Genomic DNA, 288358 nt, shown 5'->3' with positions numbered 1-288358 from the left:
GCTATAAAATGTTAGATATTGAGAACGGCCCATAAATGTAAATGTAATTTATTTAATTGTATTTATATGAAAGGTATAGTCATGACAATTAAAGTATAGACGTATTGCTTTTTGTGCAATATATACACGTTTGTAAACAGTAATTACGTCCAATTATGTTTTACTTAGCAAGAAAAAAAAGTTTAACATGACTTTAAAAACAGCAATTTATTTATTATTATGTTATTAAAGTACAGATACTGATATGTGATGTTGGCAAAACCATCGCCTGCCTGTGAGCTACCACATCATGTGGAAGACTGGGGTTCAATTCCCTGTCTGGGTGACTATACTGTGACACACCAATTAAGAGACCTTGGGCAAGACTCCTAACACTACACTGGCCCATTTCTGTAAGTCGTTTTGGACAAGAGAGTCAGTCCAATGCCATAGATTATAAATATAAAATGTAAATGTAAAACTAACCAGATCAAATTGATCAAAAAGACTTCGGTCTGGACGTTCAGGTGTGAAACTGCCCTAAAAGTGCAGAGGGTGAACATGTTAATGGATAACACACACTGGAAGTAAAATTACCTACTCTATAACTACCTCAATGTGGAATAGATAATGTAATGTAATGTAAAGAATCATAGTTGGATTAATTGCCAGTTTAACTACAATACAGTGGAATACAATAATTATTCTACAAATCTCAGCACAGACCTGCAGTCATGGGTCATCATGTGAATGGAGCATGTGGAAAAACTTATGTTATGTAAATACTGTGCCACAAGAAAGCCACATGACTGCAGCTATCATCTGTGTATCACTATCAGCCCATTTTACCCCAAACAGTGATTATTCCTACAGTAAACTCCAGCTTACCGCTCTCTCTGTACACAAGAGTTCACAGAGCTGCTCGGACCATGGCACTGATATTAAATTAGTCAGATTTATACGTTTGTATACAGTGAGCTATAAGCAACACAGCCTATATTCTATATAAACACGTCTATATTTCACCTGTGATGCTCTGTGCTGCATCACCATGACCTAAATTCCACAGCAGTATTAGCTAGGCCTCACCAAGCATTAGGCCTAGTTAGCATGTCAACTTAGCACAGCTAACACAGCACAGGGCTACCCAGTGGAGCACCGGGAGGCTTTATGGGTGGGTTTCTACTTTCCATATTAGCCTGGTGTCTGTATTTGGCCATTAAAGAAGAGAGGGAGAGAAAGAAATAGCAAAAGACGAGAGACCTAGAACAGTATGAGAGAAAGAGAGAGAAAAGGAGAGAAAAAAAAGACATAAAAGGAGTAGAGATGCACTAAATATTCCATAAATGTTCATCCAAAAATGGCAAAAAAGAAGCCATTTTAAGGTTCTACCAAATGAAAAATAAATAAAGTAAAATTGCAGTGTTTGCTAAAAAATCAGGATTTTTTAAGCTGCAGTGGCAGACCCACACTCCATAATGGCCTTACTGTGGCAAAGGCATGACTAAAAATGTATTTTAGAACTGAATTCACAATTAGAATAGCACTGCTGAGGTAAATGTTAAACAAATTCAATGATTAAGAGTATTTAAGTGGTAGTTGGGGGGAGAGACACATCTCTGAGAGAGTATGAGAGGAAAATTGGGTCAAAAAAGAGAGACTGACGAGAAAAGAAAAATAAAAAATGAAAAATGAAAAGAAAAAATAAAAAAACAGGTAGAAAGACTATAAAAGAAAGAGAACTAAAACAACAGAGAGACTGTAGGAGGAGAGACTGTGTGTGTGTGTGTGAGAGAGAGAGAGAGAGAGACTGTATATAAGAAAGACTGTGAGTGAGAGAGAGAGAGAGATAGAGAGAGAGAAAGAGAGAAAGAGACTGTAGGAGAGACTGTATATAAGAAAGACTGTAAGTGAGACAGAGAGAGTGAGAGAGAGAGAGAGGCTATAAGAGGGATAGACTAGAAGGAGAAATTGAAAGAGACAGACTGTAAAAGAGAGCGAGAGAGGGACCAAGAAAAAATAAAGTACACAGCAAAAAAGAGACAGAAAGAGAGAAACAGAGAGAGTGTAAGAGACTGACTATGTGAGTGAGTACCGGCTCAGTGACCACAGCCTGGCCGTAGAGACCGGCAGGTATAAACAGTCCTGGCTGCCCAGAGAGGAACGAGTGTGTGGTCACTGTGAGAGCGGTGAGGTCGAGACAGAACTGCACTTCCTCCTGCACTGTACAAAATATAACCTTATTAGAAATAATTTCACCCAAAAACTTAGAAATACCCACCCAAACCTAAAAACCCTGAGCGAATGTGAATTGGCAAAAATATTTCTTGGTGACGGAAAAATAGCACCTCTTGCGGCTAAATATGTGGCAACTTGTCACCGCCTGAAGGACAGTGAGTAACTACCCTAATAAACAACTGTTAATATTATTATACTTGATCATTATAATCACTATAATTTTTTTTTATTATTACTATTGTTATTATTATTGTTGTTTTTACTATTATCATCATTGTTATTATTATTATTATTGTGATTTTATTATTATTATTATTATTATTATTATTGTGATTTTTTTATTATTATTATTATTATTATTATTATTATTATTATTATTTCTTTAATTAATTGATGTTTATGTTTCATCGTTGTTTCACTATAGGTTCGGTTTTGATATTTGTGTGCTTTGGCAACATTGTTTTTTTTAAAACAGTCATGCTAATAAAGCCAATTTGAATTGAATTGAATTGAGTGAGAGAGAAAGAGTGTGAGAGAGAGAGAGAGAGAGAGAGAGAGAGAGAGAGAGAGAGAGAGAGAGAGAGAGAGAGAGACTTTTTCCTGCAGCTACAACCAGCTCAAAAATATAAAGGACCAAGGAAAAAAATAAGAAACAGCAAAAAAAATAGTGAGAGAGAGATGAACTGTAAGAGAAAGAGAGAGTGTAAGAGAGAGCGAGAGTCGGAGAATGACTGTAAGAGAGTGAGAGTGAGAGTGTAGCAGCAGCTGGTGTAAATAATGACGGCTGGCGCTGGACCTTCATACCTCCACCGAGCGGAAAATAAAAAGCCGGGAGAATTCGGCCGTCAGACTTTCCGACTGGATTTTACTGTAAAATCAATACAGCTCCCCTCAGCACTACAGCTCAGCTCGACTGCACACTCCACTGTACCATAACACTCAGTTTCAAACAGGTACAAACCTGTTTAGAGGTGCAGGGAATTCTCCAAACGTGCAGGGCATTGTGCCTCCGAGACCTGCAGTGAGAAACACAGCACTAGCTGCAGCCTGTGCGAGTGCCCTACGCAGCTGTGCACATTTACACTTATGCGTTGGTGTGTCTGCGACGCTCTGGATTTGAAACAGTAAAGGAGAAAGTATGAATTGGCATTTACAACAATGTTGGATACCAAAGCAACCACCCAGGACACGGTACACGGTAACCACCCAGCAACTCCAAAGAAATCAGGATTGCATAGAAATAGCAACCGAATGACAGTATATTTTGGCTCATGCCACAGTTTGTATTAGTTCAGATGGGGGAGAGGGTGGACCCCTGGCTATACATCATGGACCCCTGGGGGTCCCCGGAGACCACTCTGAGAAGCAGGTCCTTGTTTTATAAAACAGAGAGGAGGAGAAATGGCAATCACGTGAAGTGGCTTCAGTTTTCCCACCAAAACAAAGCTCCACTGTGCTGACGGGGTTAACGACGGCTCAGCCCTGAGCTGTTACACTTACACCCTTCCACCAAACCACAGCCTTCCACCCAACAGCCCTGCTCGCCCAATTAGAGAGACAAGGACACACACACACACACACACACACACACACACACACACACACGGTGGGAACTGGCCTAAGAAACAGCCGCAGTGACACATCAGCATGAATGGGACACCCCACACTGCCAGTCAGGGTCCAGAGGCACAAATTCTAACAGCATGAATTTCCTAAACCAATCTCAATCAGAACCCAGGGGTTGGTTTCCACAAAGGGTTTAAGCAAAGTCCTGGACTATACAGCACTGTAAATGAAAAATCTCCACTGAGAAAGTATATGATAGTGCATATGATGTTTTTTTCCCACTATAAGGCACACTTAAAATACTTAAATTTTTCCAGAAATCGACAGTCTACCTTATAATCCGGTGTAGGGGTGTGTCATACTGTTTCGAACACAATAATATCGCCAAGATTTTTGAATATCGAGAACAATATTATACCGTGAAATAATGTGCCATATCACCCACCCCGAATTATCAAATCAGGATACTACTTTTTTTTGCTGTTTTTAGCAAAAGAAAAATTCACACTGTTCTCATTTTTTCACATTATATATCTACTAGAGACATATCATATCTGTCCAGTATATATATGTTTTTACTTTAATCCTGGATATATGGACATACATGGAGTGCATTATTATTAGTATCATGACATTCTGGATCATTGATTTTTGTTACAAATCTGTAAAAACTCTTGTATTTTTTAATATCTCATTTAGAGGTGTGCCGTGCATATCATTTAAAATAATAAAACAAATTTTTCATTTTGTTGCAGTAGTGTATTATTAAAATCCTTTTTTTTTTAGTTCAGTGTTTTTTCATATCGCCAAGAGTATCGTTATCGCAAAAATACCATGAAATATCATAATATTATTTTAGGGCCATATCATCCACCCCTAATCCAGTGCTTCTTATGTATGAATTTTACCAGTCAGGATGTAAGGAGCAGTAAAGCCACTCCACTGAAGTACAGTGATATACAAGAGTTTCAGTGAGCAGTATTAGCATTAGCCGCTAACTGTAGCACTAGCTTTTTGGCCATTCAGAGGCGAGAATTATCGGATTGTTGTCTGCGTGTTGACCATGTTAAAACAAGCTATGTGGGACAAATTGCTGGCTGATGGTGTCCTGGCTTACCGGAACACTCAGGGTTCCATAGTGTAGCATGGCAATTACTAGCACTAAGCAGTGCTAACTGAGGCTAGCGCTGCGGCTAACCGAGGCTAGCGCTGCTGCTAAACGCATCTGTTGAAAATATTGGAAGTCTAAACTCACTGTAAATAAACACAAGAGCTTTACTCAACCAAATAAACAGTTTTCAAGAGGGAAATTTGTTAACAGAGCAGTGCAGTAGATGTTGCTAACTGACTGATGTGCCATAGAAGTATTCATATGTATATGTTACAAATACAGTTCTGTAAATTGAATAAGTGAATGTGTAAATACCCAATCATGGGTAAGTTTACTTGAATGTAAGTGAGGTTGGGGAAGTATTAGTGTAAATAAATAATTGGTTGAATAATGTCCATGTGGTGTGACTGAGTTAAACTCAGTCAGCAGCAGCATCCCGTCCCTGATGGGAGGAGTTAAAGAGTTAAAGAGTGATGGCTCTCGGAAAGAAGGATCTTCTGAGTCTGTCTGTTGTGCAGCTCTGTGACAGCAGTCTGCCACTGAACACACTATCCCCAGCTCTGAAAAACAGACTCTGGCTGCTGATGGAAAGCAGCATTATGAGATCTTAATGAGGGGACCTGTTAAGGACCTCAGTTCACTGGACTCCCAAACCAGCCTTAAGCCCGTGTTTGTTAGCAGCATTAGCCCAGCAGCATCTTCCTTACTGTAAAACTGAAGATGCACACATCAGATATCAAACAAACATGTATTTTATGATCAATTATGCTCATCTGACTGGTTCTCCTTCAAAGATAAGCAAAAACACTAACTGAGGAGGTACAAGAAATAAAACTAACAGTTTGGGTTTATATTTTAGATCGGTGGTAACCCACACAATCATCTAAAAAGCCTTTGCCGCACCCAAATATGACCCACGAGAGGTGTCCAGCCCTGCGCTGAAGAATGTGTATGCATTCCTCAAGAGAGATACACACACAGGGAGGGGGAGGTCTGAACACACTGCACTGCCTTCAAAGCGTGCCCTCAGAGTAAGTGTGCGGTTTCTATGTGTGTGTGTGTGTGTATATTTATGTGTGTGTTTATATATATGTGTGTGTGGGCCTGAGGCTGGGCTTTTTAAAAGCACAGAAAAGGGGAAGAAAAGAAAGAGGAGAAAAAAGGCCTGAGAGTTATCTATTTAAAAAGCTCCAGCTGGGAACGGAAGGAAACAGGCAGTTTATCCATGCTCTTTCACCAGTCACACACACACACACACACACACACACACACACACACACAGAGACAGAGACACAGAGAGACACAGAGAGACACAGAGAGACACAGAGAGACACAGAGAGACACAGAGAGACACACGTAATGTGTTCAATACAATACAAGCAAATTAACAATATGTATAGTATTTTATATACATATGTGATGATATTTCTTGTCAAGCTTAAACCTGTCTCGCAGGAAAAAAAAAACAGTTTAGTGTAGACTTTTTAAGAGGGATCGGGCAACACAGTAGTGGTAGCAGCGAGTGCGGTGGCTGAGCAGTGAGAGCAGCTCTCAGCAGAAGAGGAAAATTTAGGTATTTGTATAGAAGATGCTTCTGCTACTTTTAAGTTGTATGTCTGGCTGCATTTTGGCTCCAGTGGAAACAATAAACGGTAACAGAGTGACCAACAAGACACAAACCATATATAAATACTGTAAGTAAATCCTACACGTGACTGTTTCATAGGCAGCTGTACTAATCCCTTAGCTCTGTACTGTATTTAAGAAAAATGTTCTGTCTCTATTTGCACTTCAAGCATAGTCTTAATATGACTGGTTATGGTTATGCATAGTTAAATTTAGGAGAAAAAAAAACTCAAACCCTAGGCTTAATATAACTGGTTGTGGTTTGCACTTATTGTTTGCACTATATAAGACATAGTAAAGATTGATTTTAATTTTTTCTTCTTATCTCTATTTCTTATAAAAATCAGTGTGTGAGAGAAAACAGTCTGTTAAGTTTGCGTTTTAACAGACAAATTAAACTCTATTTTTCAAGCAATTTTTCATTTATTACCTTTTCTTAAAAATTTTATTTTTAAATCTCGTCTCGTCTCGTGAACCCAGTATCGTGTCTCATCTCGTCTCATGATATTAGTGTCTCGTCACACCCCTACCAGAATGAAGTTCTAATAGTACCCATATCCAGAATCATATCCAAACCTAGGCCTGGACAATAATTCGATATCGGTATTTATCGCGATAAGAAATGTTTCAATAACGGTGATATCAGTTTAGTGGTATATCGATATGTATTATTTACAGAATCAGGCGTTTTTTACTGGCGTCAGCTCGCCGCAGAGCTCAACACATTCAGCCCCCGTAGCTGGGCTACGTCAGTGCGTGATGACGTAACCACACAGGCACGTAGCCAAATAGGCTAGGCTAGGTTAAAATGGCTAGGCTCGGGTCCGCTTCGCTACGCAGCAAAAATGTTTCTCGCTGGAGCCAAACGGAGCCGGGACGAGCGGATCCAAGGCTAAGGTAGACTCGGTTCGGCCGGCCGCGGGTCCTCGAGGCCGGCCGCGGGTCCGCTCGCTCGGCCGTGGGTCCTTGAGGCCGGCCGCGGGTCCGCTCGCTCGGCCGCGGGTCCGCTCCCTTGCCGCTTTGCTGCAAATTGTGCCGGAGAGCGCAGCCGACCAGCAGCGGTAATGTTAATACATCTAATCTGTTCCACCACTTCAAGCAACTCCACTACATACAATATTTTTCTTATACTGACTGAAGCACTTTTACAGCTTATGTTGTAACTTGTAAGTTATTCATAGTTGATAAAGCCTGTAGGTTTGTTTATTTGACGGGAAAATCTTGTCGCTTTATTTATAAAGGCTTCTTGTATTCTATATCCTAGTTGAAACACGTTTGTTTTAATCTGTTAAATTTGTTCACAAAGAATAAGAAGCTCTGCCTCTGTTGTAATTTAAAGTTATTTTTATTGGTAATAGTTATATAGGCTTATGTTTGACAGGGATGTCATGTTATTATTTTGCTATATGCAAATAATATTGAGCATTGATTTATTTTGACTACTTTTATTTCTAAAGTATTAAAGTTTTTGTGAAAGGAGGTTTCAAAGGCTTAAATAAAATTTTCAGACAGTAGTAGGTACAGGTTTCGGATGGATGGATGGATGGATGTGCATATAATGAGGGTATCTGATGCCAGCTATACAAAAAGTGCAAATACACAGTTATATAATAATTTAAATTCGCAGTGCTGCAGGGATTGCAGGGCTTCTTAGCAGTTTTCTGAGGCCTTCAAAGTATTTATATCAATATCGAAATTATATCGTATCGACTGAAATTTAAGAAATATATCGTGATATAAATTTTGGCCATATCGTCCAGCACTATCCAAACCAAAATATCACAAGCATTGATTAGTTCAGGTACAGGTCTGACTCTATGGGAGTTATCTGTGCTATGATTTCAGTTATTGCACTCTTGGATGGGTGAATAATAAACAGATGGTATATCACTGGGGGAGGAGGGGGTAAGGTAGCCCACTGATATGATCTTTCAGAGAGATGAATCTAGGTCAGCTTTTATTTCATTTCAGCTGAACAATTTTTGAATCTATAGATATGTTTGCTTACACACATATACAATAGTAACACTATCATTTATGTGTATAATAAGCTTACATTTTAAAACTTGAAATTCTAACTTTTATTTAGCCCATATTTGGAACTCTAACCAGTTGTGCATATATTACCATTGATGTTCTAAATATTAATGATATTAGAATGTTATTCTGGACATTAATGCTTTTATTATTTCATTCTGAATATTAAAAACCATACGCAGGACTGTCCTGATGATTTTTTTGGCAATACACTGTCCCAGAAATTATTGCAAAAAACTATAGACAACATAGTTTGAGACCATTTAATGCCACTAATGTGATTATGGCATAATAAAGCATTTACACATTACTTCTGAAGCACAATAAACATTGAATTATCATAAAATATTATAAATGTTTAAATATCGTACTAATGTAAATCATAAAGCAGCAGCTTTTTCTTTTAAAGCTGATCTCCATAAGTTTTAGGATTTGGGGCCCTCTCTGGTGAGAATGGGTAATTGCACAGAGCATACAGAAGAATCATTTTAAACTGGGCGGGTGTGATGTGGTCTCCTTTCAGAGTAGATGAATCCGATTCCAGGTTATGTTCAGTCAGAGAGAGCGAGAGAGAGAGCGCTCAGTCAGAAACCTCACTCCTTCATTTCTTTGGTTTTACTATGAGTGAATGAGATACTGAGCTCTGAGTTTTCTCTTCTGAAGTCTCCATTGCTCCACCAGCCGCTCGCGTTCAGTAAAACTGAGCCGGATCCTCTTTTAGAGGCTGTATGTGTGACGTATGTACGTAAAGACACATGACGGGGCCAGAAAAACTCTCGCAAAAAGAGACCAGACACCCCAGTTTTTAGAATGAATATATTAGACTTAGCAGGGATGTTCGTTCCAGCACACTGGTACCATTAAACACAATATTTTGTTTCTTCTCCACTCAGAAATGCTTCTGCTTTCAGTTTAGAAACAAAATAATACGGACTGCAACTTTATATGGAAAGCATTAGTATTCCTGAGTGGGAGGAGGTCAAAATAATTGTAATTACGGTACTTGAAATCAGTGTGCTTCTGTGTTCTTAGATCATCATACTGGATATTAACATTATAGCATCTTTATTCTGGATTTTGATGTTATTACAGCTTATTTTGAATTATTAATGCTTTTACAACTTTATTCTGGCCATCAGAACATCAAGCACAGTTGTAAGCAATGGCTCTAAACAGGAGTGCAGTTCAGTCCTTCCCCAGCAAATCCCTACAGAGCAGCAGATCATCCCGCACATAAATTAGCTTCCCTCTTCCGGTACAAATCTCAGACCCCACCTCAGACACACCAGTCTTCTGTGTGGCATCCTCTCCCCTCCCCCCCAGAGGATCCATTTATCAGCTTCAGCAGAAGCTGAATCAATAACCTTCCTGACAGAGAGTGGAGAAGAGCTGAAGAGACACTTTCCAAAAATAACACTTTAAACGGAGTCGTGTGCGTTCACGTCTGAAGAGGAGCACCAACAGAGCTATCTAGTCTAATCTAATTTAATCCAATCCAACAAAAACACTATGTTCAAGAGAGCGCTAGTTCGAATCCCGGTCATGCAGCTTGCCACCAGCTCCCAGAACCCTGAAAGAGTACAATTGGCCTTGTTCTCTCTGGGTGGGTACAGTAGATGGCTCTCTTTCCTCTCATCACTCCTAGGGTGATGTCGACCAGAACAAGGCATCTGTGAGCTGAAGTATTGAAACAGAGTCGCCGCACTTTCCTCCGAGCACACTGTGATGCTACTCGGTAATGCTGCATCAGCAGCAGTTCTAAAGAGGCGGAGTCTGACTTCACATGTGTCAGAGATCGCATGAAATAGTGTTTTGGTATCACTAGTGATGGGGATTTACAGCTAAGTAGCAGCTGAATGTGTGGGAGAATTGGCCTAGCTAAATTGAGAGAAAAATGGGAGAAAATTAGAAACACTGAAAAGACACAAATCGAAACTATACGGTATACCATTATATTGTCCCACCCCTACTCAGTCACAATGTAGTCAGTTTTTTTTCCTTTGCAAGCATTTAGCCAAACAGCATGCATCTCTAGCTAAGAGTTATCAGAAAGAGAAAAAAACTAACAAAAAAAATCCTCTGTTCATACCACAATAAAAACCAGTATCAGAAGCTTAAAAAGAATCATCTAAACAAACCATTGGTAACAAGTCCTGCGGAGTGGTGAAGACACAACAGATAATTGCAGACAGAAAGATGTGTGGAGAGAAAAAAAACAAAAAAAAAAGAGTGCAGAAATTCATGAAAAGATCACTACTCCAGCTGTTAAATATGGGGGTGGATCCTGGCCCAGACCACCGCAGCAGTCTGGAGGCATAACTGGGCAGATTCAGAGGTGATAAGCACTTCCTCAGAAGAGCTGCGGCTCCTGCATTCGCTTGGATAATTCTAGCTGAGAGTTATTTCAGAGAGTGAGGTCAGCTGAGCACACAGTGACAACCCTCAGCTTTTGTAGGGAACTGGCACGAACGCTGGGGTTAGCTCATTAATTAACACCTGATTACAGTGCTACTCAACTGCACTCACGCTATTCCAGTCATCAAGTTGCAGTGACAGTGCAGTTATGTTTCCAAAAGTATCAGGAGGACAGCAGCCATTCTAATGAGTGAGCTCAGATGCTTTAAAGGAGAACTCTAGTGTAAAATAAGTATTTTTGGTGTAGTAAACCATGATAGAAAAGTACTTACCTTTGTTATATAGCACACCTCTGCTCTCCTACAGCATCCTGAGATACAGCACTCTGTACAACAGCCACATTGGGGCATATTTTGCCTCGATAAATCGCTTTTTACACTGTTATTCTGGGTCAAAGCATCTCCACGCCTCCTTGCTAAAATCCTGAGAGCCCAGACATTTAAAACAAAGCATTTATAACTTAAAGTGCACAAGAAGCTTATTAAAAACCCCTGTTTACATCCCATAACGCGAGCTTCAGCTCTTAGTGCCACCATCACTGTACTGATAATGACATATACATATACATATATACATAGACTCCAGGGGCAGTAGCCGCGACACCAGGAGGCAGGCTATGCAGAGTCTATGTATACATATCTATATTATTATCAGTACAGTGATGGCAGCTCCCGGAGCTGAAGCTAGCGTTTTAATGCTTGCTGAAGCTAGCATTAAGTTAGTAATGCCTTGATTTAAATGTCTCTTTGAAATCTACCAATGAGGTGTGGAGCTACTTTGAGGCTGGATAACGGTGTAAAAAGTGATTTATCATGGCAAAATTTGCCCTGATACGGCGTGCTGGGCAAAATGCACAAAATTACTGTATCTCAGGAAGCTGTAGGAGAGTAATGGTGGGCTATTTAACAAAGGTTAGTACTCTTTATTATGTTTACTCGACCAAAAGTCTATTTTACACCAAAGTTCTCCTTTATGGTGGCAGTCACAGGTGTTCTGCTACATGCACCTTCTATCTTATAACCTCCACAGAAATGCAATGACCAATGGAACATGGTTCTCCGGAACAGCCGCAAAAACATAAATCTCAGCAAATAATAAAGTTTAGTAAATTTGCCCCTTAAGAGTAAACAGCACCTCTGTAACCCCACTGAGGCTCTAATGAGGAGCAGTTCATAGATAATTAAAGCTGCTCAATTATCTTCCTTTGATGATCCAACCTTCTGCCTCAGGAGGAAATTCACAGACAAAGAAGAAGAGAAGAAAAGAGGTTCATAAAGACAAAACGAGAAACACTGGTTATATTTAAATGGCTTATTTAGGCTCAATTTCATCTGAATTTGTGCACATTTTAAAAAGCTTTTGGACACTGAACCGGAATTCTCCTTTAAAGTGGTTGTCACAGGTGTTCTGCTACATGCACCTTCTATCTTATAACCCCCACAGAAAAGCAATGACCAATGGCCGCATACAGCTGGAAAAACCACTGGAAGAGCACATTACACAGCCCAGTACAGTGAGTATCAGAACACTAACCAGATACCCCTCTTAGCCCATTAGTCAGCCCAGTACAGTGAGTATCAGAACACTAACCAGATAACCCTATTAGCCCATCAGTCGACCTAGTACAGTGAGCATCAGAACACTAACCAGATACCCCTCTTAGCCCATCAGTCAGCCTAGTACAGTGAGTATCAGAACACTAACCAGATACCCATCTTTTTTTATTTCTAATTCTTTTCCCATTTTCTCCCCAATTTACACAGCCAATTACCCATCCCACTCAGTAGGACTCCCCCTATCACTAGTGATGCCCCAATACCAGGAGGGTGAAGACTAACACATGCCTCCTTAGATACATGTAAAGCCATCCACTGAATCTTTTTGAACTGCTGCTGATGCAGCATTAACGAATAGCATCACAGTACGCTTGGAGGAAAGCGCAGCGACTCGGTTCTGATACATCAGCTCACAGACGCCTTGTACTGATCGACATCACTCTAGGAGTGATGATGGGAAAGAGTGATATTTACCCACCCAGAGAGAGCAAGGCCAATTGTGTCGTCTAAGGGCTCTGGTAGCCGATGGCAAGCTGCTGACCAGGATTCCACTCGAAGCCCCAGATACTAGGGGTGGGCGAAATGGCTCTAAAATAAAATCACGATATTTCAGGGTATTTTTGGGATAACGATATACTGGGCGATATAGGAAAACTAAAATAATTCATTCATTTCAGGAATATAGTATAATATTATACAGCATAATCATAACGTGGCAAAATAAATAATAGCACAAAATAATATAATGCAGCAAAAATATTGCAGAATATTTAGTGCATGCATATAAACTGCAAACTAAAACAATTATACAATAAATAAACTTAAAGCTTCACAGTAAATAATAGACTACCTTTAAGACAAAACAGCCCTATTATCACAATATGGATTTTTAATATCATGATATTTCTATGTTACGATATATTGTATACAATTTAATATTGCCCACCCCTACCAGATACCCCTTCTGAGAGCTCATCATTCAGCCCAGTACAGTAAGTATCAAAACACCAACCCAATATTCCTATAAATCAAGCAGCTTCAGTTAATACAGATAATAGTTTTACAGCATGGTAACATGTCCTATTCCAAAAAGTAAAGCACTGTTAATATTAAGAAACAAATATACAGCACATTGCATAAAGATGCATTATCAAGTTTGCCTGAAAAGGTTAACGTGGCATCAAAAACCACCCTCCATTACGATTCACAATCAGTACTATATGAAAAACAATAATCGGGTCACAAGTGTAGCATGCATCACCTAGTGCAAAATAGTGCAAACAGGCTTTAGGTGATAACACTTAACCATTAAACAGGTACACAGCAACCAGTCAGATTTCATGACCATAACAATCAATTAATCTATTAAATAAATCAATGAACATGTAGCAATGAAACACACCAAGTTTAAATTCCACAGAAAAATTATCACTAAAGAAGAAATTGATTATTTACAATTACTGAGGTTGTTTTCTAGCTAACGAACCAATCAGAGAACTAGTGTAGATGTTTGTCCTTAGTGTAGACCAATCTCATTAAACTGGAGCTGTGGATGCAGCTTCATGATTAGAGCTGAAGGTAAATCACAGCACACAGTGTTTGGTGTTTTGATTAGCTCAGCTGCTTAACCAATAAAAACAGCATCATTCACGTATGTAAAGTTTTCAGTTCAGCCTTTCCCAGCATTACATACTGCTCTAATCAGCATGTAAACATAATTAACTTTTAAAAACATCCCAACATAAAGAAACTGTTTATGTGAGGCCACAAAAAAGCAACAACCTCCTTGCATGTGCAGCAGTTTAGCCCCACCCACTCACACACATTTTAAAAAGAAGTTACAAGAAGTGTGTTAGATCAGACATTCAGCTTGTAATGCTTTCTGAAAACATAGCAGCCAATCAGGGCAAAGCTAATTGCATTTACACATACCAGCCCTAAAATATGGTCCCTTACGATCCCTGGAGATATCAGCCAACAGCATTCGCTGAGAGAGGCGATCCTGACCCCGCCCCCAAACTGTCAAATCCACCCCTTTCAAAACTTGAGCGCAAAAAACTGTAGCAGGTAATTAACACAGCACACGAAGAAAAAAAGCACCTAAGAGGAGAAAAATGAAGCTCAAGAGCAACATTTTCTTCAGCACGAACACGGTTCGCTTTTTTTTGCTTGCTAGTTTCACATTTGTTCTCACAAGAAGTTAATTTACACCTGCAAAATTTTAAAACACGCTGGTTAATTTTTTTCACCTGGTATTTTTGCGCCCTCGACTTTTGACATTGATGTGACGCCACACAATATTTCATGGCATTTTTGCAATAATGATACTGTTGGCAATGAGACAAAACACTGAATTTAAAAAAAAAATTAAAAGAATTAAACTGCAACAAAATGTGAGGTATAAAAAAATACAAGAATTTTATTAGATTTGTAACAGAAGTCAATAATCCAAAATGTCATGATACTAATAATAATGCACTCAAAATATCTCCATATACCCAGGATTAAAGTAAAATAAATAATACTGAACAGATATAATTTGTCTCTAGTAGATATATAATGAGAAATGAGAACAGTGTGAATTTTTCTTTTGCTAAAAACAGTAAAAAAAAGTAGTACCCTGATGTGATAATTAGGGGTGGGTGATATGGCACGATATTTCAGGGTATAATATTGTTCACAATATTCAGAAACGATCTACAAGGGATGATAAAAAGAGACTGATAATCGATAGTATAGAATATTGTATTGTACGATGTCCCATGATTTCCACCCATAATTGAAATGTTACTTGAATTAATGGATACATTACAACAATCAATCAAATCAGAAGGAGGTAAAAAAATTTGTGAAGTGTGATTAGAGCTTAACACTTAAACCCCTCTGCTGTACCTGAGCCGCCCCAAACACCAGACACTACATACTGCGCCTCAATCAGTATGGCCATCTGCTGAGTGGCAGAAAGAGTTACAGCCTCTTCCCTTTGATCCAGTGGCTTAAAGACAACCATACAGCTTACACCCCCCTGCCAGCCTAAACCTGACCAAGCTCCAGCAGCTCTCCTCTGACTATCCCCCTTTCACCCTGTTCTTCAATGGTCAGGACGCCACAGGACCACTACAGAGCAGCTAGTATTACGTATTATCTAAAAATGAACTTTAACCTGCCGTATGTCGGCTGTGTATCTGCCGATTTTGTCACAAAATGGCAATATATATATATTTTTTTCTGCTTGCCAAATGTTTGGTGCATCCCTAACATAACTCTGAGCTGACATATTTATTAGCTCAAAATATTTTTTCTCATTCGATAAACAGAAACACAAAGATTTGTAGACCAAATGTCCATGACTTTTCCAAAACTTTTGAGTATTTTTATTTTGCCAAAACTTATTCAGGCCTGGAAATTTATATTTTTAGATCAACTTTAGATCAAACTTTTCCAGTTTTTTATGACTGTATGAACCCTGTCTGTGTTTTAGAAAATTAGAATATTAGATAAGACAGATTGGTACTTTTGGCAGTGTAGGCAGTGTGCCAATTACTGCTGGAAAATAAAATCTGCATCTCCAGAAAACTGGACAAACACCAGCAGATGACATGTCTCTCCAAACCATCACTGATCATCAGTAAATTTTTCATTTCATTTGTAAATGAAGGGATCAGAATCTGGAGGAAGAGTGGAGAGACACACAGTCCAAACTGCTTGAGGTCTAGTGTGAAGTTTCCACCAATCAGTGATGGTTTGGAGAAACATGTCATCTGCTGGTGTTGATCCACTGTGTTTTATTATCAAGTCTAAAGTCAGTGCAGTTTTGTTTTCCCACAAAATCTTACAGCACTTCATGCTTCCCTCTGCTACTGACAACTTTTATAGAGATGCAGATTTCATTTTCCAGCAGGACTCGACACACTGCCCACACTGCCAAAAGTCCCAATTTGTCAATATTTTCTAAGACACTGACTTTTGACTTTTCATTAGCTAAATTACTGAAATAAAGTAACTTTTCAAAGACATTCTAATCGTTTGAGACGGACCTGTATGGTAAATGGTAAATTTACCGGATGGTAAATTTCCCCATTGTGGGATTAATAAAGGATTATCTTATCTCTTATCTTATCTTGTAGCTGTTGTGTTATATGTGGGCCCATGTGCCACAGGGCACTGGCTGTTCAAGTGTAAGTATGGGTGCAAGATAAATCATACTTATTTCATTACCGTGATGCAGCTTTTTCATGATATACACATATAGAAATAAGTGCAATAACATTGCATTACCAAGTTGCAGCAATAAGAGGTTTGACCTATGTGACCTAACCAGGCTGGAGGCAGAGCGAGGTAGAGGTCCACAGTGAATACATACACCAATCTATTTTTCTTTACCTGGGAAAGATTAAGTGCAGCCAAGTAAAGTGCTGAAAAACCTTCAAGAAGCTTATTTATTTAACTAATTTATTTAATTTAATTAATTTAGCGCATTTTTACAATTTACAGGGTTAACAGTTACATTGTGAACATAACTATAACAGAACTATTTTTTCAGATATATTGTGATATTAAGGAAACACTATGCTCACAGTTAGACTGTAAACATTTAAATAAACAAAATGATTACAGTTTACATTTAGGGTGTAAACCTTAAGTAAACATCTTTAACAAGCGTAAAGCAAACTCTGCATTTACAGTTAGGCTGAAACTCCAAAAGTGTACAAAATCCAGGCTTGAAGATGACCTTTTTAAACTAAACTATTCAACGTGCTTTTGAGCAAATTAACACAATAGTGTGTTATGCCTCTAAAGAATTTTATCCTCAAAAACACAGAAATCACAAAAACAGAAACTCAAGCCTCGGTTAGCAGCTCTTACCTGCGGGAGGGCGGAGTTTAGCTGTCTCTGGAGCGAGTCTCGCTCATGGCTGACCTCGTGCAGTTTGCCCTGCGTCAGCCCCAGGTTCTCCTGAGTTTCTCTTAAAGTGTCCAGCAGCCGGTCCCGCTCCTCCAGCATCGACACCATCAGAGACTCAAAGTGTCCTTCAGAGTCCGACTGCAGGGGTGATCCGGACCCCCGGCCGCCCCCGTTACTCCCCACCTCCGCCTCACTAATGGTGGGCATCACTTCACACATCATCTGGTAGACATGGAGAAAGTATAGAATTAGTGGAAAGTTCCTATTAAAGATCACACAATCAGTAAAAATTCATATTTCCACTTGTAACAACTCAATTCTTCAGGTTATTCACTCTTTAAATGTTTCTTAGGTTCTGTAAGAGAGCAAAACGGTCCTGTAAAAACACAACAACTCAAATAAACCAAAGGTATATTTGAATTTTTAAGTTCTTAAAGTGATAAAATTTGTACTTTACATTCTTTTATGTTCTTTATTATTACTACTATTCAAATGGCGATATGAAAAAACATTAAATAAAAAAAAATGACTGTAACAGAAGTCAATGATCCAGTCATGATACTAATAATGCAGTCCATTATCCAGGATTTAAGTGACGTAAATGAAACTGGACAGATAAAGCCTGTTTCTAGTAGATATTTAATGTAAAATAAAAACAGTGTAAATGTTCCTTTTGTTGAAAACAGCACAACACTCTACTCTTATGGACCATATGGCCCTAAAACTATATCACAATATTTTAGGGTATTTTTGCAAAAACAAAATTCAAAAATGTTGGCAACATTATTGCATACAATACAATCTGGCACAACCATACTTCAAAAATCATATTTGTCAATTAGATAGTTGCATATCATTGCTGTTCTTTAAAAAAAAAAAGTCCTTTAGAAGAGCGGTTCTTAGTTGGAGGCCCCCTTTGTGGATAGTAGGTTCCAGTGTGGCCCCCAAACCCCCACCATAGCTAAAGTAAAAAAAAAAAAAAAACAGCAAGCTTTGCAACATTTTTCTGTAACACTATTTAATAAGGATTTTTAAGATATGGTCAAGTTAATGATAGATGGACATAACAGAAAATCTCCAATTTTCCACAGCAAGCCATTGTGGTCCCCAGTTTGAGAACCGCTGCTTTAGAGAACCATAAACTAAAAGGTCCTTTAATTATCCTAAAAATCAACTGTGCACCTTATGTATGAATTTCACAAGTCAGGTGTTAAGAAGCAGTAAAGACACTCCACTGAAGTACAGTGTTATAAGTGAGAGTTTTTAGTGAAGTTTCTCCAGCACTAAGGCTGGAGCAGCATTAGCATTAGCCACTAACCGCAGTGCTAGCTCTTTCGCTGTTCAGAGGTGGGTATATCGGACTATAGCCTGCACGTTTACCATGTTAAAACAAGCTACATGGAGCGAAATGCTAGCTGATAGCGTCCTGGCTTACCAGAACACTCAAAACTCGTTTCTTTAGTGTAGCACTGTCAGGCGTCATTTACTAATCTGTGTAGATTAACATCCAGCACTCTTTAGACTTTAAAAGAAAATTATATTTTAAGAATAACAGTTTTGTTTGCTAAGGTGCCCCTCCCCCATCTTTATATTGCGTGAAATTTCATTTAGTTAAAGTTATTGAAGCTATGAGCTTTCCCAACATTTTGCCTACAGGCTGCGTTTGACAAGCAGTGTGAGCCTCAATGTAGCAATATGTCAGCCGGACCGTACAATGTGAGCATGTGAATCGCAGACATTGTTCGTACATGACAAATGATTCAAATGTGCTGTGTGATCTCTCCACAATGCACTCGATTAAAAATAAATAAATAAATAAAATAAATCTTACAGTGTCCGCCTGGTTTAAAAATGATGTTCTCATTGGTGAAAAATATATATATAAATAATGAACATGTTTGGTATTTAAAATCAGGGAAATCAGTAAACTGTGCTGAACTCCAGCCTCTGATGCCCACCCCTGTTCAGCGACATGGCTCACAGAACCCTCTGAAGCCCCGTTATTTGTAAGAGTGCAGAACCCGTTCTGCTGAGAGTGTAGTCATCAGTCAGCTGGCGTTTACGTAAGCTTTCCAACAAACAGAAAGGTCAACATTCTTTGCACTATGGATCTCAGCAGCATGTGACGTGGACAAGCAAATGACCCAACACCGGTGTTCCAAAGTACAGCAGCATTCCCGTGCTCTACCGCACGTTTTAGGAAAACTCACAGCTCAGAGACTGAAACCACCTCAGCAAGTCTGTTACAGATTACTTACAGTGCAGTGCCCAGACCAGGGAAACCTATCATTCCTCACCTGTACGTTTACACTATATTTCATATTACTATTACTATTTACAAAATGTGTATCACAAACATTTTAATAAACACACGAAATATTTTAAATTCCATTTAACTATATTAAATTTATGAAACTATAAATAATGTAAAAACTCATTTTTAACTACTGGACTACTGTTTTTTATAAAATATAAAGTGCACTATCAATGAACGTCTATTTTCTGGTCATTTTTCATACATAAGGTGCATTTTAAGTGACAGTAATAAAGAACATGGGTGTCACGCCATGTTTCCCTTCTAATAGGGAAGCTGGGGAAAGCGCCGAAGTAGATTAATCTGTAATTCTTGAAAAAAATAAATAAAAGTAAAACGAGCACTGGATGTTAATCTACACAGATTTCTCACCTCTGAACACCGAAAAAGTTAGCGCTGTGGTTAGGAGCTAATGCTAATACTGCTCCAGCCTTGGTGCTGGAGAAACTTCACTAAAACACTGTTATAACGCTGTACTTCAGCAGAGTGGCTTTACTGCTCCTTAAAACCTGACTGATAGAATTCATACATAAAGCGCACCAGATTATAAGGTGGACTGTCGATTTTTGGGAAAAGTAAAGGATTTTAAGTGCGTCTTATAGTCCAAAAAATGTGGTAATTATACATTTAATGAAACAGGCAGTTGGTCCGAGTCCTTCAATCACTGACTAGAGAGGAGTGTAACATTACTACATCACGATATGGCAAATATACAGTTTATAAATAAACTTAAATATACTTAAAATACAATACAATAAAAATAAAAGGAGGAATGCAGTTAGCCACATCTCTTGTACATATACTTTCATTACTTGTTAGCCACATTAGCTTCAGTGTAAAACTTTATATATAAAGCACTGAACTTGTCCTGGCCAATTGAGTGTATTTGAGTTAATTGTATAAATGAGATGTTTGACGGGTCTTCTTTCAAAGCTGCAGTGAGCTTCTGAAACGCTGCTCCCACTACAGTTTAAGATCATGTGAGGTGGATTTGTGCAGATTTGAAGGTGCGGGGAACCACTGAAACCAGCCAATTAGAGCATTCGCACTCTCAGCCTGGTGACAGAGATACACCATATATCAGCAGCCTTACACCAAAGCCACTTCCCTTCACAAACCACTGCATCCTGCATATTACAGCTCAACTGCTCTAGAGAGCGTGAATCCTCAGGCCATTCTTTATATTACTGAAAAACAGAGACAGTGCACAATTATTTGGAATAAAACTCATCACTGAACTGAAGGGTTCCTCAAGTGTTCTTCACAGTATTAACCCCATATAGACCAATGGAATGCATACATGACTCCAAGAGCCTGCATCTGTTTGAATGGGGAGAGACCAAAATACTGAAAAACGTGCCTGTCAATGTTTAAACCTTAACTCACACTATTAATTTAGAATCGTAACACGTTATTATTTTAACGCCACCAAGTTTGACCTCAACTTCCAGTGTAATCTGCCCCGCCTCCACCCAACGTGCAGAATTTTATTTCTGGAGCGATTCGCTTGTAATGAGAACGTGATCCGGTCTCGATCTGACCCAGCTATCAAAAATAATTATTTTTAATTAAGCTAAACTGCTGATAAGGAGCAGTTTAATCTGATATATTAGCCAGATAATATATTGCTATGAACAAACGCTGTTTCTGCTGCTCCATGCTGTTTACACACTAAGACCGCATTATGTGCAGCGTTCACTGCTCGCAGCCTCTACACTCCGTATAACACATCTGTGCTTCACATCCCATTAAAAACACTGTGTTTAAAATTTCCAGCTTTCTGTATTAAAGCAGCTTCACACTGCACAGATATACACGCTGGAACACAGAATCTCCCACCCCAGACAGCTCTGACCAATCAGAGGAGACAATGTGCTCCCGTGGTTTATTGGTGCACATTTTGGTGTGTTTAGGTTTACGCCTGTGTGAAACCAAACCAAACAAAAGGGAGAAAAAGCTCCAAGTAAACAAACTTATTAACTGATCCGGACCAAAGAAACTATAACACAACTACAAGTGTAAAAACGCTCTTTTATACTCAGCTAATTACGTCCTAATTTAGAAATCCTTACAACCCAGCTGAGATGTGTGCAATAAAATAAAAAAGGTTTTCTCTATCCATACAAGTATATACACTAGTATTTTAACTGACAACACTAATATAAATATAATTGCATTTAACATTTCTTACATTCCTTCTTTTATTTATGTTATTTAACAAGTGCGTTTAATTGCAGATAATCACAGAATATTGTTGTGTGTTTATATATTTTATATCTTACTTTTTTAATATGGATAGAATTCCACTTTAAAAATGGATTGAATGTGTGCAAAATGTGGCTTTACGACCAAATTCCTGACACACATTAACATGTGAGGCAAATTCCCGAATTCTCAGGAGAAAGATGCCGTTTACAGCCCCCTCCCCACCACCACCATCAAATCCTGCACATCTAACAGAGATACAGATTTAATGGCCTGCGGGGGGAAGGGGGAGAATTTAACCTCATTTTGCCTTGGCAAATGGACTGCGATGCTTCTGCGTACTCATAAGGAGGTCAAACGCAGAGAGCTTTACAATAGTGATGCGTGGGGGGTGGGGCTTTAATTTTAGCTCCAGTTCACGTGAGCCGGACTGACAGATGGTACCTGCGGGATACCTGGACGTCATGTGACTTCAGGGCATGAAAGCAGCCAATCGGCATAGTGCCACACTTACCTTTCTAGTACCTACTCCAGCCGGACTGATGCCCTCGAGGGGTAATGTGCATTATTTCTTTACAATGACATTAATAAAAACATTTAAATGCTAAAATATTCATTTGAGGTGGGGAAAAATGAAAACTATTATTAAATGCAAATTCTTCATAAACATTGTTAGTTAAAGTTAAAGCGGAATTCCACCTTTTTTGTTGTTTATAAACCATATTTAAACACTTAAAACAAAGAAAGAGTTCCAATTAAGAGTGAGTTTGGTGTAAAACACTTGTTTATAAGGGTGGTAAATGGAACACTACCTTTCAAAGGTTTAATGCTTCTAAAAGCTTATATGAATTATTCTATAAACACATGTCCTGATGCCTGATGCACTTTTGTTAGAGATTTAAGAAGAAGATTTTGGGTCTAAAGCATATCTCAAACGTCCTAAATCATTAAACTGATGGAGGGATACATGCACAGAGCTGTGCAGCAAAAAAAAAAACTAAATGTGTAAAATATTATTACTGATATAATGTATAATCAGTCCACATTAAGACAGGTCATTATAAATTCAGATTTGTTTATCTACCATTATTAACATTCCACACATATTTGGAAGACACCTGTAGGTAGGGGTGGGCAATTTGACACTGCATTACCTTATTATGAAGACAACACACTTTTCTAAGCATATTGAGGATGTAATCAGTGCTTAACATGGACCTTTCCCTACAAAAAATGTGATTAGACCTAAATTCTGAATTAATATCACTGTACTAAGTAAGTAACAGATTAGGCCTGTAAAAATAATTACATTATAAACTTCTTTCACAATAAATGGACAAAAGTCCCCACTACAATTTCTGTTTGTTTACATTTACTGTATCTGATGCCTGTCTGACTGATTAAATCTAATCTAATAACTTAGATCAGGAGATTTAAAGATAAATACATTATTAAAGCATAGAAGTGCTGAATCCAGGCTGTATTCACACAGCAAATCATGAAAATGCCTTCACATATACACAGCTCCTGAAAAAAAAGGATGATCACTTAAAAAGGATTAGGTTCCTTGATTTTAGCAAATTGAAGACATCTAAAATATAAATCAAGAGGAAAATGGATGATCACAAGCCATCAAACCAAGCTGAACTGCTTGAATTTTTGCACCAGGAGTAAAGGCATAAAGTTATCCAAAAGCAGTGTGTAAGACTGGTGGAGGAGAACATGCCAAGATGCATGAAAACTGTGATTTAAAAAACAGGGTTATTCCACCAACAACTGGTTTCTAAACTCTTAAAACTTTATGAATTTAAACTGCTTTTCTTTACATTATTTAGCCATTTCCCATTTTCTGCACATAAACGCTCTAAATGACAATAGTTTTATTTGGAATTTGGGATACATTATGTCTGTAGTTTATAGAATAAAACAACAAATGGTTATTTTTGTTTTAGTGTAGCCATAGCAACTGACACCTGGTTCTGTTCACCACCACAGTAAAGAAATGTTTGGCTTTCCTTTTCTTTAAGAATTAAACCCAATTTCGCAGGAACTTCACTCTGAATGTGCTCATCTCATATTTCGAAATGTACAGAGGATTTTGCACTACTGCAGTTAAAAACAGTGATAGCTAGTTACAGTTTGTTTACCTTTGCAGATCTGGTGTGGGTCTGTATCTGATGCCTGTCTGATTGATTAAATCCGATCTAATAACTTAGATCAGGAGCTTTTGAGGAGTTTTAATGATTAATAAATCATTAAAGCATTTAAGCACTGTATCCAGGCTGGATTCACACAGCAAATCCAGCAAAGTCAGTCAGTTTGTTGGGCAGCGGCAGCAGCAGCAATAGTTCCAGTGGTCTCAGTCAGTCTGAGGCATTTTTCTCTTCATTTACTTCCAGAGAAGGGCATCTGTGTGCCTAAAACTCGGGTATAAACACAGCAATGATACTATCTACAGTCTAAAATCATTTCCACGCGTTTTATCTTCATTTAAAGTGAATTAAACGGAATTAACTTAGTTTAGAACTGAGGTCAGATCCGAACACAAGGCTTAACAAGGCTGTGTAAAAGTGCTCCTACTCCACTTCTGGGCGTCCAAACTGGAGTTTAAGGCAGTAAAATCCATGGAAAACATGTAAAAAGCAGGTTTAAATCCTCCACTGGAGTTAGCTGGGTTAGTTGTTTAGCTGGTGCTGATCCGAGCCGCCATCCTCCTCCTCCTCCTCAGATTTCCAGGAGAATAGCAGAGCCGCAGCTGAAGGAGGGGGTCCGAAAAGCGTCAAAAAAACGCACAAAGACGCCGGTTACACACCCCAAACCTCACTTTCCCCCTCCGCCCGGGTCTCGCCCCGACTTCAGGCCGGTAAATCCCGCGAACGGAGCCGGAATCCCCGCTTTTTGTCGGCCTTTATAACTCGCCCCGCTCCCGCTGCTCCTCCAGTTTCCTGCTCTCCCGAAAAGTCCGTGCGTGATGACGCGGCGGCCGTGCGGAGCCGTGACGTCAGCGCGTCGGTTCTACGTGGCCTGCTGGGGAAAATGGCTTCCAGCAGGGCCCAAAACACAAACAGCTGACTGACAGCACAAGGCCTGTTTATCCCCAAATTACTAGTTCCAGTGTTTTAATATTAATATTTATTTTTTTAACCCCTTACTAAGTTCCTTCCCAAGCTCTTTATGAGGCTGAGCAGTGAAAGAACACTGAAACAGGATCAGGAAGCTTGTGAAAGTTTGGGCACCCCTGTTCTAATAGCAGTAAACACCAGTATCTGCACCTCAGTACTCAGTAGTGACCTTTAAATGATTGAAGAACAATAAGCAATCATTACCATCTCATTCATATGCCTTATTAAATCGTGGCCACAAATTAGGATCTCACTCCCACGCTTTAGTAAGTCATGACCACGCATTAGGATATAGTTCCCACGCTTTAGTAAGTCGTAGCCATGCATTAGTATCTCATTCCCACGAGATCCTTATGCCACACATTAGAATTCAGTAAAATCTTGTTTCCATGTCTTAATAAGTCATGATAACACATTAAGATATCTTTCCATGACTTTCCATAAATCAACGTTTTGTTCAAAGTAGCTCCATACTTCAATGGTAGAATTTCAAGGGCCCGGATATTTAAAACAAAGCAATAAGAACTTTGAAAATCCACAGGTAGTTTTTTAAAAACACTGTTTATACATACAGTAACTTCAGGTAGTTTTTTGGCACAAACACCTTAAAGGAGGTCACGATAATTTGACTGTTGATCACAAACAAATAAGTACTATAATTGAACAGATTAATTGAACACAAAATGAATTCTGTGTAAATGCATACAAATTTCATATATTTTAGCAACAGCTGGAAATCTAGCATTTCCACATAAAAGCAAAAATATATATTATTTTCAGTAACTAAGCAACTAATATTTTTCTTTACATCAAGGTGCCAAAGTCCAGCCCTAGGGCCAAATGTGGCCCATGGACAGAATTTAATCCGTCCAATATTTCCTTTCACCTGATAGTAGGGCTGGATAATATATGACAAAATATTTCTTAATTTCCATTGATGATTCAACATTAACTCAACATTATAGTTTTATGTATGGTTTATATTAAACTTAAATTACAGTAAATATGAATATCTTGTTTCTTATTATGAATTGTTTACAGCCTGTTTTGTGGGCAGTGTATAAAGAGACATTTAAATAATAATTACTAATATTAATAGTATTTTCTTTTTATCCTAAGAGTGTAGATTCAGAGCCCCAGCCATTTAAAACCTTCAAATGAAAGTTGCTTCAATGTCAGAATTTCAACATTAACTGATAATGCCTATGAAAAAATAATCAACCTTAAAAAAATAATCAACCTTAAAAAAATGTATTGCATCCAAAAAATATATATGTTTATTCATTGTTCTTAGCTTTCAGAGTAGCCTATACTGTATAAGTCTCTTTGTTATGCTATGTAACAGTGATTAAAGCTCTGTTGAAAATTTGTGGACAGTGTATATCATTAAACTGAATTAATTTGAATATTTATACATTCCTGCAACATATTTCTAACACAATGTTACATATTATGTAAAAGATGAGATTAGTATATTTAAATAGTATATTTTGGACAGTTTTCATCCACTGAAAAGCAAACATACAAACAAAGCACAATACATTTCCCTCAGCATCTGCTATGCAAACAGGGTAATTTAAATAATAGTTATTTATAATATTTTTATTTGTGGGAAGCAGTTTTGAAAAAAAAAAAACATTGTGAGTGTTGATTCAGAGCCCCAACCATTCAAAACCTTTAAATGAACGTTGATTTAATGTCAGAATTTTAACATTTACCAATAATGCCTATGAGAAAATGTTAAATAAAGGTTGTTTTTCCATAATCAACCTCAAAAAATGTAATGCTTTCAAAAAAATTACGATTATTCAGCTTAGCTTTCAGGGTACCCTATATAGTCCAAATCTCTTTGTTATTCTATGTATCGGTGATTAAAGCTCTGTTGAAAAATTTTGGACATTGTATATCATTAAACTGAATTATTATGAATATTTATGCATTCCTGCAACATATCTCTAACAGAATGTTACATATTAAGTGAACAACAAAATTATGGGAAAACACATAGTATAATTTGGACAGTTTCCATCCACTCCATCCATCCACAGTGTCTGGCTAAAAGCTGAATTATTTCATGGGTTGTTTTATTAGACAGTGCTTAAGGAAAAGAGAGTGATTGGGAACAGAATACCTATAGTGTAATCCTGGGCCTTCATGTAAACCAGTTGTGTTGTCATATTTACAGTGTAATTGCCAGTATCCGTTATCCTTTGCTTCCTGTTTGGTGTGAATAATTTATGCTGCAGGGACTCAGAGAAACTCCCCAGTCAATCAGCTGTGGTTTTGTTGCTCTAGATAGCCCACTCCTCATATCTCAGCGGCTGGTGAACATCATCAGCTGTGTAGTCTTACAAGCATTTATCACAGCTGCACTACTAACACTGTTTAACAGGGTATTAAACCTTTACCAGATCATTAGAACTCCTAGAATGCCTAGCCCTTTTATGTTATTACACTTGCTGGTATTAAATGTCTGAGGTTTAAATAATACAGGCTCCTCCAAAATCCTCTCTAGCCATGCTCTAATCATCTGCAGCAGATGTGGATCACATGATTCTAATTTTACACATATGAGAAAGTAATAAATTTGTGTTGTTCTAACTTTTTAACAGGATAATTGCATTTCTGTTAATTTCCTTTTACAAAAGCTGTTTAAAAGTAATATAGTTATATTACCTCCATCTTTTATTACTGTTCAAATGAAAAATAAATGTCCATATGCTTACATAATGTACGTTAAGGAAGACTTTTAGCGATTTCACTTTTTTCATTGTATGTCACTGTGAAGAATCTATCAGAACTTTACGGTATCTACCATGTTATTTTTATTAATTCATTCATTTATTCATCATCAAACCCACTTAATCCATTCTGGGTCGAAGAGAGTCAGAGTCAGTTCCAGAAGACATCCAGCAGACTCCGTCGCCAATCCATCACGCAGATGTTGTTTTTATTATTGTATAGAAGATAAATGAGGCTTTCGTTTTTGCTGGATGCACTATGTTTTTTTACAAGGTGAGCTAATTCAGAGCACAGTTTGGATCAGTACGAGCTTATTATGGTTAGAAATACACTAAAATGAACAAATTGGTCAGAAACTGAAACAAACAAAATAAAAAAATTGTCAACAAATTACTCACTATTGTATAAATTAAACAGCCTAAACGTATTTAAGGAAAAGAAGCAATTACAAAATTACAACAGGGCCAATTCAAACGGTGCATTCCTATACTCTCCTTTTCTGTGCGTACTTTCATAAACACTTTGGCTGGTGGCAGCTCTTTACTATTTTTACTGGATAAAACTACTTGAGCAGTGAGGAACAGAGCTTTTGGTGTGCGTGACATTTGACATTTGTGTATAAGAAGATTATTATCCATGCCAGGCAGCGCAAGAGTCCTCAGAGGTGAGAGTACCCTCGCTTCTAACTTATGTATAGATTTATTAGGTATTAAGCATTGTTACCTAATTGTAAAGGAAATAACGTGACAAGCTGAAACATCATGTTACAAACTTAACCAATTACACAAGTCCACCACATGGACGCATGGCTTTCATATCTGGAGCATACCGAACCCTCAGAGAAAGCACATTCGTGTGAAAACGCCTATAAAACATTAATTGAACACAATCCCAGCAAACATACAAACAAAGCACAATACATTTACCGATACCTCAGCATGTGCTATTCTACTCATACCTTTACCTTAGCATGCGCTATTCTAATCAGACATTTACCTCAGCACTGCTGTGCTAATCATGAATTTAACTCAGCAGTGCTATTCTAATCATACATTTACCTCAGCAGTGCTATTCCAATCATACATTTACCTCAGCAGTGCTACTACAGGCCTGTGATAATCATGAATTTACCTAAGCAGTGCTGTGCTAATCAAAAATTTACCTCAGTAGTGCCACTAAAGTCTTATAAGAAAAAATACACAAAGAGTAAAATTTACACAGAGAAAGGTATCCAGTCTTTTGGTAAACAAATGCTAAGGCTAAGCTGGCTCAGCTATCGTAACTATTCCTAACTCTGCAAAGCTTTTTTTTTTTGAGTAGTACAAAAATTGACATAAACCTGGAGTTTCTTGGCTATTTCTGACTTCCTGTATAAAATAAACAAATAATTTTGATGGCCAAATACTCAAAGCATCCCTAATTATTGTGTTTATGTCTGACTACCTTCACTAAATACAATTAATAAAATAATTTCAGTTGATCAAATACTCAAAGCATCCCTAATTATTGTGTTTATTTCATCAGAAAGAAGATAAAACAGGAGTGATTTGAGACTAGAATTTTGACACTGACTGAATAAACATTGTGAATGTTTTTCTGACCCTGTACCACAGAGTGTCCTCTCTGACGCCTGCCCTGTGACCCCTCACGCCCGCTCCTGTCTCCATGCTGGATAAACTGGGCCTCCTCTCACTTCCTCGCTGACTGACAGCTTGCAGGGAGGTCAGGAATGTTCTGGGGCTCAGACCCGTCGCTCTGACGAAACGCAAACAGTAAGACAGCTCAGCTTACAGTTACTGTGCTGAATAAGCTCTGGAATTCCCTAGTAGAAACCTGCTAACACACTAATGCTAAATATTCTGAGAATGCACTTATTTAAAGGGGCCTATATTAACTTATATTCCACTTATAACACTGGCGTAGGCACATTTGTGTGAGTGGATATTTCTGGACACCCCCCTCTTTCAAATCAGGCATTAAATTCTTCTGTCTTAATGAGAGAATGTCTGGAATCTGCAGAATTTGACTCAGCTCAGACTGATAAATTACTGTTACTGTGGGCCAATTCATTGCCTTTATACTTCTAAAGCTCTGAAAAAAAATAAAAGACCACTTGTGTTGTTGTTTTATTCTATAATCTACAGACAACATTTCTCCAAATTCCAAATAAAAATATTGTCATTTAGAGCATTTATTTGCAGAAAATGAGAAATGGCTTAAATAACAAAAAAGATGCAGAGCTTTTAGACCTCAAATAATGCAAAGAAAACAAGTTCATATTCATAAAGTTTTAAGAGTTCAGAAATCAATATTTGGTGGAATAACCCTGGTGTTCATGCATCTTGGCATGTTCTCCTCCACCAGTCTTACACACTGCTTTTGGATAACTTTTTGCCACTCCTGGTGCAAAAATTCAAGCAGTTCAGCTTTGTTTGGTGGCTTGTGATCATCCATCTTCCTCTTAATTATATTACAGAGGTTTTTAATTTGGTAAAATCAAAGAAACAAATTTTTTTTAGAGCTGTATATTAAACACACACAAATTATAAACTTAAAAAAAATCAATAGCTTGACAACTGAATAGGACTTTGTAATGTTTTTCACTACATACATTTTAAGATATTAATTTCCACCATAGACTTATAATGGGCTGTCTGTCGATCTACCTTCCTCCCCCTTAAGTAAGAATATGTCTGTCTGTTTAACTGTCAATTTATGTGTCTATAATTTTTCTAGCCACCTAGCGACACCTTAAAAACACCACATCCACACATCCATCCTTCTGTCAGTAAGACTGTCTGACTGACTATACAGGTGCATCTCAAAAATTTTGAATATCATTGAAAAGTTACTTTACTTCAGTAATTCAGTTCAAAATGTGAAACTCATATATATTAGTTTTTTTAAGCATTTATGTTTCATTGTTGGTGATTTTGGCTTACAGCCAATGAAAACCCAAAAAACTGTATCTTAGTAAATAAGAATATTATATAAGACCAAGTCCTGCTGGAAAACCCTCAGCAGAGGGAAGCATGAAGTGCTGTAAGATTTTGTGGGAAAACAAAACTGCACTGACTTTAGACTTGATAATAAAACACAGTGGATCAATACCAGCAGATGACATGTCTCTCCAAACCATCACTGATTGTAGAAACTTCACACTAGACCTCAAGCAGCTTGAACTGTGTGCCTCTCCACTCTTCCTCCAGACTCTGCTCCCTTGATTTACAAATAAAATGTAAAATCTACTGATGATCAGTGATGGTTTGGAGAGACATGTCATCTGCTGGTGTTGGTCCACTGTATTTTATTATTAAGTCCAAAGTCAGTGCAGCTGACTATATTATATCTATATAATATATGAGTTTCATATTTTGAACTGAGTTACTGAAATTAAGTAACTTTTCAATGATATTCTAATTATTTGAGATGCACTAGTACAATGTCTGTCTAATTTATATTACATGTCATTCTAAATATTTACTTTTCCTGTTTTTATTGCACTTGTATTTCCCAAATAATCACAATAAAATAGCTAATAAGACAACATTTGTACAAAACATACATAGCCACATTTATAATGCAAGCTGAATAAATGTATTGTGGTTTACAGGTGAAATGAACTCCAGCTTCTGAAATAAAAAAAGGCCTCTTCAGTACACTGTAGTTACCGTACATCAATCATCAAAATCATATGATTAAACAGTACCATCTACTGGACACACACATGTGTTGCAGGTATAGTGATAGCAGTTTTATTGCTAGTTAGTGTTAATAAGTGAGGCAAATGTTGTTATACAATGCAAGAAGTGAAAGAAGAAGATTAGTATACAATTTATAATACTGTTTATATATATTTTTTATATAAGGGGATTCATGCAGAGTGGAATATACAAAATACAGCTCTGGAAAAAAATAAGAGACCACTTCAGTTTCTGAATCAGTTTCTCTGATTTTGCTATTTATAGGTTATATATATTTGAGTAAAATGAACATTGTTGTTTTATTCTATAAACTACAGACAACATTTCTCCCCAATTTCAAATTAAAATATTGTCATTTAGAGCATGTTCATTTCACTCAAACATATAACTATAAATAGGAAAATCAGAGAAACTGATTCAGAAACTGAAGTGGTCTCTTAATTTTTCCATAGCTGTATATTCCTGTATTATGAAGTATTATAAAGTATTAATACAGTATTAATACTGTATTAACATGAGCCTCTTTTCTACTGCAGAACCGAATGGTTACTAAGGCCGTGCTGTTTCATAAAACCCAGTAAATATAGCAAACATAAATTTGACATTTGATAATAAGCTGATCAAGGCAACCAATAAAAAAAACACAATGCAGTTTTAGTAAGTTTACAACAAGAATCTAAGAATATAAACAGTCAAATATACTTCTTTACATATTATTGCACATATACATAATTTTATATTTGACCCACTTGTATGCCTCACTGTACTGGACGTAGATATTCCATGTAACAGTATATAAAAAGAAAGGTAAGTAAGTAAATAAGTAAATAAATAGATAAATGGCCATACAGGGTTAGCATGCCAGTGACTGGTCTCATCAACATACAGTTAGGTCCACTAATATTTGCACAGTGACACAATCTTCATTATTTGGGCTCTGCATGCCACCACACTGGATTTAAAATATTAAAATATAGATGTAATTGAACTGTAGACTTTCAGGTTTAATTTAAAGGGTTAAACACAAATATCCTTTAAAGTGCTTAGAAATTGCAATTATTATTCCACAAAACCTCCTCATTTCAAAAGTAATCAGACAAATTATCTCAAAAGATAAACCCATTAAAAACCCTTTAAAATCCAGTGTGGTGGCATGCAGTGTGCAAATCAGGAAAGATTTGGTCACTGTCCAAATATGTTTGAGCACTTTGTTACACTATATTGCCAAAACTATCCATACAGCTTTTTATGCTTATCTGAAGGCCACATGAAGTTTGCAGTTCTGTAGTGATGTAGTGATTCTGCAGAAAGCAGGTAACCTCTGTGCATCCGCTGACCCTGATCTGTTATTTTACTCTGACAGAGCACAGAGTTGCTGTCACTTCCACTGTGTTAGATTTTCACTGACAGGTGTGAAATATTTGGTAGTGAGGAAATTTCACAACTTTGCACAGTTGGAGTTCACTGAGGTCCTGAAAGCGAGCCCTTCTTTTACTAATGTTTGTAGAAGCAGTCTGCATGGCAAGGTTCTTGGTTTTATGCATATATGGACATAGAAATGATTGGAACTTGAGTTCAATGATTTGGATAAGTGAGGGAATACTTTTGGAAATATAGTGTAGCCACTACAGCTTTAGCAATACAGCAACCAGACTTATCTGACATCGCTAACACAGCATTAGCAATCCGGCTAACAGGCTTGTCCCACATGTCTAGCGAAGTGTTTGCATGGCTAGGGGCCTTGTGCAACATTACTACTGAAGTGTAATCCCTCAGCCTATAAGCCTTACCAATGAACAGTTCTATGGCCCCATGTATGGTTAGCTAACTGCGCTGAGACATCGGGCCCAGCTCAGTTATTAAACACACTTTGTGTATGCTTATGTATTTCCACTTGGTTCTCAAATATATAAATATACACTCCAAGCACGTGAAATACATGCATCCATTTACTGGAAGTCAGCTGAAAGAGTTTGGTGTCAGGAGTCATGTGCTTCTATAAGCATTACCCATCAACCCCCACCAGAGCCCCACCCACTAGATCAGTTGAAGAAACGACATTTTGCTCTGCTGGTTTTACCAGCAACATGCTTCATCTGAGGGAGGCATCTATACCTACTGTCTGTGCCAAGTCAGCAGATGAGGAAGATGTAAGTACTTACAAATAATAAGTTTGGAGCTTCTATTGCAGATGAGCATAAACTAGCTTGTTTGAGTTTTGGCCAATAAGTGTATTTGCATAAAAATGACAGAGCCTTTAAACGGCTCATTCTGGCAAGAATAGAACTGGTGAGATCTCTATCTTTACTGCAAAGAACTTCACAAACGTGTTTTCTATAGACCAGAGGTCGGGGATCCCTATCTCCTTATAAAGGCATTTTTTCCAGGCCATGTCCCAATTCACTAGCCGGGGCAGCGGTAGTGTATTGGACCGCGACCCTGACGGCACGGGTTAGATCCTGTGTGAGAAGCAGTGTGTTTATTTATTTATTTTTTGTTTCCTTTCTTCTTGGGTTTACCTGCTTTGAATTCAACTGTTCTGCAATTGGGTTCAACAACTCTCTGGGCTGGAGAGCTACTAGTCTGTAGCACTCCATTCCATTACACTTCATTTTCCAAAACAGAATATGTTTTCATTGTGGCTTGTCATATAATGGCTTGGAAAATATCTGGCCCGCGGCCAAACTTAATTGTCGACCCCTGGTATAGACCATAGACCTATTTTAACTTTTAACGTGTAAAAACAGGTATAATACATTGTCTTTAAGCAGAACTTTTATCATCTGTGCTTAGAAACATTCGGCTCTACAGTGGAAAAGTGGCTCAGGGTAATTCACAATATAGGTGACCAACATTTGCACAAGCTAAAGCTTCTTCTGGCCAAGATGAAGCTTTGCCCAGCTTACTGCTGCTGCATCCAAGAGACATAAGCCTATTTTAATGCAGTATATATTTTTTTAACACTTTGCTGGATCAGTTAATCACAAGTTCCTCGCCTGTGTGACTGCACTGGTGTCTCTGGAAACTGCTCTGCAGAGTAAAGCTCTTCCCACACTCTGAGCAGAAGTACGGTCTCTCTCCGGTGTGAACTCGCTCGTGCTTCCGGAGGGATCCTCGCTCTCTGAAGCTGCGTCCACAGACGGCGCAGTCGAACGGCTTCTCTCCGGTGTGGATGCGCTGGTGCACCTGGAAGGTAATCTGCTGGTTGAAGCTCATCCCGCAGATCCCACAGGAATAGGGTTTCTCTCCGGTGTGAATGCGCTCGTGTTTAATGAGGGTTGCTCGCTCTCTGAAGCTGCGTCTGCACACCGTGCAGTCGTACGGCTTCTCTCCGGTGTGGATACGCTGGTGCACCTTGAAGCTCCTGTGCTGGTTGAAGCTCCGGCCGCACTCCGAGCACTGGTACGGCCTCTCTCCCGTGTGAATGCGCTGGTGAGCTCGGAGATGACTCTGTGTGGTGAAGCCCTTCCCGCACTCTGAGCACAGGTACGGCCTCTCACCTGTATGTGAGCGCAGGTGTGTTTGTAGGTTGCTAAGCTGGCTGAAGCTCTTGCCGCACTCTGAGCAGGGGTAGGTTCTTCTGTTACCCGTAGTTTTAGCAGTTTGTTTTTGAGGAGTGCTGGAAGAGGTTTCCTGAGCACAGGAGCTTACGCTAAACTCCACCTCCTCTACTTTAAACTCGTCTTGTATCAGAACTGTGATGTATGCCCCATGTGGATCATGTCCTCCAGACATCTCTGTAGATGTTTCGAGCAGTGTAGGGGAAGGAGAAGACTCAGACCAGGAGGACATCGTTTTCTGGAGGAGAGAGAAATAAATTAAGGATGCTTAGATATAGCCATTGATTGCACTGATCATGCAAACAATGCAGAAAAATAATTAATTAAGATACCTTTTAAACATATTTCTTCTTCCAAAAGCAGTAAAACAGTAAGGCAAACTACGTAAAGTAAAGCTTAACTAAGTAAACAAAACTGAGATTCTTAAAAAAAAAAACCTTTTGAAGTCAAACAAGAGTTGGATGTTAAACTACTGAGATTTCTCTCCTAAAAACTGTTTATTTGGGTGAGTAAAAAGCGTTTCCATTTATTTACAGCAAGCTTAGATTTCCAGATTTCCACTAAGGCTGGGTGCAGCAGCATTAGCATTAGTGGCTAACTGCTACCGCTAGCGTATTTCAGGCCTGTTTTTATACGTACATACCCCTTACTCACTTCCTGGCCAAAAGAAACAAAAAAAAAAGTTGCCACCAAAAATGGTCTCACACTAATATTTGGTTGGACCGTCTTTAGTTTTGATTGCATAACGGATTCACTGTGGCATTGTTTCAATAAGCTTCTGCAATGTTACAAGATTTATTTCAATCCAGTGTTGCATTAATTTTTCTCCAAGATCTTGCAGCAGCATTGATGATGGTAGAGTCTGACCACTGCACAAAGCAGCTCTTCTCCATCCAGCACATCCCAAAGATTCTCAATGAGGTTAAGATCTGGACTCTGTGGTGAACTCTCTCAATCCATGTGTGAAAATGATGATCTCATGCTCCCTGAACCCTGAACTCTTTCACAATTCCAGCCCCATAAATCCTGACATTGTCATCTTGGAAAATGCTTGTGTCATCAGGGAAGAAAAAAATGCATTGATGGAATAACCTGCTCTATATTCAGTATATTCAGGTAGTCAGCTGACTTCATTCTTTCAGCACATACTGTTGCTGAACCTAAACCTGCAGACCAACTGCAGCATCAACCCCACATCATTTACTTACTTAAATCCAGGCGGCAACATTTTTTTTTTTGGTCAGGCAGTTTATATGAGGCCCTAGGTCAGTCAACTGTGGAACTTCAAAAGTGGCAATGGTCACTGGAAGAACTGCACATTTGCACTTTTAAGACACTTAAAGAAAATCATCTGATACCATGGCAGAAGAAAAGAATGTTGTGAAAGTCTAGAATTCAAAATAGTCCTAAATTAAACTAATTACATTAACTACACTTCATTTTTATATAATAACCTAATCTCAGGTACAACAAAACAGCAAAGTGACATTAAAGTGATCATTTACCTGAACATAAAAAGAGATCTGCACACAACAACGTGACAACACAGAGCTTTATACCTCACTGTATCTCGTATAAACACAGACAGGAGTATTTTATAAGAGTTTACAGGAGATATATGATCTAAAATCATGTTTAAAAACCTTAAACCCTCCGTATTAATAATCAGACTGAGCTCCAGCAGACAGAGCTAACATTAGCTGCTCAGCTAACGCTATGTTTCTGAGCTGGAGTTCAGTTTAAACAGTGAAAGTCTCTCATGTTTTAATCTGGACTAAATAAACCGGTTTAAACAGTGTAAACAGTGTAAAGAGGAGCTGGGAGAAACTCTACCTTCAGCAGCAGCTCCTGATCTTCTGATTCAGACTCCAGCAGCTCTGCTTTTGATCACAGCTGCACCTCCTGCTTCTGCTCCTCTCATTCTGGAGCTTCACCACACAAAATACAGATATACACACCCCAGCTGGACACCAGGGGTATTACAGCCCTTGTAATAAAGTACAATATGAGATTTTAGCACTAAGAGTCCTAATAAATCTGTGTATCATTTGTTCTTTTAATTTTCTTTTTCAAAAATTATATTTAAAATTTTTCTCCCCAATTTCCACAGCCAATAACCCAACCCAATCATGTAGACCAACACATGCCTCCTCCGGCTTCTTTTCGAACTGCTGCTGATGAATCATTCGCCAAGTAGCAACATAGCGCACTCGGAGGAAAGCGCAGTGACTCGGTTCTGATACATCAGCTCACAGACGCAGCCTTGTGCTGATCAGCATCACCCTAGGAGTGATGAGAGAAAAGAGTAACTTCTACCCACCCACAGAGAGCAAGACCAATTGTGCTCTCTCAGGGCTCCAGCAGCTGGTGGCAAGCTGCATGAACAGGATTCGACCCGGCGATCTCCTGATCATAGTGGCAGTGCTTTATCCTGCTGGATCACTCAGAGCCCCTTGTTCTTTTATTTTTTTTTATTTAGAATCTGTTTTTATATATATATATACAGTGAGTCCAAGAAGTATTTGATCCCTTGCTGATTTTCTTTGTTTGCCCACTAATAAAGACACTATCCTTCTGCACTTTTAATGGTAGATATATTCTAACATGGAGAGACAGAATATCAAGACAAAAATCCAGAATATAATTTTAAAGAATATATTTTAATTAATTTGTATTTCAATGAGGAAAATAAGTATTTGATCCCTCTTGCCAAACACACTCAATACTTAGTGGCAAAGCCTTTGTTTGCAAGCACAGCGGTGAGACGTTTGTTGTAGTTAACCACAAGTTTAGCACACACACCAGGGGGAGTTTTGGCCCACTCTTCTTTGCAGATCCTCTCTAAATCATGAAGGTTGGTGGGCTGTCGCTTGGCATCTCTGACCTTCAGCTCCCTCCATAGATTTTCGATCGGATTGAGGTCTGGCGACTGGCTGGGCCACTCCATGACCTTAATGTGATTTTTCTTGAGCCAATCCTTTGTTGCCTTTGCTGTATGTTTAGGGTCGTTATCATGTTGGAAGACCCAACCACGGCCCATTTTCAGATCCCTGGCAGAGGGGAGGAGGTTGTCCCTCAGGATTGTGCGGTACATGGCTCCATCCATCTTCCCAGTGATGCGGTGAAGTAGCCCTGTACCCTTGGCAGAGAAACACCCCTAAAACTTTATGCTTCCACCTCCATGCTTGACGGTGGGCACAGTGTTCTTGGGGTCATAGGCAGCATTTTTCTTCCTCCACACATGGCGGGTGGAGTTGAGGCCAAAAAGTTCAATTTTGGTCTCGTCTGACCACAAAACCTTCTCCCAATAACTTGGTTCATCTTTCAAATGATCATTGGCATACTTGAGGCGCGCCTCCACATGTGCTCTCTTCAGCAGGGGTACCTTTCGGGCACTGCAGGATGTGAATCCATTGTTGCGCAAAGTGTTGCCAATTGTTTCCTTGCAAACTGTGGTCCCAGCTGCCTTCAGGTCATTTGCTAACTCCTGCCGAGTGGTTGCAGGACGATTTCTGACCGTTCTCAGCATCATTGCCACCCCACGAGGCGAAATCTTCTTTGGAGCACCGGGCCGAGGTCTGTTGATTGTCATGTTATACTCTTTAAACTTTCTGATAATTGCACCAATAGTTGTTACTTTCACATCCAACACCTTACTAATCTTTTTGTAGCCCATTCCAGCTTTGTGAAGGTCAACAATTCTGACTCTGAGGTCCTGTGACAGCTCTTTGGTTTTACCCATGTTGGAGACTTGAAATCTGTGTGATCTGTCTGATTCTGTGGACAGGTGTTTTTCACACAAGTGATTAGTGAGAACAGGTGGCTTCAGGTCAGGTAAGTTGATTGGGAGTGTCTAACTGGTCTGTAAAAGCCAGAACTGCTAATGAATACTAAGGGATCAAATACTTATTTCACTCCATGAAATACAAATCAATTAATATATCTTCCTTAGATTTATTTTCTGGATTTTCTTTTTAATATTCTGTCTCTCCATGTAAGAATACATCTACCATTAAAAGTATAGAATGATCATGTCTTTATTAGTGGGCCAACGAAGAAATTCAGCAAGGGATCAAATACTTCTTGGACTCACTGTATATATATATATATATATATATATATATATATATATATATATATATATATATATATATATATATATATATATAAACTAAAAACGGCTTGTATTTTCTGTTTTTCATTTGATGATCCAACAAAAATGGCAAATAAAAAAAAGGACTAGAAGCAGTACTTATTTTAGATTTTTCACCAGCATTTCCCCTTAAATGCTTTCTGCAGTAACACACAGACAGTCATCCTTCATAAAAGTTTTATTTCCTTTATTCATGACTGGAATTGACGGTGTTTATGAAAATATGTCTGTCTACAGAGACACACTTCTGCACACTTTAACCACAGTTTATTTACTGAATTTTTTAAAAGTTTGTAATACATTAACAAAACAAAAATACAAAATGTTTAAATTGAAACATTATTCACCGGTTTGTGAAGCATAGCACTAAAAACTTCTGAAAAAAATTAAAAAGCCTGCCCAGCTCATTCAGGTCAAGGGTGCTTTTGTTCAAGTGTAATAGTTTAGCTGGTCGAACAGCTTGATCAATCTGAGCAGTTTTCAACCTCCTTGACCAGTAAAAGATCAGCTTAGGCCATCTGAAGCTGGTTTTGAGCTGGATTTTCAGCAGGACAATACTGGTTCCAATGGTGGGGGTACACTACAAGAGTTTTGCCCCGATTTTAACCCTGATTCTTAATGTGGCCAATTATGTGCTAGTTGGCTGTAGTTTGCAGATTTTTCTTGCTTCTTATTGGCTAATGGCTATTATTATTTCAGTTCTATCTTAAATGGTACTGTGGCCAAAATGTATCTGCTGCATCATTTAAGGTGGAATAAAAAATTTTATCAAACATGTCTGATACAGTATAACCCCAGGTCATGCTGCTTTGGCATCAGCAGCCAGAGTCCGAGAAAGTGATCCAACTAATTATTACGGTGTGTGATTATTTTTTTGGCCAGGCAGTGTATATAAATATATATGAATCTGATTTGCAAACATAAGGCCAAAATTCTTAACTCCACCTTTCAAACACGGCTCCATTCTCTATCCAATTGTCGATTGGTTGTAGTAAACAAATGGCCTCGAAAGCTGTGCACAGTCCAGCACAGTTGTGTGCAGATATTTCCAGTTACAGCTGAATTCACACTTTTAATCACAGAAAACGCTCTTAGTTACCTTTCAAACAGTCGTTTAAATGCCTGATTAAAGGGGCGATTACTGTTGTTTTGCTGTTTTCCTTGGTATGCATTTTTTGTCTTACATCACTACAGTATTCTTAGCATGATGGCTATGAGTGAGATATTATTACGCCGGCAATGGGCCCTGCTTTACATTACTTCCAACATGGTCCAACATCGCTACTGAGGCTTTGGCATGCCAGCCACCAGTTTCCTGGCATTAGCACAGCCCGGTGCTAGCTAATAGACAGATCCCTGAGTCTATAAGCCCTCCTACTAAACGGTTCTGTGGCCCCAGGTACCGTAAGCTAACCACGCTGTAAGTATTCTGTGCCAAACTAAAAACCATGTCCCTGTGGAAAAGCCACCGGATTGGTTATCCTCCATGTTCAAAACCATTCATTGTGGGTAATTCACAATACAGCTGACTGTATTTTACATTTTCCCAAGCTAAAGCTTTTTAAGATGTAGCTGAAGCTTCTCTACCCAGCCAGGTACTTCATCTGCACGACTGCAGCTGCATTACTCAACAGGTCTTAATTTTCTGGAAACTTCCCACACTCTGCTGGATCAGTTGTAGAGCTCCTCGCCTGTGTGACTGCGCTGGTGTCTCTGTAGGCTGCTCTGCAGAGTAAAGCTCCTTCCACAGTCTGCACAGCAGTACGGTTTATCGCCTGTGTGACTGTGCAGGTGCAGCTGGAGGTTACTGTGCTGTTTGAAGTTCTTCCCGCAGTAGGAGCAGTAGTACGGCTTCTCTCCAGTATGAACGCGTTGGTGTCTCTGGAGACTGCTCTGCAGGGAGAAGTTCTTCCCACACTCTGAGCAGAAGTACGGCCTCTCTCCGGTGTGAACTCGCTCGTGCTTCCGGAGCGTTCCTCGCTCTCTGAAGCTACGTCCGCAGACCTCACAGTCGAACGGCTTCTCTCCGGTGTGGATGCGCTGGTGCACCTGGAAGGTGCTCTGCTGGTTGAAGCTCATCCCGCAGACGGAGCAGATGTAGGGCTTCTCTCCAGTGTGAACACGCTCATGTTTAATGAGGGTTCCTCGCTCTCTAAAGCTGCGTCCGCACACCGTGCAGTCGTACGGCTTCTCTCCGGTGTGAATGCGCTGGTGCACCTTGAAGCTCCTGTGCTGGTTGAAGCTCCGGCCGCACTCCGAGCACTGGTACGGCTTCTCTCCGGTGTGAATGCGCTGGTGAGCTTGGAGGTGACTCTGTGTGGTGAAGCCCTTCCCGCACTCTGAGCACAGGTACGGCCTCTCTCCTGTGTGGATGCGCTGGTGCGTTTGGAGGTTGCTCAGTTGGGCAAAGTTTTTGCCGCACTCTGAGCAGTGGTAGGATCTCACCTTGCCTGTAATTTTCTCTGTTTGTTTTTGAGGAGAGCTGGAAGATGTTTCCTGGGCGCTTTCACTGAGCTCCACATCCTCTACTTTAATCTCATCTTGTATCAGAACCGTGATGAATTCCTCTTGTGGAACATCTCCAGACATCTCTTTGGACGTCTGGAGATGTGTAGGGGAAGGAGGGGAAGATTCAGAAGAGGAGGTCATTGTTTTCTGGAAGTGAGACAGAGGAAAAATTAATTCCTATAAATAAATATTGAGTGCACTGATTAAATTAATGTTACATTTAGGCCTGTCACAATAATTAGATTATCGATGTATCGTTCAATAAAATGCACATTACATCATTTTTATCATTTTAATAATCGTGATATTGACCATTGCACTTACAAAATGCTCTTACATATATTACATATGACTGTGGGGGAGGCCACCATGACCCGGTAGTGCAGAAGCACATAGAGACACAGACACAGGGAGTGAATGAACTCAAAACTTACTTTAATTAGAAAAAAATGCCCTCCATCCACACCCAAAACAAACTTAAAGAAACATATTAACATGCCAAGTGTGGCTCTAGTCTCTTAACTTTAGTGTCTCTTAGGTTTGTGTTGCCTCAGTTCTTTAAGGTTCTTTATGCCGGTCCAACGCAGGCCAGCTGGGACAGACCGGGGCTGCACGTCATGATGTGAGGCCCATGGTTCCCCGGCTCCACACTTCACACTTCATATGAGTATAACTTTCATTGATTCAAGCTAGGAACTTTTAGGGTTCCAAAATTAGGTGTGTGAAAGAAATGGAAATTTTCATGTCTTCAAAAGAGTGTAATTTCTTTGTTATTATATTATGTTATCATTATATGGTAGAGCATTGGTACAAAGAACTGAATTAAGAACTTCATTTTTTCCCTCTGCTGACAACTTTTATAGAGATGTGGATTTCATTTTCCAGCAGGACTTGGCACACTGCCCACACTGCCAAAAGTACCAATTGGTCTTACATACTATTCTATTTTTTTGAGACACTGAATTTTGGGTTTTCATTGTCTTTAAGCCATAATAATCATCAACAATAAAAGAAATAAACACTTAAAATAGATCTCTCTGTGTGTAATACATCTATATAATATAGTTTCACATTTGAACTATTTCATATAAAATTATATTATGAATTCTAACTAAAAGAGCTATTGTTAAATTTTTTCTCTGCTGGATTAGAGCTATAAATTATGATATTTGGAGATAAATCATGTTTATGAAGCTTAAATCTCTCTATAGGATCATATAGACCCAGCAGACAGAGCTAACATTAGCTTTAAACAAAGACAGGGGTATTTTATAAGAGTTTAGAGGAGATATATGGAGATAAATCATGTTTATAAAGATTAAATCTCTCTATAGAATCAGAGCTAACATTAGCTGCTCAGCTAACGCTCTGTTTCTGAGCTGTAGTTCAGTTTAAACAGTGAAATTGTCTCCATGTTTTAATCCGGACTGAATAAACCGGTTTAAACAGTGTGAACAGGGTAAACAGTGTAAAGAGGAGCTGGGAGAAACTCTACCTTCAGCAGCAGCTCCTGATCTTCTGATTCAGACACAGCTGCACCACAGAATCTCTGATACAGAGGAGAATTCACACTTGAGAAGCTGCACTGGGTTTATTCCACCACTAGATGGCGCTCACGAGGGAGTCCAAATTACTCACAATTAAGAGAGCACTTAAGTTTCTGACTCAGTTTCTTCAATTTTGCTATCTATAGGTTTATGTTTGAGTAAAATGGACATTGTTGTTTTATTCTATAAACTACAGACAACATTATTTCCAAATATAATTCCATATAAGTTGCAAATAAAAATATTGTCATTTAGAGCATTTATTTGCAGAAAATGTGAAATGGCTGAAATAACAAAAAAAACATCCAGAGCGTTCAGACCTCAAATAACGCATATAAAACAAGTTCATATTCATAACGTTTTCAGAGTTTAGAAATCAAAATTGGGTGGAATAGCCTTTCTAATCACAATTTCCATGCATCTTGGAATGTTCTCCTCCACCAGTCTTACACACTGCTTTTGGATAACTTTATGCCTTTATTCCTGGTGCAAAAATTCATGTGATTCATGTCATTAATGTGATCATCCATCTTACTCTTGATTATATTCCAGAGATTTTCAATTTGGTAAAATAAATTTAAAAATCATTTTAAGGGGTCTCTTATATATATTTTTCTTTGTTTGGCAAACTGACAATGATTCAATCTTCTAAAATGGCCATGTATTTAACCTGGATCTAACTGATTACTGTAATTACTGTCTGAAATAATATTATTTTTAATATTAGAGATATGAAATGGGTAATCTCCCTAAAAACTATCTCTGGCTGCTCCCACCCACCTCCTGTTTCTGCTCTTCACTGGAGCTGCTGCAGAACCACAGATACACACACAGCGCCCCCAGCTGGACTGTAAAGGAGTTACAGAGTAGCGTTTTACAAATAACCCTTATAATAATAATAATAGTATAATTACCATGTAAAGTCTGTTCTATAATAACTCTAAACTAGGGTTTACGATACGGCAGAAATCTATGCCATAATATAGTTCTGAATTTTAGTCGAAAACGTACAATATCGATATTAAAAACTGTATAAAAGCCACCACTCGTGGTATTACTAATGCATCTCAAAAAATTTGAATATCATTGAAAAGTTACTTCATTTCAGTAATTCAGTTCAAAATGTGAAACTATATTACATACATGTATTACACACAGAGTGAACTATTTTGTGTTTATTTATTTGATTGTTGATGATTATAGCTTACAGCCAATAAAAACCCAAAAATCTGTATCTCAAAAAAATTAAATATTTCAGATGTAATGAAAATGATCCAACCCCTACTGCAGCAAAGTGTTTAAGCCAGCTTAACAATTATTTTTATATTGTTCACAATCAGATCAAATAGGCTGTTATTTCTGCAAAAGGAGGATCCACTAAATATCGATGTAATTTTTTTCTGTTGGGGTGCTTAAATTTATGTACCTGCCTATTTTAGTTTAAATAATTATGGCAAACTTTCTGTAAATCCTATAAATATCACATATATCACTGTGTTCGTTTACTATATGATATATTGATATATAACTGAAATTGCTGATCGGAACAACCAATGATTTATAAAGGAAAATCATGAAAATTATCAGGGGTGCCCAAACTTTTTCATATCAGTGTACATGTTGAAATATTTAAATATTTTCAAAAATGCATCAAGGAAAACCTCTGCTTTTAAAATACTGTATATGCACACATGTGTATGGGAGCCCATCACACAATCTTTGTCTTAGAAGGGATCTGTTTAAACATCTGGTAAATTATCTGTATTAGGTGTGCTGGAAGCAGGGAAAACATCAAAAACATCAAAAGGTGCAGAAATGGAGTTATTTCAGTACCAGTGATGGAAACCACAACTCTAGAAGAGAATGTCTATGCTATATGAACCTCAACAATTCCCTCCTCAGTCTTAATGCACTTGTGCTTCTTCAGCGTATACGGGTGCCTGAAGTTGCGGCCGCAGTCTGCGCAGTAATACGGCTTCTCTCCGGTGTGGATGCGCTGGTGCAGCCGGAGATTACCCTGGTGTTTAAAACCCTTCCCACAGTACAGGCAGTCGTAGGGCTTCTCTCCGGTGTGGATGCGCTGGTGTCTCTGCAGGCTGCTCTGTAGAGTAAAGCTCTTCCCGCACGCCGAGCAGAGATACGATTTCTCTGCGCTGTGGCTGTGCAGGTGCAGCTGGAGGTTACTGTACTGTTTAAAGCCTTTCCCGCACTCCGAGCAGACGTACGGCTTCTCTCCGGTGTGGATGCGCTGGTGGACCTGGAGGTTACTCTGCTGGATGAAGCTCTTGCCGCACTCCGAGCACTGGTACGGCTTCTCTCCGGTGTGAATGCGCTGGTGAGCTCGGAGATGACTGTGTGTGGTGAAGCCCTTCCCACACTCTGAGCACAGGTACGGCCTCTCACCTGTGTGTGAGCGCAGGTGTGTTTGGAGGTTGCTCAGCTGGGTGAAGCTTTTGCCGCACTCTGAGCAGGGGTAGGATCTTCTGTTGCTTGTGGTTTTCAGGGTCTTTATGTGTAGAGAGCTGGAAGATGTTTCCTGAGCGCTGGAGCTTTCACTGAAATCCACATTCTCTACTTTAATCTCATCTTGTATCAGAACCGTGATGTACTTCTCTTCTGGAACATCTCCAGACATTTGTGTGGACATCTTAAGATGTGTAAGGGAAGGAGGAGAAGACTCATTGTTTTCTAGAAGAGAGACAGAAAAAATAAACAGTTAGGTGATGATATCTGCTTGAAATCATGTTTATGAAGCTTAAATTTCTCTATAGGATTATATAGATCCAGCAGACAGAGATAGTATCAGCTCTAAACAAAGACAGGGGTATTTTATAAGAGTTTAAAGGAGATATATGAAGATAAATCATGTTTATAAAGCTTAAATCCCTCTGTAGGATCATACAGATCCAGCAGACAGAGCTAAAATTAGCTCTGAACACAGGCAGGAGTATTTTATAAGAGTTTAAAGGAGATATATGGTCATAAATCATGTTTATGAAGCTTAAATCTCTCTGTACGGTCATATAAATACAGCAGACAGACCTAACATTAGCTCTAAACACAGACAGGAGTATTTTATAAGAGTTTAGAGGAGATATATGGAGATAAATCATGTTTATAAAGCTTAAATTTCTCTATAGGATCATATAGATGCAGCAGACATGGCTAACATTAGCTCTAAACACAGGCAGGAGTATTTTATAAGAGTTTAAAGGAGAAATATGGTGATGAATCATGCTTATAAACCTTAAATCTCTCTATAGGGTCATATATATATAGCAGACAGAGCTAACATTAGCTCTAAACACAGACAGGAGTATTTATAAGAGTTTAGAGGAGATACATGAAGATAAATCATGTTTATTAAGATTAAATCTATCTATAGGATCAGAGCTAACATTAGCTGCTCAGCTAACGCTCTGTTTCTGGGTGAAATTGTCTCCATGTTTTAATCCGGACTGAATAAACCGGTTTAAACAGTGTAAACAGTGTAAAGAGGAGCTGGGAGAAACTCTACCTTCAGCAGCAGCTCCTGATCTTCTGATTCAGACTCCAGCAGCTCTGCTTTTGATCACAGCTGCACCTCCTGCTTCTGCTCCTCTCATTCTGGAGCTTCACCACCTCAAACACACACACACAGCGCCCCTAGCGGATTTTATTATTCATACAGTACCAATTAAAAGTTTGGACATAACTCCTTATTCTACGGAGCCCGGGAGGGGCCGTGGATAAAAAAAACAATTAAATCGAGTGAACGATGTAGCAGTTCGTGCTCACGTTTTCTTTAATTCGAGTGAACGATTTGCAATTCGTGCTCACGATTTCTTTAATTGGTGCTCACGATTTCTGTAATTCGTGCGCACGATTTCTGTAATTCGAGTGAACGATTTCTGTAATTCCTGCTCACGTTTTTATGCAATAAGACAATAAGCTGGGAGGGAAAGGAGCATTTTCTCTCTTGATCTGTTACAGGGGTGCAGTGATGATAATCAGTTATCTACCTTTATAACCTGCTGATATTAATGCACTAGTGTTACAGTTAGATGTACAGTACAGTGAGCAGATTTTGCCTGGTGGTGGAATCTCTACAGCGCGTGGGGGAGAGCCGTCCGCGGCACGGGTTCCCTGGCCGCGAGCGCAGGTCTTCACGGAGCTTATTTACCAACAATATAGACAAATATAGTCAATTCCAGTCATGATTAAAGGAAACAAACATTACTAATGCATACGGAGCCCGGGAGGGGCCGTGGATAAAAAAATAATTAAATCGAGTGAACGATGTAGCAGTTCGTGCTCACGTTTTCTTTAATTCGAGTGAACGATTTGCAATTCGTGCTCACGATTTCTTTAATTCGTGCTCACGATTTCTGTAATTCGTGCGCACGATTTCTGTAATTCGAGTGAACGATTTCTGTAATTCGTGCTCACGTTTTTATGCGCAATAAGACAAGAAGCTCGGAGGGAAAGGAGCATTTTCTCTCTTGATCTGTTACAGGGGTGCAGTAATGATAATCAGTTATCTACCTTTATAACCTGCTGTTATTAATGCACTAGTGTTACAGTTAGATGTACAGTACAGTGAGCAGATTTTGCCTGGTGGTGGAATCTCTACAGCGCGTGGGGGAGAGCCGTCCGCGGCATCGGTTCCCCCGCCGCCAGACACCTGCCGCGCGCGCAGGTCTTCACGGAGCTTATTTACCAACAATGTAGACAAATACAGTCAATTCCAGTCATGATTAAAGGAAACGAACATTTTACTGATGCAGGACAACTGTGTGTTATTAAAACCAGATCAAAATAAAGTTAATGCAATGTGCAAATGTGTTTATTAATTTCTAAATAACATTCAGCCAGCCTCCAAGGAAATGCACACCTTCTTAAATCTGGTTACATCATTATTACTTTTATGATAGATTTAATCTATATTTTAATAATTTGTATAATAAATAAACACATAATTCAGAAAATATACATTTAAGAAGTTTATAATTATTATATTTTTTTATTTGAAGCTTGTGGCATGTTTCTGGGCAGGACACTGTGATTTGAGAATAAGCAGATATTCAGGACATTTCATCAGATATAGAAACTTAATTATTTTAGGAAACATATTGGAATAAATTATCAAATTGATCCAAATTATTATATGAAATGCCTATTTACTAAATATCTTAATACATTGTATTAATAGTATTTTAGACCAGCTATTTTGATTTTATATAGTCTTATATGAGCCATTCATAGACAACTGTCACACCTTGCATTAATTTTGTATTATCTTTATTAACTTTTACAGTGTACATTTGGACCTAAGTCTTATAGCTGTATATTTATAAAATTATACTTCTTTACGTTATACTATTGTTGAAAATAAGAAATTATAAACAGTTCCACATTGCATTATAACTTTGTTTTGATCTGGTTTTAATAACACACAGTTATCCTGCATTAGTAATGTTTGTTTCCTTTAATCATGACTGGAATTGACTATATTTGTCTATATTGTTGGTAAATAAGCTCCGTGAAGACCTGCGCGCGCGGCAGGTGTCTGGCGGCGGGGGAACCGATGCCGCGGACGGCTCTCCCCCACGCGCTGTAGAGATTCCACCACCAGGCAAAATCTGCTCACTGTACTGTACATCTAACTGTAACACTAGTGCATTAATAACAGCAGGTTATAAAGGTAGATAACTGATTATCATTACTGCACCCCTGTAACAGATCAAGAGAGAAAATGCTCCTTTCCCTCCGAGCTTCTTGTCTTATTGCGCATAAAAACGTGAGCACGAATTACAGAAATCGTTCACTCGAATTACAGAAATCGTGCGCACGAATTACAGAAATCGTGAGCACGAATTAAAGAAATCGTGAGCACGAATTGCAAATCGTTCACTCGAATTAAAGAAAACGTGAGCACGAACTGCTACATCGTTCACTCGATTTAATTGTTTTTTTTTATCCACGGCCCCTCCCGGGCTCCGTAGTGTAAAGTCGTGATAAGATGAAATTAAAGTCGCAATATTACGAGATTAAAGTTATAATATTACAAGAATAAAGTTGTGATAATACAAGGTTAAAATCACAATATTACAAGATCAAATTCGTAATATTAGGAGAATAAGGTTGAAATATTACGAGTTTAAAGTCATAATACTATAAGATTAAAGTTGTAATATTACAAAATGAAAGATGCAAAATTTAAAATTTTACATTTTACGACAGTAAAGTCATAATATTATGACTTTAATCTTGTAAAATTTAAATTTTTAATCTTGTAATATTACAACTTTAATCTTGTAATATTAACAAGATTAAGCAATATTACAAGATTGTAGTCGCAATATTACAAGATTAAAAGTTGTAATAATACAATAATAAAGTTGTAATATTCTAAGATTAAAGACACAATATTACAATATTAATGTTGCAATATTACAAGATAAAAGTGTTAATATTATGAGATTAAAGTCGCAATTTTAGGTGAATAAAGTTGTAAAATTACAAGATTAAAGTCTCAATATTACAAGATTTAAGTTGTAAAATCACAAGAATAAAGTCATGAATGGAGGTGGCCTATTTTATAAAAGTTTGTACCCGTTATCATGTTTTACTACAACCCAATTCCATTTTCATTCCAGATTTCTGTTAATTAAGCACCATTTCTGTTGAAGAGGGCAAACATAAAAGAGGATTCACTAATACACTGTATGAAGCTTCTCTGCTCTACAGGATATATCATCACTTTTTATCTATCTCCATTTCTTTAAGTTATATTATATGTTTTAATATGAGTGTACAGCATGTTTAACAGGCTAGTCTGTGATTTAGATTGATTCCTCTCTTCACAGCCTGGAGACTCTTTAATCTGTGTGAATCCTGTGGTTCTGGTGGGAGGGATAAGTCAGTAATGTTCATGCCTGATTGTTTAAAGAGTTAAATGAAAGACCTCACTGTCTGAAGATCACAGAGACAGAGATGTGCTTTCAGGAGTGGCTGACATGATTTACATCTTCTCCTGCCTCACCCACACTTATACAGTACTGTATAAGACAGGACAAGAACACATAGTGACCTTATAAACCGGTATATTCACTTTAACACGCTGCATGGAGAACAAGTTTCATCAGATAACACAGGCCAAAACCATTTACAAAAAACTGCCCAAATTAAAACAGATACTCCTGTAACCTCTTTAGAGCCCCCCTGCCTCCCGTTTTATACACCCTAGAGTGAGAACCACAGTAATAATCTATGGGCTCTATCTTATACCCTGTACAAGGCACTTTGCAATGCTCATTGCTATCTTTTACCCCATGCTGTTAAAAATCGACTTATTTTACAAACACACTGATGGGTTTGGTGGGCTGAAAACGAGGTGTGTTTAGGTACATTTCTGGCATATCGCTATCTTGGCAGCAGATAACTCAGGTGCACCACTGGCTGAATGAACCCTTACAACAGTCAACTTTAACATCAACAATAAACAAAATGCTACATGAAATAACATTGCTCTTCCCCCTTCACAGTGTGAACAAGCAGGTAATTTTCCTCTGCTGAGAAGCGCAGAAGTGCTACACCATTAAAATAGCAATCTGCCAAGGTCAGAGCGCATCTGGCTCTTAAAGGCAATGGCAAGGTGGCACGCTGATTGATTTATTTCACGTTATGCCCAAAACACACCCATAATTTATTAAGAAAATTAGTACATGTTTTTTTCATGTTTTGAGCTGCACAATGCATACTTTTCCTGTCGTTATGATAGCAAAGACACACTGACATGCCCTAAATCAAGCTGCATGGTGCACGGTTGATGGCTTGACTATCAATTGCTAAAATAAGGCCCTAGGAGATGTAATCAGTAGTGTACTGTGAGTAAAGTTGATGCTGGGATACATCTGAGATTAACTTATAGAAAGACGGGCTAAAAGAGAGAGAGAGAGAGAGAGAAAGAGAGAGAGAGAGAGAGGGAAATAGAGAGAGAGATGAAGGAGATTTGATGTATCAGAGATTAATGTGAAACAGAAGACGGAAACAATGGCGGTTTGTGCAGAGTGTAATAAAACCCGTTCCATCAGACTCCTGCTGAGTTTCACTACAGTCACTGTATTGTCTTATTCACTCTGATCCACAGATGACTCTCTAACATTCTCTCTTTCTCTCTCTCTGTTTCTCTCTCTCTCTACGTCTGAAATTCACATTTTTTCACAGTTTTTAACAGAAATGGCCTGAAGCCTCTGACATTATAGTATAGAGGAACAGCTCATACGGTCTCTATTATCATCATTAAAATAATCACCATCAGCATCACTGTTGTAATCATCCTCACCATCTTCAGTATGTCAGTTATTGCATCACTATTATCACTATTACATCATCATCATCATCATTACTATTATAATCATTATCACTTCCATTATCATTTATATAATTTTTTTCTATGAATGTATATATTTTTTTATTTTTATCCCAATTTAGCTAATGATGCCACCAGTACCAGTGATGCCACAACACCAGGAGGGTGAAGACTAGCACACACCTCCTCCGATACATGTAAAGTCAGACTCCGCCTCTTTTTAGACTGCTGCTGATGCAGCATTACCGAATAGCATCACAGCGCACTCGGAGGAAAGCGCAGCGACTCGGTTCTGATACATCAGCTCACAGACGAAGCCTTGCGCTGATCAACATCACCCTAGGAGTGATGAGGGGAAAGAGCGCCATCTTCTGTACCCACGAGAGAGAGTAAGGCCAATTGTGCTCTCTCAGGGCTCTGGCAGCTGATCTCCTGATGATAGTGGCAGTGCTTTAGACCTCTGGACACACCATTACAATCACCATTACATTTACCATCTCTATTATCAACAGCATAACTAATATCTTCACAATCATCCTCACCACTATTTACACTATTATTCTCAGCATCACTGTCACTGCTATTATAATCACCATTTCTATTATCAACTCCACAATCAATATCTACACTTTCATTATCACCATCACTATTACAATTTACATCATCGCCATTATCCTCAGCATCACTGTCCTGCCACCACTATAATCACATCATCACCATCATCACAACTCCTCCACATTACCAACATCTCCACTATAATAATCCCTATTAATTTAATCACCCTCACCATTGTCATCATCACTTACATCATCCCTATTCTTCTCACATCATTATCCACTTCATTATCAACATACAACATCCTGGGAGGGCGCTGAGTGGTCAAGCGGTCTAATGCGCTGCCGCTATGAGCGGGAAGTCGCAGGTTCGAATCCCGTTCATGTAAATCTGCCATCAGCTGCCGGCACTCAGAAGGAGCACAATTGGCCTGGCTCCCTCTGGTGGGTAGATGCCGCTCTCTTTCTATCACACTCAAATGTCGCGCCGGGCGGCGCGAGGCGTCTGTGAGCGGATGTATCGGAACCGAGTTGCTGCGCTTTCGTCCAAGCACGCTAGCACTCAGGCAATGATTCATCAGCAGCAGCTCAACCCCACCCCAGCCGGGAATCAAACTCAGGCCATCTTGCTACCCACTGCACCACCGTGCCACCCTTCTTATTAACATCCCTACTATAATTACCCTCCTATATTTTTCTCCACTAAAATTATTACCATCATCATCATAATCATCAACATCACCATCACCAATATTACATTTGTTGTACTTTGGAGCTGTGAGAGATGATCAGTTCTCCTCAGATTTACAATTTTAGACATTGGATTTGTTGGGCTTGATCTCTGGTTTTACTCCCGTTTTTAATTTAGATTAATATTAAATCCCTCGGGTCATCTCTCTTAATGTTGTCTATAATTTCTATTATTTGTAATTCATTAAAAATTATTCTGAAAAAATTACAGACTGTTAGATGTGTAGTCATACCACGTTTACGTTTATAAGTAGAAGATATATTTATATAATTACAGATTATGAGTGATTACCTGATTGTATATAATAAATACTGTAATTACACGTTAGTGTGAATGTAATGCCAGATGAATGTATTATAAATAAGACATCAGTAAATGTAGATGTTGGGTTAAAATGGGATTATTCTGTATGTGGATTATATGCTTATTCTAACACAGTCTGCAGTATTATTATCCTGAAGGCATCACACTCTGATTTATCTCTCAGTGACTGAGTCTGGTGGAACGGCTCAGTTCCTTATCACATACTGAATCAACCCAGCAGGCCCGGCACATTCATCTACATTCAGATCAGATTACCCAGATTTACTACAATAGAAAACATCTCAGTGCTGCCCAGAGGAGCTAAAACACAATAGCATGCAGCACCACTGCCTTAAGATACAGCGCAGCTTACAAAAACATCACAGTACTGCAGTGTTTACAGATTCCCAACCCCTCCATCAGCACACGCTTCTGAACACATCTGGAGGAAATATTACAACATTCTGGAATCTGCCCTCCAGATTAATTCAGTCATTTTACATCATTACATTTGGGTGGATCACTTCTAAAAGTCCAGCGGGTCCCTAAAAAAACAGCTGAAAGAAATCAGGCCCCTGTTTATATTTGTTTACCCATTTATAAAGAATTAATTCAATTATATATAGTGTTCCTTGACTTGTAAGAATAATAAAACTATTTTTTTAGTTCTACAGTAAATAGAAACATATACGTAAAAAGTTACAAAAGTGACAAAAAGGGAAAATGCAACTGAAAATGGGGTGTTTCTTACTTTAATTTGGCTTTTATTTGATTGTAAAAAGTGTCCCGTCTAACAGTAAACATTCCCACAACCTTGGCTTATGTTACCAAAAAGTTCTCCCACTGTAACCTTAATGGAACATTCTAGAAACAATACACAAACTTGGTTAATGTTCTCCCAACGTAATGAAAAAAAGATGTTTATGTTGTAACGTTCCAAAAATGTTGCACAACCTTGTTCAAAGTTGCCCCAATGTTACAAAATATCGTTCCCACAACAACTTTAATATAACGGACTAAAAATGTTACAGAACCCCGTTCAAAGTTCCTTCAATGTAAAGAAATATCCTTCCCACAATAACTTAAATTTACTGCTCTAAAAATTAACACAACCTCATTCAAAGTTCTTTCAATGTTTCCGTGAGAAAACATTTCCACATAACGTTAATGTAACCTTCTTAAAATGTTACACAACATGGTACAACTTTTTTTCCCATTGTTAGGTAAAAAAGTTTCCACAAAAACATGAATGTAACGTTTTAAAAGGCTGCACAATTTGTTCAAAGTTCCTTCAATGTTCCCAACAAAAAAAAACATTCCCAACAATAACTTTAATGTGCAGTACAATTTTTTGTATTTTATTATGTATGAGCAACAAAAATGTATATTTTGGTAGCAAATTTTACTGAAGTTCTAAGTTTTACTGCAGAAATATAGGTCACATTTAGTAAAAGTATAGTTTTATCATAAAAAGCACATTTTAAAAATTAATACTAAGTATATATTTATATTAAGAACCAGTACATCACCAGTACAAACATAGCACACCCAAATAAAGTGTTTTTTTTAATGATACATGAAATGCAGATTAAGTAAGTCAAAATTTAAACATATAAGGATAAAAAGTACACTATTATTATTAATATATTTACATACACGACTTTTTTTTTTTACAAGGAAACCAATGCCTTTAGAGATTTAGTTTTCCACCCGTATTCAGCCAAACCCCGCCTCCTGCGTTATGATTGGCTCCTAGTTTGGCTTGTCCTGCGTTGTGATTGGTTGATAATCGTCCTACCCTTTTTTGCAAGCCTGGAGGGGGTGCACTAGCTCTCTCCACAGCCCCAGTCAGGACTGTCCCAGCCTGAGAAGGGGTGGGGGGTATAAGGGGAGGGACTTCCTGCTCTCCTTCAGGTCCGCTGTTGGATGGCAGGCGCAACTGCAACTTAGGTGACACGTAAACTAAAAAAGTGCAGACGGTGTGAAGAGCTCGGGCCTGTGGCGCGTGAGAATGACTTTAGAGTTATTGGTTATAGATTATTTATTAGTTTAATGGGTGGAGAAGTTGCTGTGGGCCTGGGTTTATCTTTTTCTGGATCTGAATCTGGATTTTAGGGAAGTTCTGAGAGTTCTGGAAGTTCTTGGAGTTCTGGGAGTTCTGGACTGGGCTGGACTTGGCTGGAGTGGGCTGTGGGACCCCCAGGAATGACCCTCTCATGCAGGCTGAGGATGATCTCCAGCTCTTAGCTCCAGAAACTGGTGGTTTTATGAGTGCAGGGAGCTCCTCAGCTCTTTACAGAAGTCAGGAGGGGAAGTTGGGTGGAGGTTTCTACAGCAGGAGAAGCTGCAGCAGCAGGAGCCTGGGCCAGGCCACCACCATGGCTAACGGGGTTTGCTCCAGGAGGCAGAGGAAGATCCTGCAGACCCTCCTGGTGCTCACCCTGGTGTGTGGGGGGCTCTATGGGGCTATGGTGGCTTATGAGACCCACAGGCAGCTGAAGAGGACCGAGGCCATGTCCCTGAAGTACCAGCAGCACCAGGAGGCTCTCTCAGCTCAGCTGCAGGGTAAGAAAAGCTACACTGTGAACCCTGTATTGGTTTAACCATAAATAAATTAATCCTGTCTTATGTAACAATTGGATATTTCCAAAAATTACTTTGAGTTCAACTATTTTGAGTTAACCCATTCATACCTGACTTCTTAGTTCTACTAATATAAAACATATACGAATGCTGTATGTTTATATACAGCTCTGGAAAAAATCAGAGACCACTTAAAAAAGATGAGTTTCTTTTTTTTCGATTTTACCAAATTAAAAAACAACTCAGAAATAAAATCAAGAGGAAGATAGATGACCACAAGCCATCAAACCAAGCTGAACTGCTTGAATAAATTTTTGCTCTAGGAGTACAAGGCACAAAGTTACCCAAAAGCAGTGTGTAAGACTGGTGGATGAGAACATGCCAAGATGCATTAAAACTGTGATTAAAAACCAGGGTAGTTTTCTTTACAATATTTGAGGTCTGAAAACTCTAAATCTTTTTTGTTATTTCAGCCATTTCTCATTTTCTGCAAAATAAAATAAATAAAATAAAATAAACGCTCTAAATGACAATATTTTTATTTGGAATTTGGGAGAAATGTTGTCTGTAGTTTATAGAATAAAACAACAATGTTCATTTTACTTATTACATAAACATAAACCTATAAATAGCAATTTTTTTAGAGCTGTATTTATATCCACAAATTATTTTTAAGCAGTAAAAACCTTATAACATAACGGGAAAAGGTATTAACTCTGCCACCTTAGGTGGAATGCTATCATGCTTTACTTCAGTGTGGAGATTTTTAATTTTCCAATGCAGTGGATGTGGCTAATCTGCTGTTACTAATTGGCTAATAAATGTCTATTCTGGTGAATAATAGGTCTCAATCTGTGTGAAGTGAAAGAATACAAAAGAATTTAGTAGAATTTAGTACCAATTTAGTATATAGTTTTTGAGTTCAGGAAAATCTTTATTAAAATTATATATGTATACAGCTCTGAAAAAATAAGAGACCACTTAAAAATGATGAGATTATTTGATTCTACCAAATTGGAAACCTCTGGAATATAATCAAGAGGAAGACGAGTAAACACAAGCCATCAAACCAAACTAAACTGCTTGAATTTTTGCACCAGGAGTGTAAATCATAAAGTTATTCAAAAGCAGTGTGCAAGACTAGTGGAGGAGAACATGATGCCTGAAAACTGTAATTAAAAACCAGGGTTATTCCACCAAATATTGATTTCTGAACTCTTAAAACTTTATGAATATGAACTTGTTTTCTTTGCATTATTGGAGGTCTAAATTTGTTATTTCAGCCATTTCTAATTTTCTGCAAATAAATGCTCTAAATGACAATATTTTTATTTGGAATTTGGGAGAAATGTTGTCCGTAGTTTATAGAACAACAATGTTTATTTTACTGAAACATAAACCTATAAATAGCAAAATCAGAGAGACTGGTTCCTAATTTTTTCCTTTATCAACTTAAAATTTAGATTTTTTAAAAATAGAATTTAAAATAGGTAATCGGTTACAACAAAAGTTTTGAGTTTAATGATAGTTAGTATTACAGTGTATTTCCTTACTGCTCTACTGTGTTCATTACAGACCATAATAGACCATGCTGGAATGCTGGGAGCTTTGTTTTTTAACCCTGCTTCTACCCTACAGCTGGAGGCTTACTCTAAAAGAAGGTTGCTCTACAGGTTTACCTGCGTTCTGGTCAGTGTGAGGGAGGGAGCAGCATAGTTAGAATACTGAATTAATGCAGTTTTGAACCATGTGCTCATTTTTGTACCAGAACATGGATCTGATCAAACAAATAAATTTTATTGCTTTCTTGTATTTTTGTGCATTCATATACTCATAGTTCATAGTCATGTCATGTCATGTCATTTTTTATCTTGTAAGACAAGATAAAAAATGACATGACATGACATGACTATGAACTATGAGTATATGAATGCACAAAAATACAAGAAAGCAATAAAATAGACAATATTGCATTGTTTTAAAATCTTCTGCTGTTTGGGTGAGACTGCAGACAAGCCAATAATATTTAAAGGACCCAAATCATGGAAATATATTGTATATATTAAAATATTATTTACAATAATAGACCTATAACTTTAAATAAATATAACCTTATCCATTCTTCCACAGTTTAGAATGCAAGAAAACTATAAAAATGGCTATAAGTATTAAATAAAGCAGGGAAATTTGCAATATCACTTCAGTACAAACATGATACAAGGCAGTACAAAATCTAGTCAGTGTTTGTGTGAGACTCTAGACAAGCCCATATTAATTAAAGGACCCATGTCATGGAAAATAAGATGGCATGGAGAATGAGAGTTTGGTGTAGTGTACAAACAAGTAAATAAATACAAGACTTTTGCCTTAAATTTCTATGTCCTCTGTTGCTAAAATACATAATTATTTGTAAGTTGCTTTGCAGTGTAATGTAATGTTTTTAAAACTGTTAAACTTTCAACATGCAGGCAGCAAAAGCAGCCTGAATTCCATTCACTGTTTTTGTGATGACACAAAAAAACACAGTGTATTTTTAACATCCACAATTCTACAAGATTAAAGGAGAAGTTAGATAGTTGGTTCATTTCTATAAACATTACATCCAGTATGAAGTTCTAATATCCTGGTTTGGTGAATGGAAAAGAGAATTTAAGAAAACTATGAGCTGTAGCTGTATTGGAGACAGCAAAATTGTAATTGCAAACAGTAATTATTCACTTATAAAGAGATGAATGGAATTACACAATCGATCCACAGCCGGAAGAAAAGTTCCTCTCATCCCACAGACAAACCAAGAATCTGTCCAGAGTACAGAATCATTTATTCAGCACAAGTTAAAAAACTCCCTAAAACTTTGGAGACGAGGTGCAAAAAAAAAACGTCAAGAGCAGTAACTATAGCCCTTTTAAATATAGTGATATTGTAGCTTGAAGGATAATTTTGATTTGCACACTGAACTGAATAAACTTGTCAACTGGAGAAAAAAGGGAATTGTGGCTAATTTTAATAATAATAATAATAATAAGTCTTTAATGGCTTCAATTATAACATGTTGTAAATTGATATTAAACTTGTGTCTTACTCGTGCAGTAGAGCTTTTTAGAAATATCTCTCTTTAGGTTCATTATACTGTTTATGGAACTATTTAAAATATGTAGTCTTGTAAAGGAAGTTGTGTTAATGTTGTGGGCGTATCTCTTTTTAAGGTCTATAGTTTACATTCTTCAGCTGTTTTTTTTCTGATAATGAAATCTGATTTCTTCATTTTGTGGTAATTAATGCCTTAATTTAAAGCCTTAGTGTTGTATATTATATGTTAGGCACAGACCTATATAAAAATAATGATAATAATAATGAAATTACTGTTATATACAGAGAAATCGACAGAATATACATGTTTGGTCATACTGCCCAACACTAATCTGAAGGTTTTTAAGCATTAAACAGAGTTTATAAGGCACTGTGTATTGTGTAGTGTTGCTTTTCAGTTCAGCATGTGTGTATAAACACACTGCTGCATTTTTTGCTGTGCAGAAGCTTCCTGTCTCTGCAGTGTGTTAACTGATACGCAGACCTCATTATTATTCCTCAGGCACTGTGTCACACACACACACACACACACACACACACACACACACACACACCGCTGCCTCCTCATTCTTTAGATGTGTCTTACCTGAGCGTACGGGCTGGAGCTGCTGGGAAAGGGCACTGGACAGTCAGTCCTCTGTGGGAAGATCTATCAGAGGTATTAAGAGGGGGTTTGCCTCTTTTTACTGCAGTAAAGGTCTTTACTCTTCTGATAAGACTTTACACTTGATGGTGGATTTGATTGCATTCAGCCACGTGATAGCTAGAGCATCAGTGAGGGCAGGAACTGATGTTGGTAGATTAGTTCTTGCACATTAATGTTGGGGACCCTATATAAATAAAAAAATAATGCATCAAGAAGTTCATTGTTGGAATGGGACAAGGCCTTTTTTGTGTGAATGTAATGAGGACACTGTATATAAGTGATTGACCAAGGATTAGTTTGTTGGGGAAAACTGTTTGCTGCATCTAACCTGAATACAAGATGAGTTACAGTTGAGCATGGGAGCATACAATTTATTTGAATTAGTTCTCTGATTTTGCTATTTATAGGTTTATGTTTGAGTAAATTGAACATTGTTGTTTTATTCTATAAACTCCCAAATTCCAAATACAAATATTGTCATTTAGAGCATTTATTTGCAGAAAATGAGAAATGGCTGAAGTAACAAAAAAGTGCAGAGCTTTCAGACCTCAAATAATGCGAAGAAAACAAGTTCATATTCATATTTAGGTTTTAAGAGGTCAGAAATCAATATTTGGTGGAATAACCCTGCTTTTTAATCACAGTTTTCAAACATCTTGGCATCATGTTCTTCTCCACCAGTCTTACACACTGTTTTTGGATAACTTTATGCCTGCCCTCTTGGTGCAAAAATTCAAGCAGTTCAGTTTGGTTTGATGGCTTGTGATCATCCATCTTCCTCTTGATTATATTCCAGAGGTTTTCAATGAAGTAAAATCAAAGAAACTCATCATTTCTAAGTGGTGTCTTATTTTTTCTCAGAGCTGTATATAGTGCAGTGTGAGAAAGCACTTTTACACCCTCTTGTTGCAAGACCCACTGTCCAGTCAGATCACACATGTAATAATTCACATATCTTCCCGAGATATAACTTTATGCTAAATTTTGCAACAATCATTTATGCCCTGTGCTGCTGTAGGATAAGAACTGAGTAATAAGTGTGTTATTAATGTTTTGCATCGTTTCTGAACCTGTCTTTAATCTCCGCACTGATAATCTGTGGATCTTATCCTGTTGAAATGTGTGAAATGTGGCTTCAGGCTAATGGATTTAAATTAGAGAAGAATGCACGTCCTCAGCAGGTCACCTGACTCAGGGCACGTGTTGATGCTGGAATGTGTCCAGATTTCAGAGCCGTGCTGTTAGATATGCCCTTCATTGGGCATCATTTCATTTTAGTGATTAACTTGTTTGCTTTATTTCAGTTACACTGCTGAGAGCATTCAGCTAAATTCCTGCTTTATCAGAATGAGGATACACATCTGTTTAACCCTCCTGTTTTTCAAGGATTCAAGAAGATTTTATTGTCATTCGCATCACATGTGTACATGAGGTGGAACGAAATTGTGATCTCACGATCCAGTTTATACCCAAGAGCTGTTGTTAAAATAGATATATAGATAAAATAAGATAACAAAATGAAATAATACAATAAAAGAGAATATACAAAATAGATAAAGATAAATACCCCTTAAAAAATAAAAATAAATAAAGAGAGTATGTTCATTTGTCAGGAACAGCAATGGTGTTCCCAGGTCAGTTAGACCAGGTGCATGTATAATTATCCAAAAGATGCCTGAAACCCCCCAAAAATCCTAATAAACAGTGTGAATATTTCATTACTAACAATATTTAGTGCAATGGTGTTCCTTAACTCTAACAGGTAATGGTTCAGTTAGGCTAATTTACTCGTTTTACATAAAGAAAATACATGTTAAGGACATTTTTTTAACATTTCCCTACGTTATTACTTTTGAAAGACCAACATATAAAACACATTAGTTTTAGATAACATTAAAACATAACAAACATTGCAGTTTTGTTGTAGTTTTAGTTTTTGCAGGGGGTGTTCGCAAATATGTAAGATGAACTATTTTCACTAATTTCACTACTTAGTTAGATAGATTTAAGTGGTTGAATAATGTCCATGTGGTGTGACTGGATTAAACTCAGTCAGCAGCAGCATCCCGTCCCCGATGGGAGGAGTTAAAGAGTCTGATGGCTCTCGGAATGAAGGATCTTCTGAGTCTGTCTGTTGTGCAGCTCTGTGACAGCAGTCTGCCACTGAACACACTCCTCTGCTTCATGATGGTGGTGTGAAGTGGGGGACTATCATTGTTCATGATAGAAAGCAGTTTATCCAAAGTCCTTCTCTCATTAAGGCAAGCAGAAGAAGTTTCATACTGAAAAAATACTTTTATCGATTTTTCCTAGATCTTCAAACTTTAATACAGGTCAATTTGACCCCATAACATACCAGGAGCATTAACTTATCTATATGTTTTAATAATTAAATAAGGTGCATGCAGATTTAAAGGGCCCATATTCTAATATATATATTTTTAATTTATTCATTTCCACACAAGTGTAGTATTCATTTTTCTGGTGTTTTGTGCACAAAAACATGAGTCGGCCTTCAATTTCTCTTTCTTTAGAATATAAAAGTCTGTGTTTGTAACTGTATCTGTATTAAAACATATTTTTGTAGTGTTCTTACTATAGAATATCAGCTAATGCTACATTGACAGTATATTAGGGAGAATGGCGTCCTTATCATTCATATTACGGGCTGTAATAATGCTACTGCACTATGTAGCTTTGTTGGAGCTGATGCACACGATGTATAACCTGAGTCATATTACATTTATATATACAGCTCTGGAAAAAATAAGAGACCACTTAAACATTATAATTTTTTTTGGTTTTACCATATTGAAAATCTTTGGAATATATCCAAGAGGAAGATGGATGATCAAAAGCCATCAAACCAAACTGAACTGCTTGAATTTTTGCACCAGGAGTAAAGGCATAAAGTTATCCAAAAGCAGTGTGTAAGACTGGTGGAGGATAACATGCCAAGATGCATGAAAACTGTGATTAAAACCAGGGTTATTCCACCAAATATTGATTTCTGACCTCTTAAAACTTCATGAATATGAACTTGTTTTCTTTGCATTATTTGAGGTCTGAAAGCTCTGCAAATTCTTTTTGTAGTCTCAGCCATTTCTCATTTTCTGCAAAAAATATATTATTTGGAATTTGGGAGAAATAGTGCCAGTAGTTTATAGAATAAAGAACAGTGTTAATTGTACTCATAGATCTATAAACATATACCTATAAATAGCAAAATCAGAGAAACTGATTCAAAAACTGAAGTGGTCTCTTATTTTTTTCCAGAACTGTATATTCCTGTATTATATAGGGATTTGGTCACTTGTATTTAACTAATCAATTAGGTAATGTTACTGCATGGGTGATTATGTTTCAGCTGGCAACAAGTTATTTAACCCTAACTGATGCAGGGAGTAGCTTCTCATTTGTTAAATGCTAGTGCTAGTGATAGTGGGAGTTTTAATGAATGGGTTGAGTAATTGGGGAAAAAATGGGATTGAAAAAAATAACCCTTCTGAACTTTATTTATTAAGGACTAAACTAACTCAGTTAAACTGTTTCCTGTTCCAGCAGCAGTTGATCTGTACAGTGACACTTCTTCCTCCTCCATATCGACCCCTCTGCAGCAGGAAGTGTAGCACTCTGAATGTGTTAGTGACTGCAGATTGGTGATCAGCAGCTGTCCAGTGTTCACTCTGTGTTTAGGAGGCTCTGTGAACCACGCCCCTCCAGTAGTAAGGGAGCTTGTGCTAAAGAATGTGCTAAAGGGGGCGGAGGCTGCAGGACAACTTTAAGACAAGGCCTCAGTGTTTTTCCTGCTCTAACACACCTAATTCACCTTCCCCTTGGCCAATCACTGACCCCGCTTTATCAGATCAGAGTGATAGTAGCGAGAGATAAAGTCAGCAACATGCAAATAAAGCACTTAAGCAGTTATACTGTGTGTTATGAGCGTCCTGACCGATCACATATATGTTTATGTGGAGGTTTGGATAAGTGAAGCAAAGCTTTGAGTTTTATTTGAATTATTTAATTTATTAATTTATTGTCAAATCATGAGATACGTTTATCACATACTATGAATAAATACGGTATGACTACTGTACAACTAGCAGTAAAATAATTTATATAGTATAATATGTTAAATAAAGAATATTTAATCATTAAAATACTGTGGTAAAAAAAGAATAATATATAAGTAGGAAATGATCTGACACACCGTGGAATGTCATGTGATAGCACTTTCAGTGCAGGAAGCCCCATAAGCACACACTACAGGTGCAGTATGGCAGCATTCTTTTTATTTATCATGAAATATGCCAAAAATCATGGGCCAAAACAATACAAAGTCATTTCTAAAGCTTTGTCACTCCAGCAAACAACAGTGAGAGCTATCATTCACAAACAGAGAAAACATGGAACACTGGTGAACCTTCCCACCCAGCAGTGGCCGGCTGACCAAAATTACTCCAAAAGGGCATAAACAACTCATCCAGGAGGTCACAAAATAACCCAGAACAACATTTAAAGAACAACAGGTCTCCATGGGAGAGTTCCAAGGCAAAAAAACACTACATTCTGCATCTTACATTAAAAAAAAAAACATTTTGATGATCCCCATCCCCTTTGGATACATATTGCTTGGATTGATGTGACCAAAGTGGAACTTTTTGAAAGCTTTGTGTCCTGTTACATCTGGCGTAACATTTAAAAGGTGTTTTTTATATTTACTCAGGTTATTTTGTTTGATAATTGGAAAAATATCAGTATGACAAAAAAGCAAAAACAAAAGAAATCTGTAGGGGGGCAAATTCTTTTTCACACCACTGTATATGTAGGAATTGGATTGGCAGAATTAGAAGTAGAATTAGTCATGGAGCTGAGAGAAAGCTGTAAAGTTGAGACAGGTGTGAGGAAGAGCAGTAAAAAACACTAATGTTTGCACAAACCTGCTGCTGCTGTGAAGCTTGTATATATTACAGCAGGGGTGTCCAAACCTTTTTTGTTGGGGCCAGATGGAAAATATATTTGAAGTCACGGGCCACAGACTCTATAATAAAACAAATAATGAAATATACCACTTTAAATAATACATTTTCCTGATTACTTTCATTTACACACCATTTTACTTTATCTTTCTTTGACAGTGTTGTGTAAACTAAGATTTTTCAAATTGGTGTTTAATTTCATGTTGTCTCTTAATATTAAACTCCTTAATTACGGCAACTTTTTGGCCCGTTTTTCTGCGCTAGAAATGCGCACCCTCTCCACTTTTAGACTCTTTGGCCTGTTTTTCTGCGCTAAAACTGTGCACTCTCTCCGCTTTTAGACTCTTTCGTCCCGTTTTTCTGCACTAGAAATGCGCACTCCGGTTTATACTCTTTTGTCACGTTTTTCTGCTCTAGAAATGCGCACTCCGGTTTAGACTCTTTTGTCACGTTTTTCTGCACTAGAAATGCGCACTCTCTCCGCTTTTAGACTCTTTCGTCCCGTTTTTCTGCACTAGAAATGCGCACTCCGGTTTATACTCTTTTGTCACGTTTTTCTGCTCTAGAAATGCGCACTCCGGTTTAGACTCTTTTGTCACGTTTTTCTGCACTAGAAATGCGCACTCTCTCCGCTTTTAGATTCTTTGGCCCGTTTTTCTGCTCTAGAAATGCGCACTCCGGTTTAGACTCTTTTGTCACGTTTTTCTGCACTAGAAATGCGCACCCTCTCCGCTTTTAGACTCTTTTGTCCCATTTTTCTGCACTAGAAATGCGCACCCTCTCCGCTTTTAGACTCTTTTGTCCCGTTTTTCTGCGCTAGAAATGCGCACCCTCTCCGCTTTTAGACTCTTTTGTCCCGTTTTTCTGCGCTAGAAATGCGCACCCTCTCCGCTTTTAGACTCTTTTGTCCCATTTTTCTGCACTAGAAATGCGCACCCTCTCCGCTTTTAGACTCTTTTGTCCCATTTTTCTGCACTAGAAATGCGCACCCTCTCCGCTTTTAGACTCTTTCGTCCCGTTTTTCTGCGCTAGAAATGCTCACCCTCTCTGCTTTTAGACTCTTTTGTCCCATTTTTCTGCACTAGAAATGCGCACCCTCTCCGCTTTTAGACTCTTTGCCCCGTTTTTCTGCACTAGAAATGCGCACCCTCTCCGCTTTTAGACTCTTTGCCCCGTTTTTCTGCACTAGAAATGCGCACCCTCTCCGCTTTTAGACTCTTTCGTCCCATTTTTCTGCGCTAGAAATGCGCACCCTCTCCGCTTTTAGACTCTTTGGCCCGTTTCTGACACCTAGCGTTCAAACTTTGAATCTCACATTATAAAAACCTGCTTAACAGCGGGCCAACTTTCATTCTATTTCTAAAATACCTCGCGGGGCGCTCCAAAAAAGGAAACGAGCCGCAAATGGCCCGCCGGCCGTAGTTTGGACACCCCTGTATTACAGGATTAAGGTACACATCTGCAGCTCATTACACACTGTGATGGCACTGTGGGTGGCATGTTGGCTAGTTCATCTACCGGTGCTGGGGTCTTGGGTTCAAGTCGCTATCTGGGTGGAGTTTTTCCATGTTTCCATGTTTCTCGTGTCTATGTGGGTTTCCTCTGATTTGGATCAATCCCATAGTGCCCGATGCAGTTCTCCAGGTAGATGGTTATTTCCGGTTGAGAGTATGCTGTATACGCCATATAAGTGTAATATATTTTTCCTAAAAAACATACAGAACTTCTAAATACCAAAGTTAAAAAGAATCTGTATTTATATGTTTGTATTTCAGCAATTGGATTTGTATGAAAGGTGCTATACAAATAAGCTTGCCTTTCTTTGCCTTGCTGTAGTCTGTATAAAGTGTATTACAGCTTCTGGATTACAGGATCTGCACACTCGAACACCCTGGTTGCTCAATACACACATGTTCTCTTGTTCTCTTCTCAGTGCATGGGATACATTTTTGCAGAACACCACCAGGAACCTCTACACTACAGGGGTTGGACAAAAAAACTGAAACACTTGTCATTTTAGTGTTGGAGGTTTCATGGCTAAATTGGAGCAGCCTGGTGGCCAATCTTCATTAATTGCACATTACACCAGTAAGAGCAGAGTGTGAAGGTTCAATTAGCAGGGTAAGAGCACAGTTCTGCTCAAAATATTGCAATGCACACAACATTATGGGTGACATACCAGAGTCCAAAAGAGGACAAATTGTTGGTGCACGTCTTGCTGGAGCATCTGTGACCAAGACAGCAAGTCTTTGTGATGCATCAAGAGCCACGGTATCCAGGGTAATGTCAGCATACCATCAAGAAGAACCAGCCACATCCAACAGGATTAACTGTGGATGCTGTAAGAGGAAGCTGTCTGAAAGGAATGTTTGGGTGCTAACCCGGATTGTATAAAAAAAAACATAAAACCACGGCTGATCAAATCACGGTAGAATTCAATGTACACCTCAACTCTCCTGTTTCCACCAGAACTGTCCGTCACCACAATAAATTATTGTGGTCTAAAACCAGGTGTTTCAGTTTCATTGTCCAACCCCTGTACGTTACACACTACTTCTGTATGTGTAGCTTCATCAATTGGAACAGGAGTTCCTGGTAACCTTTATCCTTCTTTTAAATAACATTGCAATCCAACACTTTCTTCTGGGTACAACTATTTTTGCAGCCATTTTTTTGATGAACATGCAGCACTGGTTCCCTGCTGGCCAGTGTAATCTGTAGACGAGTCCTGGAGCTGTGATAGATTGTGTGTGATAGTGGCTCTGTGCTGTTTAGTGCTGCTGTTTGTTGTGCAATCTGAGGGCAAATCAGGGTGGTGGTTTATTTCTCTGAAGTTGTGATGAAGAGCTGATGATGTCTTTCCAACACTTCAAAAATTAGCTAATTAAGATGTGCAGACTATGTGTGTGTGTCTGTGTGTGTGTGTGTGTGTGTGTGTGTGTTTGTGTGTGTGTTTTCGATTAGCAGTTCATTTATTTAGCTCAGTTTACACAGGAAAAGTCAGTGCACATTTTGGTTGTGCCATTAGACCTTTATATATGGGGCCTGCACTGTTATTCTGGATATGGTAAATTTCCTTAAATCAGTTGAAGTAATTTGTTGCCTCAAACTCCGGTGTAAAATGTAATTTTGGTGTAGTAAAACATGATAGAGAACTAACCTTTGTTGAATAGCCCACCTCTGCTCTCCCGCAGCTTTCTGAGATCCAGTCATTTTTTTTACAGTTTCTCCAAACCTGCTTTAAATTGGATAATATGGGGCATATTCTTGCCCCTACAGATAAATTGCTTTTTACACTGCTATCCAGCCTCAAACACCTCATTGGAAGAATCTGGAGAGCCCCGACATTTAAAACGATAAATAACTTAAATAATAAATCTAAAGATTATGTTACGCTACAGCAATTTATTTGCAGGGGCAAATTATGCCCCATATCATCCATTCTAAAGCCTGTTTGAAGAAACTTAAAAAAAATTACTGGATCTCAGAAAGCTGCGGGAGAGTGGAGGTGGGCTATTCAACAAAGGATAGCACTCTTTATCATGTTTTACTACACCATGCACTTTTGGAGTTATTTCACTCCTGGGAAGGTTCACCAGTGTTCCATGTTTTCTCCAATAGTGAATAATAGCTCTCACTGCGGTTCTCTGGAGTCTCAAAGCTTTAGAAATGACTTTGTAACCTTTTCCAGACTGATAGATTAATGGCTGTTTTCTGAATCTGATCTGATCTGATTTTGAATTCCTTCAGATAAAATGGGCATTTGTTGGTTTTTGAGAACTTTTATCTGCTTCATGTTGTCGGACAGGTTCTATTTATGTGATTTCTTGATTCTACAGGTCTGGCAGTAATCAGGTCTGGTTGTGGTTAGTATAGTAGTGAAACTGAACTTAGCTTTCCAAAAAATGTGGTTAATCACAGTTAATTCATTTCTTCTCTTAATAAATGAAATCATCATCTGAAAACTGCTTTTTAAATTTATTCAGGTTATCTTTGTCTGATAGAAAAGTTTATGTAGGTATGATAAAAAAAAAAGCAAAAACAAAAGAAGGGGACAAAAACTTCTTCACGGCAATGTATATTGTTCAGCCTTATTTATTTCTTCAACAAACAGAATTAGCTAACTAATTGGCAAAAACTAAGCAGAAAATTAAAATAAATTGTATGAAATAGATATGAAGGAGCCACCAGTTTCCACAAATTTGATTGTTATTGTTTTCTTCTCTCTCTAGTTGTGTACGAGCATCGATCCAGGCTGGAGAAATCTCTGCAGAAGGAACGTCTGGAGCACAAGAAAGCCAAAGAAGGCAAGTATAATATTTTATAATATCTTACTACTATTCTTAAAGCTACATACAATAATTATACATACGATTAACAGACTGTTGTTCTGTGTCTGTTTCTTTGTATACTTTATTATTATCCTCCTTCTTTCACCCTGTGCTTCAATATTCAGAACCCCACAGAGAGAGAGACTACCACAGAGTAGCTATTATTATTATTTGGGTGGTGTCATTACTATTCTCAGCACTGCAGTCAGTGATTAGCACTGATTAGCATAGTTTTGGTGTATGAGGTTGTTTTGTGTATTGTGCTGATGGTACAGTCAGTGGATCAGATACAGCAGTGCTGCTGGAGTTTTTAAACACTGTGTTTAATCACCCATTGTCCTCCACTCTATTAGGTTGTTTTCAAACCAGCACTATTTGGTCCGGTTATAATGGTCTTTGGTTCTTTTGTTGTACCCTTAATGCAGTTTGATTGAGCAGGAGTGAAAACAGGAATCGCACTCGGGTGCAGATAAAAACAACCTGACCGAGACCAGCTCGTGGTGGTGATCTCGGTCTGGTCTCAAACGAACTCTGAAGCGGTTCCCTGGTGGTGAGAATGTGATCCAATTTTGATCCGACCCATCAGATATACTCCTTTTATTTGAGCTAAACTGCTAATAAGGCGCAGTTTAATCTAATATATTAGACAGATAACACGGTACCACTTTAAAATAAGACTACCTTTATAAAGGGTTTATAAATGGTTTACAATTTAAATTTATTAATGGTTACTAATTAGGTTGTAAATGCCTTAAAAATCATTAAAAATCAGTAATAATATATATGTAGAAAGGGCAAAAATATAGATGGCTGTGGGACACTATTTGGCAAACAACAGGTCATTGTTGCCCTTTCTACGTATGTGTTATAACTGATAATTAATGCTTTTTAAGGCATTTGCAACCTTATTAGTAACCATTAATAAACTAATTGTAAACCATTTATAAACCCTTTATAAAGGTAGTCTTATTTTAAAATGGTACCGATAACACTAATTACCACAGCTATGAACAAACGCTGTCTCTACCCCTGCTCCATGCTGTTTACACATGTGTTATGTGCTGCATTCACTGCTCACAGTCGCTCTACTCTGTTAACAACATGTACATCTGCACTTCACATCCTATTAAATACACTGTTTAAAAGCACAGCAGAGACTTTGTAGCATTCTGTGTTAAAGCAGCTTCACACTGCACAGATATACAGATATACACACTGAAACACAGAATCTTCTCACTATATTTACTTTCTTGCTCCCACGCCAGACAGCTCTGACCAATCAGAGGAGATGATGTGCTCGCATAGTTTATTGGTGCACAGTTTGGTGCATTTAGGTTTATGCCTGTGTGAAACCAAACCAAACAAAGGGAGAAAATGCTGTCAGTAAACTAATTTATTACCTCATCCAGAACATAGAAAACATACTACAGGAGTGAAAACGCCTCTAGACTCATACCTATAGCTGCTCCACTTTGTAGATAAGGTAAAGTCAGAGACATAAGCTTTGAATCTGTTGCTGCACAGTTTACAGTGTTCGTTATCCTCTAGTCCTTCATCAGTGATCACGAGATGTTGCACACAGGATGCTGTTGGCTGGATATTTCTTGTTGGAGGACTATTCTCAGTCCAGCAGTGACACTGATGTGTTTAGTACCTTTTCACAGTGGCCAAAAAATAAAATTTTCACCTATTTTGAGGGTCCTTCTGTTCCCTGGTGGATAATGGCTCATGTGAAAGTAGATACTTTGGCTCCAAAAATCTATCCATTTTTTTTACTATTTGGTAAATTAAATAACCTCTTATTGATGATGTATTTTGATCATTTTTTTAAATTGACTACTTATCTATAAGCAGGCTAAATTTTTTATTGAGCTACCTTTAATTATTTGAGTTTTATTAAAGATTAACCAAAAAGTGGCAAAAATGTCTCTAAGTGTCCCAAACTGTATCCAAATAGCACTAAAGTTTCCCAATGGCCAAAAACTTTTCCATATTGCAACAAACCTCTGTAAATGACGCAAAAGTAAAAAGAAAATAATAATAGAACATATTTTATATCTGTTTTGCTAGTATTGACCCACGCCCTTGATTGGGCAGAGAAGAAGAAAGAGGGGGAGCGAACTCAGAGTATTTGGGATGGAGTTCGGGGCAGCTTCGCTGTAAAGCGTGAAGCCGAAGCCCCCCCTCTCATGAAGAGAAACATGAGAAGAGAATAAAATTAAAGAAGGAGGAAGATGGGGAGGAGGTGGGTGCGAGGTTTGTTCAATGAGTAGGTAGAGAGGAAGTGACTGTTTAAATAGGGATGGAAGTGGGAGGAGTGAGGGCGTGGCTCACTCCCAAAACTTAGTTATGACACATAACTCCACTTATATATATATATGACACTAGTGCCTAGTGTCCCCCGTCATATCAGATCGATTTCACCACAAAAACAATATTTATTTGTTTACAATTATTCAAAATGTCTGCCGAGTCGATTTCCATTCCCCCGGTGGAATAGCCACTAAGGGGATTACAGAAAGGGGTTAAAAACTCCAGCAGCACTGCTGTATCTAATCCGCTTGTACAAGCACAAATAAAAGCTGCTCCTTGGTGTTTTTTTTTTATCCTTTTGGGTCCTGAGCATTAAAGAACAGGCTGAAAAGAGGATACTAATAAAGGATGCAGAGAAACAGTTTGAAGGTCTAGTAGAAACAGGATTAGCATGTGATTGACAGCTGCTGTGTGCTTATTCTGTACATAAATTGCCAAAATAAACATCAGGTGATAATTCCGTGTATGCCTGGGGTGATCCCGGATATTCCTGATGAGTTTTCTGATGTATTTGTGTGTGAAGTTGTTCTGTTCTGCTGTTTCAGATTACCTGGTCTATAAACTCGAGGCCCAGCAGTCCTTAAACAAGGAGAAGGTGAGGCTAGTAATGAGAGGAAGTGTGTGTGTGTGTGTTTTTTCTGCTGAAACCGCAGCAGCTGGGTTGTTGATGTGTGTGTACACAATGCATGGGCACGTGTGTGTGTGTGTGTGTGTTTATGTCTATATTGGCCTGAGGGCAGCACATCCGGTTCATTCAGCTGTGTGAAAAATAAATAGGACACTTAAAAACCTTTTTAAAAACATATTTAAATAAATGATCACAATAATTACATTATTACTTATCATACAAAACTTGGACATGACCTCATTATTGCCCATTTTTTGTTAACTCAGAAAGTAACAAGAATGATTCATTGTGTATGAATTTACAGTGGTTTTATTATAATGGTGTTTTATTTGTTTAAGATACCGGTATTTAAGCATTTCAACATTCCAGTTTTAATTTCTAAACATTTTTAATAATTTCGTGCTCTTTATAAGTGTATTTTAACTGCATTAATATCGATTATTATCGCCTTTGAATTATCATTATATCAGTGGCATAAATATCCTTAAAATTAAATAAACATAGTTTATTGCAATTATTAAAAATTATTGTTTTTACATCAATGCCATATTTTTCGCATTATAAGACACACCAGATTATAAGGCACACTATCAATAAATGTCTATTTTCATAAATAAGGCACACTATGCGACACTAGTAAGGAATGGAGGTGTCGCCTGTAAGTCACCTGTAAAGCTAATACAAAAAATATGTAAAGCTAAATATTTTCACAGACGTTCCCCTGAGAAAAGAATCCTGTCCAGTTTGGTCTTTAGGCAAACTTCAGAAGCGCCTCTCTTCTTCAGCTGAAGTATCTTCTATAGGTCTTCTGCTGTTACACTTTGGTTCTATCTCATCTCTTTCATGGTGGCTTTTTGAGTGATCTTAAGAGGACGCCTATTCCTGGGGCCATTAGCTACAGCTCTGATTTCCCTTCCTTTGTAGACAGTTATGGTTAGCAGGGCACAGTAAACACCCAGGCCTTTAGCAGTTTCTTCTATAGTAGTAGTCTATACTACATTTTCTGAGCTCTTCTGAGAGATGTGTGCATAAAAACATGTTTGGATACCTTATTTAACAACCTTCCTAGAGTAAAACAGGCTTTATTTACATGTATTTAAAGGACAAAGCACATGATCTCACCTTCTTAACTAAAACGCCCGTTAACAATTTGTTCTTGGGAAGGTAATAAACATGTAGTGTTAACATTTAACACTTTTCCAGATTTCCTTTTTAACTCACATTTGTGTTTGTTCAATTCCCTAAATTGTTACGCTAACACTGAAAGGAGTTAAAAATAAATTAGAAGAAGATTAGTCAATTAATATGACTATTTATTACTGAATTACTATTAAGGGGAGGTTAGCGGGTGTTTTTGATTCCTTGCTTACATCCTGTATTTTTTCCATTATATGGGAATTCTAATCCTGGATTGCCAGCACTTTGTCACACTTCATAGTACAGTAGAGGGTAACTTGCTCTTATAACCTACAACACATTCACTACCCTTGTAAAAGAAAAGTGTATTAAGCATATTTTTTAAAAGTATACTTAAATGAAAAAAGTATATACTTTTTAAAATTAAAATATGTACTTAAATACATACGAAATGTACTATTTTGGAACAATTTATGGCAACTTCATTATTTTTTTTAGTTGTAATTAAGCAATATTTAAATACAATGTGAAAGCAATAATTGTGTTTTTTTCATATAATTTCTGTTAAAAATGTTTAACTTTTTTTAAAGTGTTGATTTAACTCCAATCTGTGTAGAGCTACAGCATTTAAACCCTAGGAAATGGTTAAATCAACTCTGTGGGAGTTAATTCAACACTTGACTTTTTGCTGTGTGACTCCTGTTTGATCATCTACATTGAGAAAAGAGTTAAAACAGTAAATGTAAATTTTCCTGCAGATGTTGTGCTGCGTCTGTGAGTGTGTGTGATGTGAGGTATGCACACACACTCTCTCCTGCAGGCATGGGCATGTCTGTGTATTCAGCTTTATGGAGTTTCAGGGCCTGTGACTCTACATGGCCTGTGATTGGCTTTTATAAAGGAGCACAATGGTGTGTTTATCAGCTTGTTTTTGTTGATGTTTCTCCACAGCAAGATGCCAGCAGCAGGTTCGGCTCTCTGCATTCACAGCACCAGATGCTGAAGGTCAGTGTGGCACTTTTAAACCCTGTGTTTTTTATTCTTTCTGAGTACTTTTGGTTAAAAATGACTATAATTGCAGATTAAGGGTTGAGAACATGATGTGCCTGAAACTGAAATCTGTAGTGACCAGACAGGGTACATTCAATCTGAGCTAAATACCTGTAACAGGTGTAGCTGGAGTCCCAAAAACACATTTTTTTAAAAGCCATAAATGACTATAGTATTATATTTTAAATTTGGGATGCACTAGGCTGCTCCCTGTTTCAGCTGCATATACAGTATGCTCATTAAAAATGAATGTATTTTAGTACAATGTAAATATATTAAAGATAAAACTTAGTTGGACGTTTGTCTGGAGTTCTCTTGATGCTCTGCACAATTTGGCAATTTGTAGGTCCCTAGAAAGTCAAGGAGCCATGGTAAACGACTTCTATGAAAGTCAAGGGCCACATGTCAGAGGCCCTCGTTATCAAGGGCCATCTAATGGTATGTCCTGCTCTTCTCTAAGGCCCCCTGGTTGGGGCTCTCATAACCAGGGCCCTATAAAATATGCCCCCCTCTTTTCATAGGACCGCTAATAGCCAGAAGTCAAAGTCAGAGCAGTGCTGCAACGCCTTATCCATTTTCATAAAGAGCCCAAAAGCATGGCTAGGGCACCCACAAGGTTGGCTAGTGCCCCCAAAAGCATGGCTAGGGCCCCCAAGAGCCCCTATGGTCTAAGTCCTTAATAGTCAGAGGATTCTTAAAATGGAGGGCCCTCAGAAATACAAATATACTGTATCATAAATGTTGATAGGTATCGCAAAATGTTTTGGGCCAGGGCCCCCCCTGACCTCAAGGGCCCCTGGGCGCTGGCCCCACTGGCCCGGTCAGTAATCCACCAATGATACTAGGCTACATACGTTCGCTATGTTCTTGATGGAGTGTGTGGGGCGTGAGGTGTGCAGGTTTGATGGATAACAGTTTAAACCAATAGGGAGTCGGAATGGTATATGTTTATACTTCTCTACATCCAATCACAATCAGATTCACTTTATCTGGATGGAGAGATTTATCTGGATAGGGGGTTTATTGAACGATGAGAAGCCGGAATGAAAACGAGCTGAAATAAAATAGCAGTAATGAAGTTATTTTTAAATGTAAGGAGGAGAAAGTTCAGATAACTGTGTGAAAAATAATAATTACTGCAGTAAATTATAGATAACCAACATTTCAAAGTATTCATACCTTTATTTCTTTAGCAGCTCTGTTCATAAATGGGGTAAATGTTTGCTGTGTCTCTGCAGTCGCAACATGAGGATCTGAAGAAGCAGTTCTATGAGCTGCAGGAGCAGCACCAGGCTCAGGGTGATGACCACAGTAAGGTTGTGGACCAGCACCGCCAGAGATACGATCAGCTCCAGCAGGCCAAAGAGCACGAGATCTCCAAACTGAAAGGTGCAGCATTCATCTAATCCTGTTTACCTGAGTTTATTACTGTGCTGCCATCTAGTGGCTATGAACTGTTCTTGCCTGGCCACTTTATTGAAAACACCTACCAACCTTGTGCTTCCAGTCATTGGCCTAATTGTTTCTAATAAACTGGCCAGTGAGTTCATGCAGAAATGTCTCTCTGTCCTGTAGAAAGTGTTTATAATCTGCGGGAGGAGAACAGGCAGCTGAGGAAGGCCCATCAGGAGATTCATGTGCAGCTTCAGGATACACGGGTAAGGCCCAGAGGGATTGTGGGTAATGTAGTTTATCAGATTGGGTTTCAACAGAATGATTCACAATGATTCAATGGGTCCTATTATAGCGCAAGGCCCATCACAATGCTCATTGCTATCTTACACCCTTAACATCGTCAACAGTCTAATTTTATGGCTTGAGTTTAGGAATATATCTACACTGATGAGTGTGGTGGTCTGGAAGTGAGGTGTGTACAAGTAAATTTCTGGCGTGTGTCTTTGATGGTGGAAAACACAGGTGCGCCACTGACTGATTAAAACCCTGACATCAGTCAATCATCAGAGTCCATTCCTATAGGTGCTCCCAGTGCACGTATACCCCCTGCTCATTAAACAAAATCACACAAACCCAACTTTTGACTCAACAATAAACAGAATAAAGAATAAAATTATATTACTGTTCCATTAAATGAGCTGCTGGTGTATCTTCACAGTGTGAATGAGCAGGTCAGTATCCTCTGCTGAGAAACACAAAAGTGCTGCGCTGTTAAAATACGAACGTGCCAAAGTCAGAGCTCACCTGCCTCTTAAAGGGAATGATAACTGACACACTGATTGTTTTTCATTTCAAATTACACCAAAAACACACCCATGATTAATTAAGAGAATAAGTACATGCCTTTTGTGCGTTTAGAGCCACGCATGGTGTATTTTTTGTGCCCTCACAATACCAAAGACACACTGACGCCCTAAATCCAGCTGCATGACTGGATTGGAGTAAAATAGACAGATATATAATTGGAAAAAAAAGAATAAGAACCAAGTAATTTTTTTTGTATTTCCAGCCAATTTTGCAATTCCAGTCCCAAAGTTGTAACATTTAAATTAAATGTTTATCTTACATAATTGTTAAATTGCGCACGCCCGCAATGCAATGATAGTAATATATTGAAGAATGTCTTGTGAAGCCCTACGCCTTACCACACTTTAATTATTATCAAAGACCTTCATTAGGAACCTCTACAACTCTTTAAATGTTGAGATGTCTGGCATGTTACCTTATACTTTACTGTATGTTTAGATTAGTTTAATAAAAAACTAAAAAAGTCTAAATGTTTAACCTAGTCATTGTTCCACATTTCCTTCTGAGTATAACTATTTTTTTGCAGCTATTTTTTGTGTGTGTATATAACAGAACAATAAAATACTGCTTATAAATCTGATAAAAAAATCCTAAAAACATTTATACGTAGAGATTCATCCATAACTTTCTTTGGTTTTCATTGGTGTTGTTTTCTCTCATTTCTGTCATTTTAATGTTTCCATATGTATCTTTATTCATTTCACGCTGACATATCCTTGCTGATGAATCAAAACCTTGTATCTCCATCGTTTTTTAAATATATATACAGTTCTAAAATGATGTAATAAAACTAAAACTGTAATAAAAGTAAAAGTAATCACTAAAATATTCAAATAAATTAGAATTCCACTCATGTAAAGCTGCTGTTTTAGAGATACGAGGCTTTGTTTCATCAGTAACGATATTAAAACCATAATGTGCTGTTATGTAATGTTCAGAATGTGTGTGTGTGTGTGTGTGTGTGAGAGAGAGCTCTATGTGCTAACTGCACTTGAGATGAGGTGATGCTTTAATCAGAAGCTGCTAAATGTTGAGCTTTGCCTGTGATGACCCCCCCCCCCCCCCCCCCCGGCCCCCCTTTAGCTGCAGCACAAGGATTTAAAAGCAGCCCACGATCAGCTTGTGTTGACTCTGGAGGACCACAAGAGTGCGCTAGCAGCGGCCCAGGTCAGGGCGTGTGTGTGTGTGTGCATGCTGCTGTGCTCTGAGCTGTGACCGCTCTCCTGCACGTTATCTACTGATGCATGTACTGAACAATACACACCTACAGCTCTCATTCGTTCTGCTCTATCTATCTATCTATCTATCTATCTATCTATCTATCTATCTATCTATCTATCTATCTATCTATCTATCTATCCTCTCTGTCTTTCAGTCTTTCTCTTTTCTGTCTCTTTCTCTTTCTTTCTCTCTTTCTCTATTGATCTCTCTCTATTAATCTATTATTATATTCTCTCTGTCTCTCAGTCTGTTGTATTTCTTTCTCTTCTTTCTCTCTTTCTATCTCTCACTCCAGTTTTGTGCCCAGTTTAATGATTGTCAGGATAGTCAGGTTTTCTGATGGTCTGTAGTTCTTGTCGTGTGCATGTTCATGCATGATCCGTCTGTACAGAATGCTCTAATTCTTAAACAGCTTCCTCTTGACTATATTATATGTATCTGTCTGGTGTGATGCATGATGCTGTGGCTGACTCTTCCTCCTCTGGTCTGACGTGCTAATCTTGGTTTTCTTGGCTACTAACTTTCCATAAATGTCCGTCATTAATGTGATCATGTGTATCCATTGTCTAATCACCGCATCCCTTATTATTATGAGTAATTATTGTTTTTTTTTTATTAAAACATTATTTACAACTCAGTTTTACAGATTTGTGTTCATATATATTGTATTTGATGTCATTGATATGGATCTAAGTGTGTATTCTTCAACAGCACACAGTAATTTGCCCCTAATTCTCTAGGTGTGTGAAAGTATCAGAGTTTAAGGTGTAGCTGTGTGGGTTGTAGGTCCAGGTGGATGAGTATAAGCAGCTGAAGGAGACTCTGAAGGAGAAGCCCCCTGCAGCCGGTCTGCAGGTTCAACCAGCTCATATCAAACAGCCTGAGGAGCATCAGGACACGCAGTCACGGGTACCATCACTACACACCTAATACACCATCATATAACTTCATTTATTCCCCAGAAAGATGTTCACTATTTAGTGGTGAACTGACTGAGGGATATTCCTTTTGGATAGTTTTCATCTTTAGGTTTATCTTAACTGGTTAACTTAGATGCCCTGCTTTGTGGAATACATATCCCAGCATCCACTTTTAAAACCTTGCATCATCCAGAGAACACCATCAACATTCACTCAACATTCTTCAAAAAAAACAAGAAAAAAAAAACAACAAAACCCAAAAATCTTCAGCAAGCATCAACACATTTCAACACTCTCTAACTGAACATGAACAAAATCCATCTTTCCACAGCAAACGCACAATAAAATTTAACAATTTCCAGAAAACTATAAAAAAGAGCATTCTACAACCAACACCAGCAAACCCCAAATTTTTCAACAAACACAATCAAAATCTATAATTCAGCAATCGCTGAAAAACAAGCATTTCCCATCAAAACCCAATTATCCCATAGACTTTATTAATATGAAGACAGGACACTGACCGATGTGTGAATGGTGTTTCATGGTAATCATGGCATCTGTTCAAGGATTTTTTTTTTTCCAACAAAAAGAGCCAATCGGCTTGATGCTTATGGAGAGAGAGGAGGAGAGTCAGCATGCTGGTAGGGAAGCTCTTCTTTGCTGTGGAGATCTGTGCAAGCGCAGTAACCATAACAAGCCGAGTTTTCTATAAGGACTTTGCCTCTTTCCAGCAAACACTAACAAAATCAATATTGTTTAAACACCAGCAAACTGTAACGCCAGGTAGAGAGGAGTGACGCGAGCCGAGTTAAAAATACAAACAGGTTTATTAGCAGGAAGGCTAACAGATACTGCTAACAGAATAGCCAGGCAAACAATGATCTCACCGATAACAGAAGACGTAGTCAAAAATACAGTCCGAGTTCGAAACCGAGAAACAGTCCATCCATACATCAAATCCAGTAAGGGCAAAACAAAAGACATAAACCGATAATCCGAAAACAGGGTCGTAACGAGAAAGGCAAACACAGTACACAAAACGAAAGGTTGTTATTGACGTCATAATCAGGGGAATTCTGGGAAATGGAGTCTGGTAGTGTGGAAGGAGAACAAGGCTGCATGACACAAACAATAATACACCAAAAAAATCTGAATTCTCTAATATAAAGTTCAACATTCTCCAATAAATCCCTGCATATTCCACTAAAACCAACTCCAACAAATACCAAACATTTTCCAAACACAACCCTGTACCCTCCAACTTCAACAAATTCCAAACCTTTAAAAAACAATTCAGTACTCTCTAACAATCACCAAAAATTGAACAATTCTGCAACTTCCTTTTAAATTTTTTTTTAATAAATATGCTTTTTAGAGTAACTTAGTGTTGATTCGATTTCACCAGCAAACAATAATACACCAAAAAAAAATCAGAATTCTTCAATATACACCAATAACGTCCCACATTCTCCAATAAATCCCTGCATTCTCCACCTGAACCCTCCAGCAAACCCAATTGTCTTCAACAGAACCCATCATTATTCTACAATCATTCACCAGCAAACACCAACATTCTCCAACTCCAACAAGTACAAACCCTTTCCTACAAAATTCAGTACTCTCCAGCAGTCACCAAACACCATAAAACTAGACATTCTCCAACACCAGTAACCTTAGTATTCTCCAACAATCACAAAAAAAAACAGCAATCACCAACAAAACCTAAAACTTCCTAATGAACACAGAATTCTCCAAGACTATTCTCTTCCAACAAACCCAGCATCATCATCATACTCACCTGCAAAACCTGCAGAACTATCTTTAACAGACATCTAACCTGCTGACTCTTTTTTTCCCTCAGCTGGAGCATCAGGAGAACAGTCCAGTAAAGGCAGAACTTGATGCAGTACAGGAGGAGGAGGAGAGGAGGCGGGATCAGATAGATCAGGACCTTCACAAACCTGAAGAGCCTGAACACCAAGACCCTGAAGCAGAACAGAACCAGCCTGATGAGAACGCCATAGATCTGCAGCAGCATGCAGTACATCTGGTGAGATCACCAACCATTCTGTCACTGATATCATATTAACAACATATACTGATTGTACTATATGGGACTATACGACTGTAATATTTTGTTTGTCCGTTTGTCCACAGGTCCGTCCCACTCAGAAGTCTCTGTTGGAGCAGCAGCAGGAGCAGCAGCGTCTGGCTTTGCGGCTGGCCGGCGAGCGGCGGCAGCTCCACCAGCGGCAGGAGGAGCTCCAGCGGCAGCAGCTCCAGCAGCAGAGAGAGAGAGAGGAGAGGGTGAAGCAGGAGAAGGAGAGAGAGGAACGGCAGCACAGGGAGGCTGATCTCAGAGAACAGCGGCTACGGGAGGAACAGCTCAGGTTGATATGTGATGCTGAGCGTTTTATTTACATGAATTTATGAAAGTAAAATGTGAAATTGTACCTAAACCTGCTTTTTAGCGGTTAGCTCTTCCTGACGGCTCTCCCCCAAACTCCATGCCAGCCCTGTATGCAGCAGCGCTCTTATCTTATGAGGTTTGAAGTGTGAGCTGGACACTGCTGTTAAAAAAATGCTAACATTAGAAAAAAAACACAATATTGTTTTTTTTTTTTTTTCATTATAAATTATTCAGTCTCTTCACTTTTTCACCAAAATGATTATGTTTTTTGCTGTTCTACTGTGTTATCTACTGGGCAATAAAAAGTAGTGCAGAACTACCACTTGGTTCAAATCAGAAATGAGGATTAAGTGGGATAAAGTGATTATTTCCTAAATAAGTTTTTAGAGCAACTTAGTGTTGATTATCAATATTAGAAGGGCTGCATACAGAAACAACATACCAATAGTGGTCAGGCAGTCCAGGGTCGCACACAGAAAATCCAAAATACAGGGAGTAGGCAAAGGCGAAGTCAAAAATAAAAAAAGGTAAAACAAGGTAATCAATAGACAAAAGAACAAAAGGCAAAAGATTAGTCAAAAAATAAAGTAGATCGATAACAGATGGCAAAACAAGAAACGCATTGTATAAGAGCTACAAACTAGAACCAAAACTTGGTAAGGAACAAACAGTAATAAGGGGTATATATACACATATATGTAAACAGGTGGGAGCAATCAGTAGCTGGGTGAGTGGGAATGCCGTAGCATCACGTGATCAGTGGAGTGTGAGAGTTCCTGTGAATGCTGGGAATTGGAGTCCTGAGTGAGCAATTTCAGAGTCTGGAGTACAGGACTGACAGATGCCAGATACTTATGTTATCCATACGTCTGATTTCAGGAAGAAGGAACACTATGAAAACTTAGATGCTGCTGCTGTCCAGGATGAGGACGATGCACGGGTTGATCTTGAGGACGGTGAGAAACTATTGTTAATCAAACTGTCTGATGGATTAAACTGGCTTTTAGACTTAGTCAGTAAGTGTAAGTATGAGGAAGAGCTTAAATTGTGCCAACAACAGCATTCAAGTTCATGTTAATGTGCATTAATGCGATAGAGCAGTGTAAATACAGCGTTAGTATTACTTACTATTACTGAGTAACACGTTAATGAATCACTGTGGTTCTGATATATAATTTCATTTTTCTGCAGAGAATAATCTGCATCAAGATGAAGAGCCCAGGCATGAGGAGGAGCAGCAGCTCCATCATGAAGAGGTAATTATCTCCCTGCATTAGATTTCTGACTGAAGCATCTTTATAGCTTCTTCTAGTCCGCTGTGTTATACTGTAATTAAACAGCTCTCTGTTACTCCACTCAGCAACCCATCGAGGCCGAGATCGACCCAGCCGACGACCCCAACAACCAGGGAGAGGATGAGTTTGAGGAGGCGGAGCAACAGGTTCATGAGGAGGAGGAGCATGAGGAGCCTGTGCTTCCAGGCCACGCTGATACACATTTACACGCAGGCAATCAGCAGCATCCCCCTGCAGACGAGCAGCTGGTGGTGAGTCTGAACTAACGCTCAGCTAAACAATAGGAAGTTCTGATTCCTGTTTATTTTATCTACCAGCCAACCTTTAATTTAATTTAGAAGTACACTACAGGTCATATATTTTATTTTTTCCCTTTATATTTGCCATTTAAGCTCTTCAGATCAGGACTTCAGTCAAAAGTCAAAAACTGAACGAAAACTAAACTGAAAAAAGTAATAAAAAAATGTATATTGTTTAAAAAAAATAGGGGGTAGCAGTTCATTGGTTAACAGTAGGTTAATAGCTGTTTAATCACTAAAAGAACAAAGGAAAATAATGTTAAAAATATTTTAAAATAGTAAGTAATGTAACTAATATAAGATGATCAAATTAAGCTTAATTCATTAGAGATGAAAAAAGGTCAAAATAAAAGGGAAAAATGATTAAAATAAATAAAATAAAAATAAATTAAAAAAAAATCTGACGAAAAAGTGAATTAATGCTTAGACTAAGTACTGACAAAAATGATAAAAAAATAAAAGCTGTATTAGTAAATACAACTAGAATAAATCATAAGTATAAAAGTTTTTATGCATATTAAAAAAAAAAAATAAAAAGTATTTTTTTATCAAATGGATGAAACAAAATGCACAAGGTAAAACAGTTATAGTTAAAGTAGTTAAAGTTGGGATGGGAATCCAATATAAATAACTTGGCCCTGTTCAATTAAAACATAAACTAATGAGCTAAAACATTATGACCCATCAAAGAAGAAGTGAATAACATGGATTTTGGTGAAACAGCAGCTGAAATGTGAAGAACAGCAAAAGTAGAAACATCTGCAGTTCATCAGGGAGGTGGTCATAATGTTTATTTTAGGCTGTACCTTTAGGATTTTTGAAAAAAGTCCTTTTCCAAAAATCATATTTAAAATCTAGAAAATCTTTCTTCTGTAAATTGAATCTGAACATGATGATGATGGATGTTTGTAGATGGCAGGAAATCCCGATCAGCAGGAGGACAACCTGGAGGAGCAGTATCAGGAGGAGGGAGATGAAGAGGTCAGTCTCTCTCTGTCTGTATCTGTTACACACACACACACACAGACGCACTTTCACATGTGTCACAAGTGTTGCTTTAAGTATTAAAGTCATCTGTTGTTCTGCCAGGTTCAGGATGACCTGCCTGAAGAGCAGAAGCCAGAAGAAGCAGGAGAAGAACCAGATCCTTACAATGAGGAGAATGGAGAGCAGGTACATCCATAGAGAATGTGCAATTCATTAATTGCACATTACACCAGTAAGAGCAGAGTGTGAAGGTTCGATTAGCAGGGAAAGAGCACAGTTTCACTCTAAATATTGCAATGCACACAACATTATGGGTGACATACCAGAGTTCAAAAGAGAACAAATTGTTGGTGCACGTCTTGCTGGAGCATCTGTGACCAAGACAGCAAGTCTTTGTGATGTATCAAGAATCACGGTATCCAGGGTAATGTCAGCATACACCAAGAAGCACAAACCACATCCAACAGGATTAACTGTGGACGCTGTAAGAGGAAGCTGTCTGAAAGGGATGTTCGGGTGCTAACCCGGATTGTATCCAAAAAACATAAAACCACGGCTGATCAAATCACAGCAGAATTCAATGTACACCTCAACTCTCCTGTTTCCACCAGAACTGTCCGTCACCACAATAAATTATTGTGGTCTAAAACCAGGTGTTTCAGTTTCATTGTCCAACCCCTTTATATATGTGCAGTGTGAAGCTGCTTTAACACAGTACACTGAAAAATTTGCCGCTGTGCTTTTAAACACAGTGTTTTTAATGAGAGGTGTGGCACAGATGTGTTAAACGGAGTGACTCGGCTGGGAGCAGTGAACGCTGCACAGACTAATGCATTACCATTAGTGTGTGAACAGCATGGAGCAGCAGAGACAGCGTTTGTTCATAGCAGTATATTATCTGGCTAATACAATATCAGGTTAAACTGCACCTTATCAGCAGTTTAGCTAAATAATTAAAAAAAAAGTTTTTTTTTGATAGCTGGGTCAGATCAAGAGCAGATCACGTTCTCAACGCTAGCAAAAAAAATGTAAAAAAAAAAAAGATTACGGCAGAAGTTGGGGTCAAACTTGGTGGCGTAATTATCTTGCGTTAAAAAAAACGACAATGCTTTACTGATTTTTTTTTTTACTGAATTGCATGTGTTAATGTTTTAAAGTTAAAAAGCCCTATATAGGAGACATTAACACATGCCCGATGTTATTTTCATGAGATTCTTGGACACCTAAATATGTCTGTAATATGAGATGTATATATTAAAATCATTTTTATATTAGCTAAACATGTAGCAAAAAAATTGTGTAAAATTAATGAATGGTCATTAATGTCATATATTGTGAGGAATAGGTTTGTAATAATTATATTGACATGTAGTGTATAATGCATGCTTAATAGCAATTGACAAACTAAAAAAAAAAGAAAAAAAAATTGTTTCAGACCAACAAACCCCCCCCCCTATACAGAGCATTTTAAACCTAGTATTGCAAAAAATATTAGTTTAGTTATATTTTTGTTGTTTTTTGTTTGTTCAGATGTTCTGCAGGTTCTGAGATGTTTTAATAGGCAAAGACTGGAGAGACAGGATGGAGGGAATGAGGATAAGATCCAGAGGGAAAGAGGAGGGGTGTAGACAGGCCAGCAGGTGGAGAAGTGCTCAGCAGGAGGTTTAGTGATTAATCAGTATTTCTGGTAGAAGTGCGAGAGTGTAATTTACCCCCGCTGATGCTGAAATTAACCTGCCGACTCGCTCACCATCATTCCTCTGTGAAGATTAATAATAACGGGTGAATTTTCATCCCTGAACCCTATTTCAGAGCTGAATCTCACACTGCTGCTCCTTTATATTCTGCTGATCTTTTCTCATACACTCTGCTCATTTCCAGAAATCAAATACGATCCTGAATATGACTGAGCGCTCATGCAGTGAGGCGGAGGAGGATTCTGGATTTTTACTATTTATTAAATAATTAAGCAATAATACAGTTGAGGTTCTTGCTTTAACATGTAATATTGGCACTGCTGTGATGTGGTCGAAGGCATGAGGCTGCAGACCAAGTATAGAGTAGATTTTGAGGTTAACAGGATGAGAAAATGTGATCGGTTTGGTTATAAACACTCCACGCAAGTTAAAATAGCTTATAGTAGTTATAATAGTTTGTAGCTGTGCTGTAAGCGCTGCATTATCGACCATTTTAGTAAAAATTGTGAAAATATTAGTGTACTTTAAATAAACTTAAGTGCTTTACTCACCCAAATATACAGATTACTAAAAGAAAGGATTGATTCAGTAAAAATAAATTAAGTAAAGTTCACTAAAAGAAAGGATTGAAGTTCAGTTCACTTATTTACTCTATGTAATATTTAAGTCTTGAAACTTGAAACTTTGAAAAAAGTTACTTAAATTTATCTGAAATAAAATTTACTTAAAAAAAGCAATTGCAGAAAATTGCAAAACTTTTTTAAAGTAAATTTTACGCTACATTCTTTCAGTGATTGCATTTGGTTTGTATTTGGCTTGTAAGCGCTGCATCGTTGCTAGGTTTCCTGTATGTGGCGGAGTAATACATGGAGAGCTTCAGTTACAAAGTCAAGTCAAAGTGTTTTTTATTGTCATTTCAGCTATATACAGAGTACACAGTGAAACGAAACAACGTTCCTCCAAGGACCATGGTGCACATAAACACAGTGTAGACAGAACAATAGTGCAACAGTACAAAAGTGCAGACAGACAATACAACACAATACAGACAAAGAATAATAAATAACAAGACAGTGTGCAAATTTTGCAGTGTGCAAAAAAGACCAGGTGAGGTAGTAATTACTCTATTACACAGTGTGCAATAGAGTCCAGTGAGGTAGTAGGGTTTTTAGTGCTTTCCATTTTCTGGGGTAAGTGGGGTAAGAGTGTGTTTGCATGTACAGAAAACCATCAGTTCAGTCTCTGCAGTTAAGGAGTCTGATGGCTTGGGGGTAGAAGCTGTTGCAGAATCTGGTCGTGCTGGACCGGATGCTGCGGTACCTTCTTCCCAAAGGCAGGAGGGAGAACAGTTCGTGTGAGGGATGGGTGGGGTCATTCAGTGCATGTGGGGTCATACAGTGCATGATCGGCTAATAAAGTCACTCATAAAACTCCTCTTAGCCAATCACATTGCAGGGTCTGAACTAACTGTGGTATAATAAATATTCTAGTGTTTTATCCTGGATGTTCTGCTGCTATGAGTGATATAATGTGAGCAGTCCTGTGTGTGAGCTGCTGGTGTAACTATAGACAGACACAGTTGGCTGAATGGGAGAGTGGTTGCAGTGTTCTCTGTGGTGTCTGGTTTCTGCCATCTCACCCCATCACTTCACTCACCGCTCCACACTGCAGAACCATTTCTCATCTTCAGAAGCTCTTTGGGGCTTCCCTGTTATAGTAGATGTTTAAAACATTAAGCTGGTTATTTAGTCTATTTTCATGCCTTCCACCTGTATTGGCTTGGGAATACAGTACTGTGCAAATGTTTTAGGCACCTGTGGGAATTTCAGTAAAGAAAAAGCTTCTTATTTTGGCAGTAAGTGTTTATTATCTCAGTAAAACACATTACAGCATTAAAATAAATACAAACAGCAATTTTACAAAAAGCAGTGCTTTTACAGCCCTGATTTCCTTAAAACATCTCCTAATATCTCCTCATCATCTGAGTTTAATAGAGTTATCTCTAGTTCTCATCCTATTAATCAACACCTGGTTTGGTAAACTGGTAAATTTGGTAATCAGGTGAGCTGCTGATGGAAATGAACATAATATACACATGCTGGCTGAGGAGCATCCAGGAGAAATCTGGAGAAACTACACTTTGTTCTTTAGCTTGGCTCACAGGATATCACATACTTAGTTAAAATGAGAATTCCTTGTTACGTTTTACTGTATGTATGTTTATTTGCATCTTTTCAAATCATATGTGGTGCTTTTGTCAGGTAAAATCACTCATATTACTGATATAAATGGATTAGTGTAATTTGCTTTGGTGCCTAAAACTTTTGCACAGTACTGTATATCTATAGTCATGGGTGTGGTGGTTTGGAAATGAGATGTGTTCAGATATTGCTATTTTGGCAACAGAAATCACAGGTGCAACACTGACTGAATACAACCTAGACAGCAGTCAACAGTAAGATGTTCATTGCTGTCTTGACAGTGAATTGTCAACATAGGCGCATCCCCAATGCTCATACACTTCTGGTTGTTATGCACACATGGAGACGCAGCAGTGCACAAACCCATAGTGCATGCAAGTTGGCAGCTATTTAAACTTTTACATCAACAGTAAACAGAATGACCGAGCAGGACAGTTTCCTCTGCTAAGCAGTGTTGAGCACGTTCAGCTAGCCGTGCCATTGAAATAGCAATCTTCCAAAGTCAGAGCGCCCCTGGCTCTTAAAGGGAACGGCAAGTGACACGCTGAATGGTTTATTTCTCGTTACGCCCAAAAACACACCCATGATTAATTAGTAAAATTATTACATGCCTTTTGCGCCTTTCGAGCCATGCAAGATGTACTTGTAGCGGAGAGGAGGAGGCTGGATGCAATTGCAAGATAAACAAAGAACAAAACACTAGGGAGAAATATAAAGAAAAGGACACTAAAACAAAACACTATGAAACAGAGGAGAACTAGAAGACTGAAACCAACAAAAAATAACAAACAAAGAAAAAACTACATAAAGCAAACCTGGAACTCTGTAGACAATAACACAGATGAACATCTAGACATGACTTCACAGGACAGCATGAACCAAAAAGCGCAACACAGATCAGAGGAGCACACGGGGTATTTATACACAGGCAAACATACGGGACACCTGTAGAATTAACAAGGGGGCGGGGTAACAAATGAAACAGGAGGGATTACAGATGACAGGGCGGGGCTAAGGCGGAGACAGGACAATAACAAAACAATGCCATGTGCTCAAAAAAGCACATGGCTGGGAACACAAGACAGGACAACAGAAGGCAGACACAGGCTAGGGTGTGACAGTACTTTCCCCGCCATTACGATAGCAAAGATACACTGAGAACAGTTCTTCTATAGAACGCTACAATAGGGTCATAAATCTGTGGGGAATAAAGTGAGTAAAAGTGTGAAATGGAGGAAATTAGTGAAAGTGTGGAAAAGATAGATAAGTAATGAGGAGTGATAGGGAATGAAGTGAAACAGTAAGAAAAATAGTGAACTGAACCAAAGAGCCAAGTTAGAAAGTAAGAAACATTGTAAAAAGGTGTGAATTCTTGATAAGTTATGAGAAATAAAGTTATTTTTTGGGGAACTGAGAGAGTAGAATTTATTAAAATTTATTGATGATCAGTGATGGTTTGGAGAGTCATGTCATCTGCTGGTGTTGGTCCACTGTTCTGATTTTTTGATATACTAGTATATTTGTGCCCACCAAAACAAGATATCTTTATTTAAAATAAATTGTACATTTATTTTCTGTGTTTTTTAAAAAAAGATTTTATGATGTTACCAAATACAATACAAATCACTCTAAAACCTTTCAGATGTTCTACTATATATATATTTATTTTATTTTAAAGAAAGTGTATATTTGCTTGTGTTCACATGTGCAGGATGATGCCAGAGAGCAGGAAGAGGCGGGGCCAGAGGATAAACATCCAGCCAAGCAGCCCAATGAAGAGGAGAACTACGAAGAGGAGGAGGAGGAGCCTGAGGAGGACGCCAATCGCAGGGCAGAGATGTGAGCTGATGGAGAGAAGGAGGACCAATCACACCACACTTCCTCTGGACAGGACCTTTTTTATTTGGTGGGATTCTCCTTTTTTCTCCTCATAGCAGAATTAAACTCTGTGACGCAGAGGTTCTGCAGGACCAGACGGTCCTAAAAGGAGTTGGACACGGACAGAAACCAAATGCTGGACCTACAGATCAAACCCACAGCCTTCGGGTTCACCTCGACTTCTCGACTGTGCCTGAGATTTAATCAGAATCTAAAATGCTCACTTTAGATGGGTTAGGAACCAAATATGTTTGCTTAAATATGTGCTTTTTTGCAGTTTAAATGTATTTAATGTAATTTTCTGATGTTTGTGAGGTGTCCTTGTGTGTTTTTGTACTTGCGAAGCTGCTGGAGAGCTCTTGAACATGTAGCCAGATCATTTTTTTAATCAAGCCTCGCATCAGTCTTTGCTCCACAGCCCTTAAAGGAGAACTCTGGTGTAAAATGGACTTTTGTTGTAGTAAAACATGATAAAAAGTTCTTACCTTTGATGAATAGCTCACCTCCGTTCTCCCACAGCGTTCCAAGATCAAGCAATTTTAACAGTTTGTCCAAACACCCTTTGGACTGGGTGACATGGGGTGTAATTTGCCCTGATAAATCACTTTTTTCCACCGTTATCCAGCTCAAAGTAGCTCCACACCTCCTTGCTAGAATCTGGAGAGCCCTGACATTTAAAACACGAGGCATTAATAACTTAAAACGTGCACAAGAAGCTTATTAAAAAACACTGTTTACATCCTATAACAACACTAGCTTCAGCTCCGAGCGCTGCCATCACTGAACTAAAAATAATATAGACATACAGGGGTTGGACAATGAAACTGAAACACCTGGTTTTAGACCACAATAATTTATTGTCCTGACAGACAGTTCTGGTGGAAACAGGAGAGTTGAGGTGCACATTGAATTCTGCCGTGATTTGGGCAGCCGTGGTTTTATGTTTTTTGGATACAATCCGGGTTAGCACCCGAACATCCCTTTCAGACAGCTTTCTCTTACAGCGTCCACAGTTAATCCTGTTGGATGTGGTTGGTCCTTCTTGGTGGTATGCTGACATTACCCTGGATACCGTGGCTCTTGATGCATCACAAAGACTTGCTGTCTTGGTCACAGATGCTCCAGCAAGATGTGCACCAACAATTTGTCCTCTTTTGAACTCTGGTATGTCACCCATAATGTTGTGTGCATTGCAATATTTTGAGCAGAACTGTGCTCTTACCCTGCTAATCGAACCTTCACACTCTGCTCTTACTGGTGCAATGTGCAATTAATGCCATGAAACCTCCCACACTAAAAGGACAGGTGTTTCAGTTTCTTTGTCCAACTCCTGTATATATACATAGACTTCGCATAGCCAGAAGGCAAGCTATGCAGAGTCTATGTATATATGTCTATTGTTAAAATTTCTGGATCTCAGAACGCTGTGGGAGAACGGAGGTGTGCTATTCATCAAAAAAAGTACTTTTTATCATGTTTTACTACAACAAAAGTCCATTTTACACCGGAGATCTCCTTTAATTTCCATCATGGATGTGCTTCCTGGTGGTGTGAGTACTGTTACTGTCACAACATGAATGTGTCCTATGTTTGGCGGATGGATGTACTGTAGATGCTAACGACTATCATTGCTGTTTTCTTTAGGTTTTTGTTTTATTCTATAGTGAATATGTATCATACGTGGAGCTTCTCGCTCTTGTAAATTGGTGATTTATTAGGTGCATTAATCGCTTATTGCTTTTATTTGCTTTACTCAAATACCAATAACACTGACAAGGCTGGCTTTACATGGTGAAACTTTACGCAGAGTAATTCAACAGTTCACCAAAGCAAATGTAAAAATACTTAAAGTTCTATGAGAAACAATCAATTTAAAAGTAGAACTGAGTATCAGAATTCAATACTTTTAGGGTAATGGCTATGGTCCAACCCTTATTTTGACTGAACATTACCGAAGACAGTTTAATCAATATCTTTGTTAAATTTTCCAAATTTTAGCTTGTTTTTCTGCTGAAAAACCCAGTTTTTGCTGGTAGCTGGTTGTTTCAGATGGTCTAAGCTGGTCTTTGATGGTCAAGGTATGTAAAAAGCTGGTCTTTGAGGGGAAAAGTACTGATTCATAAGATTTAAAGATAATTTCACAGTGCATTTGCAGCGGTAATGTCTTAATTGCATTCCCAAAAAACACTATTTGAACTACAGTTGTTTAACTACAGTGTTTTTTTTTATGAAAGATTCCTTTACTTCATCCAATTATCCAGATTAGTTAGCCTACACTTTCTGTAATGAAATTATCTGTTGTCAGTGTGTTTATAGCAGTGATGAAATCCACACATTTATCACAATGCCAAATTAATCACAATATGATAAAATACTGTTATATTTTTCAGGTCTACAAAGTGAAGTCTTGTTGGTCGTGCTAGTTAATGGTGGTTTTGCTAAGCTGGTTATCCAGTTTGTATAATTTGACCAGCTTGCGCAGAGTAGCATGATAGCTAGTAATGGTAACTGGTGATAAATACAGTAATTCAAAAGAATGAAACCTTATTATTCCAAAGACATTCTTTATATTTAGTTTTAAGTCTATATGATTGTCCATTCTGATCTTGTGATATGTTATCTGCTGTTTAATATGCTGTTTATACTGTATTTGTGTGACAAATTCTGTTTTTTTGCCGCTCAGCTCACCATGTAAAGCTAGTCTCTAATCTCCCAATACTTCTGTGTTACCCTGCGTTCACACTGGCACGTGACTTACAGTGCTACAGGCGGCCATTCATTTCCTATGGAAGGACTTCTTTATAAAACAAAAATCGTTCTTCTTTAGGAAATACAGCAGGGTTTGGTGAGGTATCGTAAATGTGATTAAATTTATTATTTTTTAAATTCTTTTTTTGCAACTAGATCTCACTGATTAACCTGTTTAATAAGACTTAATACACATCTATAGCAATAGAACACACTTTCTAGCAATAGAACTGATAGACAAAAACCTACATTCTGTGATTACAGTTACCAGTACAGCTGAGTTTAAAATGCTGGTTTATAACTAGTGCTGATATTTTACTTGTGAACGGCTGATTTTTAGTTTAATTGTTATTATTATTTTTAGTTCAGAATAAACATAATGCTGCCTGTGTGTATGTTTGATATATTTTATCCACATTGGCAGGTATCTAAAAAGATAAAAGCAGTTAATTTAAACAGGTATCAATGCCCTAAACTGCCTCCTGAAAAAAGACAGACACAAAAACCTCCCACTCCTCTGATGTATTATATTATATTATATTATATTATATCAAAGGATCTTATCGTGATGTAATTGTTATCTGTCATATTCACAAAACTGCCATTTTTTTTATAAAACATCTTATAGATGAACACTGCCCAACTACACTTCTAATTACAGAGAGTATATTTAGTTCTGAATAATTGTTTTTAGTGCAGAATATTATGAATACAAATTATATATTAATGTACTATGTATGGGTTGGTAATTGAGTTAGAGAGAGTAGGAATCGGCCATCAGGACTCTGACTGGCTCAGCAGATCAAGACGCTCATACTAAGGCACAGAGGACTGAGGATACAAACTCAATTGAGTTCAATTGTTAAATTGAGTAGAAAATGGGGTAACAATAAAAAAAAAAAAAAAAAAAGTATTAGCTATTATTGATGTGTTTATTAATAAATAAGTGGTCCAGTAGACTAAGTTTCTTCCACTATGATCCAAACATCACAGATTCAAAGCCCCGATTATGGTACCTGACCTCAGCAGCCAGAGTCAGAGAGATCACAACTGTCCAAGCTCCCTCTCCCCTCCTCTCTAATCACTCCTAGTGTTATGTTGGTCAGCACAGGTATCTGTTAGCCGATGTATCAGAGCTGAGTCGCTGCGCTTTCCTCTGAACGTGCTGTGATGCTACATCAGCAGTAGTTGGAAAAAAAAAGTAGGCGGAGCTTTGCTTTACATGTATCAGAGGAGGCATGCGCTAGCCTTCACTCTCCTAGTGTTGTGGAAATTAGATAGGAGAGGTCCTAATGAGTTGAAAATGTGACTAAAAAAAATCAATAAATGTGCAATTGTGCATTATAAAAATATAACATTTAAGCATATCGCTTTAGTGCCAAAGAAATAAAAAGTAAAAAATAAAATTAATCAGTTTACTTGTCAGAGCCAGCAAAAGTGCCAGAAAATTGATAATAATATTTATTGCCAACTATATTTTTTCCTGTATTAATTAACACATGGTTGCCTTATTCTATTAATTGTACACACTTTATTCTATTTTCCTGAGCTGCAGCTCCTCCTTCTCCGTCTTCTTCTGTAATTATTTTTCTTTTTATTCTGACCGTCAGACGCAGAATGTCTGAAAGCTCATTGGCAGACAGCTGTTCCTCTTTTTCGAAGTCATTTTTTTTATTTGTGAGACAAAGAAGCCGTGCATTTGCTTGTTTTGAATGTATGTCACTACAAAGAGTTATTGTATTTATTTTGTCAAGTATTATTTTTATTATGAAGAATCATCTTTTACTGCCAAAATGCTACTTTACAGTGTACAGTACTTAATTCTCCCTGTTTGATTATTTGTCATAAAACTATTGCAGAGAACAGTCTGTTAGGTAAGCGTTTAATCTATTTAATACACTGTATTAAAACAAAACACTACGTATGTTTTTACTCACTTTTTTCCAAAGATTGTCACTTTTTTAATAAGGTAATAAGGTAAGGGTTTTGTATAGGAATGTGTGGAGGATGTGTTGGTGACAGTGGCATGTGTGTGGAATAAAAATGTTAAAGGATTTTATAAATGCTTCTTTATGTCTCATTGATTGTGTCATTATGTCTCATTAACTGAAAGCAGTAGCATTTATCATGTGGGAGGAGATACTATATTATAATAAATGGTATCAGTGTCCTGGCACAACAGTCCCAGTGATATACAGCTCTGGAAAAAAATAAGAGACCACTTCAGTTTCTGAATCAGTTTCTCTGATTTTGCTATTTATAGGTATATGTTTGAGTAAAATGAACATTGTTTTATTCTATAAACTACAGACAACATTTCTCCCAAATTCCAAATAAATTCCAATTTATTTGCAGAAAATGAGAAATGGCTGAAATAACAAAAAAGATGCAGAGCTTTCAGATCTCAAATAATGCAAAAAAACGTTCATATTTATAAAGTTTTAAGAGTTCAGAAATCAATATTTGATGAAATAACCCTGTTTTTTAATCACAGTTTTCATGCATCTTGGCATCATGTTCTCCTCCACCAGTCTTACACACTGCTTTTGGATAACTTTATGCCTTTACTCCTGGTGCAAAAATTCAAGCAGTTCAGTTTGGTTTGATGGCTTGTGATCATCCATCTTCCTTTTTATTATATTTAAGAGGTTTTTAATTTGGTCAAATCAAAGAAACTAATTTAAGATTAATATTAAATACATTAAAAATGTAAGAGACACATATAACATGTAAAACATTTAAGGTACAATCTCCTCACCTAAACCTGATCAACTGAAATGGTGATGAGAGATGAGCTGGAGCTTCACAGCATGGAGGAAAAGCAGCAGCTGTTGTTCAGTGCCTCCTTCCTTCAAGACACTGAGAAAACTATTCCAGGTGTCTCTCCCTCATGAAGACACTGAGATTAAAAAAGCAAGAGTGTGCAGATCTGTCCTCGAAGATACATGGATACTTAGAAGAATCTAAAGTAGAAAACATATGGCTTAAATGAATGGTGGTAAAGTCTACAGCAGCAGTAAAACTGTATTATTAAACTGTATTAATGTTATTATGGTTAAACTCATTATTCTCTGTGTGTGCTGATCCGTACCTGTGTATGGAGGCACCATTGCTCATTGCACTAGATGGTATTTCTACACAATACTTTCTAATTTGGGACTGAGCTGAGTCAGGAATGTTTAACGAGGAGGAACGCTGAACTCTGCAGATCTGAGGCCTAAACGATATTTCAGGCTTAGAGATGATAAAGCGATTCTTTTCTCTGCTCTCTTTTTTTTCTTTTTCTCTCTCTCCTCTCCCCTCTTTCTTTCTCTCTCTTGTCCTGATGTGTCCCAGCTCCGTGGCTCAGGTTTCAGTGGAGCTGAAATCCACACCAAAATTAAAACACAACACTGAAGTACATATGAATTAATGAAGCACTGCTGAAAGGATGAACCGGCCGTTACTGGTGAGGAAGAGGAAGAGTATGAATGAGACGAGGTTCTGAAATAAATGCAGGATGGACAGGGAGAGGAGACATGATGTTCTATGTAAAGTTAGAACAAACTAATACTATATACTATAAACTAATAATATAATACCTTGTTGATTGATTGTATTCCATAGATATTATTTAAAATATTTTTTATTAAAGATTTATTTCTAATTTTCTTATATTTTTCTCCCAATTTATCCAATCCCATCCATACATCTGCTACTTAGCTGTATGTCCCCGATCACTAGTGATGCCACAACACAAGGAGGGTAAAGCCTAGCACATGCCTCCTCTGACACATGTGAAGTCATGTGATGCAGCATTGCTGAGTAGCATCACAGCGCTAACGTTTGGAGGAAAGTGCAGTAACTTGGTTCCGATACATCAGCTCACAGATGCAGCCTTGTGCTGATCAACATTCATCACCCTAGGAGTGATGAGAGGAAAGAGCACCATCTACTGTACCCACCCAGAGAGAGCAAGACCAATTGTGCTCTCTTAGGGCTCTGGCAGCTGATGGCAAGCTGCATGACCAGGATTCTAACAAGCAATCTCCGGATCATAGTGGCAGCCTGCTGCACCACTTAGAGCCCTATATTTAATATTTATTATAGTAGATATTCTACAGATATTCCTATTCTGACAATTGTTAATGTGTTTTTAGCAACACCACAGCAACCACCTATTGGCAAAAAAACATCAAAAACATTATGATGAAACTGGCTCTCATCAAGACCTGAATGACTTCATTAAATGAGATGGTGTGTCCAAACTTTTGAGTGGTACTGTATCTGCCATTTTGATTTGATGTATTTTATTGGCCTGTACATCATGACATTTTGACCCTTGTGTGGTGTTCATATTTTTGTTACTCGTTTACTTTGTTACTTGTATTTAATTCAGCAAAATTAAGCAATTTTACATTAAAATGCTTTACACATGCTTGCTTCACCTAAATTGCAAGCAATATAAACAGCTTACATGGTTAATATTTGCCCTTTACCTTTCTTATGTTACATTTCTTTAAAAAAGTGCTACTCTTTTTTTATTAGTTTTTTAATAAAATGTAAAAGAAAATGAATTAAACTGAAGATATGAGTAGAAAATTTGTTTAGTTTCAAATTTACAAATGAAGCAATGTTTATTAGCCCTTGGCCAAACATACTGTATGTAATATAAATGTGTAGGGGGGGGTGTACAGTGTGTGTTTATAGAAAATGTATTTTGATATATGTTTTTCACAAAAAATGAGCCAATGCCAATGAGTTTGAGTTAGAAAAAATATTTTTTTAGTATCATTTGATGAAAAATGAAAACGGGTCCCACAGACCCGAACACCACACAAGGGTAAAAGGTAAAAAAAACTAATTGTGAAAAACATGAAAAAAAGGTTTTCTGGAACGCTTACTGCAATTTCGTAGCAACTTGTTTTTTTTTTTTATTTACTTGTTTTCATTGATTTTAAAGTAAATTAAATATATAACTGTCTTTTTTAATTCACTTAAATTTTTTTAAAAACCTAAAACAATGTGAAATCTTCAGGTGGCGCTTCAGGGAGGTGCTTAGCCTTTAAGAGCCAGGTACATTTTGATTTTGGCGCGTTGCTATCTTAACAGCGCAGAGCTTTGCACGTCTCAGCGGAGAAAACCGACCAAACTGACTGTTGATGGAGTGTAAGGTAGCAAAGAGCATCGTGATGCACCTTGCGCTGGGTGTACAATATGACCCTTAGGACTGTATTAATCTGAAATACCCTTTTCAACAGGAATACAACCGGACTCAGACAGTAGAAAAATAGCAAGTCTTTAATCTGATTTAAACAGGATGTTATATACAGGATATTGTAGAAACAGTGCATATCGGAGAGGGCGTCTCCGTTCCCGGTACAGTACTGCTGATGTGAGGATGGCGTGTGCTGTAATGTGCAGGACGTGACCCTGCCAGGGTTACAGGATGGTGCAGAACCTGGAGGACACTGAGACGTTCGGAGGCACGGAGTCTTCTGGAAGCTTTGGGATGCCGTCCAGAACTCTGAGTTTTGGCAAACAGGAGAACACTCTGCAGCAGCGAGACACAACAGGACAGAAAAGACTGAGTCAGACTGGGTGAGGTGAAGTTCACTCTGAGCTCATTTAATAAACTCTGACATCATGATCTGGAAGAGCAGGACTAAAGTTAAGTAAATAACTGCATTTCTGAGCCTGTTCTACAGAGAAACAGTATAAATAAAGCTTGGGAACTTCTAGTCTTTTCGAGAATTAGAAAATACTGTATTTCTCGCACCTAAAATTCTTTAATTTTCTCAAAAATCATTGGTGCACCTTGTAATTCGGTGCACCTTATGTATTAATTCTACCAGTCAGGTATTAAGGATCAGTAAAGCCACTCCGCTGAAATACAGCGTTATACAGGAGTTTAGTTTAGTTCTCCAGCACCAAGACTGGAGCAGTATTAGCATTAGCTGCTAAACACTGCACTAACTCACCATTCAAAGGTGAGTATTATTGGCCTGCAGCCTGCTGCTAACCCCGGCTAGCACTGCTGTAGCAGCATTAGCACTAGTTACTCACCGTGCTCAGCACTAGCTCTTTTGCCGTTTAGAGGTGAGTATTGTTAGTTTATAGTCTGCTGCTAACCCCGGCTAGCACTGCTGTAGCAGCATTAGCACTAGTTACTCACCGTGCTCAGCACTAGCTCTTTTGCCGTTTAGAGGTGAGTATTGTTAGTTTATAGTCTGCTGCTCACCCCGGCTAGCACTGCTGTAGCAGCATTAGCACTAGTTACTCACCGTCCTCAGCACTAGCTCTTTTGCCGTTTAGAGGTGAGTATTGTTAGTTTATAGTCTGCTGCTCACCCCGGCTAGCACTGCTGTAGCAGCATTAGCACTAGCTACTCACCGTCCTCAGCACTAGCTCTTTTGCCGTTTAGAGGTGAGTATTGTTAGTTTATAGTCTGCTGCTAACGCCGGCTAGCACTGCTGTAGCAGCATTAGCACTAGTTACTCACCGTGCTCAGCACTAGCTCTTTTGCCGTTTAGAGGTGAGTATTGTTAGTTCATAGTCTGCTGCTAACGCCGGCTAGCACTGCTGTAGCAGCATTAGCTCTAGTTGCTCACCGTGCTAAGCACTAGCTCTTTTGCTGTTTTGAGGTGAGTATTGTTAGTTCTTTCACTGTTCAGATGTGAGTATATCGGACTATGTCCTGCGTCAGTGTTCTCAAGTCTCACGCTTTAAGCGTGTGACACACGCACCTCAGCGAGTTCACACGCCACACATGGTATTTCTAACGCTTTCCAATCCAACGGCAGTTTCAGTGTCAGGTGCGAAGAACATACATTATCCCTAAACAGTAAAATACATGATTAAAAAGTGTTTTAAATGACATTTATAATACAAGCTAGTAAAAATGAGCTGTTACTACTTTTTTTTTTTTACTAATACTACTGTTTTTCAGTGCAGTGGGCGGGACCAAGTTACTGTTTCATTGGTTTATAAAGTTTTTCAATGGCTGGTTCATGGTCTATTTTGATGGACAACAGCTCTTATGTGCAACAAAACATTTAAAATAAAGAAAATACATGATGTCTATTGTAATGCATGCAGGGTCTGAAGGTGTTAAAAGGCACAAAGAAACAGCAAAGTCTCTCTCTCTCTCTCTCTATCTCTTTCTCTCTCTCTCTCTCTCTCTCACCGTGAGCGGTAGTCCTGCAGGAACTCACAGGGGTTGAGTTTGAGGGTGAGGGAGTGTATGGGCGTGGCCTGCAGCAGGCTCAGCTCCCCCAGGCTGGAGATGCTGTTCTCAGACAGGCACAGGTGCTGGATCTGAGGAACCTTTGGCAGCTGACCGAAAGTCGTCAGGTGGTTCCGGTGCAGATTCAGGCTTTTACATCTGCAGAGAAGATCAACACAGACAGACTTACACCTTATCACAATACCAGCCTATCACTGACAGACAGTAGTGATGTAATAATAAGGCCTGGTAGTTACTTTATACTACAGTTTTAGTGCTTCTAAAAACATCCTTACAGTAAACTGTGGTGTATTCCCAGGGTTTAATTCTTGGGCCTGTAGCGTAGCGCCGCACCCAGAGATTAGGTTATGCTACAGGTTGTAAACAGTGTTTTTAAATGAGCTTCTTGTGCATTTTTAAAGTTCTAAATGTCTTGTTTTAAATGTCAGGGCTCTCCGGATTCTAGCAAAGAGGTGTGGAGCTACTTTGACCTAAATAACGGTGTAAAAAGTGATTTATCAGCAGGGGCAAGCGGATGTCCCAAAGAGTGCTGGGCAAAAAGAACAAATTTACTGGATCTCAGAAAGCTGTAGGAGAGTGGAGGTGGGCTATTCAAAAAAGGTTAGTACTCTTTATCGTGTTTTACTACACCGAAAGTCAATTATCCACGAGAGCTCCCCTTTAAATGCATTTATACATGCTCTCTTTGCCAGATTCTACAAGACTATGGGATATCTTATTACAAGCATGTAATATTACTCAACTTAATCTTTAAATGATGTAATCTATTTTTATTAAGCAATTGTTTTCTCAAAAAACATTCAAGACAAAGACAGACGTAATTGGCTGTCTTTACACTCAGTTTGTAAGTGCCTTGAGGCCACGGGAGAAAAAACAACTTGGATGGACAGAATGTTCTGCAACTGAGAACAGACTGAACAGAGATTATTTTATTAGGGAACAGAAGTGAGAAACCCACTTTTACTCTCCCTTTTGGTAAGATCTAGAGCCCGAGCGTTTACTCTGCATAAGGCACATCATGATGCTCCTTGCTATTTTATAATCTGTCAACAGCGGTGTATAGAAATAAATCTACACTGATGGGTGTGGTGTTTTGGAAGTGAGGTGTGTTCAGGTAAATATTTGGTGTTTCTAACTTGGCAGTGGGAAATACAGGTGCTCCACTGACTGATTAAAACTGATTGTAACTAGTTAAACTAGTTAAACATTTATCCTTGGTTAATCCAATGGCCGATTTTGGTGGAAACTGTTTCTATTACCATCTAATGTGATTTATAACTTCCACAGTGTCCTGTTTATATAAACTAACACCATCACCCTGCTGAATGTGTCACTGGGCTGTCTGAGGTGTGGGTGCCGTACCTTGGCAGTCGGACTGAGCTGAGGTCATGCAGGGCGTTATCCACCAGCTGGAGGCGCTCCACTCTGATCAGCCTCCTCAGGATGCGGGTGAAGTTCTCCAGCTGGTAAGGGTCCCCCAGGTCCTGATAGGACAGGTTCAGCTCCTGAGGAAGAGTCAGAATAGAGAAACTGATCAGATATAACCTACAGTATATTACAGCTGGATTACATTCACAAACGATGATCCCGTAATGCATTAAGTATTGGTGGAATTTTCCCAAATTGGTCAAGAATTATGTCAAAGTTTAGTGGGAATTAGACTGATTTGCACAGTTAATAATTAAGAATAGGTTTGGTGTGAATAGATGTGTTTTACATAAACCTTTTTAAATTTTAGAATAATTGCCACCTGTGGTGTGGTAGTGTAGATTTGAGCAGTTATGAAGTGAAGGTTCGCCACAAGAATACTCCATGGTGCTTCCAGGTAAGTTTCCTTGATTTTGCTTTATATGATAACTATGCAAATATGCAAAAAAAGTATTTACATTCACAAAGCTGAAATGAATAAAAAATGGTTGTTACAAGTTCTATGTAAAATTGTTGGTGATGGTGGTGATCAACACTGTCGCTGCTTTAGAATTTTGACACATTATGCAGCATTAAAAAACTTTGTAAATGTAAAATTTGAAATGGAGTAAACAGCAAATGCAACACGATGGAGAGAAAAATAAAGAAGACAAGGGAGATGAGAGAGGTAAAAGAGGTGGATTACCTTATTTTTTCACACTATAAGGTGCATCAGATTATAAGGCACACTATCAATAAACAGCAGCAGGCTACAGGCTGATAATATTCACCTCTGAATGGTGAAAGAGCTAGTGCTTAGCGCAGTTAGTGGCTTCTGCTAATACTGTTCCAGCAGTGCTAGCCAGGGTTAGCAGCAGGCTACAGGCCGATATACTCGCCTCTAAACAGTGAAAGAGCTAGTGCTTAGCGTGGTTAGTAGCTAATGCTAAAGTTGCTCCAGTAGTGCTAGCCGGGGTTAGCAGCAGGCTACAGGCCGATAATACTCACTTCTAAATGGCGAAAGAGCTAGCGCTTAGCGGCTAATGCTAATACTGCCCCATTCTCAGTGTTGAAGAACTAAACTGAAACTCCTGTATAACTCTGTACTTCAGCAGAGTGGCTTTACTGCTCTTTAATACCTGACTGGTAAAATTCATTCATAAGGCGCATGTTCGTGTTGAATTTTTAAAGACATTTATTGATAAGCTTACTTCCCTTCTTTCAGCAAGTTTATGATAAATTCTTTGCAACGGGCTCTCTGCCTAGCACCTTGACTCATGCATCTATTTCCCTTCTTTTAAAGAAGGACAAAGATCCCACTTCATGTACCTCATATAGAAAATGCACGGGGAGTAAAAAACTCTCAGTAAAGAAGCTGCCCCACATCATTAGTACAGCGAGTAGTAACAGCAAAGTATTGTATTTGCAAGAGGCAAGAAATGCCTCCATTCACCACCACTGTTAATAAACCATAATATATACTACATTTATCTATAATGAATCACAATTTGACACCAAACTCTCACTCTGAAAGCAAATATCTAATGTATTACCACACAGTTCTCCCAGTTCTCCTGCAGCCTCTCCTCCCATCTCTGCCCTTCATCCTCCCTCCTCCTCCTCCTTCTGCCATTCCTGAGAAAGATATCGTCATCCCGAAGAGAGCGCTCATCTTCCGAAGGCCCTGCATGATACATCATAATCAATGAATTAATTCATTATCAATAAACCAATAAACACTTCACTGCTTTATCATCACTAGACACTAGACAGCCAATCAGAAAATGTTGCAAATAAAACGCACACTGTTTTTCACATTTACTTTGACTTTTATTTGATTGCAAACAGTCTGAAACAAAGATATATGTTATATATGTTATATCTGCTCAACTTATTTAATAATTTATTAATATACATTAGGCCTGTCACAATTATTGCAATATCGATTTATCGTACAATGAATGAACATGACCTCAATCATTTTTGATAATCGCAATATTGTCTATAATTTCTGGGACAATATATCGTCCACAAAAAATACTTTTGTGACAGGACTAATATACATCCATTCCTGCATTTTAGACCTGTAGCACATTCCAAAAATGTTGGGACTGTAAATAATTAACCACTTAAATTTTGCCATTCATTTCTGCAATACTTGTCCAATTCTTTCTAAAAAGATAATTGTTTTAAAATTAAAATAGACTGTTGGCAGGGTGTAAAACAGGACCCTTAGTCCGTATCTGAACGAAACAGGTAATCTGTGGAGTGTTAGTTGAAAGTTATCTGACAGTTCCTAATAGAAGTCTTGAGTTTTACCTTCTCTGACTCTGGGGCAGGAAAGCTGGTCTCCCCGTACATCGTGTTCCTCCAGGTGATGCCACGAGGTGAACCTGAAGCGGCTGGATGGCAGCTAAAATAAAATAAAACCAATCACAGATCACTTCCTGTGGATGATTGGAATAGTAATCACATTATTCAAAGATTAATTAACTGATATTTTTTTGACAGATTAGAACAATGGGGGTCATTTACACCATGGCCAGGAAGGAAGAATGCAGTGTGTTTAAATGTTGATATGATGTAACCCACAAGAAAAGTAAATAATAAAAAAATAAGGATTATAATAGATTATGCTGAAATGCATTTCTCATCAAAACGACAACAACAAACTCTGGTGCTTTCGTTTGCCCACATCATTCTATCTAATGATTCAGTGTGGTATTATTCATTATGAAGATGTTATATAAATGTTTTTTTTTATTAAATGTTCTTTTCACGTACATTTCAAACCTGGAAGCAGCCTGAACTGAGTGAACCCATCCCACTGACACACTGTGACCCTGCTGATCAGGTCTATCTGTCAGGCTAGGTTTACCTTTACCTCCACACTGAGAGTATTCACGGCTCAGCTGTGGTCAGAAACACGATCCGTTAGGATGACCCTCACTCTCACCCTTATTCTACCATCATTCAATAGAACCTGCAGGTGTGCATTTAGCTAATCCTTAAATAATCTACCTCAGATTCATATGAACTGTGAACTGTGACATTTCTACAACAATCACAGCATTATGATCATTTTCACAACGTTTACCAATTTTCCTACAGATATTTTAGAATGTTGAAATGATGAATAATGAATATTAATATATGTGTGCATTTGTGGTAATACTATATCAAAAACCCAAGTCACCATAGATACACTCACGAGGTACCACAGGAAAACTGCAGAACACAGAAACACACACTGGATACCACAGAAACACAGTGAATACCACAGAAACACTGGATACCTCAGAAACACACAGTGAATACCACAGAAACACTGGAAACCTCAGAAACACACAGTGGATACTACAAAAACACACTGTGGATACCACAGACACATACAGTAGATACAACAGAAACACACACTGGATACAAAAGAAACACATTGGATACCACAGAAACACACAGTCAGTACCATATTGGATACCACATAAACACAGAGTGGATACCACAGAAACACTGGATAGCACAGAAACACACAGTGGATACCACAGAAACACTGGATACCACAGAAACACTGGATACCACAGAAACACTGGATACCACAGAAACACTGGATAGCACAGAAACACACAGTGGATACCACAGAAACACTGGATACCACAGAAACACTGGATAGCACAGAAACACGCAGTGGATACCACAGGAACCCTGGATACCACAGAAACACACAGGGAATATCACAAAAACACTGGATACCTCAGAAACACACAGTGGATACTACAAAAACACTGGATACCACAGAAACACAAAGTGAATACCACAGGAACCCTGGATACCACAGAAACACACAGGGAATATCACAAAAACACTGGATACCTCAGAAACACACAGTGGATACTACAAAAAACACTGGATACCTCAGAAACACACAGTGGATACTACAAAAAACACTGGATACCACAGAAACGCAACATGAATACCACATAACCACTGGATACCACAGAAACACACAGGGAATATCACAAAAACACTGAATACCACTGAAACACTGGATATCAAAAAAAACACACACTGAATACCACAGACACACACACTCCGTCAAAGAAATACATGTTATACCACAGATAGACTGGATACTAAAGAAAGAATAAATACCACAGAAACACTGTATACCACCTAAACACACCCCTGGACACACACTGAAACCCTGGTGAAAATGTTTAGGGGCTGTGATGCTGAGTGAAGTCCAGTACAGACTGGATCAGATCTAGTTTTCAAGTCTCCAGCTTAAAGGAACTGAGCTGATGAGGGGAAGATCAGCACCAGGTTTACTAATAATCAGCAGTATAGAGGTGTTTACAGTACACACACTCTTAATTCTGATCTGAGTAAACTGAGGCTTACTGGAGTGGAGACGATACCAGAGTCCGGCGTGTGTTCCACGGAGAGAGGAGTGTGCGTGTCGCTGAGCTCAGAGTAGTGGGAGGAGTGAGATTTGGGGAAACTGCCACTGCTGGTGTTCACTCCTGAGGAACTGCAGAGAGGAGAACATCCAAGATTAGACAATTAAAAAAAACATTTATTACAGTTTGTTTTATTTACTGACACTTTTATTAGAAACACACACCTTGTGCTCATACTCACTATGATCACAGTTATAGAATATATATTAATAAAATTAAGACATATGTAGGTGTTTCTAATAAAGTGGCCATAATACTATCACTGGCCACTTTACATTACATTACATTACATTACTTTTGGCAGACGCTTTTGTCCAAAGCGACTTACAATAGTCAAATACAAAAGTAATAGAAGTTAAGATAAACATTTTTAGATAGGGCTTAAAGGAGGTCGAAGGGTAATAATCGGATAGAGAAGTGAAGGAGGGGAAGAAGGAAATGAGGTTAGAAGTAGTTAGTGTGTTAGAGGTGTTAGGAGAGTAAGTGCTCTTTGAAGAGCTCTGTCTTCAGGAGTTTATTAAAGATAGCGAGAGATTCTCCTGATCTGGTAGTGGAAGGTAGTTACAGTGCCCTCCATAATTATTGGCACCCCTGGTTAAGATGTGTTCTTTAGCTTCTCATAAATTGAGTTTTGTTCAAAATAATATAGGACCACGATGGGAAAAAAAGTAAAGTCCAACCTTTAACTCAAGTAAATTTTAAGGGGGAAATAAAATCCCAGACTAAGAAATAATTATTCTTCATAAAATCACCTGTTCCACAATTATTGGCACCCCTAACAATTCTTAGGAAATAAATTTAATTAAAGTATTTCTGTCACTTCTACAGTAGTTTACGAAGTTGATCAGAGTATGTAGGAACATTTAATTAGTAATTCACAACTTCCTGTTTCCCTGGGGTATAAATATGACGTGACACAGAGGCCATTTATCTTCAACATGGGAAAGACAAAGGAACATACCATTCAAGTGAGGCAGATGTGTGTTGACCTTCACAAGTCAGGCAATGGCTACAAGAAAATCGCTACTCGCCTACACCTGTCCATATCTACTGTCAGAGGAATTATTAAGAAGTTTAAAACAACTGGAACAGTGGTAAACAAGCCTGGACGAGGACGCAAGTTTATTTTGCCACCACGCACAGTGAGGAGGATGATAAGAGAAATAAAAAGTTCTCCAAAGCTCACTGTTACAGAATTGCAACAAATGGTAGCTTCTTGGGGTCACAAAGTCTCCAAAACAACCATCAGGCGCTATCTACATGCCAACAAGCTGTTTGGGAGGCATGCACGGAAGAAACCATTTCTCACTCACAATCATAAACGCAAACGTTTGGAGTTTGCTAAGCGGTACTGGGACTTCAACTGGGACCGTGTGCTTTGGTCAGATGAAACAAAGATAGAGCTTTTTGGCAACAAATGCTCTAAGTGGGTCTGGCGTAACACAAGAGCTGAGTATGCAGAAAAGCACCTCATGCCCACTGTGAAATACGGCGGGGGATCAGTGATGCTGTGGGCCTGTTTCTCTTCTAAAGGCCCTGGGAACCTTGTTAGGGTGCATGGCATCATGAATGCTCTAAAATACCAGGACATTTTAAAACAAAATCTGGTGGCTTCTGCCCGAAAGCTGAAGATGGGTCGTCACTGGGTCTTTCAGCAAGATAATGACCCTAAACATGTGGCCAAATCTACACAGAAATGGCACACAGAATCAAGCTCCTCCCATGGCCATCTCAGTCCCCAGACCTCAACCTCATTGAAAACCTGTGGGGTGAGCTGAAGAGGAGAGTGCAGAGGAGAGGACCCAGGTCGTTGGATGATTTAGAGAGAATGTGCAAAGAGGAATGGTCAAAGATCCCTCTTTCTGTATTCTCCCATCTTGTGAAACATTACAGGAGAAGATTAGGTGCTGTTTTGTTGGCAAAAGGGGGTTGTACAAAGTATTAACATCAGGGGTGCTAATAATTGTGGCACACATGATTTGATGTTAAATAATTATTTCTTAATGTGGGATTTTTTTCCTACTGAATAAATTCACTTGAGTTAAAGGTTGTATTTTACTCTTTTTTTCCATCGTGGTCCTATATTATTTTGAACAAAACTCAATTTATGAGAAGCTAAAGAACACATCTTAACCAGGGGTGCCAATAATTATGGAGGGCACTGTAGTTAGAGGTGTTAGGAGAGTAAGTGCTTTTTGAAGAGCTCTGTCTTCGGGTGTTTATTAAAGATAGTGAGAGATTCTCCTGATCTGGTAGTAGAAGGTAGTTAGTTAGAGGTGTTAGGAGAGTAAGTGCTCTTTGAAGAGCTCTGTCTTCGGGTGTTTATCAAAGATAGTGAGAGATTCCCCTGATCTGGTAGTGGAAGGTAGTTAGTTAGAGGTGTTAGGAGAGTATGTGCTCTTTGAAGAGCTCTGTCTTCAGGAGTTCATTGTGTTTCCACTCACTGTGGCCACTTTATTAGAAACACTTACCTACCTACCTTGTGCTTCCACTCACCATATGTTACAGTTTAAGGCTACATAATTAAGGTTAAGACACAATGTAGGTGTTTCTAATAAAGTGGCCATAATTCAGGTATATAATACAGGTGTGCTGCAGAGCTCGGTGTGTGTTTGGGGTAAATCAGGCCTGGAGCAGTCTGGCTGTAAGGAGAGCTGCAGCCCGGCTGAAATAAGGCTTAGGTTACGGTGAACTCTGCACTCTTTACCGGATTAAAACCGTCGCCATAACAGCCGGATACCTGAGCACACCTGAGCCAGGTACACTATACAGGTGAGCACGTGATTTTTTTTTCAATTAAATACTTTAAATATACTTTATATTACATATTGCATCAAATAGTCATTAGCTCTATCGACACACCACAGTCAGACACACACACACACGCGCGCGCGCGCGCGCACACACACACACACCTGAGCAGCCCAACTCACCGGACCCCCCAAACCGAATCCTATAACAAATCAATCTGCTCTTCCACCTTCAGTCTTATGCTGATTCGGGACTCACCTCTCGGACATGTCCTCGTGGGGGCATTAACTCGCGGTGAGAGGGTCCATGGGGCAGAAACAGCCCGAGCTCTCCCATAACGGGGCCGCGGTCCACCAACGATTCATCACTGAGTCATTCTATATGAACGAATCCTTTCAATGAATCACACGAATCAACTTGCAAAAAATGATTCATCCAGGTCATCCAGAAAAGCATCGACTCATCTACTCGTTTAGATCAAAAAAGAAATGTTGTCCAATAAAGTCAAGATCAAAATCTAAATTATAGAATATTTAAAATAAATAATATATAAAATAAAAATATGTGTACATTCAAAATAAATTATATAAAATGTTATTATATGTTTTTAATTGGTACTACGAAATGTTATTATATTTTAGATTTAAAAAGGAAGAGATTTAAATTATATTATTCTTTATTTCTATTTTTGTAATAATCATTATAAGAAATGGGATACATTACTTGGATAATTAAATCATAATATGTTGTACATTTAATATCAATAATTATTCATGATTGATACATACAGCTCTGAAGAAAATTAGTTTCTCTGATTTTGCTATGTATAGGTATATGTTTGAGTAAAATGAACATTGTTGTTTTATCCTAAAACTACGGACAACATTTCTTCCAAATAAAAATATTGTCATTTAGAGCATTTATTTGCAGCAAATGAGACATGGTTGAAAAAAAAAAAAATATATATATATATATATATATATATAAAAAATGCAGAGCTTTCAGACCTCAAATAATTCAAAGAAACAAGTTCATATTCATAAAGTTTTAAGAGTTCAGAAATTATTATTTGGTGGGATAACCCTGGTTTTTAATCACAGTTTTCATGCATCTTGGCATCATGTTCTCCTCCACCAGTCTTACACACTGCTTTTGGATAACTTTATGCCTTTACTCCTGGTGCAAAAATTTAAGCAGTTCAGTTTGGTTTGATAGTTTGTGATCATTCTTCTTTCTCTTGATCATATTTCAGAGATTTTCAATCAAAGAAGCTCATCATTTTTAAGTGGTCTCCTATTTTTTCAAAGCTGTATATTGTTAAATGCTATTACACTTAATTATACATTTAAAAACAATGTAATTAATAAGTATTACTATTATTAATAATCACTTTTATATTATAGCCTTGCCTAAAGTTAATTGTGATAAAATAAAAAATATTTCAAAAATACATACAGAACATAAATAAAATAAATTATTAGCTATGTAAGTATATTTAAATATAATACATTATAATGAACATTTACAGTGTGTTAAAGTGTGTTTTATAATCTAATCTATGTTACCAATAGATTTATATACTCATCTGTAAATGTTTTATTTTAGTGTTTTTATCAGGATAATGTGGCTAGCATTCAGCCGAGTACCGGGCAGCTGAATCACATGAATCAAACTCTCCTGCGTGATTCGAATCACATAAAGCAAGTGATTCAAAAAAAGAATCATTAAAGAGAATCGTTTGGAGGGGAGGAGCTGCAGTGCTGACTCGTTGCCTGGCAACGCACTGACCCAGGTTACATTGAGAAGGTTTAAGTCACATCCTCCCAATACAATCTTACATAATTTACATAAATATGACATTTTAATATAAAAATGTAACATTTTAAATAAAAAAAGTCTTATTAGTAAAACTAATGAAAGTAGTAAAAGTACACTGTCTGACCAAAAAAGGTCACCTGGGATTCCCATTGGCTTCACATTTCCTAAACAACCATATGGAAAAAAACAGACACATCCTGTAGTCATGGAAAATATGTTAATCAGTTTCTGAATGGTCAAATTGTTGGCATGCATCAAGCAGATCAAGCTGAAAACATCTAAGGAAATGCTGAAACTACTGTAATATAATCAGGTTAAGAACTGTCCAGTGCATTATTAAAAAGTGGAAGGACAATGGGGGAACATCTTCTTTAAGGAAGGAAGAAAATCTTGAATGATGGTGATCAGCTGGCCATTTGCGGCCCGTTTCCTTTTTTGGAGCGGCCCGCGAGGTATTTTAAAATAGAATGAAAGTTGCCCCGCTGTTAAGCAGGTTTTTATAATGTGAGATTTAAGGCCAGAAACGGGCCTAAAGATGGAGACGGTGCGAATTTCTAGCGCAGAAAAACGGGGCAAAAGAGTCTAAAAGCGGAGAGAGTGCGCATTTCTAGCGCAGAAAAACGGGCCAAAGAGTCTAAAAGCGGAGAGAGTGTGCATTCCTAGAGCAGAAAAACGGGCCAAAGAGTCTAAAAGCGGAGAGAGTGCGCATTTCTAGCGCAGAAAAACGGGCCAAAGAGTCTAAAAGCGGAGAGAGTGCGCATTTCTAGCACAGAAAAACGGGCCAAAGAGTCTATAAGCGGAGAGAGTGCGCATTTCTAGCGCAGAAAAACGGGCCAAAGAGTCTATAAGCGGAGAGAGTGCGCATTTCTAGTGCAGAAAAACGGGCCAAAGAGTCTATAAGCGGAGAGAGTGCGCATTTCTAGCGCAGAAAAACGGGCCAAAGAGTCTAAAAGCGGAGAGAGTGCGCATTTCTAGCGCAGAAAAACGGGCCAAAGAGTCTAAAAGTTGCCGTAATTAAGATGTTTTATATTAAGAGACAACATGAAATGATCAATTTGAAAAATCTTAGTTTACACAACACTGTCAAAGATAAAGAGAGTAAGTCAAGTAAAATGGTGTGTAAATGAAATAATCAGGAAAATGTATTATTTAAAGTGGTATATTTCATTATTTGTTTTATTACAGAGTGTGGCCCATGACTTAAAATATATTTCTCTCTCTGGCCCCCAACAAAAAAAGTTTGGACACCCCTGCTTTAGTGTATGAAATGCAACTAAAGTCGTGAGGTTGCTGAAGATGCTGCTTATGAAGCACTGTTCTTTTATTCATTTATTTACAGTATTGTGATAATGTAGCAGGGTCTTGAAGGGTTATCCTATTTCTTAGAAGTAACTGTTTTCAAGGGGAAGATTTGCACCAGACACACGAGATAGGGATTCAATGTGAATTGGGATTAGGCCTTAATATCTCCAGTATCACCACATTACAGCATTATTTATTATAGAGCACCATCTGTCACCAGAGAGAATCTCTAAAGCTCCCTGATAACAGAGGAGCTCCAGTTGGCCGGGTTTTTGGATTCTGCTATAATCAGCAGCAACACTGGAGGCATGCAGCATATGCGCATTTGGAAGGTGGATCAGTGTTTGGCGAGGCTGGAGCGGTGTTTGGCAGAGGAGATGAGAGATTAATATCTGCCCGTGTCTAATCTGCGGAGGACAGGCTGTGTGTTCAAATCATCAACCGTGGAGAGAAACCAAAGGTTCAGATGATCCAGATCGGTGTGATCCCCTGGATACCTTGGATAACACTACAGGTCCTCTGATTAATTTAGCTCATACCTTTAACTTGCATTTTGGACAAAAATCTAATTTACACAATTAACTTCAAATGCAGTTTATCAACCATGACGTGTTGATGTCTTTCCTTCCATATACAGTAGGGGTGGGCGATATGGCTCTAAAATAAAATCACGATATTTCAGGTTATTTTTGCGATAACGATATACTTGGTGATATAGGAAAACTAAAATAATTAATTAATTTCAGGAATATAGAATAATAGTATAACAGCATAATCATAATGTGCCAAAATAAATAATATAGCATAAAATAATATAATGCAGCAAAAAATATTGCAGAATATTTAGTGCATGTATATAAACTGCAAACTAAAACAATTATACAATAAATACACCTAAAGCTTCACAGTAAATAATAGACTACTTTTAAGACAGAAATCTCAATTATCACGATATGGATTTTTGATATATCGATATTTCTGCGTCACAATATATTGTATACAATATAATATTGCCCACCCCTAATATACAGTTAGACCCATGCATTTTTGGACACAATTTTCATATGTTGAGCTCTGCATGGATTTTAATTGAAACCCATGAGATGTTACTGAAGTTTAGACTTTCAGGTTTAATTCAAGGGGGTGAACAAACATATCCTAAAAAGTGTTGAGGAATTACAATCATTATCCAAAAAGCCTCCTCATTTTAGGTTAGCTTTACCATAAATAAAAAATATAATTTTTAATACTTTGTTGAAAATACTTTGCAAGCAATGACAGCCTAAAGTCTGGGACCCACTGACATCACCAAAAGATCTCAAAAAGCAACACATTATGCCACAATCTAAAACAATTCAAAAACAGATGAGAAAAAAGTCATTGATCTTCTATCAGTCTGGAAAAGGTTAGAAAGTCATTTCTAAAGCTTTGGGATTTCAGTGAACCACATTTACTGATGGAGAAAACATGGAACACTGGTGAACCTTCCCAGGAGTGACCAACCGACTGAAATTATTGCAAAAGGGCATGAACAACTCATCCAGGAGGTCTCAAAAGAGCCCAGAACAACATTTAAAGAACTGCAGGATCTCACTCGCCTCAGTTAAGATCAGTGTTAATGATTCAATAATAAGAAAGAGACGGGTGAAAATGGTCTCCATGAAAGAGTTTCAAAATAAAAAAAAACACTGCTGACCAAAAATAACACAAAGGCCCATCTCACATTTACCTTTAGTAAAAGAACATCATACTGAATGTAAAAACATGGTGGTGGTAGCCAGATGGAACCAGAAATTCTGCTGTTTCCCAAACAATCCCGAAGGAAAATATCCATCCATCAGTTTATGACCTCAAGCTCAGGCGTACTTGGATTCTGCAGCAGGACAATGACCCAGACCACGCAAACAACTCCACCTCTTTGGAGTGTCCTAGTGAAAGTCTGATTGAGATGCTGTGGCATGATCCTAAACAGGTTATTTATGCTGATAAACCCTCCAATGTCACTGAATTTAAACAATTCGGTAAAGAAGAGTGGGCTAAAATTCCTCATTATCAGTTATCAGTAAAGCTTTAACGCATTATTAGGTTTAGGGGCAAAACCTTTTTTCACACAGGGCTAGATTGGTTTGGATAGTTTTTTTTCCCTATAATAAATACATTTTCATTTAAAAAGTGAAACTTTTTATATTTACTAGGTTATCCTTATTTAATATTTAACCCTTGTGTGGTGTTCATATTTTTGTTACTCGTTTACTTTGTTATTTGTATTTAATTCAGCAAAATTAAGCAATTTTACATTAAAATGCTTTACACATGCTTGCTTCACCTAAATTGCAAGCAATATAAACAGCTTACATGGTTAATATTTGCCATTTACCTTTCTTATGTTACATTTCTTTCAAAAAGTGCTACTCTTTTTTTCTTTTTTTTTTTTGAAAATGAATTAAACTCAAGATATGAGTAGAAAATGTGTTTATTTTCAAATTTACAAATGAAGCAATGTTTATTAACCCTTGGCCAAACATACTGTATGTAATATAAATGTGTGGGGGGGGGGGGGCAAAAACTTCACTCATTCACTATTCCTACCGATACCTGCATGCTAAAATCGTGGCACCCACATTGCATCAGACAGGAAAGACTGCAAATGAAACACAGCTTGTTCCACATTTATGTTTATTTCTGAAATTGAGAATACAGCTGGTGTTCTTATTTTTTATTTTTATAATCCCTGTACACCAAACACCTTCTCCGCCGGTGCTGGGGTCACCATGGCAACCCTGCTTCTCTACCTGTACATCCTTAACACATTCAGTAAATCAAAAAACCTCATTTATAAGGCATATCAGTTTTTCATCAGTACTTGAGCCACATTTTAATAATAATAATAATAATAATTAAAATAAATAAAGAAGAAAAAGATTTACTAAGATTCAGAGTGGTTTACATATTATATATTTATATACTGTCTCTGAGTGATAAAGAGAAGAAAAAAACTGCACCTTTTTTGCAATAAATATCTACTTTTCTCTATGTAACACAATAGCAAATATACAGTAACAAAGAGTGCAGAACGACTGCATGCTCTAAAACGCTGGTGAAAAATAAAGGATGCGAATCAGCCCATAAATACACATAACTGTGTCTTTGTGTGTGTGTTTGTGTTGCTTTTACCAGCATGGCCAGAGAGACCCATAGCTCATAGATATATTTACAACTTGTCCAGTGGTTAAAGCTTAGAGTATCAAAAGACAATCATGTTATATAAAATAATATAATATACAGCTCTGGAAACAATTAAGAGACCACTTTCTGAATCAGTTTCTCTGATTTTGCTATTTATAGGTTTATGTTTGAGTAAAATAAACATTGTTGTTTCTATAAACTATGAACAACATTTCTCCCAAATTATAAAAATAAAATTATTGTCATTTAGAGCATTTATTTGCAGAAAATGAGAAATAGTTGAAATAAAAAAGAAGATGCAGAGCTTTCAGACCTCAAACAATGCAAAGAAAACAAGTTCATACTCATAAAGTTTTAAGAGTTCAGAAATCAATATTTGGTGGAATAACCCTGGTTTTTAATCACAGTTTTCATGCATCTTGGAATATTCTCCTCAACCAGTCTTACACACTGCTTTTGGATAAGTTTATGCCTTTACTCGTGGTGCAACAATTTAAGCAGATCAGCTTGGTTTGACGGCTTGTGATCATCTGTCTTCCTCTTGATTATATTCCAGAGGATTATAATCTCATCATTTTTAAGTGGTCTCTTATTTTTTCCCCAGAGCTGTATATATACAATGATCAAGCATGAAATTATGACCACCTCCTGGTGTCTGCACACTTTATCATCACAGCAGTGCTGCTGGAGTTTTTAAACACTGTGTTTAATCACTCACAGTAAAGTCAGAGACAGGAGGATGCTGCCCACAGGATGCTGTTGGTGCACAACACACACTAATAACTAACTAGTTCTAAAAACCATCCAAATAATAATAATAGCTGCTATGTGGTGGTTTTCTCTCCTGTTGGGTTCTGAGTATTGAAGAACAGGGTGAAAAGAGGAGGATAATAATAGAGTATACACAGAAACAGACACAGAACTACAGTCTGTAATTATATAATTATATAACTATAAAGAAGCTGACAAAAGAGCTGACAAAACGGATAATGGGTGCAGAAACCAGAATCTGGTCATAATGTTATGCCTAATCAGTGTATAGTCTCCCCTGAATATATTGGAACAGCAAGACCAGGCCAAAATTAAAAAAAATTCAGCACTTACTACCTGATATGTTCTACTAGATGTGTTAAACTAAATCTAAGTACATTCAATTACATTCTCTATCTTAAACCTCAAACCAAAAGAATTAGCCTCGCTGTTCCAGTACGTTCAGAGGAGATATTAAGTGTACATTTCATATATTCAGTGTTCACATGGCTCTCCTCACAGAAAACCATGTATTAGAATGAATGGCGTTTGCTGTGAGATTGCACTCTTTGGGCCTTGTGTTTCAGGAGTGAGTGTGAGCTGGATTGGGAATTGGACTGATACTGGATTTCTGTGCGCTACACAGAGTTAAAGTCTTGATCAAAAGGGTCGACGACATCAGGGTTCATCACTCTGCCCATGAAAAGAAGAGAGCCTGCAAGAAAAAACAAACAAACACAAGTACTTTAAGTTCTCTATAGAAAATGTGACTTGAGTAGAAGTTAATGTGTTTTTTAAGCTCCATATTTAAGTGGAAGTATGAAAGTATTCAACATTTCTGTACTTCTGAACTCCGGTGTAAAATTGGTGGACTTTTGTTGTAGTAAAACATGATAAAAAGTACTTACCTTTGGTGAATAGCCCATCTCCGTTTTCCCACAGCTTTCTGAGATACAGTAATTTTGTTCTTTTTGCCCAGCACTTTGTACAACGGCCATTTCGGGGCATATTTTGCCCCAATAAATTGCTTTTTACACCGTTATTCAGGCTCAAAAGTGGCTCCACATCTCCTTTGTAGAATCTGGAGAGTCCAGACATTTAAAACGAGGCCTTATTAAAAAACACTGAGATTTACCTGCACTATGAAGTGTAAACAGTGTGTTTTAATATGTTTCTTGTGCATTTTTAAAGTTATTAATGCCTCATTTAAATGTCAGGGCTCTCCAGATTCTAGCAAGGAGGTGTGGAGCCACTTTGAGCTGGATAACGGTGTAAAAATTTATTGGGGCAAATTATGTGCAAAAAGCACAAAATTACTGAATTTTAGAAAGCTGCTATTCAACAAAGGTTAGTACTCTTTATCATGTTTTACTACACCAAAAGTCCATTTTACCCCAGTTTTCTCTGAAGTATTGCGAGTAGTTTATAGTAAAAGTACAGTACTGTGTTATTAGTGTAGTTTTTACAGAAAGCAGTAGAACGTTAACAGTGCTAAAGGCAGAATGGGATCAGCTTGATCTCTTGATTCACTCAATGATGAGCAGCTTCATTAAACCTGGTGACAGTGCGGTGTCAGACACTTCCTTCTGGGTCTAACTATATTACCTTTGGCAACCATTTTTTTAAGGATTACTGTATAAGCATCTGAAGGTAATAGAGAAATATGCAGGTGAGGTGTACCTGTCCTTCTGTTTCTGATGACAAAGAAGAATGGATGATCCGCCATGACCTGAGGGTACAGCACCAACGTCCTGGTCAACGCAATCATCCCTGCAGGAGAAATTTACATAATATATTAATATTAATACATTAATATTACTGAAAATCAACAAACATACACATACAGAACCATAGCTACTTTATTAGAAACCCCTCCCCAGCTAGAGACTGTAGCTCATCTGTTCAGCACAGAGCCATGGTGATTAATATGGTGCTGCTAGGTGGTTGTTAAGGTGTTGCTAAATGGTTGCCTCTCTCTGGTGGTTGCTATGGAGTTAGTAATTACTTGCTAAAGTGTTGTTAAATGGTTGTCTCTCTCTGGTGTTTGCTATAGAGTTAGTAAATGGTTGCTAAGGTGTTGTTAAATGGTTGTCTCTCTCTGGTGGGTGCTATGGAGTTAGTAAGTGGTTGCTAAGGCGTTGTTAAATGGTTGCCTCTCTCTGGTGGTTGCTAAGGTGTCTATTGTGATTGCTATGGTGTTGGTAGGTGGTTGTTAAGGTGTTGCTAAATGGTTGCCTCTCTCTGGTGGTTGCTATGGAGTTAGTAAGTGGTTGCTAAGGTGTTGCCTCTCTCTGGTGATTGCTATGGTACAGTGACAGAAGTAATTAAACAGAGGAGTATAATGATGAAAAGAACCAATGAACTAGTGTAACCTGATCCTGCAGCTCCCTCGGCTCCCTCCTCCGTCACCTCCAGATACGACTTCTGCACAGCTTTACCGATAAACAGATCACTTCCATCTAGTAGAGAGACAGAGAGAAAATTATATGAAAAAAAAAATTCTCTGGTCACACTGAGGAGCTATCTGCTAAATTATACATTAATCTGTGACACAAATATAGCCAATATATTTACCATACAAACCCACCAGTGAACCTTCTGAGTTGGCACATTATGCAAATCTTACTTTTTTGCATGCTTTTTTATTTCCACTTGGGGCTCTACTGCCCCTATAAACACTCCAAGTGTGAAAAAAAATCCCTCCGTCTTCTGGAAATCAGCTGAAAGAGTTTGAAATTAGGAATCATATGCTTCTATGAGCCGTTTGAATGCTCCCTTATTGTGACGTCACAATAAGGAAACCTAAATAGAACCACCCTGGCAAATTGTTAGAATTTGTCTATGGAACACCACCACCGAAGAACAATTAAGATAGGTAGGTGTGTATACTTAAAAAAACATACAACTACTCCAACTGTCTGGGTGGATTTTTACTTTCTAGACCTGGACTACCCACCTGTGTGTAAGTAACTATAGGTTTACATAGGATCTCCGGTGGATTTTGGGTTTTACAGCGACTCTAAGACTAAGTCAGTGGCTGAACTGCACTTAGCAGAGCATTATTACACATGTTGTAAAGTAACATATGACACTGCAAAGACTGTTATTAGGGTAAAAATGTCTTTATTTTTATTTTCCGTCTCGTGGCGCCGCAGTGCTGTTAACCAATCAGTAGGCAATATGTTTGCATGTATGAATTATCATGAGCAAAAGCCAAAATCCTATCGTTTCTCCATCGACTCCTCCACGGGACTAAATAAAAAAATCATGGAAAGAGACCTTTAGCAATTCTGACTTTCATCTTGAACTTTCACTAGAACAGAGATTTCCACACCAAACCAATTTTGAATAACTTTGTTTAACATTTTAGTCAAATTTAAAAAAACTGAAAAGATGGGCAGTATATGACCTTCAGTGATTGTTTCTTTTTGACAGTGGGGAGAGCATCTCCCTTTAAAGGAGAACTTCTGGGTTAAATGAACCTTGTTGTTGTAGTAAACAGACAGTTAACAGTTAACAGTTTGTCCAAACACCCTTCAGACTGGGTGATACGGGGCATAATTTACCCCAATAAATCGCTTTTTACACCGATATCCAGCTCAAAGTAGCTCCACACCTCCTTGCTAGAATCTGGAGAGCCTGGATAATGGTGGAAAAGGCATTTTATCGGGGCAAATTATTCCCCGTGTCCCCCAGTCTGAAGGGTGTTTGAAGAAACTGTTAAAATTTCTGGATCTGGGAACGCTGTAGGAGAACGGAGGTGTGCTATTCATCAAAGGTAAGTACTTTTTATTATGTTATCATGTTGAGATCTGCATATTTTAGATCCAGAGGTCTTTTAATAATCAGTCATGGAGAACAGCGCTCTGTGTTCAGTAGAGAAAACCTGCAGAATTAATTCATAAGTGTTTCTGTCTATTTCTAAACGCCAGTAAAGACTTGAAGACGAGATCAACGTTTCAGACCAAAGAGAAACCGTGGTTGTGCCCTGAAGCTCAACACTCTCTGAAAATAATAATCACCCCACCGTGACACTTCACACGACTGTGTGTGTGTGTTTGCTTGTGTGTGTGTGTGTGTGTATCCGATCCTCCCACACTGCTCTAGTGTGGAGCTACACTTCACCACCAAAATAACGTTTGGGAAGAAAACAGAGGAGATAGAACAAAATGAGCAAAAATATAATGTTATTTTTAAAACTATTAGTCATAGAGGCACAACCACATCCTGTCTGCTTTTAGTCACTGCGTTTGATGGGTTTGCTTATAATATCACCTGAAATATAATATAATGTACCTGGAAATATTGTGCCATATCACCCACCTTATCATATCAGGGTACTACTGTTTTGCTGTTTTTACAAAAAATAAAAATAAAAAATCACATTGTTCTCATTTCCCATTATATATCTACTAGAGACAGATTATATCTGTCCAGTATCATTTATTTTACTTTAATCCTGGATATATGGAGATATTTGGAGAGCATTATTATTAGTATCATGGCATTCTGGATCACTGACTCCTGTTACAAATCTAATTAAACTTTTTTTTGTATTTTTTAATATCTCAGTTAGGGGTGTGCCATATCATATTGTATGCAATAATAAAATTATTTTTTTATTTTGTTGCAGTAGTGTATTCTTGAAACATTCTTTCAATGTTTTCAATGTTTTAGTCATATCGCCAAGAGTATCGTTGACGCAAAAACACTATGAAACATCACAATGTTATTTTAGGGCCATATTGCCCACCTCTACTGCGTTTGTGTATTTCTGTGGTTCTAGTCTCAGCAGAAGTCCAGATTTATCAGACCAGGAAATACTGCAGACCACTGCAGCCTCAGCTTTCTGTTCTTGACTGATAGAAGTTGAACCCAAGTGACCTTCTGCTGCTGTAGCTCATCCTCCTCAAAGTTGGACGTGTGGTAAGATGTTCTAGGATGCTTTTATCTTCACCTCAATTTCACAGAGTGGTTATCTGGGTTACTGTAGCCTTTCTGTCAGCTCTAACCAGTCTGACTGTTCTCTCCTGAACTGCTGTCTCATCAACAAGCTTTCTGTCTGCAGATCTGCTGCTAACTAGACTAAGCTCTAAGTGGTCATAAGCTCTAATTGGTCTAAAAGCCTAAATCACTGCACTTCTTACCTTCCCTCTCCGCGGTCATGGCTGACAGGTCTGCGTCTTTAGTGAAGATGTTCTTGATGCCCAGCTGCTGCAGCGTGTCCCTCAGGTCAATCTTCTGCTCTACTTTAAACCTGCAGCAAAAAAAACAATAAACGTTTGTAGCGAAAGACTGTAGCAGCAGAGGAAACTTAATCTGACCAAACCTGATTACCAAACCTTTTGAATATTCTATAAGACACAGAAATAAAAAATAATATTACATTAAAATACATTATAATAAAGTAAAACTTAATGGTCTGTTAAAGTTGCAAAGTTTATGCCAATTTCAGCACAGATGAAAAAAAGTGCATTGTGATTGTGCATCTAAAGCGATTCCCACTGTATGCTGGGTTACTACGCAGTTACTATGCTGTTCTAAGTGGTTGCTATGGTGTTGCTAATTAGGTACTATGGTATCCTTGGTTTATGCTGTAGGTTTGCAAGGCATTTACTATGCTGTTCCAAGTGACTGCTGAGAGGCAGTTACTATGCTGTTCAAAGTGGTTGCTATGGTGCTGCTACGCAGGTACTATTGTCTCCTAGGTGGTTGCTGAGAGGCAGTTACTATGCTGTTCTAAGTGGTTGATGAGAGGCAGTTACTATGCTGTTCCAGGTGGTTGCTATGGTGCTGCTACACAGGTACTATTGTATCCTAGGTGGTTGCTAAGAGGCAGTTACTATGCTGTTTCAGGTGGTTGCTATGGTGCTGCTACACAGGTATTATTGTATCCTAGGTGGTTGCTGAGAGGCAGTTACTATGCTGTTCCATATGGTTGCTATGGTGCTGCTATGCAGGTACTATTGGATCTTAGGTGGTTGCTGAGAGGCAGTTACTATGCTGTTTCAAATGGTTGCTATGGTGCTGCTACACAGGTACTACTGTATCCCAGGTGGTTGCTAAAAGGCAGTTATTATGCTGTCCCAAGTAATTATTATGTGCTTACTAACCATTTGTTTTGTCTATGATATTTCAGGTTGTGAGGCTGTTGTTATGCCATTCCAAGTGGTTGCTCTGGTACCCCAAGTAGATACGATGTTGCTCGGCAATGTGCAAGCACTAATAATCCCAGTGCTCAATACAAGTCTCTTTCATACTATAGGGACAGAATAAGGTTATCTAACCTGGGCAGGTAGACCTCCACCTTCTGCTTCTTCACATTGTTAGCCCAGTCGTCCAGCAGCTGTGGCCGGATAATGGGCTCCAGTGTGGCCAGAGGAACCTCCTGCCTGGGCAGAACGATCATCATGCTGACATCCTCTCCTTCATACGGCATCTCCAACACCTGGTACACACCTCCAGCCTCAGCCGAACCATCACTGAACTCACCTGGAGAATAGAAACACATAAAAGTATTTAATTTGACAATAATTTGACAGGTAACAGCTCAAAAAACTTTTTGACAGACTGTAATACACTACAGAAAATGTAGGGCATGCTCTATAATGCCTTATAATGTTCAGATGGTCCACATGCTCATTCAGACAGACTGTAATACACTATAGAACATGTAGGGGGAGCTCTATATTACATTATAATGTTCATATGATGCACACACCCTTTCTGACAGACTGCAGTACACTGAAGGAAGCATAATGAATGCTCTAGAATACACTATAATGTTCGTATGATCACTACACTCATACAGACAGACTGTAATATACTATAGGAAGCACGGGGGAGTTCTATAATGCTCTATAATGTTTATATGGTCCACATTGTCATTGTGATAGACTGTAATACACTACAGGATGTGTAAGGGGCACTTTATAATGCTGTGTAATGTTCATATGATCCACACAGACATTCTGACAGACTGTAATACACTGAAGGACAAGTAAAGGGTACTCTATAATGCACTAAATTGCCCTATGATCTACACATCCTTTCTGACAGACTGTAATTCTCTACAAGAAGCATAACGAGTGCTCTATAATGCTCTATAATGTTCGTATGATCATTACACTCATTCAGGCAGATTGTAATACACTATAGGAAGCATAGGGGGGTTCTATAATGCTCTTTAATGTTTATATGATCCACATTGTCATTGTGATAGACTGTAATACACTACAGGACGTGTAGGGGGTGCTCTATAATGCTCTATGATCCACACACCCTTTCTGACAGACTGTAGTACACTACATAAAGCAAGGTATGCTCTATAATGCTCTATAATATTCATATGACCATCACACTCATTATGACAGACTGTACCACACTACAGGAAACATAGCGGTGTGTGTGTGTGGGGGGGGGGGGTTATAATGCTCTATAATGTTCATATGAACCACATTGTCATTGTGATAGACTGTAATACACTGCAGGATGTGTAGGGGGCACTCTAAAATGCAGACTGTAAGACTGTAATAGACTACTACAGGAAGCATAACAGATGCTCTATAATGCTCTATGATCCACACAGCCTTTCTGACAGACTGCAATACACTACAGGAAGCATAATGAATGCTCTATAATGTTCATATGATAATCACACTCAATCTGACAGACTGTAATGCACTAAAGGAAACATAGGGGGTGCTCTATAATGCTCTATGTTCAACACAGCTTTTCTGACAGACTGTAGTACACTACAGGAAGCATTAACTATGCTTTATAATGCTCTATAATGTTCATATGATCCACACTCACATTCTGACAGACTGTAACACTCTACATACAGAGTGTACTGACGTCAGTTTCATCTTCTTCTCTCCACACTGCTCCTCACACTCCTCAGTCACACCCAGCAGCACGCCACACACCGCAGCTAACACCTCTGAATCTAATAAAAGCTGTGCTTACTTCAGTAAGAGCTACAATAGCAGCTGAACAGTTCAGTGTTTCAGTGGTGAATCATCTTTGATACTGCAGTTTATACTGCAGTCCATTTCTGTTGGGATATCAGAAGGTACTAGTAGGAACATTTCACCTGGAATGTCCCCACAGGTGTGAATCTCTACAGGCAAAGTCAGGAGAGCCCCGCCTACCCAGAGTTTAGAATCCAAGATAGCTGCCCTGCGCATCACCAGTAGCTTTAAACACTTTATAAACATTATTATTACATCTCATTAAATCAGCTATTACTAACATTACTGTCCGACATGTATCTGCAGACATGTTTTTATGCTGCTTGGATGTTTAAAATACTGTATAATGTGTTGTTATAAACTGGTACTGCCAACAGTGCTAACAGTATATGGAAAGCAGAATTAGTCCAGCATCAGACTTTAAGGTCCCTATCATACACACTGCGCAAGGCACGTCACGATACTCTTTGCTATCTTACACCCCGTTAACGCAGTAAATTTTCACGCCTTGTGCCCACGCCATTAAAATAGCATCAGAGTTTAGGAATAAATCTACACTGATGGGTGTGGTGGTCTGAAAGTGTGTTCAGGTATGTGTTTCTCCTATGGTGGTGGAAAACACAGGTGCTCCACTGACTGATTAAAACCCTGACAACAGTCAATCATCAGAGTCCATTACTATAGCTCTCGTACACACCCACACACAGACGCACTGCAGAGCACAAATAAAATAACATTACTGTTCCCTTAAATAAGTTGCTTGCATATCTTCAGTGTGACCGCACAGGTCAGTATCCTCTGCTAAGATGCACAAAAGCACCACACTGTTAAGATACGAACGTGCCAAAGTCAGAGCTCACCTGCCTCCTAAAACCATGATTAACTAAGAGAATTAGTACTTGTTTAGTAATGTTTTTTGCACATTTCGAGCCACGAAAAGCGTAGACACACTGACCCCGCGTTAATCCAACTGCGCAATTGACCGGTGCACCCCATTACCGCTCATTTACCCTGTTTTTACACTGACAGGTGACAAGTCACTTGTGTTGCCCCACGTACGTCTCTTTGGTGTGTTTTCGACGCTGCTTACGCTGTTGTGAGTGGGCATGTATTCACTACTTTCTTTCACACTTAATGTTTCTCCAAAATGCCCTGTCTATGTGCAAAAAAACGGAAATAGAAAAAACATCAGCTATTTTCCTCTCTGTCGTGTTCAGAATCACACTGCTGGGAATATGAATGAAGTACAATTGGAATCAAAAGTTCACAAAGCAGAAACTGGGTTCCATGGATCCCCATGTCTGTTATTTGTCATAAGTATTTGTTTGGCCAACAGGTTTAGAATGCCACTTTAGAGCATCAAGCCCTGTTTGTCGCTTAATGCTCTGTCTCCGCTAAAAATAATATCCTCCCATAGGAAATGAATGGTCGCCTATTAATCTATTAATATTAGTCGCCTGCCAATATGAGTGCAGCGTTATACACTTATCTCTAGGGACAATTCAGCATAGCCAATCCACCTACCATGTGCTTTGGGAGCCTGGAGGAAACTGAAGTTTCCTGTCTTAGCTGCAGAAGTGACTGAAAAGGTTCTCCTGAAGCAAAAATAATTATTCGCCTTATATTGTTAATGAAACCATTTTTGGTACTATACCTATACCTATCACTAGTGATGCCTCAACACCAGGAGGGTGAAGACTAGCACATGCCACAGACTTCACCTCTTTTTGAACTGCTGCTGATGTAGCATTGCCAAGTAGCATCACAGTGCACTAGGAGGAAAGCAAAGCGACTCGGTTCTGATACATCAGCTCACAGATGCCTTGTGCTGATTGACATCACCCTAGAAGTGATGAGGGGAAAGAGCGCCTTCTACCCACCCAGAAAAAGCAAAGCCAATTGTGCTCTCTCGGGACTCTGGCAGCTGATGGCAAGCTGCAAGACTGGGATTCGAATCAGCGATCTCCTGATCATAGTGGCAGTGCTTTAGACTGATTGACGACTCGGCACTCTACCACATAGTGCAAATATAACATGTTCAGTTTCAGATTTGGGTTTTATCTGTGTAGACTGTACATTTATAATTAGAGAAGTTATCAACATGAAAACCAGAGAGCTGCCTTTTGGTAAAAAACATGCAATTATGAAGCTGAAAGCCATTGAGCCATTGCACAAATACTGTTCATAGCCAGTAAAACCGTTTGGCATGTCCTGAAGAAGAAAGTCGTCACTGGTGTACTAAGTTACAGATGTCGAACAGCCATTGCTTAAAAATCTTTTTCTTACCATAATAGAAGTCCCCCTGCTGGTACATCATCAGCGTCTGCACCTCGCTGCCATCGTCCTTGCTAAAGGAGAAGGTTCTGGTGTTTTCTGGTCGAAACTGGTTCTTCCAGCTGCCTCTGAAGTACATGGCATTCACCAGAGTAATCCTAGTCACACTGCTGAAGTCATCTGCTGACACCAGGTCATGGATCTTACCTGGGTAGAAGAGGCAAAGCAAGATTACCACTAGATTAGCTTTTAAGTTTCACTTTTAATAGTAATTTATCACTATTAATAATATGTCAAACTGTCTACATATAAATAGCAATGCATAAATGTATATATTTATAGTTTATATATTAATGCCTTTCACAGTGTAATAATGTATGTGTATTCTAAGTTATGTGTGAAATTCTATATTTCTATTAGTATTTATTGGGTTCTTGCTAATGTGAGGGGCCTAGCAGCTACATTTTTCACTCACCTGCGTTACTGTGACAATAAAATTGTATTAGATTTTTTTATATACAGTACCAGTCAAAATTTGCACACACCTCTTCTCAATCAAGGTTTTCTTTCTTTATTTATTTAATTTATTTTCTACATTGTATATTAATAAAAATAAATAAAACACGATGAATGAGAAGAAGTGTGTCCAAAACTTTTATTGGTTTTATTGGGACTGCTTTTAAGATTGAACAATGCTACTATTATTACAAAATAGATTTTTTTTGTTTAAAATTTGGACAATTTTGTGTACAATATGATATCACAACAATATATGGTCATATTATCTAACACTAGGTGGCCTGAGAGACTCCAGTCACTGCAGCTCTGTCTCTCCTGCTCCTGCTCTCTCAGTGGAGGAATAAAAGGATGATCTTCTCTGCGAGAGGAAATCTTCCCCGGGCCAGACGCAGGGATTTACTCTGCAGTGTCTGCTGGAGCTCCAGCTGTAACTCAGCCTGATGACAAATATTACATCACCCAGAACTCTAAACTGCTTAGCTTAATCTGGTTTAGTCTTGTTCTGTCTTCAGATTATTATAATACTGCTGACTCCCCGTCAGACCCGCGGCTCAGACTTCACTTTTAAATTCAGACTTTTCCATTAAAGTTTATACAACATTCACTTTTCTAGTGTATAGGAGTGTTTATTAAGGTGGTTTATGGTCTAATATCTCCTATTCTATTGTATAGGGGTGTTTATTAAGGTGGTTTATGGTCTAATATCTCCTATTCTAGTGTATAGGAGTGTTTATTGAGGTTGTTTATAAACTAATATCTACTATTCTAGTGTATATAAGTGATTATTGAGGGTGTTTGTGGAGTAATATCTCCTATTCTAGTGTATAGGAGTGTTTATTGAGGTTGTTTAGATACATGGATAGATAGAAACTTTATTTATCCCCAAAGGAAATTTAGGCAAGAAGTTTATGGACTAATATCTCCTATTCTAGTGCATAGGATACCATTCAGCGTCACCTGATGATCACCAAACTTCACCATCTGTACGTCCCTCCTCCCCTCATTCATTGGATTCACAATTTCCTTAGTGACCGACCACAAGCTGTGAAAATAGGTACTGTTTTATCACCACTCACCACCAGAAATACTGGCGCCCCGCAGGGATGCGTCCTAAGCCCTTTCCTCTTTACTCTCTACACCAACGACTGTGTAAGTCCCACACCCATCACAACATACTTTAAATACTCAGATGACACTGCTGTACTCGCACTCCTTAGTGATAATAACTCCATCTCAGCATATCAAGATTCAATCTCTCACTTTACACACTGGTGTAGTGATAACTCTCTTCAGCTTAATATCAGTAAAACTAAAGAATTGGTAATCACCAACCCTAGATCACAAATACACACAACTCACAATCCCATCTGTATCAACAGTGAAACAGTAGAATTGGTTGACTGTTTCAAATACCTTGGACTCACCCTGGATAGTAAAATCAGTTTTGAACAACACACCAACGAGATTCACAAACGCAGCCAACAAAGACTTTCAGCCATTCGTAAGCTTAAAGCACTTTTTGTTGCCCCCCGTCACTTACTCCTCCTGTACAAGAGTATAGTTCTATTTTCATTTACTGTCTACCTTGCTTTTTCAACATGTTAACTGCTGCCAATAGGAACAAACTTATACACATCACTAATACTGCATCCAAAATAATAGGCCTACAAACTCCCAACCTATCAGATCAGAACACTAAACTCAGTAGAAATAGAGCACAAATTATTGCACAGGATCCCAGCCACCCTTTAAACCCCTTTTTATTCTGCTCCCATCAGGGCGTAGAAACAGAACATTGGTATGGAAACGCGCACGCTTTGGGAAAAGCTTTGTGCCCTTTGCGATATCCACCCTAAACGAAAGTGCGCGGCGGTGAATTGTTGAACTTACTCACTTTGTTTGGAGTCTACCTGATTATATATGTGTGTTTTGGACTGTATGTGGGGATGGTGGAGGTTGGTGGGGACGGGATGGAACGTTTGTGTTAAGTGTATTTATACATGTATCTGTGTTTCGGAGGCTATGTGCTGACAGTGAAAACAAATTTCCCGTTGGGGACAATAAAGACTATCTATCTATCTATCTATCTATCTATCTATCTATCTATCTATCTATCTATCTATCTATCTATCTATCTATCTATCTATCTATCTATCTAGGAGTGTTTATTGAGGTTGAGTTTATGGACTAATATCTCCTATTCTAGTGTATAGGAGTGTTTATTGAGGTTGAGTTTATGGACTAATATCTCCTATTCTAGTGTATATGAGTGTTTATTGAGGTGATTTATGGACTAATATCTCCTATTCTAGTGTATAGGAGTGTTTATTGAGGTTGAGTTTATGGACTAATATCTCCTATTCTAGTGTATAGGAGTGTTTATTGAGGTTGAGTTTATGGACTAATATCTCCTATTCTAGTGTATAGGAGTGTTTATTGAGGTGATTTATGGACTAATATCTCCTATTCTAGTGTATAGAAGTGTTTATTGAGGTTGTTTATGGAGTAATATCTCCTATTTTAGTCTAAAGGAGTGTTTCTTGAGGTTGTTTATGGACTAATATCTCCTATTCTAGTGTATAGGAGTGTTAATTGAGGTTGAGTTTAAGGACTAATATCTCCTATTCTAGTGTATAGGAGTGTTTATTGAGGTTGCGTTTATGGACTAATATCTCCTATTCTAGTGTATATGAGTGTTTATTGAGGTGATTTATGGACTAATATCTCCTATTCTAGTGTATAGGAGTGTTTATTGAGGTTGAGTTTATGGACTAATATCTCCTATTCTAGTGTATAGGAGTGTTTATTGAGGTTGAGTTTATGGACTAATATCTCCTATTCTAGTGTATAGGAGTGTTTATTGAGGTGATTTATGGACTAATATCTCCTATTCTAGTGTATAGAAGTGTTTATTGAGGTTGTTTATGGAGTAATATCTCCTATTTTAGTCTAAAGGAGTGTTTCTTGAGGTTGTTTATGGACTAATATCTCCTATTCTAGTGTATAGGAGTGTTAATTGAGGTTGAGTTTAAGGACTAATATCTCCTATTCTAGTGTATAGGAGTGTTTATTGAGGTTGTTTACGGACTAATATCTCCTATTCTAGTGTATAGGAGTGTTTATTGAGGTTCATTATGGAGTAATATCACCTATTCTAGTGTATAGGAGTGTTTATTGAGGTTGAGTTTATGGATTAATATCTCCTATTCTAGTCTATAGGAGTGTTTATTGAGGTGGTTTAAGGGCTAATATCTCCTATTCTAGTGTATAGGAGTGTTTATTGAGGTTGAGTTTATGGACTAATATCTCCTATTCTAGTGTATAGGAGTGTTTATTGAGGTGGTTTAAGGGCTAATATCTCCTATTCTAGTGTATAGGAGTGTTTATTGAGGTTCATTATGGAGTAATATCTCCTATTCTAGTGTATAGGAATGTTTATTGAGGTTGATTTTATAGACTAATATTTCCTATTCTAGTGTATAGGAGTGTTTATTGAGGTGGTTTAAGGGCTAATATCTCCTATTCTAGTGTATAGGAGTGTTTATTGAGGTTGAGTTTATGGACTAATATCTCCTATTCTAGTGTATATGAGTGTTTATTGAGGTGATTTATGGACTAATATCTCCTATTCTAGTGTATAGGAGTGTTTATTGAGGTTGAGTTTATGGACTAATATCTCCTATTCTAGTGTATAGGAGTGTTTATTGAGGTTGAGTTTATGGACTAATATCTCCTATTCTAGTGTATAGGAGTGTTTATTGAGGTGATTTATGGACTAATATCTCCTATTCTAGTGTATAGAAGTGTTTATTGAGGTTGTTTATGGAGTAATATCTCCTATTTTAGTCTAAAGGAGTGTTTCTTGAGGTTGTTTATGGACTAATATCTCCTATTCTAGTGTATAGGAGTGTTAATTGAGGTTGAGTTTAAGGACTAATATCTCCTATTCTAGTGTATAGGAGTGTTTATTGAGGTTGTTTACGGACTAATATCTCCTATTCTAGTGTATAGGAGTGTTTATTGAGGTTCATTATGGAGTAATATCTCCTATTCTAGTGTATAGGAGTGTTTATTGAGGTTGAGTTTATGGATTAATATCTCCTATTCTAGTGTATAGGAATGTTTATTGAGGTGGTTTAAGGGCTAATATCTCCTATTCTAGTGTATAGGAGTGTTTATTGAGGTTGAGTTTATGGACTAATATCTCCTATTCTAGTGTATAGGAGTGTTTATTGAGGTGGTTTAAGGGCTAATATCTCCTATTCTAGTGTATAGGAGTGTTTATTGAGGTTCATTATGGAGTAATATCTCCTATTCTAGTGTATAGGAATGTTTATTGAGGTTGATTTTATAGACTAATATTTCCTATTCTAGTGTATAGGAGTGTTTATTGAGGTGGTTTAAGGGCTAATATCTCCTATTCTAGTGTATAGGAGTGTTTATTGAGGTTCATTATGGAGTAATATCACCTATTCTAGTGTATAGGAGTGTTTATTGAGGTTGTTTATAGGCTAATATCTCCTATTCTAGTGTATAGGAGTATTTATTGAGGTTGTTTATGGACTAATATCTCCCATTCTAGTGTACAGGAGTGTTTATTTAGGTGGTTTATAGATTAATATCTCCTATTCTAGTGTATAGAAGTGTTTATTGAGGTGATTTTTTGGACTAATACGTGTATACTCACTCTCTGTGTGGTTCTGGACCCAGGTGTTGATGTGTTGAGCTACAGCTGCTGACTCGCTGAAGTCCACCGTCTCTACCTGAGCGTGGAAATACTGTTTCATAAGGCGCAGGAAGTCTGCATTAAAGTGGACCCCCGACTGCAGGAACAGGGAGTTAGCCAGACGCACCACGTACTGAGCTTCATCTCCAGATAGAGCCAGGGTCAGGTTCCTCAGTACAGAGAACTCCTCATCTGCACATATACATATACACACACACATACATTTTATACAGTATATCACTCAGCCATTGCATTAAAACCATGTTCTTAGGTCCTGGAAACCAGTAACACCACACAATACCTGCCTGATATTGTGGAGATTTTACTGATTTCAACATATTAATTTCAAGAACTGACTGTTCACTTGCTGCCTGATACATTTCACCCTTCCATAATCACTTCTTCACTTCGTGATCACTTCTTCTCTTGGTGAAATGCTAGAGGCAATGTTATGGCCGATAAATCAATCTAAATAACAGCTTTGTTTGGCAACCACTGTCTACCACTGTCTCTGTTAATGAACTAAATATCAGGGTGAATGTTTACTAAAATTACTGTTAAAATGTACAGGGTCTCCGAGTGGTTCAGTGGTCTAAGGCGCTGCCACTATGAGCGGGAGGTCGCAGGTTCAAATCCCCGCTCATGCAGCTTTGCCATCAAGCCATCTAGAGGGAGCAAAATTGGCCCTGCTCCCTCTGGGTGGGTAGATGGCGCTCTCTCACCACATCACTCCTAGGGTGATGTCTGCAGCACAGGGCATCTGTGAGCTGATGTATCAGAACCGAGTCGCTGCGTTTTCCTCCAAGCGTGTTGGCTGCTCGGTAATGCTGCATCAGCAGCAGCTCGAAAAGAAGCGGTGGCTGACTTCACATGTATTGGAGGCCCTCCCGGTGTTTTGGGGCATTACTAGTGATAGGGGGAGTCCTAATGAGTGGGTTTGGTAATTGGCCGTGTAAATTGGGGAGAAAATGGGGAAAAATAGAAATAAAATTAAAATAAATGTACAGTATATAATTAAAGGTAAACATTGATTTTCTGATCATATGCTCCACATGACACTTTGTTTGTTAGCCACATTATCCTATATACCCAATATATCTTAGCTGATTGACTGAATCTGAACTCAAAGATCATAATATTTTCTTTTAATACCCTTAGTTAGACACTATAATAATCTCATCATTTTAAGATAGGAATTTGGGAAGCGTTATTTATGTTTACCCCATGTAAGTAAAAAAAAAAAGTACTTAAAATTTAACCTCAAATAGTTTTAGTTGCCCTCAGCTAACCTTACACTCTTCTATTGGTGTTGCTATTATTGTTGGGATCTTCTTTGTTATCCCCTTTAGTGTAAAAGCTTGCTGCAATGTAGATTGATACTAAGTCTAGGTGCTGAACAAACCAGACCGTATTTTATATTTCAGATTACTCAAAGTAGCACCTCTTGCTTAGATAACAGCTGAATTTTCACCTGAAATTCAGACTTTCAGTTAACAGCTGTGCTGAACTCGTCAAGAGTTAATTACTTGAATTTCTTGTCTCTTAATGTGTTTGAGAGCATCAGTTGTAAAGTAGTGAAGAGGTAGAGTTACAGATATACAGTGAATAGTGAATATTTGAGTAATGTTCTAATCCAGATTCAGGCAAGTGGCAAATAATAGTCAAACATTTTCAAGAACTCTTTAAGTGCAGTCACCACAAAGACCATCCAAAATTCCATGATGAAACTGGCCCTCATCAGGACTGCCCCAGGAAGGGAAGAGCAAGAGTTTCCTCAGTTGTACAGGATAAGTTCATCAGTGTTAACAGCCACAGAAACCACAGATTAGAGCACCTAAATGCTTCTTCACAGAGTATTTTAGTTTGTTTAACACTTTTAAGTTACTACATGATTCATTATTTATTCCTTCATAGTACGGATCACTTCAGTATTAATTTACAATGTAGGAAAAAGAGAAAACATATATAACTAAGCATTAAATGAGAAAGTGTGTCTTAACTTTTGATTGGGTGTGTGTCTGAGTTAGTTTTTTTACCTTCTCTAAAGTTGCTGTATCCCACAGCCTGGCGGATCTCCTGCAGGGAAGACCCCCTGGCCCCCAGCTCCACCATACCCAGTGCCAGGGCCACACTGAGCGGGGAGAAAATGATGTTTTCCTCTCCACCAGCCGTCTGCAGCTGGTGGTACAGCCTGACCGAGAACTCTGCCGTCACATCCTCAGGAACGTCCACCGCCCGGCAACCGCATCCACATAGCAACAGCAGTGGCACCAGTCCGAGCACCAACATGGTAAAGGAGGGACGGCTGGAGAGAAAGAGAGAGAGAGGGAGAGAGAGAGAGAGAGGGAGAGAGAGAGAGAGAGATGATGGATATTACTTTACAATATGATACAATAATACAGTACAGCACATTAAATTAAATGAGTTTAATGATGCTGCAGGATTTAATATTAATACCATCAATTTGAACTTCACACTGGCTTTTAATTAAGACTTGGCTGTGTGTGTATGTGTGTGTATGTTTGTGTGTGTGTGTGTGTGTGTGTGTGTATAAATGTGTGTGTATCTGTAACACAATACCATTTGTATTGCATTTTGATTTGAACTGCACATTGGGGTGGCCTAGACCCTAGGTCCTTAACATCATTTCATCCATCCCAACTATGTAATATAGGAATGATTGTATGAAATGTACAGTGGCTTGCAAAAGTATTCATACCCCTTGAACTTTTCCACATTTTGTCACCTTACAATCACAAACGTAACTGCATTTTATTGAGATTTTAAGTGATAGACAAACACAAAGTAGGACATAATTGTAAATTGGAACGAACATGATACATAGATTTAAAAAAAAAATCTATCAAACAAAAATCTGAAAAGTGTGATCACACTTTTTTGATTTTTTTAAATATAGATAATTATTTTTTTTATCATTTTCATTTCACAATTATGTGCTGTTTTGTTTTTGTCTATCACTTAAAACCTCAATAAAATACATTTACGTTTGTGGTTGTGAGGTGAAAAAATGTGGAAAAGTTCAAGGGGAATACTTTTGCAAGCCAGTGTATATAATAATATATGTATTCCAACAGAACAATGCTCGTCATATACCACTGCTATTTCAAGAGCTTGCCTTGAAGACCCTATGCCATGGCCTGACTAATCACCAGATAATCTATCCCTAATTGAAAATGCGTGGGAACTTTGTGAGACTTTTAAAGCTGAATATAATGAATCATTGCAGGACTCCATTAGGAACCTCTACAACTCCCTAACACAACTCTGGCATGTTGTGTTACACATGTATAACACACTATTCTAAATATATAATAATTGATTGTTCTGTATAAATAGCACTGCAATGTAAAATTGTGAGTTTAGTTTAGGCTACAGGAGTGAACTGCTGCTGGTCGGCTGCATCCCGATACTTTACTGAATCTTCCTCTCCTAGATTCTGCTGATCTGTTTTTTTATAATATCCATAATCTAGTCAGCTCTGACAGTATATTTACTACGACCATAAGAGCAGCAGAATAAAGAAGAGCACCCTCTATAGGTGTCTGTATTCCTATATATTTAGAACTGATATAACGTATAACTATAATATATTCATATTTAATTACAACACCTGTATATGCACATCTATGTGTGTATGTACACGAGTACAAGTGTATTTGTATGAAGGCCTGTGTGTGTGTGTGTGTGTGTGTGTGCGCGCATATCCTGCTGACTTCAGCTTCGGCACAGTGTGTGTATCATGAATGATTGAACTGTGCCCCTACCCACCTACTGCACACACACACACACACGCACATACACAAATACACACACAAATACACATTTGCGATAGCTAATTTATTGTTCATGCGGACCTCACACACAAACACACACACACACACACACACACAGACTCAATGACACACACATACACACAGACTCACACACACTCACACACAAACACACACTCACACACACAAACACTCACACACGCACACATTTGCATACAAGGCAATGCACACACACACACACTTCCATGAACACACACACACACTGCTGTCTGTATTCTTACATTGCTCAATCTCTCTGTTTCTGTCGTTGCCTGGCAACATTGTTTTCTGCACAAACAAAAAAAAATGAGAATGTTCCCTGTATGTGTGCGTCTGTATGTGTGTGTGTGCACGAGTCTATATGTGTGTGTGTGTGTGTGTGTTTGTATTAGCTGATGCAGTGAGCAGTGGTGATTGGTGGTCTTTACCGCAGTGATATTATTACACCTCATGAACAGGTTCAGTTTGTATCCATCTACAGTTCATTTCTCCACATCACTGTCCCTCCTGAACACACTGACCCTGCAGACCCGCCCCCAAAACCCACTCTACTGAACAACCCAGCTCACTTACACAGCCCAAATCACAGAAACCAGAGCTTTCTTCACTTTTAATAAAAGATAAATATAAATTATAAAAAAATAACACACATAATACGTTTCAAATTCATGAAAAAATAAAAATTGATGTAGTAACACGTGCACGGAAGCACAATAATACTAATAATACTACCAGCAGAAGTACAGCAACTGTGTTAGCCTTGGCGCTGTCAGTCTGCCTGCTCCAGATTCTAAACTTTATAACAAAGACTCTAAATCCCAGCATGCACTCACACCGGACTTTCCTGACTCTGACCAGGTCTAGGTTCAGCAACAGTATGTGCTGAAAGAATGAGGTCAGCTGACTACCTGAATATACTGAACATAGACCAGGTTAATTTTTCTTCCCTGATGGCACACCCATATTCCAAGATGACAATGTCAGGATTCATGGGGCTGGAATTGTGTAAGAGTGATTCAGGGAGCATGAGATCATCATTTTCACACATGGATTGAGAGAGTTCACTACAGAGTCCAGATCTTAACCTCATTGAGAATCTTTGGGATGTGCTGGATGGAGAAGAGCTGCTTTGTGCAGTGGTCAGACTCTACCATCATCAATGCTGCTGCAAGATCTTGGGGAAAAATTAATCCAGCAACACTGGATTGAAATAAATCTTGACATTGCAGAAGCTTATTAAAACAATGCCACAGTGAATGCGTGCTGCAATCAAAAATAAAGGCGATTCAACCAAATGTTAGAGTGTGTGACCTTTATTTTGGTGGAAAAAGTGCACTTTAAGAGAGTTGGATTCTGGCGTATGTGTAGAATTCGGCACAACACCCAGGAAAAACATGCCAATCTGACAACATTCTACAAACCAATCACTGTCAAGCATAGACAGATGACAGATAGTAGATGATGATGCCACTAAACTGCAGTGTGAATCCAAAACATTTACACCATGTTACAATCAAAAATGTGTACTATCTACTATCTATATTTGATCGCATTTAGAGACTTTGGTGTGGTTGGTGTGGCGTAGTGGATAACACAACTACCTGCTAGTGAGCTACCACATCATGTGGGAGAATGGGGTTTAGATCCCAACGTGGGTGACTATACTGCACTACAACAATAAGTGTCTTTGGGCAAGACTCCTAACACTACATTGGTCAAACTCTGTAAGAGGAATAACCTTTTAAGTCACTCTGGATAAAATTGTCAGCTGTAAAGTCAGCTAATGATGTAAATGTAAATGTAAGTATGGTGTCACATCAATGTCAAAAGTCGCGGGCGCAAAAATACCAGGTGAAAAAAGTTAACCAGCATGTTTTTTTACATTTTGTGTGTGTAAATGAACTTCTCGTGAGCACAAATGTGAAACTAGCGAGCAAAAAAAGGGAATTGTGTGCATGCTAAAGAAAATGTTGCTAATCAAGCTTAATTTTTTCTCCTCTCTGGTGTTTTTTTCCTCGCGCGCTGTGTGAATTACCTGCAGCAGCAGTTTGTGCTCGACTGAGTGTTTGGCGCTCAAGTTTTGAAAGGGGTGGTTTTCACAGTTTGGGGGCGGAGTCTGAGTCGCCTACCTCAGCAAATGCTATTGGCTGATATCTCAAGGGTAGGTAGAGCGGGTCGCTCCGGGCACTAAACCCGGGCAGACAGAGCAGGTCGCTCCGGGCACTAAACCCGGGCTAACTGCACCGGAAAGCGGGCTATTGGATGTTAGCATAGCCAGCTAGCTAACTCTCCTGCCATCCTTCCTTCCCCGCCCTTCTCTGGCTCGTGGAGGTAGGCGGTCCGTCACGAACCCTGGAGATATCAGCCAATAGCATTCGCTGAAGGAGGCGACCCTGACTCCGCCCCCAAACTGTCAAAACCACCCCTTTCAAAACCCCAAATCATCCTATCCAAAATATTGAATGGGGCTCTATCAATCCTTCCAGCTGTCAGGCCTTACGCCCCTCTAGCCTATGCCAACAGGTTCATGGTTTTGCTGTAATCTGTATGAAAACATGAACATTTTAGGTCAGTATCAGTAGAAGTTTGAGGAAAGGCCCTGTAAACCTCCAGGCTCTGAAACTAGCTGTGACCCCGCTTGGTTCCAGCAGATCATTCCAGAATCCTCCAGCGCGGGGGGGTGCAGTGTTTCAGGCCGCCGGTGTAACACTAGCCGTTCCGGGCGGGGAAAAACAGACAGCGGTCTGTGAGGGAAGGAGAAAAGAGGGCGCGGCTGGAACAGCAGACATGGCTGACCTTTCTCCTCGCTCAGGCTGCGTCCAGCACAAAGACCTGCAGCCCACCAGGGAGAAGCACACAGGCCAAACCGGCAGCTCCGCATCCCCCGCGGCCCCCCGACAGCCCCCAGCGGGCCGGGCCAGGTTTCAGTGGCCTTATAAAGCCAGACTCTGCCCTGACTCTCAGACTGAATGAACTTTAACTGAATTAAGGACACGTTAAATTCGTGGAAGTGACGAATCAGGAACCTCAAACACTTCTTTTTCTTGTTCTTATTTTTACTCGCAAAACCCCAAAAGCACACTAGAGTAGATAATTTGAGGGTTAATACAAGGCTAAAAAGGCTAAAAGCTAACGCTATCTTTCCAGTTAGAGCTTCACATATGATGGCTCTAGAGCAGCTTTTCTCAACTGGTGGGTTGGGGCCCAAAAGTGGGTCACGGACCCATGCTTGTTTAAAAAAAAAAAAAAAAAGAGAGAGAGACAGAGAAAGTTTCTTAATAATGTACTCTGAATGCAGAGAAGTGAAATATCTAGTTTTGTGGCTCTTGGTATATTGATATATATATATCATGTAGGGCTGCATGATATTGGAATCTTTTTTCAGCGATAAATATCGAGATATTAAACAATGCAGGGACCATGACGTCACCAGCACCACCCCCACCCCCACCTGTATACTGTCTCGCGTCTAGAACAATCAAGAGCTGAGTCAGCGCCAAGCTCAACTCAAAACCCGAGAAAAACTGCAAAACAACAGTAATCGCCGCTTTAATCAGGCATTTAAATGGCTTTTTAAAAGGTAAATAAGAGCATTTTTTCTGGGATTAAAGCTCGAATTATGCCGGCTGGGATAGTCTCCAGCCCCTCCCGTGACCCTTGATACCAGAGATGTAATTGGAAATATCTGCGCAAAACTGTGATGGATTGAGGTGCACAGCTTTCGACACCTGCATTTACAAGCCATGCGGTTACCTTGTGTTTACTCCTTATGTCCCCCTCCCCCTCGCGCTTCTCAGGCAGCAGCAGCCTGTCACTCACACAGACACAGAGACGATGCTGTGTATCTATGTCTTGTGTCAAGACTCTTAGGCTTTTCACATATTGGACAGTGGAAATAAGCTTTATTCAAACAAAATCAATTAATACAATGAAGTACTTCTGTCTTAACATATTGCTGTTAGATCAATAACCATGAGAAAAGTGCATTTTCCAGTGGCAAAAGAGAAGTATATATAGAAATGTATGTATGTCCTTATAAAGCATACCTAAACGGAAATAAACTCTAACGAGAGCATCTTTGTTCATTATTGCATATAATCACATTAAAAAGCATCAAAAAGCACCCAATATGTTAGATCCCTTTAGATCAGGGGTCGCTAGAAGGTCGGTAGACTAGTAGCTCTCCAGCCCAGAGGGTTGTTGACCCCAAACGAACCCGTGTCGTCAGGGTCGCGGTCCAAAACACTATCGCTGCCCCGGCTAGTGAATTGGGACAGGGCCGTGAAAAATGCCCTTATAAGGAGATAGGGAGAACAAGAGCGTGTGGAAAAACGAGAATGTGTGAAAGCTAAAGTCACACAGTGCGCGACAGAGAGAGACAGGGGAGGAATGTAAACAAAGCTCACTAGAGAAGCTTTTTATTTGAGTTCAAACAGCCTCCTGGGCCAGATGTTTCATGCTTGTGGGCCACATCAGGCCTGGGGGCTACCTACTGACGACCCCTGCTTTAGATTTATTATGTACATACAAAAGCGCCCTCTCGAATTATGAAAAGTGTGAGCACAAACTGTGAAATCATTCTCTTGATTTAAAGAAAAGTGAACACAAACTGCGAAACTGCTTCCTAATTTTAATTCCACGTCCCATCCCAGGCTCCGTACATTAGTGTGTAAACCCCCCAACTAACCTTCTCCAAAATATACTCTTTTATAAACACACACACACACACTGTTCCAAATCTGTCACTTTTCTCATAAGTTGCTTCAAAACGCACTTTGCTGGCAAACACACAAACACGTACACACATATGTGTGTGTGTGAGAGATGAGATACTCCCGAGCTCCATCTGGAGCAGAGAACACACACTCCAAATGCATGAGCGCACACACACACACACACACACAGAGTGAGGCAGTCTGTTAGCAGAGTCCTGGAGCGCTGCAGCATCTCATCCTCAGCCAGCTTAAAGCAGCAGATCTGCTAAACCCAGATCCACACACTGCAGGTTCTGTAGATAAAGTTCTGGTTATCAGTAGCATGGAGTGACATTACCTCTCTTCTGTGTTTTGTCATTTTAAAATACTGGAAATATTTAGCAGAAATTTGTTGATTTTGGATTAGACAAGATAGTCTGGTAACGGACATAAACCCAGGAGATTTGTAGAGATATTCTGTAATGTGTGAATGTGTTCTGTGACCTGCTGATCTGTTATGGGATCCATGAGATGACCTGTGATCTACTGAGATGTTCTGTAATCTATTGAGATGGTCTGTGATCTATGGAGATGTTCTGGTACCTACAGCGATGTTCTGTGATCTATTGAGATGTTCTGTAATCTATTGACAGGTTCTGTAGCCTATGGTGATGGTCTGTGGTCTGATATGACCTACTTCATATTGAGCCGCTGAAATCATTAAACGTTTGCATTTTTTTTTTGTGATGCTTTTCGAGGTTGCAGTGTGTTTCGGGTCATTATCTTGCTGCATGATGATGGTTCTACCACTAGGTTTGTTCATGAAGTAGAATTGTGATACCTTCACTCCTGTCCTCTCAAGGTTGTTGCTGATGTTACTAGGAGTTGTTTTAAGGTCTTTCTTTACAGAAATTACAATGTTTCTGTCATCAACTTAAGCAAATCCTACCTGTTCGACAACTGTTACTTAGTACACCAGTGACGACATTCTTCTTCAGGACATACATTCCAAACAGTTGTTCTGGCTATGGCCAATATCTGAGCAATGGTTTGATTGATTTTCCATCTTCTCTCAGCTTCACAGTTGCTTGATTTTGACCCATAGACTCAAAGCTCTTTGGTTTTCATGTTAGTTAGTCCTCTAACTATAAATGCACAGTATGCAGAGGCAAAACACAAATCTGAAACTGAACAATAAGAGATTCGGTGCTTTTTATCATCAATGCATCAGGACACACCTGGGCAACAAAACACACCTGATGATCACATGTTCCAATACTTTTGTGTGAACTCAGGTAAAAGTTGCTGAAGACTTTCTAAACTGTGTCAGATCCATAATAAATATCTGGAAATAAAAGCTAAAATGTTAATCTTTTGTCTCATATTCATATTTTAATGTTAAACTCAAATGTTTTCAGTCTACAGCAGAAATAAAGGGATTGGCCTCACGGTTCCGATACTTTTAAAGGGCCCTGTTTTATTAATACAGTATTATAAACAGTCACATTTTGACTTTATGACTGAAAATCTGTGATTTGATTAAAATTTGTTTTTAAAATGTTTAATAAAGGACGTACTGCACTCAGTATTTTGAGGGATTTGATGGATCAGAACCCCTGAAGCTCCTGATCTTCACATTTCCTCAGTGCTGTGATCTCCACAGAGCACAGGTAATCCATCAGTCACACACAGACCACCACCTGCCCAGTGCTGCCCACCAGCACAAGCTTTCAGATAGATGCTCTCTCTCTCTCTCTCTCTCTCTCTCTCTCTTTCTTCCCATCTCTTCTTCTGAAGCAGTTAACACCCTGTAATATGGTGAGATTTAAGCCTCCAATACTTGTATGTAGTGCTGTCACTACTGATGCAATTAGTAATCAAGAACAACAATGTATGAATCCAATATAATCAATAAATATATATATATATATATATATATATATATATATATATATATTTGGTCTGGGACATAATTTCAGTTATGTTATCTCAGTACGTCACCTCAGTGGATTTGAAGCGATCAAGGTGTGACCGAATTGCAGACTGCCATCTTTAAAGCAGCAGTTTATTAATTTTTTTATTTCTAATTTTTTCCCCCATTTTCTCCCCAATTTATAAGGGCAATTACCTAACCCAACATACTGTTTCAAAGTACTCTTCCACCTGCTCAGTGAAATTACAAATTCTTAAAATTAGTAATCAGACATAGGGATGCACTGAATTTTTTTGCAATCAATATTATTTAGCCAAAAAAGCTAAAAAATCTAATACTTTATACCGAACAATTACATTTTCTTTGAAAAGCCTGACGAAAAAATATTTAGGTCTTCAATTTATGCAGAGGTGAAAAGAGTAGCAAAATGAGTCAGCAGAAATGACACTTAGTATGCAACAAGTATGTGTTGGCAATACTTTGCAAATCAGGAGCGCTATAAACAGCAGGGTACTACTGATTTATACTAGGGCTGGGTATCAAAATTAAATACCAAAAAGGCACCAACTGAAATGTCTCAGCTCGCTCCGTCTTTTCTCTCTCTCTCTCTCTCTCTCTCTCTACACTTAGATATTATAATACAATAAAAAAGTCTGCCAGAAGTAAAACACATTACACTATTATTCATACTTAATTCATTTTTAAGTAATTGACATCAATAATATAAATCTAATTTAATTTTGCCAATCTAATGCTGATATTTAAAAAAAAGTCTTAAAAGCTGAAATACATCCAGCAGTATGCTTCAGGAACAATATTTGTAGATTAAGCACAAGCAATGATTGTTGTTCTTCATAAAGTGCCACAAACATGGTCCATTCAAAAAGATGGAGTCTCTCATGGTGATATTATGAGAATGAGATTTTTCATGTCGGCTGTTAAAACAAAAAATGTGAAGAATGTGTGAGAATAATTATTGTTTTTTGTATTTTTTGGTTGCAATTTAGGAAAGGTATTGAAAAAAGTATAATTTGGGTATCGGTATAGAATTCAAGGTATTGTATCGGTGTTGGGCCAAATTCAGCACCCCCACCAGGAAACGCACCCTCTTTTAGGAGCGCACAGATATCTTCTTGGCTTTAACTTTTTTTTAGAAAATTAAATAACCCAAGATACTGTTCTAAGCTACTCTGACTAAGAAATAATGAAAAAAACACTCTGAGAGGGGGTGCTTTTACTGGCGGGAGTTTTGAATTCGGCACAACACCGGTATTGGTATTTAAAATTTTAAAACAATACCCATACAATACTTTGGTGTAGGGGTGAGCAATATTATATCGTATACAATATATCATGACACAGAAATATCATGATATTAAAAATCCATATCGTGATAATAGGGCTGTTCTGTCTTAAAAGTAGTCTATTATTTACTGTGAAGCTTTAAGTGTATTTACATATATAAATTAAGTGTATATACACATATAAATCAGAAAAAGATAGAATCTATGAGATCATCTGATAACAGGCGTAAGGCATCTCTCTCTCTCTCACTTCAAAGCGACTCTTCTGCTGCTGGAGCTCCTCCTCAGGAGAGACAAGATAACCAGACTCCTCTCCTCTCCACAGTTCTCCCTCCATTAGCATGAAAGAGTGCCTAAACGACGTTTTCAGTTGAGTTCAAACGGCATTGCAGACTATAAACAGCCTCAAATCAGCGCTGCAGCTGAACCGCAGCTTTCAGAGCCCCCAGTCCTGCAGGAGGACCCCTGTGGACGGCCTGCGAGCTTCTGCTGGAGCTCAGAGAGTGTCAGAGTCGATCAGTCAGAGGAAGCTCTCGCGTCTCAGCGCTCACTCCCTTCAGATCTGTTTATTAATTCATCTGCACCGCCGCTCCGGTCCCTCCCCTTCAGCCATTTCATATAAACCTCATCAGCAGTGAAGACAGCTTCTCAACACAGCTCGTCTCAGCTCCACCCGCTTCAGGATCTGCACTCTACAGACCTATAGACCACTTTTACTGTAGGTTTTACTGTGTGTTTGCTTTTCAAAGTTTAGCTTTTTTAGTTCTACACTGGAGCTACAAACTCCAGTACCAGTACTGCAGTAACATAGCTAACAAGCACTGGAAGTCTATGTACACCAATTAGCACTGTACCTAAATGTCTCAAGCAGATATTACAGTTAAGGACGATGTGTTTTTATGAAAATTGATTTTCTCTCTAGTGGTGTTTTTAAAAAAATTGTTTCTTCGATTTAAATCTTCATTTGAATGATCCGATATAGATTAATATAAACCCAAATCGATCTTTAGAATTAGCCCATTTTCCCCGTATATGAGTACAGTTTTAATGTCTACTGTTTTTTCATTCATGAGACCATCCTTGGGATCACCACCCTTTGACTAGGGTGAGCTGGAGCACGAGGGATGGCAGCCGGAGTCGGCACTGCCACGAGTTTCCGTAAAAATGTAAGTCATTTTCTTGTACTTGTAATGTAAGACCAGATCTGGCTGAATCCACCGTTAGCTTAGCGGGTTAGCCGTTTTACCGATTAAGCCAATCCCCCTTTAGCCAGGTTTTCGAGCACCAAACGCGGCTGGCGCTAAACTACCACCTCCAGAGGTCAACCTGTATCTGAGTGATTTAATATGTAAATAGTTAAATTATGATTGTGTTCTCTATGAAGTTCTGTTACTGATTCAGATTATTTTGTCCTCAGGGATGAACTCAATTATCAGGCCCGGAGAGAGGCTCCTATAACGGGGAAAAAAAGCTCCGCTCAGACTGGCTATGTTTTTTCCTTTTAATTTAATAACGTTTTCTCTCTTTACATTATTCATTTAGCTTGTTGTGTTTTTATTATCACTTTGCTTATTATATTATCACATCTGAACTAGTGGGTATGGGTTCATTCTACACTTTTATTCACAAATAAATAAGACGTTTATAAAGCATGTTATGTTTTTGTTTTATGTAACTAAAATGTCAGTATATACGTTCATACAGCATTGTTGAAAATGTTCTGGAAGCAGGTTATGTTTTACCCACACGTAAACATCTGAGTAAAGTGGTCGTTCCAAACCTGTATAGAGATGTGAAGCACGGTTTTGCAATTAACTAAGTTACATTAAATGATATGAAAAAAAGATTTTCATATATATTTTTGTATATTAAATATTATAATATATTAATATTTCATATTTCATATATTAATATGTTACTAATAGAAGTTTAAGTGTTCCTTATATTTATTACAACATTTCATATTCAAACTACAATTTTTATTGTAACAGAAATTTCCCTAAATTAATCGATTTTGAATCGAATCGGGACCTTGTAATTCGGAATTGAATTGAACTGGAAAATCAGTGATGATACCCACCCCTAGTTTTCTCAGTTTAAACTTCCGCTACCTACACTACATTTGGGCTCCCGTAGTTCAGAGTGACCCTCCTCCTGCACGCTTTCACCAAACACAAACAACACCTGGGGGAAAGGCGGGGCTTGTGTGAATTAGTTTGGTTTTGTGGCGACGGGCGCAGACCAAACTAGTCCTCCCTGTAACTTGTGTTTGAAAACCGTCGCTTCTAAATGAAGCAGCACAACGGATTTACTTAAAGTGCTGCTCCCAGCTAAATTAAAAAGGAAAAGTCAGGATTTAATAACATGTTGAAAGTTTTAGACAAGACGTATGTGCTACCATGTCGCAAATACACTTCTGAAGTTGCCTTACCACAACTGTATAACACACGACAAAATTACCAGAGAGCTGGAGGAGTGTGACAATAAAATCACACATTGTCGTTTTCTCAGCTTAATAACCCTAGAATCCCTTAAAACATGAGCATAAAGCATATATTTAAATAGCAAGAAATCCTACCGTTTTTAAAAACTGCAAATTGAAATGTTGATCTTTTGTCTAATACTCATATTTTAATGCAAAAATCAAATGTTTTTAGTCTACAGCAGATATAAAAGGATCGACCTCACTTGTCCAATACTTTTGGAGGGGACTAAAAATTGATTAAAAATGACTAAATACCTAATCTGAGCTTCTGTATACTGTTTGATGGAGGACACTGGAGGTACAATTATAGCACGCACACGCACACACACACACACCGGACATCCTGCTGCACACAAATGCTCTCTGTAAATGTCAGTGTGACAGAACAGATGCCAAATCCCTAGAGCTGCATTTCTGGGTATTTATACATTTTCATATTTTAAATTCTAAAGCTGTACTTAGAACTACATCTAGCCCCCTATTCAGGGCTGTGTATTGGCAAGAACTTATGATACAGGACTTGCTGTTCAGTGTATCGTGAGCAAGGTGGTATGTTGTGATTATTTAGATCAAATTTAAGAAAAACCCAATACCATTTTTATAAAATCTAAATTAAACAAAAGTTTACTTATTATGGAATCACAACAGTGGAATCTGATGACAGAGTACAACACCCCTATCTAGTGGGTGGGGTTTAAACACCACACAAATCAACTGCTGTCTGACACCAATCTTCAAATGTAAAATAATTAACATGTACAGTGGTATGGTGGTATGTAGGGCATATATATATTTTTGAACATTTAAACTACACTGATATAGTGAATTATCATGTGATCTGTTTGGTGTTCAGACGCTTTGGGTTGAGTGAGGAGTCGACTCACTGAGTGAATCTATTCACCAGTCAGTGATCAGTTATTCAAAGCATTATTTACAGGCTCAGACAATCGATTAAACTTCAGAACGCGAGTTTCTGACTGAAATAAAGACTCTAAAGTTAAAATGTGAAAGAAACAGGAGCGCCCATTATTGTTTAACAAAATATATATGATGTTGCAGTTTTTAGAAACGATAGGATTACGAATTACACACCGCTGAAGCAATATTTCCAGTTTTTCGCTACGAGCTCAGTACGTTTGTTTGGCTGCATTTGGAGTGTTTGGCTTGTTGCTTTGATAATAAAATATGTGTGCTTGTCTGTGGGAGGCGCCGGTAACCAGGGTAACACGGAAAAACATTTAAGAATTGAGTAGCGTTTTTGCATATTTCAGATAAAAAATATCTCTATGTAAAGATGAAAATCGATTACCATTTTAAAAATCGCATTAAAACTGTAATTCGAATTTATCTAAATAATCGGGAAAATCACCCAGCACTAGTGGTATGTAAAAGTTTAGGCACCCCTGATCATTTTCATGATTTTCCTTTATAAATCAATGTTTTTGGATAAGCAATTTCAGCTGATGAACACAGTGATATTTGAGAAGTGAAATGAAGTGTATAGGATTTACAGAAAGTGTGCAATAATTATTTAATCAAAGTTAGGCAGGTGGATAAATTTGGGCAAAAAATGATCAGGGGTGCCCAAACTTTTTTTATACAGCTGTATCCTCAGTGATCACAAATGATCTGGAGGCGGGACTTACAGACAGTTACTGTAAGAGTCCTTAGCCCAAATCCAGACTAGGGGGCTAGTTTCATTAGCCCACCAGCCACGAGTAACATCTTCATAAATTAACGTGTTACTGTGGCGTGCTCAGCTAACCCGTTCGGACGGTGGACGGTGGCGAATGGTGTCTCTAAGGGGCTTTGGTGATCACACTACAATAATAACTCAGTCATATGAGTCTCTGATCACATCCAAATATGATTTGAGTGATAGGATTATGGTGCATCCTCAAGACGCACTGTATCCAGTTCATACCTGTACTTAGTGCTGGACTGCTATGATCAGATCACTAAGGGTTCATGTTAATGCCAGGTGTAAACAGGGTGAGGGTCTCAGTCCACCTCCTAAATTTCCTTTGGGATAAATAAAGTATCTATCTATCTAGATTTTGGGTTTCTTTTCCAAATACAGTGGCGTTCAAAAATATTCATAGCCCTTTCATTGAACTTTTTCACATTTTGTCACTTTACAACCACATAAATAAATATTTTGTTTATAGAGATTTTAAGTAATAAACCAACACAAATCATTGTGAAGCGAAATGAAAATGATACATTGTTTTCGAAATGTTTATAAAATAAAAATCTGAAAAGTGCGATGTGCAAAAGTGTTCAGCCCCCTTTACTCCGAACCCACTAAATAAAATCCAGTGCAGTCAAATCAGCCTTCAGAAGTCACTGAATAAGTTAATATAAGAGTCCAGCTGTGTGTAATTTAGTCTCAGTATAAATACAGCTGTTCTGTGAAGGCCTCAGTGGTTTGTAAGAGAACACTAATGAACAGCATCATTAAGACTAAGGAACTCACCAGACATAGAATGAGCAAAAATTTCAAAAAGTCTCTAGATGCGCAAAGCTGGTAAAGACATATCCCCAAAGCACTTACAGTTTTACTTGCAGCGAATGGTGTCAATACTAAGTATTAACATAGGGGGGATGAAGACTTTTGCACGTTATACTTTCCAGATTTTTATTTGATAAAAATATTGAAAACCATCATTTTCATTCCACTTCACACTTAGGCAAAAACAAAGTATTGCATATCACTTAAAATCTCAATAAAATACATTTAAATACATTAAATAAAATACAGTTTCTGGTTGTAAGGTGACAAAATGTGGAAAAAAAGTTCAAGGGGTATGAATACTTTTGCAAGCCACTGTATAATCCTGATATTCAAAACACTTGAAGCAACCAGGTATTAAAGTATTCAGTGTTATTTACTTTACCTGGCAGGGGTTTTAATCAAGTCGTTATGAGCAGCCAGTAGCTTGAATAAATAAAAAGTGCTGTAACAATGTAAAGACTCTAAATGGGCTGCTAGGTTTAAAGTGTCTGCAGCTGTACAGCACATTAAGGAGGGTGTTAATGGTTTTAAAACGTCTCCAGGACATTACGCTCCACTGAGAGACAATCGCCAGAAAGAAGCCCTATATTTATAGCGGCTGGTGTTAGTACTGGGTGGCATAGTGTCTGTAGCAGCTCGCAGACACTCAATACACACAAAATGAATGACAAAGGTGAAATGTTCAGTAGGGCTGCACGATATATCGTTTAAGCACTGTCATCGCGATGTGTGCATGTACAATAGTCACATTGCAGGACATGCAATTTCACTTAAAGCAATTAAATCAAACACATCATGTTGCAATGTTTTGATTCTTGACACAAGAAGTAGATACACAGCGCTGTTTCTGTGTCTGTGTGAGTGACAGGCTGCTGCTGCCTGAGAAGCGGGAGAGTCCAGCACAGTTTTGCAGCGCAGATATTTTCAGTTACAGCTTAATTTATGCTTTTAATTCCAGAAAAAATGCTCCTATTTAAATGTTTTTCTGTTTTTCTCTGGTTTTAAAGAGTTCGGTGCTGACTCAGCTCTTGATCGGTCTGGACATGAGACATCATGCGGGTGTGGGCGGGGCTGGTGACATCATGGACCCTGCATTGTTTAATCTCGCAATATATATAGTTATAGAAGAAAGAACATTTGCAATGTAATTTTTTCCAATATCGTGCAGCCCTAATGTTCATAAACCAAACTGGTGTAGAAGCTTTAGTAATATCATATCTATGAAGAAACTAATAATTTAATTGTGAACATTGTGGTGCACCATTAGATAATAATGTAGACATTACTGCTGTGGAATTATTCGGTTCCTTGATTTCAAAAATCTCCTTTTGAGACCTCACATCTACTTTAAATAACAGTGTTGGACCCTCAGGGTCCTCAGCTGCTGTTGAAGATGAAGATGAAGAAGTTAGCAAAGCAACTCACTAAGCTAATGTTAGCAACATTTTTCAATACTATAAAATATTATATTTTATGTACTAACTGTACCAATAAAATCAGGATGTGTGGTCAAATATTAAGAAAATATGCCAATTTTAACCACTAACATGCAGATGCAGTAAAACGCCAGTAAATATTGAAAATGCATTTGATAGATGGACCCCAGAAGGACTACAAGACAGATGCAGAGTTGGCTACATTCTTCCTAAACAGGTAAACACTAAGCTTCAGCTTAAGTTAGCTAAACTAATAGGGATTTGCTTATCTAATTTGATTATAATGTAGACAAATCTACTTTAAAAAACAGTGTTAGCAAAGCAACTCACTAAGCTAATGTTAGCAACATTTCTCAATACTTATTATATGTTATGTACTAACTGTACCAAAAGGATCCAGATATGTGATCACATATTAAGGAAATATGCTAATTTAACCACTAACAACTCTTGACAGCAGTCATATACACCCTGGGTTGCCAGGTATGAAACACAATAGCAGGCAAACACAGCGTGCTGCAGCCTAAACATCTTTCTTGAAAGCTCTATGACGAGAGATGCAGTAAAACGCCAGTAAATATTGAAAATGCATTTCATAGATGGAGCCCAGAAGGACTACAAGACAGATGCAGAGTTTGCTATGTTACTCTTAACTAAAGTTAGCCAATCTTAGCTAGATCATTTAATACCAACCACTTGCATAATAGGGATTGGCAATTTAATTCGATTCAACATTCATATTCAGTGCTCTGTTCTGGTTGCCAAAGTAACGTCTTAAGCAGAAAAGCTTCTGATTGGCTGCTTTTCAGTCTTTTTACCCTGCGCCCCACTAAGCCCCGCCTCTGATTACTCATTATTGACCCACTGAGATGCATTTTTGTGTTGGTTTTGATAGTAGACCTACTGTTCATCTGCCCAACCAAACACCAGTGATTTCTGCAGGCCACAGTACAGGGTCAGTTCTGATTAAATGCTGCACTGCTGACCCCAGAGCAGACTCAGCTGCTACAGAGCTGGAGAATACAGAGTGCCACAAATTTCCTCCGAGTGTCAAAACGCCCTGAGTCATCACCACACAGCCTGCTGAAAAAATATCTCCCACAAAACCCTCTCCAAAACAAACCCGCTCCATTACCACCACACCTTCCATCATACGCAATGCTGATTCAGAGACCCACCAGAGCATTACACTACAGTTACTGTACTGGAGTTCTTTAAATGTTGTTCTAAGGGCTTTTGTGACCTCCTGACAAGATAACAAACACAGCAAACACAGCGTGCTGCAGCCTCAACATCTTTCTTGAAAGCTCTATGACGAGAGACGCAGTAAATACGCCAGTAAATATTGAAAATGCATTTGATAGATGGAGCCCAGAAGGACTACAAGACAGATGCAGAGTTTGCTACATTCCATTCACCTACAGGTAAACACTAAGCTTCAGCTAAAAGTTAGTTAATCTAATAGGGATTTGCTAATCTAATTAGATTATAATGTAGAAATTACTGGTGTGGAATTCACTGATTTCAGGGTTCACTGATTTCAAAAATCTCTTTTTGAGACCTCACATCTACTTTCAATAACAGTGTTAGCAACATTTTTAATAAATATTATATTTTCTGTACTAACCGTACCAAAAGGATCAGGGTATGTGATCACATATTGAGGAAATATGCTAACTTTAACCACTAACATCTCTTGACAGCCGTCATATTTACACAATCCGGGTTTCCAGTAGGGGTGGGCAATATTATATCGTATACAATATATCGTGACGCAGAAATATCGTGATATTAAAAATCCATATTGTGATAATAGGGCTGTTCTGTCTTAAAAGTAGTCTATTATTTACTGTGAAGCTTTAGGTGTATTTATTGTATAATTGTTTTAGTTTGCAGTTTATATGCATGCACTAAATATTCTGCAATATTATTTGTTGAATTATATTATTTTATCCTATATTATTTGATTTGCCACATTATGATTATGCTGTTATACTATAATACTATATTCCTGAAATTAATTAATTATTTTTCTGTTTTCCTATATCGCCAAGTATATCGTTATCGCAAAAATACCCTGAAATATTGTGATATTATTTTAGAGCCATTTCGCCCACCCCGAGTTTCAAGGTATGGCCACTCCTGGGAAGGTTCACCAGTGTTCCCTGTTTTCTCTATTTGTGAATTATTGCTCTCACTGTGGTTCACTGGAGTCCTAAAGCTTTAGATATGACTAAATATTTAACCTTTTTCAGACTGATAGATAATCAATGACTTTGTTTTTTCATCTGTTTTTTTTTATTTCTTCAAATCGGGGTATAGCAATGTGCTGCTTTTTGAGGTTTATCTGCTTCATGTTGTCAGAGAGGTTTTATTTAACTGATTTATTGATTCTACAGGTCTGGCAGTAATCAGTGGTTAGTCGTGAAATTTAACTCTTTAAATTTAGCTTTACAAAAAGTGTAATTAATCACAGTTAATTTATGGGGGGCTCTTTTAACAAAGAGCTAGATTGGTTTGGATAGATTTTTCCCTTAATAAATGAATGAATCTTCAAGTGACTTCATTATACTCAGTGTATATTTAAATATAATATGAATATAATATAAAGAACAGTCTTACACCAAGTTTGGTGGAGACCACCAACAAATCAGTATTAGTGTGGTCAGTGTAACAATATGTTAATGATGTCCTACAACTAGTAGTTCAACCTTTTCTGAAAGCTCACTCAGGTTTATTATTTCAACAGGACAATGCTGCCATCTCAAGATCTTGTCTTGAAGGCCAGTCACATCACCAGATCTATCCCTGCCTAAAAAATGTGTGGGATGCAACTGCCTTTCTATCAAGAATTTACCCCTAGTGCATAAAAAAATAGTCAAGCTGCATGGGATGGATTATAACAGGACTCCATTAGAACAGGACTCCATTAGGAACCTCTACAACTACATGCTGTATGTGTAGCTCAATAAACATGACCAAGAGTTTCCCATATCAGTTTAAATGTTTAATCATTTATTGTTTCTGGTTACTTTTACCTTCCTTCCAATCAGAGTTGCAATGCACCACTTGGCCAGCAATGCAATAAATATTTAATATTTCAGTCCCACGAATAAATCTCAGGATCTGTAGTAGAGTTTAAATGAAGTCAGTGGTCATGTGAGCCCTTTAATTAATCCCAGAATGTTGGTCAGGTGACTGTGAGAGGTGAAGAGGTTATTGATTCCTGAGAACAACTTCACAAAGAAAGGGTCCATTCAGTCCGACACCAGCGCAGCCGGCCCAGTGTGTGCCAAGGTTACTGCAGCCCGGGACAAACCGGCCTGACCACCAAAAACACCAGCTTTACACCACCTGCAGCCACACACTCGAACACTTATACTCCACTGCGCAGACAGCAGCTGGCAAATCAGCCCATTTCTGCAGCTTCTCTTCTTTCCTCCAGTGTAGTCAATCAACCAAGCCATGTTCAGAGTTAAAAAAAGTGGAATCTATTGTTGTGCACTGAAGATACAAGGCTAGCTTAGTGCTAACTCCTTGACAATAATTAGCATGACACTGTATCATTTAATATAGCAGAAAGTTTATATACTGTACATTCTAGTGCATCTCAAAAAATATAATATAATTGAAAATTTACTTTATTTCAATAATTCAAAATGTGAAACTAATATCTTATATAGATGTATTAAACACAGAGTGATCAATTTTAAGTCTTTATTTATTTAAGTGCCAAGTCCTGCTGAAAAATGAAAGAGGAAGAGTGGAGAGACACACAGTCCAAGCTGCTTGAGGTCTAGTGTGAAGTTTCCACCAATCAGTAATGTTTTGGAGAGACATGTCATCTGCTGGTGTTGACTAATAAAAATCAATCGGCTACCTTTCAGGACCTTTTCAGCAACCACTTGGAAACATCCCAAGCCATGTGGGATACCACACAATCTGAAAAACCATAGCAACTGCCACAGCAACCACATAGTAACACATTAGCAACAGCACAGCACCTACGTAGAAAGACTTTAGCAACCCAAAGACATCCAGGACATCAAAGTGACAACACGACATACCCAATTAATCAAAGCAATAACACCATTTCAACTGAATAATCACAACCTAGCAACCAAACACAACATGGTATACCATAGCAACCACACCATATCACACAGCACAATCAGGTCCACCGCTGTGACCAACAGCTTTGCTTTATGTTAAGTGCTGCTACTCAGCTTTATATCACTAGTGATGCCCCAACACCAGGAAGGTAAAGACTAGCACATGCCTCCTCCGATAAATGTGAAGTCAGACTCCGCCTCTTTTTGAACTGCTGCTGATTGCTGCATTGCCGAGTAGCATCACAGTGTGCTCGGAGGAAAGCGCAGTGACTCGGTTCTGATACATCAGCTCACAGATGCAGCCTTGTGCTGATAAATATCATCCTAGGACTGATGAGGGGAAAGAGCGCCATCTACTGTACCCACCCAGAGAGAACAAGGCCACTTGTGCTATCTCAGGGCTCTGGCAGCTGATGGCAAGCTGCATGACTGTGATTTGAACCAGTGATATCCCGATTATAGTGGGAGCCCTTTAGATCCCTCTGGGTTTTCTTCTAAAATGCTTTTTTTAATCATTTATTTATGGGGTTGGATAAGCTTATAAAATACTGCATACAAATTATTTATATTCAACTTTTTTTGCTGTGCTGAATTGAATCTAGTGAAACAGCATTAATTCTGCACTCCCTTTTTTCTGGGGTCGGCCAAGTTTCTAACGAGCTCAGAAGAGAATATTGTGATATATTTTATTGCTGTTATTGTACGATAAATGTTAACATATCGCCCAGCTCTATGTTTTACACCATAAATACCAATAAAGTCATTGTTGTCAATATCAGATAAGGGCATCAATCATCTGATTTGATATTTTGATATTGGTCTGGCCCTACTAAACTAACAGCAACCTTAAAAAGATTGTAAAAGGTGAAAATGATTTTATTTAAATTATTGTTATTAATATGTTGTAAACATGCAATACAATCTATCCATGTGTCTGTCTGTTTGTCTATCTATCTATCTATCTATCTATCTATCTATCTATCTATCTATCTATCTATCTATCTATCTATCTATCTATCTCTCTCTCTCTCTCTCTCTCTATCTATCTATCTATCACTCAAAACCCAGGGAAAACAGCAAAATAACAGTAATCGGCCCTTTAAACAGGCATTAAAATGTAAAAAAGTAAATAAGAGCGTTTTTCTGGGATTAAAAGCGTAAATTCAGCTATAACTGGAAATATCTTATTATATATCCACCCATCTTTCCATTTGCAGGCAATCTACAGACATGTTCTGTATTCTGCCATTATTACAACACATTAAATAATTTTGTAATTTCTTTCATTTTGACAACAATTAATTAATCTGTAATCAAAAACTAAATCCATTAAAACTAAAAACTAAATTCTGCAGCATTTCTGCCCATTCTGCGGCTTCACTGTAGGAGCGTGTGTGTGTGTGTATGTGTGTACATGAGTGTATGTGTGGAATGATAATGAAGGTGCAGCTTTGGAGCAGCCGCTATCAGTCATCACTGCAAATTAGCACGCAGTCCGCCCCCACCTACCAGCAATCAATCTGAAGGATCAATGCGCTCGCTGAAGGGGGCTAAGACCACCCTAAAGAAGCTTTACGTAGCTTCACGTCCTCACTGTAGACACAACATAGTGATGCTGTGGCAATTCCATCACACCCCCCCTTTCACACCTTATACAGTATCTTTCAAATCGTTTTCACCTTTCTGTCCTTTTTCCATGTGTTTAATACATTTTTTCCCATCATTTCCTCCAAAAATCCCACTTTTCATCAGTTTCCTTATTACTACATCAATCCCCTCGTCATCTGAACACGTCTCCCTGTTTCTCAGGAGCAGAAAGATGAACCTGCCATTTCACAGCCTCACAGGAAAGGCAGGATGATGAATATACCCGGTCTGTGGCAGCCAATCAGAAAGGGGCATTTCTACCCTGCTTTTTTTTCCTGCTTTTGCCTCCACACCATCTCATTTACAGAAACATGAAATGGGATTTTCTGAAGGGGGGATTCACGCCTTGCCTCTGAAGCACACACACACACACACACAGATCAGCTTCCAGATGTGGGAAGCCGGCAGCAGCTGGATCTGCCGCCGGTGATGCTCTGGTGATGCTCTAATCCATCACATATTGAATGTCTTATAGGCAAATGCATTAAAATGCTGGATGAAACACACAACACACACACACCCGCACACAAACACACAAAAAATACACATGCTGCAAACTGCTGTGCAGTGAATACAAAACCAGTATAAACTCAACATGTATGTGTCATATAATGTATAGGAAATTAACTATAAATAAATAAATAAACATAAATGAAATGAATGACATAAATATAGTATTGATAATTGCCATATAACCCAAACCCTTGTCTATCATGTAAAATCTGCAGGTGTCTGTGTTTTGAATCGAGTTTTCATTGGCCCAACCCATTTAGGTACCAATTTATCAATGCAAGTTGCAAGCCAGTATTAATATTATCATTATTATTATTACTATGATTATTAATATGACACGTCCACACATGTATATATTTAAAACATGGCATATATCTATAGGAATGATGGCAGAAATGTTATAGTAACGTTTAAATCATCATATATCAAAAAACACAGTTAAATAAAGCTGTTTACTTTGTTAAATACAGTTAAATAAATACACAATTCCCATTTTACACCCATGCCTATACTCTGCCCATTGTGTTGTTTACTAGCAACACTACACTGCTGAAAATAAACATGTGTATCTGCTATATAGCTCCGTTTAAGACCAAATTAAACAAAACATTCATTTATTTTAACCCCCAACATAAAATAAACGTATTTAAGTTGCTTAAAACAATTTCTGCCATCTATAAAACCCATTTAAGAGCCTTACCGAGCGGTTTTCAGATGGATGTCGAGCTCCACTCTGCTCCTCTCCAGCTTGTCCTTCACCACACGCTGCTCACACTGTTATATTTTCAGGCGCGATCCGTCCCGCCCCCTTTTTCTGATTGGTCAACGCAAATCGCTACATTTTTCATTTTATCAACAAACTAAATATAACATATAACGTTTCTAAAGCTAAAGAAGAATATAGAATTTCTATTTTTATTTCTAAACAGTTAATATAACTAAATTGTCAAAATAGTGAACAAACGCGAATCACACGAAAGCTATGATTGGCCAAAGCACACATCAATCATCTCAGCCACCGTGGCTACAGCCAATCAGTGGCGTGATTGGGAAGTGTAGTCCTTTTCTAATACGCTGCGCCTGTTTTTAACGGATACAACGCGTTAAAAAAAAACTACATCTCTGCGTGTCTCCACCCTAACACAGAAAACACAGACAAAAATGATTCTGTATGTATTTTAACATATGTAGGCTGTAATATATACCTCCCTAGCAATATTAATGTTTTGTATACACTATTAATACCATATATTTAAATACATATCCTAAATAATGACATCATATTATTCCTTTATTCTGATTTTGTTCTTATCTTTTATATTGGTGGGAAAAGGAGACAGAGAGAGTTTTTTAATAATGTACTCTGAATGCAGAGATATGCAGATAAGTGAAATATCTAATTGTGTGGCCTTATTTATTTTGTGCAGTTTTGATATTTAATTTTATAGTACTCATTTTTATACATGTAGTGGACATGTTTCCCATGTCCACTACATGTATACTACACGTTCCCATGCTCTTAAATTCACTTTGCATGCACATGTATGTTTAAATGGGTTTTTGTTTGGTTTGTATTTGTATCTATAAAAGTGGGTCGCAACTTAATGACCACGAGAACAAGTTGAGAACCCATAATTTTAGGGAGTTTTTAAAGATTGGGAAATGTTATAATTTATATAATTTTAATTTTATATTATTTTATTATATTATTATTTATATTATTATTTATATTATGTTTTACTATGTCAAAAGAACACAATTCTGCTATTAATGGAAATAATATGGTTTAGGGTTTAGTGGCTCTTTAAATAATGTTTTAAAAAACGAGGATAGGAAAGAGCAGTAGCCTGCCCCTAACATGAACCTGGCTATCACAAGAAAGATGCTATGATTGGTCGAACCACACGTCAATCATCGTCGCCGCTGCCACTACATCCAATCAATTGCGTGACTGGGACTTGTAGTCCATTTTTAATACGCGGCGCCTGGCTTTAACAGATGGTACGCGTCTGAAAAACTACACGTCCGCGTGCCTCCGCCGTGCGATTCATTCGGCTGTTGGTATTCACAGAAAAAACAGATCCTCCCTTATTCTGAGGATTTTGCCGAGCTGAAAACTTCCGTCTGTCGGTCGGATGAAGAGGATTCGGGTGTAGAGAGACTCTGAGAGCCGGAGACGGAGGATTTAACTCGGGGAAGCTGTGCTTTAACTCTGCAGGTACGGATTATTACAGTTAGTTAGCCAGCGGAGCTAACGCAGCCGGGTTACCGATACGTTAGCCTGTACAGGGTAGGGTAGCTGTGTTAGCTTAGCTTGTTAGCTTCTCTGTTCGCAGCCTAGCTAGCTTAGCTTCACGACCCCACAGTTAGCTTTAGCTAAGCTACAAAGTCATTCGCTTTGAATGTGTTTTGAGCGCATATTGTCGTATTTAAGGGTATATCCATACGTAATTTAACGATAAATTCGTGATATGATCGATTAGAAGACCCATATAAAAGCTGGACTTAATGATCGACTGTGTAGAAGCAGCTAACAAGCTAGCTTAGCATTCAGATTGGGTTAATGTTAGGTTAGCTAGCTAACTAGCTCGTTAGTATCTGGGCTTTTTAGGTAAATGTGGGTTGAATATATAACGGTTAAATATTTATTTTAGAGGGTAATTTAAGTGTTCTGATTGTTTAAACATCTAAACTCTATGAATTTTACCTTGATTAACCTTTATTTTATAGACTTGGCTTCTACAACTCTGGAAAAACTAAAATTTCTCTGATTTTGCTATTTATAGGTATGTGTTTGAGTAAAATGAACATTGTTGCTTTATTCTATAAACTACAGACAACATTTCTTCTAAATTCCAAATAATAATATTGTCATTTAGAGCATTTATTTGCAGAAAATGAGAAATGGCTGAAATAACAAAAAAAGATACAGAGCTTTTAGACCTCTAATAATGCAAAGAAGATCAATTAATTCGTTTTTATGCGTCTTGGCATGTTCTCCTCCACCAGTCTTACACACTGCTTTTGAATAACTTTATGCCACTCCTAGTGCAAAAATTCAAACAGTTTAGTTTGGTTTGATGGCTTGTGATCATCCATCTTCCTCTTGATTATATTCAAGAGGTTTGTAATTTGGTAAAATCAAAGAAAGTCATGATTTTTAAGTGGTCTAATTTTTTTTCCAAATCATTACAGCAAATTGAGCTTATTTTGACCTTGCTGTATTCGGAACACTAGATAATAATAGTTATATTAGATAACCATAATCTCAGTTCTTCAGATCATATGGAATTAAATTATTGTTTTATTGGTTTGTTGTTGGCAACATCATAGTAACACAGGTAGTTATAAATGTGAGTGAAAATATAAACCACAATATCTACTAGGGGTGTCACGATTCTCTAAATCCTCGATTCGATTTCATTTTCGATTTGAGGGTCACGATTCGATTCGATTCTCGATTTTCTTGTTTTTTTTTCTTGTTATTATTTTATGCCTCATAAAATTTAAATAATATATTTATTATTATTATTATTATTATTATTATTATTATTATTATTATTATTATTATAAATATTATAAATATTATTATTATTATTTATTAAGATATATATGGTAATGCCATCTAGTGACTTTTTTTGGTAGCAACAGTGTGCACTATTAAAACAAGCAGTTTATCAGAGCTGTGTGTGGATGGCTGGTGAAACTGCTCATTACATGAAGCTGCAGTTCTTCATCCAACCACTAGCAGCAGCAGCACAAGCCCCGCTCTCTTCACTCAGTCACTACTTCAGTACAGCCCAGCCACGGGCTACAGAGCTCAGCCAGTCCGTTTTTACTGTTTCTGTAAACAAATAAAGGTTTTAACCCCACTAACCCGATAATACAGCTCACTACAGTTCATCTTTCAGCCCAAGCAGCTAACAGCAGCAGGTTAGAACAGCCGACACGGAGTCACTGCTCGGATTACATTAAAAACAGGTCAGTTAGCGCGCTGCTAACCTCAGGATGTTTATAACTACGGAGTTTAGTGGACACACCACGGCCGCCAGGTAAGTCTTTTAAAGGCTACTGAAGACTATTAAAGGCTATTAGAGTGTAACCCCTGGCTCCCAGGGGTTACAAGAGGTTATTGAAAGCATTATTGGGGGGCAGAAATCAGTACAGGCTGGTTAGATAAGTGATGTGGGTATTGTCTTATAAATATTTACACATAACTTATATCTCTCCTGAAAAGCTTTTATTTTAGTCAGAAACACGCTTGTGTTTACTTTATCTGAGAGAAAGATGTTTTTTTAATTCAATGGAAAGCAACAGGTGTAGTCAATTATAAGTTTAAGATTTTTAATCCACCTCACTGTGATCTATAGTCAGTGTTCTCAAGTCACACTGACACACGCATTTCAGCGAGTTCACACGCTCTCACCTGCGCGCACCCACCCCTCCGTTAGATACAGATACAAAACCTGCGCGCCCAACCCCCGCCCCCCCTCCCCCGTTGGACAGATAAAAACAGTGATCACACTCCCGCCGACTGCGCTCATGCAGTGGCTATCTCTATTTAAATGAATAGGATGCGCTGTGTTGGTGCCGCGGCATTTGCGTAGCGCGCTGCGCTATTTGCGTAGCGCGCGCGGGAGGGATCGTCGATCCTCTTTTTGACTTCGATACTCGAGATCGTGACCTCATTTCGATTCGATTTCGATAAAATATCGAGATCGTGACACCCCTAATATCTACAGTACCAGTCAAAAATTCAGGCAAACGTCATTCATGCAGTGTTTTTATTTATTTATTTATTTATTTATTTTTCTACATTATAGATTAATATTATAGACATTAAAAAATTAAGGGTCACACATGTAATTTCGTAGTAAACAGTAAATAAAAGTGTTAGTCCTCCACAATCACTACACACCTCTAAACTTCATGTAGCTTCAGAGTTCATCACTACACACCTCAAAACTTCATGTAGCTTCAGAGTTCATCACTACACACCTCCAAACTTCATGTAGCTTCAGAGTTCATCACTACACACCTCCAAACTTCATGAAGCTTCAGAGTTCATCACTACACACCTCCAAACTTCATGTAGCTTCAGAGTTCATCACTACACACCTCCAAACTTCATGAAGCTTCAGAGTTCATCACTACACACCTCCAAACTTCATGAAGCTTCAGAGTTCATCACTACACACCTCCAAACTTCATGTAGCTTCAGAGTTCATCACTACACACCTCCAAACTTCATGTAGCTTCAGAGTTCATCATCACTACACACCTCCAAACTTCATGTAGCTTCAGAGTTCATCATCACTACACACCTCCAAACTTCATGTAGCTTCAGAGTTCATCACTACACACCTCCAAACTACATGTAGCTTCAGAGTTCATCACTACACACCTCCAAACTTCATGTAGCTTCAGATTAGTTCCTCACTACACACCTCCAAACGTCATGTAGCTTCAGAGTTCATCACTACACACCTCCAAACTTCATGTAGCTTCAGAGTTCATCATCACTACACACCTCCAAACTTCATGTAGCTTCAGAGTTCATCACTACACACCTCCAAACTTCATGCAGCTTCATAGTTCATCATCACTACACACCTCCAAACATCATGTAGCTTCAGAGTTCATCACTACACACCTCCAACCTTCATGTAGCTTCAGAGTTCATCACTACACACCTCCAAACTTCATGAAGCTTCAGAGTTCATCACTACACACCTCCAAACTTCATGAAGCTTCAGAGTTCATCATCACTACACACCTCCAAACTTCATGTAGCTTCAGAGTTCATCACTACACACCTCCAAACTTCATGTAGCTTCAGAGTTCATCACTACACACCTCCAAACTTCATGTAGCTTCAGAGTTCATCATCACTACACACCTCCAAACTTCATGTAGCTTCAGAGTTCATCACTACACACCTCCAAACTTCATGTAGCTTCACAGTTCATCACTACACACCTCCAAACTTCATGAAGCTTCAGAGTTCATCACTACACACCTCCAAACTTCATGTAGCTTCACAGTTCATCACTACACACCTCCAAACGTCATGTAGCTTCAGATTAGGTCGAAAACAGTAGAGAAATTCATGGAATGGAGATTTTCTATGACTCAGCAGCTCCATCCAAACCACATATCACCAAACACAAGGCAGGCCACGGATACTTTTAGCACTATAGCGTTTTGAATAGAATTGAAATACTCTCTCATGCACAGGATATTGACTTTTATTCTTTTTGTTGTACACCATACAATTCACAATTCAACAGGATTTAAAAACACTCAAATTCAATATTCAGTGCAGGGTGAGTGTTCTTTAAGCAGCTCTACTTTAACTTACACTGTATATCTATTATTGTATTGTTTTAATTTTCGGGGGGGGGGGGACTCACGTTGCAATATGTTTTCTTGTAATTTATATTCCGATACAAAAATTCACCAAATTCCTCCTACTTGACACAATCCTACATCCATAATATTAATAATGCATTTCAGATATTCAAGTTTAGAATGTAATAAATGATACTGGGCATATATAATCTGCGCCTCTTAAATATGTTATGGAACATAAGAAAATCTTTAGATTCTTTTTTTATAGTATGAAGCATAGGGCTGGGTATCTTTTTTTTATATCTTTTTCTAAATCGGAACCAAAAAATACAGGGCGACTGTAATAATGTAAGGGAAAGTATACAGTCTAGAATGAGTTCATATGAGGTAAAAATGTATTAACTTGTGCATTTAGACAAGTTTTGATGGACTATGGGCTCACAAATACACTGATACTGACAGTTCAGCAATCTGATTGCCTGTGGGAGGAAGCTGTTACTGGTCCTAGTCTTTTTGTGCTTCTGTACCTCCTGCTGCTGGGCAGCTGTGAGAACAGGCAGATGCTTGAGTGGTTGGAGTCTTTTATGGTGCTTCTGGACTCCCACAGACAGCAGCTGGTGTACGAATAGCGGTTTGGAAGCTGAATCATGGTGCTGTGTGGAGGGTCTACCCACCATCCTCTGCACGCCTCTGATTTGCTGTTCGCTGTGGAGCCGTACATTTTTTCCATACCAGTTTGTGGTGATGCCTGTAAGGATGCTCTCTACAGTGCAGGTGTAGAAGGTCGTGAGGATTCAGGTATTCATATTCATATTCGTATACATATTCAAAATACCTCAGCCGTCTGAAGAAGTAGAGGTTCACTACTTGTCTGGTTTGTTCTCTCCATGTCAGTATATTGCTTATTAATGTGCACGCCAAGGAATTTGAAAAACAACAAGCCCTTCCATTTATTTACAGTAAGCTTAGATTTCCAATATTTTTTGTCTAAGGGTGAGTTTTCAGTGAAGATTCTCCAGCACTAAGGCTAGGTGCAGCATCATTAGCATGAGCCGCTAACTACAGCACTAGCATGACGTAGATGCCGCCTGATACCACTAGACTGAGAAACCCTGAGTGTTTAGGTATCTCAGGGTGCTATCAGCTAGCGGTTTGACCCACGTAGCTTGTTGTAAAATAGCAAACAGCCAGACTACAGTCCGATATACTCACCTCTGTATGATGAAAAAGCTAGCACTGCAGTTAGCAACTAGTGCTAATGCTTATAATGCTGTACTTCAATGGAGTGGCTTTACTGCTCCTTAATACCTGACTGGTAGAATTCATACATAGTGCGAAAAATATGGTAACTTGAATCAGGAACTACTGGGATGACCACTGAGAACTAAACTAGTTCTGGTCAAGAAACCTGTTGAGATGGTTTTTTTTTTCACTGTGACATGTTGCATTACCATGCTGAAAATGTGGTCATGAAGGGATGCACATGGTCAACAATAGCAATAATTATAAAGGCTGTGGTGTTCAAACAGTGATTCATTGGTCTTAACAGGTCCAAAATGAGCCGCGAAAACATGCACCACACCACATGATCCTTCATAATATGAATTTCTTATAGCACATCATTCTAAAGATTCTAAAGGCCAGTGAAGAACACTGAACTGATCTCTATCTTTATTTTTAGGGCTGCAACGATTAGTTGATATAATCAATATTATGATTAAGGGGATGGCAGAAAAATAATTCAGATTAGTTGCAAAATAGTTCAATATAATCATTAGTTACATCCCAACTAGTATTGGTTGTAGATACAGTAGATAATGGTTCAATTTACCATAGATATGAATTAATAGGTCTTAATATTTAAAATAATATGTCGAGGGTTCAGTGTGTTCTTAGCACTATATACCTGGATTAAAAGGATGCATGTGGAAGGTAAGGTAAAGTGTTAAAAGGCAGAAGACGAGCAGTGAGCACTGTTTAGTTTTTTTCATGGTCTAATAATCCCGAGATAAATAATAGATAAAAGAAATGTCTACAGACAAAAGGCTGCATAGTGTTAATTAAATTCACATTTCTGCATTAGCGCAATGCATAATTTGTGGTGCGTTAATAAGTCTGCGGGAATTCTCCTGACCTCTAGGAATATTTATGAACGTTTCTGTGAGTATTGTGTAGCTTAATAAAGGATGCAAATGAAAAGGCCTTCAGATGAATAGCCAGGAGACGGTCCCATGCATCACTCAGACAGATTGGATCAGGGCTCTTCGAACCGCTGCACGCATTTATAGCGTCGAGACTCGGTGCCAGCAGAAGCACAGACGTTCGTCATTTATAATTAATGCGAGTTATGAAATACTGAGGGGATGTAAAATGAGATTTAATGGCCTGCAATAAGCTACTTAATTTAAACAATGCAGTAAAGTATTTTTGACTGTGTGAAATAGCCTGACTCATAATGAAATGTCTTCCTGTGCGCGATAGAGCGTAATTTCACTATTTAATAATGTCTTCCTGCTTTTTTATGCTAAGCATCATCCCTGCTTGGCCTTGAGGGCTCATGCATTAGTCTAATCACTTTTTATGGCAGAATGTGTTTAAATAGCGGAATTATTTCAGATTAAAGCCGAGTCTTTGTCTTTAACTAGTGGATGTATAAAGTGAAAGTTGTCAGGCATCAGGCTGTTAGTTGCTGAAGGGTGTTGGCTGTTTGGATGGAGCGTCATCAGTAAGGAACTTTGAGGAATCAGGTGTTGGCTGGCCTTTGTGACGAGGAAATGCAGCAGTGAGTCATGATTAGTAATCTGGCAGCTCTGCAGCACAGTTACACACACTGAGTTACCTTTATTGGAAACACCTACCTTTGTACCTGTACACAGAGGCCACTTTATTGGAAACACCCACCTTTATAGCAACACTTACAGACCTCATTATTGGAAATGCATAACTTTTTTATAGAGAGGTATATGAGCACAGAGATAGGATTTCTGTTCATGTGGTAAGTGAGTGGAAAACCAAGGTTGGTAGGTGGATGTTTCCAATAAAGTGGCCACAGTGATTGGAAGCACAAAGTTGGTACATGTGTGTTTCCAATAAAATGGCCAGTTAGGATAAGCATAAGGTTGGTGGGTAAGTGTTTCTAATAAAGTGGCCACAGTGAGTGGAAGCTCAAGGTTGGCAGGTAGGTAGGTGTTTCTAATAAAGTGGCCGCAGGGAGTTAAAGCACAAGGTTGGTAGGTGGGTGTTTCTAATAAAGTGGCCACAGTGAGTGGAAGCACAAGGTTGGTTGGGTAAGTGTTTCTAATAAAGTGGCCACAGTGAGTGGAAGCTCAAGGTTGGCAGGTAGGAAGGTGTTTCTAATAAAGTGGCCGCAGGGAGTTAAAGCACAAGGTTGGTAGGTGGGTGTTTCTAATAAAGTGGCCACAGTGAGTGAAAAGCACAAGGTTGGTAGGTGGGTGTTTCTAGTAAAGTGGCCACAGGGAGTTAAAGCACAAGGTTGGTAGGTAGGTGTTTCTAATAAAGTGGCCACAGTGAGTGGAAGCACAAGGTTTGTTAGGTGGGTGTTTCTAATAAAGTGGCCACAGTGAGTGGAAGCACAAGGTTGGTAGGTAGGTAGGTGTTTCTAATAAAGTGTCCGCAGTGAGTGGAAGCACAAGGTTGAGCAGGTAGGTGTTTCTAATAAAGTGGCCGGTGAGTAAAGTTAAGTTAGGTCAGGTGTGTGTGAGTGTGAGTTATGTCAGGTAGATAAGACGTCATTCCTCTGGGCAGAAGACCTTCAGCCTGGAGCTGTTTGACTCTGTTTTGACGTGTAGGTTTGAGACTGTGACTCACTTTCCCATCAGTAACAGTTCTTTCACACCAATATGGTACATTTCCTGGCAGTTGCTTCAATCTATTTGTATAGGGTTATCTGTTTTAGATTAGATAAATGCTAAATTCTGTCATAATTTTGCTCCAGTCAAGTTTTTCACTGTAGAATATATGCTTCAATGTAGTTGACAAGGTCCATCTGTTAAACTGACTGTTAAACACACCAGTTCAAATATCCCAAATGCCATTAGCAATGCCTTCTAGCTCTAAGTTAAAAGCAAGGTGCTGTGGATCATCAAGATAAGTGGGTGTGTTGACGTGTTTGGCTCATATTACACAAGCCATTGGGAAATCAGTGTATCAGAAAACTATAATATTATATAAGACCATTTGGTACTTTTAGCAGTGTGGGCAGTGTGCCAAGTCCTGCTGGTAAAGGAAATCCACATCTCTATAAAAGTTGTCAGTAGCAGGGGGAAGCATGAAGTGCTGTAAGATTTTGCGGGAAAACAAAACTGCACTGACTTTAGACTTGATAATAAAACACAGTGGATCAACACCAGCAGTGATTGGTGGAAACTTCACACTAGACCTCGAGCAGTTTGGACTGTGTGTCTCTCCACTCTTCCTCCAGACTCTGCTCCCTTGATTTGTTAAATGAAATGTAAAATTTACTGATGATCAGTGATGGTTTGGAGAGACATGTCAACTGCTGGTGTTGATCCACTGTGTTTTATTATTAAGTCTAAAGTCAGTGCAGTGTTTTCCCAGAAATGCGTCCCTCTGCTGACAACTTTTATGTAGATGTGGATTTCATTTTTCAGCAGGACTTGGCACACTGCCCACACTGCCAAAAGTACTGATTGGTCTCATATACTGACACTGATTTTTGGGTTTTTATTGCCTGTAAGCCATAATCATTAATAGTAAAAGGAATAAACACTTAAAATAGATCACTCTGTGTGTAATACATCTATATAATATATTTTTCAATGAGATTGTAATTTTTTGAGATGCACCTGTACAGTAAGGTAATTTACTGCAAGCTAATCAACGTGACATGCTTGTATGATTTGTTTTGTTTGTTTAAAACCTCTTCTACCTAAATATTTAAGTTATATCTTCCATGTTTATCTAGCTCGTGATTACTGCTTGAAATTGTCGCAAAGCTAGCTGAGCTAATCTGTTTATTCTGTTTAATCTGTTTGCAGAAATCGTCTGGGCTCCGAATCCACTGTAAAGTTTGGGAGTGAATGACGCTCCGCCCATCCTCTCATCATCACGGCGACGATGACAATGGAAGAGATTAAGAATGAAGCGGAGACGGCCTCGATGGTTTCCATGACCCTCTATGCAGTAATGTACCCAGTCTTCAACGAGGTACGTTTGACCACGATATGAATGATAACAGCGGTGCTTCAGATTAAGCTTTGTTTAAAAGCCAAAGTTCAGTAAAAATCAGGATTTACATAATTCCTCCAATGCCCCTTACATAAAATATGGCTGCTCGACCAGGAAGACATGCTTGCAGTTGAATTAAGCTTTTAAAGATTCCCAAATGTTTCACAATCCGTGCTGCAGACGTTTTCGCAACAGGCCTGTCTGCTTAATAAAGGCTTTACTGCTGTTACATTTAGTCATTTAGTTAAGCTTGCATAATATTGCATAAGATTTTCTCCAAGCCACAGTGTGGAATCAGACCTTAGCTAATATTAGTCTGCACTCGGCCTCCCCGAACAGGCCAGGGCTGTCAACTGGAAACAAAAATTAAGCCTGCAGTTCTTACAAAAAGAGTTTCACAAATATTAGAAGAGTATTTAGATGTGAAAGTGTAAATAATTAAGTGTTTCTGAGTATCCTTAGAAGCTAGAATGTTGTTAGAATCCACTGATTCTTAACTTGGGAGCCATGGTAGAAAGAAAAAGATGCAAAGGCCTTTTCTGATGTGTCTCAGGGAATTAAATTTCCATTAAATATTCCACAGCACCAATACCAACTTCAGGCATCAGGAGCTGAGTGTAGCCATATGGTATTTAACTGGCATGGGAGGCTAGAGAAGCATAGTCTAACAACAGCACTTCCTTACTTTAATCTTCTTCTTTAAGTGTTCTGTGATCATTATTAGATTACATTACTCCATAAAAAACAGCTATTTGAAGCTGAATGTAGCTCAAAACCTTCTAACTATTCATTTAAATACTGTATTGCTGGAAACACATCCTCATTTAATGTCTTGTCTATAACAATATAAGACAATCTTACTACTGGAAAAAAAAACATAAAATACTTTTTCGGGGGAAAAAAACACACCACAGAAGATCTTGAAGTTCTTATTGCATCTTATACACCTAACTAGAGCTGGGTGATTATCGGTTATATTTTTATGTGTTTTAAACCGACACATCAAAAAAAAAAAAATGTAATAAAAAAAATGCTCTTATAATAACATTTAACAACACGACAAAAACCTGATTTATGATTTACGTAAAAATAAAGTTATTTTGAGACGTAACTGCCTATTTAAAAACAACAGAAGTTGTTCATTTGTTGGAGTTCATTTGTATAATTTCTAACATATTTAGAGTGTTTTTACTCACATTTTTCTATCTCACAATGTTAGTCCTTTACAGCTTCAAAAACATGTATTATGCAAATTAGGTGATGAAGTAATTTTAGCGACTTTTAGGAGATTTTAGTAGGGGGAAAAAATCGATTTAAATCGTAAATCTGATTTTTTTTTTTTTTTTTTAAATCGAAGGTTTTTTTTGGGCTCTACTCATTATACATACTTTACTATTTTGTAAGTTTTGTCAAAAAGGGCACCATTTTATTTCTTTCTATTTGTTTTGTGAGGGTGTGCTTATTTCTTTATTTTTTTAAGTTTGAGGGTGTATTGTGTCAGTACCTAAACTATGTTAAGCTTTGTAAAAGTTACTGGATGTTCTCACTGTTTACATTAGTTTTTTTAGCTTGTTTCTGGTTGCACTTTAACCACAAAGGGGACATTTTAAGTGAAAACAAAATAAATAAGAACTAGTTTTTTAACATTTCTTTAGCATCTTTAATTTGATTTTTAGTAGGGGGAAAAATCGATTTAAATCGAAAATTGGATTTAAAAAAAACGTTTTTTTTTTTTTTTTTTTGGCCATATCGCCCATATTTAATACATATGTAGTGAGAAATTTTCCTTATCGTACTAAAACCCTTTGCTCTGTCTGGATATATAAAACCAAGTGCATGCCACAAATAGCCAAATATGTGCTGAAGTGGCAATAAAACCCCAACAACCAACCAACTGTATTACTGTTAACTTTACTTTTTGACTGTATTGTAACATTTATCTAATTACTGTAACTTTTAATCCATAATTTTGTAGTTAAGTTTCACATAATACTTTCACGACTGTTCAGTTAATTACCTCATTACATTTACATTTATGGCATTTAGCTGACGTTCTTATCCAGAGCCTCTTACAAGGTTATTCCTATTACAGAGGTGGGCCAATGTATTGTTGGGAGTCTTGCCCATGTACTCTTATTGGTATAGCACAACATATTCACCCAGACCGGGACTTGTATAGGTTGTGGTGTTATCCACACCACCACACAAACCCTTACTTTTATCTTTACCTCATAGCTCTTCTTCAGTTAACTTTCTTAAATAAGAATGTCATGACTGTTCAGTTAATTACCTCATAGCTCTTCAGTTAACACAGATTAATCGGTAAAACTTGACAATAATGGTGCATTAATGAACAGCCCTTATGACAGTTATAAACATTGTTGGGTTAAGTAACTGGTTTTTAATTGACACTAGTTAAGACTTTATTAAACATTACTAAATTGTAATGCTTAACAATGTAAATACTGTTAGAAATTGAGAAGTTTAAAAATATATATATTTAATCGTCAGAATCTGTGATTTAAACTTCCTAAAACTGTGGATGAAAGGTGAAAAAAACTTTAAGAGCAGTAACTATAGCCTTTTTAAAAATATTAAAACTGTAACTTGAAGGATAAAATTAATACACACTGAATTTAATTTATTTGTTAACTGGAGAAAGAAGGGATTTGTGGCTTATTTTAATACTGTAATGCCTAAAATGGCTTCAAGAATAACAACATATACTTACAATTAGGAATGTGCCATGTCATATCGTACGCAATAATATCGCCAACATTTTTGAATATCGTAAAAGATAATACACCCTGAAATATCGTGCCATATCATCCACCCCTAATTGTCGCATCAGCTTACTACTTTTTTGCTGTTTTTACCAATATATATCTATTAGACTATCATTCATTTTACTTTAATCCTGGATATATGGAGATATTTGGAGTGCGTTATTATTATCATGACATTCTAAATCATTGACTTTTATTACAAATCTAATAAAATTCTTGTATTTTTTAATATCTCAGTCAGGGGTGTGCCATATAATAGCATATATCATATGCAATAATAAAATTAAAATTTCATTTTGTTGCAGTAATGTATTCTTGGATATTTTTTTAAAGTGTTTTTTCGTATCGTCAATAGCATCGTTATCACGAAGGTACCAGTATATATCATGATATTATTGTAAAGCCAATCGCAAAGTGTTGCTGATTAATCCCTGCAGCTGAACATGCTTGGAGGAGAACACTAATAATGACCTGTGGATATTTCCCCTCTATTTAACAAATTAAATAATCAAAAAATTAATGCATGTTTTTGCTTAAATTGTAAACGAATTATGGCCAAACATTTGTAAGTGCTCATTTTTGTATTTATCATAGATTCAATTTCCATTTATTTAATCTTTCAGATCTTACAGAAACGAATAGATTGATTGTGCTATCTGTAAATGAATAGTGCTGTATACCATTAAGCCTGGTAATCACCGTTTCTGTACCCAGAGCCGGCTGTAATCAGCAGTGCAGGTGGCTCCACCCGCACTGCGGTTTAACGTAAAGACTGCAGAGCCTCACCGTCACCTCTCTGAAGTCCTGAATCCATACACTTCTATAAAGACTTCCTAATCCTAATTACACTCCTCCAATAATCTCTCCATCAGCAGAGCACATACACAAACGCGCACCACCACGTTCAGCTGACGTTTTCCTCTCACGTTCACTTCCCCAAACTCTTTGGAGAATTAATTATGCAGCTATTTAATTAGAGCCAAAAGCTCGCTCACACCAGAGACTTAATGTTCCTCTTTTTGCTGTAATACATTTCCGTCTTTAATGTATGCAGTGCAGGCTTGCAGGGATAGAAGGTCTCTAACTGTGTGTGTGTGTGTGTGTGTGTGTGTGTGTGTGTGTGTTCGTGTGTGTTTGCATGTTTGCTTGCAGCTGGAGAGAGTGAACCTGTCTGCTGCACAGACCCTGCGAGCAGCTTTTATTAAGGTAAGAGATGCACATGTTCAAAGCCAAAAAGCCAGTTTTACACAGTATCTTTGAGGCTTACATTTTTGGTTGAAACTGACACTGAACAAAATAAACATACCAAACATGTTTTTCGCAAGTTTTCATTCGTTTTGACACATTTTTAACCTTTTGCATGAATGAAATAACGTGTTGTTGTGCTGAGGGGAAGGAAAATCAAAACCAGTATGCGTTTTTGTGCATACCGCCATACCTCTTAAAGGTGCTGCGGAGAACAGAACGGCCAAAGAAGCAGATACAGCACGATTCAGTACACTGTAGTGACTGTAGTATTTCAGCTCTGTGCAGTCGAATGCTGTGTTCTGCCTGGAGAAACATAAAAACAGCTCTTTATCTGAGGAGCTCCTGCTGCTGTTCCTCACTGTATGAGTGTTTTTATCCGAGCAAAATAGAAAAACAACAGCATACAGCAGTTATTCACTCAGAAAAGAGATAAATAGAATGTTGCAATCGATCCACAGTTCGGAACAAAGTTCCCCTCATCCCCCAGACGATCCCAGAAGTGTTGATTAAACTCCCTAAAACTGGATATGAGGTGCAAATAAACTTAAAGAGCAGTAACTCTAGCCCTTTTAAATGTATTAATACTGTAGCTTGAAGGATAATATAATTACACACTGAACTGAATTTATTTGTTAACTGGAGAACCAAGGAAACTGTGGCTGATTTTAGGTATATTGTTTACATTCTTAAGCTGTTTTCCTGCCAATGAATCTGATTTCTTTATATAACTTGTAATTTAATAGGACAAAGTAAAACCAATAGTTATTAAAGCCTTAATTTAAAGCCTTAATGTTTTATATTATATGTACTTCTTATAGTACAGTAACTCGCAAACCTATATAAAAGCCCATAAAATAATATAATGCAAAAAAAAGTGCTGAATACAATCAAAATCTCACAGGAATGCTCCAATAGTCTAGTAAAAAGCCTTCCCAGGATGGAAAACAGCTAGTAAAACAAAAGCAACATAATTTATTATTTTCAACCCCTGTTAATTTTAGGAGAAACATAAAAATAAGCGTAATGTGTCCTAATATTTTTATCCACATAGTACAGGTGAATTTAGATTTTATTTATTTATTTTTTTTATGGACTGCTCTTTTTAAATGACAGGATCTCCACATTTCCCCTTCTGTGTAATTCTTCAGGCTCTGCTTATCCTGGTTTTGCATCGTTTACCACAGCATGGCCAAACTTGTAAACAGCGTTTTATGTTTGTTTCATTGAGCCTTTTCAGTCCAAGCTGTGAAAGAATTCCCCGGATGCTATTAAACGTTAAACATTAACACTAGTGTGAATATTGGCCAATTTGCTGTAATGGTTTCATTTCCAGTCTAATCTGTTCCTTATCGAACATCCATTAAAAAAAAACAAAAAAACTTATCTGTACAGGCAGTAACTACTGGCAGGGCCCTCCTTTCCATATTTAATGGGTTTTGAGATTAGTAGGAGATCTGCTTTTAGTATATATGGATAATCTAATGCACTGTATGCATTCAGTCATTCTTTTATTGTCCCTCAGGGAGAAAATTCCAATCGTACACACACACAAGTTTTACAAGTTTAAAAAATCGATAAAAACAGCAGTAAACAGTTGCAAATTCACTTATTGATGTTCATATAAACTGAAAGATAAGCCTTCACTCTGAAATTGCGCTGCCTGTTCACTATGTACATCAAAAAATATTGTAGAAATGTTTTACAAGCCTAGAAAAATAGCTTTAAAAGCCTAAAATCCTTTAATTTTCCCAAAAATCAACAGTGCGCCTTAGAATCCAGTGCATCTTATGTATAAATTCTATCAGTCAGGTATTAAGGAGCAGTAAAGCCACTCCGTTGAAATACAGCATTATACGGGTGAGTTTACAGTGAAGTTTCTCCAGCACTAAGGCTGGGTGCAGCAGCATTAGCATTAGCCGATAACCACAGCGTTAATTATTTCACCATTCAGAGGTGAGTATATCGAACTGTAGTCTGTGTGTTTATCATGTTACTACAAGCTACATTGGACGAAGCGCTAGCTGATAGTGCCCTGGGTTACTGGAACACTCATGGCTCCTCATTGTAGCGCCACCGGGCTTCATTTACATCTCGATAGCGTTGTATTTAATGGCTAATGCTAATGCTGCTGCACCCAGCCTTAGTGCTAAAGAAACTTTCCTGAAAACTCCACCTGACAAAGTACTCTAAAAAAAACAGAAGTGCTTTACTCACCCAAATAAACAGTTTTCAGGATAAAAAATCTGTGTAGATTAAAGTCCAGCACTTGTTTTACTTCAAAGAAAAAAAAACATATATATATATATTAGGGGTGTCACGATTCTCTAAATCCTCAATTCGATTGTATTTCCGATTTTGGGTGGGCTTGATATAGGTGATGCAAAGTGATACAAGTGATCTGTAATACACCACATTAGGCACTAATGGTCAAATTCAAATAATTTAATTAAGATATATATGTAATGCCATCTAGTGGCTTTTTTTTGTAGCAGCAGTGTGCACTATTAAAACAGCAATGTGCCACATAAAATAAATACACCATTTGCGTAGCGTGCAATTTGTCTTTTTGACTTCGAGGCTTGAGACCATGACATAATATATATACCCCTAATATATATATATATATATATATCGATGTAGGAAACCTTACTAGTTTTGCTTAATGAGCCTTATAATCTGGTGCGTTTTATGTATGAAAATAGACCAGAAAATAGGTTTAAAAAAAAAAAATCGAAGCACACAGAATTTTGGACCTCGCAGTTCAGTACGCATATGGTATAACGGAGCAAATAAACAACCCATGTTTAATTTCATTAAATTTAATTAGACTGTGCAAGGCTATGTTCACACAGCAGGTCAAAGTTGCCCAAATTCGATATTTAGTTTTGCATGTTCACACAATCTTTTTAATGTGACCCATATCTGACATCTGTCAGAACGGTTTAAGCTTTATATGTGACACGCATGCGCAACAGAGCAATGCTTCACGTTAAGTTTCACTTTAACCCAGCCAGAATCTCAACAGCTCTGAATGTGCTCAGACTGCAGCTGAGCTCATCACAGAGAATTCGCTGGAGCCTCACTGAGAAAAGGACACAATTTTTGGTCACGGTCTGGTTTTTATATTGTATGGACATACAGACTTCCAATGACTGGGCATTTTCTTTTTTTTCTTTTATAAAAAAAAAAAATAATAATAATTTTGTCTTTTAAAAGTAGTAGTATGTGCAAATTGTCGTTTTATGCTCCTGGGCTACACTTACAGTTGTAGAGTGAAATTTCCACTATGAGCCACTTCTTTTTTGCAGCAGTTTTTTATTGTATTATCAGCTTTAAATTATTCTTTTTTACTAAGTGGATGAACGCGTGCTGCAGTTTTCTGATTTGTGTTTGTGATTCTCAGGCGGAGAAGGAGAATCCCGGTCTGACACAAGAAATCATCCTGAAGATTTTAGAGAAGAAGAATGTGGAGATCAACTTCACCGAGTCGTTATTACGCATGGCTGCAGATGATGTTAAAGGTATGGGTTTGTATCCAGTTATGTGTGATCCAAAACATTATGACCACCTGGATGGTCCCTAGTGCTACTTGTAGGCCATAGTCTTTTTTTTTTCAGGGTTTTACATTTGTTCACCAGAAGAAAAACAATGTTTTTGCACACTTCTCTCCACTCTAATTTATTTATATAGCGCTTTTAACAACTGATGTCACGAAACAGAACAAAGAATCAGACAAAACACTGAAAATATAGAATACAAGCCCCAGTGAGCACAGAGGCAAGGAAAACCTCCCTCAGAGCTGCAGGAGGAGAAAGAAATACCAAGACTCTGATATAAGGGGGACCATCATATCACTGGTCAGAGAGCTTTTAAATGAATAATAAGTCATTATACATTCACACAGGTGTAATATATCCATGTGTATACCAACACGAGTAATGTCCTTTTTGTTGCTTTCATTGTGGCAGAATAGCCATTGAGCCCAAACACTTGCTGTGCTACTTCTGACCTCTAGGTCGAGCTGTTTCCCCACAAATGTGAAAAACAGTGTTTTTATGATGGCATTTTTCTCTCCTCAATTTAATTTCCTCCTCTCTGCAAGCATTTTTGTCACGTCTTCAAATTTATGCTACTAATGAATTCGCAGGCACACGAAGAGAATCCAGGCACCGGCTTGTGTTTGAATTTAAAATTTACCTCCATCATTAAGCCTGGCCCTTTTTTATACCTTAAGCCCATCTCTGCTCTTTTAACTGAAAGTGTGTGTGTGTGTGTGTGTGTGTGTGTGGTGCGCAGCACTTTATGTTGTGATGAGATTGATTACCTGATAGTTTCAGTGATTTAAATTAGGAATTAATAAAACACTCATCGCACATTAGCTGCTGTCTAAAGGTGTTTTCAAACCTACCATGTTTAATCCTGTGCTTTTAAAGTGGCAGTCTGTACTATTTTGTTTCTAATCTGAAAGCAGAAGCATTTCTGATTGGAGATAAAATGAGGGATAAAATATTGTGTTTAATGCTACCGGTGTGCTGGAACGACCATCCCTGCTAAGCCCTGCTAAGATAATATATTCATTCTAAAAACTGGGGTGTTGGGTCACTTTTCACGGGAGTTCTTCTTGCCACGTCACGCGTCTTTGCGTACTTAGGGCACACGTACAGCCTCTAAAAGAGGATCCAGCTCAGTTGTACTGAAAGCGAGTGGCTGGTGGAGCATTGGGGACTTCAGAAGGGGAAACTCAGAGCTCAGTAGTTCATTCACTCATAGTAAAACCAAAGGAGTGAATTTTCTGACTGAGCGTGCTCCCTCTCTCTCTCTCTCTCTCTCTCTCTCTCTCTCTCTCTCTCTCTCTCTCTCTCTCTCTCTCTCTCCCCCTCTCTCTGACTGAACATAACCTGGAATCGGATTCTTCCGCTCTGAAAGGAGACCGCATCACACCCGCCCGGTTTAAAATGGTTCTTCTGCATGCTCTGTGCAATTACCCATTCTCACCAGAGAGGGCCGTAATCCCCTGAAACTCAAAACTTACGGACATCAGCTTTAAATTTGGTCTAAACCAAAATAGCAGGTGTCAAATGTGCTGTAAAACCTGGTCTGGATTAACAATATAAAAGCCACCATCTGAGAGATGTTATTGCCCATTGGCACTGCCAGGCTATAGAAGTCTGAAGTGTTCTGCAGTTTCTGTTCAGATTGAATGCAGTGAACTGACAGCGGCGTCCTGTAATGAACTTCAGTCAGTAACAGCTGCTGTAAATACTGTATATCTTATGTACAGGGTTTGGACAATGAAACTGAAACACCTGTCATTTTAGTGCGATAGTTTTCATGGCTAAATTAGAGCAGCCTGGTGGCCAATCTTCATTAATTGCACATTGCACCAGTAAGAGCAGAGTGGGAGGTTCAATTAGCAGGGTAAGAGCACAGTTCTGCTCAAAATATTGCAATGCCATGCCATAGACATACCAGAGTTCAAAAGAGGACAAATGAATGGTGCACGACTTGCTGGCGCTTCTGTGACCAAGACAGCAAGTCTTTGTGATGCATCAAGAGCCACGGTATCCAGGGTAATGTCCGCATACCACCAAGAAGGTCCAACCACATCCAACAGGATTAACTGTGGACGCAAGAGGAAACATTTTAATATTAAATATTGTGTGTCATTCATTTTAGGCCTAATATAATCAATTTCGATTATAGTTTTAGTTCATTTTTGGTTTTATTGTCCATGTGTGCACTGTTTTAAAAATTGTACGGTCATGAAAATGTGCCTTGAAGGCATGGAAAAGTCATGAACAAATCTTGGAAATGTATTGGTTACAAAGTGAAAGTGCTGTATTTAACTAGTGGTATAAATGAGTGTGTTTTGTGTGTGTGTAGAGTACATGATCGAGAGGCCGGAGCGCGAGTTTCAGGACCTGAACGAGAGAGCTCGAGCACTGAAGCAGATCCTCAGCAAAATCCCGGACGAAATCAACGACAGAGTGCGCTTTCTCCAGACCATCAAGTAAGTCCTGGTGCTCATTCTTCTTTTGGTCCATTTTAACGCATTTTCTGTTAAATACAAACCACAGCAGTGTTTTGTAATCTGGAGAATAGCATTGCTGTTGATGCTACTTTGGGCTCGGCACGCTGCTATACTGCACTGTGTATCTTTGGGGAAGCAGACAGGACAGTGCTCACAGGAACTGCATAACACTGCATAACCAGTTATAAAAAATCCAGAAGTATCCATACCTGTTTAAAAACAAACCTGCATTGCTTCTCCTCTGTGTTAGCTTTGTTAGCTTCATTATTAAAAATACTTACAAAACATACTTTACAGATTATGTGTGAGGTATTTTAAGTCTTGCTTTGTAGTCTTAGTGTTATTTTCTTTAATCTCTCTTGTGGCTTTTCTGGCGTTTAGTATTTGCCTGAAGTTTGCTTAGAAAAAAAGTCAATAGCACCGATAAAAAAAAACATGTTGAGCACATTTTCCTCTTGCTTGTGTTTTTTTTTTTTTTTTTTTTTTGTTATTTCTCATCCTTGGTGTGTCAGAGAGAGAGAGAGATGAGTGTGAAGCAGTAGTTCTCTCTAACCACTTTTCTTATTTGCCTCCCACAGAGACATAGCGAGTGCCATCAAAGAACTGCTGGATACGGTCAACAATGTCTTTAAGAAATACCAGTATCAGAACAGAAGAGTGAGTTTTCCTCTCGCTGCTTTTCTCTTTTTCTTTCTCTCTCTTTGTGCTACCTCTCTCTCTCTCTCTCTCTCTGTCGATTGAGTGATCAATACTAAAGAATACATATTTTTGTTCCTGATGTGTCCATTTGAAAAATCTGTGACTCCTTTTACACATGGTCTTGAGTATCAGGATTATATATATATATATATATATACACACACACACACACACACACACACACACACACACACACACACACACACACACACACACACACACACAACTTAAACCACTTCAGGAGGTGGACCGTGACCAATTTGAGCCACATTCTAGCAATGTTAAGACATCCTTCTTTCTAAGGTGCATTTGACTACTGAAACCCTTCTAGTACAACCAAAACACCAGTAATTATTGCCGAAAATGTGAGCAATTAATTTTCCGTCTCACCAACCGGAGAGCCATTTGACTGCCAATTTAAAATGCATTTGGCTTAAAGGAGAAATCTGGTGTGAAACTAGGTTAAGTAAAGCTAAGGTAAGTAAACAAGTTAAACGAGTGCTGGAGTTGATTCTACACAGGTTTCTCTCCTGAAAACTCTGCTTTTGGCTGAGTAAAGCGCTTGAATTTATTTACAGAAAGCTTAGATTTACAGATTTCCACTAATTAGCTAGTGGTTTGTCCCATGTAGCTTGTTTTAATACAGTCTGATATACTCAACTCTAAACAGCGAAAGAGCTAACGCTTAGAGTGGTTAGTGGCTAGTGGTAATGCTGCTCCAGCAGTGCTAGCTGGGGTAAGCAGCAGGCTACAGGCCGATAATACTCACTAGAGGTGTGCCAAAAAATCGATTCACATAAGAATCTTGATTCTCATTTACTACGATTCAGAATCGATTTAAAATGTCCCAAAATCGATTCTGAGGGGCGGGTTTTAGACTGATTTTGGGCTGGGTATTTTTGTTGGACCTGGCAACCCTGGGGATAGCACTTGTCCTTTCAAACGGAGATCTTCCAGACACACACAGAGCGTAGGTGTTTGAGAATCACCGGTAAGATGGCAGAACAAGCACTATATTACATTAGATTAACGTGTAGTTTCAATGTTTTATGGCAGAATGCTTCATAACAAGCATAAAAAAGATCGCTAGTAGTTAGTTTCAGTAACTGTTAGCTAGCTAACTAGCTAACTTTCCAGTTCCACCTTAAATAACGCTACAGGTGGCAGCGGGCTGCAGCATTTAAGGCGGAACGGAAAAATACAATAAGCTAATCAGAGCTAATTTCAGCTCCTCATCACAGAGGAATTAAGGAATGGACCATATGAATTAATTTCTCCACCTCCTGCCCCCTTTCTGAAGAAATACAACGACCTTAAATTAACTAGTTAATCAGCAGCTGCTCCTGAACTTTAGCGCTCCACTGCTATCATCACATCAGCCCAGCAGCGTCACCTACACACCACCGCTAGTAGCCTGGTAATAAAGCAGTGTTATTTATTATTTATTTATTGTTCATTAACGTCATTGTGATATCCCAGTGATTCCTCTGTCACCGAGGACCCACATTCCTGCACATTTTATTGTTTTTGTAACACATTACCTGCTCCAGGACCAGTGTATATTATGGAGGGTTTTTTTTCAATAAGATTCATAAGCCAGAAGCAGAAATTTTTATAATTCAAATCGTTTTGAATCAAAAATCGATTTTGAATCGAATCGTGGCCCCCAAAATCGGAATCGAATCGAATCGTGAGATAGTAAACGATTCCCACCCCTAATACTCACCTTTAAACAGCGAAAGTGCTAGCCTGGTTAGTGGCTAGTGCTAATGCTGCTCCAGCAGTGCTAGCCGGGGTAAGTAGCAGGCTGCAGGCCAAAAATGAGTTTGTTAATGGTGTAATAAATAGGGATTTTTTTTGTGGGCATGACTAACACTATGCCTCTATTACTAGTACCGTATTTTTCGGACTATAAGGCGCACTTAAAAACGTTTAATTTTCACAAAAATTTACAGTGCGTCTTATAATACGGTGCGCCTTTTGTATGGATTTTACTCGTCAGGTTGTAAGGAGCAGTAAACACACACTCCGTGCAGCGTTATACAGAGTTTCAGTGCTATACAGAGTCCAGAGCCGTGCAGCTCCGAGGCTGAGCAGCAATAGCATTAGCTAGATGCTAACCGCTAAGCTAGCTAGCTTATTCACTGAGATCAGTATTATCTAAATTTTACTCGTCAGGTTGTAAGGAGCAGTAAACACACACTCCGTGCAGCGTTATACAGAGTTTCAGTGCTATACAGAGTCCAGAGCCGTGCAGCTCCGAGGCTGGAGCAGCAATAGCATTAGCTAGCTTATTCACTGTTCAGAGATCAGTATTATCTAAATTTTACCCGTCAGGTGTAAGGAGCAGTAAACACACACTCCGTGCAGAGCCGTGCAGCTCCGAGGCTGGAGCAGCAAATAGCATTAGCTAGCTTATTCACTGTTCAGAGATCAGTATTATCTAAATTTTACCCGTCAGGTGTAAGGAGCAGTAAACACACACTCCGTGCAGAGCCGTGCCGCTCCGAGGCTGGAGCAGCAATAGCATTAGCTAGATGCTAACCGCTTAGCTAGCTAGCTTTTTCACTGTTCAGAGATCAGTATTTTCTAAATTTAGTACTTTTAATACTGCTGGAGCAGTATTATTAGAGTTAGATGCTAATCGCTAAGCGTTCACCGTTCAGAGGTGAGTTATCGGCCTGTAAGTCTGTGCTGCTTTGCCTGGCTAGCATTAGCTAGATGCTAAGCGCTAACTCTCTCAGAGGTGAGTTTTATCAGCCTGTAATCTGCTTGTTTACCGTGTTAAAACAAGCTACGGGGGACGAATCGCTAGCTAATATCTCACTGTCTTACCAGAACACGCAGGATTACTCAGTGTAACGCTGTCGTTTAAGTTTGGGTTAACTTTACTAGTTTAGGTGACTAGCTAGCGTGCTAGCGGATAGCTATGCTAACGCTGGTGCAGCAAGCCTTAGTGGACATCTGGAAATCTAAGCTTACTGTAAATAAACTGAAGCACGTTACTCACCCAAATAAACAGTTTTCAGGAGAGGAATCTGTGTAGATTAATATCCAGCACTCGTTTGACTTTGAAAGAGCTAGATTTGAATACTGAGACGCTCCACCGGCAAGCGACCACCCCCGGTGGGGGAAGGGAAACATGGCGCCACCCCTGTTCACTTTGATATAGGCACCCTTTCTAGTGTCACTTAACGCGCCTTATAATGCGATGCGCCCTATGTATGGAAAAATAGCAGAAAATAGGCGTTCTTTGATAGTGCGTCTTATAATACGGTGCGCCTTATAGTCCGAAAAATACGGTATATAGAGCTGGGCGATATGGCCCAAAAAAAACTTTGAAAAAAAAATCAGATTTTCGATTTAAATTGATTTTTTTATTTTTTTTTTCCCCTACTGAAATCTCCTGAAAGTCACTAAATGACGTCATTGCCTAATTTGCATAATACATGTTTTTGAAGCTGTAAAGGATTAACATTGTGAAAGAGAAAAAAGAGTAAACAACACTCTAAATATGTTAGAAATGATACAAATGAACTCCAACAAATGAACAACTTCTGTTGCTTTTTAAATAGGCAGTTACGTCTTAAAATAACTTTATTTTTACGTAAATTACATAAATCAGTTTTGTGCCGTGTTTTTAAATGTTATTATAAGAGCAGTTTTTTATTTTATAAAAAAAATATTTAATAAAAAGGAGGGAGGGGTGCGGCTGCGCGATGGAGAGAGGGGCGGGGCTAAGCTCAGGGGAGCGTCGGTGGTGAAAATTAAAACTCAAGAGAAAATCGATTTTCATAAAAACACATCGTCCTTAACTGTAAATTTGAATTAATCGATAAAATCAGAGGAACTATTTTACAAAAGTTTGTACTCATTATCATGTTTCACTACACTCAAGTTCTACTGCATTCTACTGATTTTTTTCTGCTGCAAGGATAGTAATATAAAGTGTTTATTGGTCAAGTAGTTTTCATTTTCTGTCCCTTTGCTTTTGTTTTCTGTGACAATGCTTCTTAAAATCTAAGAATTTGTACATAATATTCATACATAATGTGTTACATAAAGTGGAAATAAAGATGGAATCAATTTTAGGCCTCAATTTAGTGATCAGAAATGGTGAGTGCACAGAGCACTGGAAGAGTTAAAGTCTGTTCATTAAAATAAAGTTTCTTTGTGTTTTTCAGGCACTAGAGCATCAGAAGAAAGAGTTTGTGAAATACTCCAAAAGCTTCAGCGACACGCTGAAAACATACTTCAAAGATGGAAAGTAAGCAGCTTCTCAGAAGCCCATGCATATTTAATCAGCATTTTGGGCTGGTCTAGTTCACTGTGATTGCTTTAAATCATTTTTAATGGGCTTGTGGTTTTCACATGAATTCTCACAATCACTTTTTGTGCTGTTTAAAATTGTGGTAGCGTGATCTGCAATCATGTTGTGATCAAAGTATGACAGGCTCATCAACAGCAACAGAATGACATGCACTTCTATTATTAGAGACCACACTATCAATTTGTTTAATGTAATGCTTCACTAAGCACAAATTAACATCACTGAACATTTTCACCAGCATCTCTCTACAGGCTCCACCTACTGTAGCTTAATCTCAGTGTATATCAGTTATGTTATTAACATACTAGTTCATCTAAATAAATGTAATATCATTGAAAAGTTATTTTATTTCAGTAAATCAGTTTAAAATGTGAAACTCATATATTATATAGATGTATTACACACAGAGTGATCTATTTTAAGCATTTATTTATTTTATTGTTGGTGATGATTATGGCTTACAGCAAATGAAAACCCAAAAATCAGTGTCTCAGAAAATTTAAATATTATGTAAGACCAATTGGAACTTGTTGCTTTGTGGGCAGTGTGCCAAATCCTGCTGGAAAATGAAATCTGCATCTCTATAAAAGTTGTCAGTAGCAGAGGGAAGCATGAAGTGCTGTAAGATTTTGTGTGAAAACAAAACTGCACTGACTTTAGACTTGATAATAAAACACAGTGGATCAACACCAGCAGATGACATGTCTATCCAAACCATCACTGATCATCAGTAAATTTTACATTTCATTTGTAAATCAAGGGAGCAGAGTCTGGAGGAAGAGTGGAGAGACACACAGTCCAAACTGCTTGAGGTCTAGTGTGAAGTTTCCACCAATCAGTGATGGTTTAGAGAGACATGTCATCTGCTGGTGTTGATCCACTGTGTTTTATTATCAAGTCTAAAGTCAGTGCAGTTTTGTTTTACCACAAAATCTTACAGCACTTCATGCGGATTTCATTTTCCAGCAGCATTTGGCACACTGCCCACACTGCCAAAAGTACCAACTGGTCTTATATAATATTCTAATTTTCTGAGACACTGATTTCTGTTTTTTCGTTAGCTGTAAGCCATAATCTATCACATAATCACATAATGCTCCTGATTGCTTAATTTGCTGTATTGGCAATTACAAAAAGTGGTGAAAGATGCTCTTGATGTATCCTTAATTATGATACAACCCTATTTTTGATGTGTCTATATTAACTGTTATATGTCTTCTCTTTCTGTCACCACCCCACCCATATTTTTTCCAGGGCAATAAATGTGTTCATCAGTGCCAACCGGCTGATCCACCAAACCAACCTGATTCTTCAGACTTTTAAAACAGTTGCATAAAGAATCTGCCTTTCCCCCCCTCCCTCTTTCATTTTGTAACTTTAATATAACCTTTATATGAACATGTACAAACTTTTGAACTGTGTAATTTATGAATCCTGTCTCATGGGGCGAACACTGCAGGCTTGACTTTTTGCTTTTCTGTTTTTTCTTCCTCTTCTAATTTCTAATGTTCTCCTGTAGCTGGGTTAGAGGCACACTGATTTTCATGCTATTTTATTTTCAGCTTTTCCTCCCCTTCCCCCCCCCCCCCCCCCTCCCTTTCTCTGTAAATACTGGACTTTTCCTCTCCTGTCTGACCGCGCTCAGCTCCGCAGAACCAGAGTGGACGGATGGGTGTTGTATATTTAATAATTATTGGGTAGCAGGAATATTCAAATAAATAAATAAATACGCCACACATGTTGGAAAGGTTTTATTCAGACTGCGCCTGAGTTTCTTTCCCGTCTTCATTAGGAAATCTGTGTTTTTTTTTTTTTTTACCCAGAGGATTATAGCTAATATTCTCTCTATGAGCTCATATCTACTCTGACCCATTCTAATCCCTCTAAAACGCCTGTGTTTTGAAAGGGATATTAATTAAATGGCTGTGACCTGATTTCAGAGCGTCCTCTCCATTGGCAGAGGCGCCAGTCAGCTAATTCTGATTATTTCGAGCCATTAAGCGATGAAGAAAATCAGGCACGGTCGCAGAACTGTCCCTGAGGAACTGTGGACCGTGAGAAAATGAGGAGAATCTCAGCTTTCTTCTGCTCTTCTTGCCGTCCACACGAGTACAGCGAGCTCAGATTTATCATGTATAATAGCACATCTCCAAAAAAAAAGTTAATATCATTGAAAAGTTACTTTATTTTAGTAATTCAGTTGTAAAAAATGAGAAACTCGTATATTATATAGATGTATTACACACGGAGTGATCTATGTTAAGCAAGCATTTATTTTATTGTTTCTTTGATGGTTATGGCTTACAGCCAATGAAAACCCAAAAATCAGTGTCTCAGAAAATTTTAATATTATATAAGACCAATTGATACTTTTCTCAGTAAGGGCAGTGTGCCAAGTCCTGCTGGAAAATGAAATCCACATCTCCATAAAAGTTGTCAGTAGCAGAGGGAAGCATGAAGTGCTGTAAGATTTTGTGGGAAAACAAAACTGCACTGACTTTAGACTTGATAATAAAACACAGTGGATCAACACCAGCAGATGACATGTCTCCCCAACCCATCTCTGATCATCAGTAAATTTTACATTTCATTTGTAAATCAAGGGAGCAGAGTCTGGAGGAAGAGTGGAGAGAAACACAGTCCAAACTGCTTGAGGTCTAGTGTGAAGTTTCTACATAATTTTATTTATCTTTACAGTTGATTATTGATCTTTCAATAAGGTCCAAACAATAAAAATGGAATTTACTTAGCAATACCAAACCATGGCAAGTCTGAAAATTCTTAAGCAAGGACGCTTTTATAAAAGATAAAAAAATATATATATATACACCTAAATGTCATAAATGTAGGCCAGAGTATCTCTTACATGACATCTCTAGACATGTTTTGTTCATTGCTGTGGCAATTAGTATTATCTGGCTAATATATCAGTTTAAACTGCACCTTATCAGCAATTTAGCTCAAATGAAAGGAGTATATTTGACAGCTGGGTCGGATCGACACTGGATTATGTTCTCACCACAAGCGAACCGCTCCAGACCTCTAGGTGGTCTCGGCCCGGTTCTTTTGATCCGCACCCGAGTGTGATTACTGTTTTCAAACCTGCTCAGTTGAACCACACTAAAGTTACAAACGGACCAGAGTTCCTTTTAACCAAAATAGTAATGGTATGAAAACGCCCTAAGAAGAGGAATGGGTTTCCATGGCCAAGCAGCTCCATCCAAGCAGTTGCCAGAAGAACAGTACTTGCCTGACTGCATTGTTCCAGGTGTAAAGTTTGGATGAGGGGGGATAATGGTGTGAGATGAATCGTCCAACATCCGTGTCTAAGTTTGTGCATCTGGAAAAATGGTAAGTTTCCATAAACACACTCCTAAACCTTGTGGAAGGCCTTCAAGGATTCAAGGAGATTTTATTTTCATTCGCATCACATGTGGTACATGAGGTAGAGGTAAAGTTGTTATACTATAGCTGCAAGGGTGGTCCAAATTTATACTAAACTCTTATGGATTAAGAATGGGATGTCACTCAAGTTTACAGTATATGAGTACAAAGGCAAAGGAGCAAATACTTTAGGCAATATACTATATTTGCTGAATTTTTTTCTTTTACAGCCTCTTTTGGTTATTTGTATCTGTTGTAATAGTGATTCTAGAGGGAGTGTCGGTAATTTCCAGTAATTTGTGTGTGTTATGGAGTACAGAGCTGCAGTTGATCACAGCAGAGGTGTGGAACGGTCTTTTTTCCTGAGATGAGAGTCTGGGGAGTGAAGCTCAGTGGCCGTCCTCAGAGCTGTACTGCTGGGAGCTGCAGTGGAAAATGAATGTGTGTTTCTCTTTTCTCCATCCTGAGGGACTCCTGGTAGGTGACACTTAAGGTTAAAAGTGGGTTTACCACCTAATAATATCCAGGCAAGTGTCATTCTGCGATCTTAAACTAACTACTGATGAAGGACTAGAAGTAGAACTGCAGTCTCCTAACTGTAAACCAACAAAGTGCAGCAACAAGAGATGGTGGTGGTGTATGAGGTGTAAGTGCGTGTGTTGCTCTAGTCGATCAGATACAGCAGTGCTGCTGGAGTTCTTAAACACTATGCCTCGTTACTCTTATTTCAGCTTGTATTCATTCCAGCTTCTCATCGTTCAATAAAACGCCTATCCAGATAAATCTCTCCATCCAGATAGAGTGAATCTGATTGTGATTGGCTGTAGAGAAGTATAAACATATGCCCAACTAAGAATGTCCAACTAAGCTTCTTTAATATATTTACATTCAACTAAAATACATTCATTTTCAATGGGCATATATGCAGCTGAAATAGGCAACCTAGTGCATCCCAGTATCTGAGTTCTGAGTATTGAGGAACAGGGGTGAAATAATAATGTATGCTGAGGAACATATACAAGATTACTAAAAAATGCCCCAATCGTGTGAGGAAAGAGAGAAAGGTGCTCCCTTTGTGGGCATATTCATAAAGAGCTTGCAAAACAGAGAGGGTTCTGATTGGCCTGTTCTCTGCAAAGAGTATGTGAATCAGCCGATTAGTTTTTAGAGTGCGCAGACAGTAGTTTTTTTTTCCCCCTCCTGGATGGGATGCGTTCAGGAGCATCATGGCTCCCATCAAAACTAATTTCTCCTCAGACGACTCTAAAGTATATCCATGTCTGTTAAAAGTAAATAACAATGGAAGTCTTTCCCGCTGTAGTAAAGTTTGTAATAGTGATTGTAGCATTGCTCGCAGGGGACTACCCTTCCTTCTGGTGCAGTTATATGTTTGATGGTAAGTGTATGTATACTGTATAGATGTGTGTGGAAGTGAGCTGGGCAGTATTCAGTCAGCATGGTGACGGGGTTTGTTGTGTTGTGTTGTGGCTGAAGCTGGAGGAGTGAGACTAAAGCCGGTTTAACTCCCTCAGCACCTCAACAACAATTGTTTAAAGCCCTGTAGAGCAGCACAGCCGGGGGACCAGGGGGGACGGGTGGCTGGGGGGCCGGCGGCCGGAGAGTGATGTGGAAACTGTAATAAAACTGTGTGTGTGTGCTGGTGGAATAAAGTGCCCCAGGCCTGGATGAGGTGTTCTCTAGTGTCCAATCTGAGAACAGAGAAACGGGCTGGACTCACAAACACGGCCACGACTCGCTCACCGGTTGCCAGGAGACACCGAGTCTTTAAAGAGGAGGATAATAAAAGCCAACGATTGTGTAGATATGTGTGTGAAAGTGTGTGTGAAAGCTTGTGTGTGTGAGTGTGAATGTGTGTGTGAATGTGTGTGTGAGTGTTCTTTGTCACTGCTGGTGGTCATTCAGGTTTACTTTTAGAACTCTTCCACTCTTCACTCTTTTATCACTCTCTTTCACTCTTTATACCTTTAGCTCTCTCTCATTCACTCTTTAGCTCTCTCTCTCTCGTTTTCACCCCTTTAGCACTCTCCCTCTCATTCACTCTTTAGCTCTCTCTCTTTCTCATTCTTTTACTCTATAGCTCTATATATCTCTTTTTTCTTGCTCTCTATCTTTTGCTCTCTCTCTATCTCTCTTGCGCTCTCTTTCACTCTTTAGGTCTTTCTCTCTCATTCTTTAGGTTTCTGTCTATCTCTCTCATTCACTCATTTACTCTTTAGCTCTCTCTCTATCTCTTGCTCTGTCTTTCTTTTTCACTCTTTTACTCTTGTTCTTTATCTCTCTTGCTTTCTCTCTTTTACTCTTTAGCTTTCTCTATATCTCTTGCTCTCTCTCTTTTTGTCTTTAGCTCTCTCTCTCTCTCTCTCTCTCTCTCTTTACCTCTTTAGTTCTCTCTCTTTCTCTTGCTCTCTCTCTATCTTCTTCACTCTGTCTTTAGCTCTCTCTCTATCTCTCTTGCTCTTTCTCTCTCTTTTACAATAGCCCTCTCTATTTCTCTTGCTCTCTTTTTCTCTCTTTTACTCTTTAGCTTTCTCTATATCTCTTGCTCTCTCTCTCTTTTTGTCTTTAGCTCGCTCTCTCTTTACCTCTTTAGTTCTCTCTCTTTCTCTTGCTCTCTCTCTATCTTCTTCACTCTGTCTTTAGCTCTCTCTCTCTCTCGTTTACTCTTTAGCTCTCTCTCTATCTCTCTTGCTCTTTCTCTCTCTTTTACAATAGCCCTCTCTATTTCTCTTGCTCTCTCTTTTTCTCTCTTTTACTCTTTAGCTCTCTTTCTATCTTTAGTACTCTCTTTAATCTTTAGCTCTCTCTATCTTTCACTCTTTATCTCTCTCTCTCTCTCTCTCTCTCTCTAGGAAGGAAGAGGAGTAGAGGAGTGGACACTCTACAGATAAACTCCAGTGGGACTCTCTAAAGATCTAGAACAGTGTTGGACCTGTTTCAGAGGATTATGGGTAGAGTCTCTTCTGCTGCGTCTCTGGTTCTGACTGGACTGTGGTTCTGCTGTGGGACTTGCTGTGTGTGTAAATAAAGTAAGTATAAAACACTCAGTATTATTTAAATACAATTATATACATATAAAATATTCATAAACTTTATTTTCCTCACAAACTGGCTGTTTTTGAACTGAAATATATGAGCTGTACAGGGCTGGGATAGTAGAATAGTGTTAGCATTAGCATTTGTTTACCAAAAGACTGGCTACTTTTCTCACTCACGCTCTCACTTCACTCACATGTGATTAAAAAGCACTGTATGTATTATGCTTTGTTTATTTATCTGCTGGGTAAATAATAAAAAAAGTGCTTTCCTGTACTATCCCTTCGTCACCTAATTCACAAAATACAAAAACAAGTGTTTATTTGAGAGAGAATATATATTTTTTGTGAATAAAATGTGAAGGATAAAGGATTAAAGGATCGAAGGATAAAGTTTAAAGGATTAAAGTCTTTCTAGTTTAACTACTTTAACTACTAACTACTTTAACTACTCTATACTTTTGTTTTGAACCCCTTAACGCCTGAATTAATGTAGCTGTATATGAAAAAATGTTTCATGTGTGTTTTACCTTTAAGTAGATAGTAAATATTGTTGAGATTATTAATTTCACTTTTGCACAAAAATAAATAGAAATTTTGGTATGTTGCAAATTTGCAACAACAGGCAATATGGTCTATTTGGGGTAAATTTGGTATGTTGCAAATTTGCTACAGCAGACATAATGGTCCATACTAAGATAACAATAACAGAGTAATATAACAATTTATGCACCCAACAGCAGGCATTCAATAATAAATAACACCAATTACTGTTACCAACACAATATACACAAATATTACAGGAAACATTTCATTAATTTGAATTCTAGATTCATTTGAATTGTAAATTGTCAAAGGTTCCTAGGTCCGTGGCGAATATGCACTAACAGGCATTGGGGGAATGCAGGCGCTATCTTGGCAGGTTGATTGAATCAAACGGTTAGTCGCATATTTGCAACAACAGGCGTTAAGGGGTTAAATGAACATCTAAAGTCATTTTCCAGTGTTCCTCAAACCTTTATTGGGTTTTTTACTCTAAATGTCCTAGTTATAAAATGTAAAACCATTTAATCATCAACTGCAAGAATTCTCAGTTTTTGCCACCTTTAGAGTCAAGACTTTTTTTTAGAACTCCATTCTTTACTTTATGATCTTGGCACCATGGTAGCAGGTTTCCAAACTCAACACACTGGTTCAGTGTAACCCTATACATGCCTGCTCACAGTCAGTGTAGCCGTCAGTCTCTGACAATGTATAGACAAAAGTATTGAGATTTAATTTAATTAGATTTTATTTGTTTTGGTTTTTAATCACAGTTTTCATGCATCTTGGCATGTTCTCCTCCACCAGTCTTACACACTGCTGGATAACTTTATGCCACACTCCTGGTGCAAATATTCAGGCAGTTCAGTTTGGTTTGATGGCTTGTGATCATCTGTATTCCTCTTGATTATATTCCAGAGGTTTTCAGATTGGTAAAATCTAAAAAACTCATTTTCTTTAAGTGGTCTCTTATTTTCTTCAGCGTTAATGAGGTTCCATAATTCCAGAGAACACAGTTCCACTGCTCCACAGCTGCTGCTGGTTTTATACCCCTCTACTCCACATCTGGCATTAAGAATGATGCCCATTTTAGAGATAGTCCTATTCTATTGGTAGCATTTTTCTACAGGAACTAAAAATATATCCCTGTCTAAGTCTTGAGTGACAGCTGCTGTGAAGTGTAACAATGGCAGCAGTGGAGGCAGAACAGCTGGAGAGTCGGCTAAGCACGGAGGACTTAATGAAGATGCAGAGTCTATTCCTGGTGAGGAAACACTGCATCATAGAACATTGCATCATGAAACAGTGCATAACACAACACTGCATAACACAACACTACATTATACAACACTGCATCACATAACATTAGCTGTCATGTCTTTATGTCTTTAGCTGACCCTCTAGGATTCTTCCTCACCTCATTGATCATTCTGCGCTGTGCTCTTGCAGTCATCTTTACAGGACTTTATCATACCTGAGTGGCAACAGTGCTGAACTTTCAACATTTGTAGAGCGTCTATCTTACTGTGGACACATTTTTTTATGGGGCAGGGCAGCTTTAACCAACACATCCATCATGTCTCATCACATCCTGGCTCCAAATAACTCTTACTAAAAATTTTAACATGTTGTGTTCAGTAAAATTATGCAAACATATAATGTTTTGTGAGTGGTATTAGATTAAGCAGACTATGTTTGTCTATTTTTGTGACTTAGATGAAGATCAGAACACATTTAATGACCAATATATGCAGAAATCCAAGTATAATCCCAAAGGGTTCACATATTTTTTTGCAACTGTATATAGTTATCTCTGGCTTGTGCATGCCACTTTTTAAACTTTTTGATGTTATTCTCATTCGCAGCCATCGGACAGCTCTGATTTGCCCGTGTCCATGCAAAGGGCAGAGTTTGTGGAGCAGGCATGGTCTGTGATTGGCCGAGGCTCTCAGGAGGAGTATGGCCATTTGTTTGACAGCGTGGACGTGTCCAGAGAGGGCTGGGTGAACTGGGAGCGACTGACCTCTTACTTTTTGCTGGGCCTGTCTGAGAAAGATGAGCACATAAAGACAACAGCTGTGCTCCGCTGGAGACCCGCCCGCACCCTGCCCGTGCCGCACAGAGACAGGCTGCACAGCATCACTCACCTGCCTAACGCCGGACGCTACCTCACCCTGAGTAAAGATGGAACTCTGACTGTATGGGAGGAAAAGAATCTGACGCTGCTCCGGAGCCACCGCCTGACCAACGACACGGTCAGACCCAAAGACCTGTGGGCAACCGGCCTGGTGCTGCTGCCTAATGTGCAGAAGGTACATCCACAGTCAAAATCAGGCAGATACAGTAGTAGCTGTACAGGGGTTGCACAATGAAACTGAAACACCTGTCATGTTAGTGTGGGAGGTTTCATGGCTAAATTGGAGCAGCTTGGTGGCCAATCTTCATTAATTGCACATTGCACCAGTAAGAGCAGAGTGTAAAGGTTCAATTAGCAGGGTAAGAGCACAGTTCTGCTCAAAATTATTATCATTATGGGAGACATACCAGAGTTCAAAAGAGGACAAATTGTTGGTGCACGTCTTGCTGGAGCATCTGTGACCAAAACAGCAAGTCTTTGTGATGCATCAAGAGCCACGGTATCCAGGGTAATGTCAGCATACCACCAAGAAGGATGAACCACATCCAACAGGATTAACTGTGGACGCTGTAAGAGGAAGCTGTCTGAAAGGGATGTTCGGGTGCTAACCCCGATTGTATCCAAAAAACATAAAACCACGGCTGATCAAATCACGCAGAATTCAATGTGCACCTCAAATCTCCTGTTCCCACTAGAACTTTCCGTCAAAAAAACAGGTGTTTCCGTTTCATTGTCTACCCCTGTAGTTTAATGGTGCTGATTGGTCAGTTTGTGTTTGTGCTGTTCCACCTCCAGATCGCTGTATCCTTCACCAGTAAGGAGATCTGTTTTTATGACCTGATGTCCAAGGATTTCAATCTCCAGTATAAACTGCACGGCCTGCATTACACTCCCATCAGCCTCCACTACTGGTACCATCCGGATCGGCCAGATCAGGCCGTGCTCAGCTTCGGGGACGCAGGTGGACAGGTCAGTCAGTAGTGCTGGTATTTCTTGAGTATACTGTATGTTGAGAGCTACTTAAAGAGTGTCTCAAAAATTAGAATATCATTGAAAAGTTACTTTATTTCAGTAATTCAGTTAAAAATGTAAAACTCCTATATTATATAGATGTATTACACACAGAGAGTGATCTATTTTAAGTGTTTATTTATTTTATTGTTGATGATTATGGCTTACAACCAATGAAAATCCAAAAATCTGTATCTCAGAAAATTAGAATATTAAATACAGGACCTATTGGTACTTTTGGCAGCGTGTTCAGTCTGCCACGTCCTGCTGGAAAATGAAATCTGCATCTCCATAAATGTTGTCAAAAGAATGAAGCATGAAGTGCTGTAAGATTTTGTGGGAAAACAAAACTGCACTGACTTTAGACTTGATTATAAAACACAGTGGATCAACACCAGCAGATGACATGTCTCTCCAAACCATCACTGATTGTAGAAACTTCACACTAGACCTCAAGCAGTTTGGACTGTGTGTCTCTCCACTCTTCCTCCAGACTCTGCTCCCTTGATTTACAAATGAAATGTAAAATTTACTGATGATCAGTGATGGTTTGGAGAGACATGTCATCTGCTGGTGTTGATCCACTGTATTTTATCAAGGGTATTTATTGGTGTGTGTGTGTGTGTGTAAGGTGAGTGGTGTGTGTTTCAGGTCAGCACTGACCTCTTTGTTTGAGAGGCTGAGTGTAGGTGGGATGCAGGGCTCGGCCATCAGCATCAGTTGGGCGGAGCTTCAGCAGGGCCGCCATCGCTGCTGCTACACCCTAACACACACCGCCCACATGGGACAATGGGTTCGCACAGGTCAGTCACATCCATCCATCCATCCATCCATCTGCTCACCCATTCATCCATCCATCCATCCATCCATCTGATCACCCATTCATCCATCCATCCATCCATCCATCCATCCATCCATCCATCTACCTACCTACCCGTCCATCCATCCATCTGCTTACCCATCCATCCATCCATCCATCTGCTCACCCATTCATCCATCCATCCATCCATCCATCCATCTGCTTACCCATCCATCCATCCATCCATCCATCCATCCATCCATCCATCCATCCATCCATCCATTCACACACAGTCAACAGTTATTCTAAATCTACCATTAACTTTTAGTTATTGTATTATAGATTACTATGTATCCACTATGAATTATTAAGCATCTACTATAGATATTCATTCACCTACTATGAATTATTCAGTAACGACTAGGAATATTCAGTAGTTATTTGACAGTATCCAGTGTACACTATTAATTTAGTAACTACCGGGAATAAACAAAGTACAGTATGAATTGCTCAGTATCTACTTTAAATAATCCAGTATCTACTATGAGTGTCCAGCATGACTAATTCAATATACTACTTGGAATTGTTCAGTATCCACTATGAATCTACTTTAAACAATTTAGTTTTCACTTTGATTATTCAGTCTCTTTTATAAGTTTCATGAGCGGAATGAGACACCAGAAATATTTAATGTCCAGTATGAATTAGTTAGTGTAATTTAAATTACTCAGTGTTCACTATAAGGTATTCAGTATCTATAATTAGAATGGTTCAGTATCCACTATGAATCTTTTTTATATTATTCACTGTCCTGTGTGGATTATTCAATATCCAGTATGGATTATTCAGTATCCACTTAAAATTTTATTTTATATCTACACAGACTCTTATGTAAATTCTGTATTATTTTATAATAACTTTAAAGTATTCATTCAATTATTGCGGTTTTGCAGTATTGTAATTTTCCAGTGCAATATTATTTTTATCTTGTTTATAAAATCTTGAAAGGCTCTGATGAAAGTGTGCTGTGTCAGCAGCTCGTCTGTGCTGTTTGACAGATATTTGAGTTTGAGAAAACCTTTTGCTCTCTTTAGGTGCAATGAACACACACACACACACACACACACACACACACACACACACACACACACACACACATGCACACTTGGATGCACAAAGGGCACAGTGCCTGTGGTAATGAACACATCACAGCACAGTGTCATATTTGCGAGTCAGGCAGGATTTTGTGGAGGTTCTGCTGCGCTTAGACAGTTATGCCACCCTCCACCACACACCTATCAATTAATATGTAAATCAGCACAGTTTAGTAAGTGCTTACTCAAGGCCATCAAACTGACGCCTCACCGGCTCCTCACTGCTTTCTGATGTCACACCCAATGAGTTTCAGCTCAGAGATTAAAGCACGGCTTTTACAGGTTGAGATTCTGACACACACACGTACACACTCTCAGACACACTCAGACACACTCAGCAAAAATATACTTGTGTATTCAACAGTAATTTAAATAATGCAGATATAGGTGTTTAAAAATAGACACTAGGATTTATTTTTAGATTTATTGTATTTTTTTCTTTTTATGAGAGCAGTCTCAAAATAACTCAAATAGTTGTTTTTCACTAAATTCACTAAGTTCACTAAATTGGAAGCCTGAGTTTAACATTTTTATTTAATATTTAATATTGGTCTTTTATGTCTAAACAGTAAATTAAAATTAACAGGAAGTGTCTAAATCACATAGGCAAAAATTAGCTCTTATTACTTTGACTTGTTGGCTTAAGAGTGCAGCCACACTCTAATGTCTAAGTTGTTTTTTTTCCAGTAAAGTAGGTGGAGCTAAGCTACTGTTTCATTGGCTTGTAAACTTGTTGATTGGCTGGTTCGTGGTCTATTCTGATGGACAGTAGTTAGTTTCAATTAGTGTTATGTGCAACATAACATTAAAAACAGGAAATATGTGATGTCCATTGTAATAGACACATGGCTTAAAAGGGTTAAGGCTGCTTTTACTAATCTCAATGAAACGACACCCTGAATTTTAACATGACAGACAGAACGATTGAAAGAGAGATAAATAGTCACAGTGTCATAATTAGGCAGTACACAGATGAGAATGTGCAGATGAGAATAACAGACTTTTTTAATAAAAAAGAGTAGTTTTTATACAAAGAGTAGTCAGAACATGCAGGATCAATACAGGTAAACAAGAGCCATAGGGAGAAACATACCATAATAATTATTAATGCAGGAAAGACAAAAAATCAGAGTCAATAAAGGTTATAAAGGTTGTAAACAAAGACAATAAAGGGCAAAACCTTGTAAAACAGAATAAATCGAATAATACTCAGCAAACAGTACATGTGCTGAAGTGGTATAAATACAGGTGGTCACAGGTGAATTAAATATTCTGGTGATTTGCTTATTGGAAGTGTCGTGTGCAAAGTCAGCTTTAGAGCTGTGGCAATGTACAAAGTTAGCAATAACAGTAAGAGAGAGCTGACCTCTCTAAGAATTGCCAGACTCCACTCACTCCTGTTGCAAGTGATGTGCATGAAAATGCAACCGAGTTAAGTATGCTATCATTCTATAAGTGAAAATAAAAGAAGATAATGTGGTGAATGGAGCAGATAATATTAATTAAATATAATGCAAAAATTGATTTAAAGCAATTCCGTTTATTTACAGCTTAGATTACGAATGTTTTCAACAGCGCAGTTAGCAGCAAGATTTTAAGTGCAACAGGTTATGCTTTCAATCACATTAAGAGGCGAGAAATTCAAGTAATTAACTCTTGATGAGTTCAGCACAGCTGTTAACTGAGAGCTTGAATTCCAGGTGACTCTACCTCATAAAGCTGACTGAGAAAATCCAGCCAAGATGAGCAAAACTGTCTAATCTAAGCTAGAGGTTCTACTTTTTGAAGAATCTAAAATGTAAAACATATTCTGGTTTGTTACTAATAATACTACTAATAATACCTTATTTATATATAGTGCTTTTCTAAAACACAAAGACGCTTACAATTAGTGCTGGACGATTTGGCCAAAATTTATATCACGATCCTTAAATTTCGGTCGATACGATATAATTGTGATATCGATATAAATACTTTGAAGGCCTCAGAAAACTGCTAAGGATCCCTGCAGCTTGCACTGCAGATTTAAATTATTATATAACTGTGTATTTGCACTCTATCTATCTATCTATCTATCTATCTATCTATCTATCTATCTATCTATCTATCTATCTATCTATCTATCTATCTATCTATCTATCTATCTATCTATCTATCTATCTATCTATCTATCTATCTATCTATCTATCTATCTAATGGAAATCTGTACCTACTACTGTCTGAAAATTTTATTTAAGTCTTTCAAACCTCCTTTCACAAAAACTTTACTACTTTAGAAATAAAAGTAGTCAAAATAAATCAATGCTCAATTTTATTTGCATATAGCAAAATAATAACATGACATCCCTATCAAACATAAGCCTGTATAACTACATTATTCAACAAATAACGTCAGACACATCAACCTAACAACAGTATGACAACTAGACAACAGAGATGAGTGGTAAAGCAGATTAAACAGAGGGAAGGTCGTAGGCAAGAGAAAAGGGTTAGTGAGTATTAAGTTTGGATTTTAACATAGAAAGAGAGGAAGATTGTTTAACCGCTGATGGGAGAGAATTCCATAGTCGAGGAGCAAGTCTGGAAAAAGCCTGATCACCAAAGCCACGGAGTTTAGAGAGTTTTTGTTTTATTTCTATTTTCCATATCTATAGTGTAGGCCTAGTTTTTGTTTTGTCTTGTTTTTTGGGTCCTAATAGACTCTAAAATGAATAATTTAAATGTTTTTGTTCTATTTTTTGCTTATTATTACGATGTTGGAGTACATGGCACATTTTTAAAGCTATACTGTGTTTACGCACTACTTTAAACTATTATTTTTATTATTTTTCCATGGTATTGGCCCTTTAATAACTCCCTCAGCTTGTGCTGTTTGGGATAAAGTGTTATGAATAGATTTGCTCGTGTATTCTCAACAAAACCGATGTTCTCTCATCGAAAACAGTGATTCCAAACTGTTGATCATTATTTCCAGAGTTGAGAACTCCTGCAGACATCACACGGCTGCTGTGGAATATTATTGGCAGCTCTGCGTCTCACGGAGGCACACAACCTCGAGCTGGATGAGGTGTACGAGAGTGTGTGTGTGTGTGTGTGTGTGTGTGTGTGTGTGGGTGAACGGGCTCCTCGGAGACGGCGGAGGATGACAGAGAGAATAGAAGCTGAAGTAAACAAGAATAACAAACACAAGAGAGCAGAAGGAAACACAACGGAACATGAAAAGGACTTGTTAATTGAAAATTGCTGGGTGCTTTATCTCCCCGGCTGGAGGCGGGATTCTTTTGAAGTTCTTCCCACCCTGGAGAGTCATCTAGTGTTTAGGATTAGACACGCTGCTCGTATGCATATGTGTGTGTGTGTATGAGTCTGAAACCTCTGTGTCTTGGTGGCACGCTGGTCTACAGGGCCCCACTCTTGTGTATGTGTGTGTGTGTGTGTGTGTGTGTGTGTGTGTGTCGCTCACCCGAAACAACTCTGCTGGTCTCTCGAGTGTGAAGAACCCGTGTTTGATCCTTGGAGTGGGATATTTGACTGCCTCTGAGGCCTGCAGCTCCTTTCTTCTCCTAATTTCCCAATAAAACAGACCACACGGGGCTCAGACGCTCATATTAGCACAGGTTTGATGCCCTCAGAGTGTATTCTGATCGTTCCCTCAGTGCTATATCTGTTTATTTAATTGTATTGTATTACGTTAAAAGTTTTTTTAAGACGATAAATTAATTGACGATAAATATGGTGAGCGAACAGCCCAAGGAAGTTACAATCTGGTGTAGACATTCCTGGGGAATCTTTGCCGTGTGTGGGCGAGCATTATCCTGCTGAAAAATAGCACTGATAAAAGATGTTTTTTCCTTTTTCCTCAAAGTGGATTTGGGTCATTCCTCCACTAAAACAGTGTTTCTCAACCAGGGTGCCGCGGCACCCTGGGGTGCCGTCTGGCTTCATCGGGGGTGCCGTCAAAATATTGCGCCTCACGTGCATATTTCCTTTCCAAAGTCAGCTCGTGTCGGGGTGTGTCCCAATTCACAGGCAGCATACTCTGCAGGATGCGACCCACAGAGGCGGTGTATTACTGCGCAGCTGTGATGCAATCTGTCTTCGAATACAGCCTCTGAAGGATGCAGCCCCTAAATTGGGACACACTGTAAAGTTTTTGTCCCCCACGCGATGCACGCGCTATTTTATTTCATATTCCGCCAGCAACACCCCTCGTTCTCACCTGAAGTACTGCGCCAGCAACACCCAACCCCCCCCCCCCACCCGGTTCTCACCTGAAGTACTGCGCCAGCACACCCCCCCCCCCCCGTTCTCACCTGAAGTACTGCGCCAGGACACCCCCCCCCCCGTTCTCACCTGAAGTACTGCACCAGCAACAACCCCCCCCCGCCCCCCCCGGAAACTGGGGTGCCTTGACATCTGGCATATATTTTAAGGGTGCCGTGATAGAAAAAAGGTTGAGAAACGCTGCACTAAAACATCTGTTTATTTAATTGTATAGTATTACAATGGCGTAAAAAAGTATTTGTCCCCTCCATATTTCTTTTATATTTGCTTTTTTGTCATACTGATATTTTTCAAACTAAATTTAATATCAGACACAAGCTCTATCCGGGCGGGATCAGTTTCTCAGGGGTCTTGGGGTAATTTTCTCTTTTACGGGGGTCCTCTGTGATTTTTATTCTTGTCCAGAAATTACAGGCTGAATTATCTACTGTTTTTCGCTGAACTCCGTGGTCCTCCAGTTATTTTAATCCCGTCCAGATCCACATCTCAGTTTCATCTTCTAATCCCATCCAGATAGGGCTAAAGATAATCAAAATAAATACAAAAAGCATTTTTTTTTAAATTATCATTTTCTTTACTGGACAGAATCTGCTTAATACCTTAAATGTAAATGTAATCATTTGTCAATTATTGTAAGAAGGGTTGATTAGATACATCCAGTTGTTGATTTGTGTATAATGCCACTAAATAAAGAATTTCTGCCCCTCAGTGCGTTTCCTGGGGTCCCTGGAAGCCTTTTTATCCTGCAGTACGTCCGCAAACACCAGCATGGCCCTGGGCTGGAGGGAGTCAGAGTCCAGACCTCTCAGAATCACAGCTTTTCACACTGAGAAGGGCATCACTGACCTGGACTTCCATCCTGGACTCAACCTCATAGGTAACATCACTCATTTAAACAGCTAATGAACAGTTACTCTGACGGATCACTTTACTCTAAACCCCTTACAATGTGCTTACACTTCATGAGCTCTCAGGTCCACTAAACCATTCAGCACAGTTGCATGCTGCAGTTTGAGAGTCCCTGTTTAAATGACATGTGTTAATGTGTTAAATAATCTTATATTTAATATAAGAATAATACATTTATGCTGTCCAATAAAACATTTGTTTTTACCATTATTTGAACCCTGTATTTCGTCGCTGTCCAATGAAAAACAAGTCTCTCCAAAACAGCCACTTTATAGGAGAGAGGGAAAAACCTTTTAAACCTTCAATAGAAGTCAATGTAAAAAAAAAAATGTTAAATTTAGGTCATTTTGTTAAGTATTTCTATAGGTCTGTTTATCAAATTTTGGCGCAGTGTAAGGGACAGTTTGTCTGTACAAATTTAGACAGTCTGTACCTGTTTTCCTTTTTATTTCCTTTCTTATTTTATTATTATTATTTTTATATAGTTTTGTATTATTGCTTTTTAACTTATTTTGATTTTATTGTATTATTATTACTATTATTATTGTTTTTATTTATTGATTTATTTTTATTCATTTATTTTTTTACTTCATTTATTTATTTGTCATTTTTGTTGAATTATGTAAACGTTAGTTTTAGCTTAATTCTAACTATTTTTTGTTGTATTGATCTTATTTTCTTTTGATCTTAATTTCTTACCAATTAAACCAAGTTTTATTATAATTATTTTATATTTTATTTACTGTTTTTTTTAAAAGGATTAAATTTAGTTGTTATTTTATGGAGTCAAAAAAGGGTCATAAAGATTTTGAGTTTGTAAAACAGAAGTCACAAATGTACTGAAACTTGTAACTGCGTTTAAAGAACAAAAACAACAAATTAACTGGAATGTGCAAACTTGAAACAGAAAGTAATATTATTAATAATTCAAATGTACGAATGTGAAAAAAATATTTTAATTATATATAAATATATATTTTTTAATTTGTAAATCCAATCTCTTGAATGTGTGAATCAGTACTGCTCAAATGGCTCAAGCTGGGTCAGACCAAAAATCACATGGAATTTGTGAGGTTGTAAATGTGACAGTGGGTGTTTTTCACTGTGGAGCTAAAAATCCTCTCATTCATCTTCTCTGCTGCGTGTGCGAAGCTCTAGCTGCAGTTGCGAATTTTTACCCTGTTTTGACGCCTGATTGATGGACCAATAGGTTTGTTTAACCAATCAGAACAATGGGTGGGTCTCTGCAGGTCGGAGTACTGGGCGTGTCGAAAGGTGTGGGCGTGTCGAAAGTGTGGCCGCCATTTTGGAGTCGGCCACCATGCGCCCCCCAGTGGATCAATTTACACTGAGGAAGGAGTTTAATAAAACAATAATGTTCATAACTCTACCAATTTTTTGCCCGATTTACACATTACAAATCCGTGCTTTCATGCTGAAATACTTTATATTATGTTCTAATAATATGAATTAATTTTATATTTATGTACATAGATGCACACACTCACACACACACACACACACACACACACACATTATATATATATATATTTATATATTAATAAATTAATTAATTTATGTACTAATTAATGTGCTATACCATATGTCTGTCTTTGATAAAGAGCATAATGTAAAGTATTTCAGCATGAAAGCACATATTTGTAATGTGTGACAGCGTCCTGTATCATTACTACATCTCTGCTGTTTGTAACAAACCAAACCGTGTGTAAATCGGGCAAAATTTGGTAGAGTTATGAATATTATCGGTTTATTAAACTCCTTCCTCAGTGTAAATTAATCCACTGGGGGGCGCATGGTGGCCGACTCCAAAATGGCGGCCACGCGGAACGTCAGCTCCAATAGACCAATAGACGACCACCTTTCGACACGCCCAGTACTCTGAGCTGCAGAGACCCACCCAAACAAACCCCGTAATCTGATTGGTCCGGATAAAGCTTTCCTATTTGTTCATCAATCAGGCGTCAAAACAGGGTCAAAATTCGCAACTGCAGCTAGAGCTTCGCACCCGCAGCAGAGAAGATGAATGAGAGGATTTTTAGCTCCACAGTGAAAAACGCCCACTGTCACATTTACAACCTCACAAATTCCATGTGATTTTTGGTCTGACCCAGCTTGAGCCATTTGAGCAGTACTGATTCACACATTGAAGAGATTGGATTTACAAATTAAAAAATATATATTTATATATAATTAAACAATTTTTTTCACATTCGTACATTTGAATTATTATTAATATTACTTTCTGTTTCAAGCTTGCACATTCCAGTTAATTTGTGGATTTGGATTTTCGTGCATGCAGTTGTTTAAACGCAGTTACAAGTTTCAGTACATTTGTGACTTCTGTTTTACAAACTCAAAATCTTTATGATCCTTTTTTGACTCCATATTATTTTCTTTGTTATGTCAATCCCTGTATTTGTAAATGCTCGACTACATTGAAAATGAGGACTGCCCTCAATGTACTTCCGAGTCAAAATAAAGGTTGATTGATTGATTGATTGAAATTATGTATTAAACTAAAAATCTACAAAAATGGAGAAACTTGTTTTTTAATTGGACAGCAATGATTTGGTCTGTACACTGTGTTAAAAATGATGGATACATATACCAATAGAAGTGTTCTAAAATGCTCTAAAAACTCTTATTTTACATTGATTTCCATCTGTCTTGCATTCTACTCTAAAATCACCATTTTTAGAGATACATACATGACTTCCATTGGACAGCTATGATATACTGAATATCATAACACAAACTGTGCATCAAAATTATGTAAGCAAGCAAGGTGAAGAGGTTTAATAAAGTGTACAGTATATACAGTCTATAGCCATTTTGTAGTCATGTGGTCTGTTTCTCTCTCACACCTGTAGCCACAGCAGGTGTGAATAACCAGGTGTGCATCTGGAACCCCTACGTCGTCACCCAACCAGTGGGCATCCTCCGAGGTCACGTGACCAGCGTGGTGGCAGTGCAGTTCATGCTGGGGAAAAGACAACTGATAAGCTTTTCAAAAGACAAGGTGAGGAAGTAGAACACAATTTATAAATGATTAATGTGGAAAAATATGGGTAGAAATCAAAATTATTATAGAAGGTCAAGCTTTAGTCACCTTGATCTTTATATTACTACATAATTTGAACTTTTCTCACGTTTTAGTGATTTTCACACCATGACGTACACTACCCAAATGTAAGAAAGCCTCTGAGAGACTTTTCTTTTTCCACAGGACAGAGAGGAAAGCATATTTGCCTGAGAGATACAGTAACTGCATGCTGATTTGTGCAGAAAACCAAAGTACATTATGGGCCCTATTTTAGCGTATAGGCCCTATTTTAGCATATATATATAGCGCACTGTTCAATTGCGTATTGCGCAGTTAGATCTAGGGGCGTGTCCTGTGACTTTTGTATCATGAGGGCGCAAAAAATACACTTTGTGTGGCTCAAAACATGCAAAAGAAGGGTGTATTTTAGGCATAATGTGAAATAAACCAATCAGTGTGTCACTTGCCATTAACTTTAAGAGTCAGGTGAGCTCTGACTTTGCCGCGTTCGCATCTTAACAGCGCAGGGCTTTTGTGTGTCTCAGCAGAGGATACTTCAAACAGCTAATTTAAGAAAACAGCAATGTTATTTTATCTTTATTCTGTTTATTGTTAAGTTAAAAGTGGAGCGGGGGTGTACGTGCTCTGGGAGCACCTATAGGAATGGACTCTGAAGATTGATTGTTGTTATTTCAGTCAGTGGCGCACCTGTGTTTTTCACAGCCAAAACAGAAACACGCCAGATTTCTATCATTTACCTGAACACACCTCACTTACAGATCACAACGGCCATCAGAGTAGATTTATTCCTAAACTCTGACACTGTTTTACTAGTGAAAATAGACTTTTGACAGAATGTAAGGTAGCAAAGAGGTAGCATCACAACACTACATGTTTGTTACTTTGTTTCCACACTGTTATTTGAATGATATTATTACACTATTATTAATAATATGTTCTGATTTATTTATTATATAGTACTGGCCAAAATTTCCACACACCTTCTCTTTTTTAATACAATTTCTTTATTTTCATGACTATTTACATTGTAGATTCTCACTGAAGGCATCAAAACTGTGAATGAACACATGTGGAGTTTTATGTACTTAACAAAAAAAGGTGAAATAACTAAAAAAACATGTTTTATATTCTAGTTTCTTAAAAATAGCCCCCTTTTTCTCTGATTACTGCTTTGCACACTCTTGGCATCATTCTCTCAATGAGCTTCAAGAGGTGGCCACCTGAAATGAAAAGTTTTTCAACAGTCTTGAGGGAAGGAAGGAGTTCTCAGAGGTGTTTAGTAGCACTTGTTGCTCCTTTCCCTTCACTCTGTGCTCCAGCTCACCCCAAACCATCTGGATTGGGTTCAGGTCCGGTGACTGTGGAGGTTCGGCTCATTTTTTGTTAAGTACACAAAACTCCACATGTGTTCATTCATAGTTTTGGTGCCTTCAGTGAGAATCTACAATGTAAATAGTCGTGAAAATAAAGAAAAACGCATTGAAAAAGAGAAGGTGTGTCCAAACTTTTGGCCTGTACTGTATATGTGGAATAACAGCAGAATTTCTTGTAGAAATGTGATCTAGTTTGTGTCCATACTATACGTTTAAACTTGTATATATAACTATAATTCTCTCCATCAGGTGTTAAGAGTGTGGGACGTAGCCAATCAGCTGTGTATCCAGCGCATCGCCGGAATCTTCCCCAAGACCCAGGACTGTAAGACGCTCCTCTTCTTCCACGAGGAGCGATTACGCGTCTTCCTCTCCTTTAACAGCGCTCTGCTCCTCCTGGAGGCCAAGAAAGAGTCCGGGAGGAGAACGCTGAGCCACGACAGCGCCGTCACCTGCGTCCTCTACAACTCCCTATTCAGACAGGTGGGGGCAGTGTGGCACCACACAACCGCACCATCAGTCCCTCTATCGCTCAGGTCAGCGTGGAGAGAGAGAGAAAAAAGGAGAGAAAGAGAGAGAGAGAGAGACAGAGAGACACCTTGCGCTGTTGTGTTCAGAGATATCTGCTGCCTGAGATGCTCCAAACTGGTTCTGCATCTGTTGCTTTGTTGTTTACCGTGAGATTTAAAAGCAGCAGATTTTCCCTCTTTAATCTGTCAAATTGAAAAATGGGGAAAGGTGGGAGACAGGGAAGTGTGTAGGGAATTTCTGAGCAGTTCTAGTCAATGTCTTACACACACACACACACACACACACACTCTCTCTCTCTCTCTCACATAACGGTGAACCATTGAGACTTTGCCTGTAAGTAATGCTGTTCCTGCTTTGTGTGGCCCAAGGTCATCAGCAGCGATGGCAGCTCCGCCGTGACGTGCTGGCTCATGGACACGGGTCAGAAGGTCAAGCAGTTCCCCCACTGTCATGGTAATGCAGAGATTTCCACCATGGCGCTGGATGCCACGCAGACCAGACTGTTTACCGCCGGCACAGACGGCGTGGTCAAGGTTAGAGGTCACTTCAATACAAAGACACTTATGTAACCCACACACTTCCATCACATTTACTTTGGCTTGTCTGAATAGTCGCTCATATTTAAATACTCACATTATTCATTTCTCTGTAGCCTAAACTGCTATACATCAACACAAATCATCATCACAGGCCTTGACATAGGTCAGAGGCGTCAAATAACGAAGTACGAATACAAATAGGAAATGTTGGTTATGTATTCTTATTTCTACTCCTTACATTTTCGCACAATTATCTGAACTTTCTACTCCTTACATTTTAAAAATAGCCTTTTTCAGCTTGTTTTCATTCCAGCTTCTCATCGTTCAATAAACCCCTATCCGGATAAAGAAGTATAAACATACACAGTGGTGTAAAAAGGTATTTGCCCCTACAGGTTTCTTTTGTTTTTGTTTTTTGCATTTTTGTCATACTTTACATTACATTTTTCAGATTATCAAAACAAAATATCAAACAAAATAAAAAGCATTTTTAAATGATGATTTCATTTATTAAGAGAAAAAAAAATCCAAACCAATCTAGCCCTTTGTGAGAAAGTGTTTGCCCCCTATTATTCGCTAATGGAGACAACATGGAACACTGGTGAACCTTCCCAGGAGTGACCGGTCGGCCGAAAATACTCCAAAAGGTCATGGACAACTCATCCAGGAGGTCCCAAAAGATCCCATTAGTAAGAACTGCAGGATCTCACTTGCCTCAGTTAAGATCATTGGACTAAGGACACAAAAGTGGAACTCTTTGGAAGTTATGTGTCCTGTTACATCTGGCATAAAACTAACACATAATTTCAGAACATCATACTGAACATAAAACATGGTGGTGGTAGTATGATGATCTGGGGCTGCTTTGCTGCTTCAGGGTTTGGATAACGTGCTGTAATAGATGGAAGCAGGAATTCTGCTGTTTACCAGACAATCCTGAAGGACCTCAAGCTCAGGCGTACTTGGGTCCACCTCTGAATCGCTTTAAAAAAATTAAATGAAGATTTAAACAGGACATTCACTCTCAAAAACCCTTTAAAGTGTCTGAATTAAAACAATTCTGTAAAGAAGTGGCACAACCAAGTTATTGGGTTTAGGAACAAACACTTTTTCACACGGGGCCTAATTGGTTTGGATAGTTTTTTTCTTTTTATAAATACAATTATAATTTAAAAAGAGCTTTTTATATTTATTCTTTTTATATTTATTCTTATATATGTATGTATATTATCCTTGTCTGATATTAAAGTTTGTTTATTAATCTGAAAAATATTAGTATGACAAAAAAGCAAAAACAAAATAAATCTGTAGGAGGCTAACACTTCTTCACGCCACTATACCATTCCGACATCCTATTGGTTTATATGTGATTCATCACACCTGAACATTTCATACAAACCTACTGAAACCTGCACAGACCTACAGAAACACAGCCTGATAGAAAATGTGCAGCACACACCCACTCCCTGTGCAGATCCATCATCCTGCATTTAGCTTTATATTTGCTGCCTCCCGGCTCTGATTGTTTATGTAATGCTAATGCTATCTTGTTATCTTCCTGTCCGTGTGTGTGTGTGTGTCCGTGTGTGTGTGTGTGTGTGTGTGTGTATGTGTCTCAGATGTGGGACTTTAATGGACACTGTCACCACAGTCTGAATGCAGGCCGAGGCTTGGCGGTGGAGATCTCTCAGATACTGGTGCTGAAAAGGACTATACTGGTGTTTGGCTGGGAGAGGTGAGAGACATTTATTCAAGAAAAGGAGTAAAAGCAATATCCCATGACCCTCAAGCATGAAACATCTGGCTCGTAAGGTTATTTGAACTATAATGAACGATTATGTTGTCTCTCTTTTGCACTCGGCGTGACTTCAGTTTTTGCCAGTTCTCATTTCTCCGCCCGTTCTTGGGCTCCCTATCTCCTTATAAGGGCAATTTTTTCCCCGGACGTGTCCCAGTTCACTAGCTGGGGCAGCAGTGGTGGTGTATTAGACATGACCCTGACGACACAGGTTTGATCCTGTGTGAGAAGGAAGGTGTTTTTTTTTTTTATTCTTTCTTCTTGGGTTTACCTGCTTTGAGATCAACTGTTCTGCAATTGGGTTGAACAACCCTCTGGGCTGGAGAGCTACTAGTCTGTAGCACACCATCCCATTACACTTCATTTTCCAAAACAGATTTTATTTTGTGGCCCACCACGTAATGGCTTGGAAAATATCTGGCCCGTGGCCAAACTTTTTTGCAGATACCTGACATACAGGTTACCTTACCATATAGGTGCTCCACTGACTGATTAAAACCAAGGCAACAGTCAAGAGTCAGTCAGTCACCCAATCCTATCTTAGCCACGCAGGAGTGGCCTTCCCCTCCATTTATTACACACACAAATAAACACACTGTAGTGTGCAAATCCAGCTTTTACATCAACAATAAACAGAATAAAGAATTAGTATTATTATTATTATTATTATTAGTATTATTAATAATAATATTAAATAAGCACTGCGCTGTTAAAATTTGAACGAGCCAAAGTCAGAGCTCACCTGCCTCTTAAAGGGAATCATAACTAGCACACTGATTGGTTTATTTCTAACATTACGCCCAAAATATACCCATGATTAATTAAGAGAATTAGTACATGCCTTTTGCGTGTTTTGAGACGCACAAGGGGTATTATTTTGCGCTTTAACTATACGAAAGACACACGACTAAATCCAGCTGCTCGAGCCCCAATTGACCGGTTCACTATAGATCACTTTTTGCTACAAACGACTGTAACAATGCTGCCCCCTGCTGCACTTAATAAAAGGTTTCACAGAAGCTATTTTTGGGTAGTGTACCTCTTGGTGAGAGATAATTTTCACAAAGCCACTTAAAGCATACTTTAAACTACAATATAAGCACTGTAATCAGGCTCTCAGGGGCTCTCTACTATTTCAGCTAGTGTATCTCTTGGTGAGAGATTGTTGATTGCTAAATACACCTCTATAACTCACTTAAATACAGTTTGCTCAGTTGACAGACTGTGAGAGGGCCACATTATTGGACTGAGAGCAGCAGGAGGGTCATTTTGACTAATTGCCCGTCATCTAGGCCGTCAGCCAAAAAACGTCGCCTTCATTTGCCTTTGTTTGCCTTTGTTGGACTCCGACAGCAGTGAGGGAGGTTTTTAGTGGCGGGAGAGCAAATAATTGACCTCATAAATATCTGGGGTGATGTAATCACCCTGTGTTTGGAGAAATTTCTAAAGGGATGTCCGAGCATGGCTAGAGGAGGATGCAGCTGGAGTGACAAAGGAAAATAAAAAGATTAAAAATAAAAGTTTAAGGAAAGGATGGACAGAAACCAGAGAAGTCGGTGTGGTAGGATTTCCTAGTCCAGCAAACAAATCGACATATACAAAAAGGATGTCTCCAAATTTCATAAATGTAAATATTCATCTTGAGCAAGACCTTGACTTCAGTTTCTTGAATTTTCTGTTTATGACTATCACTTCCTGCAGCTATCTCTACATTTGAGAACTTGATGACCCTGGGAGCATATTTTGATATATTGAATTTTTGGTTTAAAACCACACTTCTGTGTTACATAAAGCACCTTAATAATATGAAATATGATTAAACATTCCTCAAAAATTGCCATAATATACTTAATATACCATAATATACGTATGCGTAATGTTACAGAAATAACATTCCAGCATTGCTTTGAAGAAACGTGGCATCATAATGGTTTGCATCACAATGTTATTAGAACATTTCTCACATAACATTCCCAGCTAGACAAACACTTTACAAATGTTAACGTTATGGAAACTAAAAAGCAAGGTTACCTGAATGTTTTAAAACATTAAAAAACAGTATTCTAAGAACTTCCAGAAAATGTGTCAGATTGAACGTTCTACTGACAAAAATTGTTAGCTGGGATCACTAGTGACTCTGGTAAATGTTTGTTTTACATTACCATGGCAACGCACACAGCCTTGAGACGAAGGAGCTGTGCCAGTCTCTGACTGTGCTTTTTAGCTTATAGGCTTAGATGGTTGCTAAGCAACAGATCAGCAGATCGTCAGTTGTGGTTGCTCAGACTTGAAGAGAAGGTGGAGCTATGTTTGTCTTGTAATATAATATTATGATTGACTGTCTGGTCTCTGTGTTGTAGACTGTGAGAGCAAGCATCATTTTCTGAGCTGCTAACTCTGTATTACCGTATTTTTTGCACTTAAAATCGGTGCACCTTACGTATGAATTCTACTAGTCAGGTATTAAAGAGCAGTAAAGCCACTCCACTAAGGAAGTACAGCTTTATAAGGGTGAGTTTTCAGTGAAGTTTCTCCAGAACTAAGGCTGGGTGCAGCAGCATTAGCATTAGCCGCTAATCGCAGCGCTAACTCTTTCGCCGTTCAGAGGCAAGTATATTGGATTGGTGTCTGGGTGTTTACCGTGTTAAATCAAGCTGCATTGGAAGAACCGCTAGCTGGTAGTGCCCTAGCGCTGCACCCAGCCTTAGTGCTGGAGAAACTTCACTGAAAACACACACTTAGACATAATATTGGGAATATAAGCTTACTGTAAATGAACAGAAGCTGCTTTACTCACCGAAATAAATGGTTTTAAGGAGAGAAATCTGTGTAGATTAACATCTGGCGCATGTTTTACTTTAAAATAAAATGTTTATTTTAAGAATTACAGTTTTGTTTACTTAGGCTCTTTCCCCAGCTTCCCCATTAGAAGGGAAACATGGCGACACCCTGATCACTTCGATTTAGGCATCCTTACTAGTGTCAGTTAATGCGCCTTATAATCTAATCCAAAAATACAGTAAAAGTAAATCTAATTTATTCAAGATTACAGATCTGAGGAAGGTGATACTGATATGATACAGCAAAGATTCTTTAGCATTTGGAAAAGTATTAATTAGAAATACTTTTCACATTAACATGGGGAGACCATAGGATTCACATTATCCCGATGTGAAAGAAAGAAACTCTAAGATTTAGGGTCTCATGGTCTTTAAAGAAGCAAGCTTGGGGCTTGAAGGTGGCCCCCAGGTTCTGTCCTCTGGGCTGGCAGTAAAGAGGGAGTGGTGTGGGGGGTGGAGTGGTACTTGATTTTTATTGAACAAGACGCAAGGCACCTAACCTCCCAATTGCTGCACAGCTGTGAGGTGTATGCTCTCTGCCCCTTGTTCCCCAGTGTGAGCGCTCAAGTGTGCTTCTAAATCTGATTCTTAAACTGCGTTAGGTCTTTCACAGAAGCTCCTGCTAAATCAATGGTTACATCATTTCTTTTAGCCTCTACTCCATCCCTGGAATCCAATCATCTCATCATCTGACAGCTCTGTCCCCCTCTTTACCTGAGAGCACCAAACATATGGCCTCAGGTTGTAGATGGCACCGTTACAAAATCAATAAGCGACCTGTGGGAGATCTGTTAGCGAGGCGCTTATGAGCTGTAGTCGTGACAATCCATGACTAGAAGTCCATGACTTGCATAGATTTCACTGCCTTAAAACAGTCCAGCACTTCAGATTCGAGAGTCTGTACTTCTCAGTCACGTCCCTCCAGGGATTCTCCACAAGAGCGCTGAATTCTTCCAGTTAAAATGCCAGTGGGAGGCATCTTCTTCAGAGTGCCATCTTCGTCTTCTCCACACAGCCTTAATAGGGCTGCTCTTCAACTGCTATTCCGAGCAGATGCACAGACAACAGTCAGAGCTTTCCTTTCGGCTCATAGAAACTCTCATAAAGGACAGATACTCTCATCATCATCCAAAAAAAAAACAGCTGCACCCTGAAGGAATCAACCGACAGGAATGAAACTTGGTGGGTACTCGTGCAAGACTGCAACAAGTCATCTTCAGCTTTGAGCCTCGAGGTGGTGTGGTGTGCAATTCCATTCAATACCAGATCACCTTTGGTTTTCATTACAGACACTCACATCCCATCATTACATCAATGAGGTCCTGCCATAGACTTTGTATAGCAGGACAGAGCATCATCTCTCAAAAGTGAAGCCACCACAGGTCGGGCGCCCCCTGCTGTTCGGTGGCAGAAAGCTGTGTAACTCCACCCATCCCCATAGGTTTCAATGGCAAAACAGAACAACTTTTAATCACGTTTTTTTCTAATATACTGTAATTCTACCTCCATTATTTAAATGCAACAGCTAGTGTAACCTCTGCTTATACTGTTAACACAGAATTTGTTTTTTAAAATGGTATTCAGCTCTATTCAAAAAGTTGTGGTTATTGTAAAAGGGCTGGGTTACACCTAGCCGGGGTGGGACCAATGAATGTATGGGCGGGACCATAGACTGTGTGAGCTCTATGGAGGCAGCTCTCAGGGGTGGGGTTATTTAAATGAGTAGGCTGTCTCTCCACAGTCTTTCTCCCTCCTCTGGTCTCTACTGCGCTCTACAGACTCGGGTTTCAGGTTCTCCAACATGGAGGAAGATTTTGGCTTCATTTTCATTGAATGAATGGGAACGGCGACACGGCGTCTATCTTTTTTACAGTCTCTGGGTCCTGCAACCAACCAGTCATCCTACCTTTTTGAATGCATGCTTCATTGCACTGTTCCAGCAGTACAATGCTCATCCACATACTGCTGCCATCTCAAGACAAAAATATAATCTTAGCATGTGAAATGATCTAATTTCAAGGCAAAAATCTTGATTATGACAGATTATGACAATTTAAATTTTTACCTTATTTCAAATAATTTAGCTCAAAATTTGCACAGAAAGTCACCAGTCAAGCTATTCAGATTCTTTTGTCCGAATGTAAGCCAAAAAAAAAAAATCAGTGGTTTACTTTTTGAGATTTTTTAAAGTTTTGCTTACTAACTGTGTCCTGCAATCTAAAGGCTAAAGGCAGTCCAACCAAATATTAGAGTGTGTGACCGTTTTTTTTTGGTGACAACCTTTTTTTTTTTTGGCCAGGCAGTTTATACCAAAAATATATAGATCACAAAACAATATATTCACCCAGAAGAAATCGAGCCACAATTCTGAAACTCATGGCAGGAATGTGGTCTGGTAAGAGATGCAAAAGATTAACATTTCGATGCCAATGAGACAATGGTAAGCACGCTATGCACATATAAGATGCGCAGGGAGAGTTTAAAAGCATGACTGCTCGTGCTGTAGGGCTATTCAAACAAATATGTCAACTTGGATGGACGGTATTGTGACTAACCATGTCTCAAAACGTAACCGGCGGCAGTACGTACAGTTGTTGGACTTTAAGAGAGGGCGTATAGTAGGCATATTGGCCGTCACCTCGGTTGGAGGGATATGGTAGTTGCTCAGTGTTGGTAACAATGGATCACAGAAGGGATAATCTACCGTCGCGGAGGGTCAGGGAGTCCCAGAAACACAACTGAGCGCCTTGTCTGCACCAACAACAACAACAATGTTGCTACCATTGATTTAGATGGGTGTAGGGTTCCCTTCAATAGAGAATAGAGGGCAACTTTTCTGGCCATGTGAACATAACCTTAGAGCCAGAACTTACTTGCAGATGGTCTTCAGTGCATCTTTTATAGATATGACGTGACTGAGGGAAGCAGAACGTGAATCTGAAGTCTTTTTAGCATCTGGAATCCCAACAACAGAACAGAAGAGAGAGAGAGAGGAGAGAGATAATGAGAGAAAACCATTTTGTCAGAGTTTGAGAGATGACTGTGGGCTGGGTGTTTGTCATTGCTGTCATTTCTCACATTCCATCTAAGATCTAGTTAAGCCTGGAGTGTGTGTAGATGTTTGTGTATGTATGTGTGTTTGTGTGTGAGTGTGTGTTAGTGTGACATGTTTGGAGCACACTCCATTTCTCACTGTGAAAACACTGTGCAAAAGGAGTGAACAAGGCAGGGAGTGTCCGAGCTCTAATCTGTCCTTAAAGGTGTCATTCTATCGTTTTTTTTCATTCATTTCAAAATGTCTAGTTGTGGTCTCTAGAATGAATGAATGCCACGTGAGATGTTTTTGTAAAAAAAAAAAAAAAAAGATTTTTTCTAACACTAATAACAGTCTATAAGCTACTTTATAACATGTGTAATGCCCTGCTAAGAGCAGTTCAGCCACTGGCCAAGTCTTATAGTCTCTCTGTAAACCGCAAAATCCACCGGAGATCCTATTTAAATGTATAGTTACACACAGAGGTGTGTAGTCCAGGTCCAGAAAGTAAAAATTCATGCCACGGACCTGCCCAGGCATTTGGAACAAAACCCTGGGTGGATTTTTACTTTTAACTAGTGTAAACAGAACTGTTTTACTGTTAAACTTACCTTTAGATTAAGACAGCTTCAATCTGTTCTGTTATCAGTAGTCCTACAGAAGAGTACAGATACAGCATTTTAGTATTTTAGTACAGTAGCTGGGCTGGACTTGACATAAGGTGTCCTGAAAGTTTTGACCAGCAACATATCTGTATCTATTTTTGCATCTTTTTGCAACTTAATCCCGAATAAAACCTCTACATACAGTATATTCAGTACCCCAGTTACAGTCCTATCCCACCGGATCACCTGTATAGAAAAGACGCTGTATAATTAGTATATTGTGTGTGTACTGTGGTTCATACTGTAGCCCTGCTTATTCAAATTTATTTGCTATTAATTTAAACGAGCTTGAGCTTCTGTCTCAGTGGAGATCTGCCTTCATCTCATCTTCTATCTCTTCTCTTTCTCTCTCTGTATCTCTGTACAGGATGATCACAGTGTTCAGGCTGAACTCCTTCTCTCAGTACTTTGTGCAGCCGGCGGAGTGGAAGGGTGGGGTTCAGCACCGGGACGATGTTCTGTGTGCAGCTTTCAGACCCCCACAGACTTTAGTTACAGGTATACTGCTCAATTATTTTCTTTTTATTTTGCTTCATTCAGTTTCTCTTGTTTTTTTTGTTTCTTTTTCCTTACAGGGGCTTGCAAAAGTATTACACCTTACAACCACAAACCTAAAAGTATTTTATTGAGATTTTAAGGGTGTACTCACACTAGACACTAGAGCACGGTTCTGCCCCCTCCCCACTCCCCTGCTGGCCTGCACTCACACTGCGTTTAAACAATCTGGGCCTGAGCATGCTTACATCGTCACTCACTGTTCAGTGTGCTTGCCGGTGTTGTGCCGAATTCAACACCCCCGCCATGAAAAGCACCTCCTCTCGGGAGCATGTCTTTTTGATAAAAGATAATAGAGATAATCCACTTTAACTTACTTAGAAAACCACACCAAATGTCACAAACTTGCGACTAGCGCATGCTCCCAAGAAGGGGTGCTGAATTCAGCATAATATTTCACTTTACGCCCAAAACATACTCATGAACATTTAGGATTGATGAATTAATAAAGTTTTTTTTTGGGCCTGATCTAAGCTCTATTGTAAAGTAGAACGAAAATGATACGTGCGATTGACTTCCTGGGAGTGCCATGTGCAGTGTCATGTGATGTCAGTGAGGGGTGCATTCTGGGTAACATAGTCCGGAGGCTGGAGATCATAGGCAGAGCTGAGTGTGGGAGATACAGTAACGCCTTCGACAGTAGATGAAATACTTTTCCGCAATCAAGTAGAAATCAAAGTAAATATAAATGTACACGGTTTCTAATTGTACTTTTCATTCTGTTCGCACTGTTTTCACTGATCTGGGGTTGTAATAAAGTGGCTAATAAAGTGGACAGTGACTGTATGTGTCACTGTAGAGCAGTATTAAACAGAAATACAGGAAAATAACACACAATGATGATACTAAAGCAAAAGCAAAAGAATAACACCATCAAATCTAAGATGTTGAAGTTAGGTAAGTTGGCTTCGGTGTAAAACTCACCAGGGAATAATTACAGCTTCATTAGTGTCCCGTACCCGTTTTATCAAAGAGTGTGTGGAGCGGGTTTATAGAAGTGTGTCTATTCTCTCCCTTAGAGGCACTCAGCTCCACATCCAGCAGAACACTGAACTTCAGTTCAACTTTCACAGCTGTACACACACACACACACACAACTTACAGAAAAAAGGAAGGGACAAGTGTCTTTATCTCACACACTTCAGAACAAAACCTGAACTGTGTTCAGAGTCGCCCTTAAGATTATAGAGGTCTACAGTTTTTACTTAATCCTGACGCATTGCATGATTTTCCCATTTGAAAAAATCTATTGGTTAGGAGATAAAATAAAATTGATTGTTGGTATTGCTTGGATAATTTGGTAATTCGTGAGGTCCCAAGCTGATTGGTCACTTTCTGATATTTGCAAAAATGTTCCATTCACTTTTATAACTGAATCAGCAGCTTATTTAGTGTGAAATATATTTATTTATTTATTTTTACTTAAGTAGGGCCATTGGTGAACTCATTTGGTAGTGATTGTAATCATGTGGAGGCTTAAATAGAGCTGTTCACCATGTAAAGCAACCCTGTGGAAGATGCATTGCGATGCTCATTGCTATCTTACACCTCACCAACAGTCTATCATTAGTCTACCATCATTTAAATAGCAATGGTGCTTGTGAATATATCTATGCCAATGGGCATGGTGGTCTATAAATGTGGTCTGTAAATTTCTGATGTATTGCTACTGTATCTTGGCAACAGGAAACACAGGTGCTCCACTGACTGAATACAACCTAGACAGACATCAACAGTCAGACGTTCATTGCTATCGTAGCAGTGAATTCTCAACACAGGTGCATCCCCAATGCATGCACACCACAGCTTGTTATGCACACATGGACACACAGCAGTGCACAAACCCATAGTGTGTGCCTATTGACTGTGTAAACTTTTACATTAACAATAAACAAAATGCAAAATAAAATATTACTATTATACATCAACACAAAATATGAGTTGGAAGCGTTGGACTCATTTAGGTTTCTGCGCCTCTAAAATAGCAATCCGCCAAAAGTAAGAGCTTACCTGGATCTTAGAGGAAATGGTAAGTGACACACTCATTGGTTTATTTTACGTTGCTCCTAAAAAACATACACATTATTAATTAGGAAATTTAGTACAAGCCTTTTGTGTGTTTCAAGCTGCGTAAAGTGTTCCTTTTTTTTTTTACAATAACAAAGACAAATCAAGCTGCACGTTGAGTGGTTTACGGCTTGCTTAAGATTGCTAAAATAGGACCCTATGTGTTAAAGAAGGTTCGGTGCTCTAGACTAGTGCAGATTTCAGTTTAGCATGGAGTAGCAGCAGAGCTGGCATTATTTAATAGCTTTAGTAAAGATGTTGGTGATAAATCAGGTTAAAGTGCAACTGAACAGCAGCTAATCTCAAACTCATTAGGAGTATATATGATAGTTGGATTGAGGTTGGAATCATTTTCTTAACACAAAGAAACACGAAAAAAAGAGTTCATTTGGGACTGAGCTGAGACCACTTCTTGTCACAGAGTGTGATTACTGTTTTCACACCTGCTGAAACAAACCACATCAAGGGTGCAAATGAACCAAAGACCAAAAAAATACTCGCCATAGTCGGTGAGCTAAGCTGCCTTTTAGCAGTGGGTGAAGAAGGTTGTCGTATTTGTCCATCAGTCAACCTCTCAGCCTCTTAAATGCACTCTAGAGGAAAAATAACATGAATCAATTCTACCCAACCAATTTTAGATATGTGGTGTGAAAATGAGATTTATTTCAGCAAACTACCGCTTTAACCTGTAACACACTCGTGTTAGCTTCCATTGCCTCCTCTGAAGTCCTGTCACGAGCAGCTCAAGTCTTTGAGCGTGTGCCGGTCAGTCAGGAGAGAGCCGCCGCTGCCTCTGGCCATCAGCGCTCACCCCGGCTTCCCCATTAGAGCGCTGATTAGAATGGGCCGCAGCCTGCGTCAGAGTGGATGTTGTTAGCGCTCTTGGATAAGTAGTGCCGATGGCTAGATGAATAATGGAGGTCCAGCACTGCCTCTCGTTGCCTGTGGACCTGAAGCCCTCCGCTCTGCTCTTCATCATTCCTCTTTTAAAATTCTCACCCGTCTCCAGCTTTCAGAGGCTTTACCGTGGCTTAGCGTTGATGGCAAACGTGCTCTCAGGATTGAATTTAATTTAAAGAGCCACAAGAACCTTCTGACACGCTTCTCTTTCCTGATCTCCCTCAGGAATATGGGTGGGGCAACCTCAAAATGGTCAGGATCTGAATGATGTCCAAGTCGGGCTGGATAGCTGATATGTGGTGTGGTCACTAAAGTGGATATTGGGCAATGGTTACAAGCAAAGGTGTGACATTCAAGTATTGACATTCTAGGGGTTAAAATTAGTGGTGTCAATCGATTAAAAAATAAAATCAGATAAATCACAACAAAATTCTGTGATTAACTGCGATTAATCACATTTATTTTTCTTCAGAAGCTAATTTGGATATTTACATGTAAATAAAAGAATGAATATAAGAAATGTAAAATGCAATTACTGTATATTAGTGGTGTCAATTAAAATGATAGTATATACAAGTTTGAGGGGAGTGTGTGTGTGTGTGTGTGTTTGTGTGTGAGAGAGAGAGGTAAAGAGAGAGAGAGATAAAGCTCTCTGACAGGGTCTGAGCTGGAAGTTCAGAGCAGGCCATTCAATCATTCAGTTAGAAAATAGATCAGTGCGTTGGGCTGGGGCGGGGCAGATTATGGCGGAAGTAGGGGGTCAAACTTGCCTTAATTAACTTGCGTTAAAAAAATAGTAAGACGTTACTGATTCCAAATCAACAGCGTGCGTTAACACTTTAATGTCGACAGTTAAAATTTAATGTTAATAGTTAAAATGTAACTTTTGTAAAAGCTGAAGAATCAACTCAAGCTTTTTACTCTAGTGAAAGTGTAAAAGTACTGGTTTAAAAGCCAAATATTTTCCAAAGGAACATCAAGATCTCTGGAGATGGACCTTTAACTTTGAGATTGTTGATATTTGTCTAAAATGTTGGTTCTCTATTCCTCAGACAGATATTTTCTCCTCTTTCTGTTTTCCATGTTTAGTTGGCACTCACAGACACACACATCTGCACCCCTGATCATTTTCATGACTTTCCTTTTTATAAATCATTGGTTGTTTGGATCAGCAATTTCAGTTAAATATATCATATAGCAGATGAACACAGTGATATTTAAGAAGTGAAATGAAGTTTATAGAATTTACAGAAAGTGTGCAATAATTATTTAAACTAAATTAGGCAGGTGCATAAATTTGGGCCCCAACAGAAAAATCACATCAATATTTAGTAGATCCTCCTTTTGTAGAAATAACAGCCTCTAAACTCTTCCTATAGCTTCCAATGAGAGTCTGGTTGAAGCTTCTGGTTGAAGGTATTTTGGATCATTCTTCTTTACAAATCATCTCCAGTTCAGTCAGGTTTAATTCAGGTTTCTGATCATGAACAGCTGCTTTAAATCACACCACAGATTTTCCACAATATATGTAGTTCTGGGAACTGAGATGATCTGAGATGATCATTCTAGAACAGTGTACTTGTTCCTTTGCATGAAAACTTGCAATTGGCTATTTTAATCCTTTCTCGTAATTGGATTCACCTGTGTGTATGTAGGTCAGGTGTCAATGAGCTTATACCATACCAGACTCATTTTGTGTTCCAGTAATTAGTGCTAAAGGTATTCAAATCAAGAAAGAAATGACAAGGGTGCCCAAATTTATGCATTTTTTGTGTGTTTATGCGTTTATCTGATATTTGATTTATTTGGCTGAAATTGCTGATCTGAACAACCAATGATTTACAGTATAAAGAAAAATCATGAAAATGATCAGGGGTTCCCAAACTTTTTCATACTACTGTAATGCAAAGTTTGAGTCAACTTCTCTATTTTTATCTGGTTTAATATGTGTTTTTTATATTTTCTACACCTGTTACTTGCCATAGGTGATCGGAATATTTTTTTTGTGAAAAATACTTAATTTTCTGAAAACTTTTCAGGCCCACATTTTCAGCCATGACTCTATACAACTCTGTCAGTTCATAAATAATAATAGACTAAAAAGATCGTAATTTCTTTCACCCAATCTCAATGTTGATTTCTTTTGTGCAGGTAGTTGTGATGGTGAGATTATAGTCTGGAATAACAGCACTGAAAACGCACTTCGCAAACTCAACCCGGACACACGACGTGGAGACCACAAGTCCAAGTCAGGTCAGGCCTAAACTCTGCATTTTAAACCCTTTCTGCCATCTTTAAAAAACAATATCTGCATTATAAAATACTTCTTTTCTGTTCTAAAGCTAGCACTACAAGTTCTAGACGACCATCGTTGAACTCTGCTGCTAAGCTTCAGTGTAGTGCCCCCTGTGGTGAGGAGGACACTGAGAGTTATGGTATTACCAGGCTGGCCTTTCTGGAAGGCCGAAAGGGAGCAGCTAATGCAGGTAATATTACAACTCCTGGCAAAAATGATGGTATTACCGGCCTCAAAGGATGTTCATTCAGTTGTTTAATTTGCAGAACAAAAAAGCAGATCACAGACATGACACCAAACTAAAGTCATATCAAATGGCAACTTTCTGGCTTTAAGGAACACTATAAGAAATCAAGAAAAAATATGTGGCAATCAGTAATGGTAATTATTTAGACCGAGCAGAGGGAAAAAATTATGGAATCACGCAATTCTGAGAAAGATAGATGGTGCTAAATAACATTCTAATAATCAGAGGTCGAGAAAGTACTGAAAAATTTTAATTAAGTAAAAGTACCTTTACTTTGCTAAAATTCTACTCAAGTAAAAATAAAAGTACCCATCAAAAACTACTGAAGTACAAGTAAAAAAGTGCTCAATTTAAAAAGTACTTTGAGTAAAAGTTACATAGTTACTTTTAATTATTTATTGTAAAAAAAAGTACAACAAATCATAAATTAAATCGTTTTTAATAAACTAGTATTCCACATAATAATTCTGACCTTTCAGGCAGTATTTGTTCAGACCACCCCGTAAACATTTTCAAGAACAAGTGGTATAGGTTTCTATGATCCATTTTTTTTCTTTACTGTTGAAAAATTATGGTCATATAGGCGACTATAAACTGTATTTTTTAGGGGTGTCAGGATTTCGATATTTTATCGAAATCGATCAAAATTATGTCATGGTCTCGAGCCTCAAAGTCAAAAAGATGATCGACGATCCCTCCCTCTAAGCTACGCAAGCACACGCGCGCTACGCAAATGGCGCAGCACACTGTAGCCAACTCTGCAGTGACTGCTCAAACTGCAGCTCTTTCTCCAGAGAATGTGAACATTCTCATCTTCTTAAAGAAAAACTTGAAAATATAAAAATAACAGTTAATTACACTTAAATAAATTATTAAAATTTGACCATTAGTGCCTACTGTGGTGTATTACAGATCACTTGTATCACTTTGTATCACTTATATCAAGCCCACCTTTTGAAATAAGATATTGGAAATTTGATGAATCAAACCAATGACTGACCAAAGACTAATCTAAAACTGGCATAGACCTCTCGAATCGTGACCCTAAAATTGGAAATAAAATCGAATTGAGGATTTAGAGTATCGTGACACCCCTAGTATTTTTATAGTTTTACAGTTCATTGTTATATATTTAACTTGCAATTGCTATGCTTTAACTGCTATTTACATGTTTTTTTAACATTTAAGCAGATTGTTTAATGATAAAAATACTCACCACCACATGCTTTCTCAGGTTTGATGTGGAAGTTTTGAAAGCTGACAGCTCATTTATTAGTATTATCATTATTACGTGAGGACGTTATTGCCTTGTTATTCCACGAGCGAGCATCCATGCTTTTTTCTTTAATCAGAGAATTTTTTTTTTTTACCCAGCATTTTATTTTTTACTCAGTAACGGGGAGTTTTTTCCAAAGTAGCGAAGTAAATTACTTGTGTGAGAATGAACTTGAGTAAAAGTAAAATTACCTATTTTAAAAACTACTTTAAAATTACAAATTACTCATAAAATCTACTCAATTACATTAACGTGAGTAAATGTAATTCATTATTTTCCACCTCTGCTAATAATATTGTGCTGTTGTCGGCAGGTGGGGCCGATCTCGTGTCCTGTGGAGGATCAGGCGTCGTCCGTTTCTGGAACTCTGTAAATTGTCGTCTTGTGGGTGAATTTGTGGCCCACAAAGACTCGGGGTCCATCATTCTGACAGTGGACAGCAGTGGACGCTACCTGGCCACAGCAGATATGGATGGTGGGGTGAAGGTGTGGGACATACAGGTGAGACCTGGTTGTAGAACAGTGCTGTAATGCTGTAATGTTCTCTCTTTAAATTGTGGATCTACTAGCAGAGACTCTTATTCACCCTCCACCCCAACACCACGAGAGAATAACGCCCCACCAGCAGAACCCAAACCCCAATTTAATTAACCCCAAGTAAATATAAAAGCAGCCACCGGGCATGCTGGGAGAACCCAGATGTATGATAGTTTACTTTTAAATATTTGTTGAAAGAATACTATTAATGTCCTTTAATATATGTTAAGTAAGTACATAAATCTGTTAGTATATTTACAGCATACTTTGAATATGTACAGTACAGTATATTTATTCAACAAGTTGTAAGAAACCCTGTCTCTTCAAAATTGCAATTTTATAGCAGTTAAAAACCTTAGTAACTTTTAGTTAGCGTAAAATATTTGATTAGAAGTTGTTTTAGGCATTTCTATGGTTTGTTAAGGTAAAACACTTTTGAAACAAGTAAAAAAACATCTACTTATCTATCAATAAGTCTTCTGTCTCAGCACCCAGCTTGAAATGTCAGCTTGAAAGTTATAAGGTAAATTAAAAAAAAAAAAAAAACCTTAGTAACTTTTAGTTAAAAAGTAAATTCTATTGGTTTGTTAGGGAACCAACTTTGAAGCAATATAAAGATTTACATGTAAAAAATGTAAAAGCTGCAATTATTTGTGTAAAACTCCACTTCAGATCAGAATTACAGCTCTGGAAAAAATAAGAGACCACCTAAAAAAGATTATTTTTGCACCAGGAGTAATGGCATAAAGTTATCCAAAAGCAGTGTGTAAGACTGGTGGAGGAGAACATGCCAAGATGCATGAAAACTGTGATTAAAAAACTGGTTTATTCCACCAAATATTGATTTCTGAACTTTTAAAACTTTATGAATATGAACTTGTTTTCTTTGCATTATTTGAGGTCTGAAAGCTCTGCATCTTTTTTGTTATTTCAGCCATTTCTCATTTTCTGCAAATAAATGCTCTATATGACAATATTTTTATTTGGAATTTGGGAGTTTATAGAATAAAACAACAATGTTAATTTTACTCAAACATAAACCTATAAATAGCAAAATCAGAGAAACTGGTTCAGAAACTGAAGTGGTCTCTTATTTTTTTCCAGAGCTGTATATCAGCAGTGGATGAAAATAGCAGCTTCATGTAAAACAATCAATTTCTCTTCATTTTTGTATTTTTAAGTGAGTTACTGTGTTTTTATCACTGTTTAAAATAAGAAGCTCCAGCTGCCTTTATTGTTGGATACAATGCCATTGTTTTAAAGTATAACACACAATGGAAACTCAGTTAAAACACTTGTTACTGAAGTAGTCCATCAGAGTAACCATTAAAAAGATAAAAAAAAACTCTGAATGTAAAGCATACTGTCTCTGTCACACAAAATTCTTGAAACTTCAAAATGTCAAATTCTTAACTTTCTGTCATTGGCAATTTTAGAGCATTTTTATTGGTCCTTTCATCACAAAATAGCAAAGCTTAAAAAACAACAACTGCTAGATTCACACTATATCTACAGTATATATCTATACCATATACAGTAGTGATTATAGCTCTATCAGAAAGATTAGTTTTTGAAACAACATAAATGGACATGTGATTGCTTCTTGCTAGATCATCTGAGCATGTGATCAAATAAATGCAATAACAATATCCAGCATTAACGATTATATTGTAATTATTAAAGTACAGTGTTGTATTTTATATTGTGTCAGTGAAACGTTGTGTTCTGCAGTGTTTTAAGGGGAAATCACTGCCTCCTCCCCTCATCACCACCGCCGCCGCCGTCACACACACGTTTTTGTCCTTGAGAGAGGAAAGCAGTCTGACAGCGAAACAGAGTGATTGATGGTGGGAGAAGGGGGTGTTTGTCAATTTCCCCATAACTTTCCCCCGAAATATTGCCGCTCATTCCGATGAGGATGGATAGGGTGTTCGTTTTCATTTTACTGCTTTAACAACTCATGATAATTTGTGGCCTCGCGTTTAGCCGTCGGACGGCCCACTTGTCTGATGTAATTGCTTTACAGGCGCTCTAATGGATTGCCATGGTTTCTCTCCAAGAGGACATGGCTTTTATTCAAGCTCCTGTCTGATCCACTGGGTACCATCCCTCCATCTCTCCATCTCTCCATCTCTCCATCCCTCCATCCCTCCATCTCTGCTATAACATAATTACTCTGCAGATTTCTGTACAAATCTCTCTCTTACACTCTATCTTATTTTCACTCTGTCTTTTCCTGCTTTATACCTATGTTCTGTCTGTCTGTCCGTCCGTCCGTCCGTCCGTCTGTCCATCCATCCATCCACTGTATATGTCTTTCGATCTTTCTGTCTGTCTGTCTGTCTGTCAGTTGCCTTACTGTATGTCTGTCTGTCTGTCTGTAGGTCTGTATGTCCATCTGTCTCTTTGTCTGTCTGTATGTCTATCTGTGTGTCTGTCTACTTGTCTGTCTGTTTATATGTATCTATCTGTATGTATGCCTATGTGTCAGTCTGTCTGTCTGTTTGTACGTCTATCTGTCTGTCTGTACGTCTATCTGTCTGTCTATATTTGTCTGTCTATATATATACATATCTGTCTGTCTATTTGTCTGTCGTTTTATCTGTCTATTTGTCTGTATCAGTTTGTCTATCTGCATGTCTGTCTATCTGTCTCTGTCTGTCTGAGTGTCTGTCAGTCTGTGTCAGTCTATCTGTCTGTATATTTGTCTGTTTGTCTACCTGTCCATCCATCCATCCATCCATCCATCCATCCATCCATCCATCCATCCATCCATCCAGTTTGTTCTTCTCCATTACACTTACCGTGTACTGTCACTCACTGGCCACTTTATTAGAAACCCCTATCTTTTACTTCCACTCTGCTCGCTGGTCATCTGTCTGTTTTTGCACAGTTTGCGTGACCCATTCTGTGTTTTTTATGAATGTCAGAGTCACTGATAGGTTCTGATAAAGTGAACAGTTTTACAGTGTCATTTTTCTATTTTTGCTAGGAGTACTGTCTCCACCCCAGTCCCAGCATAACCAATCAGGCGCCAGTGCTGCTGTCAAGTCTCCGCCCTCACATTGACTGCGTCACTCACCTTGAGACGTGTGAACACAGCAACCAACTGTACCTCCTCAGCGCCTCGGCAGACTGCAGCCTGGCCCTCAGCCACCTGCCCGGACCCACTGTGGGGATTTTTGGTCAGGTGGGTTTGGGTGGGGTTGTCCACTCTACACATGATCGCTAACTTAAGACCTGATTTTTCTTTGCACATTTGAGGTCTTTACATTCTGTGAGATAACCTCAACAAACTATATTTAAATTATATCGGCTCTGCAGGGTGCATAACAAATGCCTAGAACCTAGCAAAAAATAGTATACCATAGCAACCACCTGGCAACTACCTAGCAGCCCCATTGCAAAAACTTGCAACAACCATTGTTTCACCCTCATGGCTACCGAGCAATACATAACAACTAGCAATCTAAAAAAACAATAGCAACCATGTAGCAACCACGTGGCAATCATATCAACCAACCTATTTAAAAAAAAATCAAAGGCAAAAACACTAATATACAGTATCACGTCAACCACCTTGCAACCACCAAGAAGCACCATTGCAACCAGCTATCAAGCACCTAGTATACCGTACCAACCATGCAAAAACCCTTGTTTCACCCTCATGACTACCCAGCAATACCTAGCACCTAGTAATCTAGAAAATCAATAGCAACCATGTAGCATCCACTTCACAATCCCAAAAAACATGTTTATTATATCAACCAACCATTTAAAAAAAATCTCAGCAAAAACACTAATATACGATATTATGTCAACCACATTTCAACCACCAAGAAGCACCATTGCAACCAACTATCAAGCACCTAGTAATACCATATCAACCACCTTACATCACCCTGGCAATTACATAGCAACTACCAAACAACCCTAAAGCAAAAATCTGGTACGTCACTTTGGACAGGTTGGCAATACTTCGCATAAAGAGGCATAAAGAGGACGTATGACACAAAGGTCTAAGGTAGGAGGATTATGGGATTGTAGTGATTAAAGTTTGTGGAGAGAAAGGACAGAAAGCACAACAGTGATAATTTTTTATATTTTTAAGTTATATGCATTCCCAATTAAATTAACATCAAAATGTGCCATTAAAACACTAAAAACAACATTATAATTTGGCTTGTAGCACCAGTGAAAACCAAAGGTTAACACCTTATTTAATAAGGTCTTTAAAACACATTAATAAATATTGGGTAATGTGTTTATTAAGCAATACCTTTATATTTATGAATAGCTTATGCCAGTGCTCATAATATTAACAGGCAAGCGCTGTAGCGCTGACACTGAGCTAACTTTAAGTATAATAACTTTAAGTATAATATAAATTTAAGCTTCATGTGCCATGTTATGAATACAGGCATAAGCTACTAGTGCATACCAGAAAATTAGAATATCATTGAAAAGTAACTTTATTTCAGTAATTTAGTTCAAAATGTGAAACTCATATATTATATAGATGTATTACACACAGAGTGATCTATATTAAGAGTTTATTTCTTATAATATTATGTAAGACCAATTGGTGCTTTTGGCAGTGTGGGCAGTGTGCCAAGTCCTGCTGGAAAATGAAATCTGCATCTTCATAAAAGTTGTCAACAGAGGGAAGCATGAAGTGCTGTAAGATTTTATGGAAAAACAAAACTGCACTGACTTTAGACTTGATAATAAAACACAGTGGATCAACACCAGCAGATGACATGACTCTCTAAACCATCACTGATTGGTGGAAACTTCACACTAGACCTCGAGCAGCTTGGACTGTGTGTCTCTCCACTCTTCCTCCAGACTCTGATCCCTTTATTTACAAATGAAATGTAAAATTTACTGATGATCAGTGATGGTTTGGAGAGACATGTCATCTGCTGGTGTTGCAGATTTCATTTTCCAGCAGGACTTTTCTGAGACGCTGACTTTTGGGTTTTTATTGGCTGTAAGCCATAATATATACAGTACATTCACATTTTTAACTGAATTACTGAAATGCACTGGTATTAATATTTTTTAAAGCATTGCTTCATAAATGCATTATTCAATGCTTATGAATTTGTTAGGAAGCCCCTATGTAGGTGGGTACTCTTCAAATAAAGTCTTAGTTACTAAGGACAGAAACTTTGGACAGTGAACACGTCTGGATTGATGGATTACTCCTGAAGTACGGAGGGAAAAGTGTGTGGATGGTATTTTTTGCTGAACTATCACTTTAACTCTGTAGTGTTGGAGCTGCTGAGCGGCGGCGCTGAGAGCTCACCAGGCCTGTCAGACTGTTAGTCTGTATTGATTTGTGATAAAAGCGCCGGGTCTTCTCGCCGAGCTGCCGGACAGCGGGGTTCTGAGCATGACGGAGAAACTCGCGGCGCTGAGCTCGTTACAGGAAAACACACACACATCTCAAACACACACCGCCTGCATTACAGCGGCTCACGGCCGTGTTCCTAAACTTCTGCATCCGTTTTGTTGTTGTTGTTGTTGTAGTCGGAGCCCCGGGCCATGCGGATGTATGCGTTATGGATCAGAGCTGCAGCTGCAAAGCTGCTTTTAGCTCCCCTCTAAAACACGACCAGCGTCCAACTCGCCTTAACTCACCAACAAATCACCCATTCATTCAATATTATCGGCTGAGCTGAATCACAGTATCAGCTGAACTCAACTTTCTGCAGCTTCTTCACACTGTTTACCTCAGTTTTACTCCTTTAAAGTTAGAGCTTGAGGTGGTGTTTAAAGATTTGTTTCAATCTTTAAAGTTTTCAAAGTGTGAGAACCTACTGTTTACTCCTCAGTCTGTAAATCTGTCTATATGAGGAAACTGAGCTAAAACTAGAAAATATTCTATTTAAAAAAATAAATAAATTCTCAGATCACAAAACATTGAAATATGTCCAACAATTTAAGGGCAGCCAATCAAACGAGGGATGCATCAAAATTAAAACTTAATCTAAATCTAAAATTGAAACCGAACAAAATGTAACTTTTGTTAGAATACCAAACAATACGTTTTTTCACTATTGCAACAATTAAATACCTTATTTTAAACATCCCACCAGACAACGGATGCTAATCATAAATTTTCCTCAGCAGTGCTACACTAATCGTGAAATGAATTTACACATGTAGTTCTATTCTAATCATAAATTTGCCTTTGAAGTTCTACTCTAATCATAAATGTACCTCAGTGTAGTGCTATTCAAATCATGAATAAACCTTTGTAGTGCTACTCTAACCATGGATGTACCTCTGCATTGCTGCTCTAATCAGGAATTTATCTCAGCAGTTCTACTTTAATCATGGGTTTATCTCAGTAGTGCTATTCTAATAATGAATTTACCTCAGCAGTGCTGCTCTAATCATGGATTTACCTCAGTAGTGCTATTCTAATCATGAAAGACCTCTTCAGTGCTACTCTATTCGTGAAATTACAGTACTTTAGTGGTGCTACTCTAATCATGAATTTACCAGTAGTGCTTTACTACTTTTCTATTCTTTGCTATTCTTTTCATTAATTTACCCCAGCAGAGCTACCCTAATCATGAATGCACATCTGCAGTGCTATACCAATAATGGATTTATCTCAGTAGTGCTATTCTAATCAGGAATGTACCTGTGCATTGCTGCTGTAATCATGAATTTACCTCAGCAGTGCTTTACTAATCATGATTTTACCTCAGCAGTGCTTTACTAACCATGAATTTATAACCGTAGTGCTATTCTTTTCATTAATTTACCCCAGCAGTGCTTCCCTAATCATGAATGCACGTGTGCAGTACTATTCTAATAATGGATAAGCCTTTGCAGTGCTACTCTAGTCATGGATTTACCTCATGAGTGCTATTCTAGTAATTATTTAACCACAGTAGTGCTACACTAATCATGAATTTACCTAATAGTAGTGCTAATCTAGATACATGTGACTGAAGTTTACAAAGAGCATAGCAGACAGATGCTAATGCTAAGTTAAGTCATAACATTACTATGCCTGCACAGCTTGTATCTTGCAGTAAACTGATACTAAGCGTGATGAATGTGATAAAAATCTTATATTACTTATTACATATTAATTATTCAGTAACTACTGTATACATTATTACACTGACATGCTAAACATCATGGGATAGCAATATAAAATTTTCTACCTGAAAATTGTTACCCCAGAGGACAGATCGAATTTACCAGACAAGCAATTCTATTACACTTCAGTAAATCTGGATTGACTTGTGAAGCTCTGAACTATTAAAAGGTCAATCTTCTATTGCTGTCCATCAGGAGATACACTGGCGCTTGGGTGGTCCTGAGGAATACCCGCTGGTAAAAGAGAAGGGTGGCACAGAGGAGGCCACAGATGTTGAGAAAAACTCCATCTGCATTCCAGAAAGCTTCAGCACTGAACAGTTCACACTACAGGAGGATCAGGATCATCAGCAGACAGAATCAGAGTAAGTTTTAAAATCTGTGTGTAGTAAGGTTTCAGCATCCATCTGCCATTTCCATTAATGTGTCATTCTGGTTCTTGTCTGAGAAGTGGTACTTCCTACCATAGGTGTCAAGTACAAATAGTACAAATAACTAGAAATGTTGGTTATCTTTACTTTACTGGAGTTGTTATTTATTTTTCACATGACGTTTCACTTCTACTTCTTATATATTTTTTTTACACAATTATCTGAACTTTCTATTCCTTACATGTTAAAAAGCCTCGTTACTCTGATTTAAAACCCCTATCCAGATAAATCTCTCCATCCAGATAGAGTGATTGTGATTGGATGTAGAGAAGTATAAACATCTATTATTCCGACACCCTATTGGTTTATACTGTGATCCATCACACCTGCACACTCCAGCAAGAACATAGCAGATGTATGTAGTCTAGTATGAAGATAATCCGTGCAGAGACTCAAGAGAACTCCAGATAAACTCCAGTCCAACTAAGCTTCTTTAATATATTTGCATTGTTCATTTTCAATGAGCATATATGCAGCTGAAACATGGAGGAGCTTAGTGCATCCCAAATTATATTATCAACATAATCATTTTAATAATATAAAATTATAGTCATTATGGCTTTTAGAAAATAGGACTAAGCTTTTGTCCCTAATGGCATATTTTCTGCTTGAATTTTTTTACTTTTAAACTTTAAGTAGTTTAAATAAAGGCTGATTGATTGATTGATTGATGTTGGATTGGCCTAGAGGCTGGGCTAAGGCTTTATAATTACCCAGAAGTCCATTTAGGAGATAGGAGATGGCAGAAGCATCTAGACCGTTTTTTTACTGCTGCTCTTGGTTTACTTGCACCAGTTATTATTGTAATTGTTGGTATAATGACTGGTGAAATTATTTTTGTTGCCATTGTAGTGTTTATCATTGTCCTTGTTAGGCTGTTTTAGCTTACCAGGCCCGGTCACAGCTCCAGTAAGTTAAGAGAAATGACAGACCTTCCAGTCAGGGCTTAAAGGAAGCCAAAAGCAGAAATACAGATTTTGAATAATGTAGTGGAGTGAAAAATAACATACTTGTATTCAAGATGCAGTTGAGTTAAAGTAAAACTCACCAAAACAGAAACTTAATACTTAAGGGGCTGCCACTATGATTGGGAGATTGTTGGTTTGAATCCCAGTCATGCAGCTTGCCATCAGCTACCAGAGCCCTGAGAGAGCACAATTGGCCTTGCACTCTGGGTGGGTAGATGATGCTCTTTCCCCTCATCACTCCTAGGGTGATGTCGCTCAGCACAATGAGTCTGTGAGCTGATGTATCAGAACCGAGTCGCTGTGATGCTACTTAGCAATGCTGCATCAGCAGTACTTTGAAAAGAGGCGTAGGCTGACTTCACATGTGTCGGAGGAGGCATATGCTAGTCTTCACCCTCCTTGTATTCTGGCATCACTTGTGATGAGAGGTATGCAGTTGCCCTAAATAAATTGGGAGAAAAATGGAAGAAAATTTGAAATAAAAATAAAAAAGTGAAAAATAAATTGTGAACCAGAATATATAGAATAGAATCGTATTGTGAGCAGAGCGCATCATTACACCCCTAGTAATAGGGTTTTCTTTTTGTTACAGTTATGTTTCGATTTTTATTTAAAGAAAGTGAAAACTTCCAATTAAAAACAGGCTAAGAGGAGATTTGATAGATTAGTTTTCCATCAACGATCTAACTCTACTGTCAGCAGTTTTGTTGCGTTTTTTGTTTGGAAAGTTCTGGATCTGGGAGTGTGAATGAGCTGCTATACTGCAGTAAGGTAATCTCCTGATAAAGGCCTTCATTAAAGCTGGCGGCGAGGCCGTGTGAAGAATAGCTGCACTTTGGCTAAACTCTGTGATGAAAAGCCGCCACCATCTCTAATAAAGTAGCTGGAGCTTAACTCAGCATCTCAAATCACCACCTCAAATTCATCACTCCGCCTCCGCGAGTTCACCAGCTATAAACACCCAAAACTTTTCCCCCTCATTCACTTTCCCTTCATCCAGGGGCTTATAGATGGAGGAGTGTCCAAACAATTTTGAGGGACATTTTAGAGCCGTGAACTTGTTGTGAGAAGTCAGGAGAGGCAGACTTAAAGCTGTAAATCAAATATAAATCTGATAATTTATAAATTGATGTTAAAAAGTCATTATACGTACATCCACATAGGTCTAATATATTCAGGTGAATAGAAACACCAGCAGTGAAAGCAGTTAGTAAATTTCTAGTTAGAGTTTATGTAAATTTGGATTTAATCGGTAGTGGAAAGTGAGCAACTAGTCTGAGGCAGGTGGCAAAAACTTGGCGGTGAGCAGCTGATCTGTGGTGATCTGGGTGATGGTGAAGCTTGACTTCCATCCAGAAACTTCCAGCAGTCTGGCCGGACAGGTAACGGGAGAACCTGAGGGTCCAACATCAGAAAGGTGGGCAGTCATAAACTCAGAGATGGAATTAGTTTTGACTGGGTTTTTGGAGAACAGACAATATGAAATATGTGCTGGGTCTCGAAATTCAAAACCAAAAAATCTTTGACCAAAATGTCTCAGTACTACCAAGTACCGAAAGATAAAAAAAAATGTGGTGCTTGTTTCCGATACTTTGCATGAAACACTCATAATGGTGCCAAAATCGAAGACCGTGCACAGCAAGGTAAAAACAACCACAACGGCACCCTTGCGCACAGATGTGGAGAGCGTGTGCAGAAACGTGGTGAGCACCACTGTGCACACTGTGAACTTTAAGAACTTTACACACTCATTCACTTTACCAGCCTTAAGCTATATACCATATTTGCACTACTGTTATACGGGTTCTGTTTATACTGTCATTCCATCTCAATCACCATCAATATTGCACTATTGTCTTCCATCTTACGTATGTCTATTGTGTTCTTGTTGTTTTGTACATATAGTGTCTCCCACTCTATATCTTATTTCTTTTTATTTATATTTATATTTATATATCTTATTTCACCCCCACACTACTGCACCTTGTTTCTGTCTCATGTATGTCTATTTATGTCCCTGCTGTATTGTACACATAGTGTCTCCCATTCTTTCTTTTATTATATCTATTATCTGTACCTGCTGTAAAATTTGGTAAAGAGAGTAATGTAATTTCAGTTCTCTGTATGTTCTGTACATATGCAGTATTGACAATAAACCTTCTTGACTTGTTCACGGTGATCATTCAAATGGGTGATTATTCAAAGTATCGACACACTGCCTCTGTGCTATAATCTCAGCCGCTTTTTGCTCGCTCTCGTGCTGTCTCTCACTAACTCGCGCAGTCTCTCTCTCCTTCTCTCTCACTCGTGCTGTCTCTCACTAACTTGTGACATCTCTCGCTAAATCTCACTGTCTCTCTCTCCTTCTCTCTCACTCGTGCTGTCTCTCGCTAACTTGTGCCATCTCTCGCTAAATCTCGCTGTCTCTCTCTCCTTCTCTCTCACTCGTGCTGTCTCTCGCTAACTTGTGCCATCTCTCGCTAAATCTCGCTGTCTCTCTCTCCTTCTCTCTCACTCGTGCTGTCTCTCACTATATCGCGCAGTCTCTCTCTCCTTCTCTCTCACTCGTGCTGTCTCTCTCTTGCTCTCATTCACGCTCTCTTGCTAATTTGCGTTGTCTCTCTCACTGTCCCTCACTCGCTCTGTTTTGCTAACTTGTGCTGTTTCTCTCTTCCTCTATCTCACTCGGCCTGTCTGCTCGCTAGCTTACGCTATCTTTTTGCTAACTCACACAGTCTCTCGCTCCCTCATTCGCGCTCTCTTGGTAACTCGTGCTGTCTCTCCCTCTCTCACTCGCTCCGCCTTGCTAACTTGTGCTGGTTCTCTCTTCCATTCTCTCCCTCTCTCTCACTTGTGCTGTCTCTCGCTAAATCACGGTATCTCTATTCCTCTCTCACGCTCGCTAACTCGAGCTGTCTCTCTCTCACTCGCCGTGTCCCTTAGTAACACGTGCCGTCTCTTGCTAAAGCACTGTCTCTTTTTGCCTCTCTCTCACTCATGCTGTCTCTTGCTAACTTGTGCTGTCTCTCACTAAGTCTTGCTGTCTCTCTCTTTCTCATTCTCACTCGTGCTGTCTTTTACTAACTTGTGCCATCTCTCACTAAATCTTGCTTTCTCTATCTCCCTCTTTCTCACTCGTGCTTTCTCTTGCTAACTTGTGCCGTCTCTCACTAAATCACGCTGTCTCTCTCTCTCGTGCTTTCTCTCATTCGTGTTGTCTCTCGCTTACTCATGCTGTCTTTCACTAAATCGTGCTGTCTCTCGCGCCCAACTGGGCTGTTTCTCACTAACTCATGCTGTTTCTCTCTCTCTTCCTCCATCTCACGCTCACTAACTCATGCTGTCTCTCTTTTCCTTCATCTCACGGTCACTAACTTATGCTGTCTCTAGCTAACTCATATATATATATATATATATATATTTTTTTTTTGTTTGTTTTTGTTTGTTTTTGTGTGTGTGATTATCCACCAGTGCCTTCACTAGCTATCCTCACTGAACTGTTTACTCTCTCACAGGCAACTGCATATGCTCAGTGAAAATTCTGACACACCAGGGTGGGGTTTTGAAGAAGGGTGTGGCTTACAGCTGAGTGACAGCTGGCCATCTCCATATGTGAATACGGCACACAACATCTCTCTGGGTCAGTCACAGCTCAGACTGTCGCATTAAAACCACACTTCAGTATTAAAGCAAGCTTGTTTTTTAGTTTAATATAGCACTTAATGTAAGATAACACCTCACTAAACTTACACTGTGACCTCTAATATAGACTATTCTTCAGACTATTCTTCAAAATCTGGGGTGAAATGGACTTAACTGTAACACTGTTGTTTTTGGTCGTAATAAAGCATCATAAACAAAATTCTCCTGTTTGTTTGCTCCAACTAAATCCAAAAATGAATAATAAAAAAAGATCCATGTCAGCAGTTAAATAAATAGGTTGTGTGAAAAAAATGATTCCTTTTTGTATTTTGTAATGTATTGTTTAAGTAACGGTATCAAATACAAAGTATCATATCTGTACCGAGTATCAATTTTTTTTTTAAATGATACCCAGCCCTTTCTATGACCCGGTATTTCCAAGAACATGCAAATATAATCATTTTGATGTCTGTAAGTGTTAATTCCATGTATTGTTTCTGGTTTTAGGAATGTACAGTGAGCTTAAACTGGAGGAACTGGACCCAGTGGATGAACTGGACAAGCCCGACTTCCTCACTAATCCTGACGTGTATTTTGAAGAGATGCTGGACTCCTCCCCCCCGACTCCACCTCCCCCTTCACCAGCAACACAAACCAAAAAAAGTAGGAAAACACTCTCATGTTACCAGCCAATCAAACCAGTCGTCATTTGCATATCTAATGTGTAGAGCATTGATTCTTTCAGCCTACATAAAATGCACATAAGAGAGACTGTTAGCTCCTGTAAGCTGGTGTGCTCTTGCTCTTGTTCCCTGTAAAGCATCGTGCCTTGGTTACCAGGCTATCACACTACAGAAATATGTGCAGAAAAATTACAGCACTAATTTAAAACACAGATAACACCAGAATATACTGTACTGTCGGGTTATCCTGTCATTTTAAGCAAAAAATAATCATTAAAAGGAAACAAAGGAATGTCCTGTGACTAGTTAACATCCATACTTTCATATCTTAATTAGGATTCCACCTTAAAAATTACACCTTAACACAATTTGCGCCAATCAGTGAGTAAATACATACTTACTCACAAAACAGGGTTTTTACTTGAACTGAACCAGTGTGTGATTAAATAATTCAATAACTAAATTAACAACTTTTGACTACAAAATTACAGACTTGCACCATTACATACATTCTCTTAAGGTGGCATTTTCCAGAGAGGACAAGAATTGGAAAGGTAGCTTTCTTTTTCCTTTACTCATATAAAGCTGCAGACACTCCTCCCATATGTACGTATTCTAGTAAATTTTTGGAAAGGAATTTACTGACAAAAAAAATAAATAATTAAAAATAATAAAATAATCCCATCTTCATCAGATGAGCAACTGAAATCTCAGGACAAATTTCAAATAAAATCCACGAAAAAAAGAATAATTCAGTGTAATAATATCAAATTATCACATATACTAGGGCATCTCAAAAAATAGAATATTATTTGAAAGTTACTTTATTTCAGTAATTCAGTTCAAAATGTAGACATATTACACACAGAGTGATCTATTTTAAGCGTTTATTTATTTTATTGTTGATGATTATGGCTTACAGCCAATGAAAACCCAAAAATCTGTGTCTTCAAACCATCAAATAACTTTTGAATGATATTCTAATTTTTTTTAGATGCACTAGTATATCAATGACAAAACCTCTTTCTCCAGCAGGTTTGAAAGCTCCCTTTGATGAGAAGAGCCTGTTTCCTAAAGAAGTGTTGGAGCAGGTGGACAGGGTTCTGGGAGCTCAGCGTTCCACACAGAGATTCAGTGTGATGAGGAATTATGGGAGGGTCATCAGCAGGAGTTTGGGGTAAGTATCTGTTAGAACCTGACTGAGTCAGTTTAAAAGATTTAGGGAAATTTTTCTTCTTTCATTATTCAACATTCTGTAATCAAGTCTATTATCAATAACCGTTTATTTTTATAACCCCCTGGAGATTCTTTACAGATGATCATTTTAATCATTAACTAATGTGTACTGTACTATCTGCACTATTCATGATTGGTTGGCATGGGGCATGTGAAAAGCATGAGTCCTCAGGAAACAAGGGATTGTGGGAACTGTAGTCCAGATCAACAGCAGAGATAAAATACTGCTTATACTGTATTTATTTAAGAACAACATATGTTACTTTTAAACTCATTAAGAATTGAATTAGGGGGATGGTATAGGGGCTTATTTTTGTTTATATCAAATTACTTCTGTCTGTATTTATTCATACACTACCGGTCAAATGTTTTTGACCACCCCCTGTTTTTACCTCTTTAATTTTGCCAGAAATTAACCAGAACACACCTCACCTCCAGACCACCACACCCATCATTGTAGATTTATTCTTAAACTCTGATGCTTTTTTAACAGCGCAGGCACAACGTGTGAAAATAGATTGTTGGTGGGGTGTAAGATGGCAAAGAGCATTAGAACACACATTACACAGGGTGTATGATAGAGCCCTAAGTCAATTACAGATGAAGCCTTCATAAGACGCTTGGAAACTGGAGAAAACCGGTACAGGAAGAGTCACGTCTGGCTGACCCACATAGAAAGAGCTTTAGCCTTTAGCTCAGATTAACATGGATGGACTAAGCCTTCTAAGTTACAACAGCGAAGAGAAGTATCAGAGGTCTGACAAGTAAAATAATGCAGTAAAAAGGTCATTGATAAGATAAGAGTCATTTAGTGGTGTTCTAAAGCTTTTAAGCAATACTGTATCCAGACGTCCCAAGTCTCCTGGAGCACCCGGGAGTCTACCGCATGTTAATAACGGCTCTCTGATGTCCGCAAGTCAGATAAAATCTCCTGGAATCTAGCATGCACACACAGGCAACACAGACTCCCCCCCCCAATCTCGTGTGTAAAAGATAAGGAAAGAGAGATAAAGGTGCTCTCTTTGTGTGCATATTCATGAAGTACATACAAAACAGAGAGGGTTCTGATTGGCCTGTTCAGTTTTTAGTGTGGGCGGGCAGTGCTTTTTTCATCTTCCATGCATCCATCCATCCATCCAGCCATCCATCCATCCATCCATTACTAAGATTTCTGCATAAATTGGCCATTAAATGTGTTCTGATCTTCATCTAAATCACAACAATAGACAAACACAGTCTGCTTAAACTAATACCACACAAAAATTAAAAATTAATTACCAAAATTTAAAAACAATTATGTTTGCATGTTTTTATTAAACACAACATGTTAACATTCACAGTGAGGGTGGGAAAAGTATGTGAATCTTTGGATTTTATAACTGGTTGACCCTCCTTTGGCAGCAAAAACCTCAACCAAACGTTTCCTGTAGTTACAGAAATCCAAATTATTATTATTGAGCGTTTTTTTTATATTTTCGATTGAACAAACCCTAGTTTGTGTGTGTGTGTGTGTGTGTGTGTGTTGTGGGCTGTGGGCCTTTGTTTGTTCTTTTCTCTTGTTTTTCTTCATTCATTCATAACATCAGCAAGCACATGTTTGTTCTCATGGCCTCCTGGGTAATATCTCTCTTCATTTCGCCGGCTGAGCGCGGGCAGTAGCTGTGTGCAGGTAATTTCAGAGATAGAGAGCGCGGTAAACAAAGGGCTTAGGGTCACTTCTTTTACCATTCACTTCCTGAGGGAGTCTTAATGTGTTATGAGCTGTGATTCAGCTGAGGATTGTGGGACTTCAGTTTTCTGTTTGGCTCCTGAATTGAGCGGAGCTCTAATAGACTGGACCACAAAGCAGGAAAACAAAGAGTTAAAGAAGAAAATCCCGGTAGAGAATTTCACCTTTTAACATTATTCCAGCACTGTGTGTAGAGGTATGTGGGTTAAAAGACCAACTGGAGGGTCATTAATGAATATTTTAAGCAGTGTTCAGTACACAGGGTATCAGTTACAGGAGATTAGTGAGTGGAGGTCAGTGTGAACTGTCTGACATTATAAATAAACCTGCAAGCTTGTTGGATTCTAATCTTTTAAAAAAATTTAATAGTTTTCTCTCTTTCTGTTACAGAAAGTCCAAAGCCAGCACATCTGGAGCATCCAAAGCCAAGTGAAGAAATGCTTTACAAATAACAGTATTTACGACAGTAATAAACTTTGTTAAATGGTTAAGTAATGTCTCAATTAATTATGACGTAACACAAGATGTAATACATTATTAAACATTACTAAATTTAAATGCGTATGAATGTACAGATGCATCTTTAAACAAATAAATATCATTGAAAAATTACTTTATTTCAATAATTCAATAAACAATTGTGAAACTCAATTATTATATAAATGTATTAAACACATAGTGATCTATTTTAAGTGTTTATTTATTTTATTGTTGATGATTATGGCTTACAGCTAATGAAAAACCAAAAGTCTGTGTTTCAGAAAATTAGAATATTATATAAGATCAATTGCTACTTTTGGCAGTGTGAGCAGTGTGCCAAATCCTGCTGGAAAATGAAATCCTCATCTCCATAAAAGCTGTCAGCAGAGGAAAGAATGAGGATCACTCTGTTTGTAATACATCTACTGTATATATTTTACGAGTTTCACATTTTGAAGTAACTTTTCAAAGACATTCATATTTTGCTGAGATGCACCTACAATATATGAATAGTAAATAATAATGAATCGATACATTAGTTAAAAAGTTGTAATAATTAATAATGTCTTACCTAATGTCAATTGATAATTAGTTGAGGCATTTTGTCATAAGTACAGTTAATTAATGTGCATTATTGTAAAGTGTTACCCCAAGTAAATGTTAAGAAATATACTATCATTTGTATTATTCTTTTAAAATAAACATTTTTATATGATCAGCTGTTTTGCATGTCTCAACTTTAAGATAAGGTTTCATAGGTTTGTAGTAAATGCAGAGAAAAATTAAAGCAGCTAGATTAAAAAAGATAAAATAATGCTTGGATTAGAAACTCATTGATACAGGCACATAAAGTACCAGTTAAATGTTTGGACACACATTAATGTGGTAAAGAATTTAGATGCTCTTATCTGGGGAGCTGTTAACTTGTGGTTTCTGAGGCTGGCAACTCTGATGAACTTATTCTGTTCAACAAAGGAAACTCTTGCTCTTCCATTCCTGGGGCGGTCCTGATTAGTGCCAGTTTCATCATAATGTTTTTGAGGGTCTTTGCGTATTGGTACTTAAAGATAATTTAGACAGGAGGCATTCAGACGGGATTAGTTCCTCAGGGGGTCCTCGGGTAATTTTCTCTTTTATTGTGGGTCCTCTGTGATTTTATTCCCGTCCTGAACAACCATGTAAGTATTTTTCTCAGACGTCCTCGGAGAAAATTCCAGCTTTGTGGTCCTTCGTGGTCCTCCGGTAATTTTAGTCCTGTCCAGATGCACATCTCTGAGTTTCATTAACTGACGTTTAATAAAATAGTTATTTGTCCACTGCCATGTACCGTAATTACACTTTGGGTGCACGTTTCCACGGAGATCCATGTAAACACAACAGCGGGTGGAAATGGAGGAGCTACTGAACATGATGTCATGTGAAAGAGAAAGCCTTAAAAAAACTCACTGATCCTCCTGTTTTTTCAATTGCAGTCCGGATGCAGGAGTTTAATCACTGAGTAGAACTTTAGGACTTTTTTCTTTACTTAGTTGAGCAGTTCTTGCTTCTCATAACCTGGATTAGATCATTACTCAAATATTCACTATTCACTGTATACCTGTAACTCTACCTCTTCACTACTTTATAACTGATGCTCTCAAACATATTAAGAGGCAAGAAATTCAAGTAATTAACTCTTGATAAGTTCCAAGATGTGCAAAGGTGTTATCTTAGCAACAGGAGCCTAATTTGTAGAAACTAAAATACAAAAAAACACATTCTGGTTTCTTTGACATTTTTTTTTAAATAATAAAAAAACACTGAATTTAAGGGGAAAGTACCAGTCCAAACTTTTGACTAGTACTGTATTACAGATTTTCTTACTGAATCAAAATAAAAAAAAACATATATGTGAAATACTGAGCAGCTGCTACAGTATCTATCCATTAATGGTTTGACCTTGAGTCGAACTGGACCCTGAAAGTTGACCAACTTCATAAATCTCCACTGTGTACTGTATATGTGTGTTTGTGTGTGTTTGTGTGTGTGTGTTTGTGTGTTTGACCATGAGACAAAGCCACCTACTCAAACACATCCTTGGAAACCTTTTGTCCTCCAGCTCCAGACTGGTTCAGTGTTCCGGTCACTCAGACGTCTGCTGATGGAACTCACACTCAGAAGCCAGAAAGCTGCACAGTTGCATAATGTGAACTAAACTGCTGCTATTGATTCTTTCTCAGGCAATTACAGCACAGAGATATCAGCCCATTGTGCAGGCAGGCCGGCTTTCAGCAGCTCTGATTAACCATCTGCGGTCTGAAATAATCCAAGACTGACTTACAGTCGTCAGAGTGGAGGATGGAATGAACTGTAGCTCTGCTTTTCAGACAGCTTTTCAAGGTCTGTCCCATTAATACATACAGTTAATAAGATCCGGCACTCTCGGACACGGCACGCTACATCAGTACACTCCTGATTTACTTTAATGTCCCTCAGCACTATTCAAGTGTCAGTAGAGACTTGAGACTCAGTCCTTAGAGACTTAAGACTCGACCCAGACTCAGATTAATTTCCCAGAGACTCCAGACTTCACTTGGAACTGCACCTCAGACACTTGAGCCCAAACCCATTTCACTACTTGGTAGGGCTGCAACGATTAGTCGATATATTCGACAATGTCGAGTATTTAAATTTGTCAACTACAAATTTTATTGTCAACTAATCGGTAATTTATAATAATAAACAGTAATGCATTACACAAAGTGCTGGGGACAAAAGCGCAATGGGAGATGGGTAAACAGCTCACTCATACAGTTTACACTCAATTTATTCTGTGTCTCCAAAAGTGCCGAAACACAAAAGAATACATATTTAATCCGTACATTTCAGTACTTTCCACGTTTAAACAACATCTAGACATTTAAATATTTTTAAAGATGGAGGACCTGCCAGGAAAATCATTGACAAATCATTGACTAATCGACTAATCTGAAAAAAAATCATCAGATTAGTCAACTACCAAAATAATCATTAGTTGCAGCCCTACTCTTTGGCTCCACCCCTTAGCACGACCCCTCTATTTTGCACATTCACATTCATATTTATTGCACTATAAAACACACCGGATTATATGGGGCACTATCAATAAACGTCTATTTTCATGTCTGTTTTCATACATAAAGTGTACTGGATTATAAGACACAATATGAGACACTAGTAAGGAACAGGGGTGTCGCCATGTTCCTTGTAAAGCTAAGCTAAATTAAGTTAACAAAACTGTAATTCTTAAAAAAATATATATTCTTTTAAATTTAAACAAGTGCTGGATGTTAATCTACACAGATTTCTCTACTAAAAACTGTTTATTTAAAGCGCTTCCTTTTATTTACAGTAAGCTTTTATATTTCATATTTCCACTAAGGCCGGGTGCAATTGCAATAGCATTAGCAGCTAACCGCAATCGCTAGCCACAGTTAGCTTTAGTAAATGACACCTGACAGCACTACACTGAGAAACTCCTTAATATTCTGGTAAGCCAGGGCAATATGAGTTAGTGGTTTGTCCTACATAGTTTGTTTAACACTGTAAGCACACAGACTACAGTCCAATAATACTCACCTTTGGAGGCGAAAGAATTAGCAGGTAATGCTAATGCTGCTCCAGCAGTGCTAGCCAGGGTTAGCAGCAGACTAAAGGCTGATAATACTCACCTCTGAACAGCAAAAGAGCTAGCGCTTAGCGTGGTTAGTGGATTATGCTAATGCTAATGCTGCTCCAGCGGTACTAGCCAGGGTTAGCAGCAGGCTACAGGCCGATAATACTCACCTCTGAACGACAAATAAGCGACTAATGCTAATACTGCTCCAGTCTCGATTCTTAGTGTTGGAGAACTAAACTAAAACTCTTTTTTTAACGCTGTACTTTAGCGGAGTGGCTTTACTGCATCTTACAACCTAAAATTAAGTAAAATGATCAAAATCACTATATTACTGTAGTTATGTCCATTTTCTTCATCTAGCTAGCAACATTTCCAGTTCCACCCTAAATTATGCAACAGAAAACAGAAGCTGAAACATAAATATAAAATAAAATAAAAGATATTTAAAGCTAATTTCAGCTTCCTATCAAAGAGGAATTAAGGGTTGGATAACAACAATAATAAAACTTTACTCAGGCTTTATCTACAAGGACTTGATAGTTGACTCAACTTGACTCAAACCTCTCAAAACTTAATAATGTAACTTAACTTAAACTTGCCTTGTTTGAAACTAGACTTGAGACTAGACTTGGATAATGAATTCAGGCATTAATTTAAGGCATACAGCTTCAGAAACCACAGAAACACATCAATTAGAGATTAATGATAAACTTAATTGCCATATAGTTCATGATTTAGGCCTGTATTAGACGTTATCTCCATGCTAATTGGTATGAAATGCACTTCCTTTACTTTTTATGTACACCAGCCCAGTGCAGTTACAAATCTTAGTGTTTATGTCTGATTTATAACATTTGTGAAGGAGTTTGGTCGCTTTAATTCACTTAAACAGAAATGAATAGCACACTTACTTAGTCTACAGATGCTCTTCAGCTAAATCCACAGTTCTACACATGATTTCTCAAAAATGATGCAAAATTCAAATGACAAGCAGACAAACAAAACAGACAAAAAGAAAAAACATGTGGAAATGAGTGTAATACCTGCACGCCTGACGGAATCCACTCAGTCCGACATGAGTGCCTGTTGCCATGGAAGCTGGAGGACTTATTTTAGACCCCGATGTTGATTAATTAATTCGTCAGGAAAAGCTGTGGAAAGCGTGGGAGGAAGGCGATGTTTTGTCAAATTACATTTTTATTGGCCGAGAGTGTGATTTATTAAGATATAATCTGACAGTGAGCACCTTATCAAATGCTGAATGAGCAATCATCTCCTTATCTCAGTGTCCTCCTCCAGGCTGCCATCAGCTCTAAATAGGATGCATTCTAATAAAGCACCAACTAACACTAGCCCCTTAAAATTAACATTTTAGACCCTACTTACTATATTTGTACTTTAATACTTGAAAGTGTGATTTAAAGATTTCATTTGAAGGCTTCCTACCTAGGGACCTTACAATCCCTAGCCAGAAAAGTAACATCTGAAACATTTTAACATTTTCACTTTAAAATAAGACTACCTTTATAAAGGGGTTATGAATGGTTTATAAATGAGATTAGCAATGGTTAATAAATAGGCTGCAAATACTTTAAAACACATTAATAAGCAGTTAATAAATAAATAATAACATGGATAGAAATGACAACAGTGAGTTAAAAAAAATGGTAAAAAAAAAATAGTGATTCCACACTCATTTCTACTATCAAACCTCAGATCTTTCTAGATACTGATCTTACTTTGTGTTTTCCATCAATCGGTATTAAACCTGTCCTATTAATATTTATGCAAGTATGTTTCACTATTTATTATGAATTAAATGACTAAGAAAAAAAACGGACAAACAACACTGTTGCCTTTTTAATTAATGTGTAACTACATATCAGTGGTTTTAAGGCATTTACAACCTTACCAATATTACTTAATAATCTAATCTTTAAACCATTTATAACCCTTTATAAGGGTAGTCTTATTTTAAAGTGCGACCCTATTTGGTCCGGTTAAAACTGATTCTGGTCCACACCTGTAGTTGTAAAAGTTTCTATGATCCGGATCAGTTAATGAGTTTGTTTATTTGAAGCATTCGTTTCTCCCTCTGTTTGGTTTGGTTTCCACACATGCATAAAAAACCTTAACACACCTAAATACGCACCAATAAACCACGCGATCACATCAGAGTCTCCTTTGATTGGTCAGACTGCGAGCAGTGAACGCTGCACATACTGTGCATGTAAACAGCATGGAGCAGCAGAGACAGTGTTTGTTCATAGCTCTGGTAATTATTAGATAACGCTCCAGAGTTACTGTTTTCACACCTGCTCAATCGAACCACACCAAGGGAATTTTCACACCAGCACCATTTGGTCCGGTTAAAACGGACTTGAGTTCAGGTTCACATTTACATTCATTTTTTTTATTTGGGGTCATAAGTCCCCCCCCCCCCCCAAAAAAAAAGTTATTTAGGGATAATACGCAAGTAAAACTGACAAATGAATTATGTCAAGTAGTTTTATTGTCATTACTGCATATGTACAGGACATATAGAGGATTGAAATGATGTTACTTGGGGGGGAGGGATTAAAGAGTTAAGTAAACAAACCCGTTCCTTTAAAGTCAAACGAGCACTGGATGTTAATCTACATAGATTTCTCTCCTGAAAACTGTATATTGAGGTGAGTAAAGTGCTTTTGTTTGCAGTAAGCATAAATTTCCAGATTTCCACTAAGGCTAGGTGCAACAGCATTAGCATTAGCACCGAGAGCACCCTGAGTGTTCCGGTAAGCCAGGGCAATATTAGCTAGTGGTTTTAACACTGTAAACATGCAGACTACAGTCCAATATACTCACCTCTGAATGGCAAAAGCGCTAGCTTTTAGCGTGGTTAGTGGCTAATGCTAATGCTGCTCCAGAAGTAATAGCCAGGGTTAGCAGTCTTTTTCTCAAATCAGAAAAAATGTTTAGGGATAATATGCAAGTAAAACTAACAAATTAATTATGTCAAGTCAAGTCAAGTAGTTTAACTGTCATTACTGCATATGTACAGGACATACAAAGGATTTAAATTATGTTACTTTTTTTTTGGGGGGTGGGGGGGTGGGGGGGTTTGCGGGACTAACGAGGGAATGACAGTACCAGTATAAAAAAACATTAGTGCAAATATACAGTAGAACATAAAAGCTAAAGAGGTGACGCCAATGGGTGATTAAAACCATGATCATATCCACAAATTATAGATTCTTTAAGAAACTAAGATAGGCAGTGGATTTCCAGTTTATATAAAGAATGATTTACAAAAAAAATGATCGCAGGAAGGATTGAAAGATTAACTTTACAAAACATATCTTATTCTATAAGATCTTATTCTATATTCTATAAGTGCAAAATTCACTGCTTATATCAGTCAGTGCTTATATCAGGGCCATAAAGTCACTATGTACAATGTTTTTTATAGTTAAAACTGAATTTAATGTGGACCAAAACACTACGCATTGCATTAATAAATATTAAATAAATAATAAAAATGTGGGCCATTCTAGGTGAAATAGTCTTGTTTTTGTTATGTTTCTCCTTCTTGCCTTTGAATCCTTCAAATACTATCTGGAACGCCCTTGGCAGTGTCTGTTTAAAGTTTCCTTTGTGTTTGTCCTGAGGTGCTCCTGCTTTATGTCCTCATACCGTTGTTTGGAGAGCTCTTCAGAAAACAGAGTCTGAGAGCTCACCTCCTGGCTGCTAGCTGCAGTGTCAAGTACCCTTTATATGCAGCTGATTAATTAAATAATTTACATTTTATTTGTACGAGCAGCAGACAGCATGAATTACTCTGAAAGAAACACTGAAAGGACCCATAGCTCAAATGGAAAACATCTTTAAGCGCGTTTTTTACACCTGAAAAGTCTGAAACAGAGTGTGTTTTTTACATTGTATAATAACAATTATTATAATTTTCTACTGTACTATTCAAAAGTTTGGATACACTTTCTCATTCAATATTTTTTTTTTTTTTTTACTTTTTCTCTATAAAGGAACATATAATGAATCATGTAGTAACTTAAAAGTGTAAAACAAACCAAAATACTGAATACTGTGAAACATTTAGATGCTCTTATCTGGCTGATAATTCTGATTAATTTATCCTGTACAACAGAGGGAACTTTTTTACAGAGGGATCTTACTTTCCTGGGGTGGCCCTGATGAGAGCCAGTTTCATCATAATGTTTTTGATTGTTTTTGCACTTGAGGAGACTTTCAAAGTTCTTGAAACTTTTTGACTATTATTTGCTATAGATTACTTCTCATAATCTGGATTAGAACTTTACTCAAATATTCACTATTCACTGTATACCTGTAACTCTACCTCTTCACTACTTTACAACTGATGCTCTCAAACACTTTATTAAGAGACAAGAAATTCAAGTAATTGACTCTTGATGAGTTCAGCACAGCTGTTAACTGAAAGTCTGAATTCCAAGTGATTCTACCTTATAAAGCTGACTGAGAAAATCCAGCCAAGATGAGCAAAACTGTTTAATCTAAGCAAGAGGTGCTACTTTTTGAAGTATCTAAAATATAAAACATATTCTGGTTGTTTAACACTTTTTTGTTTACTAAATACAGTTGCACAAAAATATGTGAACCCTTTGGGATTACTTGGATTTCTGCATAAATTGGTCATTAAATGTGTTCTGATCTTCATCTACATCACAACAATAGACAAACAAAGTCTGCTTAAATGAATATCACATAAAAAAGTGAACCCCTAGGCTAATAACTTGTCTAAAAGCTAATTGGAGTCAGGATGTGATGAGATTGGATGTGTTGGTTAAATCTGCCCTGCCCTATAAAAAACACACACCAGTTTTGAGTTTGTAGTTCTTAAGAAGCATTGCTTGAAGTGAATCATGCCTCACACAAAAGATCAAGCTCTCAGAAGATCTATGCTCAAGAATTATTGACTTGCATAAAGCTGAAGAGGGTTACAACAGTATCTCTAAAAGCTAGAATAATCAATGAGGTGAGGAAGAATCCTACAGTGTCAGCTAAAGACTTACAGAAATGTCTGGCACATGCTATCATTTTTGTTGACAAATCTACAATAAGGAAAACATTAAACAAGAACGGAGTTCATGGGAGGACACCACAGAGGAAGTCACTGCTGCCCAAAAAAAAACACATTGCAGCACGTTTGAAGTTTGCAAAAGAGCACCTGGATGTTCCACAGCAGTACTGGCTAAATATACTGTGGACAGATGAAACCAAAATTGAGTTGTTTGTTAGGAACACACAACTCTATGTGTGAAGAAAAAAGGCACAGCACACCATCATCAAAACCTCATCCCAACTGTGAAACATGGTGGAGGGGGCATCATGGTTTGGAGCTGCATTGCTGCCTCAGGTTCTGGACGGATTGCCGTCATCAACGGAAAAATGAATTTCCAGGTGAACCAAGACATTTTGCAGGAAAACTTAAGACCATCTGTCCACCAACTGAAGCTCAACAGAGGATGGATGATGCAACAGGACAACGACCCAAAACATAGAAGTAAATCAACAACCGAATGACTTCAACAGAAGAAAATACTGGGCCTTCTGGAGAGTCCTGACCTCAACCCAAATGAGACGCTGTGGCATCATGACCTCAAGAGAGCGATTCACACCAGACTGTTGTGCAGGTCTGATCTGCAACTACAGGAAACGTTTGGTTGAGGTTTTTGCTGCCAAAGGAGGATCAACCAGTTATTAAATCTAAAGCTTTACATACTTTTTTCACCCTGCACTGTGATCGGATCACATTTAATGATCAATTTATGCAGATATCCAAGTAATCCCAAAGGGTTCACATACTTTTTTCTTGCAACTGTAAATTTCATATGTTCTTCTTCATAGTTTGGATGAGTTTAATATTAATCTAGAATGCAGAAGATTTCAATATAATAAAAAAGGCAGACCTTTGACTGGTACTGTATATAAGTCTAATATAATTCCATATATTCTGAATATATCATAAAATATATATACTTTTTTACTTCCAAAAATCAGTTTCTTTCCTTCAGTGTGTTATATGGGCAATGTGTTGGGGTCAGGAGGTGCACTGGAGCCAAATGTGTTCCCCCCGTCTGCAGATTCACTCCATCCTTTCAATGGATGCTAATGGCTTCCGGGAAAGCGATTATCATTAATAAGATCGCCAGAAATAGCACCAGCACATTCACCTAGAATGATAATAATAATAGTAATAATAATAATAAAGAGAGACGGGGCTCATCTGAAATTCTAATCATGTGCAGCAAATTATTCACAGCTCCCAAAATGCAATTAATTGTATTCGTGGAATATAATATATGTGTAGGATGCCGCTTTGCTCTAAATGCAATATGAAAATTTCCCTGTTTTACTTTTCGCCCTTGAGCCTGTTCTGCTATTAGCATTTCAAATTGAGTTATATGGTTAAATAAGCAGTGTTTCTCATCCTGCTGCTGCTATTTACAACACACTCTCAGCCTGTTTGTCTTGTGTGAGGAACCACAGAGAATCTGTGTTACTGTAGAGAATCAATATGAGACCTATATATGAGGTTATATCATGTTTATTTAGCAGAATTCAGTCTAAAAAAGTCAATAACAGGAGTTTAACCTTCACTCAATTAAGTAGAAACACCTCTTTCTTTGTGTTTCTACTCACTGGCCCCTTTATGAGAAAATCCTACCTTTCTATGAACACTTTCTATGAATATCATCTCTGTAAGTCTCTATAAACATAGCCGTAACACATAATAATGCATTCATAATGCATTATAAACACGACTATGCTGTACATATTTATAAAAATGTGTTATACCCCTCATAGACATGTTTATTATGCATCATGAATTGTGATCATAAAGCATCTTTAGCTGTGTTCATAACATGCTATACAGTACCCCAATACCAAGAAACTCAGTCCCAGCTCGCAGAATTATGCATTTTGACTAAAAAAAATAATAATAATCTGCCAACTTATATAAACACACCCTTAATAATGCTCTAATTATTTTTGAACTACTCATGAATTATATTATTATATACTTGTCTTGAGTGTAATATTAGTTATATTGGTAGCACTTCCTATGAACCCTGTATTCATAATGCCTTATGAATGCATTTATAATGCATTATATGACATGCATAATACCTTATAATGACTGTAAAAAGCCTGTATAATTGCTCATAAGTACTTACAGCAACATTCATAACACATTATAAACTACAAGTATAAGGGTTTATAAAGAAAAGGCGTATAATGCCTTATAAAATGTGTTCATAAGAACATTGTACAATGTAGTGTTGTTGTAGTGCACTATAACGCAGATTACTTGTAGTGTATAATGTGTCATGAATGTCGCTGTAAGTACTTATGGGCAATTATACAGGCTTATTACAGTCATTATAAGGTATTATGCATGTCATATAATGCATTATGAATTCATTTATAGTGCATTATGAATACAGGGTTCATAGGAAGTGTTACCGCTATATTCACTAATAATGTATTATAACAGGTCTTTGTGCTCTCCAAGTAAAGTGACAAACTTTTATTGTGGGACTATATTATTAATAATAGATATACTATATACTATTCTAACATACATATTATAAGCACAGCTTATAATAAACAGCTAAGCAATGATATAAAACACTCTATAACCACCATCTTTACTGAAATGTTATATTGTTGTTTAACCAAGACTGAGCTAAAATGCGCTGCACTTCATTTCTTTCGAGTTTAAATATAACCATATAAAACTCAGCGCTGTTAAATAAACTTAAAATGAGCATTGGCATGTGAGTTTATCATATAGTGTCAAATAGAAAGTATAGCTTGAGGTCTTGGTGTGTTGTTTTATCTGATTTGAAAGTGAAACTAATGTCAGGGAGTACCTTTATCTATTCTAGTGTTAAACACAGTAATGTTAAAGCTGGTGGGCTTGGATACTGCTGAACATGTTCCAGTCTGGTTGTATGCTGCTGTCAGTAACTAGTGGAAGCGCCCCCTTGACTTAGAAGCATTTTTATGCCCTCTTATTTTTTGTAAAAAGTGAAAAATACTCCATTAAAGATTTAAATTATAAATAAATAAATAAATAAATAAATACTCAAAGGAACATTATGTACCACTTTTTGTGAGTGTCATGTCTATTAGACTTTATAAACATACTTGTAACACATTGTAATGCATTTATAAAGTATTATAAACACGACTATACATATTTATTAAACTATATAAAATATTATAGTCATGTTTATTATGCATTATGAATTGTGATCATAATGCATCATCAGCTGTGTTTCTATTCATTATTTTAACATTCTATGTTAAAAACAAGACCCTTAACAAAGCATGCTATATTTACTTATAACCACTCATGATTTATACTTATGTTACACAAAAGTATAGCTTTTATTAGTTTATAGTGTATTATAATCGTTTTACACTCCAAGTACAGTGGCAGATGTCCATCATGGGAACATACTGCAATAATAGTGACAGATTATATATTATATTTTAATCCAGATGTGTAACATATTACAAGCACAGCTTATAATGCATTATAATCACAATATCATAATATCCATAGTGCCAACATGGCTATAATGTTTTATCTATTTTTATAAATATGTATAGCCTTGTTTTTAATGCTTTATTAATGCATTATTATTGGATATGAGTTTCTTTATACAGTCTAATAGACATGATATTCATAGAAACAGTTACTGAACTTTCTATACTGTAATCTCCTCAGACTATAAAAGATAACAGATAAACTCACAGCTACTGAAGCTCAGTGGTCTTCTTCACTGGCCCCACATTACCCAGAGCTCAAAGATAGCATTTAAAGCTCCCTCCGTCCTTAGTGGAGCAGATAAGATGCTATTATTGTTGTTATTATTAAACAGTTTTATCTGGGATAAGGAGACAGCAAAAAAGAGTTTAATTGAATTTCAGTTTAAATCAGAAAAGGAAAGCTGAGGGGACTCAAATTTATGCAGATTACACTGCAGGAAGAAGTGCGCACACACATACACACACACACACACACACGGATATGGAAAAGAGAAAAGCTGCATTAGCATTTGTCTAACTGAGCAAATCCTTTTCTCTCTCTCTCTCTCAGAGAAGTTTGCTCCCATTTTCTGCACTCATGTCACACACTCACGTACCGTACTGTTCACCAACCAACTGCTGTGATGCCTCACACTAACCTGTCCCATTAAATCTGCAATAATTCACTCATTTCTACTCACAGGCCACTTTATTAGAAACATGTACCTTGTGCTTTTTATTAGAAACACTGATAAATAAAAAGATAAATCACTGGACATTTGAATAAAAGCCCCTTCCTTGTACAGACTCAAAAAAAATTGATTATTATTAAAAATCTACTTTATTTCAGTAATTTAGTTAAAAATGTGAAACTCATATATATCATTTAGATGTATTACACACAGAGTGATCTATTTTAAGTGTTTATTTCTTTTATTGTTAAGGATTATGACTAACAGCCAATGAAAACCCAAAAATTTGTGTCTCATTATATTATTATAATTATAATAATATACAGTATAGGATCAATTGGTACTTTTGGCAGTGTGGGCAGTGTGCCAAGTCCTGCTGAAAAATGAAATTTGCATCTTCATAAAAGTTGTCAGTAGCAGAGGGAAGCATGAAGTGCTGTAAGATTTTGTGGGAAAACAAAACTGCACTGACTTTAGACTTGATAATAAAACACAGTGGATCAACACCAGCAGATGACATGTCTCTCTAAACCATCACTGATTGTAGAAACTTCACACTAGACCTCAAGCAGTTTGGACTGTGTGTCTCTCCACTCTTCCTCCAGACTCTGCTCCCTTTATTTACAAATGAAATGTAAAATTTACTGATGATCAGTGATGGTTTGGAGAGACATGTCATCTGCTGGTGATGATCCACTGTGTTTTATTATCAAGTCAGTTGAGTGTTTTCCCACAAGATCTTACAGCACTTCATGCTTCCCTCTGCTACTGACAACTTTTATGGAGATGAGGATTTCATTTTCCAGCAGGACTTGGCACACTGCCCACACTGCCAAAAGAAACAATTGGTCTTATATAATATTCTAATTTTCTGAGACACAATAAAATAATTAAACGCTTAAAATAGATCACTCTGTGTGTAATACATCTATATAATATATGAGTTTTACATTTTAAACTGAATTACTGAAATAAAGTAACTTTTCAATAAATTAATTTTAGAGATGTACCTGTATCTGTGAACATTGAGCACAGATGACACTGGAAGACACTTTAGCGGGTTTTAATCAGGATAGTACAATTCTGAAGGCACAAGGAAACACAAATCAGTCAATGAGATATAACAAAACGTATCACCTAACTAAACTAAACTAAACTAAACTAAACTAAACTAAAGAAAGCTGGGAGGATAGCAGTAACAAGAAAACAGACTACCAAACTATAAACTGGACAAAAAACACAACGGGGCTTAACAGAGCTAGAATTATGAAGAGTTTTGGCAGTCGAAGGGCACATGGAAGGTGCAATGCTGTGCAGGGAGCTGAACAGGAGTTAGGTTTATATAGGCAGAGCGAACGAGCAGGGAACGAGACCCAGGTGTTAGTACTCAGGTGAGGTGGAGCGCTGAATTGTCACTGAAGAGGGGTGTGTGGGGAAAGGCTGGTTGGTTTACTCACTGTGGCCACTTTATTGGAAACACCTACCTACCAACCTTGTGCTTTCATTCACTGTGGCCACTTTATTAAAAACACCTGCCTACCAACCTTGTGTTTTTACTCACTGTGGCCACTTTATTAGAAACACCTACTTAACAACCTTGTGCTTCCACTCACTGTGGCCACTTTATTAGAAACACCTGCCTACCAACCTTGTGTTTTTACTCACTGTGGCCACTTTATTAGAAACACCTGCCTACCAACCTTGTGTTTTTACTCACTGTGGCCACTTTATTAGAAACACCTGCCTACCAACCTTGTGTTTTTACTCACTGTGGCCACTTTATTAGAAACACCTACCTACCTACCAACCTTGTGTTTTTACTCACTGTGGCCACTTTATTAGAAACACCTACTTAACAACCTTGTACTTCCACTCACTGTGGCCACTTTATTAGAAACACCTACCTACCAACCTTGTGCTTTCATTCACTGTGGCCACTTTATTAGAAACACCTGCCTACCAACCTTGTGTTTTTACTCACTGTGGCCACTTTATTAGAAACACCTGCCTACCAACCTTGTGTTTTTACTCACTGTGGCCACTTTATTAGAAACACCTACCTACCTACCAACCTTGTGTTTTTACTCACTGTGGCCACTTTATTAGAAACACCTACCTACCTACCAACCTTGTGTTTTTACTCACTCTGGCCACTTTATTAGAAACACCTACTTAACAACCTTGTGCTTCCACTCACTGTGGCCACTTTATTAGAAATACTTACCTACCTACCTTGTGTTTTTACTCACTGTGGCCACTTTATTAGAAACAATTACCCACCAACCTTGTGTTTTTACTCACTGTGGCCACTTTATTAGAAACACCCACCTACCAAACTTGTGTTTTTACTCACTGTGGCCACTTTATTAGAAACACCTACCTATCTACCAACCTTGTGTTTTTACTCACTGTGGCCACTTTATTAGAAACACCTACCTACCAACCTTGTACTTCTACTCACTGTGGCCACTTTATTAGAAACACCTACCTACCAACCTTGTGCTTTTATTCACTGTGGCCACTTTATTAGAAACACCTACCTACCAACCTTGTGCTTTCATTCACTGTGGCCACTTTATTAGAAACACCTACCTACCAACCTTGTGCTTTCATTCACTGTGGCCACTTTATTAGAACCCCTCTATCTGACTGATTTAATGAACCAAAAATAGATGTAAAAGCTAATAGACAGTATATTAGTGGTGTTTTATAGCTGAGAGAGAATTAGGCCGGTGTCGTTTGAGGACGCAGGACTCAGTGGGGACTCTGTCAACTTCATCACCGACATTAGAGTGAATAGAAGATGAGAAGACTGAGGCTTTCAGGTTTCATTTCTCTTTCTCTTTGTTTCTGGCAGGTGGCTACACCCCTCTGTCCTCATCTGTCCTCCACAATGGGTTTTAAAGTGTTTTTTAGAACATTCAGGAACCACATTAAACTCCCCGCTCCGACTCCACTCCAGTAGAGAGAACAAATCATTTGCATGGCTTTATTGGTTTAATGTAGTTTTGATTGCAGTTTGATTACCAGTAAACACTTTCTTAAAACCAAAATACTGTGCACTTAGTCAGACCCATCAATTACAGCTATTATAGTGTGTATATCTGTGTGTGTTTGTTCTGTGTGTGTGTCTGAGAGAGGTGTCAGATTTTTTTGTTATTTTGTTTTTTCCTGTTTTTCTTTTATGCATAATCAACTAAAATTACACAGACTTTGAATTGCAAAATTACTCTGTAGCTACAAGAAGTGCTGAACTTCTGAAAAATATACCGGTGTTTTTTATCAGATACAGTACCAATCAAAAGTTTGACACACTTTCTCATTTAATGTTTTATATAACTTATTTTTCCTACTTTGAAAATGAATACTGAAGTCTATGAAGACTATGAAGCAACACAAAATTAGTCATGTAGTAACTTAAAAGTGTTAAACAAACCAAAATACTCTGTGAAGCATTTAGATGCTCTTATTTGCGGAGCTGTTTGTTAACTTGCGGTTTCTGAGGCTGGTAACTCTGATAAACTTATCCTGTGCAACAGTGGGAACTCTTGCTCTTCCTTTCCTGGGGCAGTCCTGATGAGGGCCAGTTTCATCATAATGTTTTTGATGGTCTATCCTCAAACTTAAGGATACTTCAAGGTAAGTTCTTAAATTTCATGAGAGAGAGATTTTGATCAGTTGCTTCATATGAGCCAATATGAACAATATTGGACTCACTTTAAGTGCGTATTCTCCTCTAAAGAGATTTTCTGGCACGGCATCGCTAGTTCTCATGTGTTTTTAGTTCTGTTGTGTTCTTGTGATGAAATGTGTTTCTGGAGAGCTGTGAGGTGAGTCGCCGTTTTCCCACGACGAGAAAAAACGTGTAATTTGTGACCTTGTGTCTCTGATCAGCCGTGCAGTGTGAAAGTCTCAACAACTGAAGACTCACGATTACAGCACATCCACAGTCGTGAAGGGGAACAGCACTATGACTGACGACTCAAAAAACTGTGTAGTGTGAACCTGCCATAAGATAGAATGAGACAGAGACTGAGGGTGCTTGGAGTTTACTTGATTATCCTCTGCTTGTAAGGTAGGCTGGCTTTAAGATACTTTTAGCTTAATTCTGTTAGAACTGTTTAGGTAATCTTGTGCTTGTTGGGACTTGTTGGGACTTGTTGATTTAGAGAGTTGATTCAGGTGTGGTTTCTGGCTAGTTAAGGTGTGAATTAAAGGGGTGTGGCTAACAGCCTACAGCTGTTGATAAATTAAGTGTGTTAATTGTGCAAGGACTCTTTGACTCTTTGATCAGCAAATTTTAGTCTTTCAAATTTAAATCAAACAGTAAAACTTAAGATTTGACAATGTGCTTCCAAATTCCTACTCTCATCTCCTGCAACACCCGTAGACACCGGCATCAGGGCAGAAACCGCAATCCTAGCAACCTATTGTACCCACCTAGTTCACTAAGTTCTCAGGTGTTGGTGCATGGGGGACTCTGGAATTGCCATTCTGCAGGTCTGAAGGCTGACTTCATCACAGCTCTTGCCTCTGCTCAATATCTGGACTTCCTGGCTCTGACTGAGACTTGGATCACTCCAGAGAACTCTGCAACTCCAGCTGCCCTGTCATCTGCTTTTGCCTTCTCCCACTCTCCACGGCCAACCGGCAGGGGTGGTGGAACTGGCCTGCTTCTGTCTCATAAGTGGTCCTTCACTGTACTCTCTTTTCTGCATCTTGACATCTCTTCTTTTGAATTTCATGCTGTCACTATCTCTTTTCCTGTCAAACTCCATATCATTGTTCTCTATCGTCCTCCTGGCCCACTGGGCAACTTCATTGATGAACTGGACACTCTCCTGAGTGGGTTACCGGTTGAATCCTCACTTATCCTCCTTGGTGACTTCAACCTCCCCTCAGAGAAACTACAGTCATCCTGTCTTCTTCCACTTCTGTCTTCTTTTTCTCTCTCCCTCAATCTGTCTGCTCCAACTCACAGAGCAGGAAACACTCTAGACCTTGTCTTTAGCAGACCTGCTCCAGCTCTGGATCTAACTGTGACTCCTCTAGATTTCTCTGACCATCACTTCCTATCCTTCACGCTCTCTCTTCCTGCTCTTCCTACAAACACAACCTCTTCAACTTCCACTACTCATCGCAATCATCGTGCTATATCTCCCTCCTCTCTTGCCTCAACTATCATGACCACTCTTCCGAATCCTGACTCCTTCTCTTCCCTCCCTCTGGAAACAGCTACCAACACCTTCCTCTCATCTATCACCTCTTCCATCAACACTCTCTCTCCTCTTACTTCAAGGCCAGCAAAATCCTCTCCAGCCACCCCATGGGTGTCGGATGTTCTACGCAACAACCGTAGAGAGCTAAGGCTAGCCGAGAGAAAGTGGAAAAAATCTCAACAATCCTCAGACCTTTGCTCTTACCAATCTCTCCTATCCCGATTTTCAACAGAGGTAACTGCTGCAAAATCCTCTTTCTACAAAAGGAAACTGGAAGAATCAGCATCTGACCCTCGCAAACTCTTCACCATCTTCTCATCTCTGCTAAACCCTCCCACTCCTCAACCTCCCACAACCCTCTCCCCGGATGATTTTGTCAAAGTAGCAAATATCCGCCAATCCTTTCCCCCTGCCTCTACCCTTCCCACCAAGCTCTATCTTCCACATTCTACTTCTCTGTCTCACTTCTCTCTGCTTTCCACAGATGAAATCCTTCATCTTCTACATTCTAACAATCCAACCACTTGCCCACTTGACCCTTTACCATCTTCCCTCTTTCAGACAATTGCTCCTGACCTCCTTCCGTTCATCACTCACATCATTAACACCTCTCTATCATCTGGTCATGTTCCATCAACTTTTAAGACTGCCAGAGTGGTTCCTATCTTGAAGAAACCAACTCTAGACAGCTTGGATGTTGGCAACTACAGGCCAGTTTCTCTCCTCTCTTTCCTTTCCAAAGTCCTTGAGCGTGCTGTCTACAACCAACTTTCTCTCTTTCTCACTCAGAACAATCTTCAGGATCCAAACCAGTCTGGCTTCAAACCTGCACACTCTACTGAAACTGCCCTCATTGCAGTTACAGAGAAGCTCCATGCAGCAAAAGCTACCAACCTGTCATCTGTTCTGATTCTCCTTGATCTCTCTGCTGCTTTCGACACGGTCAACCACAGCATTCTCCTTTCCATCCTCACCAGCCTTGGAATCACTGGCTCTGCATGGCAGTGGTTTGCATCGTACCTGGAGGACCGTTCCTATCAGGTAACTTGGCAAGGGGCAACATCTGCTCCATGCAGACTCTCCACTGGGGTTCCACAAGGCTCGGTGCTTGGTCCTCTTCTTTTCTCACTCTATACTCGCTCCCTGGGTGAAATAATATCTTCTCATGGTTTCTCATACCACTGCTATGCAGACGACACTCAACTAATCCTTTCTTTTCCTCCTTCCGACACTCAGGTTTCATCCCGCATCTCAGCATGTCTCAGTGATGTCTCGATGTGGATGAGTTCTCATCACCTAAAACTCAACCCCAGCAAGACTGACCTTCTGTTCATCCCAGGAACTACGAGCCTTCACAACAATATCTCCATCTCTTTCAACAACTCACTGGTCACTCCATCGGCAGAAGCACGAAGCCTTGGTGTAGTAATGGATGACCAGTTATCATTCTCGAGCCATATTGCAAATCTGACTCGGTGCTGCAGATTTCTCCTGTACAACATCCGAAGAATTCGACCGTTTCTGGCTCAGGAAGCCACTCAGGTGCTTGTGCAGTCTCTTGTCATCTCAAGACTTGACTACTGCAACTCTCTACTGGCTGGTCTTCCACTGAGAGCCACCAAACCACTACAATTAATTCAGAATGCTGCAGCACGACTCGTCTTCAATCTTCCGAAGTTCAGTCATGTGACTCCTTTGCTGCGTTCCCTCCACTGGCTTCCTGTTGCCGCCCGCATCCGATTCAAAACCCTGATGCTGGCCTACAAGGCAAAAAACGGACCAGCTCCTTCATACTTGATGGCGATGGTCAAAGCCAGATCTGCACCAAGAGCTCTTAGAGCTTCCAGTACGGCTCGGCTCGAACCTCCATCACTCAAAACACACAGAAAACAGACATCCAGACTCTTCTCTGTGCTGGCACCAAGGTGGTGGAATGAACTTCCACTGGATGTCAGAACAGCAGAGTCACTCGCCGTCTTCAAACGTCGACTGAAGACACTTCTTTTTAAAGAGTTCCTAAACTAAAAAAAAAAAAAAAACGTTCCTAGGGTTTTAAACATGATTAAGTTCTATGTATCTCTTGATCCTAGTCTACAAACTAGCTTTGGATATCTTAAGTAACTTTGAAGCACTGTTGTAAGTCGCTCTGGATAAGGGCATCTGCTAAATACCGAAAATGTAAATTTAAATGTAAATGTAAATGAGGGAGACACAGAAAGGGAGAGACAGACAGAGAGACTCAGAGAGGGAGAGATGGAGAGACAGAAGGAGACTGAAAGAGAGAGAGACTGAGAAAGACAGAGATGGAGAGACAGAAGGAGACTGAAAGAAATAGAGAGAGAAAGAGGTGGAGAGACAGAAGGAGACTGAAAGAGAGAGAGAGAGAAACAGAGAGAAAGAGATGGAGAGACAGAAGGAGACTGAAAGAGAGAGAGAGAGAATAAACCACACTAAACCACCCTACTTATATAACTATATATATATTATTACATAAAATATATGTACATTTATTTATTATATATTGTAATTTATTTATTATCCTTCACTTTTTATCATAATTTGATTATTATTTTTGTATTTATTGAATTGTTTGCTTTGGCAACAGTTCTTATTTGCAATTCATGCCAATAAAGCTATTTGAAGTTGAGAGAGACTGAGAAAGACAGATGGAGAGACAGAAAGATACTGAAAGAGAGAGAGAGAGAGAGAGAGAAAGATAGAATGAGAATGAAATAGATGTAGAGACTGTATATATATTTTTATATGTATTGTTATTTTTATTTACCTTTTGTATATTAACTTTTGTTTAATTGATTTGGCAACAGTTGTTCATTGCAATTCATGCCAATAAAGCTATTTTACATTGAAAACATTTTAAATAGACTCAGAAAGACAGAGATGGAGAGACTGAAAGAGAGAGATAGAGAGACTGAGAGAGAACAAGTAAGGGAGAGAGACTGAGACAGAGAGGGAGAGACAGAGAGAGAAAGACTAAGATAAAATGAGACAGAGACTGAGGGAGACACAGAAAGGGGCTCAGAGAGCTAGAGAGAGAGAGAGAGCAATACATTTCTGAGATTTCTGATGATCTCAACTCAGTAGTGGCACAGTTTCTGTCTGTGTCTCTGTTTCTGTCTGTCTCTCTCTCTCTCTCTCTCTCTCTCTCTCTGTAGGTGGTTGATTGTGGGGATAAACAGGCTGAGAGTAGATGGGAAGTGAAGAGGAGCTCCGCAGGACATGTTAGTGTGGAGGAATGGAGAGAAATGGAGAGAGGAGTTGAGCTCCTTCACTCAATTCTCTCCATCTCCCTACAGACTGGGGTGGAAGAGAAGATAGGTAGTGTGGAGAGGACTAAAGTGAGTGTGTGTGCTGCCTGAATCAAAAAAGCAAATCATTCACTACACTCTCCAGCTTCATGTAATATTGTTATTCATAGTAATGCATATTTTAAATGTAGTTTTATCTAACCCAGTCAGTATGATTAATGAAAATGTTGGTAATGCTGATAGACCAGATAGTTCAGAACACATATACACTCTACTGATCAGTTGTTAAACTGATCAACATGGTTTTCTGTCCAAAATGTTCTCCATCTCCAACATGTTCTCTATCTCTACGTTCTTTCTCTTTAAAATGTTCTCTTCTTCCAAAACATGTTCTTTATTTCAATGTTCCTCTTTTTCAGCATGTTCTTTGTCTATCACATCATCTACATCTTTATGTTCTCCATCTCTATTATGTTCTCTATCTCTAACATCCTCTCCATTTTCAGGTTCCCAATCTTCAACATGTTCTCTATCTCTGACATCTACTTCATCTTCATGTTCTCCATCTCCAGCATCTCTATCTTTACCTCCAACACGCTTTCCAATCCAGTGTCCTTCTTCCACATGCTTTCCATCTCTATGTTCTCCTTCTCCAATATGGTTTCCATTATTATGTTCATCTTCTCCAGAGTGTTCTGCATCATCAAGTTCATCGTTGTGAGCACGATCTTCTCCATCTCTAACATGTTCTCAATGTTCTCATCTCAATGTTCATCTTCTCCAGACTGTTCACAACTACCCCCTTCATCTTCTCAAGCATGTTCTCTATTTCCAATGTTTACCATCTCCATGTTTCTTTTCCAAAAGCTTTACATCTCCATGTACATCTTATTCAAAATATATTCACCCTCTCCAGCATATTCTCCATTTTCATGTTGAACTTGTTCTTTTTTATGCTCTTCTTCTTCACAATGTTGTCATGTTCTCCAAAATGATATTGCTACATTTTTATCCATATCTGACATGTTTTTCTTCTCCAGTTTTAGTTTTATTGCATTACATTGTTATAATATTCATGTTTTAAAGAGCAGAGAGCAGAAGCTCATCAGTAATGCTGGTCTGTCAGCACTTGTTTGACTTGTTATTTGTTTAAAAGTGGAGATAAATAAGAGTTCATCAGGAGTTTATAATAAACTTATGAGGGTTGTAGGAAGATAAGCACATCAGACGTTGTATCTCAGATCAAACGATTGTTTTATTTGCCGTAGCGTCTCTTCTCATATCCAGGATTCCTGAGTGAAGGTGTTCCTCTTGCTGCGAGTGATGAAGGTGTGTGACCTGTGGTGTTCCTCTCAGCGATGGCGTGCTGCAGCAGAAGCTGTCGCAGGAGGAATGAAGCTGTTTCTCCAGCTGCATCTGCGGCGTGTCGCCCCAGGCCTGCTACTCTAACCCATAATAACCTTCAGGATGACTTACATCCAGCACAAACTCACAAACAAACTCACACAAACAATATGCTTAACCAAACTGCAGAGTGTGTTTCTACAGAGAACTGGAGAGAATAGTGAATGATTTAGGACCATAGACTGTGTATAGCTGGACAGAGCATCGTCTCTCAAAAGTGAAGCCACCACAGGTCGGGCGCCCCCTGCTGTTCGGTTTCAGAAAGCTGTGTAACCCCACCCATCCCCATAGGTTTCAATGGCAAAACAGACAACTTTCAATCACGTTTTTTTCTAATATACTGTAATTCTACCTCCATTATTTAAATGCAGCAGCTAGTTTAACCTCTGCTTATATTGTTAAATTTTTATATCCCCACAGAATTCATTTTTTTAAATGTTATTCAGCTCTATTCAAAAAAGGTGTGGTTATTGTAAAGGGGCTGGTTATGGGCGGGACCAATAACAGACCGTCAGCTCCGCCCCGCCCCGCTCTGCAGCCTGTGACCGCGAGACAGCCCTCAGGGGTGGGGTTATTTAAATGAGTAGGCTGTCTCTCCACAGTCTTTCTCCCTCCTCTGGTCTCTACTGCGCAGACTCGGGTGTCAGGAACGCCAACATGGCGGAAGATTTTGGCTTCATTTTCATTGAATGAATGGGAACGGCGACACGGCGTCCATCTTTTTTACAGTCTCTGTTTAGGACACAAACTTACAGTGGCTCCAAAACTGAGAGCCTGTTCACACTTGTTATTAATAACAGGATTTTTAATGATAGGATCAGGTAAAGAAATTCACATTAGGTGAATTAGGTGTAAACATTGCCAAGACACTTTGTAATTAGATCAAATTACTTTAATGAGAAATGTATGTAAAGCGTAAATTAATACTCATCATTAAAAAAAATGTGGGAATCATCTTCAGTGATGAGTCCTGCTAATGTTTACATGAACACTAACAATAAATCAGTGTGTAGAGGTGCCACGATAAACTCAAATATGAAGGGCCCTATTTTAGTGATATATAGCGCACCAATCAACTTCACAATCTTGGTATCGAGAGGGCACAAAAATACGCCTTGAGCAGCTTGAAACATGCAAAAGACATGAACTTTTTCTCTTAATTAATCTTGGGTGTGTTTTGGGTGTAACGTGAAATAATCCAGTCACTGTGCCAGTTATCATTCCCTTTAAGAGTCAGGTGAGCTCTGACTTTGGCGTGTTCATATCTTAACAGTGCTGCGCTTTTGTGCGTCTCAGTAGAGGATACTGACCTGCGTGTTCACACTGTGAAGATACACCAGCAGCTCATTTAAGGGAACAGTAATGTTATTTTATTCTTATTCTGTTTATTGTAGAGTTAAAAGTCAGGTTTCTGCTCTGCTTGAACACATCTCACATCCAGACCAACACGCTCATTAGCGTAGTGTATTTATTCCTAAACTCTGACGCTCAACCCAACCGTAAAACCTGCATAAAACTTGCAGGAAATGTTTAAGAGTATTGGAGCTGCATGGGATGGGTTATTACAAGACTCCATTAGGAACCTCTACAACACCATTCTGAGATATCTGGCATGTTGGGTGTTGTGTATTGCTCATGTCTTACACATTAATTCTGTATGTGTAGCTTCACATATCAGCCTAAATTTCCAATATTTTAAAATTTCTTCTTACTGTCCCTGGTAACTATCTTCACATTTTCTGACTCCATTAGTGGAATCATCTACGATCCATCTATTGTTTTACAGCACTGTAGAACCCCCACTGTTCCTCTAAGCCAGGGTGTCCAAACTTTTTTTTGTTGGGGGCCAGAGGGAGAAATATATTTGAAGTCACGGGCCACAGACTCTGTAATAAAACAAATAATGAAATATACCACTTTAAATAATACATTTCCTGATTACTTTCATTTACACACCATTTTACTTGACTTATCTTTATCTATATTTGACAGTGTTGTGTAAACTAAGATTTTTTAAATTGATGTTTCGTTTCATGATGTCTCTTAATATTAAACTTCTTAATTACACAAATTTTAGACTCTTTGGCCAGTTTTTCTGCGCTACATCTGCACACTCTCTCCGCTTTTAGACTCTTTGGCCAGTTTTTCTGCACTATAACTGCGCATCCTCTTCGCTTTTAGACTCATTGGCTCGTTTTTCTGCGCTGTAAATGTGCACTCTCTCCGCTTTTAGACTCTTTGGCCCGTTTTTCTGAGCTAGAAATGCACACTCTCTCCGCTTTTAGACTCTTTGCCCCGTTTTTCTGCGCTAGAAATGCGCACCCTCTCCACTTTTAGACTCTTTTACCCCGTTTTTCTGCACTATAACTGTGCATCCTCTTCGCTTTTAGACTCTTTGGCCCGTTTTTCTGCTCTATAACTGCGCATCCTCTTCGCTTTTAGACTCTTTGCCCCGTTTTTCTGCGCTAGAAATGCGCACTCTCTCCGCTTTTAGACTCTTTGGCCCGTTTTTCTGCGCTATAACTGCACATCCCCTCCGCTTTTAGACTCTTTGGCCCATTTTTCTGCATTACAACTGCGCACTCTCTCCGCTTTTAGACTCTTTGACCTGTTTCTGACACCTAGCGTTCAACTTTCATTCTATTTCTAAAATACCTCGAGGGCCGAGGTATTTTAAAAAAGGAAACGGGCTGCAAATGGCCCGGGGGCCGTAGTTTGGACACCCCTGCTCTAAGCTGTATACAATGTCCATTGTCAGGACAATTTCGACGGATCAAATCAAATGTCGGGGTGCATTATGGGTAGTCTGTAGACATGTAGACTACTTATTGTATAGTGGGGTTGTTAGAAATTCTATTCTATTCTATCGGATCCCAAATCAGTACACTTGAACTCTAGTCTTGAATTCTTTTGTCTAGACTAGTGTACCATGAAGTTGGATTTTAGAGTCAGTCAGTCAGTCACTCTCTCTCTCTCTCTCTCTCTCTCTCTCTCTTTTATTTTCATACACTCCGTTCAGCAGCAGAATGATGATATATACCTGTAGAATTCTAACTAGCGGTTATGAACAGCCTGATGGGATCAGAGTGTCACACCATCAATTTTGTCTGATACACTGTGTAGGTAAGTGTCTCTCATTCTCAAACTCTGTCTCTTTCTATCTCTCTCTCTCTTACTCTCAAACTCTGTCTCTTTTACTCTTCCTCTCTTTTAAACTATCTCTCTCTCAAATTCTCTCTGCCTCAAACTCTTTCACTCAAACTCTCTCTTTTTCTCTCCCTCTCTCCTAAACTCTCTCTCTCAAAGTCTCTCACTCAAACTCTCTCTCTCTCTCTCTCAAATTATCTCTGTCTCAAACTCCCAGAGCTTCCAAGTGGATTTTTTTAGCAGGATAATGCTCACCCAAGCACTTATGTCTGAATGTCTCAATCAAGCATTTATATCCAGACTAGAGGAGCCAACAGGGCACTAGAGCCACCCTAACTACAGTAATAGCCTCTATACCTCTGTAAAGGCTTTGCATTAGACATTGGAACATTGCTGTGAGTAGTGCTGGGCGATATGGGCAAAATCATATATCACGATATGGAATTTGTTATATCACGATAACGATATATATCATGATATACCACATTTAAGTATGTTTTCAGTTACTCTTCGAAAAAATATGAGAAAATAATATCATTGCTCACTTTTTTCCTACTTTATTTCAAAGTGACATTAAACCAAACTTTCACAAATGAGAATTACTACCTTTTAGTGCAGCAATATATATGTATCAAATGAAAACAGATGAGGTAGATGCAGTAGCTAATTTTCCATTGTTCAGCTCTCGTGAGTTTAATAACGTAAAACATGTTGCAAACCGGCGTGTCCGTGCATGACCGTCAAATAACGTAAAGCAGCGTCATGTCACAAAACCACATTATGAAGCTTTTTTGCGAAGATTACTTTACTATCACTTATATAAACCGAGTTTATGCAAAGTGACCACGCCAATACATTTCATCGTAGCCAACTTTATATATTTGCATGAATAATTGATGAAATTACTGTAGAAACGATTGGGACGATAGAAGCTAAGTAGCACAATAGATACTTTTAATATCGTCCCCACGATATTTATCGTCATATCGCACAGTACTAGCTGTGAGGAGGATTTGATTGCATACAGAGCCCACAAGAATGAGAGCATCAGTGGGGTCATGTACCGATGATGGGTGATTAGTTCTGACCACAATGGCCCAATCATGGTTAGATTTATACCTCTGTTTCTAGCCTCTGCTTGGCGTTGGGCGAGGTGACCTTATGCTTGTATGATCACATTTGTAATATTAATATAATATAACTGAATGTGCCTAAAGAACTAGAAGAGCGTCTGAATACTTTTGGTTATAAAGTTAATCACTTGTGGCTGACTTTGTGGAACAACAATAGAGAATGGTCAGACATAAAGCAATGACCTTGAGTGATCTTGACTCATAATGCCTGCTGCTACCTACAAACACACACACACACACACACACACACATTTACCATTAATATTAGATCATGGGACAGGTAGAGTTACCACCATTAGTCTCTGTGTCTCGAGCCCTCTCCTGGCCGTCAGAATGATGAAAATGCTTCACTGTGTGTGTGTGTGAGAGAGAGAGAGAGAGAGAGAGAGAGAGAGAGTGTGAGCGCTCCAGCCTCAGCCCTCCCCATTAACCTCAATAAAAGCGTGATGGACAGCTGTCAGGACGTGCAGCTGAGCAGAATGAGCAGAGAAAGAGGCACCGATGAAGGGAGGGGATGAAAAATGAGTGTGTGTGTGTGTGTGTGTGAGAGAGAGAGAGATGAAAGAGCAGCGGTGGATGAAAGGATGCAGTGTTAGAGTGAAGGAGGGAGGGGAGAGAGGTGCTGACACAGCTCTGTGATTCATTAGCCTCAGAGGATGATGTGGATAAAAAGATCCAATCAAACACATGAGTAACAGGTCCATCACAGTGACTAAGAGCAGTGTGTGTGGGGGCAGGGGTGTGTGTGTGTGTGTGTGTGTGTAGGGGCTGGTGACTAAGCAGTGCATTCAAGGCCTTTAAGTGTCGCCCGGCTGAAACGCACACGAAGTCACTGTCTCAGAGAGAAACAGTGTGTGTGTGTGTGTGTGTGTGAGAGTGTTTGTGTGTGTGTGTGTGTTTGTGTTGCATATTTCTAAGACAAAACAGTGTTTTTAGAAATCGTTTTCTACATTTTGCTACATCGTCATCATCGTCTTTTGTCTAAATGACCACCTCGCTTCTCATACAGTGTTAAAATCACAGTGTCAAAATCAGTGTTAAAATCACAGTGTTAAAATCACAGTGTCAAAACCACAGTGTCAAAACCACAGTGTTAAAATCACAGTGTCAAAATCACAGTGTCAAAATCAGTGTTAAAATCACAGTGTAAAAATAGCAGTGTAAAAATCACAGTGTCAAAACCACAGTGTTAAAATCACAGTGTCAAAATCAGTGTTAAAATCACAGTGTCAAAATCAGTGTTAAAATCACAGTGTAAAAATAGCAGTGTAAAAATCACAGTGTCAAAATCACAGTGTCAAAATCACAGTGTAAAAATCACAGTGTCAAAATCACAGTGTTAAAATCACAGTGTCAAAATCACAGTGTTAAAATCACAGTGTTAAAATCACAGTGTCAAAATCACAGTGTTAAAATCACAGTGTAAAAATCAGTGTTAAAATCACACTGTACAAATCGCAGTGTAAAAATCACAGTGTCAAAATCACAGTGTTAAAATCACAGTGTTAAAATCACAGTTCTGCCTCTTGATTCTGCTTCACTCTCAGCATGATCTGCAGTTAATAAGTAAATGGGATTTAGTTGTGGTGGTGTTCACCCTCTTGGTGTTGGGTTGGATGGTGGATAAGGGTCTCCACCCAAGGGTTATTGTGTTCTGCGAGAACCACTGCTTTTATGACAATTTTTTATGGTCTTTCTTTTCTAGATAAAGCTTACATAAAAAGATAAAAAAGTAATTTATTTTGTAGTATAGCTCAAATTCTATAATCTCTTATAGATACTTTGGTATATACAACTCTGGAAAAATTAAGAGACCATTTCAGTTTCTGAATCAGTTTCTCTGATTTTGCTATTTATAGGTTTATGTTTGAGTAAAATGAACATTGTTGTTTTATTCTATAAACTACAGACAACATTTCTCCCAAATTCTAAAAAAATATATATTGTCATTTGGAGCATTTATTTACAGAAAATGAGAAATGGCTGAAATAACAAAAAAGATGCAGAGCTTTCAGATCTCAAATAATGCAAAGAAAACAAGTTCATATTCATAAAGTTTTAAGAGTTCAGAAATTAATAGTTAATAGTTAATAGTTAAAATAACCCTGGTTTTTAATCACAGTTTTCATGCATCTTGGCATGTCCTCCTCCACCAGTCTTACACACTGCTTTTGGATAATTTATGCCACTTCTGGTGTAAAAATTCAAGCAGTTCAGCTTCATTGTTAATGTATTACCTCATGACTTGTTCATAGCAACTTATGCATTAATTCATGTTAGTTAGTCAACACTTAATGTAAAGTGTTACCGGCTATCTTATCTTATCTTATCTTATCTTATTTTATTTTAATGTTCTATGTTCGCTGGAATGCTACTGTAGTTAATGAATACAAGCAAAGCTTATTTTTGAACCGTCCCTCAACACACAATGTAATTAGAAATGAAATATTTAGCAGTATAGCTAACGAGCAGTTTAATCCAATCAGACGCCAGCCTGTTCACCCTGTGGAAGACGTACCGGGGCAGATTTCACACCCAGGGGCTGTCGGCGGCGCTGCTGCTGCTGCATTAGTGCAGGTATATTACTGCATTGGCTGTGGGTGATCTCAGCGTGCTGAATGATTCAGCAGCAGCAGCAGCAGCAGCACTGTGGCCCTCAGCGTGCTCTGCTGGAATAAACCCAGCGTGACTGAGCTGCCCTCGGACTCCGCCGCTCATATAAACTCCCCCTCTTATATCCTGCTCCTCTAATTTCAGCCGGAGTGGGGCAGTGGGCCACGGGCCGGGTTACACACACACACTACTTCACCGCGCTCCTCAGGGAAGCTCTGCTTTATGGGGCCGAGCGAAGCGACCGGAGCCGGAGAGAAACAGATACTACAGCTTAATCAGCTTTAATACACACACCTCACCACCACAGCTGTGCTGTACACAGGGTTTCTGCTGCAGGAGGGAGTGAGATTTAGTTAAGGAATACAATACGACTATTTAAGAAGCTGTCTAATGGCTGTAGATGCTGTTTGTCTCCATCATCCAGCTCAATGATAACCAGCAACAGTTGTAACCTGCAGTTACAGAATTAGCAGGTAATATTTCACACTGTGAGCCTGGATTAAAACTTGTGTTATTAAACTTAAAGAGCCACTAAACCCTAAACTTTTAGTTTCTGATCACCAACACACTGTAAGCCACACTGTAAGTAAATTCAGCTTATCCGGTTGCCTTAAAAAAGTTAAGTAATGGGAAATGAAAACTTAAGTTAGCATAACTTAGAACATCAAGTTATTACAACTAAAGGGGAAGTTGATTTAACTTTTTTTTGTTATATGGTAAGACCAGATAAGTTGAGTTTACTTAACTTTTTTAAGGCAGTTGGTTAGCTCAAGGTAGCACACACCCAGTATGCAAATAGATTGTGACAGAAGCCAATGGAAAAGAAGCTGCCAATGGCAACAGACTAAACTCAGTTATTATAAGTTGATTAAACTCAAAGATCTAAGTTTGAATATTTATATTGCGCCCACAAATGTTCAGCTAACTCAACATAGTTGTGTAATGTTTAGAAATATCCAATTTTATGTAAAACAGACTTAAACCATTTGAGTTCAAACTATGTATGTGTTTACAGTGCAGAAAGCCTGTGATTGTTTTAAATGAGCGTTTTATTAGTTTATCTTTTTCTTATTGTATTACTTTTTATTTTTTGTTCTAATGTTTAATATTTTTTATTTGCATGTTTTTAGTTATATTATTCATTTTATTATTAACATTTTACTTCTCTTTTACTATTACCTTTTTATGTATTTTATATTTTATAAATTACTTTTATAAAATTCTTTTTTGAATACTTTTCATGTTTCAATTTGTTTTTTAATGTTTTTTTTAGAATTTTCAGGTTTACATATATATTTTCATATTTTATTCATATATATTAAATGTTGATTTAAAATTAATACTTTTTGTTATTTATTATTTTATTTTTTGACTATTTTATTTCTTATTATTTATATCCTTATTAAATGTTTTCAATCCCTTTGATGCCTGTAAATGCTCAGAAACATTGTAAATGAGGGACACCCTCAATGTATCAGTAAATCAATAATACCGTCCCCCTGTTGATGTCCAATGTCCATATGAATCCGGATATTTTTAAAACCATTTTTTTTTTCTCAGTTTTGGCCTTCAGTCCACACAAAAACAGCATTTTTGCTCAACGAAAACTGAGATTTTCGAAAATGCCCTTGAAGGTAGAGATTTTTGAAAACTCCACTACCAGCCGAGCCATGTGGACGGGGCTCTCTGAAAACGCTGGCGTCACACAGCGAGTCTGAGCATGTCTGATTTTTGTTACCTTTAGCTTAGCCTGTTCAGAACGTGCCTAAAACATGGATCACGCCTAAAAGAAGTTAAAACTTTACCTGGATTTCTGGCATCGCTACGAGGAACCAAGCCCCTGATATTGGTTGAGTTGCTCCGTTACTCATCGCTCTGTTTCACTCTTTCTCCTCCCTCTCTCATTTTTCACTGGTCTTTGTACTCTCTCCCCTCTGGTTTTAATAATGCAGCACCTGCCTTTGTCAGTGAGCTCATCGCTCTGCCGTTTTGTCTGTTCGTCCATGAAATTAAACGCTTTTAAGCCCGAGTTTAATCAGCCTGGGTTTCAGGAGAAAGTGCTGCGGTGTCAGAATCGCCCAACGCCAGGCCACCGAGAGCCGGCCAATCAAACAGGCCGAGAGCTGGGAATAAACGGAGGAATATGATTATTTTAAGAGATAACGGTAAAGCGGTGATGAAGCCGAGAGGACCGGGCCGGGCTGAGCCGGGGATGTTGCTGGATGTGTGCAGTGACTGAGTGTTAATGAGTTGAGCTCCTGCTGATTCTCCTGCAGAGTTTTATTGCAGCTCTAATCAGATCCACCCGATTCCTCCACTCAGACACTCCTGAAGCTTCATCACCTCCGTCAGGTGTGCTACATTAGGAGTGTGAAAAACATGAAACGCAGCTCATCTACAAAGAGTGTGTCTAATATAAAAAACTGTGTATTAAAGCCTGTACCAGATTTTCATTTTATCATTTTGTGACTTGGTCAAATGTGAAAGCTGTTTTGGAGACTGGGAGTGGTCCAGAGTACTGATCTCTAATGCTCTAATGAAATCAGTGATCTAGAAGTTACTGGTGTGGTGCGCTCTACTGCAGGTATGGAAGCTATCTGCTCCTGGTGCTGCGTGTAGGTTTGTGTGATTGGTTCACTCATTCACTTATCACATTATTTCTCTTTCTATCAGTCAATCCTTGTAGAGGCAAATCCTTTAGTTAAGGTAAAACAATGGTTTACGCGTGCCGCCTCGTTCAGTGAGATAATTATCCATTTTCAAAGAAAAACAAACATGTTTCCACAAGTACACTTAAAAACAATGTCCTTCCACAGCTTTCTCTTAAAGAGCCCCCAACACAATGAACTAACACGTAAGAAAAACCTAAATATTACTCAAAAACAAAAAAAACTCTCATTCAATAAAAATATCTTAAACCAATAGCCACAAAATATATTACTGATAAATAAATATACATAACAGCTTTGATCAGTTTTAGTACTCGATCCATACAATCCTAATAAAGCACACTGTGACAGGACTGGATTGAGTAATTTCATTTGTAATAAGCTCAGCTTGGTGGAGTGAGTGCAGGTCCTGACAGCATGCTGATAAACGTTGGTTTTGCTCTGACCTGCATGCAGAAACATCGTCTTATACCAGAAAATCCGCTGGTTTGGAGGAGCTCCTGCACTGTGAAATGCTGAGCGTCCCAAAATCAGGCTCTGCTCTGTTGGGTGAATAGACCCAAACAAAATTCTTAAAATCAGATAATGACCAAAGCTTTTGTAAACCTACACACAGAAAAGTGGCATCAACGATTCAGATAGAGTTTTTGGTTATAAAAAAAAAAACAGTGCAAATGAGCCCAGAATTGGTCCAAGGTGATGTAATTGTTTTCTGCCGTATTCATAGTGCTGTTCTTTTGTTTGTCCTGCTTGTGTAATCAAGCGTAGTTTTAGTACACTCTCAGTTAAAGTAACTGTGCTACAGTAACTACCTCCACCATGTTTAGAATCTGCGATTTAGCCTTGCTAGCTCGCACTGTGCTTTACTGATCTAAAAAGTGTTAAACAAACCAGAATATGTTTTCTACTTTAGATTCTTCTAAGCAGCACATGTATCTTTGAGGACAGATCTGCACACTCTTGGTATTTTAATCTCATTGTCTTCATGAGGAAGAGTCACCTGAAATAGTTTTCTCAGCGTCTTGAGAGAAGGAGTTTCTGGAGGTGTGAACAATACTTGCTGCTTTTCCTTCATGCTGTGAAGCTCCAGCTCCTCCTAATTAAATCACCTCAATTCACCATCTCAGTTCATCAGGTCTCAGTTGTTTTCATGTTTTTAATATTAATCTACAATGTAGAAAATAAATTAAATAAAGAAATTAAGAAAAACAATAAATGAGAATTTGTATTTAAACGTTTGATTGGTACTGTAAATCCATATGACACATATTAAACTTTATGCCTCTTGTTATTTGAGTAAACTTGATGGTTAAAACTCGCTTTATTGTTGTGCTGACTGTTGATTTAAAATATACTAAAATTAAAGATAAATTTCTGCATTTAAAGCTGCTGTTTGCTTCTATACTTCAGCGCTGTGTGATGCGGATCACGGACGCAGTGCGTGAAGTGTTGATTACGGGTGGTTGTTTTTGGGTGAAGCGAGGCTGAAATCATGTGTAATTGTGAGCAGGGTGGTGTGATGGAGGGATGATTAAAAGCCGCAGGAGGCCGGTGTTGTTGGGCTGTTGCTGGAGCGAGTCGTGGCTAAATAAGCGGTGGGGTTGTTTACGGAGGGCAGGAACGCTGAATAAATCAACTCTCAGCAACAGCAATGATTAAATCTGCCGCATGACACATCAAAGGTGGACCGGTCCGCAGTTTCCAGCGCCGTTACCCAGAGTTCACGGCGGACTTTGCCAAGGTAAAGAAGCTGCGCTAATTCGTTACGAGGGATTTAAAAGATTATTCTAAGAAGATTACAATGATGCATCGTACTGTTGACACTGGACTGCGTTCTATTAGATAATCTAAATATTGCCAGTTAAGCCATTTGCCTGGAATGCTAATCAAGCTGCTGGCAGAAAAGTGGCTGAAAAGTGAACAGTGTGGAAGTTTTCTTGGCTTTTCCTCAAGAAATAGAAATAATCTTTTATTACCTGCCAATGATTACACACTAGTGTTGTAATCAAGAAAACTAGAGCCGAGTCTGAGTCAAGACCGAGACCGGGAGCAGATTAAGATTTATAAATAAAAACTGTAAAAAAAAATCTGAAATACTTTAAGTATCTTTTCTATTTATTAAAATGAAAATTCTGTCTCTTCTAAAACTTAACCAGAAGTCAACTGAATCAAATTCATTTTATTTTTATTATAAAATGTGAAAACAATCAAAATTTGCCCTCAAACAAAAACTATAAAAAAAATTATAGAAAGGAACATTTTGATGCACAACCAGCAGCAAACAAACTTCTTAGCTTGTGACTAGCCTTGGTTTTCTCTTTGGCAACAACAGTGTGTTAGCTGGCTTATTGCTAAGGTTAGCTAGCTTGTCACTAATGGTAGTTCTCTCCCCTGTAACATTAGTATTTTAGCTAGCTCATTGCTAAGGTTAGCTGGCTTTTTACAAAGATTAGCTAGCTCGTCGCTAACGGTAGTTCTCTCCCCTCCCCAGTAACATTATTATTCTAGCTAGCTCATCACTAAGATTAGCTAGCTCATCGCTGACGGTAGTTCTCTCCCCTCCCCTGTAACATTAGTATTTTAGCTAGCTTATTGCTAAGGTTAGCTAGCTTGTCACTAATGGTAGTCCCCTCCCCTGTAACATTAGTATTTTAGCTAGCTTATTGCTAAGGTTAGCTAGCTTGTCACTAATGGTAGTCCTCTCCCCTGTAACATTAGTATTTTAGCTAGCTTATTGCTAAGGTTAGCTAGCTTTTCACTAATGGTAGTCCTCCCCCCTGTAACATTAGTATTTTAGCTAGCTTATTGCTAAGGTTAGCTAGCTTTTTACTAATGGTAGTTCTCTCCCCTGTAACATTAGTATTTTAGCTAGCTTGTTGCTAAGGTTAGCTAGCTTTTCACTAATGGTAGTCCTCCCCCCTGTAACATTAGTATTTTAGCTAGCTCGTTGCTTATGTTAGCTAGCTTGTCACTAATGGTAGTTCTCTCTCCTGTAACATTAGTATTTTAGCTAGCTCATTGCTCATGTTAGCTAGCTTTTTACTAATGGTATTTCTTTCCCCTGTAACATTGGTATTTCAGCTAGCTTATTGCTAAGGTTAGCTAGCTTGTCCCTAATGGTAGTTCCCTCCCCTGTAACATTAGTATTTTAGCTAGCTTATTGCTAAGGTTAGCTAGCTTGTCATTAATGGTAGTCCCCCCCACTGTAACATTAGTATTTTAGCTAGCTCGTTGCTCATGTTAGCTAGCTTTTCACTAATGGTAGTTCTCTCCCTTGTAACATTAGTATTTTAGCTAGCTTGTTGCTAAGGTTAGCTAGCTTTTTACTAATGGTATTTCTGTCCCCTGTAACATTGGTATTTTAGCTAGCTTATTGCTAAGGTTAGCTAGCTTGTCACTAATTGTAGTCCTCCCCCCTGTAACATTAGTATTTTAGCTAGCTTATTGCTAAGGTTAGCTAGCTTTTTACTAATGGTACTTCTCTCCCCTGTAACATTAGTATTTTAGCTAGCTCGTTGCTCATGTTAGCTAGCTTTTTACTAATGGTAGTTCTCTCCCCTGTAACATTAGTATTTTAGCTAGCTAATTGCTAAGGTTAGCTAGCTTGTCACTAATGGTAGTCCTCCCCCCTGTAACATTAGTATTTTAGCTAGCTCATTGCTAATGTTAGCTAGCTTGTCACTAATGGTAGTTATCTCCCCTGTAACATTTGTATTTTAGCTAGCTCATTGCTAATGTTATGCTGACCTTATACCTAACGATTTTCAAGCAATTTCTCTGTCGCAGACAAATTTCCAGATTCGGGAAAAAATCATGAGAGTCGAGCTGCGGACGACTTGCGGTCGCATCATCTCGATGGTTCAGTGTAAGGTGTTTAGGACTGAAAGTTTTAGTTAGTCGGGTTCGCGTCCTGCGTTCTGGGTTCGCGTCCTTAATTCCCAAAGCGTTTGAAATGGCTTTATAACCCTTTCCAAACTTATAGATCACATTTACCTTCTTTCTCCTGAATTTCTTTGGATCTCGGCATAATGTGTAGCTTAAGGATCTTTTGGTGTCTTCATTTTGTCAGGCAGGTCCTATTTAAGTGATGTCTTGATTGAGAACAGGTATGGCAATAATCAGGCCTGGGTGTGGCTAAAGACAGTGTACTCAGGTGTCAGAAACCACAGTGACGGTATGTTTTAATAAGGGGCAATCACTTTTTCACACAGGGCCATGAAGGTTTTCATTTTTTTTCTCCCTTAATAATAAACACCTTCATTTAAAAATAGAATTTCGTGTTTACCTGTGTTGTCTTTGACTAATATTTAAATTGGTTTGTTGGTCCGAAACATTTTAGTGTGACAAACATGCAAAAAATCAGGAAATCACACCACTGTATATGCTTCTGTATATGCTTCTTACTTTAATATGTACAGTATTTTAAGCACAGTTCAGAAAGCAGTTAGAATACCCAAAGGTAAGGTAGGCCTGGTTGATAAGACTACACACGCAATAAGCAAATAAATGAACGTGGAACACTTCATTACAAAAAAAAATTACACGCATATGTTGAATGAAATTTGACTTTTATTTGTAACATTCTCCAAACGTGAGTTTTCAATGGAAAAATGTCACACCACCAACTGATAAAATACATATACAATATAGGGCAAACGGTAGGATTTTACTTGATGTGTATGCTACCTGCCTGGTGGGACACTGGGGAGAAGAAGCCTGTCTGTTGCCGTGTGTGCTGTGCTGAAGACTCACTGAACTGAACTGCTGCTGCAGCGCATCTAGTGTACCTTGCGTGCGACCGTGCGGGGTCACGTGACAGAGGAAGAGAGAGGTCGGGTGTGTGCGAGCTGATGTCAGGGCATTCTGTTTTCACTCGTTTTTAATCGCTCAGGTTTTCAAAAGATCATTTCAAACCAGCCTCAGTAAAATCTTAATAATAATAATAATATTTAAAAAAACGAACTTTCAAAAGGGCACTTTGGTTGATAAAGGGCGGAGTTGGTGGGTCTTTAGCACCTCTGAATTCAGGTTATATTTATTAAAAGTATGCTGTAAATTCTACTCTACATAAAGTGAGAGCAAATTCTTACCTGGATTTTTCTTAAGTAGATTCTATGAGTTGTTTTTTTGCAGGTGTAGGTGGATCATATCTCTCTTGGGAAGCTGAAGTGTGTTGAAGTGGCATTTAGATGTGTGTGGTCGGAGAGGAACGGTCGTGGCTGTTATGGACACAGCGAATGTCTCTTATCACCGGGTGGCAGAAGCGCACTTATCTTCATGCTGCAGTTGAGATGGCGGATGAAAAATGTCCAATTCTGGATCAAACCTTGGCTTGCTGTTGGAAAGAGGATGAGGATCACACACACACACACAGTGATTCTTCTTGACTCAGTGATTGGATAAATACTTGGCTCTCTGTCTTTAGGGAACTGTGTTGGAACTCAGCTCTGTATCAGTTCCCCTGTTGACCTCTAGATGGCAGTGCAGTCAAGAAAAACATATTAAAGGAACCAAACAGGAAAAAGGAAATGGACGGGAGAGGATAAGCTGTGGTGTGTGAAGTGCTGGAAGTGTAGACATGGCAGCTGCTGGAGACTGGAGTTAGGCCTTGCAGTTTTAAAGAGCTCTTTAGAGAAAAAGTGATACTCTAGTGTATAGAACTGAGAACACTTGTATGGTTCTTTGCTTGGTTTGCTTCAACAGTCAATGTCAAAATGATTATACATCTTACACAGCCCTATTGTACACCCTGTGCAAGGCGAATCTTACACCTTGTTAACAGTCTATTTTCACATCTTAAAATAGCATCAGAGTTTAGGAATAATAATCTACACTGATGGGTATGGTGGTCTGGAACTGAGGTGTTTTCAGGTAAATATCTAGTGTTTTTCTATTTTGGCTGTGGAAAACACAGGAGCTCCACTAACTGATTAAAACCTAGACAACAGTCAATCGTCAGATTCCATTCTTATAGGTTAATTCCTGCAGATTGTGTGGTAGCTGTGTTGGAAATGTTGATAGCATGTTTAAAAGCATCCCACACATTTTTAATCAGGGATAGGTCTGATGATGCAGCTGGCCAGGACAGGCAGCTGGCCAGCACCTGTGTCTTCAAGGCACCTCTAGAGACAGCAGCAGTATGTGGACAAGCATTGTCCTGTTAGAATAGTGTACCAGATTGTGCATTTAGAAGAGGTACAGCCACTGGTTGTAGGATCTAATTAGCGTAATGTTGGGCTGTTAGTGTGACTGTAATAAAAGCCAAAGGTGATATGTCATTGTATTAAATTGGACCCCACACTATCACATGCATGACAACAACTCGTTTATCTTGGCATTGATTACATTGACATTGTTAGGCTTCTCCACCGAGGCAAAAGTGGGACTTCATGACAGTCTTGGATTCTTTCTGGGGGCTTCTTGTGACAAATACGGAGCATATAGTCCCGAAATGGTTGCACTATTTTCAACAACCTACTAGCTTTTGAACAAAATAGATTTTTGCAGAACGTCTACAGCTCTATAGTTCATGGAAACTAAAGAACACCTTCCAAACATGGTGGAGGTAGTTTACACATGGTTACTGTAACCGAGACCCCCAAAGAAAACAATGACAAATCACTATACTAGTGCATCTCAAAAATTTTGAATATTATTGAAAAGTTACTTTATTTCAGTAATTCCGATCACACAGGGTGATCAAATGTAAGTGCTTATTTCTTTAATTGTTGATTATTATGGCTTGGAGTAATTGAAAACCCAAAAATCAGTGTCTCAGAAAATTAAAATATTATTATTATGTCAGTAGCAGATAGAAGCATGAAGTGCTGTAAGATTTTGTGGGAAAACAAAACTGCACTGACTTTGACTTGATAAAATAAAACACAGTGGATCAACACCAGCAGATGACATGTGTCTCCAAACCATCACTGATCATCAGTAAATTTTACATTTCATTTGTAAATCAAGGAAGCAGAGTCTGGAGGAAGAGTGGAGAGACACACAGTCCAAACTGCTTCCTAAGCCAAGACACCATTTGGGGCTTACATGGGTGGAATGTGGGATAGGTGGGTTCCTGGTGGGTTCCAGGTGTGCATGGACTCTCAGTGGGTTTGTACTTGAGTGGGTGATACTATTAGTGTTACAGCCCACCCTAATCTCACATGGGTCTCATCTAGACCCTGTTTTCAGTGCACAACCCAAATTTTTGCCCATGTTAAACCTCTGTTCACCCTATAGAGTGTGTGGGCAATATTTTCTTGGAACCCAGTTGTGCTACCCAACTGGGCCATTAATTTGAAATGCTACCATATAAAGTACACACAAGCTCTTTGCTAAGAAAGTGGCTAACGTGTAGACAATAGCACAGTATACAAGTGACAGTCAATTGGAAGTGAATTGGAAGTGTCCAGTCAGTTTGAACGTGATTCAGTCTCCTCTCTGCCACCTCGTCATTCCTATTCCTTTCTTCCCTTCCTCTCCTGCTCTCAGATCACCGGGGAGATTGTCACGCACTGAAGCAGGAAGCTGTCCTAATTAAAGTAACGGGAGTCGACACTTCCCTCCTGCTGGCCGAGCGCTGACAGCACTATCACAAAGCTCTACCCTCACTGATCTTGTCTCAATCAGCCACTCTGGCCTGGACGGTCCCCTCGGGCCGCACGCTGCCAGGCCCTGATCACATGAACTTTCATGCCTGTCTGCTTTCTACTGACTTCATATTTCTCTCACATAATCCCTTTCTCTCTCTCTCCGAAGCTGCCTCTTCACTCTATCTCTCAGAATCAGAATCATTTTACTCACCAATGCACTATGTAAGTGTTTACCATACACTCTTCACAATAGAATAATATATGTGTTATAAGTTATATGTAAGACAGATTAATTAAAAAAGTTTAGAAAACTCATATCTGGTAGATGGTGGTTAGAATCCCGGTCATGTATCTTGCCGTCAGCGGCCGGAGCCCTGAGAGAGCACAATTGGCCTTGCTCTCTCTCTCTGGGTGGGTACAGTAGATGGTCCTCTTTACCCTCATCACTCCTAGGGTGATGTCGATCAGCCCAAGACTGCGTCTGTGAGCTGATGTATCAGAGCCGAGTCGCTGCGCTTTCCTCTGAGCGCACTGGGATGCTACTCGGTAATGCTGCACCAGCAGTAGTTTGAAAAGGGGCGGAGTCTGATTTCACACATGTCAGAGGAGGCATGTGCTAGTCTTCACACTCCTTGTGTTGTGGCATTACTTCTAAAGGAGGACATACAGCTAAATGACTGGGATAATTAGCCCAGCTAAATTGGGAGAAAAATGGGAGAAAACAGAAAGGCCAATTGTGCTCTCTCAGGGCTCCGGCAGCTGATGGCAAGCTGCATGACCGGGATTCAAACCAACGATCTGTCGATCAAAGTGGACCGCTGGACCACTCAATGCTTTGGATATAAGTTTTTGTTTACGTTTTTTAAACATTTAATCTGTCTTGTAACATTTAATACAATCTATCCTATTGTAAAGATACCTACAGTGCATCACATCACATTTACACTGGTGGACACTTTCTTTATTAGTGGGGCACCTAACCTGCAGTTTATCATATTGTTTGCATCCTATTTTACAGTATCTACAGGTAAGGGCACTCTTGGGGACACTGTCTAGTAGAGAGAGGTTTGGCTCCGCCCTTGCCTTCTATAGTACAGAAGGCCTTTTGTCTTTTAACTTAAAATCTTCGACTCTCTCTATTTTAGAATCAGAAGGATTTTATTTGCCAATGCATTATGTCATTGTGTAACACACACTGTTTTAAAATGTGATACACATATTTTACACATATTTTTGTCTGTCATAAAACACAGAAATATTGTTAGATTGAAAAAGTCTTCATTTAAATTGTATTTACATTATTCTCCTGCTCATTTAAAAACTATAAACTACAAAAAATGTAAAATTATATTTGTTCAGTCATAGGGTTACTACAACACTTGCAATAATGTATTAGACACAGTCTTTTTCTTAATTAAAGAATAAACTGTTGATCTCTGACACACCAAATAGCCCTGGGTAGATAATGGAAATGTCAAGCATGGTGGAAGTTGCATCAAAACAGGGGCATGTAATGAGCTGCCGACAGAACTGGTTCCATTTTATTTTGCTCAATTAGGTTGGACGTGTTGGTTAATCAGCTTGGGCGTGTTGGTCAGCCAGACTGGGAATTCTAATCCACCAGCTCGGTCATTTTGACAGCTGCTAAGTGCTAAGTGTTAATCACGTTTTTTAACCAGATATCATAATTACGTTAGCATTTACATTTTAAATAATGCCACGTTAGAGTGCCCTATAGGTTAAGCCTCTACCTCCTCATCTCTCTCTCTCAGTGTGTGTGTAAGAAAGTGCTGCTGTCAGAGAGAGTGTGTGTGTTTTGCGTATGAAAAGGTCACGCTTTGCCCCGTTGGTCTGCAGGGAGGGGGGAAATACAGCAGCCTCTCCATCTCTGTCTTGCTCTGTATATCACCGCCGTCTCCGGCTGCTCTCGGAGTGACACGTCGCGCATTCTTACCGTTTGGCCCGGCGAACTCTTGGCCTGTGTTGTCTCTGGGGCGGAGCAAGGGGCAGCTGAGTGGGGAGGTGAGTGAGGAGACTAAACTAACAGGCCTGTCAAACTAACTCTAACACTCATAGATCACAGCAGAACACTGGTAAAGTCAACCTGAAATCTGAACACAACTTTTTACCTCTTCTTTTTGTATTTTTTTGTATGTCCTTCCGCTAAAATCCACTTTTTCTTGTTCTTTGTGAAATACAATAGGTCTCTCTGAGTTGTACAGTGCCTTGCAATATTATTCGGCCCCTTTACTTTTTTCAGTGAGGGTCTCTGAATGATCCAATGTTGACCTAAATGACTGATGATGATAAATAAAATTCACCTGTGTGTGTAATCAAGTCTCTGTATAAATGCACCTGCTCTGTGATAGACTCAGAGTTCTGTTTACAGCGCAGAGACCATCATGAAGACCAAGGAACACACCAGGCATGTCCGAGATACTGTTGTGGAAAAGCTTTAAACATCTCAAGAAGCACAGAGCAAGCAATCATACTGAAATGGAAGGAGTATCAGACCACTGCAAATCTACCAAGACCCAGCCGTTCCTCTTAACTTTCAGCTCAAACAAGGATAAGACTGACCAGAGAGGCAAGAGGCCCATGATCACTCTAGATGAACTGCAGAGATCTACAGCTAAGGTGGAAGAAGATATAGCCCAAGCGTCTTGCAGCTGTAATCGCAGCAAAAGGTGGCACTACAAAGTATTAATGCAAGGGGGCCGAATAATATTTCGTTCCAATTCAGGATTGTGTCCCACTTGTTGTTGATTCTTCACAAAAAAATTAAACACATTTTTTGAAGCCTAAAATGTGGCAAAAGGTGGAAAAGTTCAAGGGGGCCGAATACTTTTGCATGGCACTGTATATGCATGCTGCATATAAAACTGTTCCTCACCCTCCAATGTCTGCTGTAGCTAGTAAAAGAAAATATTCAGAAAAACAAGTCAATCAGAAAAAGCACAGTGTCTATATCAACCTATAAATTAGCATTCATGGCCCCACCCACCTCGGCTTGGGACCGCCCACAGGCAGCACTGAAGCTATGCAGCGATGCCATCTTGTCAGATAGAAGCTAACAGCGCTAGGAACAGCATGGTAGTTTGTTCCTGTGTTATTTCTGCGAATAAAACATTAGTGTTATATGCTTTAGCCAGTAATTCAGAGCTAAAGAACTAAATGGTTAGAACGTGTCTATAGAAACACCACCTGCGAAGTATAATTGAGATAGGTAGGTGTATGTTTAAAACAGTTCTGTTTACACTAGTAAAAGGTAAAAATCCAACCCTGGGGTGGATTTTAACTTTTTCTCTGGACTCACATAGCATTTATTCATACTAGAGACCACAACTAGACATTAAAATGAATGAAAAACGATGGAATGAGAACAATTCATTAAATCATACAATATTAAAAGCAGAACATAGAACATATATCAGATGTTGAAAGTGAGATGAATATTAAATGGGACATATTATTGCTCTTTTTCACAGCTAAGAATAGGTCTATGGTCACTTGTATGCAAATTAGCTTTCATTGGCTTACTAAATGGCAAAACATGAACATGAAGGTAGTTCATGTTTAACTGCGATAGAAGCACAAAATATTTTATTTAAAAGTACTTGCATCTCCCCTATCTACTGATTTTCCATAGACAGTAGGTACAGATCCCTCACTCAGACAAAGTCTAATCCTGCTGAGTACTGAGCCAGCGCTGCCCAGCCGACGCCATGATTTTTATTTTTCCTACAGTAACAATCCTGTGGAGCTGACTGTATGTTGGAGTACAGGAGGAAAGTGTCTGGGATTAAACAGACCAGACATTTCAGCATGTAGAGCCGAGATATGCCACTGTTAAGGCTTCCAAGCTCACAGCTTTCAGGACCTCTCCTCTCTTTCTCCCTCATGTTACTCCTCCCCCCTCTTTCCCTCTCTTTTCTCCTCCTCATCAGTATGCTGCCTCATGCTCGGCTGTCCTGCTGCAGCCAAAGTCGTGTGACTGGATTGCATTTTTAAAATCAACGTCTGAAAGTCGTTAAGCTTTATTGACGATACTGCTTAAAATCAGTATAAAATCAAATAAGGTTCCATACAGTTGCAAGAAAAAGAATGTGAACCTTTTGGGATTATTTGGTCATTAAATGTGTTTGTCACAAAAATAGACAAACACAGTCTGCTTAAACTAATACCACACAAAAAACTATATGTTTTTGCATGGTTTTTATTAAATACAACACATTCACAGTGAGGGGAAAAGTATGTAAAGCTTTAGATTTAATAACTGGTTGATCCTCCTTTGGCAGCAAAAACCTCAACCAAACGTTTCCTGTAGTTGCAGATCAGACCTGCACAACGGTCAGGAGGAATTCCTCTTCACTAAACTTCAGTGTCAGTTCAGCTATAATATTTTTGGGATATCTGGTGTGAATCGCTCTCTTGAGGTCATGATGCCACAGAGCATCTCAGTTGGGTTCAGGAGGTCAGGACTCTCCAGAAGGCGTTCTTTTTTTCTGTTGAAGTCGTTCGGTTGTTGATTTACTTCTATGTTTTGGGTTGTTGTTCTGTTGCATCATCCATCCTCTGTTGAGCTTCAGTTGGTGGACAGATGGTCTTAAGTTTTACTGCAAATGTCTTGATAAGTTTGGGAATTCATTTTTCCGTTGATGACGGCAATCCGTCCAGACCCTGAGGCAGCAAAGCAGCCCCAAACCATGATGCCCCCTCCACCATGTTTCACAGTTCGGATGAGGTTGTGATGATGGTGTGCAACACTGCCTGATGGTGTGCACACTCAGTATCTGTTTCTATAGTAGCCATAGCTCTATAATTTGTGCCCATCACATTTTTATATTCATAAATTAGTATCTGTTACATTAGCTATAGCTTGTTCTCTGTATTGTTTTCTCTTTTATTTGTTTGTTGTTTGTTATTTGTTTGTACTGAGCGGGTCAACCAGAGTAGGATGGGTTCCTCTGACTGAGTCTTGGTTCCTTCCAAGGTTTCTTCCTTTTAAAGGGAGTTTTTCTTGCCACTGTGTCACCATAAAATTGGCATCTCTGTGGTGCTGCTCATAAGAGGCATGGACGTGTCTTTCTCTGTAAAGCTGTTTTGTGACAACTTTTGTTGTAAAAAGCGCTATATAAATAAAATTGAATTGAATTGAATTGCCTATCACAGTTGAGCTATTAGTGTCCCTCATATTACTACTAGCAGTGACTGACTGTTTTTATTTTTTATTTTTTTACCAGGTGAAATGTTTGAGAACCAGTTCTCGCTTACAAACATGACCTGGCCTAAAGGACTCAACAGACAAAGGTCCACAGCACATGAAACAGAGATAAAAAAAGACAAAGAAGCCAATAAACCTAAATTACAGATTAACATAAACAAACATATACTGTACATTTTAAACTGTTTAAAAAGCAGGAGTAAAAATAGAAAAAAATTGGATGTCCAAACGGGTGTGTACTTAGGTACTAAGTTGGCCCATGACAATTAGCAAGACCAACAGTCTACTATTATTATGTAGTTTTGATTATGAAATTTATGAAGTTTTGATTATGATTTGCAAGTTTGAGGGTCATTTGCTGCTGCAGAGCGAAAGGAGTTGCAGCCAAAGGTACTAAATGGTGAGCATTGGCTACATAAAGAAGAGACGACGGATATGGTGGTGTCTTACCCAAGATTGTCTTATAGATGAAGTAAAACCAGTGATGGAGGCGCTGAGTATAAAGGAAGGGCCAGCCCACCAGTTTATAGAGATCACAGTGATGAGTACTGAAAGTTTCGTTAGTAGCAAAGTGGATAGCTGAATGATGGAGAGTGTCTAGTTTTTGAAGAGATTATGTCGCCATAGTTGGCGGCACAGTGGCTTAGTGGTTAACACGTTCGCCTCCCAGCACTGGGGTCTTGGGTTCAAGTCCTATCTGAGTGGAGTTTCCATGTAAATGTATGCATGACTGTGCCCAGATATGGATTGGCACTCTGCCCTGGGTAAATGCTGTAGTGCCCGATGCAGTCCTCCAGGTGGACGATTGTTTCCGGTTGAGAGTACTCTGTGTGCTATTGGCTGCTTTCTCTCATCGGTGTGTGGATGAGTACTGTGTATGAATGGTTGTATGTAAAAATGTGTAAATTGTAAAGCGTCCTTGGGTTTCTAGTCCAAAATTCTGTGATATGCAATGGCTCCCTAGATCATCACACCATTCGTTGGGGCAGTGTGTTGCTCCACAGCAAAGGTAGGGTTGAAGAGCTCACCAACTAGACACTCGTTGGAGGCCAAATAGAACCTGGATTCATTGTAAAAAAAGACGATACAGCTCCAGTCTATAGCAGTCCAGGTTTCTCATTCAAGACACTTTACCAAACAAAGGTGAAGGTGGCTGGCTAAAAAATGTACCTATTTGGTGGGAAATAAGTCAAAATGACTATCCACTGTTTCACAGTCCAATGAAGCACCCAAGACCCAAGAGCAAGGAAAGTTTTGCACCAATCTGAAGTGAGATATTTATTTTGTCAGTGAGTGTATATTAGCAGATCTAAGAACATCACTATGGATTTAAATGTTATCAGAACTTAATTTTGGATATTGATGATGAAATACCTAGAGCAGAAGGTTTTAAGAGTTCATCAAAATCAATATTAGGTGGAATAACCCTGGTTTTTAATCACATTTTTCATGCATCTTGGCATGTTCTCCTCCACCAGTCTTACACCCTGCTTTTGGATAACTTTATGCCTTTACTCCTGGTGCAAAAATTCAAGCAGATCAGCTTGGTTTGATGGTTTGTGATCATCCATCTTCCTCTTGATTATATTCCAGAAATCAAAGAAACTCGAAATTTGTCTTAAATGTCTCTTATTTTTTCTAGAGCTGTATAGCGAGACAAAACAATATAAGTCTCTTAAGTCATCATTAACGTAAATGGGGAGTGTTTCATTTATTCTGTATAAGCCTTTATTATGAATGAGGAGGGTATGGCTGTTTCTGCTTGTCTGCTATTGATGAAACAGCCAAAGTGCACAATTACTCTAAGCAGGACAAATGGAGTGATTCATAAATACATAACGCTGCGGTGTGTAGATGAGTCTTCTGCTGGGTATAATGTTTTTGTTAATAGATTATTTATCCTGGCCGGAGGCTTTTCATCTTGTTGATGTGAAACATAATGAGGGGATTGTTAAAAGCTGCAACATAACGGCCAAATCATCAATAAGTCACTTCTAATGATCTGTTGTAGGCTAAAGTAAAGCCCAGCATTTTAAAAACCACCATAAAAATAACATTATTCTCATGAGCTGGTCCAGCCATGTTTCTATTAAACACATGTTCTTGCATACTGTTGAGAGGTTGAACACCGGATCCTGTCAAAGTACAGGTCTTGGGAGGGATACAAGTACATTTTACCAGCCAAGAGTGTGGTAGTCTCCTGCATTTTTTTCAAGAGTCTTTCAAGTTCTTGTTATCAGTGCTCCAGAAAAAAGGCCTTTAGGGTGATCAGATGGACGCCATTCCTCATATTCCCCAATAGTAAGGTAGAGATTTTAAACATATGGATTTTAAACATATCTGGACACAAGTTGCTATGGCATTTTGATAGTTTAGAACATGCCAAAAGGTTAAAAAAGAAAAGAGGAAGTGGAATTTAGAAGGAAAGATAAGAGTTAGAAGGAGGAGATGGAGTTGTGAAGGAGTGTGAAGACTTGACATAGTGTACAAAAGCTTGGTATATAAGATGTTGATGCTAGATAAGAGGCAGGCCATGAGGCATGCTCCTCCTCCCATAACTGTATTTAGTTTAAAACACCATGTTTTTAGGAAAGAAGGCACTGAATATAATTTCATTAATGCCATTCCAACAGTCAAATCGCTTAACTTCGCATCTGGCAGCTGGATATAGGGTGTGTCAGTGAGTCTTTGGTACCATGAGAGCTGAAAAAGCAGCCCTTGTGCAGCTTTAAACATGCAAAAGGCATGTATTAATTCTTTAATTAATCATGGGTGTGTTTAGGGTGTAACTTAAAATAAAACAATCCGTTTTATATTCATACCACTTGCCACAGTCTTAAAACATGGATATTAGGTAAATTTGATACTCTAAATTGCTCTGACGTATGTAATTGTGTATATGACTGTATGCCCAAATATGGATTGGCTCTCGGTCCTGGGACAACTCCTCAATGCAAAATGCAGTTCTCCAGGTGGACTGTTGTTTCCCGTTGAGAGTATGCTGTGCGTAATTGGCTGCTGCTACTCACTGTTGTGCGTGTGGAACTTTAACAAAAATAAGTCAGTTGCATGAATTTGATTGATTTAATAGCTTTTTACATTAATTATTGGAACAGTTGGAAAATTGGAAAATTTGTTTAGTAAGCTCCTTGACCCTTTACCTACATACACAAATGAATCCATTTATGAGAAAGGGTTTAAGGTGGCCAATAGCAAGTGACCAGGTATAGACAGGGGATATGTTACAGTCACTTCCAACCCGCCTCTGCTGCAACAACACAGTCCAATTAGAATCTCAATGTAATGTAGTGACTATAAGTAACAGTGGAGTTCAGTTCTCACTACATTTCATTAATTTTCTCACAGTAGGAACACTTTTTCTGTGGCTTAGTTGAACTAAAGGCCTCTGCCAGATCAGCGAGGGTTCTTTCAAAGATTTTAAACAAAAGATCTGGGTTGAATTTGAGGTTAAGCGCTGGAATTATTTTAATTAGAGAAATTTCGGCGTTCTGTCCCTGAGAGCAGCCCCAGCTGTCCCGCTGCCGGTCCCTCGCTCTGTCCGCGGGCCTTTCTGCAGAAGCAGAGGGGGCCTGATTAGATCCCAACTTTAATAACAGGGTCTATTGTTGCCTGAGGAAAACACCAAGACCTAATTACTTCCTATTTGTGCCTTTGACTGGCGGCGCGTTAACACGTTACATCCGACTCCAGCGAACTACCCAGCGTGAGTTCAGAGACTGCTGTGTTTTGGTTTTTGTGGAATCGTGGCTTAACGACAACATTCCGGACAGCGCCATTCAGCTAGCCGGGCTAACCGCGTTCAGAGCCGATAGAAGCGCGGCTCTATCCGGGAAGACCCGCGGTGGAGGCGTGTGTGTTTACATCAACACGGAATGGTGTAACAACGCTGTGACTGTCGCCAAACACTGCTCTCCGCTGGTGGAGTTCCTGATAGTCAAGTGCAGACCTTTTTATTTAGTACGGGAGTTCTCCGCCGTGCTAATAGCTGCTGTCTACATTCCACCCAGCGCTAGCATTGGTGCTAATGCTAAAGAGGCTCTGTGTGAACTCTATCGGACTATCAGCGATCTGCAAAACAAACACCCAGACGGACTGTTTATTATCGCCGGAGATTTCAACCACGCAAATCTCAAGTCAGTGCTCCCTAAATTCCACCAACATGTGAACTTTGCAACGAGAGGAGCGAGCGCGTTGGATCTTGTTTACACAAACATCCCCAGTGCGTACCGGGCGGAGCCCCGCCCCCACCTCGCTTTCTCGGATCACATGTGTGTTTGGCTGACACCAACATACACACCACTCATCAGACGCTCCAGACCAGTTCAGAAGCAGGTGAAAACCTGGCCGGCAGGCTCCATCTCTGCCCTTCAGGACTGTTTTGAGTGCACTGCATGGGACATGTTTAGGGAGGCTGCTACTGAAGGCGATTCTGTTGATTTGGAGGAGTATGCAGCATCAGTCACTGGCTACATCAGCAAGTGTATTGATGATGTCACTGTCTCCAAGACCATCACCACACGCCCAAACCAGAAGCCTTGGATGACTGCTGAGGTACGTGCGCTGCTGAGGACCCGCGACTCCGCCTTCAGAGTGGGTGACAAGGTGGCCCTGAGGAAAGCGAGAGCCGACCTGTCAAGAGCCATCAGAGAGGCAAAGCGCGCACACGCCCAGATAATCCACAGCCACTTCAAGGACACGGGTGACGTGCGGCGCATGTGGCAGGGCATCCAGGCAATCACCAACTACAGGACAATGCCACCGTCCTGTGAACGTGATGCCACCCTCCCTGATGCCCTAAACAACTTTTATGCACGGTTTGAGGCACAAAACAACACGATGGGGAGAAAGACCATGCCCAAGCCGGACGAGCAGGTGTTGTGCCTGACTGCAGTGGATGTGAGGAACACTCTGCACAGAGTCAACCCACAGACTGTGCTGCAAAACACAGTTCTAACAGCTTTATCAAGTTCGCCGATGATACAACCGTGCTGGGTCTCATCACCAAAGGCGACGAGTCAGCAAACAGAGAGGAGGTGCAGCGTCTGACAGACTGGTGTACAGTCAACAACCTTTTTTGACTGTTTTTTCTGTACATGCACACACACTCTTACCCCACTTACCCCAGAAAATGGAAAGCGCTAAAAACCCTACTACCTCACTGGACTCTATTGCACACTGTGTAATAGAGGTAATTACTACCTCACCTGGTCTTTTTTGCACACTGCAAAATTTGCACACTGTCTTGTTATTTATTATTCTTTGTCTGTATTGTGTTGTATTGTCTGTCTGCACTTTTGTACTGTTGCACTATTGTTCTGTCTACACTGTGTTTATGTGCACCATGGTCCCTGGAGGAACGTTGTTTCGTTTCACTGTGTACTCTGTATATAGCTGAAATTACAATAAAAACCACTTTGACTGTGACTTGACTTGACTATTTATGTCCGTTTGCAGCGGGGTGCAGGCTGCACAGCTCTGGGCTCGGTACAAAGCCACCGACCATTCCAGTTCATTTTCAGCAGAGGAAGAGATCAAGCCTAGCACCAGACGAAGATCTACAGTGATGAGCTGCTGACTGGAGAAACAGCATTTATGTGGGATGGAATCTCTGCATAATTGTATTGAATACATGCTGTGCATCGTTTATTTATTCCCATTGCTTGGGGTCATAAGAATAGGTTTCACTGTATACTCCTGGGGTCAGAACTCTGACTTTATGGCCAAAATCATGCTTTTAATGTATTCTGCAGCACTGCATCATTAAGAAATACTGTATTTATACTCTATTATAGCAGGTGCTAATGCTATGGATGCAGTATATCCTGGACATATATTAATATTTTATAAAGACTGACTAAGAATGTGAAAATAATATATATTTTTGTCAAAATAATGGGTCATTGTTTCATGATTTGTGATTATTTTAAATATTAACTTAATATTTTACTATAAATATTGGGGTTAAACAAAGATTTTTTTTCCCTTTTTTGTAGGAAAATAACTTTCTACTAATATGTATTGTGTGCTTTTGTGTTTTCTGCTGTGAACATAGCAAAAAAAATATTTTCTTGTTTCAAGTTTTAGGTTTTAAAGAGTTTATTGTCGTTTACTCCTTGCCAAGTTTGCTACACAAAGAGAAAAAAATACAATAAAGCAAGAAACAATAATCTAACTAAATATAAACATTAGGCTGTTGTTAAATTTACATCAAGGTTTAAAATATGTACATTATTAAAATAATATGTGATATGGATAGTATTTACAAGTGAGAACATGATTGTCTACAGCAGTGAGATGTGAGAAAAGTGCAAAAGGTTCAGTTTTCCTTGTGCGGTCCTAATAAGAGCCAGTTTCATAATAATAAAGTTTTTGGTGATCTTCGTGACTGCACTTGAGGATATTTTTAAAGTTCTTAA

General features: G+C 38.5%; 8 protein-coding genes and 2 long non-coding RNA genes across 24 annotated transcripts in view; 4 read left to right on the top strand and 6 right to left on the bottom strand.

The window, feature by feature from the left end:
• The window catches only part of ppfia1 (PTPRF interacting protein alpha 1), a 108217-nt gene extending 83282 nt beyond the window's left edge, over positions 1 to 24935 (bottom strand). For 8 of the 9 annotated variants that reach the window (XM_049483313.1, XM_049483314.1, XM_049483317.1 and 5 more), the window contains exons 1-2: positions 24100 to 24935; positions 17395 to 17655 (exon numbers count right to left, since the gene is read on the bottom strand). In XM_049483313.1, the coding sequence (XP_049339270.1) occupies positions 17395 to 17655 (261 nt within the window). In that variant the 5' untranslated portion in view covers positions 24100 to 24935. The remainder of the gene's footprint in view (positions 1 to 17394; positions 17656 to 24099) is intronic. The other variant, XM_049483320.1, reaches the window with a different exon arrangement.
• A 6443-nt stretch (positions 24936 to 31378) lies between these two features.
• Positions 31379 to 46924, bottom strand: LOC103031623 (zinc finger protein 239). Of its 4 annotated transcripts, XM_049483338.1 has the most exons (3): positions 46806 to 46924; positions 45692 to 45976; positions 31379 to 35020 (listed from the first exon to the last, which is right to left on the bottom strand). In XM_049483338.1, the coding sequence occupies exons 2-3, from the start codon at positions 45933 to 45935 to the stop codon at positions 34494 to 34496; spliced, it is 771 nt and encodes a 256-aa protein (XP_049339295.1). In that variant the 5' UTR covers positions 45936 to 45976; positions 46806 to 46924; the 3' UTR covers positions 31379 to 34493. The 4 variants fall into 4 exon arrangements, with proteins under 4 accessions (XP_049339295.1, XP_049339293.1, XP_022541337.2 ...); XM_049483336.1 differs by lacking the exon at positions 45692 to 45976 and having other exon boundaries at positions 31379 to 35318; positions 46806 to 46921; XM_022685616.2 differs by lacking the exons at positions 45692 to 45976; positions 46806 to 46924 and adding an exon at positions 36914 to 37023 and having other exon boundaries at positions 31379 to 35318.
• Positions 39406 to 43526, bottom strand: LOC125804535 (zinc finger protein 239-like). The gene is made up of 2 exons (XM_049483331.1): positions 43237 to 43526; positions 39406 to 41888 (listed from the first exon to the last, which is right to left on the bottom strand). The coding sequence occupies exon 2, from the start codon at positions 41880 to 41882 to the stop codon at positions 40905 to 40907; it is 978 nt and encodes a 325-aa protein (XP_049339288.1). The 5' UTR covers positions 41883 to 41888; positions 43237 to 43526; the 3' UTR covers positions 39406 to 40904.
• Positions 46925 to 55156: 8232 nt separating the features above from the next.
• Positions 55157 to 93990, top strand: golim4a (golgi integral membrane protein 4a). Of its 2 annotated transcripts, XM_049483327.1 has the most exons (16): positions 55157 to 55814; positions 68780 to 68854; positions 71737 to 71786; positions 73908 to 73961; positions 75245 to 75395; positions 75582 to 75664; positions 77352 to 77435; positions 78276 to 78398; positions 80274 to 80462; positions 80570 to 80802; positions 81702 to 81778; positions 82014 to 82078; positions 82183 to 82368; positions 83329 to 83397; positions 83506 to 83589; positions 89013 to 93990. In XM_049483327.1, exons 1-16 carry the CDS (start codon positions 55466 to 55468, stop codon positions 89142 to 89144), a joined length of 2004 nt encoding a protein of 667 aa, XP_049339284.1. In that variant the 5' UTR covers positions 55157 to 55465; the 3' UTR covers positions 89145 to 93990. The 2 variants fall into 2 exon arrangements, with proteins under 2 accessions (XP_049339284.1, XP_049339285.1); XM_049483328.1 differs by lacking the exon at positions 77352 to 77435.
• Positions 93991 to 97188: 3198 nt separating this feature from the next.
• On the bottom strand, positions 97189 to 108134 carry LOC103036982 (uncharacterized). 2 transcript variants are annotated; one of them, XM_007251555.4, is made up of 7 exons: positions 108026 to 108134; positions 104958 to 105087; positions 102879 to 102972; positions 102113 to 102243; positions 100515 to 100657; positions 99093 to 99290; positions 97189 to 97460 (listed from the first exon to the last, which is right to left on the bottom strand). In XM_007251555.4, exons 1-7 carry the CDS (start codon positions 108034 to 108036, stop codon positions 97349 to 97351), a joined length of 819 nt encoding a protein of 272 aa, XP_007251617.1. In that variant the 5' UTR covers positions 108037 to 108134; the 3' UTR covers positions 97189 to 97348. The 2 variants fall into 2 exon arrangements, with proteins under 2 accessions (XP_007251617.1, XP_049339292.1); XM_049483335.1 differs by lacking the exon at positions 97189 to 97460 and adding an exon at positions 98532 to 98743.
• Positions 108135 to 114580: 6446 nt separating this feature from the next.
• serpini1 (serpin peptidase inhibitor, clade I (neuroserpin), member 1) lies at positions 114581 to 155608 on the bottom strand. The gene is made up of 9 exons (XM_022664332.2): positions 155485 to 155608; positions 132352 to 132620; positions 130277 to 130507; positions 125083 to 125277; positions 121111 to 121315; positions 119971 to 120080; positions 117196 to 117282; positions 116504 to 116593; positions 114581 to 115538 (listed from the first exon to the last, which is right to left on the bottom strand). Exons 2-9 carry the CDS (start codon positions 132602 to 132604, stop codon positions 115462 to 115464), a joined length of 1248 nt encoding a protein of 415 aa, XP_022520053.1. The 5' UTR covers positions 132605 to 132620; positions 155485 to 155608; the 3' UTR covers positions 114581 to 115461.
• On the top strand, positions 128144 to 129563 carry LOC125804541 (uncharacterized). The gene is made up of 3 exons (XR_007440647.1): positions 128144 to 128240; positions 128611 to 128664; positions 129509 to 129563. It is a non-coding gene; the product is annotated as an uncharacterized LOC125804541 (long non-coding RNA).
• Positions 155609 to 156815: 1207 nt separating the features above from the next.
• On the top strand, positions 156816 to 183189 carry pdcd10a (programmed cell death 10a). The gene is made up of 8 exons (XM_022664331.2): positions 156816 to 157002; positions 166154 to 166322; positions 170282 to 170335; positions 173781 to 173898; positions 176261 to 176387; positions 176987 to 177065; positions 181292 to 181374; positions 182692 to 183189. The coding sequence occupies exons 2-8, from the start codon at positions 166233 to 166235 to the stop codon at positions 182771 to 182773; spliced, it is 633 nt and encodes a 210-aa protein (XP_022520052.1). The 5' UTR covers positions 156816 to 157002; positions 166154 to 166232; the 3' UTR covers positions 182774 to 183189.
• Positions 159766 to 160917, bottom strand: LOC125804539 (uncharacterized). The gene is made up of 3 exons (XR_007440645.1): positions 160641 to 160917; positions 160272 to 160314; positions 159766 to 160108 (listed from the first exon to the last, which is right to left on the bottom strand). It is a non-coding gene; the product is annotated as an uncharacterized LOC125804539 (long non-coding RNA).
• A 4236-nt stretch (positions 183190 to 187425) lies between the features above and the next one.
• LOC111190618 (WD repeat-containing protein 49) lies at positions 187426 to 237466 on the top strand. 2 transcript variants are annotated; one of them, XM_049483322.1, is made up of 20 exons: positions 187426 to 187868; positions 189573 to 189681; positions 190283 to 190729; positions 191350 to 191523; positions 192197 to 192368; positions 198512 to 198679; positions 201603 to 201751; positions 203419 to 203652; positions 204069 to 204233; positions 205859 to 205974; positions 212944 to 213074; positions 218250 to 218351; positions 218441 to 218584; positions 220231 to 220418; positions 223447 to 223644; positions 227775 to 227944; positions 232494 to 232618; positions 233128 to 233283; positions 234339 to 234480; positions 236659 to 237466. In XM_049483322.1, the coding sequence occupies exons 2-20, from the start codon at positions 189604 to 189606 to the stop codon at positions 236699 to 236701; spliced, it is 3102 nt and encodes a 1033-aa protein (XP_049339279.1). In that variant the 5' UTR covers positions 187426 to 187868; positions 189573 to 189603; the 3' UTR covers positions 236702 to 237466. The 2 variants fall into 2 exon arrangements, with proteins under 2 accessions (XP_049339279.1, XP_049339278.1); XM_049483321.1 differs by having other exon boundaries at positions 234336 to 234480.
• Positions 237467 to 288358: the final 50892 nt, after the last annotated feature.

The sequence above is a fragment of the Astyanax mexicanus genome, chromosome 9, assembly GCF_023375975.1.
Source record: "Astyanax mexicanus isolate ESR-SI-001 chromosome 9, AstMex3_surface, whole genome shotgun sequence".
NCBI lineage: Eukaryota > Metazoa > Chordata > Actinopteri > Characiformes > Acestrorhamphidae > Astyanax > Astyanax mexicanus.
The sequence above is the reverse complement of the archived record's forward strand: the minus strand, read 5'-3'. Positions and strand labels throughout refer to the sequence as shown.

Coding starts and splice junctions, on each gene's coding strand:
- LOC103031623 (XM_049483336.1), bottom strand. CDS start 35,312: ATGTCCTCCTGGTCTGAGTCTTCTCCTTCCCCTACACTGCTCGAAACA.
- LOC125804535 (XM_049483331.1), bottom strand. CDS start 41,882: ATGACCTCCTCTTCTGAATCTTCCCCTCCTTCCCCTACACATCTCCAG.
- golim4a (XM_049483327.1), top strand. CDS start 55,466: ATGCAGGCTGAGGATGATCTCCAGCTCTTAGCTCCAGAAACTGGTGGT. Junction 55,815..68,779: donor TCTCTCAGCTCAGCTGCAGG/GTAAGAAAAGCT, acceptor TTCTCTCTCTAG/TTGTGTACGAGCATCGATCC. Junction 82,369..83,328: donor CTGCAGACGAGCAGCTGGTG/GTGAGTCTGAAC, acceptor GGATGTTTGTAG/ATGGCAGGAAATCCCGATCA.
- LOC103036982 (XM_007251555.4), bottom strand. Junction 102,973..104,957: donor CTGGTATCGTCTCCACTCCA/GTAAGCCTCAGT, acceptor ATTTTATTTTAG/CTGCCATCCAGCCGCTTCAG. Junction 99,291..100,514: donor AGCTCAGTCCGACTGCCAAG/GTACGGCACCCA, acceptor TCTTCTCTGCAG/ATGTAAAAGCCTGAATCTGC.
- serpini1 (XM_022664332.2), bottom strand. CDS start 132,604: ATGTTGGTGCTCGGACTGGTGCCACTGCTGTTGCTATGTGGATGCGGT. Junction 130,508..132,351: donor ATACAGCAACTTTAGAGAAG/GTAAAAAAACTA, acceptor GTATATGTGCAG/ATGAGGAGTTCTCTGTACTG. Junction 117,283..119,970: donor CATGACCGCGGAGAGGGAAG/GTAAGAAGTGCA, acceptor TCTCTCTACTAG/ATGGAAGTGATCTGTTTATC.
- pdcd10a (XM_022664331.2), top strand. CDS start 166,233: ATGACAATGGAAGAGATTAAGAATGAAGCGGAGACGGCCTCGATGGTT. Junction 170,336..173,780: donor TGCGAGCAGCTTTTATTAAG/GTAAGAGATGCA, acceptor TGTGATTCTCAG/GCGGAGAAGGAGAATCCCGG. Junction 177,066..181,291: donor ACCAGTATCAGAACAGAAGA/GTGAGTTTTCCT, acceptor TGTGTTTTTCAG/GCACTAGAGCATCAGAAGAA.
- LOC111190618 (XM_049483321.1), top strand. CDS start 189,604: ATGGCAGCAGTGGAGGCAGAACAGCTGGAGAGTCGGCTAAGCACGGAG. Junction 220,419..223,446: donor TGAAGGTGTGGGACATACAG/GTGAGACCTGGT, acceptor TATTTTTGCTAG/GAGTACTGTCTCCACCCCAG. Junction 223,645..227,774: donor CTGTGGGGATTTTTGGTCAG/GTGGGTTTGGGT, acceptor GCTGTCCATCAG/GAGATACACTGGCGCTTGGG.